This window comes from Mesocricetus auratus, unplaced genomic scaffold, assembly GCF_017639785.1.
Source record: "Mesocricetus auratus isolate SY011 unplaced genomic scaffold, BCM_Maur_2.0 Super-Scaffold_100006, whole genome shotgun sequence".
In the NCBI taxonomy this organism is placed as follows: Eukaryota; Metazoa; Chordata; class Mammalia; order Rodentia; family Cricetidae; genus Mesocricetus; species Mesocricetus auratus.
Window position 1 is genome coordinate 11265323 of NW_024429190.1, and position 227988 is coordinate 11493310.

The following is a 227988-nucleotide window of genomic DNA, read 5'->3' on the forward strand; positions in this document are numbered from 1 at the left end:
GGAGTGACCGCCTCTATAGCCACTCCACGCCGTGTACAGACCCGCGCCCCTGGCTCAGTGCAACTTCTCATTGGTGGAATGGCCTCAGAGGAGGCGGGACTGACGCGAGTCCCGCCTCCTTTGGCATTCCAGCCAATCACAGCGTCTGGGAAATGGCTCTAGGATGCGTCCGTGTGTAGCGTTCTGGGAGGCCTGAGGGCGGGGCGGGGCGGGGGCCCGGCGGGTCGCTGAGGTGGGGGCTGGCGGAGGACGCTTCCCGAGGGCGCGCGGAGCCGGCTCGGTGACAGACACGCGCGCACGCGTGCGCTCCCGACTGCTGCGCGGCCCCGCGACCCCCGTCGGGCCGCTGAGAGGCGCGCGTTGTCCTCGCCGCAGCCGTCTAGGATTCCAGTCCCCGGCGTCCCCAGCCCGAGTTCCCGAGCGCCGGGCCGCGCCTGCTCCTGTCCGTGTCGCGTCCCCGCTGCCGTCAGAGACTGTCCCTTAAGTCGTCTCTCCGCACCGGGGGCCGGGTCCTCGCGGCCCATGGTGGCCGCTGGGGACCCACGCAGCGCAGGTCTGTCCCAGGCCGGCCGGCCGGCCACCATGGTGTCCCTGAGGCCTGTGCAGCTTCTCCAGGGAGGCTAAAAGACCTGGGTGTGAGGGGGTCCCCGGCCAGAACCCTGCGCCATGGCCGGAGCCATCGCTTCCCGCATGAGCTTCAGCTCGCTGAAGAGGAAGCAGCCCAAGACGTTTACGGTGCGGATCGTCACCATGGACGCCGAGATGGAGTTCAACTGCGAGGTAACCCGCCGCCAGTCCCGACGGACTGTGAGCGGAGAGCCACGGAACCTCTGCCTATCCGGCTGGGGTGCGCGTCCCCACCCACGGGGCTGCTGGCTGCGGTGACAGTCGAGGTGGAAGCTTGAGGGATTCTGAGTATACCGTTCTCTGGTCAAGGGTGGAGATGGTCAGAACCGGAAAGGACTATCTAGGCCCCAGATCACAAGTTAAAGCTAGTTGTTGCCTTAAAAGAAAAAAAAAAGTGACCCCTTGGTTTTTCCTGAAGGTTTTCATTCATTTGTTATTGGAAAAAGCTGGAATCTTTCGTAGTAACGAGCTGGTTTACAGTGTGTAGGACTTGAGCATAAAATTCTAGGGAGTTTTTCATTAGGTGTTATTTACGATAGGTCTTAAAAGTTACATCTAGTTTTGTTGAAAGTTTGTACTTTTCCCTGTTCCAAACTTTAAAGTTTCCAGTAGAAGAAAACCTCTTTGAGGAAAGAGTAACTTATATTTACTTTTCATACTTTCTAACATAATAGTTATCATTTGGTGTGTGTGTGTGTGTGTGTCTGTGTGTGTGTGTGTGTGTCTGTGTCTGGTGTCTGTGTGTGTGTGTTATTCAGGGCCTTGTGTATGCTATGCAAGCACTCTGTGTGTGTGTCTGTGTGTGTGTCTGTGTCTGGTGTCTGTGTGTGTGAGTGTGTTATTCAGGGCCTTGTGTATGCTATGCAAGCACTCTGTATGTGTGTGTGTGTGTGTCTGTGTGTGTGTGTGTCTGTGTGTGTGTGTGTGTGTGTGTGTGTGTGTGTGTCTGTGTGTGTGTGTGTGTTATTCAGGGCCTTGTGTATGCTATGCAAGCACTCCATCACTGGATTATATCCAGAGCCCTGAGCACTTTACAAGTGTCAGACATTTACACATTTAACTCTCAAAAAACAAACAGCCAGGCGCTGGTGGTGCATGCCTTGAATCCCAGCACTCAGGAGGCAGAGGCAGGCAGATCTCTGTGAATTCGAGGCCAGCCTGGTCTACAGAGCGTGTGCCAGGATAGACTCCAAAGCTCCAAAGAGAAACCCTGTTTTGAAAAACCCAAAAAATCAACCAAACAACAACAACAACAAAAAACCAAACAACAACCAAAAACCAGTCAGGGTAGGTAGTTGTGACACGGGAATATATTTGATCTGGTGTCCTGGCCCATTGCTTCTAAAACCTTAAAATCTCCAAAGTAGTAAGTGTCTTCTTGTGTACTAATGAGTTGGCTGTTGTTGCCAGGCTTTAGTTTTAGGATTCAGCTTGGTTGCCAGAAAGGCTTAGTTAGCATCCTTAAGGTTGGGACTTCTCAATTCTTTTCTCAAAATGGGACTGACGGCTAATTGATCACTAAAGGCCAGTGATTTAATCAATAATGCCTCTATAATTAAGTCTCCATAAACTTCCAAAAGGCTGGGGTTTGGAGAGCTTCCAGCTGAACGTGTTCAAAAGCTCTTCCTACTTTTCTGCATTTAAAAAGATTTTGTAATCTCTTGCACCCCTTGTAATATCCCTGATAAAAAATTGGTAGACATAAGTGTTTACCTACGTTATGTGAGGTGCTCTACTAAACTACCCGAATCCAAAAAGAGTTGTGGCTCCTCATTTTGCCGATAGTCAGAAGCATGCGATTGGCAGAGGCAGGAGGCAGCCTTGTGTGGTTGACACTTTTACCTGTGAGATTTAACATTCCAAGCAGAGTGTGTCAGAATTGAATTAAAGGATACGCAACAGGTACCTGATGGAAGAAAGAACTGTTTGTTTGATGTTGCCTCATCTTATTTATTTTTTATAGTTTTTTTTTTAATATCTTGGTGAAGCATTTTGGGCCAGGTGCATCAGCACACACTTGCAAACCCAATACTTAGGAGACTGAGCCAGAGGATTGTGAGAGTTCAAGGCCAGCCTGGGCTACAGAATGTGGCAAAAGCCTCAAAAAAAAAAAGAGGTGGTGGTGATGCCTTGGGAGCTGCGGCAGGTGCATCTCTGAGAGTTTGAGGCCAGCCTGGTTTACAGAGTGAGTTCCAGGACAGTCAGGACTACACAGAGAAACCCTGTCTCAAAAACCAACACACACACCCCCCAAAAGAGAAAAAGACCCTTAATTTTTCTTTCTTATATATGCAGAGTGCCTCAAGATTTTGAATGTTGGAGTAAGCTTTCAGCCAGGATGATACTTTAAGCAATGTAGTCTTTGTTACCCTAAGTGTTGACTCATGGCCAATAGCACTAGTATAGGAGTGACAGTTAGATCAGGACTTACTGTTTCTACACATGTCTGAATAGTCAGTCATTTCGGCTCTATAGGCCCCTAGGACTCTGTTGGAACTAACTCCCAGCTCTCTAGCTTTGTTTTTAGATAGGATTGACCTAAGCAAGACAGTATCAGGAGCTCCACTAATATATTCTACTCTCAAACCAGTAAAAATTCTTTTGAAAACAAGCTTTGGAAATAGTTGTAAGGCTGAACAGCAAATGCTACAACAAGAAATCAATGAAAATTTAGTAAGGTGAGAGGCAGTAGTTTGACTCAAGACTGTCAATCAATGCTTCTTTCCCCCTTTGGATGAGTTGATAGATTCTGCTCCTTATTGCTGGGGCTGAGTCTGGGGCACGAGAGGTGGGGCTCCTCTTTCTTCTCAGTCCCACCGTGCAACAGGGTGTGGCACACTGAGATGATTTAGGACCTAAATGCCCTTGCCCAACTTTGATTGTGAGGAGGTTACTGACCTCAGGAAAGGCAAGTTGAACCTTCAACCTACTGTGGGTTTTTTTCCATCAAAGACTCAGGCCTGGAATTGGTGGGGAAGGGAACATCTCAGAGAAAAGCTTGCTATTATCCCCTTCTCCATTTTTAGAATCCTGGCTCAGAGATTTTGCCTGAGGAGAGCAACAGTTAAACAGTTGTTGGCTAGGGGTATAGCTTATAAAGCACTTGCAGGTGGCCCAAGATTCAGCCCGTAGCACCAAACCTCCAAACAAGTCCCAGATTGTCCTAATCTTACCCCCAAAGGAAATAACTTCACCTGAAACACAGTGGAAAAAAGTTCATGCCTGAAGGCAGTCTTGAGAATACTAGGTTTTATTGAGAGAGGATTGGATTTTATGAAGATACAGCTTAGACTGCATTTTTTTTCCAGTTTGCAAGAAATTATTAGGGAACGCTTCTTAGGTAAGAATAAATATCAAGCATTTACCTCAGAAACAGTTCCCTCAGAGTAACCCATAATTCAGTAGATTAGTTTGCCCCAGGCTATTGTTACAAATATTAGAAAAATAAGCCACAATTACAATTTAACAGCTAGCTGGAAAGGGAAGAAGACTAAAGCTATGTCATTCAAGGTTAACTACTCAAATCAACACCAGTCACCAAACAAATAAGTAGGTGGTAAGTCTTGAAGTTAGATTGAAGATCCGTGTCTGTAATCGTAGCACTTTCAAGGCTGAGAGCAGAGGAATGGAGCATTCAAGGCCAGTTTGAGTTCCATAGCAAGCCCTGTCTCAAAAACACAAGGACAATGATAGATAAAGTGCTGCTCCTCCCCCAGCAAATAAAAGACCTGGATAGGGGACGCCAGTACTCAAGAGTAACCAAAATATATTATTTGAAATGCCCAAAACATCAAAAACTATGAGGTAGGTAAAGAAATACGAAAATATGACAGGTACAGGAAGGAAGAGGAGGTGGGTGTGGGAAAGCTAGGCACAGAAGCCCCTGTGAGAGTGAATGGGGCCACAGTTAACGAAAAAGGCTTTAGGAGAGACTGTGCAGTCAGTATACTGCTTGCCATGCAAGTATGAGGATCTGAGCTTTGATCTTGGACACCCATGTAAAAGCTGTGCTGGAGGGTGGAGGCAGGAGGCTGGCCAGCCAGTTTACCTGAATCACTGAGCTTCAGAGACCTTGTCACTCAAAAATAAGAGAGAGAGTAATAGTGGAAGACACTTGATAGTGGAAGATTTCTGGCTTCCACGTGTCCATGTGCGTCTGTGAACCACGCAAGTACACATCCACACACTTGGCACACTCTCAAATGTGAACACACACACACGCGCACGCGCGCATGAGAGAAGTAGTAAAGGAAGGCACCAAGATACTGCCAAATTAAATGGAGATCACTAAAGAGAGGCATTATAAAAGAACCAAATGAAAGTTCTAGAGCTGAAAATTTCAGTAACTAGAATAAAACAATCAGTAAAGGAAACCCTGTTATAAATTTGAACTGTCAGAAGAAATAAGTCAACTCAGAAGAAAAAAGTCAACTAAGAATTATGTTTAGCCGGGTGGTGGTGGAGCACGCTTTTAATCCCAGCACTCTGGAGACAGAAGCAGGTGGATCTCTGTGAGTTCAAGGCCAGCCTGGTCTCCAAAGAGAGTTCCAGGACAGTCTACAAAAACTACAGAGAAACCCTGTCTCGAAACCCACCCCCCCAAAAAAATTATGTCTAGTAAAGTTGAACATAGATTAAGTAGTCATTTCAGAGTAGTGAAATTAAGACAACAGATAACCAGGAACTAGGAGGATTTATTTTTTAAAAATAATTTACTTATTTTTATTTTGTGTGCATTGGTGTTTTGCCTGCATGTAAGACTGTGTGAGGGCAGTGGATCTGGGAGTTACAGACAGTTGTGAGCTGCCATGTGGGTGCTGGAAATTGAACCCGGGTCCTCTGAAAGAACAGCCAGTACTCTTAACTACTGAGCCATATCTCCAGCCCCAAGAATTGGGAGGATTTATTACTTAAATACCTGCCCTACAAAAAACTTACGGGATGCTTTGGGCTAAAAGCAAGAGATCTCAGACAATAATTCAAATGTGTATGAGAAAGTAGTAAGGTTAATTATGTGATTATGTACAATGCTGTAAACGCATAGTTTTCTCCTTACCTGGTTAAAAATGTTTAAGTGCTTGTAATGTTGGACATATGTGTTATATGTATAACACATTTGGTAACAACTCAGAAGAGGTGTGTTGAAACAAAGCTATAATGGGCTAAGGAAATAACTACAGATGGTAAATGAATAGTTGTAACAATGAGTTATGCGTATGTAAATTTGATAGATGTATATAATAATACCACATCAGAACATTTCTGGATCACTTAGACTAATATAAACCTGAAATTGATTTTGGTAAGTCAAGATTATATGATAAACTCCAGAGCATCTACTAAAAAGATCGAAAAATATGAAAACAGGAGCTAGAGAGATGGCTCAGTAGTTAAGAGTACTTCAGGCGTTGGTGGCACATGCCTTTAATCCCAGCACTCGGGAGGCAGAGGCAGGCGGATTTCTGTGAGTTCAAGGCCAGCCTGGACTACAGAGCGAGTTCTAGCACAGCCTCCAAAACAATACAGAGAAACCCTGTCTCGAAAAACCAAAAAAAAAAAAAAAAATCCCATGATCCTTTAGAGGGCTGGAGAGATGGCTCAGCACTTAAGAGCACTGACTGTTCTTCCAGAGGTCCTGAGTTCAATTCCTAGCAACCACATGGTGGCTCACAACCACCTTGAGTGAGATCTGGTGCCCCCTGCTGGCACACAAGCAGAAGACAGTATACTAAATAAATAAATTAAAAAAAAAATCATACAGAGTACTTGTTGCTTTCGAAGAGGACACAAGATAGGTTCCCACACCTGCATGTCAGCTCATAACCATCTGTAACTCCAGTTTCAGGGGATCTAATATCCTCTTCTGGCCTGCATGGGCATAGCATTCATGTGGTACTCTTAAATATAGGCAGTATACTCCTACACAAAAAAATGAATCTTTCTTTAAAAAGGAGAAAAATGTTATTAAAATTGTATTTATTTGGCTTGGTTTTTGTTTTCATTTTTTGATTTTTCTCGAGACAGGGTTTCTCTGTGTAGCCCTGGCTGTCCTGGAATTGCTCTGTAGAGGAGCTGGCTTTGAACTCAGATCTGCCTGCTTCTGATTCCCAAATGCTGGAGTTAAGGGCAAGTGGTGCTATACTTTTTTTTTCTTTCTTTTTTTTTTTTTTGAGACAAGATCTCACTATGTCATCACTGGCCTGGAACACATAGAGATTTACCTGCCTCTGTCTCCCAAGTACTGGGATTAAGGGCACTCACCACAACACAGCTGGCATCATTAAAAATTTAAATATTTCATGACCAGGCATTGGTGGCACATGTCTTTAATCCCAGCACTTGGGAGGCTGAGGGAAGTGTATCTCCATGAGGAGGCCAGCCTGGTCTATGAAGAGAGTTCCAGGACAGCCATGATTGCACAGAGAAACACTGTCTCTCAAAATTTAAGATTTTTGCTTAAAGTAAGATCAGTGGTCAGATGAGGTGGCTCAGCAGGTTCTTGCTGCCAAGCCTGAAAGCCTGAGTTTGATCCCGGAACTCATAGTGTAAGGAGAGAAGAAGTCAGACCAAGTTACCCTCTAGTCTCCACAGAAATGCATACATACCAATGTGTGCACACACCCAAAAGTGAATGTTAAGAAAATTAAAGGCTGGGAGTTTGTTTCTTTATGTGTGTGTGTTTCCACGTGGGTATGTATGTGTGTACCGCATGTGTACGGTGCCCGTGGAGGTCAGAAGATGGTAGAGTCATATAGATCTTGGAGCTTTGCTGACCAGCCAGCTGGTGAGCTCCAGGTTTAGGGAGAGATTCTGACTCAAAAAATAAGGTGACGTAAAATAGAAGACATTTTGATCTCTGCATGTGCAACCTCACGCATGTGCACATATACACAATATACACCATACCACCATCCCCACACATTAAAAAAGAGACTTAATTAAAATTTAAAACTTGTGCTTCTAAGGGTGGAGTTAAATGAAGAGAAAAAGTGACAAACATGTAGCTGATAAGGGACTTTGTGATGATTGTTCATCAGTGTCAACTTAATTGGATTTAGAAACACCGTAGAAACATACTTGAAGAGCCTTTAATTCCAGCGGTGGTTCTCTGAGTTCAAGCCCAGTCTGATCTGCAGGACCCCCAGAGTTACATATCGAGACCCTGTCTAACACTCCCACCAGCCCCTCTCCCCAAAATGGATATCTGAGTACGTCTGAGCATGTTTCCAGAACATTTTAATTGAGGAAGGAAGACACACATCCTATAGGCTGGGGTCAGACTGAATAAAAAGGTAACGCAAGCTGAATATAAGAAGTGATCTCTTAGCCGGGCGTTGGTGGCGCACGCCTTTAATCCCAGCACTCGGGAGGCAGAGGCAGGCGGATCTCTGTGAGTTCGAGGCCAGCCTGGTCTACAAAGTGAGTTCCAGGACAGCCTCCAAAGCCACAGAGAAACCCTATCTCGAAAAACCAAAAAAAAAAAAAAAAGAAGTGATCTCTTTGTTTCCTGACTGTGTATATAATGTGAGCAGCTGCCACCATGCCTTCCCTACCATAACAGACTATCCTCTCAAACTGTGACTCAGAGTCAACTCTGAGTTGCTTTTTATCACAGCAGAAAGAAAACTAAGCAGACTTGAATCTAAAACATAATTCTTTTTAAAAATTACTTTTCTTTTATGTGCCTTTAGTGTCTTGCCTGTTTGTGTATCTGTGTGAAAGTATCAAAACTCCTAGAACTGGGTTTACAGACAGCTGTGAGCTGCCATATGGGTGCTAGGAATTGAACCTGAGTCCTCTAGAAGAATAGCTAGTGGTCTTAACTGCTGAGCTCTCACTAGCCTCATAAATTATTCTTATAATTTAATAATCAAGACAACCCATTTAATAAATGGACATGGATCTGAATAGACAGCTGGGTGGTGGCGGCTCGTGTCTTTAATCCCGCACTTGGGAGGCAGAAGCAGGTGGATCTCAATGAGTTCAAGGCAAGCGTGGTCTACACAGTGAGTTCCAGGATAGCATGGACTGTTACACAGAGAAACCCTGTCTTGAAAAACAAAACAACAACAAGAAACCTGAACAGACATTTTCTAATGAAGATATATAGCCAGTAAGTACATGAAGAGATATTCAGTGTCATTAATTATCAAGAAAGTGTAAATCAAATGCATAATGAGGACTTTACTACAAAGAGAAGCAGACAGTTAAGATTCCTGGGATGAAAAACTTATGTAGTGTCACTGTGAATGTGGAGAAAGCCTCTGTGAAAAATTGTGTGGCAGTTCCTCAGTCTAATCATAGTTTCTGTATAATCTATCAGTTCACGGACACCCATCAGACAGAAATAATGTGTTTACAGAGAAACTCATACAGCTGAATTACTCACAATAATTAAGACATGAAAATGGCTCTGCTGCCCACCAGCATGGCAAATGCATTCTATAGGATATGATTTGGCAATGAAGTGACCTTTAAAACAGAAGTCATCCAAGAATATATAGTCCCATTCTTGGAAAATCTAGGCTAGGATATTAATGGAGACAGAATGTTGATTAGTAGTTGCTCAGGGCTCAGAAAGTCAGTGGGAGTTTAGGGGTATTTTAACTTTAGGATATGTAGTCTTTTTTTGAAGTGGTAAAAATGTTCTTGGAGCTGAAGGCTAGAGTGTGTACTCAGCATGTGTGGGGCCCTGAATCCCATTCCCAGTGTTGAAAACAAAACCAAAAAGATCTCAAAATTACTATGGGCAATATGTTAACATAACAGCTCGGATGAAAAGGTATCTTGGCAGCCAGGAGCCAATGAATACTACAAAGTCACACCACATAACAATCTCACACAAGAGATTTATTGGGAGGAAAAAACCAGGAGGGTGGCCACTTGTCCTTGGGTGAGAAACAGCAGCAAACTGAACAGAATACAGGCTTATATAGAGTTTCTTGGGAAGAGGGTGGAACTTCTCAGGGTGGATATGAGTGGAATTTCGTGTCCAGAGATTGGGTTTTTTATTCTGTAGATGAGAGCAGAGTCTCTTCTGTGGGTGGAACCTGGTAGTTAGAAGGCCTCAGGGGAGGGGCCTGGCCACTTCTGGGGCTTACATGATGGCTGTGCAACTTTATGAATATAAAAAAATTGAACTGTACAGTTTAGATAGATGGATTCTAAAAGTATGTGAATTACATCTTAAACTTTTATAAAAGCCACCTTAGCCCAAATGTAAGCAGTGGCTATTACTCTGTTGTTCATAAAACTTTATGGGCATGGAAATTTGATTTCATGAATGATAAAAATTAAAAAATAGTACTTTTGGGTTGGAGAGATGGCTCAACAGTTGAGAGCACTTGTTCGTGCAGAGGACCTGGGTTTGATTCTCAGCACCTGCCAGTGACATCAGTTATGGAGATTTGATGCCCTCTTCTGACCTCTAAGGGCACTAGGCATACCCATGGTGCTCAGATACACATACAGGCAGAATACTCATAAAATAAAAATTTTTAAAGTTTTATAAAATAAAATAAAAATAATTCTTAGCTCTATATAGAATAAGAACAGTTTGATTTATCCCATGGACCATAGTTTGATAACTTCTAATAAGTTCTTGCTAAATGTTATGAGAAAGTTTGATTGACTAGCCAGTAGGGAAAATAATTTTGTTTTGACATTTATCTAGCCATAATTTTTTCAGGAAAAACTTCTTTTTAGACGTGTGTGGTACTGAGGATTGAACTTGATATCCAGCAGGCAAGTGCCATAACAGTGAGGTATTCTTTCTTTTGAGGGGAAGGAAGCAGACCAAGGTTTCATACAGCCCAGGTTGGCCTTGAATTTAGGTGTGTAACTGCAGATGACCCTGACTTACCAATTTCCTGCCTCTGTCTCCCAAGTGCTTGGATTATACACATGTGTCTCCCTGCCCAGCTGGAGTGATGGCTCAGTGGTTAAGACCATGTACTGGCTGGGCACAGTGGTACACACCTTTAATCTGAGCACTCAGGAGGCAGAGTGGATCTATGTGAGTTTGAGACCAGCCTGATCTACATAGTATGTTCCAGGATAGTCAGAGCTACATATTGAGACCCTGTCTTGAAAGAAATATCAACAACAAAAACAGAGCATATACTGCTGCAACTTGCAGAAGACTGGAGTTTGGTTCCTAGTACCCATGTCAGGCAACTCAGGATCATCTGTAACCCCAGCTCCAGAGAGATCTTATGCCTCTAGCCTCCATGTGTACTTGAATTCACATACATGCATATACCTACACAGAGACTCCTACACATACACTTAATTAAAAATAGCAAAAATAAATCTTAAAAAAATGATCAGTAGATCCAAAAATAATGAATAGTATTATCAATTAGGGTGTAGTTTCTCAGCTTTGGCTCTGCTGATGTTTGGGCTGGGTAATTTTTTTTTTTTGTATAGGTAGTTGTCCTGTGCACTGTAGGATTTTTTTGTTTTGTTTTGTTTCTTTTAAGGAGTTTTCTATGTAGGCCTGGCTGGCCTAGAACTTACTATGTAGTCCAGACTACAAACTTGTAATGATCTTAATCCATGTATGAATTACAGACTTGGGCTACCAGGCCTAGAGGCATGGTAGGATATTTTTCAAGTTTTCTAGCCTCTGATCCTAGCAGTATTCATCTATCTATCCCCAGTTGTGACAAAAATATTTTCAAACATTTAATGTCCCTGGTGTAGCTCCCTGCCACACACACACCCAGAAATTGAGACCCCAGTGCAATTCCGTAGAAAGGGATAGTAGTAGTAGCAGTCAGAGAGGCACAATGATATAGTATGCTTTCCAAACTTTAATGAGCCCACAAATGACATGGAGATCTTAGTAAAACTTGGGTGGATTCTGTTCTAGGAGTTCTGAAGTGGAACTTAGAAATCTATTTCTAATTAGCTGTCAGATGATGCCAGTGCAGCTAGCTGGTCCAGTGACCACAATCTGATTAGCAGAGCAGTAATAGAGAACACATGGACTTTGAAATAAAGCAGACTGAGGCTTAAAGTTCTGCCTCTTTCTTATCCACTTCTGCTTGGGATGTGATACTTACCTCAGTGGACCTCAGTTTCCACACCTGTAAAGTGGGACCAATAGTAGACATATTCTAAGGCTGTGTGATGCTTAGTGCCTCAGAAAGGAGGAACAGAAAGGGCTATAACTGACCTAAAATAGGCTTGCATCACCTTGGGCACTACCCTCTTGTAGTTTTTGTTAAGTCATTGCATCTCCCTGGACTTCAAATTATAGTGGAAATACCGTTTATAGATGTCTGTGTATTCTGTTAAAAGTAATAATAGTTTATACTATGGTAGTAGAGAGAGCTCTCATTCTTTGCCATGTTTTTGTTCCAAGCTTATGCAAGGAGTTGGCAGATAACTTCGGTGAAAAAAGAAAAGTCAGTACTTGTGGAACTCTTGGCTTTGTTAAGGTCAGATGATAGTGGCCTTCCAAGAAGGACTCCATTTTAGAACCAGTGGGAGCTGGCATATGAGTCAGGTTATACCTTATGGCAGAGGATTTTTTGCTGCAGAGATGGGGGTGGACTCTCTTTCTTGTTCTGTTTGCTGCATTGCACAATTGGCTTGATGCTCTAGAAGATTTTTCCACTTGAGAGATTTGATATTTGTCATCTTGAGAAAATGAGTGCTGAATGTAATTTGCCAGGAGGCTAAACAGTTATGTTATTTCTTATCTAGGCTGGAATTTTGCTCTAATAATGCAATCTATCAGTAAGATAGTCAAATATGAAAAATTCCTTCCAATTGAGTTGTGGGAGATTCTAATACTATGTTACATAGAAAACAAAGCCTTCTCATGTTAGTTGGCATTTTAAATGTTTTCACCACAACGAAATGGGGTTATGGTCAATTGAATGCCAACATTACAGGTCATTATACCATATAACAAGTGGATATAGTTTTTCTGTAACAGAATCTTTAAGGGAAGGACAGAAGGAATAATTTTGGTATTTTTAGTAGGATCTTTATTCCTATACTTCCTAAAATATAGACAAATAACATCTAGAAATTATGGTTGTGATTATTTTAATATAGACTGTATAGGATGTTAGGACTGTATGTGTGTGCACTCAGGAACTTTCTTATTACAGAAGAAAGGCTGTCATCCTCTTTTACTACCTGTGTCTTATGGATATAGGCAGTATCTTTGAATGGTCTGTGGTCTGTGATGTGGCCAGGCCAAGGTGAAGGATGCCCTGGTGGAGAGGCAGGTAGCATGCTGGTTAGTGCTGTTGTTGCATGGACCCCATGCCTGCTTTTTGTGAAATGGAGGGCTTTGTATGATTGTGTGTCATATGCAGTGTTCTGTATTTAAATGCATGATTCCATTTAGTACAACAGGGCTTCATTTATTTACTCAGGAGATACGGGCAAGGCGGCCTGGCTAGTTTTTTTATTTTAAGTAAACTTTGTTTTGTCATGTGGCTTGTGGCTTTACCTGTCCTCTAGTAATCTTGCTTCCTGAGTGGCTGGCTGGTGTCTCTCCCTGACTCCATCCTTCTTTTTCCCATCATTCTCAGTTTGGCGTTCCCACCTAACTTCCTGCCCGGCTACTGGCCTGCCAGCTTTTTATTAGCCAATGAGAGTAATACATATTCACAGTGTTCAGGCTTATTCCACAACACCTTCCCCCAACAAACAAAGAAAGGTATGAAAAGGAACTCCATTTCTGTAACGTGTTCCCTGATTCCTTTCTTCAGAGTCCCTGCCACGCTGTTGTCTATCTGTTGATGTTAATAACTCTTCTAGTAAATTCCATGATCCCGTCAATCTGTCCCAATGTCCCTCTTGAACCCACATCCCAGTGTTTTCATGGCCTGGCTGGAAGGAGGAAGTAGGGCTTTGGGATATGCACGCCTTTGAAAGTTCCGGAAGTTAGACTTCTCTCTCTCTCTCTGCTTCTTGCCACCATGATGCTCTGCCCAGGCATGTTAGGTGCCAAGTTACCATGGATGAAGCCCTCTAAAACTTTAGCCCAGATGAACACCTTCTGCCTTAGGTTGCTTTTGTCAGTGAAGCCAACTAATATCTCCATTACTGGGGTGAAAGGGTATGCACATGCCCGTGTGTGGAGGCCAGAGGACTACTTTTGTGAACTCAATTCTTTCCTTCCACCTCCCAAGGATGGAACTCAGATGTCCCAAGCTATCGTTGAGTTTGCTATGTAGCAGAGGATGACCTTGGGTCATAGACTCAGGGGGCTTGGTCTCTGGTGCTTCCTCTTTTATTTCTCACTTGCATCGTCTGGAAGATAGGAGTTGTCATGATTCTTCTTGTAGAGTTGTTGGCAAAATACTTAGACCAATAGCTGGCACAAAGTAAGTATAAAAGGGCTTTTGCGTAAGTAGAAGTGTGTCCTGAGCCTCTTTCAGCCTCTCCTATACTGTGTCATACTCTCTTTACTTGAGCTGATTGTACCATGACTTTGCAAACCTGTTCACAGCAGCCCAATGCCTGGAATGCCTTCCTCACCTGTTGCCTGGCCCAGAGATAGTACTAATTCTAAAATTAATATAAAGTAATTAGTAACTCTAAAATTAACTAGAACTAGTAATTCTAAACATTACTAATTTAGATGCTGTCCAAGCTTGCTTTTTGTGCTGGGTGTCACACTGCTGCTAAAAGGTGGGCTTGGGATTTGAATCCAGGCCAGCCCTCTCTTCACCGTGATGACGCTCAGTAGGAGTCTCCACACAGAAAGGAGGGCATTTTAGACACTCCCCCACCTTGAGAATTTAAGTATCTGGTAAATAAGAACAAATGGAAATAAGCTTTCTTCTCCCTTTCCTTTTCCCTTCCTTCCTTCCTTCCTTCCTTCCTTCCTTCCTTCCTTCCTTCCTTCCTTCTTCCCTCCCTCCCTCCTTCCCTCCCTCACTTGCTCACTTCTTTCCTTCCTTCCTTTTTTTGGGGACAGTGTTTCTCTGAGTAGCTCTGGCTGTCCTGGAATTTGCTCTGTAGACCAGGCTGGCCTCAGTCTCAGAGGTCCTTTCCCTCTGCCTGGGATTAAAGGTGTGCACCACCACCACCACCACCACCACCACCAAGAACTTTCTAATGTGACAACTTATTTGTCTTTGTCATTATTTTATTTATTACACTTGGTGTAAGATTCTATCTAAAAACCATTTTGTGAACTTGCCAGTGGGCTTAGATTTTACTGGGTAATGACATGACTAACAATCCCTGTTGTATTGCTTTGATATCTATTTTATCCTTTGGATCACCTGAACATTTTTTATAAGTGATTCTTTTTCAGTTGCCCATGATCAGCTTGGGATTCAAGTTTTTGGCCTAAAGTAAAGCTTATTTCAGGTCAGGTGTTTGTTGGGCACACCTTTAATCCCAGCACTTGGAAGACAGAGGCAGGTGGAACTCTGTGAGTTTGAGGCCAGCCTGGCCTACAGAGTGAGTGCCAGGACAGTCTCCAAAGCTACAGAGAAACCCTGTCTCAGAAAACCAAAAAAAAAAAAAAAAAAAAAACCAAAAAACACCAAAAATACCTCCAAAAACTTATTTCGCAATAGTTAAGTATTTTCTAGTTGCATTTTTCACATTCCTTATGGTCCCAGCAGTTCATCCTCTGTATCCAACCTGTGTCCTTCTGAGACATTTGGTGTGTCCACAAAGATAACAACTGGTTACCTTGTTTCTTTTTCATTGCGTGCTGGGGTTGGAACCTGGGCTTGCCCCATGCCAGACAAGCAAGCTCCTTGGTAGACATACCAAAGAGCTCCATACAGTCCCAGCCTTGTTTTAATTTTCTTTAACTTTTTAGAAGTTGTCCTCTACCCTCCCTCCAAGTGCCTCTATAGTTCGGTTTTAAAGGAGCCCAAATTATCTGAGTACAGTTTCTGTACAGTAAGAGGAAAGGGACTACAGGCATATGCAAATGCATAGTTCCTTTTCCAGTTTCAAAGTAACTCCTATCTGGGGGAGAGGGGCACGACTGACTTTCCAAGGTGTTCATATTCTAGTTGGAGATGCAAAACGTATATAAAAAGTTTCTTTATTCAAACATTTTGAACTTGGAATCATATTGAAATGGGGATAGAAGGTGCACTGTGGCGTGTGTGCCTGTAGTCTTAGCTACTTAGGACCAAGAGTTTAGGACCATCCTGGGCAGCAAAATGAGATTTTTTGTCCCTTAAAAAAATAAAAAAACCAACAACAAAAAAACCCCAAGCAAAACGAGGTAGTGGTTGCACATGAATTTAATCCCAGCAGTTGGGAGGTAGAGGCAGGTAGATCTGTGAGTTTGAGGTCAGCCTGGTCTACAGAGCAAGTTCTAGGACAGCCAAGGCTACACAAACAAACCCTGCCTCCAAAAAAAAAAAAAAAAGCAAAATTCAAACCAAACTTTCCAGCAGTGGGTGCTGGAACAAATCTAGGCAGATGTATGGGTCTAGGGAATGTGAGAACAGTTCCCAAGATTAAGGGTGAGTACCAAGGCCTGCCAGCTGAGAGGGAGTTCACTGGGTAAGCTTGGCTAGAGTTGGTCTCTGGCCTACACACCTTTTCTATATATGGTTCCCTGTCACTTGTGTAAAATCATTGAGAGGCCCTGGCTGATCTCCGAACATGTGGTTTCTAGGCTGAGCTCTTTTAGGCATGTTAAACACCCTTCCCTAGTTGTTGTCTGTACAGTGAAGGGAAGTCACATTTCACAGGGCTTCAGCTTCAGCATCCGCCTTAGGAGAGTGATTCCCGCCTTCCATTTCTGTGGGACAGGGTCTCGATGTGTAGTCTCAGCGGGCTTCTTTCTGGATCCTTCTCAGACTCCTACGTGCTAGGATTTACAGGCACAGTTACCCTCCCCACCTTTTTTCCTAGTTTTTATGGCTCTCCCAGTGATTTATGCTAGTTTTATATTACTGTCCCAGAACATTTTTGGCCCTTGCTTAATTTTAATTTCAGAGTCTAAAGCATTTGAGACTTAGAAAACCCAGAATTGCATCTTCTCAGAGCTACTGATCGCTCTAGCTAGCTGGTGACAAGACTTCTCTGGTTTATTATAGGAATGATGCATTCTGCCCTCTGTGTGCATTGTCTAATTTAGATTCTAAATCCACATGTCTTAGGATACTTTTAGCATGAGAAAATTGTCAGTAAAGTTGTGCTGACTTCAAGAACAAAGTTTGTTTTTATTGTTTTGGAGATGGAATCTGTGGCCCTAGGCAAGCCCTCTTTCATTGAGTGACACCCCCTCTTAAATAGCTGGTTCTGAGAGGGTCAATCTGCCTGTCCCAGTTCAAGAATCGCTGACATCACTAGGTGGCGACAGAGCACAGTATTTTCTAAGTCACTGGGCTTGTTTCCTCTAGCTCTTTAACTCAATTCCCATTTTTTTTTTTCTCCTGTACTATATTTGGGCCTGGATTTGGGAAATTCACAGAAAGCCTTTGTTCATTTTGTTGTTTATGGTCTTCTGGTCTCAGTAGTTTGTTAGTTTGACTTTCAGATAAAACTGAATCTAGAGTCGTTGCAGAGCTTATCTGAACTGACCTGTGGTTTTAAATGCCTTTATCTACTATTTTACTGTTGTTGATGTTCAGATTAAGTCAGTCTCATAAATATGTTTTTAAAAAGCCTTCAGACCTGAATAGTTCTTATTCATTCACAGAACCTTTTACCAACCCTACCCACTCCAGTAACTTACTGTTTCTTTAGTGTTGCCAAAGTCAGTGTTGAATCTTAGACAGAATGTTTCTATTTTCTGGCTGCTGCAGGAACTAGGTTGCATGCTTTGGTTCTATCACACAGGAGTTTTGGGAGAGGGAGTGCTCGAACAGATCCATGCCCACCCGGCTGTGCTTTTCTACTGAGTTTTGTCCCCAGCACCACCAGAGGCTGCTTTGTTTACACACTAGAGATTGAGCCCAGGGTCTTGAACATGCTAGGTAAGTGTTCTACTACTGAGCTATGTCTCTAGTCTCTTATTTATTTATTTTAGTTTTTATTGGAAGACAAGGGTGTCACTAGGTTGTGCAAGTTAGCCTTCAACTTACTATCTTCCTACCTCAGGCTCCCAAATACATGGAATGGTGAGCCTGTGTCACTAGGTATTTAGGACATAAATAATCATGTAGGTAATATTCTGCCATAGATTGTGTTTGATAATCTGCTAGTTTTGCCTAATATTGAGGCTTGAAATTTAGGGTCCTTGGAGCTGGAGAGATGTTCTTGTGGTTAGGAGTGTTAGCTACTCTTCCAGAGCCTCCACATGGTGGCTCACAACCATCTGTAACTCCAGTTCCAGGGCATCTGATGCACTGGGGATACATGTAGGCAAAAAAACCTTAGATATAATTTTTTTGTTTTTGTTTTTTTTTCCAGACAGGCTTTCTCTGTGAAACAGTCCTGACTGTCCAGCTTACTCTGTAGACCAGGCTGGCCTCAAACTCTGAGATCTGCCTGCTTTGCCTCCTGTGTGCTTGGATTAAAGGTATGCGCCACCACTGACTGGCTTTTTTTTTTTTCATTTACAGGGGAGAGCCTGAATAGTACACATAATTTTTGTTTTTCGTGACAGGGTTTCTCTATAAAACAGCCCTGGCTGTCCCAGAGCTCTCTCTGTAGACCAGGCTGGCCTCAAACTTAGACATCTGCCTGCCTCTGCCTCCCAGATTTTTTTTAGAAATTAAGTTTAATGTAAAAAAATCAGCTTTGTATCTTTTCTTTCTGTTTATTTTTTGAGGCAATCTCTCTAGCTCAGGCTGGCTTCAAACTCTCAGCTATCCTCCTGCTTCAGTCTCCTGATTGCTGAGGATACAGCTATCAGCCACCACTTCTGGTTTAACTTCATGTCTTATCCCTACCAAACAATCCTTACTATTGTTTCTGGAGAATTGTCATTTTTAGTATGTCAAGTATTGTAATCATTGTTAATTGCATATTATCCACAGCATGCGATTTGCTAAGATCTTACTTTTCAGCAGTATTTATAATTACCATTTTTGTTGCATTAGAGAGTTCATAATATAATACATCTATGTAGTCAACTTTTTTTTTCTTTTTGAGAATGGGTCTCATGTATCTTGATCTCATAACGATCCGATTGTCTGTATTTCCCAAGTGCTGGAATTACAGATGTACAACACTATTCTGACTATATAGTTCACTTACGTTTGTGAGGCATAAGGGCCATACTAGCAGAGCCCAGAGTAAGGGAAAACATTGTACAAAGTACACATAGATGAAGTATTAAGTGTTAGTTACATTCCTAGAGATGGATTGTTAAAGGAATGACAGAAAATTATTACAGCAATAAAAAGTACTATATGATTTATACAAAGCCATCTCAAACTCATGGACTCAGAGGGTGACCACTTGATGACTGCAGAAGCTGAGCCCCCAAAGAGGTTAAGTGACTTCCCAACACAGCAGGTTGAGGTGTTTATGGCTGTTTGACAGAGCTATGATTGCTCTCATGTTGTGAGCTAAATTCTGCAGACAGATACTGTCTTCTTGGCTTTTGGAGCACAGACTCTGTCTTGCTTTATAACACTGTAATTGTTTCTTTTTTGCTTTGTCATCTATCAGCTGACTTTGAAACAAGTACATCTTTGCTCCAGCACAAAATCTGGAGGTTATGCAGGGCACGGGGGAATTAGGGATGAAAACACTGGGACCTACTTGAACTGTGGTTCACTGAAGTCACAGGCTTGTTTGTGGTGGTTGAAGGGAGGGGTCTGGATTATTGATCTCGTCTCTGACAGTCATTCTCCAAGTAGGGAAGATGCCAGAAGCTACAGTCATTGGGACTTTTGCTCCCTAAAAAACAGTAACTTATTTTGCTTTGAAAGACTAAAGACTTAACTAGAGTTTAAAACCTACATATTGTAGCTTCCCAAGTGCTGTGATTTGTTTCTTCCTAGTGTCTTTGTTCTGTGGAAAATTTTCTTCTTTGGTTCTTTGAGGTTTAGATTTCTTTGCCAAGATATTTTTAGAAAGAGAGAATCGGTATGTGTCACCAAAGGGGGAAATATGTATCTTAAGGCCTAGTTATGCAATTAGAATTTTAATAAGGAGTGTCATAAATTCTTCCTTCGTTGCAATCATTACTTAGGAGTGTTCTACTCAGAAACCTCATCTAGCTATCATCATCATTATCATCATCACCAGCCAACCACAAGCACTTATTGGAGTGGCCACAGATTGTGCAGTGTTTGCCTGTATCCTGAGAGACTTAAAGTATGTGCGTATGTTCATGCAGACTGTGTGTGTGTGTGTGTGTGTGTGTCCATCCTCAGGGAATGGTGAACTGTAGCTCTGGAGAAAAGACCAGATTCTTGGGGAAGATAAACTCATTTTTTCATATACCTGAGTGAAAAATTGAAGGGAATAGTTCTTAGAAAAGTCTAGAAGCATGTAGCTCTGCTGAATGTGTAGGCTAAGTTGTAATAAGGTTAGGTAATTGGTTGAAGGAGAGAAGCAATTGGTAGAAAGCCATGAAACTAATAATTTATATAGATTGGACACAATAACAGAGATGATTGGAGGACTGGAAGAGGAAAAGTAATTGCTGTAGTTGATTATGGCAGAAACTGACAAGGCAGGAGATTGGAGGATTTCTTTTTTTAATTTTTTCTGCAAAGAGAAAGCTTCAGCTTGTGATGAGGGATATAGGCTTCAAGACTGGCAGAGCAGCAAAAACAAATACGATTTCCTGCTATGTTCTTGTTTCTGTTTGGGGGATCCCTTAGTCTCTATGTTGAACAATAATGCCCACATGCAAGGGGATGTATCCCTTAATTGCAAAACCAAAAGGTTGGCTGTTTTTGCAGTTCAAGAGATAGAAAAGCCTGCTTTTGTAGTATAGTCTTAACTCCTTGCTTTTTTAATTTTCTTTGATTAGCCAGATTTTAATGGAGTTCATTATTCACTTACTGCACAGCAAAGTTATGTATATAAATGTTTGGGAGCAGGTTGCTGGGGATTGAATATGCTAGGCAAAAATTAAGGTACTGAGTTGCATTCCTAGTGCCTAGTAACTCTTTCCATTGTGTGTTTTTTTTTTTTTTGTTGTTTGTTTGTTTGCTTGTTTGCTTGGGCTTTGATTTTTTGAGACAGGGTTCACTTTGTAGTTTTGGCTGACCTATAACCTGCTATGTAGAACAAATCAGCTTTGAGCTTTTGGTAATCTCCTGCCTTTACTTCACAAGAAATTACAAGGAGTGCACCACCCCTCCTAGCCTTGCTGTTTATTTGTTTACTGTATAAATTGAAATATTTGACCCCCCCTCTTTCTGTGTGTTTTGGCCTGAAACATCATGTACACCAGGCTGGCCTCGAGCTCACAAAGATCTGCCTGACTCCCTGCCTCCATATACTGAGATTAAAGTTGTGTGTTGACATGCCTGTTGATACCTCCTTTTTCAAAACAGATGAATAAGAGTTATATTTAGGTTTGAATCTTTTATACAAACATCCTAAATTCACAGGTCTTCTATAAATTTGTTCTCATAGGACTACATATTATCAGTTGTGAATAAATGTTGAGCAGGGAAATCTCAGTCTTCTTGAGTTTTCCATTTCTGAAATAATGGTCCACATGAGGTGCAGGCCCTGAGCCAGGGAAGCACAGTCCTGTCACTCTGTCTGCAAGCACTCCAACCTTTCTACAGCTTTCATGCAAATGCTGGGGCAGCTTGTGAGTTAACTAGAAGGAGCTGATGATAAGCAAATGGGGTTCTCTGCTTCTCCTTTTCTTCCTTTTTGGAATCAATAGCCAAACACCACCACTGTGTGACTGCTGGGGGGGCCACCCCCACCTCTGAGAGAAGCCTCTGTCTTGGCTCTTTGCAGTTGTGAGTTGTGTCTAGAGCCTACGTGTATCTTTGGGCTCTAATTCTTAGACATCTTACATCCAGCACAAAGTTGGATTTGCTTTCTTCAAGAGAGTGGACCTTGTCTTGCTGTGGCCTTTCCCCAGCGTGTGGCCAGTTTCCTCTCACCGGGCAGTGTAGTATCAGCATGAACAAGGGGTTTGATTGTCAGGGGCTGCTTAGTGCTATGAGAGAAAAAATACAGTGTAAAGACTGACAAAGTCAAAAAACAAATGGCAGTTTCAGGATTTCATGTAATCCTGGCCAACTGGTAAGATGGTTGTCCCAAGCTAATAGACTCTAATCAACCCCATGGGTTATTGGTAGCATTTGCTTCCTGTAACTGAGAAGTGCTGTGTTCTAGCTGTGTTCCTGCAGTGCAGGATAAGTGTTCAGTGCTATTTACTTAAAACATTCTAAAGTTGATAAATGACAAGTACTTCACTCTGGGTAAAGCTTGTAAATCTGGCCCCTATAAAAAATAACAAGCTGACAGCACTTAGTCCTGTTTATGAAGTTCATACGCATCTGTCTTTGATACAAGCGTAATATATATCCATGATATCACACTGCAGCCTGTTAAAGTAACAGGAAAGCAAGCACAGCCACAGAGCCAAACAGCTTCCAGAGGCCCGCCCTCCAGCCCCTCTGCCTGAAGGGCACTCTGAGGACAGGAGGCCTGCTGAGGGACTGCTTCCACCTAATGGAGCCTGGATTTCCACTCCCTCATGCGTTTCTCTTTCTGCATACCACCCTCCTTCCTTCTGCAAAACAAGCACCTGCCTCTTAGCCTCTCTCCTCTTCTCCACACTAAGACCAGGGAGGGAAGAGGGCTGCAGAAGTGAGAACAGGTGCATACTTTGGCCAGATGGAAAGAGATGGTTTAAATGCATACTTCATCAAAACTGTTCAGAAAAGACTGTAACAACAACGAAGCCTACAGGTAATCATACACTACACAGCTTGCCTCCTTGACTTGACTAGGGCCAGTGAGGGAATGAAGGAAGGACAGGCACTGAAGAAACCAAGATACACACAAAAGCTGGGGTTGAATGGGCTGTGTGCGCGCTGATGGAGCTACACTAAGTGCAACAAATTGCATGTTTATTGTGCACAGCGCAGGTGGGTGGCTGCTCTTGGTAGGGGGTGTCCATAGACAAAAGTTTCTGGCTGTCAGTATCCAGGAGGAGGGAACTGACTGCAGTTGCCTGGCTTTGCACATGCTTGGTCAATCATTTGTTGTTTGTTTTTACTTTTTCGAGACTGGGTTTCCTCTTTATAGTCTTGGTTGTCCAGGAACTCGCTCTGTAAACCAGGCTGGCCTTGAACTCACAGAGATCTGCTTGCTTCTGTCTCCCAAGTGCTGGGATTAAAGGTGTGTGCCACCACCACCCAGCTTGGTCAATCATTTGTAAACACTAGCATTGGGACCAGAGGAAAGCTTTGCAATTCTAGGCCTTATCACAGTGGGAAGACTAAATTCCAGTGGGTCTGAGGCATTGATTCTTGGATGCCAACAGTGTACACTCATTCAGGACTTCATCTGCTATTTATGTATTCACTCAATTCAGGCTTCCTTGGCTCCCCACAGACAGGGCTGGCAAGATAACTCAGTGGGTAAAAGTGCTTGATAACCTGAATTTTCTTAAGATTTATTAATTTTATTGTGTGTGCATGTTTTGCTTGTATGTGCACTGCATATGTGTATGGTGTCCACAGTGCCAGAAAAGGGTATTAGAATCTCTTGAAATTAGAGTTAGTTGCAAATTGACATGTGGGTGCTGTTAACAGAACCTGTATCCTCTGCAAGAGCAGCAAGTATTCTTAACTGGTGAACCCTCTCTCCAGTCCCCCTGAAGACCTGAATTTGGTCTGCAGGATCCACATGGTGAAAGGAGAGAACCAACTCCCTCAAACTGTCCTCTGACCTCCACATGTTTGTGCATCCCTACCCCCAATTAATGTAATTTTAAAGATCTGTAGGGCCATGTAGTGTCATCAGGATGATTTGGCAGGTAAAGGCACTTGCCACCAAGCATGATGACCTCAATTCAAAAGCTCTGGGACCCACATGATAGAAAGAGAGAACTAACTTTCACAAATTGTCCTCTGACCACATGCATCCACACATGCATATAACAAAAATGTTAACGGTGTGCCGGGCATTGGTGGTGCACGCCTTTAATCTCAGCACTCGGGAGGCGGAGGCAGGTGGGTCTCTGTGAGTTCAAGACCAGTCTGGTCTACAAGAGCTAGTTCCAGGACAGGCTCCAAAGCCACAGAGGAAACCCTGTTTCGAAAAACAAAAACAAACAAACAAAAACAAAAAAAAATGTTAACAGTCTATCATAGAGTAAATGTAGGTCTGAAAGGCCTAAGTGTCAGAATCCCCCCACCCCCATAGGCAAGGTCTTGCTCCATATTTCAGGCTAGCTTAGAATTTGGTGTTCATCCTCCAAAGGGCCACAATTAGAGGTTTGTGCCATCAAGGCCTGGCTAGGAATGTTTTAATAGGAAAGTAAATAGACTCATCCCATTCATCCTGGGTTCTACCCCTACAGATACTATTGTAGGATGCATTCCTACTTTGTTTGATCCAGTGCCCTGACACAGCCTGGTCCCAGACCAATTATGCAGAATGAGAATTGTCACATGTACCAGGCCAAAGCTACATATTCAGTCCTGCATTGAACATTCAGTACTGCAGATTGGAAATCATGCTGTTTGTCAGATCGTAGAAAAGTGCAGAGAACATTCCTTTACTTCGCAACAGCTTGGACCCAAGTGCAGACATGCTGTTCCTTCAGGCTGGCATGACCTTCCTTTTGTCAGCCCTCTCCCCACAAGACCCAGCTCAGCCAGTGTCTCCTCAACATAGCCTTCTTCCCCCCAAGTCTCCTGGGCTCACTTGTGTTCCCACAACAGCCTGTTCTGTTAGCACTAGTGATTTGTTTTCCCTTGTCCATTTACCTGTTTTCCCTGTCAGACACGCACAGGGACCATGCGTTGTCCTGAATTCATCATTTATCTCCTGTGCCGAGCACAAAGACTAAGACATAGTGGGTGCTCAATAAATGTTTGTCAGATGAGAGATAGGATGGTTAACTCGATGATAATTGATGGTGCCCTTTCCCATCTGTCATCCATCATTGTGGTATGAAGTTGGGGCTAGGAGGGTTTGAGCAGCGCCACTTGAGAATCTAGGCAAGGAGGCAGAGTGGGAGTTAACAGTAACTACCCCTTATTTGCTCTGGGCCCAGCACTGCTTTAGTCTTTTTAAAATGAATTAATTCACTTAATCTTTAGATCAATCTGCTGAGACAGGTTCTGCTCATTATCCCTGTTAAAGCATGAGAAAGTTCAATAACTTGCCCAAGGTCACGCAGTAACAGTACTAAGATATACTGATGGCAGAGAACTCACTGACCTAGGCCTTTTTGGCTGGCTCCTGGAAAGAAGCCCTGATATCCTGAGGCATCCATTTTGTGTAATGATTTAACTTGCCTTTTGTGTGTCTAGAATGGTACTCGTTGTGTTCTATCCTTAGGAGATTGGAGAATTTAGTCACAAGATTACTTTCTGGGTTCTGTAGTTAGATTCCAGAAGTAGAATTTGACAATTGACAAAACATTGTGTTTAGATCCTGGGGAATTTTATTGTTTTGTTAGTTTTTTGAGACAGGTTCTCATTATGTAGTCTTGGCTGGACTGAAATTCACTATATAGACCAGGTGGCCTCAAACTCGTTGAGATCCTACTGCCTCTGCCTTCCGAGTGCTAGGATTAACGTTGTGGGCTGCTACACCCAGCGCCTGTCCCTTGTTTTTGTTTTTTGAGAGATCTTTGCTATATAACGCAGGCTGACATTGAACTTTCTCAGTCGTCTTGCTTCAGCCTCTTGAGTGCTAGGATTACAGGTGTGTGCCACCATGTGCGCTCATAATTTGGTTCTCAAATTTTTTTCATGTGTGTGCCCTCGTGTGTGTGCTCGCACCTGTGCCTATGTAGCTGTGTAGGTCAGAGAATTTAGAAAAGTGCAAAGAACATTCCTTTTGTAACTGCTTGAACTTACATGCAGACACGCTGTTCCTTTAGGCTGGCATGACCTTCCTTTTTGTCAGCCCTTTCTCTACAAGAGCCCAGCTCAGCCAGTGTCTCCTTAGTGAAGCTTCCTTTCCCCAAGTCTCCTGAGCTCACTTGTGCTGAGAAAATGGGAAATTTCTTTTCTCTTGCCACCAGTGGGTCCTGAGAATCAAACTCAGATAGTCAGGCTTGGTGCTTGACAGGGTGACAGGGTGTCTTTTACCTTTGAACCATTTCATATACTCAATTTGGTTCTATTGTAAATTCAGAAGTATTTTCTAATCAAGCTAAAATATTTCGATTCCTCTAAGAACTCTTTTTTGCTGTAGACCTTTGAATACAGCATTCTCTGTGCCCACAACACCCTTCCCTGCTGTCTCCTCCAAACCTTTTCCCCCCATGAGTCGATTTAGATGTCATTTCTGTGAGAAGGGGGCTTTCTTTCTTAGGAGTCCCCACAGTCCCTGGGTATCCCTGTCATAACAAAGTGTTTCTGTGCTGAAACCCTCACCTGTACTGATCATCTGTTCTAGGCTGACTTCTGTTCAAAAACCTATAAAGATGGACCTTGTTTCCATTGAACTCCGTATCTTGAACTGTACTTGAACACAATGTGTGTTCACTGTACGTTTGTAGGAATGGATGTATGAGCTAACTGTGCTCTAAGTTTCTGAGCCTTGGGTCTTAAAGTCATCTAGTCAGTCATATAGGACAGCTGCTGTTGAGTGTGTCTTGTGTCCTCTGTACACTCTACATTGGTCACTGGGGATGATGACTAATGCTGCTCATAGTTGGAGGTGCCTGCAGTCTGGAGAGACCTTCAGATGACAATGAGTCACTTCAAAGCATCAACATAACATAAAACAATCCTGTTCAGGCAAGCCATCTTGTACCAAGAAAGCCCAGCCTCCCTTCCACAGGAACTTAAACTCTGTAGAACACCTGTGGCCAAAATAGTCTGTGTTTATAGAGAAGCAGAAGATGAAGGAAGCCTCATGCATTTGAGGAAGAACATGTTGAAGAGCACAACCTTTTATCGGTAACATGTGGAGATTAAAATTAGCCAAACAGAAAACCTTTTGTTTTATTTGATTGTTTTTTTCGTTTGCTTGCTTGTTTTTTTAAAAAGATTTTATTATTTATTATGTATACAGTGTTCTACCTGCACATCAGAAGAGGGCACCAGAACTCAATACAGATGGCTGTGAGCCATGTGGTTGCTGGGAATTGAACTGAGGACCTGTGGAAGAGCAGTCAGTGCTCTTAACTACTGAGCCATTTCTCCAGCCCGCTTGTTTGTTTTTTGAATCTCTCTATATAGCCAAAGTTGGTCTCTAGCCTCAACCTCACAAGTGCTAGGATTCTTGTGCAAGCCAGCATGTGTGGCCAAAAAACTTACTACTTGCTTAAAGACAGAGCCAAAACATTTTCTTTTGTTTTGGTATGAGGTTCCACTCTATTACACAGTGTTATCTTGGACTCCTAAGGTGAGGGGAAGGTCAGCTGAGCCCAGAATGTTTTATTTTATAAATGAAGGTCTTTAAGTTTTAAAAAAATATTTAAATGTATTTACTTTGTATCTGTGTGGGGGCACATATATGAAGATCAGAGGATGACCTGTTGTGGGGATCAGCTCTCTCCTACCACGCGGGTTCCCGAGAATGAACTAAAGTCGTTAGGCTTTGTGGCATGTGCAGCTGATCCAGCTCCCCAGCTTAGAGGGCTGAAGCTTAAATATATTAATATATTTAGGACATCTCTGCTTTGCTTCCTTCCTTTTTTTTCAGGGGGGGGGACAGGGTAGACTTGGTTGACCTAGAACTTGCTAGCTAGACCAAGCTGGTCTTGAACTCAGAGATCTGCCTGCCTCTGCCTCTGCTTCCTGAGTGCTGTAATTAAAGGCACAAATCACCAGGCCACTTGCTTTCTTTAGTTTAATTAATCTTGTCTAAAACTTCATTGCTCGTCTGTTCCCCCCCCCAAACTTGCTGTTTATTTTTTATTCCTTTTTTTAGTAGGATACTAGGTACTCAAGCTGGAAATGCAGGTAGATGTACTTGAGTTTTTATCTCTCTAGCCTGTTCAAGTGCTGGTTCTAGAACTGCCTCCTTCTGCTTCTCAGCCTCTTTCCCTCTGTGCTCTTGTCTGTCCTGTAACCCTTCCCTGAGACTTACTCTTCACCCTTAATTGAGTGCAGGCATGAAGCAGATGAGTCCTCAGGGCCTGAGCCACCTGCCCCATCCCCATTCCTGAGGTTGGACTGTATAGCCTCAGTGTGTGAGACTCGGGCATGCATGTGCCATAGTACTTGCTGGAAATGGACTCTGTTCACACAGAGCTGTGAATGAGCTGTGTGTGACTCTCAGAAGGGTTCTGTTTAATATTGGTCATTTACTGGCCAAGGTAGGAGCAAAAAGATTTGATGATCACAGAACTGGAAAAGGGTTTGTGAGACTAGGGGTTTGCCTACCTTGGGTCACCGTGAATTGTTTATTTTGGTAGACTGCCAAGTCATTGGTGACTTAGTTTACTCAGCTTTACAAAAAGAACACAGGCTCACAGTGGGTGACTCCTGAGGCTGCTTTTCAGCCCCATAGTCTGTGATTCTGGGTTGTTCTGAGAATTGTCTCTTCACTTTATTGCAAGCTCCATGGGGGCAATGACATTGTCTTTTTGCCTTTAACAAAAAACAGGCCTGCAGTTTAAAAATAAAGTGAGGGGAAACAGGAAAGCTGTGGTAACACAGTATTAGGTAGGTAGAGGTTTTCAGCTCCCCAGTTGGGAAGCTCACTCATTGTCCCCTTGGAAGATCTCCTCGGGATCTATTCATCCTGCTTCTCCCTGCCCTTTGTGCCTGGCCTGGCCTGGCTGTGAGCTATGGTGGACTGGGAGTGATGTTCTTATCCTCTTGTTCCTTGGGTGTTTAACTTCTCCAAGTTAATCCTGTTCTTTAGTGGCACATTATCTTGTGGAAGGTAGGCATTTATAATTTATATACTGTGTGCTGCTTAAAATAGAGACAAGAGGATAATCAGCATCTTGAAGCTCCCAGTTCTCCAAAATAAAATTTCTTCAGTTAGCTCTGCCTGTAGGAATTAAGGCCTTCAAAGAATTAAACAGCCCTCTGTCCAGTTGTCAATTGTGTAACTATTATCCAACCTTGTAGAAGAGGGAAAGCAATTATATTTTAAAAATAAAACTCAGTTTTCCGACTCAGAAATCTCTAAAGATTTCCATCTTTGCAGTCAGTATTCCAGGGACCTGACTGCAGTTGGGGTGTGGAGCCAAGGTTGCAGGACAGATAGGAGAAATACCTTACTTGGCAAAGGACCAAAGCCAATATGCTGTTTGTGTGCTGTGATCATGGTGTCCTACCATTTGGGTTGCTGATTCTAGCTATAAACACAGAGAGATGGCTTATCCTGTTGAATACCTGAAGAGGACTATTCATTCACATCTATTAAAGCTGGGAGTATGGTTCAGTAGTAGAATACTTGCTTAAGAAGTGCAAGACCGACTGATGACCAAAGGGATTAGGACTGGGCTGGTTTAAGCCCCAGAAACAGCTGGCCTGACAAGGGTTAGCTCTTGAATCCCAGGCTGATGCCTGGGAATCCAGCATGGGACTGATCAAGACCCCCTGAATGTGTGTGTCAGTGAGGAGGCCTAGGTAATCTATTGAGCCTTGGGTAATAGATCAGTATTTATTACAGGTATACAAATGGACTTTGGGCTCCCATCCAACAATGAGAGATGCGCTCTCACCCTGGACTCTTGGGGGAGGGGCTAGGCCCTGCCCTGGATGAAATGACAGACTATGGACACCCCCATGGAAGGCCTCACCCTCCCTGAGGAAATGAGGGGATATTGGGGGGTTGGTGGGAGGGCACAGGAGGAGAGGAGGGAAAGGGAGAGGGACCTGGAATTGACATGTGAAGCAACCTTGTTTCTAATTTAAATTTAAAAGTAAAATATAAAAAAAAACATTAAAATATACAGATCCTCAGCCGGGCGGTGGTGGCACACGCCTTTAATCCCAGCACTAGGGAGGCAGAGGCAGGCAGATCTCTGAGTTCGAGGCCGGGCTGGACTGACAGCCTCCAAAACAATACAGAGAAACCCCTGTCTCATAAAACCAATATATATATATATATATATAGATCCTCAAAAAAAAAAGTGCAAGACCCTGAGTTTTATCCTTAGCACTTGGGTGGGGGAAATGGTAAACGGTGGGCAAGATGGCTAGTGGGCAAAGGCACTTACTGTACAAGCCTGTGTATAAGAGTTTGATCCCCAGAGCCATATAAAGGTCTAAGGAGGGAACCAACTCCACCAAGTTGTCCTCTGAGCTCCACACATTCATGGCACACACCACACACACTACGCAAACATTGAGGTCAACCTCTGGTTCCTCAGGAGCCATTCACCTTGTTCATGTTTTTAATTTTACTTACTTATTTATTTATTTATTTAGAGAGAGAGAGAGAGAGAGAAGTGAATGCCATGACATGTGAGTGAAGGGTTGAGACAGGGTTTCTCTGTGTAGCTCTGACTGTCCTGGAACCAGGTCTATAGAGCAGGTGGGCCTTGGACTCAGAGATCTTCCTGCCTCTGCTTATGTAATGTTGGGATTAAGGGCCACCATCGATTCCTCTCTTCCTTCCTCCCTCCCTCCCTCCTTCCCTCCCTCCCTCCCTCCCTCCCTCCCTCCCTCCCTTCCTTCCTTCCTTTTTTAAGATTTGCTTATTTTATTTATATGAGGGCTCTGTCTGCATGTACACCAGAATAGGGCACCAGATCTTATTACAGATGGTTGTGAGCCACCACGTGGTTGTTGGGAATTGAACCCAGGTCCTCTGGAAGAGCAGCCTGTGCTCCTAACTGCTGAGGTATATCTCCAGTCCCTTTTCTTTTTTTAACAAAGCTAGATGCTCACTGGGACCTGGGTTCCTTTTTTGGGTTAGGCTGGTTGGCACCACCCCACCCCCTCCAGTGCTGGAATTAGAAGCATGGCTCCATAACCAAAGTTAATTTGGGCATGGGGGAGGTGTTTCAAGAGGGTTTCATCATGTAGCCCTGGCCGTCCTGAAACTTATTCTGTAGACCAGGTTAGCCTCAAATTCACAGAGATCTGCTTCCTGAGTGTTGGAATTAAAGGCATGCGCCACCACCGCCTGGCTACAACCAACTTTTTACATGAATGTTCAAACTCAGGTTCTCAGGCTTAAGTGAGCACTTTATTGAGGTGTCTCCTGGAGGGTGGAGTTTTCTTAATGAGGGTGAGGGAAGAGCAGCTACTTCTACAATCAGGTGGTCTTATCATTCCCTCACATTCACATCTCAGGACTGCTTGTGCGTATGTTTCATAGGATCATAACTGTACTCAAGTGTTTATTTGATATATGGGGTAGCATAACTAAGAGGTGATACAGGAAAAGCCTAGCTGACTGAAAACCACTAGGTGGCAACATTTACTCAGTGCCCTGTATCCTTGTTCCCTGTGAAGATGTTTGAGGTTGGTTTTTCCAGCTACACCACTGAATAGCAGAGAAAAGGGTTTAGCAGTGATTTGGGTGCTTTTGAAAGTGAGGCTACTATGAGCATTTGGAATTGCCTTTTGTGCCTGTGGACAAGTTGCATGTGCTTGGGCCCAACCAGGCATCTTGATAGAGACCTGCAACTGGTCTATCTGATTTCTCATTGTTCTGCTCTACAATTTTTGTAGCTTTAGTTATAACTTCCATATGTTTTTTTTCCCAGTAAAACTAGTCTTTAAGTTAAAAAGTGAACTTTTATCAAAGGCAGAGTCATGATTTAAAAAACAAAACCATCAAAAAGAAAATCTCAAGGGAGTTAGTGTCTCACAAACTAGCCATCTTCCTGGGCTAATTTAGGAGGCTTGACTCTCCTAAATGAGGCTGCTTATTTACCAGGTTTCCTAAAATAGCAGCTTCAGGGATATTGAGATCTGTACGGAACTGTCCAAGGAGGTATTGTGTGTGCTCCACAGCAATTGAGCCATTAAACTCTAATTGGTATTTTCCCACTTATGGTTTTGTGTGGGAAGCTTTAAAATTATTTAGGAGTTCAGTGCTCATCAGCCATTTTGGTGACAGTAGAGAGTGCTGAGAACAGTTCTGTGTGAGCTGATTATGATTTTGCTCACAACGTCCTTCCCTGTTTGTTTGTTATATTGCAGATGAAATGGAAAGGGAAGGACCTGTTTGATTTGGTGTGCCGGACGCTGGGGCTTCGGGAAACCTGGTTCTTTGGACTGCAGTACACAATCAAGGACACTGTGGCCTGGCTCAAAATGGACAAGAAGGTTGGATCAGATCTCCATGAAAGCAGAGGGGGAGGCTTGTGCCTTCTGTTTTGTTGTTGTGTTTCTCTCCCCCGAGCATGCACTTAGCTCATTTGTTTTTTGTTGGGTATCACAAGGACGTGGTAAAGAAGGGGTCAGTTGTTTATATTAAGTCATGTATGTAGGAAGCAAGTCCTACAGACATTTCTGCTCTGCGTAGACTCTCCAGACAAGCAGGATTCACCAGGGCTAACCCTTGGCTAGCTTTTCTACCCATTGTCACTACCTTGTTTGCTTTCTGGCATTATGCCCTCAGTTTATTGAACCACTAGTCAGGCTTTATGGATAACATTACTATCTTTGTATACTTTAAAAAAAGCCAACAATTTATGTCTTTGAGAGATTCTCCTAGGGCTCATGTTCATTTATTTTTTTAATAAGTCATTGAGAACACCAAGAGCCAACAGACTTAATCACTAGTGAAACTAAAGGAATAAGGAGTCTGGAGATGAAGGCGCAATCTGGTTTCCTCCTCAGGATTCTCTGTGATTTCTTAAGCACATGAAATCTAGGTTTCTAGAAATTTGAAGGTGGCTTGGAAGTGGCTATGGCTTAGGGAAGCTGCCCATTTGTGGGTTCATATTCACACAAAGACATGTCTACCTATTTTCCTGGCTACCTAACAGTAAAGACAGCTGAAGATCAGGGCCAAAAGACCCTGGATTCCCGAAGTAACTCCATGTCTAATTCTGACCCTAAATGGTTGCCCTGAAGTTATCTACCACATAAAGTGGTAACTAACAAGTGTTCAGTGAGGTGTTCATGTTAGGTTCACAACATGTATATGGTCATCTCCTTCATGCTTACAACTCCCCTGCTGGTTATCGGTTCCAACAGTCATCCCAATGATTAGAAGCCCCAAATGCCACAAAGATACAGTGAAGAGCACAACTAGATTAGACTTATTTCAAGTCCCTTGGGGACTGCCCCTGGAATTTGGGCAGGCATGTGGAGAATTATATATCAGAGACAGCAAAGCTTTCTGTGTCTTTTTATGACTCTCAGCAAAGTGAATTTTAAATCATACCTGAATGGTAGCCAAATGGATATTAGATTGGGGGCATCAGGAGTCCTAGAACCTGCTGCTCAAAGGAAATAAATTATGACACATGTTAATGGAGCCTGGTAGCATGTTTATGTCCTGAAATGAAATTCACTCTGGAGAGCAGATGGTCCAAGCTTTTCAGGGGGTGGGTGGGATTGTTAGAAGATTAAAGACAGTGGTTTTCTTACTGCACTGCAAGCATTTCGTGGCCATCTCTGAAAGATTCCAGGAACAAAGCATTACCATGATGGCCATGTTTCACTTCTAGTATTCATAACATAATATCACAAAAATCTAGTTTATTGTGTCTAAGTTATATTCCAACAGAACCTATTTGAGTGGGCAGTAGCAAAGAATAAAAGAAGATGTTACTATTTCAGGAAAAAAACTTTGTAAAATCCTCAGTCTTCCATAAAGGATAATGCCCAAGACCTTTGGGTTATGCATTCTAGTTTGTAACTATTTTCCTTGGCTTTGAGAACACTGGCGCTGCCACTGTAGCTCTGTTCACCCCTTGGTTTATTGATTGGTTTGGTTCAGAATCCCCTGTGTGGAGTGGATGTTATCTCCTGCGATGGATGACTCTGTGAATGCTTCCAACTGTAGAAACACAGCCTTTGGGAAATGGGATGAATGTAGCGGGAAGGGATTTTATACCTTCCCTGCAAGTATGCTCTGATGGTACATGAGAAAGAGAAGCCAGCACAGCATGTCTTTTGCTCTGAAATTCTGCAGGTGTTGGATCATGATGTTTCAAAGGAAGAACCAGTTACCTTTCACTTCCTGGCCAAATTTTATCCTGAAAATGCTGAGGAGGAATTAGTTCAAGAGATCACGCAACACTTATTTTTCTTACAGGTATGCCTGCCCATGCCTTCTCCCCCAGTTCTAAGAGGACTGATTTGGGTATGATTGTAGAAGCAGCCCAGGTGAACCCCTTGGAGTTGACCACAAATACTTCTATACTGCAGAAAATGTTCTGCCTCCAAATAGTCAGTACTTTTGGTTCAATAATGGGAAAAAAATGTCTTCAGAATAGAGCTTTACCCAAGTGATGAGAATTGGTGTCAGGTGAAATTGCAGAGGTGCGATGAAGAACACGCAAGAGGAGTTTCTCCTGGCTAACTTGAAAGTTCTCTGCGATTATACAGAAAAGCTTCAGAGGGTTAGCAAAAATTTCCTTTAAAGTTCAAGGCAGCTCTTCTGAATGGCAGTGACTCTTGGTCTGTCCCATGCCTAAGGTGTTTCAGACAGCCTGCTCTGTGCTCCTCTTACTGTATATTGTCCTTTCCTCCTTCATTGGTGTGCAAGCCCCTTAAAGATGGGCTCACTGAATATGCAGTTGGTATTCTTCAGTAATTCTTCAACCAAACTGAAGAAATTAGGTGTTCCAGAATTGCAGGTTGACCATCTGGGAGCACAGGGAGGTAGGTGCTCCATTTAAGGATGGAAGCCTGTTTTGTCATGGTCAGGAAGCCTCCTCAGTTTCATGACTATCTGTAGTGATTGATGCTAAAACTGCTGATGTGCCCCTAAGCTGCCCTGTTGTCCATGATGTAAAAGATTGCAGCAGGACACTAACTAACTACATTGATTTCCCAGAAGTACATCTATGATTTTTCATACAATCCTTACAATATGGAGCCTCTATATAATGTGTACATGATATAGTATGTGAACTGTGATATTACTCTCCATATAATGCTGTGTTGCATTGTGCCGTTAAGAGGATCTCACTCCATAGCTAAAGCTAGACTTGAACTTGAGATCCTTTTATCTTAGCCTTTGGAGTGCTGAGATGTGTGTCCCCATGCCTAGCTAAATAGTTTCTTTTACAAAGGAGTTTCATGTATGCATGCCTGCATGCATGTGCATGTGTTTTAGGTCAAAAGGCCGCCCCTTTCAGATTTTGTGTATTATGGCTTCTTTTATCTCTTTGTAAAGAAACTAGGAGGTTTGAAGGTTTCACTGCTTCAGAACATCTCAGCTTTCGTTTTCTCTTAGTTTTAAAACAGGGTGTGGGGGGTGCGGGGAATGTATGTGTAAATGAAGTCACATAAAGATTCTTTGGTGATTGGGGATGTAGCTGTCTATAAAATGCTTGCCTTGTGTGAATAGCACAGTATACTTTTGTGATCCACAGGGGGATCAAACGTTCAGGGTCATCTTCAGTTAGAGGAGACCAGAATCCCTCAGTGTTAGAGAAATGGCTTCCTGTGAGGACTTGAGGCAGCACCTGTTCCCCTGTGACTTTTGCTTGGTTTTCCTTCATACTGAAATGTTAGATTGTTTTTGTGAGTAAGCAAGGCAACATCTACTAATAGGAATCTGTGAAAAGAGTTGGCTTTGCTTAATGCACTCCCACTTCATGTAACTCTCTTGTCCTTGTGTCTGCGACATCATACGCTGCACCACTGTACAGAATTAGGTGCGATGAGATATGGTAATTCAACATTATGGCGTAGGAATTATATTTCCTGAACCTCATGTGTACTTAAAAGTTGAATCGATCAAATTTTATTGCTTCCTTTTTCCTTAGAGCAGCACATTGGAAGTGATAACTTTTTTCTATAGTCATAATTCAGTGGCCTTGGTGACTTTTGTCTGTTAAGATTTGAAAGTAGACTCCATCTCCTCTAGTACCGTGAGTGTTCCATAGGGGCCGTGACTGAGACCCAGTGCAGCCTTAGCCACACATTCGTCAGTCTCTGCTGTGATCAAGTAGATCTTATTTACTCGTTAGCCTTGACTCTGAGGAGGAGAGATGAGGGCTTTTGTGCAGGTAGCTTACTGATAACCCCTTCATGGCTGAACTCTCAACTGGCCTGCAACAGTTTAAAAAAAAAAAAAAAAGTACCCTTTGTCAGAAAACCATTACCAGGCTGCTTTGGCAGCCGTCATGTAGAATACCCTGCAGCCATCTGCTGTGACCAGGCGGCACTGCTGTCTTCCTCTTGTGCCATCTCATCTTTTTCAATGCCCCTTTCAGGTGAAGAAGCAGATTTTGGATGAAAAAGTCTACTGCCCTCCTGAGGCTTCAGTGCTCTTGGCTTCCTATGCTGTCCAAGCCAAGGTGGGTGCAAGGAAAGAAAAATGCATTTTTCTTCAACATTAACTTGTCACACAGCATGGATCCAGTTTTCCATTTCTTGGATTTTGGAGACTTCAGAACAACTTACCTCCAAAAATGAGATGTCATGATACCTGGGCATTTACTGTTGCTGCCTCAACTTATGTGTATTTTGTATATGTGTGTTGTGTATACAGGTGACAAGCACATCATTCTAATGACTTCCAATTCTTTCTAAGTGAATCCTTCCAAAAAGATGAGTTTTCTGTGTCATCCCATTATGCACATGTGTTCATTACATTAATCACATCAGCCTTGTTTTATTAGGAAAAGCGACTTTGTGGTGTCTAATTATGATCAGATAAGCCTTGAGGTCAGCAAGACCCAGATTCTCCATCCAAACTCATCTTTCCAGAGACTGCATTCTTAGGAACCACATTTCTAGTGAGGCTCTGGTGGCATATTTTGTGCATGTGGCTGGGAGCTGGGTCTGCTGAGCCTGCTGGGCCCAGTGATGCTGTCTCATTAGCCTAAAGTCATTCCCTCTCTTTCAGACAGCAGACCAGGAGTGGTGGTAGAAGAGCGTCATAGAGTATTGAGCCCTTGTTCCATAAGGCCAACTAGAATGTTTAATACAACTTCAGATCAAAGCCAGGAATAACTTGTTTGTCATTTGGGTTGGGAAAAGGGCTTCGAAGTGTGGATGCTGGTCAGGCCAGTAGAAGTACAGAGTTAGTTTAATCATTTGATGACTCATCAGTGTCTGCTGAGTAGTCACAAGGCATGGGACATAAGGCTTGTTAACTGTCAGATGCAGACACTAGAGCAATTCTGCCCTTAGTTATTCTCCAAGGTCATTGGTGCCTGCATGGGTAAAGCTAGAGATAGAGTCCATGGCTTTAGAGTTGTGTTTTATGCCTTCCTTGAAAAAGGAGTAATTGAGAAAACAGAAAATGGGCTGTGGTTCAAGTGAAGCATATGCTCCTTTTATGCTTTGATCAAGAGTATTAGTAACAGGAAAAATGTATCCTTTCAGTTTAACAGTTTCAAAGCAGTCATCACTACTTTCATTAACTCCACGTGCTTCTTGGCCCAGAGTTGAGTTCCTTCTTGCATGCTTTCTCCTACTTGAGACCCAGGGTCTCATGGATACTACCTCTCTCAGAGGCTGTGGGTTTTGGGTCACAAATTCAAAGGCCACCTGTGTGGGGCCCAGGGGTGGGGATCATTTTTCAAGGAACCAGCAGATGTTTGCTTGAACAGATTTCACTGCAGGAAAGCCCTACTTATTTGGCTTCTGCCAGTTTGGAGATGAAAGTGATTCACAGACAACATATGTGGCTCATATGGAGGTGGGTGCTCTTAACTATTTTTTCCGGTGTTAAATTTAGGAATCTTACAAATAAAGGTAATCTCTAGCTTTTAAAGTTTGTATTCAGGCTGGGCAGTGGTGGCACACACTTTAATCCCAGCACTCAGGAGGCAGAGGCAGGTGAATCTCTTGAGTTCGAGGCCAGCTGGTCTATAGACCAGGATAACCTCCAAAGCTACACTGAGAAACCCTGTCTCAAAAAAACAAAACAAAACAAAACAAAACAAAAAGTCTGTATTCAGGCTGGGTGGGTGTGGTAGTGCACGCCTTTAATACGAGGCAGGGCAGTCAGATCCTTATGAGTTCCAGACCAGCAAGGGCTCTGAAGTGAGACCCTGTTTGCCTTCAGGAAACGAGGGTTTACTGTAGCAGTGCTGCCAGTTTCTTGGGCTGCTGGTTAATAGTGAGAGGGTGTTTAGGAGGAGCTGGATGAGCCATATCCACAATGTTTTAGCACAGGGTTCAACAGACTATTCCACAAGATACTCCATGTAGCAGTTTTTAGAGGCAAAGCTTGTGCTTATTTTCCTGATGACACAATTAAAGGGCATGAATGAGTTGGGTGGAGGGTGCAGCGTCTTCAATTCCACCACTTGGGAGAATCTCTGTGAGTTCGAGGTCGGCCTGGTCTATAGAGTGAGTTACAGGATAGCCCTATGGGAGCGGGGAAGAAAAGAGTAATGGTTTATTCAAAGTCACAATACTTTCATGTTATTTCTGTACTTATGAAATGCACAAACCACTTGTTTGTTTTCATGTTACAAGGGACAGATCCCAAAGCTTTACACATGTGAGGCAAGTGCCCTACTGTACAGTTAGTTACCTGCCTTTTCATGAAGATTGAAACAGTGGGATGAAGGGTAGAGCCAGGCTGGAAACCCAGGTGTCTGGGCTGCCTGACCAAGCACCTTGTTTCTGTTTAGTGAGGTGTGTGGTGGTCAGGCATTAACTTTCACTAAATTCTAGTTTCATTTACAAGGTGAAACAACCTCAGGGCTGGAGAGATGGCTCAGTGGTTAAGAGCACTGGCTGCTCTTCCAGAGGACCCAGGTTCAGTTCCCAACACTCACACCCACACACAGCTCACCACTGTCTGTAACTCCAGCTCCAGGGGATTTTACACCTTCACACAGACATACATGAAGGCAAAGTAAAACAAAATAAGCATAAGCAATAAACAAACAAATAAAATAAATAAAAACAACCTGAACTTTTCAGTAAGCCATACTGACTCCTTCCATTATGTACAGTTTTCTTCCTAGCCTTTCTGAAATAGAAAGAAACTCGAGAAGTATGGAGGGGAAGTGGAATCAAGCTCATTGACACCTGGAACATAATTGAGTGCAAATGTATTCATTACAGTATTTCAGCTGTTGGACCGATATAGACACAGTTAATTCCAAAGCATAAAGAAACAATTAACTTCAAAGTGTAAATACAAATATTAATCACATGGTTCAGTCAACAAGAACCATATTTCTTGGTTCTTGTTTGAGTTATGCTATAATCAAAAGAACAGATAAGTCACATGACAATCGAAACCATCTTGTAGTTTTTAAGACACCTGTTGGATTTTATATGGACAATTTGCTTTGTTTCAAATATGTATGTCTTTCTGAAATATGTTTGTCCTGAAAATTACTAGGAGAGAATAGGATATTATCCATGTAGGCTCTTTCAGAAGAAAGGAAGGAGTAGTGGAAGATGGAGACGGAGAGATGACTCAACAGTTAAGAGTGCTTAGTGTTCTTGAATCAGACCTGGTTTGCTTCTCAGAACCTACATGGCAGCTTACAACTGCCAGTTCTGGGAGATTCAGTGCCCTCTTCTGGTGTCTGAGGGCTCCTGCACACATGTGATACACATACTCACAAAGGCTCACACGATACATACAAATTAAAAATAAATGACTTTGCCTAGGCTTTGTGGTGTACACCTTTAATCCCAGCACTTGGGAAACAGAAGCAGGAGGATCTCTCTGAAGTGTTAAGGCCAACCTGGTCCACTTGCCCAGTTCCAGGACAGCCAGGATTATTACCGAGACCTTGTCCCAAAAACAAAACAAACAAAACAAAATATAGTGGAAGAAGCTTAGTGACAAGGACGGTGGCCAAACACAGTTCAGTAAGAAATTGAGTACAGCCGGGCGGTGGTGGCGCACGCCTTTAATCCCAGCACCCGGGAGGCAGAGGCAGGCAGAGGCAGGCAGATCTCTGTGAGTTCGAGACTAGGCTGGACCGACAGCCTCCAAAACAATACAGAGAAACCCTGTCTTGTAAAAAAAAGAAAAGAAAAGAAAAGGAAATTGAGTACATATAAAAACAAGTATTGTGGCAAGAGTTGAAGGTGAAAGCTCTTTAGGGAGCAGACCCTGAGAGGTCTTACCACTAGCCTGTGGTGCTGCTAAGTCAGTGAAGAGTTTGTTTTGCACAGAACCTTTGTGGCTATATAAAGAACAGATAGATCAGTGCCCAGTGTGATGCAGTAAGCCTTTAATTCCAGCACTAGGGAGGTATATGGGTCTCTGAGTTTAAGGCCAGCCTGGGCTACATAGCAAATTCCAGGCCAGTCTAGGCTACAGAGTGAGAGAAGTCCAGAAACATAGAAGGAGATGTATTAAAAAGTTCTAGTGATTGTTCTAGTCAGAGATTGAGGTTCCCACCTCAGGCAGTGGTTGGATATGTATTTGCCTAGCATGCAACAAGCCCTGGGTTCTGTCCCTAGCAACTCATAAATGGACAGTGGTGGTACATGTGTGTAATCCTAGAGACAGTCCAACTCCCAGAACTGGAGTTCAAACCATCCTCTGTTATGTAGGAAGCTTGAGTTCAAAGCCATTGTGCCTTGCTACCTGAGACCCTGTCTCAAAACCAGAACAGTCCAGTCCTGACACATACTTTTAATCCCAGCAGTCAGGAGGCCAAGGCAGGCTGATCTCTGTGAGCACAAAACCTGCCCACGTGGTCTACCTAGTGAATTCCAGGCCAGTTAGAACTACACAATCTGACCACCCATAAATTTCATGTAGGTAAAAATTTCCTCAAATACTACATAAATGCATGCCCTTCCCAACAATGGAAAGAGTCTTCTGAAGTTTTGCTGACCTGCTTCAAAAATAGGTTTTGTTTGTTTTTTAAATGCATTAATTTGCCATGGGACTAAGCATCTCTGGAATTAACTGGCCATTCGTTCCTTCTTATTCTGCAGTGGCTGTTTATGATTTGCCCCTTTTCTACTGTGTTCTTGTCTTTTTCTGATTGATTTATAGGGGTTCATCTATAATGATAGCAACCTTTGTCTGCTGTTCTGTATCAGGCTTGAGAATGATTTCACCAACCACTACTGTGCCCATCCTCTCTTGTCTGGTACTTTTATGGATTTTCGTTTATAGGTTTAAATCCTTGATTCATATGGAATTTTAGTGACTAGTAGAAATCTATTTTACACAGATGAGTACAAAGAAAGAAAAGAATTATATATATCTGTATATATAGAGATATAGATATAGTTATAGATATAGATATATAGATACACACACACACACACAGACACACACATACACCAGGCATGGTGGTGCATGCCTTTAATCCCAGCACTTGGGAGGCAGAAGCAGGAGGATTGCGATTAGTTTGAGGCCAGCCTGGTCTACCAAGTGAGTTCCAGGACAGCTAGGGCTACACAGAGAAACCCTGTCTTGAGAAAAGAAAGAAAGAAAGATGACAAACTTTGTTTTATTAGAACCCATTTACAACATTTGGTCTGATTTTTCCATTGCATATACAGACAAGAAATTAATACCAGAAGGAGACTCCTTTTAGCTTAGGCATTTCAAGTAGCTAGGCCAAGCTCCTGGGTAGTCTGAGGCAGGAGAATTGCTCAAGCCCAGAAGTTTGAGGCTAGCCTGGGCAACATAGGAGATACCCAAACACCTAGCTTCCTAAAAATAGGAAAAAAAGACTTACAGAGTTGTGTAAATAAATGGTGAGCTTTTGATTTTATAATACTGGAAATGAGACTTGGGTCATAAGTACTCTACCACTGAGCTCTACTCCCAGCTCCAAAGCAGCAAAGAGCAGTTTTTTGTTTGTTTGTTTGTTTGTTTGTTTTTTGAGACAGGGTTTCTTTGTGTAGCTCTGACTGTCCTACAACTTGCTCTGTAAACCAGGCTGGCCTTAACTCAAATGATCTGCCTGTCTCTGCCTCCTGAGTCCTAGGATTAAAGGTGTGTGCTACCACTGCCTGTCACAAGTTGATCTTTTAAAAAAATTAATTATGCTGGGCATTGGTGGTGCACACTTTTAATCCCAGCACTCAGGAGGCAGAAGCAGGTGGATCTCTGAATCTGAGGCCAGCTTGGTCTACAGAGGGAGTTCCAGGACAGACTCCAAAGCCACACAGAGAAACCCTAAAAATACTTGAAAAAAATTAATGACGTATTTATTTATTGTGTGTGCCTGCCATAGCACGCATGTAGAGATCAGAGGACTACTTACAAGAGTCAGTTCTCTCCCTTGCACTGTGTAAGTCCTGGGGATTGAACTCATGTTGTCAGACTTGACTTAACAGTAGGTACATTTACCACCTGAGGCATCTCAACAGATGAATGATGATTTTTGTTTTTTGTTTGTTTTATATTTAAAAATTACATTTATTTATTTTGTTTGACAGAGGTGGGGATGGGATGGGATGCAACTCTTTTACCTAGACATGGATGTGGAGGTCAGAGGACAACTTCCATGTGTTGGTTCTCTCCTTCCATCATGGGTTCCTGGGATAGAATTCAGGATATTAGACATGGCAACAAATAACTTTAACAGCTGAGCTATATTGCAAGCCCAAGAAAAGTTTTTAAAATTATTTTTATGTGTATGGGTGTTTTACCTGCATGTATGTCTGTGCATCATGTGTGTGCAATGTCCAAAGAGACCAAAAGAGGGCATCAGATATCTTGAACTGAAGTTACAGACAGTTGTGATCTGCCATGAAGGTACTTGGAATCAAACCCAGATTCCCTACAAGAACAGCAAGTGTTCTTAACTGCTGAGCCATGTCTCCAGCCTACCCCACCACCCCCAAGAATTTGTCTTAGTTGTTAGTTCCTCAAAGTGGTAATGATATTTGCTTGGTTTGTTTTAACTAAAAAAAAAAAAAAAAAAAGAACATGGGTCTGTTGCATGCTAAGCTACATCACTGATCTACATCCCCAGTCTTCTTGAATTTAAATTCAAGAAGTTTATAAGAGGCAGTATAAGGTCAGGTTTTTTGTTTGATTGATTTTTTTATTTGTTTTGCTTTTTTCGAGACAGGGTTTCTCTGTAGCTTTGGAGCCTGTCCTGGAACTCGTTCTACAGATCAGGTTGGCCTCCCAACTCACAGAGATCCGCCTGCCTCTGTCTCCTGAGTGCTGGAATTAAAAGTGTGCATCACTACTGCCCGGTGTATAAGATCAGGTTTTGTGGGCTCTGAAATTTGAACAATTTAGGGGTTTTCTTTAGTAGAGGAATACCCAATGATGAATAAAGTGAAGTACAAGCTCACAGAGCTGCAGAGTTTTGGGACTCCGGCTCTCTTGCTTTCACAGTAAATCCACCCAGAGCTTATCAGAATGCTTCTGTTACATAAAAAGATGAGGAGTGGTCGTTTCTATCTATCATGTGGTATGGTTTTCTTCTATAGTTACTGCCACAACACTGGCATTTTTCCCTTTTGTTTTTTTAAATAGACATTTAAATAGACATCAAGGTAGCATTAATGTTCCGAATGGAGTTAGTTCAGTGAAGAGGCTCTTGCAGCAGAATCTTCACCACCTCTGCACTGCTCAGATGTAATATATTTGATCAGTGTACCTGGGAGCTTGGTATAATTTAATAACGGGGGTCATTAATCTTGCAAGCTTTTGAGACCTGAATTTACAACTTTAGCTTAGCATATCTGCTTACTTTTGCATTAAAATTTGGTTGGCAATTATTGAAAGGCTTGCAAATGCAACTACCATGGCTTTCAGTCATATCCTATGAAGTCTTCAGTAATGCAAAGAATGCCTTAATGCTCATGCCTGACTTTGACCAGGGTCCAGCACCACCCCAAAATGCTTGCCTTGATTTTTTTAGTTTGTTCCTTGCTTTACAGGTGTGGACACTGTGGCTTAAGAGAGGGTGCCTTATTCAAAGACCTCCACAGCAGCCCTCTAGAGGTCTCTTTGGGGTCCTCTTTTTTCCCCTTTTAAATTCTTAAAACATTATTTGTTCTTATTTTATGTGTGTGAACATTTTACCTTGTATATTTGTGTGCATTGTGTGCATGCCTGGTGCCCACAGAGGCCAGAACAGGGAACTGGCTTCCCTGTCACTCTAGTTCCCAGGGATCTGATGTCTTCTGGCCTTCAAGTTCTGCAGGCACACACATGGGACATAGACATACTGCATGCAGATGAAACACTCACACACATAAATTGAAATAAACTTTTAATTAAAGGAAAGAGAGATAAACCACTGGGCTGCTGAGATGGCTCAGTGGGCAAAGGCACTTGCTGCCAAGCCTTACAACCTGAGCTGGATCCCTGGAACCCACGTGTGGAAGGAAAGGACTGACCCCACATAAGCACTGTGGCATTTACCAACCCCCAAATAAGTAAATGTAAAAGAGAGAAACCATTGCCTGCTGACAGCTGAGGTAGAGGTTTTCTGCGTATAGTCTACTGTTTGCTGTCTCTCTTGCCTATTTATTTTTATTTTACTTTGAGACAAGGTCTCACTATGTAACCTAACTGACCTCAGACTCAGCTGCCTCTGCTTCCCGAGGGCTAGGGCTAAAGATGTGCACCACCATGCTTAGCTTACATTCTCTTTTTATATCAGGGTGGGAGTTGAACCTGGGGCTTTATGCTGCCACCAAGAGCCAGCCCTGCCCCATTCTTTGATAATGGATGATTCTCTGATCTGATTTTGATTTTGATTTTTTTGAGACAGGGTTTCTCTGTGTAACAACCCTGGCTGTCCTGGAACTCATGCTGTAGACCAGGCTGGCCTCAAACTCAGAGATCCACCTGCCTCTGCCTCCTGAGTGCTGGGACTGAAGGGGTATGGCACCACCTCCTGGCAGGAGTAGTGTTTTTAAAAATAAGAGGGTAAATATCTGGGCTGTTGCTCCTGAGGAGTAACTTAGATTGCAGGCTTCACTAGTGCCTGGCTCTACAGCTTTGGCTGTATCAGTTAACCTTTTATTTTATTTTATTTTTTGTGCAGTAAGAATGACAGACAGTATTGGTATCAAATCTTCCAAAAGCAATTTTCAGAGCCTTGAGCAAAAGGTACTAAAAATACTGCCTACATTATTCCCTGGTCCCACCTAGCAATTGGCTCCAATTACCAGCTACTTAGAGGCATGTGTAGGTAAGGCTCTTATCACACTTTGCTAATCACAACTTTCACAGTTGTGTTTTGTTGTTTCAGTCCAAAGCTAATGTTTGGAAATGACTGCTTTCTTTGAGGGTTAGGAAACAGACTACATTTCCATACAAATGTCACATTCTTATTAGCACATCACCCATCCATCCCTTATGGGATTTACAACTCTGCGTTTAGATGTAATCAGCTTTGTATTTTCATTCAAGGATAACAAACTGGCAAGGTTGAAATCTTGTCATCAGAATTGAATTGCTCCCTGGAACTGGGAGGAGGGACCAACTGAGTCGAGCCTTGTTCAGAAATGACAGTAGTCTTTAGAAACTCAATCAACAGATCTCTTTTCTTTTCCTTCTAGTATGGTGACTATGACCCCTCTGTGCATAAGCGAGGATTTTTAGCCCAAGAGGAATTGCTTCCAAAAAGGGTAAGAAATTAAATTCTCGGTTTGGGAAAACAGCAAATGTGACCGAAGGAAAGTCACTTAATGATTTGAAGCAGTGTTGCAAGTATAAAACAGGCATAATCTTAAGAAGAGTATGGAATCTTGGTTAAGCATATGTACTTATTAGTGTATGTGTGTGCTGTGCATGCCTGCGAGTGTGCAGGTATGTGTGCCCTTTCACATATGCAGAGGCCAGAGCAGGACTTCAGGTGTCTTCTGTAGTCTCTCTTCCTTATGTCATGAGTCAGGGTCTCTCAGCTGGAAGCTCCACTTAGGCTAGGCTGGATCTGCCTGCCTCTACCCTTAGTGTGTGGTTACAGGCATCCATGTACAGTCATGTATGTACAGTCATGCCAGACTTTTTATGTTTTTATTTATTCTTTGAGGGCTTTTTTGTATGTTTATTTCAAGGCAGGGTTTCTCTATGTAATAGCTCTGGCTGGCCTCGAACTCAACAGAGATCCACCTGCTTCTGCCTCCCAAGTACTGGGACTAAAGGCATGTGCCATCACCACCAAACTTATTCATTGAAAATTTATGCAATATATTTCCATCATCTCATATCAGATTCCCCCTACCTCCCTATCTACCCAATTTAGTTCTTTCTGTCTCAAAAACAAAAAGAAAAAAAAAAGCCACCAAAATTAATGGATTCCAATTTGTGTTGGCCAACTACTCCTGAGTGTGCTGCCTGGGGTGTGGTTGACATACCCTGTGGTATGTGTCCATTTGAAGAAAATTGACTTTCCTTCTCCCAAGTGCTATCAATTACTAATATCTTATCATGCCTGGCATTACTGGGAATTCAAACTCAAGTCCTCATGTTTGCAGAGCAAGCTCTTTTACCTACTGAGCTTGCTTTCTATCTAGCTCCTATTATTATTTTTTGAGACAGGTTCTTGTTCTGTAGTTCAGGCCAGCCTTGAACTCAACTATCCTCTTGCCTCAGTCTCCTGAGTACCGGAATTACAGGTGTATACCACTGTACTCAGTTTTCTTGGTCCAGTATATGAAAAGCAGAGACGCTGCTATACATAGTGGTTCTTGTCTGAACTCCCAGTGTTCAAAAGGCAGAGGATCATGAGGCTAAGGCCAGCTTGGGCTACAGAGTGAGATTCTGCTTCAAAATAACAAAATGCAAGAGTTTGTAGAGTTAATGTCGCTAGGAAGTGTGTGACCTGTAGATATTTTTCTGGTGTGGCAATTTCTGAAGGTAGTTGAGTGGCATTGACTTAAGGGAGCCATGAGACCATGTGTTTACTGTACAGAATTGAGCTGTTTGGGGTGGAGAAGATGTGGTGAAGGCGGGACTTTTAATCCTCATTCTTGTTCATCTTACTCATTAGACACAGAAGCAGCCTTGGCTGCTTCCCATCTTTCAGCCCCACTTATCTGTCACCCTTCCAGCTTTTACCTGGCCTTTGATGGCTTCTGTGCAGTTGAAGGCCAGAGTGAGTCAGCACTGCTTTACTTTCGGAGTGGTCCCTAGATGAACAGCCCTGGAAGTAAAAGTGGATACTCCAGTGTAGTTAGGACTGAGGAATGCTGCACTTTGCCGGATGATCCTCTGGTGCTTGTTTACACACCCACCTCTGTGTGTGACTCTCCCTGCATGTAGCTTTTTAAAAATAGCTTTGCTGTTTTGTAAAAATGAACCATAATTATAAAAATGGCAAAAAATACCTAGACTTGTTGTGCATGTGGATTTTCTTTTGCTGTCTTTTTGGTAGGTGATAAATCTATATCAGATGACTCCGGAAATGTGGGAGGAGAGAATTACTGCTTGGTATGCAGAGCACCGGGGCAGAGCCAGGTGAGGCGGCTTCATCCTTCTTTATATGTTTTCACGCCCCTCCCCCACCCTAAAAGAACTATAAAACTAGGGCATGTTTGTAGATCAAACTGCAGTCCTGAAGTATATAAGAGGAAAAGCAAGAACTAAGAATAATGATGGTCTTCAGTTTCATGTGCATCCTTATTGTAGTGTGTTGCTATGAAAGGGGCACATGACAATCTGGGCATGTAGCTCAGTGGTAGAGCGTTTGCCTAGAATGTGTAAGACTCTGAGTTGAAAACCAATGTTCAGTGGCATTCTAGTTTAATATTCTGCCTGAAGGCTTTCCATTTGTTTTGCATTCAGGCCTATATTGATGGTATTTAGACTATCTGAATACTTTTCACTTTTACAATGTTGTTACATAGTTTCACAAGTCTAGAGGGTAGATTCTTGGAGGAGAGTTAATGGTCAAAAGACATGAACATTTTGTGTTTTGACAGGTGAAACTAAATTGCTCTCTGAAATAATTTGTAGAGGAGCAGTGGTGGTGTACACCTTTAAACCCAGCACTCCAGAGGCAGAGGCAGTCAGGTCTCTGAGTTCAGGACCAGACTGGTCTACATGAATGAATTCCAGGACAGCCAGAGCTATTACACAGAGAAACCCTGACTTGAAAAACAAACAAAATAATAATATAAGTAAATAAATTTGTGCCTTTTGGCACATGTACATCACCAGTGTTAGTAGAATGTTCCCAGCATCCTAGGCTTCTTTCAACATTTGTTTTTAATCAATCTATAATTTTACTAAATTAAAATTAAAGCAAAAATTTATAGTTTGTGTAAGTATTCCCTTGGTAACTTTAGATGTTGATCATCTTTGGGCTAGCCCTGCCCACCCCAATCCTTCAAATTAGCTTCCTACTATCTCTTTCACTGTATTTTCCCTATATGTATGTCTGTGTACTGTGTGCACATGTCTGGTGCTTAAGGACGCCAGAAGAAGGCACCAGAACTCTGAATTACAGATGGTTGTGGGGTATTATATGTATACTAGGAATTAAACCTGGGTCCTCTGGAAGAGCAGTCAATTCTCTTAACCACTGAGGCATTTCTCTAGCTCTTGTATCTTTTTTCTTTTTTCTTTATACCCACAGAGTGGATGGATCATAAATACACTGCTTGGTCATTTACCACAAGAAGATAAGAAATAGTCCATGACTTCTCAGCTTCCTTTCTTCCCGAAGATAACTAGTTTTCCAATTTCTTTTTATGTTGGGTCAAAGTCTCCCCAAAGTAGCTCTTGAACTCCTAGAACTTGCTATATGAGTATAATCTGCCTGCCTCTGCTCAGTGTTGAGATTAAAAGCTTGCACCATCACTCCCAAAACAGTTTCCCAATTTCTAATTAGTGCTCCCATAGACTAGTGTTTTCACTTGCCATTGTTATAGTACTAGTTTGCAGTGCTGAGGATAAAGTACAAGGCCTCTCACATGCTAAGCAACTAACTATTCTGTCACTGAGCTACATTTCTAGCCCACCATCACCCATTTTAAACTCTAGATAAATACAACCAATTTCTTTATTAAGTGCCTTCTTTTTCAAGATCATCTTGTGGGATTTGAGTACATGGCATGTAGCAATAATTTTCTCATTTTCATGGCTGTGCAGAATTCTGGTATATTAGTATAACAGATTATTTATCCATTCGGCCGTTGAAGGACTCTTGGGTTGTTTCTTGGTTTTGCTGTTATAGGTAATGTTGAACAGTTTCCCGAAGTAATTGAATCAATCTACATCAGCAGTGTAGTTTCTGGTTCCCCACCTGCTTGCCAACACTTGGCATTCTCTCAGGGTGAATTTTAAAAATCCATCTGAGAGCATTTTGAGATGAGAGAGAGAGAAGGACAAGGACAAGGTCATAGGGAAGCTTGAGTTAAATTTCTTCAATACATTTACCTATTGGGGAGTTTTTCTGCAAGTCACTGCTGCTTCCAGAGCTTGCTTTAAGTTTGAGTTATAACTGACAAGTATTCACCCACTGGCCTGTGTTTTATGGCTCAGATAGTTCCTACCTTGACCTTCAACAGTACCCCAAGAGACAGAATCAGGAAGGTAGATTCTGTCATGGTGTGCAGAAAAGCTTGTTCACTACTAAAGCCTCTAGGTTAAGAAAGTGTACAGAGATAAGGCAACAACTTAAATAATTCATCTGGGGTTGAAAATAACATGCTGTGGTTTTGGTTTTTCTTTTTGCTATTGCTAGGGATGGAACCCAGAGCTTTGCACATGCTGAGCAAGTGCTGTACCACTAAGCTACACTCCCAGCCCCCACATTCTTTTTTTTAATCATTTGAGACAGATGTCACTATTTACCAAGGGCAGAGTGTGAAATTGAAGCCAAGAGACAGTGTAACGCGTCTGTTTTCTTCTTTTCACTGGGACTCTGGATTGGGAAAAGCTTTGCTGGTGTCTGGTCTCTCTCATCTTCTGCAGGTGCCATGTGTCCATAGGAAGGCATACTCAGAATGCTTGACTTGGCAAGTGTCTGTCCTCCACCCTTGTCACTTAGCCCCAGTGACGGCGTTCTTCCATTCTCCTTACAGGGATGAAGCTGAAATGGAGTATTTGAAGATAGCTCAGGACCTGGAGATGTACGGTGTGAACTACTTTGCAATCCGGGTGTGTTGACTCCTCCCTAAGTTCCCTGGCTACCAGATAGACTGAGCAGGGCCACACAGCCAGATGGGTTACTTCCTCATCCCAGGGTAGTTAGAGTCTTTTATGGTTTGGTGGTAAAGAAGAAAAGAGGAAGACAGGTCTAGAGCCTGGTCTTTTATTGGGGGACTTCAAATTAGATCAAAGGTAATTAAGTGTCAGTGGTACCTTCAGGGACTTAGACCTGGCTCTCTTCTCAGCAAAAACCTGTTGGAATGCTGGCCATGTAATGTTTGATTATTCTGGCCTCTTGTGAGATCCAAGGAGCACCTGGAAATAGTATCTTTCCCTGGGGCCCACTGAAAGTAAGGCTGCTCTTATAGATTCCTAATTTGTTTGGGTGGAACTCTTGTTCTCACTGTGAGGCTAATTAGTTTTCTATTCAGACCATTAATGGTCCCCAGGCCTCTGGGAACCAGTACTTCTGCAGAGAAAGACATTTGTGTTCTGCTCAGGTCTGGCACTACAGCATGCATTTCTCCTGTTGGGGTATTTGGCGGCTGGTTGCAGTGTATCTTTGGCTTCTTCCAAAGGAGTCAATGCAATGTACCCAAACTTTTCTTCACTGGTGGATGAGTGCTTGTTGAATGCCTGGTCACAGATGAGTAGATCAGTTGCAGTTACTCTTTGCTTTCCTTTTTTGGGTCCTGCATCTTTATGTTAACTTTGAGTAAATTGAATTAAGCACATCTCCAGTGTTCTAGGATAGCTTTCTACTTAATTTGTTTCCTAAATACAGGTTTTTGTGGATTTTTTTGCATAAAAAACGGGGCACGCTGAAATGTTCTGCAACAATAAGCAGGTGACTAGAAATGTATTTTATAGGAATGCAGGAGGTCGTAGGGTCTGGAACAATGGCTCAACACTTGAGCGCATATACCACTTTTGCAGCAGGACCTGAATTCAGTTTACCAGCTCCCAGTTTGGGAGGCTCACACTGCCTGAAACTCCAGCTCCAGAGGGATCTGATGCCTCTGGCCTCCAAGGGCACCTACACTTTGTACACAGACATATAAATATGTAGCTAAAAATAATAATAAAAACAAATCTTTAAAGAAGAGTGCAGAAGGTGATGTGTAATGTTTCATGAAGACCAGTGAGATGGAGTAGTAGATGAGGCACTTGCTGCCTGGCCTGACATCCTGATTCAGTCCATGCCATGAGTCCACATGGTGAAAGCAGAGAACTGATTCGCACATTGTCTATGATCTTCACATATGTGCTATGGCATAAACATGCATGTACAGAACACAGCACACACAAGTATGTAAATATTAAATAATTAAAAGTTTCATTAATTTGTATCTAACATCATTTCATTGAGATTAGACTAGTGGGTTTCTGTGATTTTTGTCAACCCAACTAACTTTTCTTGCCCACTACCACCATTAATTGTATTGAAGGAAGGAAGGAAGGAAGGAAGGAAGGAAGGAAGGAAGGAAGGAAGGGAGGGAGGGAGGGAAAGAAAGCAAGCATTTTACAATCCTTAAAGAACCTCTTAGCTGGATGGTGGTAGTGAACACATTTAATCCCAGTATTCAGGAGGAAGAAGCAGGTGGATCTCTGAGTTCAAGGACAGCCAAGGCTATACAGAGAAACCCTGTTTCAAACAAAACCAACAAAACCCCAAAATCTACCATTGTTTCTTATAAATTTACTTTACTTAGAAGAAAAAATTATATATATAATATATATTTATTTGTCTATTTATTCCTGGTGGCGCACTAGACATCTCTTCTACCATGTGGGTCCTGGGGGTCAAACTCAGGTCATCAAGTGGGATAATGAGCATCTTGACTCACTGAGCTACTCAGCAGTCCCGAAGCCAGATTCTTCTTCTTAATAGAAATGTTTCCTGCGTGAGTCAGATGAGCATGAACTACTTTTTATGTTTTTTATGTTGAACAACAGACAAAGACATTTTAGTAATTTTATGTTAGAGACCTTAAATTCTCTCATTAACTAGGGAAGATAGATGCTTAAAACATTTTATTTTGACTGATAAATAGGTGCTTGTACATATTAATGGGTTGCTAGGTGATTAAACAATTTCAGAGGAGTTATCTGTGCTGCCCTCTCTAGTCTCTAGAAGTGTCGCAATCATAATGATCGCAGAGATGTGGAATTCTTTCTTTTTTAATTTAAACTAAATCATCAAAACATAAGGAAATACCTTATTTTCCAAAATGGAGTACAGATGTAAGAATACAAGCCTCAATTCTGTCAATGCGTCACTTTTAAAAGCTCTGCAGACAAGCAGAACATTCTTACGCCCGGGTGGCAGCGCCTGGCTTCAGGTGTTAGAAGGAGCAGACAGATTGAACTTAGAGTGCACACCTCCCCACCTAACCCTGCAGTTAGATTGGTACTTCTTGTCACAGCCTAAGCACCTCCTCAGTATGCAGACCTGCTGTGTCCTACCCTTGAGTCTTGGCTTAATTTCCTTGTTGTCAGCAAGGGGTCAGGAGCTGTAGTGTCCTTGTGTGTGCAGGGAGTTTCTTTGCACAACAAAGGCTAAACTACTGCACTGGCAAATTGGTCTGTCGACCAGGATGGAGCCAGTGGCTCCAGAGCTGGGTCAGTAACTTGGGGCACCAGGCACTAAGCCTCTGGTTGTACTAACTGCTGGTCAGGGCCTTCTCGGAGGTAATATAGCATTCATTTAGTTAACTAGTGTTTTGAACAGCTTCATTGAAGTATAATTCATACATATTTTATTTTTATATTTCTTCCAACATTTAATTATCAAGCATTTGAAACGTTTGGGAAAATTGAGTTTTCAGTGAATGTCATATATACCTACCACCTAACGACCCCTAAAATGCAGTTAACATTTTACCATATTAGGGTATGATACAGTAAAACTACATTGAGACTGCATTGTAACCTGAAATAAGGTCATCTAGCCCCTAGACTTAAATTTTTCCTTCTAGAAATCCAACAACTTTTGTGTATGTGTGAGATGATGAAGATCAAATCTAGGGCCTTGTACGTGCCAAACAAGAACACTACCACAAAGCAACAGTGGCACCATGAAGCTACCTATAAGGGGAGAAATGTACAAACATGTGAATTTTGGCTCTCCCTCTGATAATCTGGTTATTTAACTAGTACTCACAACACTTAAATTACCATTTCTTCAGCCACCAAGTCAGTGACAGGAGCCTGAGTCCACAGTGACTCAGGGAACACACCGGTCACAAAAATGGTATTGTTTTGTCTCTGCTTCCCTAAATCCAGATCCTGGAAGCCTCCTGGGTTGCAAGAGAACTGTGATTTCTGTTGGGACTTGTTGAAACTTGTCAAATGTAACAGTGTGTGCCAGATTCTTTAGAAAGTTGAATAAAATCCCCAGCCAGAAGCTAACAAAAGCTGCTCTTCATTGGCTCTGCAGAATAAAAAGGGCACAGAGTTGCTGCTTGGAGTGGATGCTCTAGGACTTCATATCTATGACCCAGAGAACAGGCTGACCCCCAAGATCTCCTTCCCATGGAATGAAATCCGAAACATCTCCTACAGCGACAAGGAGGTAGGAGATGTCTATACTACAGGTACCATTGTGGTACAGTGACCCTGCAAAAGGCCCTTTCCCATTCTCCTCGTTGCCAAAGCTTCCCAAGCCAGCCCATTTCCTTGTCAGAGAAAGTCCTTTAATCCCCAGGCTTTAGAACTTTGGTTGTTGATTTCTAAAGTACTTATGGAACAGTCTTGGCATCCTTTCTTCAGAGGGCATGGCTAAAGCCTACTATTGACTAACAGGAGAGTGAGCAGCTCAACCTGTCAGGACTAAACCCCAAAGAACAGAAAGAAGGAAAAAGGAACATTTCTGACCTCTTAGCTTTCTGTGTCTTTGTATTTTAAGTGTGGTCTATGTTAAGTTTCTCCCTATGTACTGTGTTTGTTACATGTAGTGGAAAAGGCGCATGTGTGTGTGTGTGTGTGTAAACTTTTGGGGGGTGCTTTGTTTTGATTTTTAACAGGATCTCACTTTGTAGTTCTAACTGACCTTGAATTTTCTATGTAGACAAGGCCAGCCTTCGACTCTCAGAGATCTGCCTGTTTCCTGAATGTTGGGATTAAAGGTGTGAACAACCATGCCAGGGTGATAGTTATATATTTTGTAGGAGGTATATTAGTCCCTGAGACTACAGAAAGAGAGAAATGAGTGTGTGTGTGTGTGTGTGTGTGTGTGTGTGTGTTTGTCTAGTTATGTATTTAGAAGACACAACATTTGTGAATACATTTCAGAATGTAGATGGGGCTGATCTTTACTAAAGTTGATTAACATGGTGAAGTTTATGTCATATTTTTCCACAAGAAAACAGAAACAGATAGGATGAATATGTATACTAATATGTAGATTGACTTACAGTATGCAGTCCAAGTAGTTCAACAATGGCTGTCTTACACTGCAGACTGAGAATCCAGTAGTTTTTCAGTCCACAAGGTTAGCTGTCTCTGCAGTCTTGATCTAAGGCCTGGGGGATTCCTGAAACATTTCTGGTCTTTATTCTGTGTTGTAATCTAATATTGGTGAAGGAATGCTACACTAACAGGGTATATAAATGTGCTAGCAACAGTGACAGCAAGCAGGCAAAAGCAAAGTTTCCTTCTTCTCTGTTCTTTTATGTGGGCTACCACCAGAAAATATGACCCAGATTTAGGATGTGTCTTCCTGCTTCACAGGAAGACACAGAGATTAAGAAAATCTCTCATACTCTTAATCTCAGCACACTGGAGGCAAAGGCAGGCAGATCTCTATGCGTTCGAGGACAACTTAGTCTATAGAGAAAATATGTAGGATAGTTAGAACTGTTACACAGTTCTTGAAAAATCAAAAAGGAAGGAAGAAGGAAAATCCCTCACAGGAGTGCCTGGAAGCTTGGGTTTTAATTGATTCCAGGTGCAGTCAAATTGATACCCAAGAGTCTTTTCTCTCCTTAACCATGTTGTTACCAGGGTTCACACTTAATTCTCAAGGTTTGGTGACATCACCTTTACTTGCTGAGCCATTTGCCAGGCCGGTTGCATTTTTTTGGTTTGGTTTTGTTTTTCGAGACAGGATTTCTCTGTGTAGCTTATATAGACAGGCTGGCCTTGAACTCACAGAAATCAGCCTGCCTCTGCCTCCCGAGTGCTAGGATTAAAGGTGTGCACCACCACCGTCCAGCTTCAGTTGCATTTCTTAATCTAGACATCCTGACAGTTGGTTTTGTAGCTGGTTATCCTGAGAAGTGAGTATTAGGTAGTTCTTTTTTATTCAGGTTCTTAAATTGGAAGCACCACAAGACTTAAAAGTAACTAGTCCTTCACTTTCCAATTTCACAAAGGCTATTCACCACACATCATACATTTGTACACTAAAGGTTCCTCAAATACTTGTTTTTCAGAGAGCTGAAGGATTAAGGTCCCTAGTATAGCTGACACAACAAACTCTAATGTGCCCTCTCTAGGGCAAGGTACCTTCATGTTCATCATATCAGTACCTTACTTGGCAAGCAGACCGGAAGCTGCTTTGGCATGCCACAATGGGAGTACTCTTGGGAGTTATGTGTAGCAGTCATCCTGCTAAAATAGTTTAAGTTTATTGATTCTTTGTATACAGCCTGGCATGACACAGAGCCTGTAGTTTCCATACTTTCTGTGGCTCCCCACTGACAGCTTTAGGGTTCATTAGCAAGGCTACAAATAAGCTTTTGAAATTCATAAATAATATTCTACAACAGAGCAATACTATGACTAAATTAACTTGGTCAGAACCAAAGCAAAGGATTTTTAAAAAATTTTTTGTGTGTTCATTTCTCATTGGACAATATAATCATGTAAATAAATACCCAAAAATTTGCCTTCCCTGGTAAGCTTATTTACTAAGCAACTCATTCTTTTTGTTTTGTTTTCCGTTTTATATTTAGTGGTCCTGTGGATAGAGACCATACGCAGGCAAGAGTTACACCTCTGGCTCAATCATTTATTTACTTTTTTTCCTGCTTTGCTGGGAGTAGCTGTACAATTCTTTCTTGAGAATGTATATGCAGTTTTGCAATATTTGTTAGCATATGCTAATTGTACAAAGTATTGGGTGTCAGCAAGACATTTTCATATATGCATATAAAATTCCTTTATCTAAATATGCTTTTTTGTTTTGTTTTGTTTTTGAAGCTGGTCTCACTATATTGTTCTGGCTGGCCTGGAACTCTTTATAGAGTAGGTTGGCTTTGAACTTTGGTCTTCCTCTGTGTGTGTGTGTGTGTGTGTGTGTGTGTGTGTGTGTGTGTGTGTGTGTGTATGTGTGTGTATGAGAGAGAGGGGGAAGAGGGAGAGAGAGGGGAAGAGAGAGAGAGAGAGAGAGAGAGAGAGGGGGAGGGGGGTAGGCTTGTCTAGAATGTCCCTCTACCCTATCTTTTAGCTATCCTGCCATATATGACTAAGATCAGTTGTAATACCTCCCATTCACACTGGATCTGCTCTAAATCTCTAGGATATTTATGTATTTATGATGTCCCACCAATGAGACCCTGGTATATGGTGTTATCTCCTGAGTATTGGCTGTTGTTGGATTGAGTCCTACTAGGCTGAGCTTTGAAGGCAGGGAGCTGTGCCAGTGTGGCCTCTAGAGACCCATCGTGGACTCCCACTCCAGGTTGCCACTGTCGGTCCCTCACGCCTACCCGAGGTGGTTAGGGTCATGAACTTCTGCAGCCCCAGTCTTGGTCCCTAAATACCTCTGACCTATCAAGGCTTCATTCCTGGGCACCAGGAGGCCAGGACTAGGGGCAGTGTGGTTGCTACTTATGTGGATTCCCGGTTGGTGTCATATGAAACTATACTCTTTTCTTTCAGTTTACTATTAAGCCGCTGGATAAGAAAATTGATGTTTTCAAATTTAACTCCTCAAAGCTTCGTGTTAATAAACTGGTAAGTTGAGATCCTGGTTTTCATGACAGAGAACTAACCTTTCTGAGGAACTGGATTATTTATACATATATAAATTTTATGTATATCATATGTGTGTGTACATATACACACACACACACACACACACACATATATATCACTCCTCTGCCAGGGGTCTGTTCCTAGTTTCTCTTGCTAAGAGGTATAAAATGATAATTGATTTGGTAAATAATTTTCTCTTTAGTTTAACCTATAGAGCTAACCTTTTGGGGGAAGGGGGGGTAGAGTGGAGATAAAATCTAGGGCCTTGTGCATGTCAGGAAACACTCTACCTGAGGTATGTCTCAGCCCTCCAGTTGCCATATCGATTTGTGTTTTATAATTACTAATAAAGTTACATTTTTGTATTTTTTGGCCAAATCTAATTTCCTGTTAAATTTTTGCTTCATGTCTTTTGGCTACTTTCCTCTTGGGTTGTTTGTTTTCCTTATTATTATCCTCCTTATGAAGCTTATTTTCCTTCTTTATGATGTTATGGCAAATAAAAATTTTCACCTTTCATGTCAACACATAAAATATTTGGTCATGCCTTTAGTCTCAGCACTTGGGAGGTAGAGGTAGGCTGATTTCTGTGAGTTCGAGGTTAGCCAGGTCTACAAAGCAAGTTCCATGACAGCCAGGGCTGTGGCACAGAGAAACCCTGTCCTGAACGTGCCCCCCCCCAAAAAAAAACAATCCTCAATCATTTGTTGTTCTGTATTCTTATTTGACATCTTTCCTTGTTCCTGATTTAAAAATACTCTGTATTTTCAAATAAAAGTTACCTCTGAAGCTGGAATCAGCTTTTTGGTATGAGGGAGAGAGCAAGCTTATTTCTTTCCACATGAATAACCTTTAACCCAACCCAGCTTCCTGGTTGGTCTTCAGTGTCCCCTCGCTGTCTTGCCACATCTTGACTTAGGAGACTGTGGTACATTTGGTTGACTAATGCAGTGTCCTCTCTCCACTTATGATTTTTGTCTCCTGGCTTGTCTGAGGCACCTTCCTCATGCATGTTCCCAGAACTGAGAGCATTAGGAGACATCAGCAGGGCTTTTGTGCTTACCCCAGTCTGTCTTCCTTCGGCTCACTGCTGCTCACAGATGCTGGCACGGTGGGCTGGTAGGCAGCAAAGTAAATGTATACACTTAGCATGTTCTCTGTTTCTGTGGCCTCAGATTCTCCAGCTATGTATTGGGAACCATGACCTATTTATGAGGAGAAGGAAGGCTGACTCTTTAGAAGTTCAGCAGATGAAAGCCCAGGCCAGAGAAGAGAAGGCGAGAAAGCAGGTGAGTAAGGCTTCAGGTTCCGTTCTTTCGGGTGGCTTGTGTATACATGTATGTATTTGTGCTCTTGATTTTGGAGGCCACAGACCAACTTTAGTTATCATTCTTCAAGAACATCTACTTTGTCTTTTGAGCTGGGGTCTCTCAGTGGCCAGGGGGCTCACTGATAAAGCTAAGCTAGCAAGCCCTAGGGCTCTGGCTGTGTCTGCCTCCCTAGTATGCTACTGTGTCTGACTTTTTTGTGGGTACTAGGGATCAAACTCGGGTATTCATGTTTGCAGAGCAAGCACTTTACTAACTGGGCTATTCCTCCAGTCCCTAGTTTGTTTGTTTGCGGCACATTATTACTATGTAGTCCTGGCTGGCCTGGCACACTCTGGGGAGGCAAGTCAGGCCTCAAACTCAAGACAGTTTTCTTACCTCAGCTTCCAGAATTCTGGAATCACAGACATGTACCACGCCCAGCTAAGACGTGGTTTTACGACTGCCAAGGTGGCTCATCAGGGAAAGGTACTTGCTGTGCAAGTCTGACATTGTTCATTTGATACCCGAAACCCATGAGAAATGGAAAGAGAACGGACTCCACAGAGTTGCCCTCTGATATCCACACTTGTACCATAGGACACGTACCACACATTTCATGCATTCACTCAAACACACAATAATGAATAATAATAACCAATGCTCTTGTGTTTTTTTGTTTTATTTTTTCAAGGCAGGGTTTCTCTGTACAACAGTCCCAGCTGTCCTAGAACTTGCTCTGTAAACCAGGCTGACCTCAAACTCACAGAGATCCGCCTACCTCTGCCTCCTGAGTGCTGGAATTAAAGGCGTGCATCGCCACACTTGGCCTAAAGACCTTGTTTTAATTGATGATATGACTTTTGGTCAGTCTTGGCCTAGAGATAAGGGATGGCTGTTGTCAGCCTGGTTATAGACATACCTGCTCTTATTTCATTCCTGTTGGATCTTTTTTAGCTAATGCCCAGATAATGGGGTGTCTGCTATGGAAATAAGCACATGGCTGTCGAGATGGCTCAGTGGGTAAGGGTAATTGCCACCAAACCTGACAGCCTGAGTTAGATACCCAGTAGTCACACGGTGGAAGGAGAAAACTCACTTCTACAAGTCATCTTCTGACTACCACATGCATACTTACATACACAGATAAATAAATGAAATAAAAATTTAAGGGAAATTCACACTAAGTTCTAATAGCGTATTTAAAAACAAAAGGTCTTTAGCATTTCTATACTTATCACAGGCTTGGGACAAGGTAGCCAGGCATGGTTTTGTGTCTCTGTCCTTTTTTATGTCTGTCTCCTCTGCCAGGTCAGTGCCCTTCTAATTAGATGGTGATAGGATGCAGGGCAGCACTCAGTGCATGTTGTAGAATGTTGATTAGGCTCCCGCTGCACTTCCTCGCTGCAGGTCAACCTAGGCACACTTGGCTGGCCTCTGCAGGAGGTGCCACCAGCACCTAGCAGCAGACTGCACTGGCTGCATCGATGTTTCTGCTCACTGAAGTCCACAGCTAATTTGAGCCTTGCTGCTAAGAATATCAATTGTGGCTTGGAATGAACTGCTTGATAGAGTAGCTACAGCTGCAGTTGGCCGCCCCTCAGGACTTGTAAGCTCAGAGGTGTAATAATTAGTCTGTGTGGTGTTCTCTGATTTGGGAAGTCCAGAGAGGCTGGCTCCCAGCCCCAGGCTTTAGAGAGAAATGCCCCGTTTGAGCCAGTGAGCTGGTTGCTTTCTGGGACAATGGGCCATCAGTGTCTTCTTTCTAATGCTTTAGGGATGATGGTGTAGGTTCTTTTGAACAACACCAAAAACTACTAAGCTAGCATAGGGGTGTAGTGACGACTTTAAGAAGCACACTCTTTGACCTCACTTTCAGCAGAGGAAAGTTTAGAAGTTAGAGATCTAAAGGCATCGAGGAGCGTGAAGGCCCCTGGGCCCTGGAAGCGAATAGTGCAAATGCCGTCCAGTGGAACATGGTGACCTTACAGCTAAATCTTTTATCTGTGTGACTCAGTTTTCTCATCTGTCAAGTGGGGCTGGTGATGCCTCTTTTCAGAGAACACATTGCACCTGGAAATCTTTATAAGTCATAACCTGCTTTGAAAGCAGGAAATCCTTATTTAGGGTGAAGGTCTCATGAAAAGTACAAGACTGCGAACGGGGGACAGCCTGGTCTTTTTTTTTTCAAAAGGAGAATAATGGAAATTATATTTTATGGAAATTGAAGAACAGATTGCCAACTGTTCACTGAGGTCAAGAGGAAAATCAAAGAACTGGCTTTATTGCTTAGGTGTTTTGCATGATTCTTTCAATTACAGGGTGCTTAGGGAGCTCATATTTAGAAAGGGTGGCCTTGTAGTACTAGAGTTTGGGTGAGATTGAAGCCAGAGGAGTAATTAAACATAATTTTGTTATCTAAGGCAGAAAATAGTACCTTGGTTACTTCCGGCTCCTGCTTTCTGAACTCAGTGCCCTGGAGTCACAGAAAACTGTGTTGTCTTTAGTCTTGGTCCCCTTATTAAGCTTGCAGGTGGCCCAATTAACACTGTGATCCAGAAGGCTAGAGGGTGGCAGTAGAGGCTTTGTGCTGTTTCTATAAGGGTGGGGTCTATGCTCCTGCCTGGCTCTGAGTTGCCTCCACACGGGGCTATACAAGACTGTGCAAAGCCACTGCAGCTTCCTGCTGTGAAATTCTGAGTGACAACTATCATTCTCTGTAAGTAATGGGAGAAAGTGGCGCTGTTGTGGATGAAATTGTGTGAAGGGGCCATGGGGACTAACAATGTCAAGGTGGCTCATCTGAACAGATCAGAGAGCTTTTTTTTCTGGGCCACTGTTCTGGGGAGAAGGAACCTATGTGGAGAGCTGAGAGTCACAGAGCAGAGCCATGGGGGTCTCCCAAACAGCAGGACCTTGTAAGGCCAGGCCATGTTGTGTGCAAGAATGCACTTTTCTCTGCACGTGGAGACTGAATTTGGGTTTTGTAATTTGTATTCCCTACGGAATTTGTTTCAAGGAGTACAGCTTTTAGTTCTGCAGTTAGTTTAGGACAGAGGGCAGCAGACAGCAAGAATGACCCAGGCTAACAAAAGTGAAGACACTGTGACAGGATCCCCAGAGGAGAGTAGGCCCCAGAAATTGGCGTTGTTGGGTTTCTGCAGCACTGAGACTTGGCACTGTTCTTTCCTCCCAGATGGAGCGTCAGCGGCTGGCTCGAGAGAAGCAGATGCGGGAGGAGGCTGAGCGCACAAGGGATGAGTTAGAGAGGAGGCTTCTGCAGATGAAAGAAGAAGCAGCGATGGCCAATGAAGCTCTGGTGATTTCTGCGTGAGGGCTCTGGGAGGTGACCTGTGCAGTTAAGCCTCCTGTGGACCGTGATTTACTTCACTTTTTAAAACACCAGTACCTTTTCTTTCTGCAAAATTTAGGTTAAGTTCATTTGCAGACAAACTCCACTTTCATAACTTTGAATCAGGGGTTCTTGGCCTTAGCCCTACCAATTCTTGGGGAGTAATACCAACCATAATCTGGGAGTAGTTCTCTTTATTGAAGGATGCTTGTAATGTCCTTACCTTTACCTGCTAGCTGCCAGTAATGCCACTCCAGCCTCAAAAATGTCCTAGGGCTGGGATGTGGGTAAGGAACAGAGCCCTTTTCTAGCATGCCCAAGATTCTGTTTTTATTTGTTCTCATATATTCAGTTTTAGATGTGGTTAGTGGGAAGACAGGTTCCAGGTGTCCCAGACTGGACTTCGAATTCATTATATAACCAAGGAAAACCTTGCACTCTTGATCATGATTGGAGGAGAGGCATACCACCATGCTCAGTCTACCTTGCATTTAATTCTCCAGCACTGCAGGAAAATAGTCTCAGACGTTTGTGCAGGAGTAGGCAGTGGGCATGACTCCTGCCTTTGAATCACTGACTTAAAGGGACAGAACAGAATTTAAATTGCTTATTTCCCTACAAACATAAGCTTTAGCTGGAATGCATTCTCTACCTAGAATGCTTTTTTCTTTTTCCTATGATGGAGCCTGCAGAGCTGAGTAGTTAGTGTGTAACATGTCATCTGTTGTCAGACAGACTGAGAATCTCTCAGTGGGAAGGCACAGGAAGATTAAGACTGGCTCCTGGAGGCTGGAGAGATGGCTCAGTGGTTAGCAAGGGGGTTTGATACCCTGGACCCACCGGGCAGCTTACAACCTTCTGTAACTCTAGCCTCGAGGGATTCAGTGGCCCTTTCTGGCTTCCAAAGGCACTGCATATACAGGTACACACACACACATACATACATACATACATACATACATACATACATACATACATACTACCTATACACATAAAAATAAAAGTTAAAAAAAATAAAAGGCTGGTTTTTATTGCCATTGGGAGGCCAGATGTGGGGAGATAAGCTTGTACACTGTCTGAGATCACTTTCCTTCCCAGATGCGGTCTGAGGAAACAGCTGACCTGTTGGCTGAAAAGGCACAGATTACGGAGGAGGAGGCCAAGCTTCTGGCACAAAAGGCTGCAGAGGCTGAGCAGGAGATGCAGCGAATCAAGGCCACAGCCATTCGGACAGAGGAGGAGAAGCGCCTGATGGAGCAGAAGGTGCTGGAGGCTGAAGTGCTGGCCCTGAAGATGGCCGAGGAGTCAGAGAGGAGGTGAGTGGTTGTCCTGGGTACTGGAGCTGGCAAAGGGCTGCTTGCTTGGTTCCAACCCTACCCAAGGTGGGTGCAGCATCCTTAGACGTCTTTTCTGTTGTGGGAACAGGACTATAGGACTCCTGCCCTGACAGGCTGGTGGGATGGAAGTTCTCTTGCCCAGGGAACCTTTCTATCATGCCTCCTAATTGTGAGGCTTGCAGGAAATAACATTTAAGCATATCCAGAGGCTGCTTTTAGCCAAAGAGATAAGAAGAGGCCTTTTTTGCCTTTAAAAGAGGGGGGGAGCAGTGTGCTGGAGAGATGACTCACGGATTAAGAGCACTGGCTGCTCTCTAGAGAACTTGGGTTTGATTCCCAGGACCTACATGGTGACTTACAACCATTTGTAATTCTAGTTCCAGGTGATGCAACCCCCCCTGTGGCATCCATGGGCATCAGGCATGCACATGGTACATAAACATACATGCAGGCACAACGCCCATATACATAATAAAATAATTTTTTAAAGGGAAGTGGAGCCAGGGAGATGGCCTAATCAGTAAAGTACCTGCTGCACAAGCATAAGGACCTGAGTTTGTGTCCCCAGCACCGATGTAAAACCTATGTACAGTGCTTTACTGGGGTATGAAGAAACAATTTTTTCCACATTCTACCCTTTGTGGCACAGTGGAAGGCTTGTGATGATGTCCTCAGTGTAAAGCTGTGATGCCCTCCTTTGCCCATCCCACTCTTCACCCAGAAACAGAGTGTCTCCCTCCTCTCAACCTGTTTCAGAGGTGGGTTGGTTTTGTTGTTGTTTGTTTCGTTTTGAGACAGGGTATAGCCCTGGCTGTCCTGGAACTCACTTTGTAGACTAAGCTGACCTCAAACTCAGAAATCTGCCTGCCTCTGCTGCCTAGTGCTGGAGTTTAAGGCATAGGCTACCACACTTGCTATTTTTCTTCTTTTGAGATTGCATCTGCCTGTGTTGCCCAGGCTGTCCTCCAACTCCTGGCCTTAAGTAATTCCCCTGCCTCAGCTTCTGGGGTAGCTGGTACCACAAGCACAAACCACTTCACTGGCTTGCAGAACTGCCTCTTATTGTTTCCCAACAAGTACCCCATATTCTAATCTAGCTTTACCATTGAGATAACAGCACCCAGGAATACTGTTATTACCTTAGACGTTCTGGCTTCCTGTAAATGTCCCTGTCACATTGTCCTTGTTTGCCTTGTTAGGTGCCATGTACAGTGTTAATTCAGGTCCTTGCTCTGGAAGTAAGGTAAATGTCTACTCACTCTCCCTGCCCCCTTCTATGGAACTGACATCCCTTTCTTTCTTTGCAGAGCCAAAGAGGCAGATCAGCTAAAGCAAGACCTTCAGGAAGCCCGGGAAGCAGAGCGAAGAGCCAAGCAGAAGCTCATGGAGATCGCCACCAAGCCCACATATCCAGTGAGCCTGGGCTCAGTCTAGCAACTTCCCTAAGCCTCCCAGCTCTTCACTTCACCTCACAGTGCCTTCAGGGTGGCAAAACAAAGCAAAGCCTGCATAGGACCCTCCTAGTCTGCAATTCAGCCTTGGGCTAGCTAGTCAGTTACCGCTCTTGTTGCTTAGACAGCAGACCATAGGGCTCTTTCTAACTCTGGAATGTTTATGACTGCTATAGTCTCTACACTCAAGAGAGCTTGCTGTCTAGCTCCCTAATGCCAAGCTAAATGTATCCTTCAGCTGTCAGTATATACTGTGTGCCATAATATAGTTCTGTGAAGGGACTGACTCTACACCTCAGAGTGAAACACTGCTGTGCCAGAACCAGCTGCCAACCTCTCAGTTTTGGGTATGGGAGACTGACTTGTACTAAATGGGGTCACGAGATAAGTAGACGTCACTTCCCTTCCTTTCCTCTGCATGTCCACTCTGCAAAGCCTTCGCTCACTTGGTCTCTGTCCCTGTCATACCATCAACTGGCAGTCTCTGTCCTGAAGATATGCACAGGTGCCCAGATCACACCCAGCTCTGCAGACAGGAAAGGCTTAGTATGGCTGCGTTTTTGCAGAGGAGCTGGATTCCCTGCTGAGCAGGAAAGAGAATGGGATATTCTAGGCAAGGACACAATGTATTCACAGCACAAACACGTAGCCCATTCACACATATGCCACACACACTGCACAGTTGTGTACATGACAAACACACTGCACATTTGTGCACATGGCACATTCACTTATTGCACAGATGTATTCAGGACACAGAGACATAAGTGCCCAGGGTTTGAGTTGGGGAAATGCGAGCAGTTTGCTATTGCCATGTGTCCTTATTATCTATTCCTGGGTAACAGATAACCCCCAAACAACAATCTATTGTCTCTTGGGTGTGATGTGTCAATCAGGCTCATGTCTTCTCTCAAGATCTCTCTGGTGGTCACACTCAGGTGACACCTGGAACTGTGATAGTCTGAGGACTCAGCTGGGCTGTGTACCTGAAATACATGTGTTTAAAACATCTATTGGAGCAAACCTTATAAATTGCTCTTTCCTTTAGCAATGTGTTCTGGAGGAGAACACACTGGTTCCTTAATCACATCGTGTCCTATGGGTGGATTGTAATTCAGCTAGCCAGTCCCTATAGATGGGTATTTACGATGTTTTCTGTAGCCGTTTTGAATACAACTGCACTGAACATCCCTGAACACAAATCTTTGCACACATATGTGGCATCATTGGTGGATTCAGTTCTTGTAAGTAGAACTGTGAGGTCAGGTGTTCAATTGTGATACTTACCAAAGAGGTTAGGCCAGTTTCTGCTCTCACCAGAAAGGTAACAGCTAGTGTTCTTCCTTCCTGGGATTTTTTTTAAGTGTAAGATATGCCCAACTATCCAGCCTGATGAATTTTCACAGACCGGACTCTCATATACCCAGCATTCAGCTCTGGAAGCAGAGTATATGTAGGGCCCAGATGTCCCCGGTTAGAGCCATGTTTGACGCTCGCCACAGACCCTGCCTTAGACCTCAACGCCATAAATGAAAGTTCAGAGGTTCTGTTCCTTCTGCACACTGTTCCAGACTCGGTAAGAAATCCAAGGATGAAAAAGACAGTGTGCCCTCAGGAAGTTTGTAGCAGAGAAAGGAGAAGATAGCCACGAGGGAATTTGACAGTGTGGGGTTGAGGGAAAGACCTGTTGCAGCCCTGTGCACACATGCTAAAGAGCTGCAAAGGGAAAGAGCAGCCATTCGCCAAGAGGGCGAGAGACGGACGGAGTTGAGAACCTGGAAGAAGGAATGGAGAACTTTCTAGATTTGATGACATGCACCTGTAATCCTAGTACTCAGAACGCTGAGACAGAAGACTCACGAGCTTGAGACCAGCTTGGGCTATGTGGTGAGATCCTATCTCAAAAATGACAGCAAAAGGGCTGGGGATATAGCTTAGTGGTAGAGCGTTTACCTAACACGCACACCCTAGTACCATGGACAATGACAAGGAAAGAGGGAGAGAGAGGAAAGGAGCCAGGACGGAAAGAAAGAAAGGACACATGCAGACGTACACAAATGCCAAATTGGCACGGTCCAAGGGATAATAAGCAGTACTGGTTATGATTTAACGGGACAAATAATGGGGGACACTTGGGAGGTAGCTAGGGGCTGTATGTTAGGTGACCTTTTGTTCTGAGGTGAAAAGGTCCTGCAGACAAGTTTAGTGACTTCACACTTTATTTCAAGCCCTCCTCTGACTCTGTCTTCTGGATCTAAGCTCCTAACATATGAGCAAAGCCTTTCTGGTCCAAAGCCAGTCTCTTACCAGCCTCCATACAGGGCCTTCAGATGCCCAGTGCTCCTGTTGGACCCCTTTCACCCTGCTGCCTACCACCATGCCTCTTGCCTGATACCCTTCTTTGGCTTATTCACTGATCCCCATGGAAGCAGTACTCTAGTGACCCCCTCCAGCCTCCTAAGCCTCTGTTCCTGTCCTGGCTAGTGTTTACCTTACTGTGAGAACTTGTAGACATCTGCTTCCTGAGCGAGACTTTCATGTGCTTAGATCCAGGGAGCCTGTCTTCTCTGTGTCCAGCTCACAGCCCCATGCCTGGGAGTTTCCCACACGAAAAGCTGAGTGCAAGTTTGTATTTGATTCAAACGATCATGGAAATGGCGAGGTTTGAGGAGAGAAGAGTGCCTTTGTCTGAATGTGGGTGCTTTGGGACCACTTCGCTGGCAGTGCTGAGTGTAGAGGACTTTGTCCTGTGTAATTTAAACCTCCTAATCTGAGCTTTCTCACTGACAGCCTGTGAACCCAATCCCGGCCCCACTGCCTCCTGACATACCAAGCTTCAACATCATTGGTGACAGCCTGTCATTCGACTTCAAGGATACTGACATGAAGAGACTTTCCATGGAGATAGAGAAAGAAAAGTATGTACCCTCTGTGGCCTTCTTGCTCGAGGCAGTTGTGAACATGAGAGAGTAGATTTGGTCTGGGGACACAGAGGTCACCACAGCAGTCAGTCATTACCCCTGCAAAGGTTTGCTCTGTCGTCACCCACTAGAGAACAAATTTCCTAATTAGAAATTAAAGATAACCGATCAGGACAGCAGTCAGTGTCCCAGAATAAAAATAACACTTGATTGGTGGCCTGGAATTTATAGTGGTTCAAGCCTTGACTGAAGAAAAGACTGGATCATGGTAAGTCCCGCAGTCAGACTGTTGTTTGCATAGTACTTAACTAGTTTTCTTCAGCATGTTCTTCAGCAGTGGTTCCTATGTCTAAAACAAAGGTGAAGAAAAAGAAAACAAAAAACAAGACAGGGTTTCTAAGCTGAGCAAAGCCTGGGTCCTGTTGGAACCAGTTCCTCTATGCTGACAACCAGCCAGACCACAGCCGCTTCTGTAAGTGGTCAGCGGAAGTGGAGGAGTCCCGTGGTAGATGAGAGATAAGTAAGATTCCCCCTCAGGCCTTGAGCCAGAAGTAAGTTGGTTAATAGAGCCACGGCTGGCAGAGAACCATCACGGAGGCCCTGTGGGTTGAGCACCTGTGAGTCTGGGCTTTTTAGGGTTTGTCTTATTTAACTCATACTAGTTAACAAACATTTCACTGGCATCAAAGGCAGGTTTTAGGGTCTGATGATATAACTTAGTTGGTAGAGTGCTTGCCCAGCATGTGTTAAGCCCTGAGTTCAATCTCCAGCACAGTATAAGTCAGCCATGATGCCTACGCCAATAATCTTAGTTCTCAGGAAGTAGAGATACAAAGACCAGAACTGCATTATTATCTTTGGCTACATAACAAATTTAAGTCTGGCCTGGGCTGCATAAGGCTCTATTTCCAAAAACCAGTTTTAGTGTTCCAGTTGTATAAAAGCAAATAGACTTAGTTTAATGAGTCACCCGGCATCACATAGCTGATGAGGAGCAGGACAAGTATTGAAACCCCCACTCACTGTGGTACTCTCAGCATAGCACTCTGCAGTCCAGCAGGAACCATCATGAACCAGGCTATCCTCCTTTGATCCTCTACTAAGAACAGCTAAGGAGCTGTGATCCAGAGCCGCTGCTGTCAGCATCAGAGTCAGTCCTTTCTTATTGTCCAGATGTACATGTTTATGTGGTTGTGATCAGCATAAGGCCACATCCTGTCCTGTGCGTTGGTTTTTTATAGTTTGTATTTTCTTACTGACTTAGTGTGTTTGGCTGTTATAACAAAATGCCAGGGGCTGGAAAGCTTATAAAGAACAGAAATTTACTTCTCATAGTTCTGAAGACTTAGAGATTCAAGGTCAGGTCGTTGTCTACTCAGAGTTCAATGAGAGTCCTCTTCCTGGTTCACAGATGGCCCTTGCTGCGTGCTCATATGTGCAGGATCTCTTTAGGGTCTTTTTTTTTTTTTTTTTTTAAGGACGTAAATCCCAACATGAGGCGGATGAACTAATTACTTCCCAGGGCCTCACCTCCTAATACTTGAGTGAGTTGGCCACAGCCTATGAATGGGACAACACTACATTCAGCCTACAGCAGCACTCATTTTCTCCACAGGCTGGCAGACTCATGGACTAGCTGCAGTAATCCATTTAGAATGTTTCCTTATATTTGTGTTACATAGTTTTCTGTTCATGCTCTTATAGTTAAACAGTTTCACCTCTTCAGGTGAAAGTGGAGACCTGTTTCTTCTCAGTGTTGGCTGAGTGTCTGCCATCTTTTCCTAACGGTCTCAGGATAAGTGGGATCACTTGGTTGACTGCTTCAGGAAAGCAGAAACAGAAGAGTGTTTGGGGTTCAGGACTTGTTTGATGTGATTCTTCATGTAGAACTGAAAGCTGTCTGTGGCGGGGGTTATTTGGAGAGCACCCTGAAAGTTTATACAGGGCTTTCTTCCTACACTTTATTTCTTCCTGACCAGAGGCTCTGTAATAATTATCCCAACTGCACTGATGTGGAATGAGATTCATCGCAGTTAAGTGGGTAGCCCAAACTCCCTTGGCTTCTGCGTGGCCAGGTTCCAGTGTGAACCGCAGGCTGCTCCTGGCTGCCATACTGAGCAGCTTATAAGTCTCGATGTGTCTCTTCCATGCTTCAGTGTCTGCCCAGTTCTGATGCATGGCTTCCTCTTGCCACAGAGTGGAGTACATGGAGAAGAGCAAGCATCTGCAAGAGCAGCTCAATGAACTCAAGACAGAGATTGAGGCCTTGAAACTCAAAGAGAGGGAGACAGCCTTGGATATCCTACACAACGAGAACTCAGACAGGGGCGGCACCAGCAGCAAGCACAATACCATTAAAAAGGTATCCGAATCCCTGGGTGTTGATGAGCAGGATACTTATTAATGAAGTGTGAGGTTGGCATCTAGTTTCCTCAAGAGCCCAGCCTCTTTTTCTTTTCTTTCTTTCTTTTTTTTAACATGTACTTAGTTGAGGGGATTTTTCAACTCCTGACAGAAAGAGAATTTAATCTGTCAATGACCATGAACCCATTGGCTTGATGGAAGTGCAGCTTGTGTTAAAAGCTCTGATGAGATGAGTCCCTGTTTGAGGATGGGTTTTGATCTATCACTGAGCACTAAAGTGATTCTGTCTTTAAAGTCATTAGGACTTATGCCCAAGGAACTGCCTTACTTAATGAGAAAGCACAGTGAATTAAAGGCTGTTGAATGGAGTTCTCTCTTGTCTTTGTGTAACACCATGTTCTGAGTCTCCAACTTTTTTCATACTTAAAAGGAAGTATACAGGAGAGCCTTAATGTTTAAGAAGATGGGACTTCATTTATGAGACTCAGAGTCCCATCTGTCTCTCCTGATATTTAGAGTGCTTGTCACTTTAGAAGTTACTCCAGCCCCGAGAATGTACATATCTCTTATTTGGGCAAAGCAAAAAGGGTTTTCTGGAAAGTTAATGCTTTGCTTTTAGCTGATTGCCCATGTAAAACAGGGGTTATAAAGTGATTGGTGTGGTGACAGATAGTTGTAACCCCAGCATTTAGGAGGGGATGGCAGGAGGATTGCAAGTTCAAAGCCAGTCTAGGCTACAGACTAAAACCCTGCCTCCTTTTCTTTGAGTTTGGATGATAACTAATGCAGTTAAATTTCATTCTTTATTTCAGTGGGTAAAGCAGTCTCCAGTTTAAGGACTGTCTCTTGTTTTTAATGATTAAGTTGTCATTGGAAATATGGAGAAACCCACATCTTCCTGTCGGGAGCTCTACTGTAACATGTTATAGTGGACACCAAGTAGAGAACCTACCAGGGGAGGCATTGCCACACCATATCCTGTTTCCTCCAGCTCCTGTTGTTTTCTGGGTTTCTCCTTTCAAACAAAAGTATTAAATACCAAAGGGAGTTAAAACCAGGCATGGTGGCCCACAGAACTCAGGAGGAGGAGGCAGGAAGATCGAAGGTCATTTTTGGCTACACAGAAATTTCATGTTCAGCCTGTCTCATAAAGGGAGGGGGATAAAAAGGAGGCCTCAGCAGGCAGTAGTGGCGGGCATGCATGCACACCTTTAATCTCAGTACTCGGGAGGCAGAGACAGCCTGATCTCTGTGAGTTCAAGGCCAGCCTGGTCTACAAAGGGAGTTCCAGGACAGGCTCTAAAGCTACACAGAGAAACCCTGTCTTGAAAAACAAAAACAAAATAAAACAATATATGGAGGCCTCTATCCTTAATCCAAAGCAGCCCTGAGGGAGCAGCTTCAGACCCCTCATCCTGCCTCCTTGTCATCTGGGCACAGTAGCCTGTGCTGCTGCTCTGTGGTGACCTGGACTCTCAGCCATAAAAGCCTGGAGTGCTGAAAACCAGAGGGGCCAGTGTCCAAGCCGTGAAAGTACATGAAGTCACTTGTCTTGATTTCTGAGCACTTTGCAAATGGCACATGTGGCATTTTAATTTCACAGGGTATGTCTTTGTTCTTTCATTTTATTTTGCTGGTTTAGCCTCAAGCCCAAGGCAGAAGACCTATCTGCATTTGAGTCCTCAAAGTAGGTTATTCCCAGGTATTCTGTCTGTGGTGATGGTCCTGCCGCCTGTGATACTAACCCATGCATGAGCTTGCCTGTCTGTGTCTTCGAACCACTCAGAGCCCTCCGGAGGGCAGGTGAATCCTAGGGCCTGGCCACAGCATGCTTTAAGGGTGAGAGCAGGTGTCTACCCTGGGAGACCCAGACCAGCCTCCAGGGCCCAGAAGGCTGCCTCATTCTGAAGAGCATGTCATGGGGCTACAGGACTGGTTGCTTTGTATATCTCGTGTCACTGTTGGGCTGCGGAAGGTCATGGCTTCCTGTCCAGTCAGATCTGTCTCCAAGTCCTTTGTCTTCTTGGTGTATTCCTTTGACAGATAACTCAAGCATGGAAATGGGGTCCATTCTGAATCTTTTAAGACTGGTGGCTCTGTATGAGATCACTCCTGCCCTGTGGTGTGCACTCTGCAGACTTATCACAGCTGGTGGCTTCCTTTGGGTGTGGTCACTCGTTCTCATTTTCTTCTCAAGCTTCCCACTCTCTGGACACCCCTTTTCTTCCCTAGGGCAGCAAACCCACAGCACTGGCACATCTCTGAGCCAGTTGCAGTGAGCTGGCTGTCCCATGGGTGCTCTAAAGGCCACTTTGATTTTTGCCCCCCCCCCCGTCTTCCCACAGCATGGAGGGAGCTGTGCATGGACAATCTCATCTGCAACAGTCCCGTTGCAGGTACCCCAGAGATGAGCAAGCAACATTTGTGTTGAGTCAATTAATTAAAGCATTGCAGATTATTCTTTCAACATGCCTAGGCAGTAGAGAGAATTTATTTTGCCCAGTATTAAAATGTCACCCTACCTCTGTTATCACCTAATCCCCAGTCATCCCAATGCCACTGGGCCTCCGACACTTTCTGACAGGAGTATAGGCTATGTCCCTTAGCATCCTCACTTAGTCAAGTCAAAGAAACTCTGAACCATCTGCCCAGGAGATTCATATTTGCTCACTGTCCCAGCAAAGGAGGGTAACTGTTAAAGTCCCAGGCAGATCTTTCATCAGGTGAATAAGAGCTTTCAGAGGCCCCAAAAACCCATGGCATGATCACTAATCTGAGAGTCATTTGAGCCTGACAGTAAATGGACTCCTATTTTTCAGCTTCATGCCCCCTTTGGTGGTGTTACCCTGACACCACGAAGAATGTGCTTTGAGCAGACCATCAGGACAGACAAGCAGGTAGATCTCTGCCAAGTGGTGGCCCCATGACATCAGGGTACCCAAGTGGATCTGTGATGGTTCACGAACTCTGGTTAACAGAGAACAAGCAGAAAATCCTGATTTGTTTTACCCAGTGCATTAGATGTTCCCTGCATAAAATTAGGCAGGTTTATGTGAACATAGGGTCATCCTTTTTGTGTGTGATATAGAATATTTGCTTTCTTCAGGGTCCTAATTTTGCTCATCCATTCTCACTGAGTTGTTTTAGACAAAAGAAGTTTCCTTTTTAGTCAGCTTTGTATTGTTTTTAAACATATGCCCATGCCCCATAATGACATTTGGCCAGTGACTGACTGAGTACTCAGTGGTGGTTCTATAAGTTTGTATTATCCAGTGGCATTGCAACCATTTTAGTCTGTGTAAAAAGCACGTTCTATGATTTTCCCTTAGTGATAAGATCGTCTAATGGCACATTTGTCATAGCATGACCCAGTCATCAAGCAGTGAGTGACTGCATATTGGAAACGTTTGTCCATTTATTTGTTCATTCATGCATTCATTCATTCATTCATTCACTCACATGAATATCTTAATGTGAAATTGTTTTCAAAACAGGTTGCTAGGCTCTATTTAATCGAGAATTCAGATTAACCAGGGACTACTAAAAGCAAGAACTTAGCTTTCAATGTGATGTAAGTTCTTTCAGCGAGTCTAGACCAAATAAGGTGGGTTTCGCTGTCCAGGAAGTTGGAGGAATGTTTCATTCGCTAGGTATTGGCAGTTCCTATGGCTAGTAGCCAGGGGTCATGATTGACGGGCACCTGCCTTGTGTAGAAGTGGCTCACAAGTCATTCCCACTATCTGAACCAATGCTAGCCTAGCAGAAAAGTGAGCCTTCTGGGTTTGGAAGTGTGAGTACCTTCGTGTCACAGGAAGAGCTCTGTTTTGACACTGGGGATGAGAGACTGTCTTAGTCATGGCAGCTCTTAGAAAGCATTTAATTGGAGCTGGCTTTTACTGTCAGAGGTGTAATTTAGTCCATTATCATCATGGCAGAAGCATGCAACACACAGACAGACATGGTGCTGGAGAGGATCTGAGAGTTCTGCATCTCAGCAGGCAGTAGGAAGAGACACTGGGCTTGGCTTGAGCATTTGAAACCCCAAAGCCCAACTTCAGTGATACACTTCCTTCAACAAGGCTGCACTTCCTCCAACAAGGCCACACCTCCTAATCCATGTCAAGTAGTGCCACTCCCTAATGACCAGACATCCAAATATATGAGCCTCTGAGAGCTATTCGTATTCAAACCACCACCGAAATGTAAATGCTGATGGTGACTTGGAGTTTTCAGTCTCCTGAGAGCCTATTTCCCTGTGTGCAAACTAGCCAACATTGGCTTTTGTTCTGCTTTCATGAGTTTTGGTCCTAGGTTTCTTCAAGGAATAGATCTCTCACTGCAATCTAGGGGTGGTGGTCTTGCTTTCCCTATTTGGCTCACCAAGAAGCTAACTCAAAGGCTTGAATTCTCAGTGTGTAAAGTCAGGGCATGACTGCTCCAAGATATGGCTGGGGGTTTTATTGGAGATGTGAGGGTGAGTGCAGCCAGCGTAGGACACTGAACATGGCCAGCAGACTAGACTGGGCCCTGAGAGGAGGTTGGGGGAGAGCAAGAGAGGAAGGAAGAGAGAGTGTGGGCAAAGGAGATTGGGAGGGGCCGGGAGAGCACATGGCTGAAATGATCAGAGGCTGGGGGAGGAGAAGCCCATGAGCTGGAGATGGACAGGGTGGTGGGGTGAGAAGAGCCACAGGTCCTGAGTATTCCCGTAGGCCAGCTTGTGCTTTGGTGTGCAAATAGACACCACAGTTAGCCATTTGTTCTGAGGATGTCAATAAGTGGGGTTCTTTTCCTTTCTCCCATCCAATTGCTAACCAGGCCCGACCCTGCTTAGCTTCCGAGATCGGGTGTGTTCAGGGTGGTATGGATGTAGACTTGTCCTTTCTCAATAACTTTTGCATTCCTTTTTAAATTTTTATGTGTATAAATATATTGTCTGCATGTATGTCTTTATAGTATGTTCATGCCTGGTGTCCACAGAGTCCAGAAGAGGACTTCAGATCCTCTGGAACTGGAGTTACACGGATGTTTATGAGTCACCATGTGGGTGCCAGGAATTGAATCCTGGTCCTTTAGAAGAACAGCCGGTACTCTTAACCAGTGAACCATCTCTCCAGCCCCTAGTGTTTGCTTTTTTAAGAGATAGAATCCTTGTAAATGAAGGCTGGCAATGGTTCACACCAATAAACCAGCTTCTTAGAAGACTGAGGCAGGAGAATCACAAGTTCAAGGACAGCTAGAATAACAAAGCAAGATATTGCCTCAAAGAAAAGGGACAATGGAAGAGCACTTGATAGCATGCATGAGGCCCTGTATTAGATCCCAGTGGCCACAGAGTTCATAAAAATAATTTGCCAGGTATAGTGTCACACACCTTTCATCCCAGGCAGGCAGATCTCTGTGACTTAAGGCCAGCTGATCTACCTGCCAAGTTTCAGGCCAGGCAGGACTACACAGTGAGACCCTGCCCCAAGTCATCACCATCATATCATCACCATCATCATCATCATCATCCTCCTTCCCCCAGCCCCCAGGTGAGATGAGAAGTCACCGTGCACAGCGAGGGTTTAACAGTATGAAAAGGAACATCTGCTTGCGCACCAGTGATGAAGGAGTAGTTATGGGTTGCACCACCACGTTGAAGTCTACACTGGTGGTGAGCACTAGTTGTGTTAACTGACATGAGATGGATGTGAGAAACTTCTAGAGCCAGAATTAGCTTTTCTGAGTCCTTTTCCAGTTTGCTTTGGGCCTGCAAAGTTATGATTTTTTTCTCCTGCTGCTAATCTTATGTTCCACTTTTCCTGGTTGATGATCAGGGTAACTAGTGTGGCATTTGCATCTGAGTCAGCAAACTGCCCTGGGGAACCAGTGTTCATTTTACTCTTGGAGGGAGAGACACATGTTCCTGGTATCTGGGCTCTGAGTTAGAGAGTGAGCCCAGATGAGTGGGCACACAGGCCACCTTAGACCTGAGTGTTTGGGCTTCAGAGCCACAGTGCTGCTGACAGTGGTAGCCAGGTGTGGAGGCAAAATCATCATGGTGCAGGCACCCTTCATGCCATCTTGTCTCTTAAGATTCGTATTTCAGTCTCCTGATCTGGAGTTGATCCAAGAGCCAGCAAACAAATCATCATTCTCATGTCCATAACCTCCAACAGAGCAGCGGCTTTCTAAGGAATTGTGGGGGTCGTGGAACTGAAAAGGCTTACTTCATTTGTAGATGGCTTAGACTGTCAGCGTGAACTCCATGTCCCACTGTGGAGAGGCAGGAAAAGCAGAGCTTTGACGTTTATGGGAAGCCCAGCTGCCTCTCCTGGATCAGGAAGATAGAAAAGTCCAACGTCAATGTCATCTTCAATTTCTGCAGAGCCTCCTTGGAGATGCAGGGCTTGCGAGATGAAGTAGAACACTTCAGGCATCCTGGAGAAGTGATAAATCTCAGGGAGAATTGAATATGCGTGAAAGGCATCTTCCACAATTAAAACAAGCAGCCAGGCCTCCTTGGCTACCTGTGGTATCCATGGCTAGCCTCAAAGACTGCTGCTGAGAAGTTCACGCACAGCTCATGTGTCTAGGCTTCACTGCAAACCTGTGGGCTGAGTGCCCTGATTGCTTTAGAATGGGGCGTTGCCTGGTAGAGAGAACATCCTCAGTCTTGGCATGAAAGCCTGCATACTGGCTCCTCGGGCTCCAGAATCTTCCTTCATTTTCCATTCAGGGAAGAGGGGAGAGAAGTGATTGGGTGCAGCAGCAAGGCTGGATGTGAGCACAGAAGACCCAGAAGAAACTGCATCACCCCAGGACCCTTCCTCAGTGCCCATGCTCTGTGGAAGCACACAGAAGGTCTTAAGAGCTGGGCTTGTTTTGTTTTTATTCTTCAAGACAGGGTCTTCTACATAGCTTGGTTGTCCTGGAACTCACTCTGTAGGCCAGGCTGGTTTCAAACTCACAGAGATCCACCTGCCTCTGCCTCCTGAGTGCTGGGATTAAAGGCGTGCGCCACCAATCCTGGCTTGAGGGCTGGTCTTAAAGAGCTCTTCTAGGGCTGGGAGTGTTGGTTCAGCATTTAAGAGCACTGACTGCTGTTACAGAGGACCCAGGTTTGCTTCCTGGCACCCCAGGCTCACAACCATCTGTTAACTCCAGCTCGAGGATCAGACATCCTCTTCTAAACTCCTGGGGCAGCAGGCACAGGCACAGAGACACATACAGGCTAAACACTCATATATACACGATTTAAAACAAAAACCAGGGTGCACTTCTTGGTTGTCATCCTGCGGACTCACTCCTGAAAGCCATTCCTAACACACAGTTTCCAAGAGTCCTGTGGCTGCTGAGGGCTGTGATTTTCTTGCTTGTTTCTGGTAGGTCCAGATAGAAGAGTCAGCCAGTCTCTATCTAAGGCTACAGCATGATCCTGATTTTGGTTGGTAAGCTTTACCCTGTAAAGGAGTTTGCTTTGGAAGTGGTGAGCCTACAATCCCTGCCTTGTGGCCTAGAATGTTTTATGACTATTTGAAAGTGCCTGGGGCCATTATTGGGCCTTATTTGATGCAGTAAAACATTCCATTTGGCCCCTTGGCTCTGAAGATACGTTTCGTTTCAGCACAGCGCTCCCAGGGCACCTGATTTGTTGCTGCAACAGTGGGAGGGAAAAAGCAGGGATGCAAACTCATTCTGCAGGCTCCTGGTTCTGTTCTTGTGAGCCTTACCATGATTTCTCTTTGGAGATTGGCAATTTAAAAGTGACATCAGTATATCTGGACCTCTTTCCTAAGGCTTTTGCCCAGAGTACTTGGTAGAGATCATTTAGACTCTGCGTGCCCAGTGAGGTGAATCAGGCCGATGAGTTCATTTGTTAGGTGGAAGAACAGAGTGGCAAAAGACCCTTCTAGCATCACAGGCAGCAGAGACACGGGCAGACATTTCCAGGCACGTTGCTGCTGCTTTATGTCCCTATGGACTAATACAGAGCGGATTCTCTGGGGATTTCCCGGGCAGATTCTCTGCAAAGGAATTTGATTTGTTTATCGGGAGGCTGTGGCCTCTCATTCTGCCTCGGTTTAGGGATAGCATGTGGACACATCATGCACGCATCATGAAGAATGCAAGCAAGACTGCAGAAGAGTTGAATGTACATGTTTTTAGTAGCGCGCTCCCCCTTTGTCAGCACTCCCCACCTTGTCTCCAGTTTAGAAGGGGGAGTGTTTATCTTACCCAAATGAAGATCATGTTGAATCTGCTGGTGCTGGCTCTGACTGTCACCTTTCTGCTCGAGTCTGCTTGTTCACTGTGCATCCTCATGCCAGAGAATCTGCATGTCCTTTTCTATTTCCGCCCTCCCCCGCTCCTTCATTTTCAGTATGTAGTGGTGGAGAGGAAGTATAACATGATTTTAGGACTTGCATTTCAATTCCACTGCATTTTTATGGGACGAACTGATCTCAGCACTGGGAGTTATTAGGTTAGTATCTAAAATGGGGTCGGCACTGTGGGTCTTATTATTTAAAATGAATTAGACAGCCCCTCCCACTTTCCTCTTCTCCCTGGGGGTAAGTGGATTGAGGCAAGGCCCCCAGGGACTAGTTTAAGGAATCCTGGTGCCCTGATTAGTTTTGTTCTTTCCACTTAATTGTAGAGCTGCCTTTCTTCCCACTGATAACCAAAAGTGCCTCTGTACTGGCTGCCTCTGTCCTGACTGCCTCTCTATTCCCTTTTGCATTAGGACAAGATTGCCACAATGCAGCCTTGTGAATCAATTTTCTTTCTGTGCTGATGAAAGTGTAATTCATTCTTAATCAAGCAGCCTTGCTGCTGCAGGCTTCATGCTGGAATACATTTAGTTACCCGCCTGTCACTCTGGAAAATGGTCCCCAAAAGGACTTTTAGAGGATAGATGGGCGGAGTTGGCAGTCTGACTCCTCCCTCCTAGGCCATCAGCAGGGCAACTCTGGTTACAGGTACCTTCCAGGTTTGGTGTCTGCCAGCCCTGGAGCTGCTTTTCAGGAGCATCTTGATGGAGATCCTGTCATACAGTGAGCAGGAGACAACCGGTTTGTTTTGTTTTGTGTTTGAGACAGGGTCTCTGTATATAACCTTGGCTGATCTGGAACTCACTATGTAATCCAGGGTGGCCCCAAACTCAGATGTACTCCTCCTTCTGCCTCTTTAGTGCTGATATTTAAAGGTTAGCACCAGTATATCCAGCCAGGGTTGGTTTTTTTTCTTTCTATCTTTCTTTCTTTCTTTCTTTCTTTCTTTCTTTCTTTCTTTCTTTCTGTTGTTGTTGTTGTTGTTTAGGACAGAATCTGTGTTGTCCAGACTAGCCTTGAACTTACTATTTAGAATGCTCTTGTCCCAGCCTCCTGAATCCTGGGATTACAGGCCTATGCCAGTGTGTCTCTTGTCTTTTGTTCATTTGTTTGGGTTTGGTTTGGTATTTGAAATAGTCTTGCTGTGTAGCTCTGGCTGGCCTGGCCTCAAGCCTGCTATAATACTCCTGCCTCTGCTTCCCAGACGCTGGGATTGCAGGTGTGCCCGCCACGCTCGGCACTCCCGTCTGTTTAAAGAGACAGGTGTATCTCCCAAATCCAGACTTGTTTGGAGTTGATTATTTGTCCATTTTTGCCACATAACATAAAGTGACCTTGCTTTGCTACATGGCTCCCTCTCCCTTTCCCCCTTCCCACAGCCTGGCAATTAGGTGGGTAGGAAAAAGGGTCCTTCTTCCAGGGTCTGTCTGTATGCTTAGGAGGGAAGGAAGACCAGGGGCCATATGATAAAAACAAGCCACATAGCTCTGCCACAGAGAAAGAAAGGAAGTTGGTCTCTTCAGATTGGAATTGGATTAGTGACAGGCTAACTGTGGGTTCGGTCAGGAGAGAACTTAATTCCTCCTGTATTATTCACAGGGCTGATTCCAATCAGAAGTAAAGACAGCTAAAGAGATCAGCAGGTCAGCCTAGTGCCTGGAGAAGAGGCTGCATATTCTTTAGTCATCTTCAGGGCTGGTTCCTTGTGTTTCCAGCCTTCCCGGAGGAGCAAGGTCTGATGTCCAGATGACTGTGGTTGACCTTGTCTGGATCCAGTGTGAGTTTTGAAGGACTATGCATAGTAGAATGGTCGCTGATCAGTATGAGATCAGCTAGCCTGTTCAGAAAGCAGGTCCCAGCATGAAACACTGGACCTGGTGGCATATCCATGTCCTGCGCATCTTGGTTTCACTGCCTGATGAAATAGAGAATTCTCCTTGCCCAGACAGTCTCCCGGTATCTTAGTTGTATTCAAGGAGTCTGCCTCCACAGCCAAAGGATACATATTGAACTCTATAGCTGGGATTCTGCAGCCCACGTGGAAGGGATACATCTCTATAGCCAAAAGCATATGTGAACACTGTAGCTGGGATTCTGCACCCTACCTCCACAGCCAAAGAGTGCATATGAACATTGACTGGGTCTTCAGTGGGTTCAACTCTCAACTCAGTGTGACATGATATGAGGCTCCTATGAAAGGAAATGAGGCTGGAATCTTTTTTTTTTAAGACAGGGTTTCTCGTCGGGCAGTGGTGGTGCACGCTTTTAATCCCAGCACTTGGGAGGCAGAGGCAGGTGGTTCTCTGTGAGTTCGAGACCAACCTGGTCTACAAGAGCTAGTTCCAGGACAGCCTCCAAAGCCACAGAGAAGCCCTGTCTCGAAAAACCAAAAAAAAAAAAAAAAAGACAGATGTTTTTTTCTTTGTAGCACTGACTGTCCTGGAATTGTCTCTCTGTAGACCACTTGAACTCAGGGGCCACTGCCTCTGCACCACCATGCCCTGCTGAGGCTGGAATCTTAGTAGAGTCATCTCTGTGACGCTCTCTGGCTCTTAGAAGCAGAGATGTTACTGTACTGTGCATAGAGATCCAATCCTATCACTGAGCAACAAGACGGCCCACGTGTTGCTGTGGACTCAAGGACTTTTGGATGAGAGAGTTTCACAAGAAACCCAGGAAATTTGTTGGCTGGTTTTATGAAGGACTTAAACAATGTCACTTCCTCTGTGCCTGAACTTTTCCTTTCATGATCACCTCCTGCTTGGAGTGTGATAACCAGCTTCCTAGGATGACCCCTGCCTGTGTCACAGAGAGCAGGTGGCATTTGGTAGCTTACCCACAGAGTGTCTAGCCAGGAGCACAGTCCATAGAAACAGGTGGCAGCACCCCAAAACAAGGGCTTCTTGGCTGTGCAGTGCCTCCTTTACGGGTGCCTTGAGTGCAGACGAAAGAGAGACACTCAAGGCTTCTCCCAGAATACCCTTGAGCCACTGCCTCCCTCCTGCGTGAGCTCTGCCCTCCAGTCCTGCCAGAAGGAGGGCATTTGATGTCTTAAGATAAAGGATACTGCTGAGGGAGCAGCAGTCAGAGGTGGCCACTGGAAGCATTGTAGCAATGGGAAGTGAGCTCATGCTGTAAATTCCACAGACTTTGGGTTTCCTGATGGAGTTAGAAGTGCCAGGAACTGTGTGGTAAGTCAAGCCTCCCTCTGATCTAGGCAGTGATCACAGGAGGCTCTCAGCTACCTTGTTAGGTGGGCTTACCAGCCTAGAGCCCCTGAAAGGCCACTCATCTGCATGACACTGCAGTGTTGGCTGTGCTCTCCTCTTTTCTAAGGGCAGACCCTTCTGGTGAGAGAAGAGGTCATCTACCTTGCAGTGAGGCACTGGGGAGATTCTGGGAGGAGCAGCTTCCCGAAAAGAAAAGAGAGCTCTGCATCCTAAGTACATGCTTGAGTACCTGGAATCAGATACTGCCAAAACCCTCCCCAAGCACCTTGAGGGGACAGCCAGCATGCTGGGGTAGTGGATCCAGGAATTCTTGGAGCCAACATTGTGGAAACAGGCAAGAGACTTTTGGAGGTCCCCACAACCTGGGCATCATGCCTGGGGAAGTAGCCAGGCCCCTCAGGGCAGTGTCTGTCCTGGCTCAGGCTGGCGCAGTTCATGGCCCTTCCGCCTGCATCTTGTCTAACCAGGGCTCTGCTCTGATTTGCTTCCCCTAGAAGGGGTTTGATGCCACAATTAGGAATGGCAGCTAATGAGTTCTCAGTATGAACCAGGTGGATGCTGAGTGTTTCCTCTGCCACCCTGAGAAGGAGCTGCAATACCCTGTATCGCTATGGGGAATTGACACCAATAGGTTTGTGACAGTTTCTTGGGTTTCACACACGTAGATTTTCACTGGAAGTGACTGTGGGTATATCCTATCCCTGCCTGCAGGCTCCTTATTCCCAGAAACCTCTTGAGGTTGTTCCGGAAGTATGGGATACCTTTTGATATAAGCCTTCCCCAGGGAGGATTTTTGTCCTAGATCTCTGGCACCATCCTCTCCTTTACCGCCGTGGTCCCCATTATCACAGGGCACACACCCACTGTCCCCTCTCTGCTGGCACCGTGGAAAAAACCTAGCCAAATGCAGTTCCCGTCTGGAGGGTGTTTGCCTCAGCAAAGAAAAGCCCTCTCCATTCCTGGCAGAACTGGGCTTCCATAGAGCTTCTGGAATTGGTTCCGCTGAAGAAAACAGCTCAGATGCCTTCTTGCATCCAGCTTGTTAGTCGGGAACTTCAAGGCCAAAAGATTTGGCAGGATTTAAAGAGTCGGCTCTCAAGCTGTCTCATTTTGCGCACACTAATGCTGCCTGTCTTTTGATGGTGAGGTGGGTTCAGTCTCCCTCTCCTGCCCTTTGTAGAGCTTTGGTGAGTACAGCGGATTCTTCAGGCTGAGACTACCCAGGGCCCAGGGAAGAACCATTCCAGCTAGCCTGCCCTGTGGCTTACCTCCAGAGGCCTGAGGTTCAGAGATGTCAAGGGTGTTTACTGAGGCCACACAGTGAGCTGGAACGGAAACAGCCTCCTGTCTCCCCTTTAGTTACTGTCGTGGCCCATTTCCCGTTCCCCCACTAGGGCCAAGCTCTAAGGTAAAGGTTGGGGGATGGAGATGGACAGTGTGCCGTTGCTGACACTCCTTTCTGGGGAGCTCTGGGGCTGCATCAACATAATCTTGCCCCCCAGGGCTCCATTGCAGGACTAGCGAGAAACAGGTGCCTATGCCAGATGCTTCTGTCTGGGGAGAGGCTGGGAGGCAGCTGCAGAGTCAGGGACTTGGGAAGGCATATCTGCCTCTGCCCCCTTCTCCATTTTCCTGGGTGGTATCCTCCTGGGAGGTAGGGTGACCTGTCAGGCACTGCCCAGGACACCTGTCCTGCAGAGAAGGAGACTGTTTCATCTTGACTTCCAGGCCATGGGCAAGTCTGCTTGGAGGTCACCCTGAACTAGGAGCCCAGCCCCTCCTTGCCTGAAGCTGTGCACCTTGCCCTAGGTGTAAGAACTGAAAGGCCTGTGGTGCCAACCTGGGCCTCAGCCCAGAGAAGTTGGTGCACTACACAGCACAGGATGAGAGTTAGTGTTCAGAGCCAAAGAAACACGAGAATCACAAGCTAGACTCCCTCCTCTGGGAAAAGCTCATGTGATAGACATGTCCCCTCTGCAGTGCATCTGCCCACCAGCCGTCCTTTCTGGCCTGCCATTTGTCATTTTTCATTTGAATCCTGAGGTCCATCTGGATCCATATCTTGAACTGCTGGTATCTTGAACACCTATTTGGGAATACTTCCCTGTCACTCTACTACCTTTGAGGTTGCTCTCTGCAGCAAGATGGGCTGTGCTGTGACACCCAGAGCTCCTTTCAGCTTCTGCCTTCTTCCTTACAGCTCACTCTGCAGAGCGCCAAGTCCCGAGTGGCCTTCTTTGAAGAACTCTAGCGGTGACCCAGCCTCCTCAGGATCTGCCACTTTTGCTGCTCCTGACAGCGACGGGATGGGCCTGGCCCCATGGGAGCCATCAACAGCGGACTGGCTTGTTTGGGAACTCTGAATAGAGGGCCTCATCCCCTTCGTGTGCGGTTGGTTTTGAACTCTGGCCCTGTAGAGAGCTCTCAAGATGTTCTAGTTCTCCTGGCCTGCATCTTTCTTTTCTTTGTGTTTTTTCTTTGAGAAGTATTTGTTGTTGTGCATGGATGCCATCCTTCCTACGTCCTAGGCATTGTGGAGCAAGTGTCCCAGTGCCTGCTACTCACTCCAGAGCCTGGTTTGGGAAGTGGCTTTAGGAGTCCAGTGTGGAGGCTGCCTAAAATCTACCATGCTGGTGCCACCCACTCCCCCACAGGGAGGACCTGACATGGTGCAGAAGCTTGACCAGGCTGAGCCTAGAGCCAACAGTGACGGTTCATTAGCCAGGCTCCCGAGACAGTGTTGTAGCTGTCTGATGGCAGGAAGCAGGCTGAAGACAGAAGCTGTGACGAGAGCTGCTGGCTAGCTGGAGGACTAGGAGGCGAGTGGAGCCCACGTGGGATCTGATGGCACGTGTGTACATGACTCCTTCAGGTGCAGTCACTTGCCTGGGGTATGCCAGGGGTTTCCTGGTCCCATTCCCACCAGGGCCTCCATTATCCCATTGAGCACATGGAACTCCAGAGCCCTGCTCCTATCCCATCATATTCTTCACAGCTCTCGCTAATCCCTGGACCCCACTGCCCTTGTCTTCCCTGAGAGCCCTTCTTTCCCTCACCTGGCTGGGTGTCCGCTCACAGTTCTGTGGTCTCATGGGTTAACCCTATGGGTTGTCTCCATGCTGGGCAGCAAATGCATACCATGTGGCTCACACTCCGTGATTGGGTCTACCTTCTTTGTAATGGGTGTCACTCCCGTGGCCAGTCAAGGCCCTTCAGGTCCTAACAGAGCCGGTGATGTGCCTCAGTCCATGAAAAGATGTGTGTGAACTCAAGAAGCTGGGTTGAGGGACTAGGAGCAAAGGAGCGCTCCACGGTACAATTTGGTTTTGAGAAACTGAGGTACACTACCTTGTTCCCACTGACTGGCTGCTCCTTCGGCCGCTTTGCCATAGTAGCCACCCCAGCTCCTTGGACACCTAGGTTAGGACTCTAGTCTGGGACCTAAGGCAAAGTCCTCCGCACTTGCCACTCTGCCATTTGCCAAGTCTGCCCTGGCTCTCATGTTGAGCTGTCTTCTGGAGCTTGAAACCCATCTCTGACTTCCCTCCAGGCCTGACTTGCTTCCTCTGTAAATTGAATCTTTGACAATGGCTATGGACACAGGACTATGATGCTGGTTTCTAAAAATTATGTCAGGCCTTGTTTTTTGTTTTTATTTTTATTTAACTACTGTTTGTGTCTCAAATTTTGGTAATGCCAAGCTACATAACCACATGGGAACCTTGGTATTTGAGCAGTGGCAGGTGTAACCATTGCCTTGTAGGTGGGACCTGAAACCCATTCAGTCAGGATCACCTCAGCTCCCTTGGAGAGAGAAGCTGGGGTCCTCAGAGTGTCTCCAGCCCCAGTAGGAGGAGGACTGAAATCTATGCCCATTTTGAGTCTGTGGCTTCATCCTTTCTGGTAGGCGGTTACGAGTCAAGGAGGATGGTCTCCAAGGAAGTGGGCTCCAGCCCTGAATGTTTCATTTCTAGCTGCAATGACTCTCATGCAGAGGTACCGCGATTCCGAAACAGTCACTGCTCAGTGCGGGACACTGAGGCTTTGCTATTGGCCTGTGGCCACTCTGTATCCTGTCTAAGGTCATACCTCAGCCACAACAGCACTCTGAACCCAGGTCACTGCTCAGTTACTCACGTACTAGCCAGGCCTTGCTGGACAGCCCCCGTGGATACACATAACACTATTTGAGTTACTGTTTTATCATCTATAGACAGGGTTCTCTTGCTCCCTCACTTTCAGAAAGGTCCAGAGGCTGACAACCAACAGCAGTGACTAACTGTCCTTGCCAACAGGGCCAGAGGCTCAGAACCCCTGGTGCAAACTGCTTTCATGGGGATGGAGGTGGGTGCCCAGCCTCTCCAGGTGCCTTGAGGCCAAGACAGCACAGCGCCCATGGGCTTCCATTCCTCTGTTTATTTTTTATTATGGAACCATTCACTCTTGTTGGGCCCAGAATATAGAGCTGTTTTCTATTTGGGGTGGGGTGATTGTAATTTAAGTGATTGTTTAAATAAAAATCCTAAGTGCAAGAGTCTGTCACTGGTGTCTTGTTTTTAGCCTTATTTTTATTTTATGTATATTTTGCCTGCATGTATATATGTGCACCACGTGTGGGTTGTGTCTGTTACCCACGGAGGTTGGAAGACATCAGATCCCCTGGAACTGGAGTTGTGGATGGTTGTGTGTCACCGTATTGTTGCTTAAAATATTCCACGGCACACACCTATATAGCTCTCAAGAGGCTGAGGCAGGAGGATTTTGAGTTTGAAGCCAGCCTGTCTCCAAAAGTAAACAGACTAAGTCATACTCCCTTGTGATGCCATCGTTAGGATCAACTCACATCCAGTGGTTCCATAGGCTGCATAGCCTAGAAACTACAGTCTGAGTACGTTATGACATGTGTGAGACAATGAAATCACCCAACATTGCATTTCAGAATCTGTCTCCATCACTGAGTGATAATGCCTGGTTTGATTCTTATTTCCCGGGATCTGAGTTAAATACTATTTTATATATTTGGGAATGATGTTATAACAATTATAAAAGTTTTGGCAATGTTTTGCTAGCTTTGAATATAAAACTCGTAACTGATTAAACCACACTGGTTGGGGGGTGGTTTTTTGCTACTTGGAGGGGGGGGGGGGCTTTTCAAGACAGGGTTTCTCTGTCCAGGAACTTGCTCTGTAGACCAGGCTGGCCTTGAACTCAGATTCTCCTGCCTCGACTCCTGAATGCTGGGATTGAAGATATGCACCACCACATCCAGCTTAGACCACACTGTTTTTTGACGCACAATCTCTCTATGTAGTTCTCGCTGACACAGGATCATACTATGTAGTTCTGGCTGTCTTCAAACTCAGAGATTTAGCTGCCTCTGCTTCTGAATGCTGGGATTAAAGGCATGCATCACTATGCCTTGCAAAACAATTTCTTTTTGAGAAAATGTCTCATGTACAGCTGAAGATGACCTTGAACTCCTGTTCTCCCATCTCCATCCTCCACCCCCAGTGCTAGGACTATCGTCATGCAATGTTAGTTCTGATAACTGGAGGGGCCTGACTTCCAAGCAGAGAGGAGTTGCTCTGTATATACTGGGCATCTTCAGCAGTATTTTTACCTGACTCTTTAAAGAAACCCCAGTAGCCCAAACTGCTCACACTGACGTCTTGTCAAGCAGAGCTGGGACTGACAGTATTGGCTGGTAGTTCCATTATTTTGAAACTCTATGTAGTCCAAGCTAGCCCCCATCTTCCTGCCCTGCCTCCCTCACCCCAGTGCTGGAATGACAGGTGTTCACCTGGCATGGAGTGACAGGCTCTGCCTGGCATCGTGGTGTGGAACAGATTGCCTGAGTTCTAGTGTTTTCAATTGTTCTGACCTATGATGTCAACTCCAGGTAGCGTGGACCTGGGTGCTTCATTGTGGCGTTTGCCGCCCAGCGCCATGCTGTCCGCTGCTGTCATTGTGGCCTCCCTGCCAGCACTCCCTCCTCTGCCTTGTGCTTCTCGAGTGGGGAGTGCCTGGCAGCTGTCCCCCAGTGCGGTGTGTCCTAGAAGCCTTCATGGGAAAGATCAGATTAGGAGTCACCCACGTGTAATGAAACCCACGTCTAGAAGGGCAGAAGGTTCTGACAGAAAATTGCTGCAACCCTGTCTGATCCAATGCCTTGCAGTCTGGAGAAGAGAAAATCACTGCCTTCAGCTCCCTGTCTCCCTGCAGACAGCAATAGGGCTCTCCCCCGCCCTCCCTGCTGTGTGGGGCTCCCTGGCAGCCTGTCATGACTGCATTATGGCAGGATCCCGAGGCTGCAGCCCCAGCCCTGTAGGGAGAAAGCGTGGTGGCAGGGCAGTGCTAGCAAATTATGGGACCGTTTATCAGCACAGCAAGGTCTCTATCTGGCTCAGAGAGGACCCCCGCTGGTTCCTCTCCTGTTTCCACTGGATGCCCATTTCTCACTGGAGTGGTGACCCCAGAATAGTACCTTGCCTGCTGCTGCCAGGTAGACTTCAGGGCCGCCTGAGAACCTTGAGGTAAGAGCCACAAAATCCCAGAACCCCAGCCTCCACTTACCAGCTCTGTGCAGCCATAGCACGCTCTCACCCCAGGGCAAAGCCCTCCATCACTTCTGTAAAAGTGATTGACAGATGAAAAACAGTACTCCAAAGCCACAAGAGGGCTCAGTGGGTAAAGACATTTACTGTTAGAGTCTATCCCAGGATCCACCAGATATTGGAAAGAGAGAACCGACTCTCACAAATTGTTCTCTGCCCTCTACCCAAGCACCACAACATGCTGTCCCCCAATAAATATGTGTAATAAAAAATTCAAGTATTAGCCGGGCGTTGGTGGTGCACGCCTTTAATCCCAGCACTCGGGAGGCAGAGGCAGGTGGATCTCTGTGAGTTCGAGACCAGCCTGGACTACCAAGCGAGTTCCAGGACAGCCTCCAAAGCCACAGAGAAACCCTGTCTCGAAAAACCAAAAAAAAAAAAAATTCAAGTATTCCAAGACAATAATAAAAAAATTTAATTGCCAGGCATAAGTGGCACATGCCTTTAATCCTAGCACTCAAGCAGGCAGATCTTTGTGAGTTCGAGGCTAGCCTGGTCTACAGAGTGTCAAGAAAACAAAGTAAGTATTCCAGTTTCTCAGAAAAATGTGGTGTGGGCATGCAAGAGCAGGAATGGCATGAAGGAGCAGAATGTTTTTGTTTTCAGACAGGCTCTTCCTCTATTCCAGGGTGGCCTTGAACTCAAGGAAATCCTTCCACCTCCCCTCCCAACTGCTGAGATAGCAGGCATGTGCCATCATTGGCATCTGGAAGCTTCTTTATCGCCAGCCTCTGGGGCACTGGGGACAAGTCTTGTCCTAGCAGAGAGACTCAAAACCCTTTTTGACCCTGTAAGCCTGGGTCCCACACCTGCTCAGCCACTTACTAGCCATTCCAACCTAGGCAAGTGGTTTCATGTTTGGCTGCCATCAATAGGACTTTTAAAGAATGTTGTAGAGATTAATGATGCCTAGAAGGCCCTAAGCATAGGACCTAGACATGTGGTCACTCCAGGGTGCTGACTTTCTCTGAATAGTGCCTTCTGGAGGACTGAGGTAGAAGGACACAGAGAAAAGGACCAGGGTGACCAAAGGAAGTCACAGTCAGAGGCACCAGGCGTACCCACTGCCCCACGTGGGCCCCACCTCACCTCCTGCACCTGGAGCTTAATGACCTTGCATCTGGTCTATTTGTCCTCAGTGTTTGCCCAGTGCCAGCTGCAGAGCCCACGAGATGATAGATAACCCAGCCTGGGGCTGCCCTGGAAGGATGTTATTGTGCCACATTAATACTCTCCACTTGGGTCAATAATTTACTGGAGATTCAGGCCAGGAGGCTGTGGATGGACCACGGGCAGCATACGGAGCTCTCGCCCCCTCCACGGCACCTAGGTTGAAAGATCATGCAGCAGACACTAAAGAGAGATGGCAGTGACCTAATTTTCTCTTATCAGGCATAAGGGAGTAGTCCCCACAGAACCTTGCCCATTTCCAATATAAATAATGTAATCCACTACCCCCCCCATTGGGGAGGAAGGGGCAGCCTTTGATCTGAAGGAATTAAGTCAGTAAACAAAAGCAAGAGCGGGCTGTGGGGGTGTCTTGTGACAGATACCTGCTGTGCCCTGAGAGACTTGAGTTAAATTCTAACACTGGGTCAGCACAGCTTGGCTCTCTCCAAGTTCCTCTATCCCCAGCTCTATCTGGAGCTCCCGGCACTTACCTATGGGCGCTAAGCATCACACGGAGCGGCTCCAGCCTTTCCTCGCTGGAGGTCCTGATGAGGGAGTAGTTTTCAGTGGAGAGTGGTACCCTGGGAAGCTTGCGTGAAAAGCTTGATGCTCTGGGCTGCATGGCTTAGTCCAGGCCCGAGGGTCTACAGGCTGGGAGCAGAGGCTGGAAAGTCCTGAGGAGCTGCTGCAGGCAGAGCTCTCAGCCCCCCAGCTCCCAGCTTTAGCTGTGCAGCCTTGAGGAAGCCTGGTCTCCTCTCTGGGCTCCAGAGCCTCGGCTGGCTGTACAGGTCACATTTGCATAGGAATTCTGGGGTCCCCTCATTTCAGTTTCACAGCCTGGTTTTCCTAGACTCTGTCAAGAGAGTCGCCATTTGGGGAAATAAAAGATGAATGTGGAGATGGACTAGACCCAGCCAGCTTGGCCTATGCTAGGAATACCCACCTCTCCCCATTTTCCCTCCTAGCCCTACATTCTCTTGGCACAGCTTGGGAAGGACCTTAGAGACCCCAGTACAGAAGGTTGGCATGGCCACTCCAGATTTCCCAGTGCTCTGCCTCTTGAGTCCCAGGTCCTGTCAGTCAGGATGGGGGACGGAGTGTCAAGAGCTGAGTCCTCAGCCTGGCCTGCTGTGACAGTTGTTCTGCTTTGAAATCCACGGGGGACCACACCCGATTCCTCCCCTCCCTCCCTCCTCCCAGCCCTCAGCTCCCAAGCTGAGATCCCCAGTTCCCTAGGCTGAATCTATTAAGTCCTTCATATTAACCAGCAAAGGGGGAAACAACCCTCTTTCATCTTAAGCGAGTGAATTTGCATTAACACCTGGGGAGCTCTGTTTGCCTTGAGAAAGCCCATTGCTATTCTGGGCTGCACACCCAGCGCAGAGTTAGTTGCAGCATTCTATTCTTTTATTAATACGGCTTTGCTCTCCGCCCTCTTCTTTTCCCATGGAAGGAGAAGAGTGGCAGGGGATTCCAGGGCTCCCCTCTCCACGTGGGGATGCCAAGAACAAGGGCAGGGAGCAGTTCCCGGTGGAGCTGGAAGACAGCTGTGCGCTGCCCCGTCTGGCATTATGGTCCAACTTTACCAGCCACGTTCAGCAGGCCCTGCCGTGCCTCTTCCCACATAGCTGGGACCCAGCACCTTAAGGAGCAAATTGAGAAGGTAAAGGAAGAGAGTTGGGTGGGGGATGCCAGAAGGTAGGAACTGTGAGCCACTACTCAGGGAGGGTGCCCACTGGCTGAACCCCCCGGTGAGCTCCATGTGGAAATCAGCTTTCTCAGGGGACCTGGCTGGCAGCTGCATGTCACCTCCAAGGCCACTCCTCTTGGCTCCTCTGGGAGGAGCCCAGGCATGTCTGGGATAGGCATAAGCTGGGCTGCACTTTGCAGGTTTTAGACCTGGAGACTGAGTTTCGGGAAGAAGAGAAAAGGGATGCAGTGGGGAGCAAATGCCTCCCCTCTGCTCTTATCTGAGATGAGCTATCTCGTGCCTCCAAATCTTCAGGGAACCCCCTTCGCTCCTGTGGCTTCCCTATCCAGGATAGAACAATGAGCCATGAAAAGGTGACATCCTGACTTGCAGAGCAAGCTCCCACCTTAGGAAGCTGACTTGAGATATACTGGAGTAGGAACTTGGTGGGGTTCACAAGGACCGTGTGAGGATGCTCTGGCCAGGTTGAGGCTTGGCCTCTCGGTTTCGCATCCCTTCCCAACAAGAGTCTCTTCTGAGCCCACTACGGGGCCTTCCTGGGGCGTTAGATCAGGGAACCTTGGTTCTGAGCCAATGCCTGCTGCAGCAAGAGTGTATTAAACGAGGTCGGCTGCTGTGTGGTTATAGCTGTGTGCTATTTGCTTGTCCTGGATCGGTTATTGAAGGTGACAGCTCAAGACAGGGAGGGCTCTGCATGGTTCTACTTCCCACTCAGGAGCCCGGGGCAGCTGGGCCCCTGTTTTGGAGCCTCTGAAAGTGAAGAACATGGCAACTGAGGCCAGCCGAGAACCAGCTTGGAGTCTGCATTGTTCTGGCGTTTACAAGCATCCCCAAGCTGGTGGCAGAGCTGCAGCCTGGAGGGTACAGCCCTCCTGGAATATTGGCAAGGGAGCCCACAGGCACGGGGACCCTGGCCCTGCATCAGCATTCCCAGGGTGTCCTCGGCCCCTCCATCCGCAGCTGGGCCGTTGCCAGGCGTGTCTGCTGCTCTCCAGTGACATTTACCAGCTGAGAAGTGGCCATCGAGACATGAAATCAGTGTGGCCTGGAGCTAACTCACTTCATTAGAGACTCTCCTCTCGCTGGACAGCAGAGTCCCTCCTGGGCTCCTCCAGCCTCCCCCCAGCTCCTCACAGCCCACCCCGACACCACCCAAGCCTCCTCCAGGGGATCCAAACACAGACCTGTGTTCATGGGATCGGGACCACTGTCTCCTAAACACCTGCTCTGGTCAGGCCTGAGAAATGTAAGAGTAATTAGTAACAGTAGCAGTCTGTGTTGCTCTTGGCATTTTGAAAATGTTTATTTTTAGGGGGTATCTCATATGGCCCAGGCTGGCCTCAAACTTACAATAGATGTGAGGATGACCTCAGACTCCTGATCTTTGTCTCTGCCTCGTAGATTCATAGCATTCACTTGGCATCAGCTTGCTTGCTTGAGACAGAGTGTCCCTATGTAGCCCCAGCTGGCCCAGAACTCAATATGTAGCCCGGGTTACCTCAGACTCAGTGGTTGTCTTGCTCCTCCCTCCCAAGTGTCCAGATTACAGGTGTGCACCACACATACCTAGACTATGTATTACAAGATTTTAATTTGTTATTATTATTAATTATTAATACATTTTTACCCATTGAACCACCTTGCTGGCCAGTCTCTGCCCTAAGGCAGAGTCTCACTAGGCAGCCCTGGCTGTCATGGAACTCACACTGCGGACCAGGCTGGCTTTGAACTCACAGAGATCCGCCAGCCTCTCTGCCTCCCGAGTGCCAGGGTTAGAGGTGTGCCCCTCCGTGTCAGGCAGCCTTTGCATTCTTCATCAAGCTTTATTCCTCATGGCAATCCCAGAAGAGGCCTGGACAGTGTGCACACCACAGCCCAGGGACTGCAGCAGCTCCTGCTTCAGTCCTCACCCGAGGCACCGTGGGAGCCCGAAGGCCCTGTGTGCTCCGCTCACTTGTATGATGGAAGGGAATAGGCTCAGGGCCCATGTGATTTCAGCCCCATTACCTCCCATGCCTGTGTTCATCCTGCACTTAGCCTCAGAGGAAAACCACTATCCCCACAGGACAGGACTCCTTTCCCTGAGTTACCCAGATGTGGCCAACAATCCTCTGGGGACTCAGCAGCGTGGGACAGGGAGTATCAGAGTCTGGAGGGACAGTCCTAGGTCTACCAGACTCCCAGCAGCAGGACACTGAAGAGGACAGCGGTCATGGTACACCCTGGTAGGGAAACAAGAACACAAGTTGTAAGCCCAAATGCTGCTCTCCCCTCCAGCTGCAGGATCCCCCCAAAGTCATGATAGCTCTTTGAGCTTGGGTTAGCTCACTGGGAACCAGAACCGTCAGTGTCTGCCGTGGACGAGTGGATGAAATGATGTTCACATGCACGGGCCTGGTGCTGAGCCTGTAACTGCCAGGGAGCTTGGGACACCAAAGGACTAACGTCTCTAACACGCTCCTTCATCTGCCGATGCACAGCTCAGACCCACCTGGAACTTCCCCAGGGCCCAGGGCAAGCAAGTGACCCATGCCTGCTTCCTTGTCCACCCTCTTGCCCAGCATCGAGTCCTGCCCGTGGGAGTCCTGCCTGGGTGAGTCCTGGATGAGGGTCTCAGGCTAGAGGGTCATCGTGCAGCACAGGTGAAACGACTCAGAAAGGACTTCTTCCTGTAATTGAAAAGCTGGGAGAGACTGCAGCATGATGTCCCCCAGGCCAGCTGGTCAGCCAGCTGAGCTGTGATCACTGAGGGCCTGGTCACCACTGACTGACCCTCCCGCAGCCTCAGTAGCAGAAAGAGCATCCATCAAAGTCTCCTTCCCCCTGGTGGCCCTGCCACTGGGAGTCACCTTTTCCTCCTCTAGCCTGGGGTCATGACCTGACCTGAGCAGTCTGTATGCTGGGCACTGAGCTTTTCCCCACAGAACTGCTCCCCACGGAGAAGTGGGCTCCCAGCTCCCACAACTCTCTGAGGGTCAAACAAGTGAGTCTTGGAGGTGTCACTCAAACGTTCATTGTTCAGACCCTAGATCCCCATGTCGAACGTGTGTGACCTTGTAGGTCTCAGTTTCCCCTTTGCAGTATAGAGCAGAGACCTGCAGGACCCACCCTAAGAAGCCTGCTTTGAGGCCAAAGCCTGTTCCCCTCCTGGAGTCCCTGGTACAGCGTGATGGATGGGGATCCCACCAGGGGCTGGATAGGCACACCCACAGGCCTGCCACCTACTGTGGGTGATGAATCTTCCCTCCCCCCACCCCCACTCAGCCCCATCTGGTCAGGCACACGCCAGGCTGATGGATAGGCCGCCACCAGGCCACCTCACTGCCACCTCACGAGGCTGTGCTAGGCAATCAGGAGGGCAGGTCTGGGGCTGCTCATTCAATCATTCAGCAAACACACACTTATCCAGGACCTACTGTGTGCTGGAACCACAGTGCTAAACCCAATCGAGTTGGACATGCGCAGTCACGGAGTTGCAGGGAGACAGGGTGACTGGACACCTCCTCAGACCTGACGGGACACCAGGTATACAAGTAGCTCATGCAAAGTTCTAGAAACAAGGATGGAAACAGCAAATGTGAGACCACGGCAGTGTGAGGGAGCAGGGGTCGGGAGAGGAGGGATCACACTGGGGTCAACAGCGGTTGTGCCAGGAGCTGGGTACCAGTCCCAGCCTAGAGGTGCGGCAAGCTCAGAGAGGGCAGGACTCACCCAAGGTCGCACAGAGCAGCCTGCAGAGCTGGAAGTGAGAGCTCTCGGCCCCTTCCTCCCTAAGTTCCAGCCTCCTCCACCTCAGCCTGGACATGGACAGACTTGGGTGTCAGGCCTGCCCACTCCAGCACCTTCTCACTTGTAGAGGCAGCTGTCCCCCTCTTGCTACCTCTGACAGGAGCCAGCCAAGAAATATCACATCGTTAAAATGACAAATCCCTTCACTAACCAAACCAGAAGGCCTGCCGCCCAGCCTCACATCCCCTCGGCGCCCTCATCCCCGCCTCAGGCTCCTCTCCTCTCCCAGATGTCAGTCCAGCAGGAGAGCCCATGCACGGTGCAGCCTGGGGTGCAGCTTAGGACCATTGCCTTGTCCCTAAGGTGAGCTTCTGTCCCCAGCCCTGACTCATGGGAAGATGTGGTATTTAAGACCTCACCAATTCTGTCCAGCAAGATGGTGGGAGGGAAGGGGACTCCATTCCACAAATGAGGAGACTGGGGACCAAGTGAGGTGACCCCTCTCCAAAGGTGGTCTGCGGCAGGGGACTCAAGCAACCCTGACCAACTCTAACGCCAAAGCCTTCCTGTGGGATCTGTCCTACCTTGGTGTCTGCGTGTATGTGTGTGACCACATGTGTGCCTGGTACCCACGGAGGCTGGAAGAGGATGTCAGATCCCCTGCAACTGGAGTTTTATGGTTGTGAGGCACCACGTGGGTTCTGGGCATCGAACCTGTGTCCTCTGGAAAAGCAGCCAGTGCTCCTTAGCAATGAGTCATTTCCCCAGCCCTCACGGGAGGGACACTTTCTAGCATGACTGCCACCTTTTGCAGAGGACAGAGTAGGGCTCAGTTACCTAGACTCCTACACAGGATCCCAGCAACCTGCCCTCAGTTTCCCCGTCTGACAATGGGGGCTGGCCTTCTTCATCTGTCTGGGATTGTTGTAGGCAGCACTTCATGCATGTTGAGTGTGTATTCACACATATATGTGTGCAGCAAACATGGCCCATCCAGATGTGAATAGTGTGTGCACACTCACACTGGCCACATGTCCACATGTGTCCACACCTGTTCTGCCAACACCTGTGTTCTGGGGATCCAGCTGTCAAACCGTTCATGCATGTACCCCACCACATATCCAGTGACGACAAACATGCTTGTGTGCAATCTCAGCCACCAAGTTGTGTCTGTACCACCTGGATCTGTCTGTGTACACCTGTGTCACAGGTCCGTAGTCCCTGGAGGCCCCACATAGTGTCCAGAATCCCCTGGGGAGCAGGATAAGGGAGCAGATGGCAGGAGACACTGCCTGGTCCTGCAAGCAGCCTGGGTCCCCAGAATGACACCCCTCCTTATCCCTTTCCAGGCCCTGGCTGCAAGGACACACCGTCCGCCTGATGTCCTGGTCTCCTTGGATGCAGACAGAGCTCACAGAGGCGTCTGGCGCATCCCAACTCGGTCACAGCAGCTGCACTGCCCCCCAGCCCCCTTCCCTGTACCCAGCGCTGCCCTGATTGTCCCTTATCCCTGCTGGGCAGCAAAGGCGGCTGTCACTTAGCACCCAGGACCACAGTGAGGAGAAGACCCCTTTCGAAACCCACCACAAGGATTCTCAGTCTGGCCCTGACCTTGCCAAGTCCTCCTCCTAAGTTTCCTATTTGGGAGATGGGAGGGAGGGTGTTGGGGGCTTTCCAGGCCTGATTCTCCATAAGCTAAGGGAGGGTTCAGATTCAGGGGTGCAGAGAGGAAGAAGCGGGGTCTCAGGGGCCAGGACTTGAGTGCTGGGCTGCAGCGGCCTGAGTCTAGGGCTGTCTCTCTCTGGACAGCCCATGCTGTCTACTCATGGTTCCTTGTTGGCCACTTTACAGACGAGGACTGGGGCCGAGAACCCCCCTGCAACTCTCACTCTCTGCACTGCCCCACATTGAAGACTAGTACATGGGCACCATGCCCAAGACAGTCCCCGCCTCCCGTCTTGCCCTGGGTCAGGAGTCGGCGTTCCCGGAATGGTTTCTCCAGAGCCAGGCGCCCGTCTCCTATGCTCACAGCATCTGGCTCTGAGCCCGTTTCCCAGCACTGCCCATTCATCTGCTGTCACTTCCTGGCAGGGCAGTGGGTCATACATCACCTGGCCGTGCTGAGGCAGCCAGACCGGGCAGGTGGGCAGCGTGTTCCGGGCTCAGCACTACTCACCTGTGTTTGGAGGGATTCAGCCACGACGGTTCCTTCCTACAACCTAGGGTCTAGTGTCTGCCAAGGAGGGCCCATCCTGGGACCCCAAGGCCCAATCCAGATGCAGCCATTTGTAGGAGGAGGTAAAAGAGTCAGGTAGAGCCCACAGAGTGACCTAGCTGAAGGTGGCGGCTGCCCTATTTGGCCGGACAAGGTTTTTATCTCCCAAACCCTTCCTCCTAAGCAATTGGCTGGTATGAGGTGCTGGGGCACTGTCTCCTGCTGTGGTGCCGTTGGGGGTTGAGGAGTGGGAGCTGGGTCAGCCAGGAACCGACCTCAGGCCGGGGTATCCTACTCACCACCCTGTCCATGTCACTAGCCTTTGCTCTGCCCGAGTTTTTGCCTCCCAGGGACACTTCTGTAAGCAGCCTCAAATTCTTCATTTTATTCAACAGTCATTACAGCAGCAAGCAAAGCCAGGACTGGACTAGAAAGGTGCACGCGTCTGCTGTGGGTCACACTAATAAGCACACTATTGCCAGGGTGAGGACACGAAGCATCCCTTGTCTGTTTGGTTGCTTGGTCAGTTTAAAGCGACGGCGATCAGAGAAGAACCATCTTTTTTTTTTTTTCTTGGTTTTACGAGACAGGGTTTCTCTGTATTGTTTTGGAGGCTGTCGGTCCAGCCTGGCCTTGAACTCACAGAGATCCACCTGCCTCTGCCTCCCGAGTGCTGGGATTAAAGGCGTGCGCCACCACCGCCCGGCTGAGAAGAACCATCTTAAAGGTGACTTTTAGAGGACCCAAGTCTGGTTCCCAGTGCCCACACTGTGTGGCTCACAACACCTGTAATTCCAGCTTTGTGAAATCTGATGCCCTCTCCTGACCCAGGCAGGCACCTGCACACGTGTGGTCCACATACCGCAAAGAACACATAATACACAGTCAAAAAAATCTTTAAAGAAAAAGAAAGAAGGGAGGAAAGAAAGGGGAAGAGACGGGGAAGGGAGGGAGGAAGGGAGGAAGGAAGGGAGGAAAGAAGGACGGACGGACCTCAGACTTTTGATTTAAGACCTGAAAGAGTGAGCCATGGATTCTAAGGGGAGGGCTTTCTGGCAGATGGCAGTAAGTGCAGAGACCCTGAGGCGGGAGGGACCTGGCTTGTGTCGGGAACAGGTAAGGCAGGGAGAGGGTGAGGGTAGCCAGTGAGGAAAGAGGGGCTGCTGGCCTGGGAGCGCTTCAGCTTGGACAGGTAGGCGCTGGAGGGCGCACTGCAGGCTGGGACCCAATGGGCATGGCCTGGGGGACAGGGACCCGGTGGTCTGCCTTCCAGGCTCCCCTTTTTCATCAGTTAGTCCATCAAATACCTGTTGAGTGCCAGGACTGTTTTAGGTTTTTTGGTGAGTTCCATCTAAGGAATGCCCTCTTCCTATTTCCCACAATGCATTTACAATGTCTATCCCATGAGACTGGGCCAGGACCAGCCCCCCCCCAATTCCTCACACTGCCCACATGGTTCGCATGTGTGCATGAAAACTGACCTCATGTTGGTGCCCGGGGCTAGTCAGCACGAGTCACATGTGTCATAGAGCACACGGAAGGGTGTCTTCAGTTGAGAATTGACTAAGAGAGTGGACACCAGAGTCCTTCCTATTCTGAAGTCCTCCTTTGGGGGCTAGGGATGTGTGGTGATAGCGTGTCCACTGTGTGGGAGGCCCTGAGCTCCATTCCTGGCACTGAGAAAGGTAACAATAAGCAATTAGATGCAGACCTTTTATAGCTAGCCCTGTGAGCCTGGAGGACTACAGAGCTGGGCTATGAGATTGGGGTCCTCAAGTAGCACTTTGCAAAAGTCTTTGCCTCCCAGTATGATGGGGTTGAGACTTCAGAGAGGCAGTGTGGGGGGGTTACTACCAGCCCCTACTCACATACCTAAGGCCCTAGCATGAAAGGAGAGCAGACCAGAGGCTCTGTGGTGACCCAGCTATGGCATGGTAAGGGGTGCTGTCTGCTGTGCCCTGCCCCCAACCCCGCATGCCCCCCCTCCAGTTCACCCTGGCCCCCTACAGCTTCTCTAATTACGCAGCCATAAAGCACAAATCTCTAACGATCCAATTAGTAACGCCATTGCTGCCCTGTCCAGGATTAATTACCAGTTAAACTGCAGCTGGCTTATCATCACTTAGGCTCAACATGATGGGGTGCTGTGGGCCATGAGTGCCAGAGACCTGGCTGGGCCATGGAAGAAGTTTCTCCACCTACCACCCCTAATGCCTCCCCCACCCTAGTCCCCTAACACTTGGACCCAGTGTCACACAGATCTGGTGGTGGCAGGTGCTAAGGAACTCCCTAAGGCCAGTCCTCCAGAGACAATGTCTCTCTTCACCTCTCACACACTCCCTGTGAACAAAGCATTTCCCTCTGTGCCCTGGGCTGGTGCCAAGCTAATCTCAGTGGCCGAGCCATGAAATGAGGGACAGGGAACTCATCTCTATTCTGGCCTCTCTGCTCTGTTCTGACCCCTTCTGACCTCTTTTCTGCCCACAGGCTTGCATGAGGGGAGAACCACTGGGACAGGTGCCCTTTCCCAGCGCACACACAGGCATCCTTTTGGGGCCCTCAGTGCTTTGTGCGGTAACAGGAGAGATCTTTGCATACAAAGGCAGAGTCCAGGACCCGGCACATGGCTGCCACTTCCTCTGGGCAGAGAGCCCTGTCCCTGAAGGTATGCAAACAGGCTGCCTCCAGGCACAGGAAGGCAGGTCTATCTGAGGTCCCTGACTTCGAGGACTGCCATGGAAATGTTTATGCTATCCTGGACCCCAGACTCTAACCCTTCATATCTTATTCCTTCTGGGCTCTCCTGCTTTTCCCAAACTCTTAGACATCCAGTGACAAACTCTACAGGTTCAGGGTGCAGACCCTCACCTTACAGGTCTACACATCTCAGAACCCACATAAGCCTTATTGTTAACATGCAGACTGGAAGAGAGGACTGCAGGGTCCTCATCTTCCGCTGGCCAGAAGAGATAACTTCCACGCACCAGGTTGGCCTGAGATGAACCCGGCAGGTACCTCAGACAATTAGTTACACTTACAAGCAACAGACTGAGACAGGAGTCTGGGAAGCTGTTAGCACCCACCTGCGCCTCATCTCCACTAGATACAGCCGTCTCTCAGGAGGGGAACCTGGAGTAGGACACCCCAAACTCTTCTAGCTCTCCTACCCTGTTTCCCCTCCAGCACCCTTTCCATAGGCATTTGGTCTAACCCTGCCTGTTCCCCTGGAGGCTCCCGCTGAGTTTTTAAATTACTCCCAGTGCAAGCGGCATTTCTCAGGATAAGGGGCTGTATGTCTGGTGGGCTGGGTTCCTACGGTTACTGATGGCCAACTTTGCCCTGAGGGTCTCAAGTGTCTGCCCATGTGTGATCACATCTCTTCTGTCATTCGTTTCCGTACAGCTAGGCGAGGCAGGCCACCCCTAGGTTCAGGGGATCATGGGAGCCAGAGAATAGGCTCCGAAAGTCTAGAGCTAGGGACAGTGGCATCAGCTACCCTTAGCTTCATTACTCAGCAGTCTGTGTGCTGGCAGCATGAGCCCATTTCACAAGACAGGAGACTGAGGCCAAGACCATTGCCACTGCAGGACACAGCCAGTGACAGCCTGTGGTCAGGGTTCACCACAGCCACCCTGAATCCCACACCTCCAGGAATCCATCCTCAAGTTGCTTCTGGAGGGTCAACAGATTTAAGGGCTTCCCTCTCCATGTCCTTCAGACGACTGCTCATGCTGTCATGCTTGATCCTGTCACCGTCAGGAGCCAGACTCTGAAGGTTCAGAGAGCGTTCAGTACGGGACAGGGATCAGAGCAAACAGGGTCCATAGGCTCCGAACTGCACCCTCTCCTGGCCCAGCTTGAGTCTGCAAGCTTATAAATTCCATTATTTATCAAGTGAGTGCCTGGGCAATGAGTATTTTATTCACCTCCAGACACTGTGCCCACTGGGTTCTTGGAACAATGTCGTTCTCTAGGCAAGGAGCAGAGGCCTCTGCTGTCCCTAGACGCCCCTTTCCCCAACCTGTGCCTCTCTGCCCCATGGCTTCTCTACAGCCACACCTTTGGCTCTGGCACCACTGTGGCCAGTGGCGCAGAGATGACCTTGGCGTTTACCTTCCCTCAAGTTTGGCTTCTGCTGGCCGCTGGTTCGGGTTGCCTTGGCAGGCTCTCCTGGGTCCTACACCACTTAATTTCAGCTCCTAAGGGATGCGAACTCAGAACCTGCCTTTTCAATTCTTTTTAAATGTTCGTTGGTGGTGTGCCTACATGTGTCAGCAGCCAGAGCTCTGCTGGGCGCTCTCCCTGGTGCTGAACGTGGGTGGCAAGAGGCCACGAGCGTCAAGAGAGCAGGTCTAGTCAGGGAGGTGTGTTGAGGAGAGGCCTCCAGTACCCAGAAGGAGAGGCCCTGGTCTTAGCCAGGGCAGGAACTCCGCTGCTCTTGGAGGGAAGGCGCCAGTTTCTGGACTTGGTGAACCCCTGCTGCTTTCTTCTTGCTGGGATGGCTGTTGAGAAGACAGCTTAAATCACCTACCTCACTCTCCAGCCCCTTTTGCAGAAGGTAAGCCCCGAGGTCCACCAGATCCCCTCAGGAAGGCCTGGGGCCCAAGCATCTCCCAGCGTGATGGCAGCAGCTCCTTCCCCAGATGGGGAGCGACAGACATAATTCACACCCTGTGATTGCACCGTCTGCTCCCGTGACGTGCGGAGAGCACGGGTGACTGTCATCCATCCATCCCTTCATGCACTCTCTTATTCATTTCACAGGTGTTCCTGTTCCCCTACCCAAGTCCAGCCCAGCTCCAGCCCACACATGGGGAACCTGAGGGATGTGAACTCAGAACCTGCCTTTTTAATTATTTTTTAATATTCATTGGTGTTTTGCCTGCATGTGTCAGATGTGTGAGGATGTCAGATCCCTTGGAACTGGAGTTACAGACAGCTGTGAGCTGCCATGTGGGTGCTGGGAATTGAACCTGGGTCTTCTGGAAGAGCAGTCAGTGCCCTCAACCGCTGAGCCATCTCTCCAGCCCCCAGAGCCCGCCTTCTAAAGCTAAGAGTGACCTTCACACCTCTAACTTCCACAGACCTCCTGGCTTGATGAGCAGAGCCTACTGTTCCATACTTAGATATGTTCCCATTTAATAGATGAGTAAGCTGAGGCTCAGGGAGGACACCTGCTGGTGAGCTCTGGCTTCTTCTAGAATTCCGACTATTCATCACATCATTTCTCCTGACCCCATGCCCTGAGAGTTTTGAAGTCCTGCCTCCATGTCCCTCATACATCAGACAGGAGGCTTCAGCCTCAGTTACACCCTGCAGCCTTGGGGCCCTTGCTCTGTGGGGCCTAGGCACAAGCAGCGCCTTGCCTTAGTGCTGGCTTCGAATGCAGGGTTAGGAACATGGGGCTGTCCACTGAATGTCATACGCAGCACTGGAGGATGGAGGAGGTTAACAGTGGTTCCCAGATGCAGCCAGGTTCCCAGAGTCTAGAAGAACGGGGGGGGGCAGCAATCCCAGAGCTTCTGCCTTGGGTCCCATCTCCAGCTCTGCCTCAAACGGCTCTACAGCTGGATTTGGTCTCTATGGCTCCCTCAGCAGGCACATCTCTGCCTAAGGATGGGAGCAAGGCATTGAGCAGGGACCAGGCAGTTTGCATGCAAAGCCCAGGTATGTCCTATGCTCCCAGCCAGCAGGCAAAGGGGAGCAGGAGCAGCTACTAGAGCAGAAAGTGTAGTGCTAATAGGCAGCCCACTGGGCCAGCAGCTCAAGCGTCCTGGGGCGTGGCTTTGTATCAGGGGAGAGTGGAGGAACCAGCTTGAGTCACTGGGGGACTGAAATGTCAAAGATGGCCCAGAAGAGTGTGGTACCTAAGATGCTAAAGCTATCATCCCACAGTGCCTGCCACTTTGACCTGGAGGATGCCTGTTCTGGGCAGTACCCTGGTCACACGACTGGAGAGCTTGACCCCTTGGATACAGACCAAGGTCATGGGGTCAGCCCCTGTATGCACGGACACCTGTACCTTGGGCACAGACTCACAGGGCCTGGATGTATGGAGGATATCTGCACAATTTGTTCTTGATTCCTTTCTCTTTTCTTTTGAGATTTCCCTGACTGGGCAGCAAGGGGCTTCAGGGAACCGGAGGGAGCTGCCTTGTCCCACTGTGGCAGCCTCTAAGAAAGCTCCAAGAGGTGCGTTTCCTGCCAGCCCCGATGGCTCCAGGCCTCCGCCCTTAGCCAACAGCAAACTGTCTGGGAAGGCTTAGCAAGTGAGGTACTTACAGATCACCCCTCAATCAAGACTTGACACTGGTTATTAGTTCGTATTCCCATGGGGGGTTTCATGCTGATGGGAAACCCCCAAGAATCATCAGAAATCACTCACATTAAATCACTTCATTCTCAGCCGGGCGTTGGTGGCACACGCCTTTAATCCCAGCACTCGGGAGGCAGAGGCAGGCGGATCTCTGTGAGTTCGAGGCCAGCCTGGTCTACAGAGTGAGTTCCAGGACAGCCTCCAGAGCCACAGAGAAACCTTGTCTCGAAAAACAAAAAACAAAAAAATCACTTCATTCTCACCTCTGCCTGAGAGGTAGGCACCTTTACCTCACACGTGGGGAAACTGAGGCCCTGGGAGTAAAGTACCACTGAAAGAAGGGGTAGATGCAAGGGTCTGCTCGGCTCTACTCCATCAGACACCCCAAAAGGGTCACAAGGATTCAGCCGACTTGGTGGATGGGCAGGCGGGGAAGCAGAGCTTCCGGGTTTTTTTCTGGGAGTTCTTACAACTCCAACCGTAGGTCTGAACAGGTAACAAACAGGCAGAGGCCTGGGGCCGACATTCAGATGACAGCTGGGGCTTGTCTGGCTTCTCTGCAGGTGTCATATGCCTATGAGAGATTCAGAGCATGCCCAGTGCTGAAGGGTTCAGGCCTGCCTTGGCCCAGGGTGCTTCCCACTGAACCCCCTCTCCCGGCCCAAGTCAGGGCTGCGATTAATCATCAACAAAAGCAGAAACACGCAGAAAAATGCAATCAGCTTGGGAAGGGTGTGGCTGGGCAGGGAGGGCTGTGGCAATCAGCTTCCCTGCTGGGGCCGTTGGCTGATTGGACCCAAGAGGGCAGGGAGATAGTTCACGTGGGGGTTCCAGGAATGAGACAGGCCAGCTGAGGCCCACCCAGGCCAGAGGGTCACCATGCCCCATCATTGTACATGCGCACACATCTGTGCTCACGTACACATGCCACTCCCAGCTCAAAGGCTTCACACCTGCCTCCCGCCTTTTGCCTCCCCTGCCAGCTCCCGGGCCTGGCACACGGAGAGTCATGCACACTTCAGACAGGTCTGCATGTGGGTTTGAAAACGCTTGTACACAGCGTCCTGGATGGAGGGTAAAGATAAACATGCACATGCTTCCCCTCAGACACCCGCTCCCACCCCCGTAGCACACATGTTCAAGATCTGAAAAGGGCTAACCTGCAGCCACGTGACCAGCAGGCTCTGGGTCATCCGTCTCCTCCTCACTGTCCCTGGGGACGTGAGACAGACCTTGGCTCCTGCTCTGCAAGCTGAGTGACAAGGGCTCAGGAAGGACCCAGGACCAGAGCCCAGTGTGGGGTCCAGTCACCTGCTGGTGTCAGCCACAGGCCAGTAGAGTCTCCTGCAGATCTGTGCTTGGCCCTGCCTGGTGACCTTGGCCAACGTCCTTTTCTAAGCCTCAGTTTCCCCACCTTGGAGCCTTTCCCGGCACCAACACGAGGATTACTGGTTTTGAGGATCCCCGCGCTGGGGCAACCTCAGCTTTTCGGGTCTCTAGTCGTTAGTTCTCATCTCTCCGCGCTTGCTGGGGGAGGACCAGTAGGGGCAGGTGGGGCAGTGGGTACAAGGGACAGCTCCACCCCCAGTCCACACCACCCTAGTCCCGCTGGCTGAGAACGTGGGGTGCGGGAGACAGAAATCCGAAGCACACTGGGGGAAAGCAGAATCGGGGCGAACAGGAGAGAAGGCGCCGGGGCAGGCTCGGGGCGGCCGCTCAGGGGCCGCCGGCGGGAAGGGGCGGGGGCGGGAGGGGCGGGCGGGGGGAGGCGGGAGCGCGGCGAGCGCCGCACAGAGCGAGCCAGCGAGCGAGCGAGAGTGCAGGCGGCGGCGGCGGCGGCGGGAGCCGGAGCGGCGGGCCAGGCGGCCGCACCAGCGAGCGGACGAGCGGGCGGCGAGCAGCGCGGAGCGCGCGGGGCAGCGCGGAGGGAGCGCAGCGCGCGGCGGTCAGAACCGAGAGGCCGTAGCGACGCAGCCCCCGCTGTCCCTGCGAGGCCCCAGCCGGGAGCCCGACGAGGGAGCTGGCGGCATGGCCCGGCGGCCCGGGGCGCGGGGGCGCTAGGTCCCGGGCGGGTGCCCCGTGCCTCGCCGCCGCCACCGCGCGCCGCACCGCGCGCCCCGCCCGCTCCAGCCGCCCCCCGGGGCCGCCGGCGGCCCATGAGCCCCGGCCTCAAAGTTTGCGGCGGGCGGGCGGGCGCGGAGCCTCCAAGATGCCGTTCCACCCGGTGACGGCGGCGTTGATGTACCGGGGCATCTACACCGTGCCCAACCTGCTGTCGGAGCAGCGCCCGGTGGATATCCCTGAGGACGAGCTGGAGGGTGAGTGCCCCGCCGGGACCCCCGCCACGCGCCCTCCTACCTGTGCGTCCAGGTGCCGCGCTGGTTGACCTGGGGGACGCCGAGGACCCTGCTGCGCGACTCGGATGAGCCGCTGCGCGGAAGGCGGGACGGCCCGGCAGCCCCGGGCTCCACGGTAGGGGTTGCCGCGGCGCGGGGACAGCGCGGCTCCTGTCCGCGTGGCCCCCGGCGCTGCGGAAACTTGCGGGGCCCCGCAGCGGGGTCACTGGGCCGCGCGGGCCGCGGTGACGGTGCGGCAAGGCGACGGGGGCTGAAGTGGGGGTCCGAGCTGTGCCCCCCGCGCCCGCCGCCGGAGCGCCGGCATCCTGATCCCTTCCACGGCGCCCGCCGGTGGCTCTGCGCTCCTATTGACATTCCGCTCGTGTCGCGTTCAGAATCCAATCTGCTTCGGCAGCAGGAGAAGGGGAGAGGGCGACTGCCCCGCTCTTGCCGGGTGCGGGGCTGCCCTCATCCCCTTCTGCGGCCCTGCGAGGGACCCCCCACCCGTGCGCTGCCGAAGCGGCCGGGAGGCGGTGGCGACAACAAGTGGCCGGATTGGGAGGCTCAGTCGCGATAGCGAAGCCTGGAAGGGAAAAGCAGAGGCCGGAACCCAAGCCTCCCCCGACCCCAGCCCTTGTGCCTTCGGGAACAGGGACGCAGGCAGTTGGCTATTGAAGATCAGCGCGGCAGGAAGAGGCTGGGGTTCTGGGACTGAGCGTCCTGGGGCTCAGTGAAGACCCCTGGGGCCTTCCTAGCTCTTTCTCTGCTGAGACTGGGGGCGGGGGCATGCTCAAGGTTCCCCTCCCCCAGGCCTCTTGAGGCCCCATATGGAGTGAAGTCGGGGAGTCTTGGTCCCTTAGCATGGTTGTCAGCTGCTGGGGGAGGGGCTGATATTACCCAGAGAATGGGCCTGTCCTCGTTCCATGGAGTCGAGGGTCTCAGCTCTGTCTTATCTGGGCCTATAAGAGTGCGTCGGAGGGACCGACACAGGAAAAGACAATAGTGGCAGTTCAGGCAGAACCATTCGGAAAGTCTCTCTTCAGTCCAGGCCTGGTCTGGGACAAAATTTGGGCGAGTAGACTGTAGGGAGAAAGAGAAAGCAACTACCAAGCTCCCTGCGCCACAGACCACCAGACACATGCCCGCGCTCAGGTGCAGGAAAAGCCATAGAGAGGGTCTCAACCTCAGCACAGGTGGGACAGATGGAAGGACACTGTCCCTGACCTGACCTTAGCATTCACCGAGTCCTGTCTGGACAGAAGCAGAGCCTCCTCCGGGTCGAGGGAAAGCCGGGAGGTGACAGGGTCCAGGAGGGCACAGGGCACAGGCCAGTTTTCCTTTGCTTTATTTGGCCAGGTCTCACTGGGTCTCTCCAGTCCCGGTCCCCTGGTCCTAGAGTGCACACTCAGGCTAGGGAGACGCTGAGGGAGACTGGCATACAGAGGTGAATAGGGCAACGGTGGGCATCGCAAGGGCAAGGTGCGCCCGAGGCATCCAGCCGACCTGCTGGCAGAAGCCCAGTGGTGTTAGTCACAATCCACCACACACGCTCCCTGCTTCTCTCTGACCCCTTCTGGGCCAGCACAGGGGCCCTGGTGCAGGGGCCATCCGAAGGACAGGGCCATCCTGTGGCTAGCAGGCAGAGGACACAGAGTCAGCAGACGCTTGTGGGAATCTACGCGTTAAGGCAGGAAGTTCTCCATGACTCTTGTTGGCTGCTGAAAGCCTGCTGGGCCTCTCCAGGCCCTGGACTCCTTGCAGCGGGCTTGAATGCCAGGGCTGGGTGCAGAGTGACTGTCCTTCCCACAGATGCTCCTTTTGTCCCCTCGGTCTCTCCAGGACGCACTAGCACGCCTGTCCCAGGGCAGCTGGGTATAAGACCCAGGCCCATTGCCAGAAGGGATCAGTGAGGGAGCCACGTGGACTAGATGGGGTGTCGGTGACCTGGATGAAATGCTGCAGACACCTTGTGCCTGCCTGCTGCAGAGACCCAGGCTGGTCAGTCTGCGTGAGGAGGACCAGGAGAAGGAAAGGGGGGGGGGCATGAGAACAGCCAGACGGCACTGGGTTCGAGTCACCCCACTCTTGGCTCATGGAGTGAACTTGAACAATTATTTGCCTGAGTCTTGGTTTCCCCATCTATAAAATGGGGTTGGCATTGTCATTTCTGGGACGGACGGTGGCAGAAAATGCCGTGGGAGTCCTCAGCGCAGGGCCTGGCAGGGGGGCTGAGGACCCAAATGTAACAACAGAAGAGACTGAGGAAAAGCACCCTATAAGCTTGGAGTACGTAGGGCCCACGAGGCAGGGCAGCAAGGGGCATGGGTACTGAGCCGAGAAGGCAAGTTGGGGCAGAACTGTGGACCTGTAGGAGCTGGGCACAGCTACTGGCAGAGCGAGGAGGGGATAGGCAGAGTTAACTTAAAGACCCACCCAGCCCCTGAGAGAGAGAGGCCCACATACTCACACTCTTCTCCTCATACCCCAGCACGGCTGGAACGTACCCTGTTCTGAAACACATTCAAGCCGGAACCTCCAGGAACACCTAGACAATGCAGCCCAGCATTCAAGGGTAGGGATGGGGATGGCCAGCCAGAAAGAGGAGAGGCAAGTGGCCGTACAGCTGGGTTCTGGGGTGGGTACTTGACTGTGGAGCCTGTGTTGAGGGTGGCCAACTGGGGGCAGTAGTGTGGGCCACCCCCACCCCCGCCCTTGCTTCCTGAAGCCAAGTCAGCAACCGCCTCTGCACAGGCCAAAACTTCAGGGGATGGAGTCGGGGCTCAGGGCCAACGCTGCGGACAATGGCAGCCACCACAGAGGATGACTACTGCCCCTCCAGTGTCGCCTGTCTATCTGGACTCAAATTCTCTGGCAGGGTGCTGACTTCCTTTGGGGCTTGCTGGAGACTTGGGCCCCTGTGCAGCTCCACAGGCTGGGGAGGGTCTGTGGATATCAGGTTAAAAACGGCGAACAGGGGACAATATCAGCCTGGAAACTCAGAGGCCCTGCCAGCCGGCTTCCCAGCCAGACATCCCCATGCCAAGATGGAGCACAACGTGTTTTGCCTGGCCTCACAGGGCAGAGAAGGAGCAAGGCTTTCGGGGAATGCACCTAGCAGTGATTGCCCATGGCATACAGGGACAGGGTCAGTGACAGCACCCTGACACCAAGCCCCTCGGGTAGCCCTTAGCAGAGGCCAGCCCCCAGCCACGGGGCAGGAACCTCATCCTGCTTCACAGCCAAGGCATCTGAGACTCAGAGAGGAACATCAGTGCCTTGCCCAGGTCTTGGCTGTTGAGCAGGAGAGCTAGAGTTCAAGCCCAGGCCTCAGGTTTTTGATTCCAGCCAGCAGGCAGGCGAGCAGGCAGGCAGGCAGGCGAGCAGGCAGGCAGGCAGGCAGGCAGGCGAGCAGGCAGGCAGGCAGGCGAGCAGGCAGGCAGGCGAGCAGGCAGGCAGGCAGGCAGGCAGGCAGGCAGGCAGGCAGGCAGGCAGGCAGGCAGGAGGTTCACCCAGACCTCCTCTCCCTTCCCACACTGCCATCTGGGGTGGTCTGATTTACAATGGCCACCTCAAAGCCAGGTTAGCACATATGATTTTTCTTATTGCATCATTGCAGAAAGTCCCACCGTACACGCAGACAGCCATGGGCAGAGCTGGGATTCAAACCTGGGTCTATGACATCAGAACGCTTCTCCGACAGAGATGATGCCTGGACTGGGCCTCTGTAGGCAGATGGGGTGGACTGGGCTGAGGCGGCGTCTGAAACATTAATGTGAGCTGGGAGGCGGGGGGGGGGGTGCACAGATGGAGAGTGGCTGGCTGTTAGTTTACCCAATAGCCTTGGGAGGTCAGCCCTGCCTGGGAGATGTCTTTGGTACCCACATGGCTGTCTCAGAGCCTGTCCCTTGAGCATATGTCTGTAGTGTCACTTGCTCATTATTGTCTCTTCTGTCTGGTACATTTTCCTCAGGGACCTCAAAAAAGGGCATCGAGGCATCTCTGCAATTGGGGAGTCACCTTGACCCTGCCAAGGTGGGACATATAGCTCAGACATCAGCTCACAGCAGAGGATGGCTTCTGTGGCAGCTCCCACTCTATCTAGGACTTTGCCAACCTTCCTTGAGCTCCCTAATGGGCCTCATACTCCAAGGGGTATAATTTCTGACTTTGAGGTTCCCCAAACCAACCCATAGCTGGCTCCCTCGCCTTCAGCTCCGGTTCTGTCTTCTGTGGGTGGTCCAGAGGCCTTGCACGGAGGTGCACAGCCTCCAGTCATCTCATCACTCATGTCTATGCCTCAGTGACAGGCCCTGCTCCAGGTAATGGGACACCCTGGGGACAAGACACACTTGTCCAGGAACAATCCATTTTAGGGAAAGAGCAGACGTGTGGAGGGTAAGCACCTAGAGAAACAGCAAGGCCAGCTTGGGGCAGAGACAAAATCATGCCAGCTGGGAATCTATACATCTGAGTTTGATATGGGAACAGAATAATTGCTGCGGACAAAGCTGCAGGTTCAAAGAGGTCTCAATGTCCCCCAGGCTTGTGGTGCTCCCCGGGGACTGTGTCCAGGACACCAACCCAGGAAAATGGTGGTGGTACTTGGCCTGGAGCTGCTAGGGTCCAGGGTTTTCAGTATCTCCTGGATCTAGTTGAGATCTACCAGCCTAGCCATGTTCCTGGCCCAAAAGCTCTGGATGCAGAAACCAGTCCCCAAGACTTGTCTGAGGTGTGTGGGGGTGAGGAATGGTAACGTTTACCTCAGCGTGCCTGTGGGATTCTGACCACCAGACTCCACATGGGAGAGCCAGATGAGAACCGGAGGCCAAGCCACTTTTCTGAAGGTCATGACTTCTGCTTCGTGTTAAGGCCAACAGGCTGGCCAGCACTCTCTATTCTCCCAAGGCCAGAGAAAGTATGGGCAATCTTACAAGTCATTTCAGGTCTTATAGAATCCTAAGGCCTGCGATAGCGCAACTAGCAGGATAGTGTAGTAGCCTTAACCCACACTGAGCTAGGCTGGCCTCCCGGCATCCACAACACCTTCTAGGTCTGCAGTGTGGCGCATCTCATGTCTATACACACTCATACTCACACACTCATACACACACCCATATACACACTCACACTCATACACACTCACACTCATACACACACTCATATACACACTCACACTCATACACACACTCATATACACACTCACTCATACACATACACACACTCATATACACACATACTCATTCACACTCGCACACTCATTACACACTCATACACTCACACTCATACACATGCACACTCATACACATACACACTCATATGCACTCATACACACTCACACTCATACACACACTCACATACACTCTCACACACACTCACACACACACACACTCACACTTACACAGACTTGACTTTGCCTACTGAGTGAGATTCTGCCCAGGGGAACAACTTAGGCAAAGGGGCCAGGACACTGCCAATTGAACAAGGAGCCTGCAGGGAGCCCCATCTACGGCACTGAAGTCCATTCCTCTAGGGAAATGTTCTTTGGGAGCCTGCTGGGTGTGATAACCGAGGGACAGCCGCGGAGGGGCAGGTGGGGCAGGGGTGACTGGTTAGGGCCCCTCAACGCCCCGGCTGCTTTCACTGCGCTCATGCACACATCCATTTGCTGAGGGGGAGACTAAGGCTGGCCCGGAGCACATGCTGAGTTGCTTGGTCCCAGGTTCCCAGTCAAGTGTATTGTTCCTTCCAGAGACCCACAGGGGGCCACTGTCTCAGGCTAGGTGCCCCTTTGTCTCTTCTGCCTTGCCTGTCCAGAGACCCCAGAGAGGTTTCAGCCTTCTGTTCCTCCACAGAGATTCGAGAGGCCTTCAAGGTGTTCGACCGTGACGGCAATGGCTTCATCTCTAAGCAGGAGCTGGGAACGGCCATGCGCTCCCTGGGTTACATGCCCAATGAGGTGGAGCTGGAGGTTATCATCCAGCGGCTGGACATGGACGGTGAGGGAGGGGCCCCGCCTTGATTTACTTGCTCACCATTGCCTAGGCCAGGGCCTGAACCATGGAGGCTGAGTCCACGCTGGCCTCTTGCTTCCTGGGCGGTCAGGACCTATTAGCACTTCTTAGCTTAGAAAGTGGAGGCCAGAGGAGGTGTGGCAGGCAGTCCTAGCCACACACAGGGTCCAAGGCTGCCCCTCCCACTCTGTGGTCAGAGAAGATGTAAAGTATGGAAAAGGAGGGTGGGATAAATATCTCAGCTTCCACCACTGTATCTGCTGCCTGGTATTTCTATTAAAGAAACGCTCCTAAGGATGATTAGTAACGCCAAGTTCCCTCTGCTTGACCCCACCTGTTGCCTCGTCTCCTTTTCCGCTCCCTCCGGGGAGCAGGAATGAGTCCGGGCATTTGGCTTCATGTTCCCATTTGGATGACAGAAAGGGATTCAGCACTGCACTGGGGAGCCATGGAGAGTCTGAGTGTACCAGGAGAGTTTCCCACATCTGGGGACCATCTACCGCTCTCCTTCCCCAGTCTCCAAGTAGAGCCCCATCACATTTGGTAGCCTCAACATCAGCTCAGAGCCTGGCATATTAGGCATCCCTGAAGTCAGGGAGGGGGTTGAGGTCCCATTGGTAGGTCTGAGGCAGGCCGAGACACCATTTCATGTCTTTTGAACTCTGGGATGCCTGGTCATGCTCTCAGCATTACCCATTCATTAGTCCTGTGCCCACTCTAGGTGATGGCCAAGTAGACTTCGAGGAGTTTGTAACACTCCTGGGACCAAAGCTTTCCACCTCTGGGATCCCAGAGAGATTCCATGGCACTGACTTTGACACTGTCTTCTGGAAGGTATGCCCTGGCTAACTGGTGCTCTGCTGTGTAAGTGTGGAGGTGCTGAGGACCCGTAGGTGGTTAGACCACACCACAGTGAGTGGGGGATGGCCACTGTTGACCGGATGTCCTGCTTCCTGGGGGCCTGGGCTCTTGGGAATGGACCAGGTGGTTCTAGTCTAATGGGGTCTGGGGCTGTCTTTGGGCTTGTGTGCAGGGTGCTGGGTGGGGACTGTGTCAGGGTAGTGGCCAGAGCACTTGTCATTTTGCCACCCAAGTGTGACATGCAGAAGCTGACGGTGGATGAGTTGAAGCGACTCCTCTATGACACCTTCTGTGAGCACCTGTCCATGAAGGACATAGAGAACATCATCATGACGGAAGAAGAGAGCCACCTGGGCACTGCTGAGGAGTGTCCTGTGGACGTGGAGAGTGAGTGGCCTGCCTCGGGACTTTGTGGGTGGGTTCCAGGGCTTGAGCGTGGGGACACACCAGGGGCTTGCATGGGGTCCTCCTTACTTGCCCCCAGCCTTGTGTCCTTGTTTGACCCGAGTCAAGTTCATGTGCCAAAGTGCAGACCTGATCCATCCCTTCACTGTCCCCTTCTGTCTTTGCCTGGTGTTCCTGGTGGGCGGCTGCAGCTTGTTCCAACCAGCAGATCCGCCAGACGTGTGTGCGCAAGAGCCTGATCTGCGCGTTCGCCATCGCCTTCATCATCAGTGTCATGCTCATCGCGGCCAACCAGGTGCTGCGCAGTGGCATGAAATAGGCACGGCATGAGTGCCCACCCAGCAGTGGCAGTGCCCAGGCTCACTCCACACCTACCGCTGCCTGCAGCCCTCCCCACAGCTTACTCCTTGGGCCACCACCCACAGGCACTCCAAGCCTGGACATTGACCACCCCGATCCCCACCCCACAGGCCTTGCATGGAGCCATGGCCCAGCCGAGAAGGACCTGGCGGTGGCTCTGAAGACAGCGCTAGCCCCTCTACCCTGCCTGTACCCTCACCTGGCCTGTATTTAGCATTAACTACCCACCACCCAGGAGCTCCTGGGAAAGGAGGGACTTCACAAGAGTCCCTAGGATCCAGTTAGTGCTGTGATCTTTTAGGCAGGCAAGAAACTTATGTCCAGAGCTGTGGGTGGGGTAGAGGTGGGCCCAAGGCTGGGGTTCCTGGGTCCCTTCCTCTGACCCTCCCTAGACTCAAGGCCAGTATTCCTATCCACCTTCTGGGGCCTGTGCCTGCCCATTTCACAGGTGAGGAGTCGGAGGCTTTGAGGGGCTAAGATCTGGCTTCAGGTTCTTCCAGGGCTTTCTAGGAAAGGCAAATGCTCGCACAAGCAGGTCCATCAGAGATAGCTCTAAGGCCCATGAATTGCTGAGGCTTCCATCAAAGTCCAAGAGACCAAGGACCAAGTTGTCTCCCAGCACAGAAACTCAAAACCCAACTGAGGAGGGGAACAGAGCTTCTATAGCCCATGTGACCTCGCCTCTGGCCAGGGTGCAGTCTTGGAAGGCCTTGGCTACTCCCAAGGGACCTGACTCCCTTGAGGATCTGGCATAGCCAACAGATCATTCTTCCAAGTTCAGGGCCTGTCCTCTTGGGGGCCCCACTTCTCTGTGCCCTCAAGGCAGGAGGACCAGCTCTCATCCTGGCTCTACGGGTGCCATCCCATTTCTTGGCACCGGCACAGCCTGGGCAGATGCATGGCTGCAGCTCTTCAGGGGCTGAGACAGTTGGCAGAGCCCTTTCCCTAGCCTGGGGCCACTTACTATCTGGGCCACAGCCACACTGGCATGCTCTGTGCCCAGCCTGGCTGAGCCTCTACTGATCCCTAAGCAAGAAGGGCTGTAAGCAGAGGACACCCTGGAGAGGACTGTGTCTCATTTCAGCCCACCTGTCCCCTGATGGAGGCAAGAAGACAGAGCCAAGAACACGAGTGCCAGAAAAACCATCAAGGACAGACTTTATAAACATTTGGATGTTTCTCACCCATCTTCTCAAGATATGCCCTGAGGGATGGTGTGTGGATGGGGAGGCCAAGCTCACAGTCTCAGAGGCTCCAGGGGGAACAGTGCGAAGGCAGCTTCTCTTCCTAGGTTGAGTAACTGTCTTTACTATGCCTGGTGACCAGGCGAAGTCAGGCAGGGAGGTGGGGAAGAGCTCAGCCCCACTGGACTCTGGGCTGTAGGGACCATCCTCCAGGAGGGGGTGCCCGCAGAGAGGGGGGCAGCTCCTGCATTGGTGGCCAGCCCACAGGGTACTGGAAGACAGTGGTTCTGATGGGTTCAGTCCTAGAGAGAAGAAAGGAAGAGGGTCAGAACGGAGCACCTCCTGAATCACCTTGCTCTTCCACCGCACTGGTTGTGGGAACCGTGGCTACCTGCATGGCCCTCCTGGAAGCAGAGGCTTGATAACACGCAGGACCTCAGAGCCAGCGACCTCTTCTCGGAACTGAGTCCAAGATGGGGTCTAGGCAGAGACTGAACCAAGAATAGCCTGGGGCAATATGGGGACACTCTTAGTGTCCACCTGTGGGGACCGGCTAAACATGTATGCACGCCAACAGCAGAGAATGCTAAGCAGCCTGTGTAAAAGCCAAGGCCTCTGTGCACTGATGAGGAAAAATATACTATGTAAGAAGAAAAAGCTTATAAAATAATGTATATAGCATGATACTATTTTTGTTTAAATATATATAACATATATAAATGCATAAAAACAACCCTGGAAGTCAAAGAAAATGTTAATAGTGGTTCTATCTGAGTGGTGTGGTTATGGATGGGCAGAGTTTTGTTTTTTTTAACCTCTTTATACTTCTCAAAGGTTTTACAAGCACATAAGCCTTTGAAACCACAAAAAAATCTAATTTAAAAGGAAAAGCCTTACCTCTTATGCTACTCACTCTCTTTACTATTCACCTTCCTAAAGTCAGGGCACGCCCTCCTTAGGAAGGACCCTTGGGTATAACCTGCAGTTTCCAGGCCCAGAGCGACATGAAGGCAGGCCCCTGTCCCTGTCCCCCACCCAGACCCTGCAGACCTAGGCCCGCCTGCCTCAAGTCTCAGCGTGGAGACTAGTGGTAGAGTGACATGTATACCCTGGGCCTGGCACTAGGCCACCCAATGACACTCAGTCATACCAGACTAAGAGCTCTCATGAGCCGACACACCATGGAATCCTCGTGCAAATCCCTTTATTCAGGTAAGGCAACTAAAGTACAAGGAAGGGATCAGCCACCTGTTCCAAGTTTTACAAGCACACAAGCCTTTGAAACCAGGGGTTGGGGAATAGTTTGCTCTGTCCCGACCCTTCAGTTCCTTCTGCCTCAACCTTCAGGAAGAGAGAGGTCCTGGCAGCTCCCAGACATCTTGGGTGCCTAGCAACCAGTACTCTGCAGAAAGAGAAGGACCTGAGTCTCCTGTGAAGTGTCTGGATGTGACTCAGGACTGAGAGGTGGTTACAGGGAACACCTCAGAGTTTACTTGACCACATCCATCCCTCCCTCCTGCCCTTAGGGCAAGACCCATAGCAGTAGTGCCTACGGTGAAGGTCTTGCTGAGAGCCCTGAATGCAGCTTCCAAAGCTCCCACTGCGAGGACAGGGGACAGTCCCCCCAAGCCCCACTGAAAGTGCAGAGGACAGGGACACCCCTGCTCAGTGGCCTGCTGCATGCTGGAAATGCAGAGGAAGCAGCCCTGACATGATTTATGGTGCTGGGATTTTATAAGTTCCATCAACCACAGCAAAGATGGTGTAGGAGAGACTGGTGCTGAAGGGAGTGCCCCAGACGTCAGCCAACCTGGGGATTCCTGTGAGGCCACAGTAATGGTGGGGCTTCCCAGGGAAGGGTGGTCTTGGGGAGTTCCTACCTCTAAGCGTCAGACCTTTCCTTTAACAAGTGGGTCAGCCAGTGCCCTGCCCACTCTGAGGCCCCCGACACTCATGGACACTGACACCTTGCCAGGACCCCACCTCAGAGCCCACTCCTGAAGAGCACGGGGTCACAGGTGCAATGCTCTTCATGGCCTACTTGCTCTGTGTACACGGGCAGCAGCGAGAGCCTGGCATGTCCCCAGCTCTGGCCCTTATCAAAAGGAAATCGTCTTACAGGGGTGGATGTGCAGGACAGAGCGCTGGCCCAGAGAGGGGTGCATGTGGGAGACAGAGCGCTGGCCCAGGGAGGGGTGCATGTGGGAGACAGAGCGCTGGCCCAGGGAGGGGTGCATGTGGGAGACAGAGCGCTGGCCCAGGGAGGGGTGCATGTGGGAGACAGAGCGCTGGCCCAGGGAGCGGTGCATGTGGGAGACAGAGCGCTGGCCCAGGGAGGGGTGCATGTGGGAGACAGAGCGCTGGCCCAGGGAGGGGTGCATGTGGGAGACAGAGCGCTGGCCCAGGGAGGGGTGCATGTGGGAGACAGAGCGCTGGCCCAGGGAGGGGTGCATGTGGGAGATTAGGAAGGATAAAGGCACAATCAGAAGAGCCAACAATAGGAAGCGCGGACGGCAGCGCCTGACCGGCCAGGGATTAGTCTGTGTGTCCGAGGTCTGAGGCCGCTCCCTTCGGAGGCTGCTGTCTGCTCTTGGCTGATCCCTCAGGGTCAGGGCTGAGGAGACGAGCAGACACCAACAGTCTACACCTTTGGGAAGCCTGTGTCCCCCATTAAGAAGGAGAGCCAGCCTGGTTTACCCCGGGTTCTCTCTACTTGTGGATGCTGGAGCCCACAGGTCTCGGGGTGCTAGGTGAGCCAGGTGGCATCTGTGCCCCAGGGAAGAAAGCATACATCCTGAAAAGAGAAATATCCACAAGGGACCCTCAGTGATGTCATTCAGGCTAGGGTCCCTGATCCCCCAAATGTGTCTTGATAGTCACTGTTTCTATTAAAGCTTGCAGGCTGAGTAGGGTTTTGCCAGAAGAGCTGAGGAGGCAGTGTCCAATGTGACCCAAGCAAGGTTAAGAGATGGGTAGCAGATGCTGTCCCCAGGCCTGTTCCTGGGGACTAAGCGAGGAGTCTGGGCCTTCCTAAGAAGACACTGACTGAAATGGGCATCGGGAAGTCTCTGGAGGGGTGGCCTGGGACCAAGGTGCCTTTCAAAACTAGTGGGGCTGTGATGTGGCAGTTGCTGCAAGGACTAGAAAGGATAGCCAGGGGTGAAGGAGACACAGCTCCCACAGGGCTCCTCTCAGGGATGCAGGGCAGAACAGGGAAGCCCACGGTGAGTCCAAAGATGCAGCAGCAGAATCCAAAGCTAGAGAGGCTGGAGGAGAATGGGACACATGTCAGAGTAAAGCATCATGCCTCTCCTGGTGACTCCTTTCAGGGTACACAAGCTTGCTCTGCTCAAGAAAAGAAGCCGTCTTGCCTGCAGTCCTCAGGACGGGGCAGTTGGGTGGAAACAGGCAGCTACAGAGAAAAGCATTCCCTGAAGTGGCCATGGAATCGGGGTTCAAATTTCTAGGAACCTAGGGCACCCTGGATGCAGGCATCTTCCCCACCCAGGTGCTGCCAAGCCCTTTTGCAGCCCTGAACACAGGCCACAGGAGTCGGGGGCCTAAGCAGCAGGGCCACAGTTCCCTGGCTAGGAAGAGCAAACTCCAGAGTTGCACAACAATGCACCAGGCTCCCTGGACGCCTGGGACCATGCGCAGGACAACCATGAATACAAGCCATTGTGCGGTCACCACTCTAGCAGTAACTCGGGCTAGTCATTCATCCTCAGTTTCCCCGTCATCCCCAGCGCCCATATTCACACTGGGCATGTGTCTGTCTGGGGGGACCCTGGGAATGCTATCTCCACTTGCTTGCCACTAACTCAAGTTCAGAGGCCTTCCCGAACCTTTCTCATTGCCCCAACGTGCCCAGGCTGTCATTCACTGCCACAGAAGGAGACCGCTGAGGCAGAACAGTGGAGTAAGCAGCCGAAACCATAGTAACCCTTATGGTGGGCTCAGAATGGCTCTCTGACCAGCATGAACCCTCTCACACAGCTGAAGGAGTCTAGAATCCTGGAAAATGTGCAAAATTACATCCCTTCAAATGGGTCCAGAAGAAAGGGGCGTCATATTCTGTTTAAGTTATATCTGTACTGTATCTTTTTTAAAGTGGGGTACAGACACAGGGTACAGGCTTAAACTAAAAGTAAAATGGGGCGGGAGAGGAGGCTCAGCAGTTAAGAGCACTGGTTGCTCTTGCAGAGGTCCTGGCTTGATTCCCAGCACCAACTGCATCTATAACTCCAGTTCCAGGGATCTACTGCCCTCTTCTGGCCATCACGGGAACTGTATGCACATAGAGAACAGCCAAGCAAACACAAAGGTGATTTTAACATGCCCTAACAGGACTGGAAAAGAGCTCAGCAGGTGAAGGTGCTGCTCCAAGTCTGCTGACCTGGAGCTCAGATGGTGGCGAGAACCCACCCCTGTAAGTTGTCCTGACTCCCACCGGCATGCCATGGCATGTGAGTGTGCATGTGCACACCTCCTCCCAAATAAATGTAAAACAAAACAAAACAGTCTTAATCACAACACTAATCCCTTTCCGCTGGAACAAGAAGCTCAACCTTTACCCCACGGCAGAGCCTGGAGCAAAGTTTTCCTCCTACATAATGTCTGACAGACATCCTTAACATAGCCAAGCCACTGTTCCTTGAGGCCAGAGCGTAGAGACTCATGGGGTCTGAAAATCAGAGGCGATCTCTACAAAGCCACACACAGCTCTCAAGCTCAGCCTTAGCCCTTCTTACTCTACCTTTAACACGTGGAGCGGGGCTGGGAGCCTGGCCTTGCCTTTGGCTGTGACACCCACCATGTAGCCACAGAAGCTCCTGCCCCACCGCTTTGCATCTGTTTGCTGAGGTGAAGTGTGGGCTGCATCCTGACTCTCCAAAAGGCAGGAGAGCACACAGTCATACTCTAATAGTCCCGTACAAGAAGGGATGATGTCCACTCAGAGCATCCTGGTCCTCGGATGCAGAGGGACAATGACCTTGTTGTCCCCTTGCTCTGCTTCTCACACCAGTGTCTCTGCAAGTCCCAGCTTCCCCTTCTGCAGGGCCCTGAGGAGCAGTAAGTCCCAGGCACATAGGGAGTTCAGCTGACACAGGTGGAGCCTTGACCTTTCGCCACGCCAGCTGTGGGATCACATCTGTTTGGCTCCTAGCCTCTTCTTCAGCCCTATGGGGTGAGCTATTAAAAGGGACCAAGAGACCAGGCAATTTCTCCAACACAACTCCTTCTGGCTAGGGTCTGAGAACCCCAGTAGGGACGCACCCCCAGGAAGCTCTACAGTGGGGGGTTCACGCTTGGTCCTTGGGCCTGGACAGTTCATATGGGTGCCTCAGCTTCCCCAAAGGACAGGTTGGCCCAGGCAGCTCCCAGAAAGAAAGGAAGGATGATCCTGGGGCCTGTACCTGCTACTTGGCGCTGAGCTCAGCCTCTTAGCTCTCTTCTCCAGCCAGTCTTCCAGGTGGCCCTCAGGAAGCTCGGCAGTCTCCAGTGGCCATTCTCTGGCCCGCCTCTCCTCTGTGGGGGACAGAACGACACGGAAGGGTGAGGGCACCACCCCAGTGGCCTAAATCTCACTCTTCCACAGAGCAGCAGGTGCTGGTCTGTCTGGAAGAAGTGGACCAGTAGGGCAGGATCAGAGCCACAGGTTTGCCCCCGCCATTCCCCAGGTCCGGTCCACAAAGACTCAGTGATGTGAGCTGTGCTCTGCTCTCTGTCAAATACAGGCATGCTGGCTGTCTGCAAGCCTTGGGGAGCTAGGAGCAGGACAATGAATGCAGAGCTAAATTCTCAAGAGGGGTCTAGATTTGGGATGTGGGAGGCAAGTGGACTGTAGAACAGGGTTGAATCAGGGCCCTGGCACCTGCCAGGTATCTGACTAGGCAGAATAAGCTTCAGTTCCCTAGTTTTTCTCCTCATCCAAAGTACTATAAAAATGTTGCTCACTATACTAAAAAACAAGCAATGAAGAAAATAATTCATTTAAGCTATTGAGGCTCTCAGTGCTGTGGGATGGGGCCTGAGCTAGGGAAAATACACTCGAGGATCCACGCTCGCTCAGGTCCAGGTCCTGCACTGACACTCGGTCATCTTCACAACCGCTATTGCCTCTAAGAGTCCGTTCACAGCCAAGTTACAGGGGAGGTGACGGAACCAGTGCCACTAAACTGTCAGCTGCCCCAGGCCTCATCCTATCTTTCTTTCCACGAAACACTGCCTCCTGCTCAGGCCTCGAGACCTGTGTTCCTGACAGCCATGACTTCACTGGGTGGTGAGGTGCTGCAGGCTGCAGCTACCAGGACTCTGGCCCCACGAGGCCTCACTTCCCTGGGGAAGCTCTGGAAACCCTGTGTGGTGCCAGCCTGCAGGTCCCTGTCTGAGCGCTGCCTCACTTTCCCCACCTGTTCAGTAAGGTGCTACAGGAGACGGTGACAATCATCCAAGCGGAATCTCCTGGATCTGTATGGGAATAAGCAGTGATCTCCAAAGGCAGACATGCCAGATTTCATGGAAGCCACACTCACCAGGCCGTCAGGAACCTGAACACTGGGAAAGTGCTTGTTTGTTTGTTTTTTGGTTGGTTGGTTGGTTGGCTTGGGGGGTGGGGGCAGGTGGACAGGTATCATGTATTCAGGTTTGAACCAGCTGTGTAATTCAAGTCCAGATGACCTTTGAACTCTTGATCCTCCTGCTTCCACCTGTCAAGTCTGAGATTAAAGTGTGTCACCAAGCCCAGGAGGAAAGTGTTTTCTGCAGACTTTTGTCCTAGAGGTTGCAGGCATTTTCTGGTGCTCAATGGGGAATCCTGTGTTTACTGGCTGCAGGAGGGAGGGAGGAGGGGAGGGAGAGAAGGAGGGAATTTGGAGGGAGGTAAGCATCCAGAACAGCAGAGAATAGTTGCGGTGAGCTGAGGGCACACCCTCAGGTCCTGGGAAGAAGCCAACTGTGCTTCATACCCAAGCAACACAGCAGCCTTGTTCCCGACACCCACCCAGTGGGGTGGCTCAGGGTTTCCCCATTAGCCTGGGCAGTCCTAGAGCATGTCAGACAGGAGAAAGCGGGATGGCATGGAGCAGTTTCCTGGTATTAGAGCCTCTCCCATTTCCACCTCTCAATGCTGTTTCACCCCTTCTTACCCTCCACCTGGATGCTCAGTTCCTGCAGATCTCGTTCTGACATGTGGGAAAATCTGCAGTTGGAGCCAAAGTCACACTGGCCTGTAATGGGAAGACAGTTACTCTCCACCGTGACAGACAAGTCTCCAAGCGTTAGGAGTAGGTACCCTAGGATCTACAGGAGCAACCCCACCCCAGTCTGGAACAAAACACCAGACTCTCTGGCCCTGCTCACATTCAGTGACCTGAGGTGCCAGCCTGGCCCATCATGCACTATTCCTAATGCTCTGCAGGAAGCCTCCATGAGTAGCCCCGCAGCCTGCCCATGTTGGACCACACAGTCTGCGCCATGGGGCTTGACCAGCTCATGTGGATTCCTGGGAAGCCCATCCTTCTTCTCTAGACCAGGTCACTGCACATGCTGCCGCCCTACCTGCTGCTCTGCATGCGTATTGGCTTGTACAAGCAACTGGACTGCTCCTCAGAGGACTTGGGGGAACTTTGTCAAGGAGAAGCCAATGCTTAGATGCCTTTCCCATTATCAATCAAGGAATCTAAACATGGCTTTCAAAATTATAGACCAGGGGTGTCCTCAGCTAGAACAACCTACCAGTAGTGTACACATGTTGAGGCCGAGTCTGTGGGGGACCCGTGACCTGCAGGCCTGGTGGCCACTTGTCAAGTAGCACTGTCCCCAGAGGGGAGTCTAGTCATTTACCCAGCTTCCTAGTCCAGTGCAGTGCCTTTGCCAGTGGTAAGCTCCTGTCCAAACTATGTGAGTCCTATGGTTTTCATCTTTGCTTTGATTGTCAGGAAGCTCAGGGCTAAACCCTCAGAAGAGTACACCGGCCCCCAAGAATGGCATGGAAACTAACTATTCTTGGATCATCTGACTTCCCATCCTTATCTGTCTTTGCTTTCCGTACTTACTGATATCTGAGTGTGTGTGTGAGTGTGTGTGTGTGTGTGCGCACATGCGCGCGTGGGTTACTGCTTTCTAAAGGCAGGGTTTGCTACATAGCCTTGGCTAGGCTTGCCTTCACCTCCCAAGTGCTAGGATGATGGGCAGATACCACTACACCATCCTATACTCACTTTTGAGCTGAGCAATAAGTACTCACAGGAACACCTAGCACCCGTGCTTCTGACTCTGAACTTGGGATTACTAGACCATCCCTGTCTCTGGCTCTCCCTACTAAAGGAGGATGCAGGAGTTCAGGCCCCCTGGGTATCCTAACCATCTGGTCTGTGACTTGGTAATGTTCCCTGGCTTATACTCCCCACATTCTTATCCTATTTTTGGTTGTGAGCCTAGCCTTTAATGGCTGAGCCATCTCTCCAGCCCACATTCTTATTCTAAATGAGTCAAGAAAACCATCACCTGCATCTGGAGGTCTCTAAGTGAGAACACGTTCTTGGAGATGCCTCAACTGACCAGTCAGCTAAAGCCAAGACTACAAGGTGACTCAGGATGGTGGCAGGGACTGGAGGAGACACTACAGGCTGCCATGCAGGACACACAAGTTGGTGCTTTTCTGTAAGGACCAGGGCTGAACAGAGTACTTACCTGTCAGCAGAAATTTCCTGCAGGGTCTTTTGTTCTGTTCATCCAGCAAGATGGCAGCTGCATCTAGGAGAGGAGTCTGAATTCAGAAGACTCCACCAAAGGAGGTGGAGCCTCAAGGGTGTGACATCAGGGGCATTCAGTCATAAGAAGAGAGCTTTCCATCACTGGAGTTGTGGAAGCTAGGGTTGGCCGCAGTGGGCCGGAGATGGTGGATACAGGGTTCCAAACTGAGGCACAGCCTCTCAGGACTAGCTAAAACCAGGAGAGATAGAGGCTCTCCGAGTTGTCTGCCAATGGGCTTAGATGGGGTAGGTGTTTTAAAAATCTAGCCCCATGGGATGCCTGTACCAGCTTCCTAACTTCCTGCAAGTCTGTGAATACAGTAACAGACCACACAGATGCTCTGATTCATGGCAGGCCACATGTTCACTGCCTAGTGATGCCATGGTTGTTTCAGTCTGTGGTAGCCACACATGTACCGTCATAAGTGGCACATGATATTTCAACATGAAAACCTTTCCAGAAAGCCCAGATGCGCAGGACTGCGCTTCTTCCCAGCCCACAGTGTCCAGGGAAGGCTCCCAGGGTGAGACAGACTCTGACTCTTCTCATTTTCCTCACACCGGTGGTGTACTCAGGACCACACCAGCCACTGCCCGGTACAGGAATTCCCAGTGAGCATCCTGGATGCTCATTTTAACCCTGGCTTCCCATGTCTCCTCTCTTTATTCTCATCTTACAGTTATGGTTTTAAATGTGTGTGCTTCTCAGCGAGAAAGGTGTCAGTCAAGAATCTGAGTAGCCCAGACATGGGGATGTGTGCCTACTGTCCTCACTCCTTGGAGGGGTGACACAGAAGAGCTGTTCAGAGTTCAGACCAGCTTAGGCCACACAGCCAGATGCTGTTTCAGAACAAACACAATTCTGAGTAAGGTAGGAAGGTGATCCCTGAACTCAGAGATCCTCTCACCACCCTAGACCAGAGGAGAGGTAGGGCTGAGACATGCCATGAGAAGACCTGAGCTCAAACCCCAGCTGCTCATGGCCACAGGAAGCTGCTGTCTTTCCAGGGCTGTTTTTCCCACTTGGCGGGGTGCTGTGGAAGTTTAGTAGGACAACAGTTGGGGAGCCCTGAGAGGTGGGTCGCAATCCTGCTGGAGCCTTAGAACTTGGCAGCCTCAGCATCCTCTTCCCCAGCACTTAGAGTACTATCATGCAGCCACAGTGATTTCCTCCTGACGGGCCTGCTGGACAGTGCTAACAGCTCCATTCTGTGGGGTGGGGCTGAGCCTGAGACAGGGAATGAGCTGCTGGAGGGCATGTGGTAGGGATAGCAGCACCCAGCCTGCACTGTGCTGAGTCTAGAGCCCTGCCTGTCAGGTGACTGGGTAGGTGGACAGCACTGAGGGCACACTTCCTTGCAGAGCGGCTAGTGGCTAGCAGGGCGGGCGGTCCTCTGGGATTGGAGTTGCTTGTCAGAGAATGCATTCCAGTGAGGCTCCTAGGCTGGAGAAACACCCACCTGTCAGATCAGCTGGGACTGCAGGGACTAATGACCTACCTTCTCAGGATCCTTCTGGGCCTAGTACCACTGGGGCTGCTTGTAGGGCTGAGCTGGGATCCCTGACAGGAGGCCCCGAGTGAGTGGCCAACTGTGGGAGAATTCCACACCTCCTAGCCTCCGGCTGGTGTCTCTCCTCCCAAATCACTTCACAAGTGTGGGCAGCTATGGACAACCAGTCCACTCCTCTCAGGTCTTAGACTTAGGATCCTCCTGCTTCAGCCTCCTGTGTGGCTGGGATTACAGGTCGGCATCACCACAGGTGATTCTCAGGTTCCACTTGTATTTTTCCCCCTTTGGACAGGATCTCAATATGTAGCCTTAGCTGGCCTTGAACTCACTATGTTGCCCTGGCTATCTCAAACTCTTCATCCTCCTGCCTCAGTTTCCTGACTGCTGGGATTATAGGGAGAGTCACTGTAATTGCTAAAAATTCCTCAGTGCCCCTGAAGGGTACCGGCCATGCTGTGCTCAGAGAGGCCTTGTTCCTCTACATAATATGTAATACTCTTTGCAACCTGAAGAACCCATCCACCAAGCTTCACCTTCCCAGATACCCAGCTGCCCTGGGGCCCGTGGCTGTTGCTCAATAACCCTTCATCTCTCCAAATTCACTAAGTGTATCCTTCCTGTGTGTACCAGGCACGGTGCCAGGCTGAGTGTTTAAGTACAGATCAAGTGAGCCCCTGTCCTTCCTGCCAGTCTTACAGCTGCACTAGTCTACATGGAGGTCAGTGTAGTAAGTGTTAAAACTGTCACCAGATGACCTGGCCTGGCTCCAGGGATGGGGAGCCATTCCTGAGGATTTGCTGTCTGACTTGAGTTCTGAGATTCAGGGACTGTCCTGATGGGGGAGGACAGCAGGAAGGCCATGTTCACAAAAAGGATACGCAGGGAGTGTGTGCCCAGGACCAGGAGTGAAAGGCCAGCAGAACATAGAAGCCAGCACAAGCCTGGGACTTGGCCCAAAACACCTTGCATAAGTGACTGCAGGGCCCTTGAGATGGCTCAGCAGATAACAGTGCTTGCTGGCCAGTCTGACGAGCTGAGCTCTATGGCAGAAAACAAACACTGATTCTCATACATTGTCCTCTGACTTTCACATGTGATCTATCACACACACACACCCCAAGTTAATAAATGTAATAAATAACTTGTGTAAAACTACATAAAAGGAGAGCTGAATCTTCAAGGCTGGCTGTGAACTAAGTACTGGCAAGTACTCACTGAGCACTGGCTGACTAAAGGAGCTCGTGCGACAGAGTCTGAGGTCAGTCCTTTTGGGGGCACAACCACATCCCTCCTGCTTTCTACAGCCTTCCACACTTTCACGACTGAGCGCTTTCACTACTGTACATCTGTGTCACATACGACGACGTTAGGGTCACATGGTCAGTGACGGATGGCCAGCTAGTCTTCAGGGCCTGTGCTTGTCCTCACCATGGCCTAAGGAACACCAGTTGCTGAGGGCTCGTGGACTTGTCTGGAGGGATAAGGCAGTGCTGGGGTTCCAGGTGACACACATAGTGCCTCCCAGGGTCTGCAGGGTTGCTTGGGGTTAGCCGGGGGCAGACTGCTCTCCGGAAGCCTCCTGAGGAAGTGGAAAGAGCTCACGTGTCAACTCTGCCACCAATAGCTAGATCCCCCGGGTGCTTTGTATTTAAAGTTATCATCTGTAAGTAGGGACTCCTGGGCCACCAGCCTTCCTCACAGAGCTCTTCAAAGGACTGGATGTGGCTGAGGATGACGAATCTTGAGAGGGGCTCACGGCATCTGCCTTTTCTTTTCTGTAAATATATGAAGACCTCTGCTGTGCAGTCCTGAACACAGGACCTGGGAGGAGGTGATCTTGACCCAGCTGACAGCCAGATCACAGTCTCCACTGGATTTGGGGGACAGGAGGCCTTGCCTGATGTCAGGTTTCTGAAGAGCCCCACTGTTTCTGAATTCCCAACCTAACCCCACTGTCAGCCACTGCCCCCCGCCACGCTGCTAAGACTCCCAGATCTGGGGTCCTCCACCTGTTTGAGCCCTTAGTGCACCAACATGACCCATGTCAGTCCAGGAACTCCTGGTCCATTGTAGCCGCAATGCCAATCTTCTGCACCTTTTGGTTGGCTCACTGTAGCTCCTATCAAGACAGGCCCTTGCTGGACGTTCCCACCTTAGTTTATCAGGTCACTCTCGGGCCAAGTGACTTTTCTAAAGGACCCCTTCCCTGGCAGGTGAACTGTTCGGCACCCTCTGTGCCTCTCACCAAGCAGCTACTTCCCACACCCTATGGCTAACCAGCAGCATTCTCCAGAAAGTTGTCCTGAAGACCCAGCCACTGCCCGCAGTCAGCTTCAGCTTCTCCATGCCTCCCTTACAGGCTGTGTCCCCTCCCCCTGCTCCCAGAAGTATGTCTGAAGTCTGTTTTTCAGCCAGTGCCTCAAAGGTTAACTCCTCAAAGAGGACTCTTCCAACTCACGGTATCCCTGAGGTAGTCCATGGAAGGTTAACCCAGAATCCTTGGTCAAGGTGGCTGGAAGAGGAAGATCCACTCTGGCCTACCCCCTCTCTCTATGGTTTTTAGTTTAATTTAGTTTTATTTTTGCCTTTTTAGTGCTGGGAATCAAACATAGGTCTTCTGCATACTAGGCAAACAATCCATCCCTGAGTTACAGCTTCAGCCCTTGACTTTATTGTTGTTTTTTTTTTTTTTTGACACAGGGCCTGGCTAGCCTGGAACTCACTATGTAGATCAGGCTGGCCTATACATCCACACTGGGCAAACGTGTAAAAGATAGAGCTGGGTTCCATTTACAGCACCTACATGGTGGTTCACATGTATCCAAAACTGCAGTTTCAGGGCATCTGATATCCTCTGACCTCCCAAGCACCAAGCACACATGTATTTACAGATGTGTTGGCAAATTTTCACATACATACAATAAAAATAAATGTTAAAAAAAAGTCAGCCAGGCAGTGGTGGTGTACACCTTTAATCCCAGCACTCAGGAGGCAGATCTCCATGAGTTTAAGGCCAGCCTGGTCTACAAAGACAGTCCTCTCCCCCTCCTCCAGGATAGCCAGGGCTAAACAGAGAAACCTTGCCTCAAAAAGAAGAGGAAGAGAAGGGGGAGGAGGAGGAAGAGGAGAGAAGGAAGAAAAGAAGAAGAAGAAGAGGAGGAGGAGGAGGAGGAGGAGGAGGAGGAGGAGGAGGAGGAGGAGGAGGAGGAGGAGGAGGAGAAGAAGAAGAAGAAGAAGAAGAAGAAGAAGAAGAAGAAGAAGAAGAAGAAGAAGAAGAAGAAGAAGAAGAAGAAGAAGCCGTCCGTCCCCAGAACTAGCCACAAGCCCGCAGCACCCACCTCGGAACATGTCGTACCACACCTTCTTGGCTTTGAGATGCTGCAGCCCATTGAGGTGCTTCTTTCGGTTGTGGAGGTTGTCCTGGAAGGAGCGGTCACAGTAATCACAGAAGTATCGCTTCCCCATGGCCACCTCCACCAAATGCTAAGGCCTCTGCAAAGCCACAAGTCACCTGTTCAGACCAATGAAGAAAAGATCATGTATCAAAGCTCGGGGCACAGAGCCTTCAGCTGAGCACTGAGAGCCAGGCTTGCTCCAAGCCTTTGCTTACAGGCCCGCTTCCCGTGGAGTTGCAGAGCTGACAGTCAGGGACAACAGGCCGCATCCAGAGGGACCTTACACTTCTGCCATACAGTCTCCAACACTGACTGGCAGAGCTAGGACTTCAGGGTATGAGGCCCAACTTTGGAGATTTATTTCTATTTATTTATTTAACTATTTATTTTTTGTTTTTGTTTTTTGTTGTTGTTTTTGAGACAGGCTTTCTCTGTGTAGCTTTGGAGCATATCCTGGAACTCGCTCTGTAGACCAGGTTGGCCTCAAATTCACAAGATCTACCTGCCTCTGCCTCCTGAGGGCTGGGATTAAAGGCTTGGCTGGAAGTTTTTTTGTTTTGTTTATTTTTTATTTTTTGGTTTTTAGGAGACAGGGTTTCCCTGTATTGTTTTGGAGGCTATCGGTCTAGTCCAGCCTCGAACTCACAGAGATCCGCCTGCCTCTGCCTCCCGAGTGCTGGGATTAAAGGCGTGCGCCACCACCGCCCGGCTTGTTTTCTATTTTAAGCTTCTAGGTGATTCTAAAAGTGGATAGGCTGGAGGACCATCACCTTAAACCCTCTGGCTAGTCTCCTTTGTGTTGGCTTGTTCTCTCCATTTAGACTTTCTCTCTGCATCTCACACACGACAGGCATGTGGCCGCCTTCTCCTGTTTGTACTTCTGTCCCTGGGCCTGAATGCTGTCCCTCAGATACTTGTCACACTTGCTCACTCTGTCCCCTGATCTGTGCTCAGATGCTCCCTCCTTCACAGTCCACCATGCCCACTGGGTCTGAACTCGACTACTGGACCTGACACACAGGATCCTCTTCAGGTCTCACCACTTTCTGTCTTATTTTTCCTCATAGCACTCATCTTCTTACTATGTTACTGTCTTTTTTTACAACAAGAATATAAATCCATGATGGCAAGTATATTTTGCTGTTTCTTAGGTGCCCCAGCACCTAAATGGTACTTGGAACAGAATAGGTAGGCAATCAAGCCTTTGCAGAATAAATTAATGAATCACCATGCTCCCTTTGGGACAACTGGGGTTCAGAGGGAGGAAGTGATTTGCCTAATGTCACTCAGCTGGTAAGCAGAAAGCAAATCCAGGTCCCCTAAACATTATATTGCCACGTGTCCCCCCTCCTACAGCTAGCTCAGTGCTCAGGGAAGCCAGAGAGTTCCACAGCAGGTGGAGGAGGAGACTTCCTGAGGAGACTACTGCATCTTGGGGGAGGAGGTTCCCAGCCAGCATCAGATGGAAATGAGAACACTGCAGTGTCTTAAGGCTCTTCAGCAACAGCTCCCTCAGCCACCGTTCCATGCCAGCAGTCTGTAGCCCAAGGTGGACAGTGACTGTCAGTCTCACAGCCAATCCTGGGTCTTGTAGCCCAGAGGGAGCTATCCAGAGGGACTGCAAAGACTAAGGCCAGAGCAACCCCTCCCATGACAAAGCAGGCTCCTGAGATCCAGGGGTAGATGGAAATGACTTCCGTGAGATCACGAGGTAGCTGCGTAAAGTGGCAGCTGAAGCCCCAGACTGCCAAGCACCTGGCAAACTAGGCTGACTCTAGGACTCAATCCACAGAGCAAACAGACAGTGAACACACCTCAGGAAGAAAGGACTAGGAGAGAAGAGGAGACAGTCACCATGGATGGTTCAGGCAGCCAAACAGGCTGATGGAGAAAGTTGCTCCTGCAGCAGACAGGGATGGCAGCCGTTAAGTCAGGGGCTGTAATGGGATCAGGAACAGCTAGTCATTCCAAATGAAAACGTATAAAACCTCTCTTCTCCCATTACTCCCAAGAAACTGCATCCCAGACACGAGGACTTGATCTATTAAATTTGGCAGCTCTAATGCACCCCGTCTTGCCAATAAACTTATAGGAATTGGATTGAAATTGTAAGAGATGAACGCTTAACGGCCGAGTGCTTAACCAAGCCATTCACGAAGCTTGAAGCTCCAAGGAGCTGCTGGCTCTGGAGAGTAATGGGAAAAGGAGGGGCGGAGGAAGGTATCCCTCTGGGAGACTGACATGAAATGGAGCAGGGGCTCTGCAACAGCCTGGGGTGGACAAAACCACCCAGAGCACAGGGAGGACCAGCTATGTGCCCTTGTGCAAGTTGCTGTCCCTTCTCGACACCTGTATTTTACTGTGTGAATATGAAGCAGTGATTTGAATGACAGCTAGTATTTCAGGAGTAATATAGAGAAATATGCTAATACAAATTTACATATTAAGGTTAGTCTATAGATCAGTGGCAAAGCTCTTTCTTGCCCAGTGCACACGTGCCAATAGGTTCAATCTCTAGCACCACAAGTAAAAGGACTGTGGACTGAAGCTAACACTCAAGTTTAGCATGAAGCAAGTGCTCAGAAAATATTTTTGGAGCTGTGGTTCTGAGCATCAGTCATACACTGGCTAAGAGCTTTGCATGCATCTCCCACATAGGCCTTGGCATGACCTACAAGGGATGCCCATGAGACCTCAGGAGAAGGGCACTGGGACCCCAAGATGTAAAGTACCTCAGTCAAGGTTACACTACTAGAAGGCAGCTGAGCTGGGCTTAGAACCCAGGTAGGAGGTCTGCATTACTAACAAATCATAATAACACTTTACTATTCACTCACCCCAGTACCATGCCGGTCCCTTTGAAACCCAAAACATATGTACCAAAACCTACTTACGAATGAGAAGGCTGAGGGTCAGAGAGATACCATGACCTGCCCTGGTCATACAACAGGTTTCAGAACAGGGAAGCCTCTATTCACACCATTGCAAACACTAGCCCAGTAGGAGATCTAGGTCACATGCCTCTGACTGCCTACTCAGCCACACCAGAAACCAAATAAGCCCCAGAGGGACTGTGTTTATGTGACCCTCCCCGCCATACATACACACATACGTGGTGGCAAACCTCCTTTATGAACCTCGTCTAAGAGCCACAGCTGCCCACCCATACCTTCTTCTGGCTATCCCAGACAAGTCTACAGGTCTGTCATTGCCCTCCAAGGACCTTATTGTGCAGTAGCAGAGGCTGGTCAAACCAGGCTATCTCTAAGGACCTCTGTAGGTGAGATAAGAAGGTGCCCAAACAGTGCCATTCACTCAACTGTCACTGTTAGGATGGCTGGGCCCCAGGCCCTGTTATCACCTAGTATAGTTTCTAGGGAGGTCATATGGGTCAAGGGGTAAGGGCTGGGCTGTAGAGTTCAAGTCTAAATTTAAAGCCAAGGCTACCGCTTTCTAACTCTGGTCTTAACAGTCGTTTGTCTCTGACTATTTCCTATGAAACCAGGGATGTTAAGAGTGGCCCATGGGTGTCTGTGAGCATCAGAGCATTCATGTTTCCACTGAACACACCTAGCTATCAATTCCATCATTATTACAGGCCTGACGAAACTGGATGTCAGTGTTCAAGTGACTCCTGGAATTAGCCAGCTGACACTGCAGAAAAGGCAAGTGAGTATTTGAGAGGACCCTGGGGTTACCAAAGTCCACAGCATGGAAGGCAGAGGTGGGACTGGACCCTCAGCGCCACAGACCAGACTTCCATGTTGCATGATGGCTCTGTATCCTCTACTGCCCAGGGATAACAGTAGAGGCTCGGTACTTTTCACCCATCCCCAGGTTGTGCCCATAGCCAGGTGCTCAAAGTCATGCCTTGGCAGGAGCTGGCCTTTAGCAAGGTGACCTCTCCAGACAAGAAGGTCTAGGAGCCTGATCCAGCTGCTCCCCACTGAGGGCTTGGGCACATATTAAGGGGCAGCCTGCAAAACCTCCTAGCCAGGTACAGCATCTTGCCACACTGTAAACAGAATCATTCATGCCACCGCCAGGCATCCTTGCTCAGAGCGTCCCCTGTACCACTATGCTCCTTGACCCTGAGTTGACAGAAGGGAGACAGCTGGAGTGTCTATGCCTGGGGCCAGACAGTAGCGTGGTGTGCTGACTAAGCCTTCTCCACCATGATTCATCCTCAACTTCAGCAGTGAGCTAGACCCTGTCCTGAACACAGAATGGTCCAGCCCCACTCTCCACCAAGAACACAGGTGGTATCGCTCTCAGGGACCAGGTACATGGTAACAACAGCATCTGCTGGCTCCCCAGAGTTTCAACAGATGCCAGGGCTGGCTATTCATGGCCAAGGGAGAATGTTTAAGCTAGTGAAACTTAAGTCCTCTGGGACTACATAGCAGATTCTCATGCCAATGCCCTCTGCAAAGTTCTCTCATGTATTGAGAGTGTCCTTAGCTATACAACCAGGGTCTCAAAGCACAATGGCTTCTCAGCATCCACCGGAGATGGGTTCCAGGACCCTCATGGATATCACCTCCCCCATCTCATCCTTTATATAACTGTCACAGAATTTCCATTAACCCATATACAGCCTCCTGTGCATTTTAAATAATCTCTGGAGTATTTATTTATAATACCCAGTAAATGTAAATGTTATGGAAACTTTTTTATTGTATTGTTTAGGGAATGATGACGAGAAAAAAAACTACACATATTCAGTACTTTGTTTTTGTTTTGAGACAGGGTTTCTCTGGATAGCCCTGGGTGTTCTAGAACTTACTCTGTAGACCAGGGTAGCCTCTAACTCAGATCTTCCGGCCTCTGCCTCCTGAGTGCTGAGATTAAAGGTGTGCACTTTTGAAAACTGCAGGACCCTCATATCTCACTCTGCATGCAGGCTTATTCTCTTGTGGGCCTCCTTCCCCCTCTAGAACACAGGCTCAAGGACAAAGAAGCCTGTCTATGCCACCACCACCCCCAAGTGTCAAGAACACACTGCTGGCATAAGAAATGAGTGGCTTGCAGAGCCACGCCCTCCTCCGCCTCGCTTGATGCCACCACCACTCCAGCAGCCCCTGCCACACAGGACACCTGACTCTTACACAGTTCTGACCTGTTCTGTTGTGGAGCTGCCATAGAACTTACCCCCCAATCCTGGCTGTGTCACTGCGCCTAAGAATCCTCCAGGCCCAATGACCAACCTCTGCCCACAGAGGAACAAGAGGGAAGAAAAGAGACGGGTGAGGTGAAGGGAAACTGATTCAGATTTGACTCATGCATGCTGGCATCTCTCTTTCATTCTTGAAAAACCCTTTTCTTTATTCTTATGTGTATGAGTGCTTTCACTGCATATATGTATATGTACCACACATGTGCAGTGGCCAGTGGCCAGAAGACGACACTGGATCCCCTGGAACTGGAGTTACAGATGGCTTTGAGCCGCCGTGTGGATGCCAGGAACTGGACCTGGGTCCTCTGGAAGAGCGTTAGTGCTAACGGCTGAGCCATCTCTGCAGTGCCCAAAGGGCTTTGGAGATTGAAAGAGCCTTGTGCACACTCTACACTGAGCTGTAGATCCCCAGCCCCACGTTCACTCTTACTTCACCTTCACGGAGGTCCTCTGAAGTGGGGTCTGCTCTGTCCATGAGCTTATCAGGGCTCCTCATCTGCTCACAGCTGGCAGAGTTGACAATAATGGTGACAATGACTGCTAGTGATAAGTGTCTCATGCTGAAGGCTCCGGACTAGTGATATTGAGAGCCCCACGCCTCAGCCTGTGGCCCTTCCCTGCCATTCTCTGCGGGAGGCCCACAGCCGAAGCACTCCAGAGCAGGGCTCTAGAGCTCATTACCCCCTCCCACTGCCCTCTGAGGCTACAGTGGAGACCACATTTGCACTTCATCAGTATAGCTCCTCCCACTGTGTGCATCGTTGGCACAGGGCTAAAAAAAGCCAACAGCTTGGCCTTGGCCAGGGGTGGAATATACACTGTAATTATCTTAGACTTGTACTCACCACATGCTGCCCTCATGCTCACTTGCCGTTTCATCTAATTATGACACCATCAGAATCCAGGTAAACAGTAAGGGAGAGCTTTAACACGTGTCCACAAATAGCACAGCGTGTCCCAGTACCACGTCTCCTGTTGGGATTTGAGGGATCCGAATTGGTCTGTAGGGATGGTCCAAGGCTGCCTGCTCAGGACCCTGCTCCAAAGGAAGTGCCAAGGAAATGCAGGAGGGCCTTGCATACAGGAGCACCTATAGCTACTGCAATGCTGGACCGCAAACACAGCCTTCTCACCCAGCCCTCGGTCCTGTGCTTGTCTCCTAGCCACTCTGGGATGAACTCCCACCTCATGCCCAGCAAGCTGAGGCTGTTGGGGGCCTACCAATTCAGCAGTCTGGGTTAGGACCACGATCTAAGCAGGCACTGCTCCCAGGTCCTCAGAGCAATAGTCTAGGGTGGTAGGTGACGGAGTGAAGCAGAAAGAGCCTGCAGTCAGGCTCAGACTGACCCTAGAAGGCTAGTTTTTCCTACGCACAGAGTTCCTAACTCAAGATGGCTATACACCTTCCATAGAAACTGTACTTAAAATACCAAATGCTGATCCTCTCCAAGTTGGGAACACACAGCAGGATACTGGGCAACAGTAGTCTGTTGGTCCCATGACCACAATAGGAAATACCAGTTGAGAAGCCCTGCAACCCCTCAGCCCAGGTCTGAACTCCATCCCCACTGCCCATGGCTGTGAATTTCCCTCTGTCCTTCATCTGGGAGGTGGGCTGATGACATGGTTTTCAAGATGCCTCTGAGGACCAGTCACACATGCTGGGTGCTCAGCATACCAACAGTGCTCAGTACCCATTCGTGGGAGGAGTTCAGCCTCTCCACCCCAGTGAACTTCCTCCCAGCTTTCCCAACTAACACAGTCCCTTCTCAGCTGTGGCAGAGTTTATCCATATGACCAAGAAGGGTCATGCTACTTCCAAGGACAAGTTACAACTCAGCCTCTAACTTGGCTCTCTCTTTCTCTAATCAGTCAGTCTGTGGGTAGCTAGTTACCACACAGTGGACAGTGTTGATGGCAAAGCCCACATGGTCCAGGGCCTGAGAACCTGACAGCCACCCCACTTGCCCACTCCTCAGTGCCTCCTTCCAGACCAAGCCAATCTCAGATGACCCTAGCTGACAGTTGAACTAGAATCATCCAGCTAAGCGCCAACCAAATTCCTGACCCTCAGAATCAACATGAGATAATATTTGTTGGTAGCACATGCTGGAGGCAGTGAATCTCTGGGAATTCAAAGCCAGACTGAGTTCCAAGCCAGCTAGGACATTGTCTCAAAAAAAAATAAAAAGTTTACTGATTTAAGTCTCCAAGTTTTGGGGGTGGGGTAGTTTGTCATACATCAAAGACAACTAACACAGTGGAATAAACGAATTTTTAAAACCATCTAATGCGCCTGGCGTTGGTGGCGCACGCCTTTAATCCCAGCGCTCGGGAGGCAGAGGCAGGCGGATCTCTGTGAGTTCGAGGCCAGCCTGGTCTACAGAGCTAGTCCCAGGACAGCCTCCAAAAAAACAATGCAGAGAAACCCTGTCTCGGAAAAAAAAAAAAAAACATCTAACGGCTGGGTGTTGTAGTGCACACACTCCTGGGAAGGTAGAGGCAGGTGGATCTCTGTAAACTCAAGCCCAGCCTCAAACTCACAGAGATCCGTCTGCCTCTGCCTCCCGAGTGCTGGGATTAAAGGCGTGCGCCCCCACCGCCCGGCTTTTTCTATTCTTATAAGAAGATCTATATTTAGTGCAGATTGTTTGAAAACCTTTAAAACCAAAAATATTCCCTCCAAACAGTAGGAACTGAACAGACTGTGGTGTCTCATGTTTTTAACCCTAGCACACTGGAGGTACAGGCAGACCTTTGTGAGTCTGAGCCCAGACTGGTCTACGTTGCAGTCTGGTCTAGGCCAGTTATGGCTACAAGTGAGACCCTGCCCCAAAACGGGACTGGAGAGAAGGCTCAGCGGTTTAGAGAGCACTCGTTCACTGCTCTTGCAGAGGACCAGGGTTGAGTTCTCAGCACTCACATGTTGTGAGAGACACAACAATCCCTATCTCCAGGTCTAGAGGATTCAATGTCCTCTTTTGACCTCCATGGGCACCAAGTACATATGTCTCTGTCTCTGTCTCTGATTCTCTCTCTCTCTCTCTCTCTCTCTCTCTCTCTCTCTCTCTCTCTCTCTCTCTCTCTCTCTCACACACACACACACACACACACACACACACACACACACACACACAGACACAGACACACACACAAACATTTTTTAAAACTTTTAAGTAGGAACTGAGGAGCCCGGGCATTGATGGCACAGCCTCCAAAACAATACAGAGAAACCCTGTCTCGAAAAACCAAAACAAAAGTAGGAACTGAGACGTGGCTCAGTAGTAGAGCATTTATTTGGTTCATGTGAAGCTCTGGGTTTAGATCTGCCAGACAAGGATAAACTTTACTCTTTCTCCCTTAGGAGGCTGCCATAGATGGTTCCAAGGACTTTGTTCACCTGGATAAATCAGCTTGTGTGGAAGTTGAAAAGGACAAAATATTTCTTTCAGCTCCTGTTAGGTGAGCATCAAGGAACCTTGGTTCTAACCAGTCTGCCCTAGCAACGTCTTGTGAAGGTTGGCTGCACCTGGTTCTGGGCTCCAGATCACAAGCTACAGACGGTTTCTCATCAGATGGTTACAGGTCTCAGGAGGCTGGAGTTTCCAAATAAGAGACAAAAATACTTTGAAGGAAGCTCCTGAACTAAATACTGGACTGCAAACCATCATGTCTGCCTCTTCCTCCTCTGTCATCAGTGTCACATTGCTCAAGCCAGACCTCACACCCTCACCTGTAGCCAAGGTCCCCTGCTGCCTGGCCTGCATCATGCACCATCCCAACCCTCCTAAAACCAGCCCTACTCAAAATGTCTATGAAATCCTTGTTGAAAATGAAGTCTTGGGCTGGGGAGATGGCTCACTAGGTAAAGATAATTTCATAAACACACCACACACACACACAGACACACACACACACACACACACACACACACACACACACACACACACACACACACACGAGAAATAGAAATAGCCTCCCGTGGCAGATTGGTGCAATAGGAAAGCACATGACTAGGACACGGTGGCTCTGGGTTCTACATCTACTACTCTCCCTGTCCAAAACGTGTCCTGGGCCAAGTCTCAGAAATTCTGACTTAGCAGATCTGGAAAGTGCCATCACTGCCTGGCCTAAAAGCATTCCTAGCATTAAAAAAAAAAAAATTGAGGCTGGGCATGGTGGCGCACACCTTTAATCCCAGCGTTTGGGAGGCAGAAGTAGGCAAATCTCTGTGAGTTCAAGGCCAGCCTGGTCTACAGAGTAAGTTCCAGGACAGGCTTCAAAGCTACACAAGAGTTAAAATATCAGGTAACTGATAAGACATAGCTCAGAAATCGATATTAGATTTAGGGTTTTAGGTTGAGAGGTTAGCAGTAAATGATTAGAAACTCTGTTAGAATGACCCAAGTGCTAAAAAATGTCGTCTTAGGGTCCACTTCCCCTTCCCCTATATTCTCCGGTCATGTGAGGGATAGGGCCTAGTGTATGAGTGTGTGTGTTGAGTTGAGCTGAGGCAGTGTCTTCGGTAGCTCAAACTGCTCTCAACCGACTTATGCAGTTGGGAATGACCTTGAACTTCTGACCCCCCTCTGCCTCTGCCTTCCTAGTGCTGGGATTGCTGGGTAATGTACATCACTCACTCCAGGTTACACCATGCTGAAGATCAAACACTCCACCAACTGAGTTAACCCCCCATAATTTCTCGTCCTGTTTCAAGTTTTTAAAAAAGTACTGAACTATAAAGAGAGAGAAAGAACACACAGCTGTGTGGATAGGGAGGTGGGGGAGAATCTGGGAGGAACTGGGAGAGGGTCAAAATATGACCAATATATACTATGTGGCTTGAGGACAGTTCCAGGCCAGCCAGGGCTACCTAGAGAAATCCTGCCTCAGAAAAACAAAACAAACAAAAAACAACATATATACATATTCTATGAAAAATGTTTTTCAATTAAAAAAATAGTAAGCTAGGTGTAATGGTGCACGCTTTTAATCCCAGCACTCAGGAGGCTGAACCAGGCAGATAGATCACAGTGAGTTCAAGGCCAGTTTGGTCTACACAGTGAGTTCCAAGACAGTCAGAACTCCATAGGGAAGAGACCCTTTCTCAAAACAACAGAAGTACTACAGGGCTCCATCTCCTCCCTTCAGAACAGCTATCATTAGAAAACAACAAATGCTGGCTGGAGAGGATACTTCAGGAAACAGACCCCTTCCCATACACTTCCTGTGGGAGTGTTTATTAGTCCAGCACTGTGGAAATCAGTAGGACGGCTCCTCAAAAACTAACATACAGCTAGCCTGCACTCAGCCAGACCACTCTTGGGTAATACCTGAAGGACTCAGATCGTCAACGCAGCACAAACACCTGCACGTGTTCATAACAGCCACATTATGGGGTCAGTCTAGGTGTCCACCAACAGCAAATGGATTAAGGAAATGGGACATATATACACAATGGAATTTTACCTAACCATAAATAACAAAATTATGTCACTTACGGGAAATGGATACAACATCATATTAAGGGAAGTGAGTCAGACTCAGAAAAACAATTATAATATTCCATCTGTAACTCCTAGGTTTTATACAGATACATAAAAATCATAAATGCATATAAGATGCGAAAGTAGAAGCAGAACTATGTGTGGGAACATTTGGAAATAATAAGAAAGAGCCAAAGTACATAATAAGTTTGTATAGAGATGTGTTTATGAATTCCATCCCTATGCACAATTTAAAAAAGTATTGAATTGTTTGTAAAAAATTTAAATTCAGTATAAACTTAATTAATTAAATTTGCTAGTAACTAAGTATCCTTGAGGAAATTGAGCTTGTTAGGTTATGCATCCCAAGTACTTAAAAAGAAAATCAAATATATTAAAATTATAAATGGAGTTAAATGTTTGAGGGAATGTAATTAAACTGTAAGTAGAGCTGAGTGTCTAGAGGAATTCAGTTTGTTCAACTTGAGTTCAAACATTAATCAAAAAGAAAGTTAAGGTTGTTTTCTTATTTCTCTAAATTTTTGTGTAGAACATTGAAGATTTTTTTCTCCCCACTGAGACAGTCTCACTTCATAGCCTAAGGCTGGCTTCTAACTTTCAAAATTTCTGATTTAGCCTCCCAGAGTGCTGGGATTACAGTTAAGCACCACTATGCGTGCCTCAATATATATATTTCTTCAAGACAGGGTTTCTCTGTATAGCTTTGGAGCCTGCCCTGGAACTCACTCTGTAAACCAGGTTGGCCTTGAACTCAACAGTTACATTATTTAGAAAAAAAATTTAATTTTTTTGCTGGGCAGTGGTGGCTCATGCCTTTAATTCCAGCACTCAGGAGGAGGAGGAGGCAGGAAGATATCTGCGAGTTAAAGGCCAGCCTGATCTACAGAATGAGTTCCAGGATAGAATCCAAAGGTACAGAGAGAAACCCTGTCTCAAAAAACAAAAGCAGCAAAAAATAGACTAAAAAACTGAAAAACATGTTTTATTTTCTTTATTTTTTAAAATTTTATTTTATGTGTATTGGTGTTTTGTGAGTGAGGGTGTCAGGTTGCCCGGAACTGACGTTACAAACAGCTGTGAATTGCCATATGGATCTTGGGAATTAAACCCAAGTCCTCTAGAAGAGCAGCCAGTGCTCTTAACCAATGAGCCATCTCTCCAGTCCCCTAAAAAATGAAAATAAAATTAAGGTTGGGCATAGTGGTGCACGCCTTCAATCCCAGAACTTGGGAGGCAGAGGCAGGTAGATCTCTGTGAGTTTGAAGTCAGCCTGGTCTACAGAGTGAGTTCCAGAACTGCTACACAAAAAAGCCTGTCTCCCTGCTCCCAAAATAATAATAATAGTAATAATAATAATAACAAGAAGAAGAAGAAGAAGAAGAAGAAGAAGAAGAAGAAGAAGAAGAAGAAGAAGAAGAAGAAGAAGAAGAAGAAGAAACCAGGTGTTGGTGACACATGCCTTTAATCCCAGCACTAGGGAGGCAGAGGCAGGCAGATCTCTGTGAGTTGGAGGCCAGCCTGGTCTACAGAGCGAGTCCAGGACAGCCTTCAAAACAATACAGAGAAACCCTGTCTCGAAAAACCAAAATAATAATAATAATAAAAATATGGAGGCTTGGATGATGGCTCAGTGGTTGAAAGCATTTGTTTCTCTTGCAGAGAACCTGCATTCAGTCTCCAGTATCCACATGGCAGGCCACAACTATCCATAATTCCCGTTCTAAGGGACCCAAAGCACAAGTGTGGTGCTCATACACACAAACATTCAGGCAAAACACTCACACACACAAGATAAAAATAATAAATGTATAAAAATAACGCTTTAAGTAAGGGTTAAATAAATAAAATAAAGCACACCTTTACCTCCCTGTAGTCACCCTACCCATCCCACATAAAATGACTCCCTGTCCTCTGAACTTGCAATCGACCAAATTTGTTTTAGGTCTCTTGCAGGTGATCAGTTGGACCTAAGTAGTCTTTCCCCGCAGGTTCACAACTTCCTGCCAGGAGTTACCAGGATGCTTTGCAAGCACAAATACCCAGAGCACATCCTCAATGTTGTCCACTTTCCCTTCTAGTCCCTAACAGCTTTACTGCTGCTCTTTACAGGTCATATGAAGTAGATACTCAGGCCTGATCAGGTCACATAGAGTCAGAAGAAGAGCTAGGCCTGGAGATCAGCCTTTGGTTTAACCTGATTCATTCATTCACTTAGAGAAAGAGTCTAATGTAGTCCAGGCTGGCCTCAAACACTATGTATCCAGGATAACTTTGAACTTCTGCTCCTCCTGCCGCCACCTCCCAAGAGTTGGGATTACAGTCATGTGCCAGTCAGTCTCAGAGAGGTCCTCTAAATCTCAGCATCAACCCCATTCACCCTAGATGTTTCCACTTGGGACAATTCACAGGAAACACAATTTACAGAGCTGGAGAGCATGTTAAGAGCAGGTGCTACTCTAACAGAGGACCCAAGTTTGGTAGCTGGCACCCACACAGGATAGCTCACACTCCACCTCTAACTCCAGCTCCTAGGGATGGGATACTCTCTCCTGTGGGCACTGCTATCCAGGAGCACATATCAACCACTTCGCCCAGTATGTGTATCTTACCATAATTTAAAAATCTTAAACACACAGACAATTTACAGGCCGGGCATAGTGGTGCTTGTCTATAATTTCAGTCTTCCAGAGACAGACAGGAGGATCACTAGTTCAGAGTCAGACTAGTCTATACATAGCTGGTTTCAGGCCAGTCAGATCGAGTGTGAAAACTTGTCTCAAAACAATCAAACAAAAAGCATTTAGTCTCTGAGGTCAAACTTTGATTTTCCCCCTAGATGTTAATTTTGTTTTTTGGTTTTTGTTTGTTTGGTTGGTTGGTTTTTCAGGACAGGGTTTGTCTGTGTAGCCCTGGCTGTCCTGGAATCCATAAACCAGGTTGGCCTTGAACTTTCCAGAGTGCTGGGACTAAAAGTCTGCACAATGGAGCTCAGTTTTTATTTTCTTTTATTTGAGACAGGGTTTCTCTGTATTAACAGCTCTGGCTGTCCTGGAACTTGCTCTGTAAACCAGGCTGGCCTCAAATCCACAGAGATCCGCCTGCCTCTACCACCCAAGTGCTGGGATTAAAGGCATGCGCTACTGTCCCGACTTGAGCTCAGCTTTTAGCTCCTCTTATTTTGCACTCGTCTGTCTGCTAGTTTGCTGGGTCTATCCTACCTCTCAAAATGCATCTCAAATCTGATGAGTATTCTAATTCACTCTACTCTAAATCACCTTCCCCTGTAATAACCCCTCTTTAGTCTATTTTCTATCAAGAAGCCAGAAAGATAACATTAAAATGTAAATAAGATCTTGACACATTTCAGTTTAAAACCCTTCAGTGACTCCCTAGTGCAATTAGGAAAAAAATAAAGGACTCCTTACCACGGGTTACAAGGCCAGACTAGAAATGACCTCAGGCCACCTATTCAGAGTCCACTCTACATTTTCTCAAGCTTGCAACTGCCTCTAACACTTTGCGCAAACATTGCCCTGTTTACCCTGCTACTACATATTCAGTCCTCCGTTAAGTGGCTGCCCAGGCTTAAAGAGCACCACCAACCTGTCCAAGCATTCAATTTTCTCCAGTACAAAGTCCCACTTCCAGAAGCGCTGGGCCTCTCCATTACCCACACACTAGCCCGAGCACTCCACGAAGAGCTGGGACGTTTCATCTCCTGGGGACCAGCGCAAGAGCGCGAGGGAATCCTCAGATAAGCAAGCATCTGTGGGGTGCCTTTTACAACCAGGTGGCCCGCCTTCGAGGACAGGGTTCTGGGCGGGCAGAAAGCAAAGGCAGAGCCACCTTTTTCTCTTGAGGCGTGGCTGGGAGCCGACGTTTGCCACCTCCAAACCTACACCCGGAGTACAGGTTCACGGAAGACAGAGAGGCGAGATGAAGCCGCGGGAGCCCAGCTCCCCTCGCCTCTCTACCCACTCCCTATGCCAGAAAATGCTGATAGCGCGGATTTGGAGCGAAGAGCTCGCTATTCTGGGTAGAAGTAGCCTAGAACTCGGACCAGGACGTCTATCCAAAGATACCTGGCTCCGTGGCTGGACGGCTCCGGGCTCCTCCTCTTGCGTTCTCGAGTCGCGCTCTGCTCGCTGGGATTCGTAGTCCTTCCTAGTTTATACGAGAAGACAGCCCGCTAAGGCGAGACAGCGCGGGGGAAGATGGGGACGCCAAAAGGCTTTTGGGAGTTGTAGTTCAAAAAAAAGTCAAACAGAAAGAAATAATTGAGGAGAAAAAAGGATAATAAATTTTGCCAAACTTTGGCTGTGTGAATATCAACATCGTAAGAATCTGATATCCTAAGTACACCATTGGTTTCTGTGCGATTCAAAAACGTCAACTCTGAGATACAGAGGAGGAACTACAATTCCCATAAAGCAGTGCGCATGGAAACTTTCGGTTGGAGCGAGAAGTCGGTCTCTACGCAGGCTCAGTGGTGCCAGGTCGGTAGCGAGGAAGCATGGCCCCCACGATTGCTTCGCGTCTGTACTCACTGCTGTTCCGCAGGACTTCCACCTTCGCCCTCACCATCGTAGTGGGCGCCCTTTTCTTCGAGCGCGCCTTCGATCAGGGCGCAGACGCGATCTACGAGCACATCAACGAGGGGGTGAGGGCCTGGGCCGTGCTGACCTTGGGCCCGCCTGAAGGGTGTCTGGGAGGGAGGAGGGAGGATGAAACTCAAGTCTTCCCTTACCAGGACCGGGTTCTGAGATCATTGCCTTGAGCCTGTACCTCCAGACTCACCTGGTAAATGATTGTGTGGGAATGTGTGGTAGGACACACCGATGCTCCCAACCCCTGCAATGTGAGATTTAGGACTCACGCCGATGAGCTGCCACGGTTCATAGTAGAGGATACCACTGGAAGATAGCATTCACTGCATGCCTTGGAGAACGTGGGAACATAAAGTAGGAAATGGCGAGTCCTTTTTGATTTAACCGTTCCAGGCTCTGTGCGTGTTTTATTCATGTCATGAGATTGTGGCTGTACTGGGTAAGGTCTGGCACAGAAGCCCAGGCTGTTCCTCCACTGGTTTTCTTTTTTGTTTGTTTTTCGAGACAATGTCTCTGTGTAGCACTGACTTTTCTCGAACGGGCTCTGTGGACCAGGCTGTCCTTGAACTCAGAGAGCCACCTGTGTCTGCCTCCCAAATGCTGGGATTAAAGGCGTGAGCCACCACCGCCCGGCTTCTCTACTGGTTGCCTTCTCTTCTTTTTTGGTTTGCTTGTTTTTAAATTTTATTGTTTCAGTTTTACAGGTGTATGTTTGCCTGCTTGTGTGTCTGTACACCGCATTTGTGTCTGTGGAACTCTCAGATTCAGAGATCCACCTGCCTTTGCTGTGTCAGTGCTGGACTCAAAGGGCCAGGCGACTGTACTTTTTTCTAATCAGGGTTTGACACTGATTTCTCAGGGTCTTTGCTTTGGACGACAAGCGTGGTTGTGTGAGGACGGAGGTTTTTTTTTTTTTTTTTTTTTTGGTTTTTTGAGACAGGGTTTCTCTGTATTGTTTTGGAGGCTGTCGGTCCAGCCTGGCCTCGAACTCACAGAGATCCACCTGCCTCTGCCTCCCGAGTGCTGGGATTAAAGGTGTGCGCCACCAACGCCCGGCAAGGACGGAGGTTTTAATTAGCTGTTGTTGTGTCTCCATGCAGAAGTTATGGAAACACATCAAGCACAACTATGAGAACAAGGAGTGACCCCGTGAATGACGGCCAGAAGGAGGACCTCCACCTGCCACCAGTTCGCCTGGAGCTGGGGCTCAGCCTGAGGATGCATCTGAAGTCACCCTTCATGGGCCACCTGTACAAGCAAGCTGTGGCCCCGCCCGACACGCAGCCTCTGGCTGCTGCTGTGTTTGAAGTGTGTGACTACCGCTATCAGCAAATAAATGAAAACTGCTCCTGAGACCCCGCTTCTGCACTCTGTTAACCCCTGGTCTTGGTGGTTTGCACCATGCCCAAGCCCCATGCAGACCCTGGGAGACTCCACCATTTGGAGTTTTCCATTAACTTCCAAAGAATTCTGGTTTCAACACATAAGCCTGATAGACATTACCTTTAAACCATTAGCTACAGTGAATGGGTGTTGTGGTGCCCAAGGAGGCATTGGATCTCTGCAACTGGAGTTACAAATGGCTGTGAGCTGCCTGGTGGGTGTTGAGAATTGAACCCAGTGCTCTCAATTGTTGAGCCATTTCTTCAGCCCTCTCCATCTTTAAATCACACAGTGATGTTCTCTTGGCCCTGGGGAAGCACTGTGGTCTTAGCTAGGAAAAAAAAGTTGCTCCAGGAGTCTTGCTCCAACCTCTGTCTCAAGCTTTTAACTCAATGAGTGGCTTTTGGTAATCTCCACATCTTTCGGGGTCACAGCTTCCTGCCAGGGTTCCTGTAAGGGTCAGTATATGAGAGTGTTAGTGAATTTAAATTTAAGCCCAACAGTTGATAGCTGTATGTACCAAGAGAACATTCAACCTTGCTGATTTTGTTTGTTCTGTTTTTTTGAGACAGGGTTTCTCTGTGGCTTTGGAGGCTGTCCTGGAACTAGCTCTTGTAGACCAGGCTGGTCTCGAACTCACAGAGATCCACCTGCCTCTGCCTCCCAAGTGCTGGGATTAAAGATGAGCGCCACCACTGTTGGCTGGGGATTGGGGTTTGAAACCAGCACCCATCTTGGGTGGGTCAGTCACAACTGCCTGGAATTCCAGCTACAAAGGGATCACACACTCTGCTTTGGTCCCCAAGGTCACCATTCATTCTCAGACACAGACGCACATGCACACACAAATCTTTTAAATCACAGATCCTGTCACAGGGAGGCAACTGCTGGTGCAAAGGCATGGATGCCAGAAAAAGGGCACAATGGCTCCATTGCCTTCAGGCGGTGGCAAGCAACAAGATGGTGTGAAGCACAGCACACTGACCTCAAATAGCCAATGAGCGGGCTGGGGGCGGGGCAGAAGAAGCATCCTCAGCATTCTGGAAGGCTGGAGCAGTAGGAAAGTAAGGAAGAGGTGGGGGGGCGGGGCAGCAGCAAATACTTGGGTGGCTCCTGCTTCATGGGCATGTGGTAGAAAATTGCATGTGGATCTTGAATGCCTAAGGGGAGACACTAGGTACCATGATGCCATTATGTAATGAGTCAAGAGCTCTGGGGAACAGTGCAAGGAGAGGAAACAGCCACAGGCGAGTTGCCGAGAGACCTGTGGGGGATAGAACTGAGCTTTGGGTTGGGCCTGGGAAACAGCTGAGGAAGCAGGCTGAAAGGCCCTGCATTTGTTGTTTGAGGAACGAGGAGGTGCAGGTAGCCGACCATGACTGAGGGGGACAAACTGAATCAGATCAACCTCAGAGTGTTACTGCTGCCCTTAGATGTGGGCACTCCTGAAAAACACTGGAAACAGGCCAACCTGCCTGGGACGGCAGCAGGAAGCACTGAAGAGCTGGCTTGTGTAGCTGGGGAAGTTCCCAGCTGGGGAAGGTAAAACACCCACCTGCAGTTAGCCAGAGAGATAGATAATCCAGAACCTTTCCCACCAGATGGTTCAGATCAGGGAAGACAGGTTTGTGGGTTTGTCTACTTGTTCTGTATCCTCAGCCAGGGCCTAGGAAATTATATTCTGTCAACTGCATTGTCAACACTTGAACTGAAGGTGGATTAGACTTTCAGGAATAATTTCTTCAAAGTGGAAGTTGAGACAGGAGGATTTCAAGATTGAGGCCACCCTGGAATTACAGGTGTTTGCCAATATACCTGGATATTTGTTCTTGGGAAACATGTTGTAATCCAGGCTAGCCTGCAACTCACAGTAGCAATCCTGTACTATCTCCTGAGTGCTCAGACTATAGGCTTGCATCACCATGCACAGTGGAAGTTTCTTGCCAACTGGGTGAAAAAAGATGAGTAACTCTGAAGCAGGCAAACCAAATAGCTTTGAAACCCGGTACTCCACTTGACTTAGGCTGTATGCATATACCCATTTCCAAATAAGGCTCCTAGCAACATGTTGCCATGCTGGAGCCCCTAACTTCACTAGAGTATACATATAATAACTTCCAGTTATTACACTGAAAATAAGTTACTCCCCTTAGTTACCCCCTTGATGATGCTCAGTTTCTGTCAAACATATACTGGAATACATTCTAAAACCAAGGGAAATGGGATGATCTGGCCTAACACTTTGGAGTACATGTACAAGAAGGAAAACTAACACATTAGACATTTCTCACATGGGGCACCAAAATGCTTGTGCACTGTATTCTGTAAGTGAATGTTTAGGGAGAATTCCCCATCTTATGACTATGCACAATTGGATGATTAAAACCAGACGCATAATAGAAAGCTGTTATGTAATCTATCAATCAAAACAGGGAACCACCCTCAACACACTCCTTAGCAACCAGACTCCTCCTCCTCCCTAGCCCACATAAGGAAGCCTCAGATTAACAATCTGGGCCCTTTAACACCCCTGTTCACATGGCTCTGTCACTCTGTAGCTCCTTGCTGTACTATGACCTTGATTTTGCATGAAGTCCCCTTGTTCCTATGCAATCTCAGTGAGCCTTTATTTCAATTTTTGAATAAGAGAATCTGGAGCCCCTGGGTAATAGCCATCACACACACACACACTCCCCACTGGAACATTGTTTGAATTAAAAGAAGGAAAAAGTAGACCCTTCAATGACTAGCTGTACTCATCATACTCTCATCATACTCTTCCTTTCATTTCCCCTCCTATGGTGCTAAGGCCTTGTGTCTGCTAATAAGGGTGAATGACACCCTTGGCCCTTAGGAGGTGGCTAACTGAAGAAGAAGATTCAAGGATGTGGGTGTAGCTCTGCCTTAGAATTCCTGTCTAGTGCCGGGTGGTGGTGGCGCACGCCTTTAATCCCAGCACTCGGGAGGCAGAGGCAGGCGGATCTCTGTGAGTTCGAGGCCAGGCTGGACCGACAGCCTCCAAAACAATACAGAGAAACCCTGTCTCGTAAAACCAAAAAAAAAAAAATCCTGTCTAGCATGTGCAAGGCCTTATGCCCCATTCTTAGCACTGAAAACAAGCAGAGTCATACTGGAGAAATCAGTGTAAACCTATGTAGACTTTAGAGCTATGTAGATGTTAAAAAGATCCCGTGTGTTCTCGTTAGTTTTTCTGTTGCCGTGTTAAAACATTCTTGGAGTCTGGAGAGATGGCTCAGCTGTTAGGAGGTCTGGCTGCTCTTCCAGAGGACCCTGGCTTGATTTTCACCACCCACACGGTGAGTCATAACTGTGTAACTCCGGTTCCAGAGGATCTGAGCCCTCTTCTGGGCTGACCAGAAGCAGCTGGGAGAGGAACGGGTCTATGTGACTTGTACTTCTGAATCACAATCCATCACTTCGAGGGCAGAGCAGGGGCTCAAACAGAGCACAGTTTACTGGCTAGCGGTCAGGCTCATGCTCAGCTCACTTTCTGTTTCTGGAAACAGTGTTTCTCTGTGTATCCCTGGCTGGCCTGGAGCTCGCTATGTAGACCAGGCTAGCCTTGAATTCACAGAAATCCACCTACCTCTGCCTCCTGGAGCTGGGATAAAAGGCGTGTGCCCCCGTAGCTGGCTCTGTTAACGTTCTTATACAGCCTGCACAGGGATGGTACTGCTCACTGTGGACAATTAAGGTAATTCCTCACAGACATGGCTGCAGACCAAGATGATCCAGACAGTTCTTCAATCCAGATTCCTTCTTCCCAGGTGACTGTAGGTTGTAGCATGTTGACAATAAAAAAGACTAACCAGTTGCTGGGTGGTGGTGGCCTATGCCTTTAATCCCAGCACTCGGGAGGCAGAGGCAGGCGGATCTCTGTGGGTTTGAGGCCAGCCTGATCTACAGAGAAGACTAGCCAGCACAAAGTATATGATGTTGAAGGAAGATTAAATGGGGGAGGGGGAATCAGGCTCTAGTAGTTCAGTTTGACTCCTGTGTGTGTAAAGCTATCGATTGATGCAAGCAGATATGGCACTGCGGGATACATGCTCGAGTGGTTAGCTCTCAGTACGGGGGAGGGGGAAGGGGGGGAGGGAGGGCTGAATAGGACTTTTGCTTTACGTCACAAATTTCTTTACCAAAACAGGACCACTACAAGGGGACAAAAGACAAACCCTTGCCAGGCATGATGGCACACACCTTTAATCCCAGCACTCAGGAGGCAGAGGCAGGCGGATCTCTGTGAGTTCCAGGCCAGCCTGATCTACAGAGTGAGTTCTAGGAAATCAGCGCTACACAGAGGAAACCCTGTATCAAAAAACAAGACAAAACAAAACAAAAACAACAAGACAACAACAAAAAACAAACAAAACCCCATGAGCTCTTTACCTCTTGCCTGTTCAAAGCATGCTTTCAACAGCTTTGTTCAATGCCAGGTGAGTCACAAAGCTGGATGGTCCCAGACCTGGAGCCCTTAGGAACACACCAAATAAAACCAGTAGGGTTTGAGATGGCTACACTTATGGCAAAGACAGGAGGAGCTGTTGCCAAAGAAAAGAATCAATAGAACTCCTGTAAGCTCCAGAAACCCAGATGTCAGGCAACCTGCCCTCTGCAAAACCACAATCATTTCTTCTTTGTTGACTTCAAAATCACTCATTTTTTAGAGGTCACCCAGTCAAACAGGACATGATCAGCTGCCTGGTGGCTTCCCTGCAGATCACACCTCTGATGTTTGTGCAATACAGTTACTTCCAACAAGTTTGCAGGCTGTCCTTGCTGCAATGCCTCCCTTCACTGGAGCCCACAGATGTCTAACAAGGGATAAAAGGCTTGGTGGCAACTTCACCTTCAGATGTCATTGTCCCCTTTGCTGTCTTGATCTCTGGGTCAGATTCTGCCAAGCATTGGATGGAGACATGCTTGGTGCATCAAAACACATCTGTGATCCCAACTCTCAGACAACAGCTGGGAGATCCCTGAAGCTTGCTGCTCACCCAGGCCGGCCAAATCAGTGACTGCTGGGTTCCGTGACAGATCCTATCTCAAAAAATAAAGTGAAGAATGATTGAAGAAGACACCCTGCATCTACCTCTAGCTTCAAAACACACACACACACACACACACACACACACACACACACAGAAAAAGGAAGCTGGGAGTAATGGTACATACTTTAATTTCAGTTCTTGGGAAGCTGAGAAAGTAGAATTCCAATTCAAGCTGGGCTACATAGTAAGACCCTGGAGAGAGAGAGAGAGATAAAGAGTGCTATGCTATCTGGGAAGCTGAGCTGAGGCAGGATTGCTTAACCCAGCAAGGTATCAGAAAGCTACATAAATTCTTGTGGTGATATGTTATTTATGATTTATTAAAGCTTGCCTGAGGATTCAGAAAGCAAAGTTAGCCACAAGCCATAGAAGTCAGGCACACACCTTTAACCCCAGCAGCCAGAAGCTAGGAGGTGGTAGTACACAGCTTTAATCCTGGGATTTGGGATTAAGGAGTAGACAGATGTCTGTTAGTCCAAGGCCACCGAGATCTACACAAGATTGATCCAATCCTAAAGAGAAACAGTTCACGCAAAGATGATCTCAGACCTGGGATCACACACCTTTAATCCCAGCTCTAGAGGGTATAAAAGACAGGAGCAGGGTCTTTAGTAGTCAGCATCAGGCATTCATTCTCCAGCCACACTGAGGATGGGAAGACACTGAAGTCTCAGGAGTCTCCAGCCATGCTGAGGAGCGGCAGCAGGATCAGCCCATTCAGCCTGACAAACAAACAAACAGTGGTAAGAGGTAATGGTCCACTACTCTCATGTACCAAATTCTAGAATTTAGAATGCTTTTGAGTTAATTTATCATAAAGTAACTTTAGGCAAGCAGGACTGTCCTCTGGGCTGAGAGGATTTGAGCTCCTCCCCAGCCCCCAGTTTCTCTCCTATTCAGAAAAGTCTCCACTGGGGATAGTGCACACCTATAGTCTTGGCTACTAGGGAGGCTGAATCAGTTGAATCCAGAAGTTCAAGACCAGCCTGGGCAGTATAGAGGTCCCATTTCAAAAAACAAACACAAAACAAAAGAATGGCCACTAAATAACCAATAAGCCAGATACAAACACACAAACCCAGATGGAGCTGAAATGTAGCTCAATGGTAGAACACGTGTCTAACATGCATGAGACCCCAGGCTTCACTTCCAGCACCACAGACTTTTACAAAATGAGCACAGATTGGTGTGTGTGTGTGTGTGTGTGTGTGTGTGTGTGTGTGTGTGTATGTGTATATGTGTGTATACATGCACATATGTACTAGTTTATGTATGTGGTTATGTATGCGTAGAGCCAGAGGTCAGCCTCAGGTGTCTTTTTCAATTATTCTTTACTTTTTGGTTTTCAAAAATTGATTCTTGGGGACTGGAGAGATGGCTCAAGAGGTTAAGAGCCCTGGCTGCTCTTCCAGAGGACCCAGGTTCAATTCCCAGCAACCACATGACAGCTCAGAACTGTCTGTAACTACAGTTACAGGGGATCTAAGATTTTCATACCAATGCACATAAAATAAAGTTAAATAAATTTTTAAAAATCGATTCTTAAAATTTTTGTCTTTTTTTTTGTTTTTTGTCTTTTGTTTTGTTTTTTTGTTTTGAGACAGGGTTTCTCTGTAACTTTGGAGGCTGTCCTGGCACTTGCTCTGTAGACCAGGCTGGCCTCAAACTCACAGATATCTGCCTGCCTCTGCCTCCCAAGTTCTGGGATTAAAGGTGTGCTCCACCATGCAGAGCCGTAACTATGAAGAAAGTACAACTGAGCCACAGTGTTATCATATGCTTTCAAGAGGCAGAGGTGAGGTAGATTTCTGGAAGTTTGAGACCATTATGGTCTACATAGTAAGACCCTGTCTCAACAAATGAATAAATATTTTAATAAAATACATTAAAACGGAGTGCTGTCAGGTATGCCATAAGTTTGCAAGCCACCCTGAGGCAGGCAGGCAGGGATTCATAGAAATGACGTCAGAGCTGAGATGTGGATAGAAATCTTGGCCAGGGAAGGATCCAAAGCATCAGAACGTCAGGAATAAGGACAACACATGCAAGGCCCTGGACACAAGCTTCACACTGTCACCAACTCAAAGAAACCAGCTTAAATTCACTTTAGAAAGAAAAGGGACCGGGCGGTAGTGGCGCACACCTTTAATCCCAGCACTTGGGAGGCAGAGGCAGGCGGATCTCTGTGGGTTCGAGGCCAGCCTGGTCTACAGATGGAGTGCCAGGACAGTCAGGGGTACACAGAGAAACCCTGTGGGGGGGGGGAAGGCGTGTAGGAAGGAAGGAAAAGAGAGAAGGAAAGATGAAAAGAAGGAAGGAAAGAAAAAAGAAAGGAAGGAAGGAAGAAGAGGAGACTTGAAGGGTTTTGCTTCCTTCCTTCCCCTCTTCCTTTTACCTTTTCTTTTTTGGAAGAGGATTTTGCTGTGTACCAACCCAGGCTGGCTCAGACATCACTATGTTGCCCAGAGTGACCTGATTTGTGGCAATCCTCCTGCCTTAGCTTACCAAATGTTGAATTACAGGTGTGATCATTGCCTTGCTCAACACAGCTCCAAGAACAGACCTGTTTGGGGGCATTGAGGGAATGAAGTGAAAACAGACAGAAGGACACTTGAAGGGAAGTTGGGATGGATGGTCTGGGCTCTCTACCAGAGAAACAGCAGCACCCAAAGCACAGCATGTTTATTACACAGTGTTGGCAGAGAGGCAGGGTTATTATATAGAAGGAGGGAGTTACTACATGCAGATAGACAGAGTGGCAGGGTTTATGGTGTACAGCTGAACACGGAGGCAGTGTTAGCTGACCTCAGGGAAGCAGTCTTCAGGCTGTAAACACCCTGGGGGAGAGAGCTATGGTGATGCTTCCTGCACTCACTGGACCCAAGGAAGACTTTGCCACTCCCTGGGTCTAGCCTGGGAAGACTGCTGTTTCTGATTGCCCTGAGGCTTTGGGTCTTGACAAGGCTGTGCTCATGTCAACAGTTCACGGTCACTCAGTCTTCACCACTCAGGGCTTCCTCCGTTCCACACAAGCCCCCTCACCGGGCCCTGGGGGTTTCCAGTTTAAGAACTCTTTATGGACCGCTTCCTTTAAGCCAGATATTCACTTGCTTGCTTTACAGTGTCACTCCAAACCTGGCACTGTGTGAGCATCAGCCAGTTACTTACCTTCTTGGAGCTACTTTCCATATCTGCAAAATGGCAGGATGATATTATCCAATGGAAGCTATGATCCTGGATTTTTCCGGCCACCTGGGCAGGGTAGCTCCGTACGGTCTATCTTCCTTGGCAACCAGATGAAATCTGCAGCCAGGAGCCACTCAGGAATCCTCAGAGCATTCTAGGTCTGTACACTGAGTGCGTCTTATATTCACTACTGGAAGACAGACACAAGGATACTCCCTACTCACTGTCTGGGTTCAGGAGGGTTCAGGAAATGAGCTTCATGCTGGGGTGTGGTACGGAGCTTTCCGTAAACCCAGCAGTGGGAGGGAAGAACTAGGGGCAGGAGAAGTCAGGCTGAAACGCAGATGAAGAGCAGAAGTGAAGGCAATGCTCTCAGATTAGGGACCAGCCTAAGAAAGGAGTGAATTCAAGGCTGCTGATTTCACCAGACCATCTCAAGGAGACACGGTCCAGGCGTGTTGACACACGACTTTAATCCCAGCAATCAGGACACAGAGGCAGGTGGATTTCTGTGAGTTCAGCCTGGTCTACACAGAGAAACCCTATCTCAAAAGGTAAAGAAAGGCTGGAGAGACTGCTCAACAGTTAGCTGCTCTTGCAGAGGACCTGGGTTTGATTCCCAGCACCCACAGCAGGTGGCTCACAGCCGCCTGTAACTCCAGTTCCAGAGAATACAACACCCTCTTTTGACCTCATGACACCTTCACTCACATGCATGCACACCTTCAGCATTTACATAATTAAAAAATAAAAGTAAGTCTTTAAAAAGGCTTAGGGGCTGGAGAGACAGCTCAGTGAGTAAAAGCACCTGTTGCTCTAATGGAGGACCTGGGTTGATTCCCAGCATACACACGGGGGTTCAGAGCCATCTATAACTCCAGTTCCAGGAGATCCTACACCTTCATTTGACCTCCGTGGACACTAAGCTTGCACGTGGTACATCTAGATAGATGCAGGCAAAATATTCACACAAAATAAAATGAACAAATAAAAAAGCTTTTTTTAAAAAGGCAGGACCAAGGATATAACACTGCTTAGGAAAATGAAAAGAAAAAAATTGGGGGGTCAGGAGGTAGGATTTCCACATATAGTCAAGATGACCTTGAAATCATGGCAATCCTCCTGTCTTAGCCTCCTGAGTGCTAGAACTGTAGGACTGTACCACCACCATTGGCAAAAAATTGTGACCCCACGCTGGGTGGTGGTGGCACATGCCTTTATTCCTAGCACTCAGGAGGCAGAGGCAAGTGGATCTCTGTGAATTTGAGGCCAGCCTGGTCTACAGAGCAAGTTCCATCCAGGACAGGCTCCAAAACTACACAGAGAAACCCTTTCTTGAAAAACCAAACAAGCAAATAACCGTAATCCCACAATTTTATTCTTAAGCCTTTATCCTGGGACACTTATCATGGATGTAGACAGATATTTAGGCAGAAGGCTGGTCACCATCTCTTAAGAGGAGATAACTAGAAATAAGCGTGTGCACTGTAGAGGCATTCAGACCGAAGCAGCCAGAGGTGGGGTGTGAGTGGTCACCAAACACAAAGGGGGAAGGAAGTGTTCACAGATAGCAGGATACACAGCCTAAGCAGTGTGTTCGGCATGATCCTATTTTTGCTGAAAACTAAGCCATATATTCCTCTTTTCAATATAAAACTGCTCCAAGAACTCCAGACCCAACAGCAATTCTTTCCACATGGGGGGATTATCGTTATTTCCTTTGCTGAGTTGTGGGAACCATACTGAGCATGTCATTGCCTTTGTAGTAAGAGTGGAAAGCCATGTAAGTTATTTAAAAGGAATAGAGTCCATCCCTGGCACACAGCCAGCCCTTCCCAAAACAAGGAACAGGGGTTGCCCTACAAATGAGCTTCAAGTTTTCTGAGGACAGACAGAAATCAATGCATCATAAATGTCTGAGCGGTGGGCAAAGTCAGGATAGAATACAAATTCCTCGGGTGAGTCAAAGCTGAAGGAAGCTGCTTGAATGACAGCAAAGCATGAGCTACTAGCATGTGCGTGCACACACACACGCAACACACACACACGCAACACACACACACACACACACACACACACACACACACACACACACACACACACAAAACCACACGCACACGATTGCTGGCTTCCAGGCTTGGTCAGCTTCTGGAAATCTGCATTTGGAGAGATGCACTGCTCTCTACTTCATTGTAATGGAAACTGAGGCTCAGAGAGGTTGTCTTGCCAGGGTGACATGGCTAGTAAGAGTCAAAGGCTGGACAGTCAGCTGCAGAGGGGAAGCTCACATCTACTATTCTTTTTTCTTTTTATTTACTTATTTATTGGAGACAGGGTTTCACTGTGTATCCTTAGAGACCAGGCTGGCCTCGAACTCACAGAGATCCACCTGCCTTTGCCTCCCAAGTGCTGGGATTAAAGGCATGCACCACCACATTGACTTCATATCTACTATTTTAAGGCATGGAAAACTCATTTTTCTCTTTTCATCAGGGCCTTGGCCTGATACACTTGAATTTATATATAGACTGAATGCCAAGGGCAGATGCCAGCTGGCCCCAAGGACAAAGTGATGATAGAGAGTAGACAATGCTGGCTAGGAGCCACTCAGTTGGTAGTCTGTGTTGAAGGCCTTCCTGCTGCTTCCTGTCCTAGCTTTGTTTCCAACTTTTTTTTTGAGACAGGGTTTCTCTGTATAGCCCTGGCTGTCCTGGAACTCACTCTGTAGACCAGGCTGGGCTCGAACTCATAGAGAACCGCCTGCCTCTGCCTTCCAAATGCTAGGATTAAAGGCATGCACCACCACCACCCAGCAAGGACCAACTCTTGAAAGTTGTCCTCTGATTTTCACATGAGCATGCCTGTGCATGCACATACACACATACGTGTAAACACACACATGCATGTGCAAACATACACACACAGTGTTAAAAAACAAAAAAATCCTAGCAGTCAGGTGTTGGTGGCACGCCTTTATTCCCAGCACTTGGGAGGCAGAGACAGGAGGGTCTCTGTGAGTTCGAGGCCAGCCTGGACTACAGAGCAAGTGCCAGGACAGGCTCCAAAGCTACACAGAGAAACCCTGTTTTGAAAAACTAAAACAAAGCAAAAACAAAGAACCCTAGCCCTTTCAGTCTCCATCTGTGGTACCTGGAAGGCTGCTTACCCTTTCGAGGCCCGTTTCCTCTCATCTGGGAAATGGAATGATAAGAACTTCAGTGCCTTGAGGGTGGGGTGGTGGTGGTGGTGGTGGTGGTGGTAGGGATGTTATGCCACAGCATGCTTAGCCCTACTAGGTTGATTTTGTTATACTGCAATAACAAAGAAATTAACAGGCACAGCCTGGAGAGGGTTCAAGCATTAAGAGCACTTGCTGCTCTTGTAGAGGACTCAGGTTTGATTCCCAGCATCCACATGGTGACTCACGAGCACCCATAACTCCAGTTCCAAGGGATCCTTTTGGCCTCTGTGGGCGCCAGGTATACATGGGGTGCATGGACAGACATGCAGGCAAAACAGTTATACATATGAAATAAATCTAAACAGATCTTAAAATTTTAATGAGGGCTCCTTCTCCAGGCTTCAGGGCAGCATAAATTAGCATATTTGATCCACTCATGCAGGCTGAGAGCTTGGGGGCTGACTGTGCAGCTGAATCATCCAAGTGTCTCTTGCTTGCTGTTCCCGCGGAGGCCTGATCGTGTCCTCCTGATTGCCACCATGTCCCCGGCAATCGCGCATCTCCAACACTAAACTCGAAGCCTCGTGCACTCCCGGGCAGCCTTTCCCTGTGAAACTGAATCCTCTTCCCTTCCCTGTCCTTCATGTCTGCACAGATCTGTCTCCCCCTTGTGCAGGCCTCCAGCAGTGAGGGACACTACCAGCCTCTGGTGGCAATTCCATGTAATGCCTTGATTGCCTAATGAAGCCTTTCCAACTGGGCCCTCCTAGGGGAACTCCCTCCCTGCATTGATAGAGGCTGTGGTAAAGTGGAACTTATAAAATGTATTCTGCCCAGCTTCCTATCTTTTCCTTCTTCTGCCCCTCAGTTTTACAAAACGACTTGAATTACAAGTTGCATCAGCAGAAGTCCCATGGTTAGAATCAAGGTGGTGATGACCCTTCCTGCTCATGCTAAGTCAAACATACATGGGATACCTTTTTTTCCTCTCCCCAGCTCAAGTGCCAAACTGGAGAGAAGCAGGAGAGCTGAGGGGTTGAGGATGTAGACTCTGGAGGCTGGCTGACCTGTTTGGATTCTGCCGTGGTCACTGAGCCTCCTTAAGCAGAGAACTGAGCTGCTGCAGTGGCTACTCCTGTCACTGCTAGAACTGGCTCTGTAGACCAAGCTGGCCTGGAACTCACAGAGATCCACCAGCCTCTGCCTCCTGAGTGCCAACATTAAAGGTTCAAGCCACTCATTATCCCTGGTCTATAGCACCTGCTGCTCCTCAGGTGCTGGGGATCAGAACTCAGATCTTCATGTGTAGGCAGCATACAGTTAACTAGCTGAGTCACCACCCCCCACCTCTTGGCTCCTGGTCTTCAGTCCAGTGCTCTTTTGACTGCCTCATCCTCCTTTATGGATGGATTAGCAATAAAAACGACAGGCATGAGCAGGCCTGAGGGTCTGGTGAAAGAATGCTGAGCAAGGAGAATGTGAGATGGGAGGCAGGCCTGGAGCCTGTGCAGACACTGCAAAGAGTGCTGGAGGTTACCCGAATCAGGTTCAGCCTGGCTCCTGGGTGAAAACCACTTTTTCATGGTGTGTGTGTGTGTGTGTGTGTGTGTGTGTGTGTGTGTGTGTGTGAGAGAGAGAGGGGGGAGAGAGAGAGAGAGAGAGAGAGGCAGGCAGGCAGGCAGGCAGGCAGACATAGTTACCTCCTTGAGATGGCAGAACACTTATGAGTGGTGAGTATCTTGCAACTGGAAAAAGTTGGTGTCATAATGTCACTTTTGGAAAACAGAACTCAGTGCCTGTCCCTTTTGCCATTTAGACCACAGCAAGAAAACTGTGTCTGGGAGAGCCCCACAGAAACTCACAAATCCTCAAGACAATGTGCTCAGGGCACCGGAAGACACGGGGTTAGGGAGCTTAATAAGTTGAGAATGCTGCCGGCCAGTTGACAGCTGTGAACACTCTAATTTCTGTGTGATACCAAGGCAAGGTCTCACCGCTGTTTTCAGGACCCATCCCTCACTCACACCCTGTTCACACACAGGGCTGTCAATGCTACTGTCACCAGCATCAACCTTTTCAATTTCATTGTCTTGTGTGTGTGAGTCTTTTGTCTGCATGTATGTCTGTGTACCCCATGTATGCAGTGACCCCCCCCAGCTAGAGAGGGCTTTTGATCCCCCAAGACTGGAGTTACAGAGCCCTGCCATGTGGGTGCTGGGGACTGAACCAGGGTACTTTAGAAGAGTCATTGCCCCAGCATCAGAATCAACCTTTCAACCTGGGTTAGGGCTGCAGAGTTCCAACAGCTACCTTTGGCCTCTGCCAGGCCCCTCCCTGGTTGCTCCATATCCAGGAATCTTGGTAAGAGCAGAGGCCAGGGGTGGCTTAGCAGCCTGGTATGGCTTTCAGCCCAGCCTTCCTCCGTGGAGCTCCAGCTCCTTCTAGAAAGCTAAAGGTGGGACTGTGCCAACCTACCTTGCTTACCTCGGGCCTCCTCTTCCTCCTCTGCAATGCTACGTTCCAGAACCAGTTCCCCTGCAGTCTCTGACTCTTCTCCATGCCCCATCCCACCTCCACTGTTAGCCAAGCCAGTCACCATAGTCACTGGTGACTTCTGGCTTCTGCCCAATGTACAAGCACCCTTGGCTTCTTCAGTCGCTCTGCTTGTCTAAAACATTTCATTTAATGCCCACATGCCCTATGTACTGTGATCCCAGGAGGGCAGGGGGGCATTATGTATGGATGCTGACACCCAGCAGAGCTTTGGAACACATGCACTAAATAGGGGTCCTGGTCTCACACTTTTGGTTTCCCAATAGGCTGACTCTTAGTACAGGCAGTAAATGTGGATATTGGCTGCTTGGGGCTGGTCCCTGGGACAGGCTGTGCATGGCCAGAGCTCTCCCAGGCTGCACTGCCATTCAGGCTCTGATCAGGACACCATCACCTTTCCCCCTCCTCTCCTGAGGAGAGGTCTCACCTATAATCCCACCACACTGGAGGCTGTGGCAAGTGGATCCTGAATTTGAGGTCAGCCTAGGCTACATATTCAGAACCTGTCTCACAAAATGAAACAGGGACCCAGGGAGAGAGTTCTTGCAGATGACCCAGGTCCAGCTGCCAGCAGCCATGTTAGGCGGCTTGCAATTGCATTTAACTATTGTCCAGGAGATCCAACGTCCTCTGGTCTGAGCAGGCACTTGCACACTCGGTACATATAAACTCATACATGTACACACACATGTAAATACAAAATAAGGTTTTAGAACAGTTCCTTCTTTAAAAACAAACACACATGGCTGGGTGGTGGCGCAAACCTTTAAACCCAGCATTTGGGAGGCAGAGGCAGGTGTATCTCTGAGTTTGAGGCCACTCTGGTCTACAGAGGGAGTTCCAGGACAGTCAAGGCTACACACAGAAACCATGTTTCAAAAAACTAAACACACCCACAAAACAAAAACATTATTCTGTAGGCTGAACAGTAAACTGCACAAGCCTCTTGAAGGTGGAAAACAGAAAGAAAAAAAGGAAAAAGAAACCCAGATTTATAGACAACACCCTGTGTACTTGGGAGTCCCAGCAGCCTAGAGCATCCAAGCACCCTGGGCTCTCAGTACTTGCTGTCTTGTTTGGTTACAGTGAGAGGGGAAAAGTGTGGCTGACTGACCCTAACCAGGGTCCCTTGTTATGTGACCTTGGGCCTCCCTGTACCTCAATTTTCTCACCTGACCCAACGTTGCAAGATTAAGCAAGCAAATGAACTCTAGAAGACAAGAGGAGAAAGCCTGTCCTGAATGAGGCTTAGGAACTGTGTTTATTCTCAATAGACATAATCTTGGCCCTGCCACGAGCATCACCCATGGTCAGCGTGAAAAATGAGTTTTAACACTCTCACAAACAATGCCTGACACTATGTTCATGTGTTCTGCTTTTAAGTTTGTTCTTCAGAAAGATTAACAGGGTCACATGTAGCTTGGGCTAACCTTGAGCTGTCTCTACTTCCTAAGAAACAAGTATGTGCCACCATGTTGAACTCTGGCTGACTCTGATTGTTTTTCTGCACATACTATTGAACCCGAGCTCCTGGAAGGGCAGTAACATGCAGGTTTATGCCAACTGCTTTCTCCTCTAGGCTGCAGCTGGGTAAGGACACATAGCCATGGCTGTTACTATGGCAGACTCCTTGCTCAGCTCCTTTCCATAGGCTCTGAGGTCTCTCATAATCTGTCTCTGGTTTTGTCTCCCAGGGAACTAGGATTAAAGACACTTGAGTCTTGTGTCCCTTCAGAGGCACAAGGTTTTACATTTTTCCAGAAACATCTATGATGGTCATATTCTTTGTAGGGCACAGAAAAGGCACTTAGAAAATACCCGAATAGAGGAGTAGTGGGGATGGCCACTGACCCAACACTCTTGGGCTGCTAATCTTAAACTTGGGATCCCCTGGGGACTTCCTTTGTGTATTTAGTACTGGGGATGAACCCACAGTCTTGTGCATGTTAGGTAAGTGTCCTTCCACTGAGCAACAGTCTCAGTCACCATCTCTAGGGACTTCACCAACACCAATCAGTTCCAGGCATCTGGTCCAACACTCTCATTTGTTGGAAGGGGTGACAGGAATGCTCTGGGCTGCTTTTAAAGGGCCATGGAAGGCTGTCCTGGTGAGCTAAAAGGTGCAAGCAACATGTTGCTCCTTGGGGGACTGTGTTTGATCTAGCCTGACATGCTGGGAAACAGAAAGATAGTGATGTTTTATTCTTTTGGCCAGACTGCTCCCAGGAAACCCAGGCGGTCCTCTGGGTGGCTGCGGGGAACAGCAGCAGGCAGAGCTCCAAAAGCCTTGCATGAGACAGCAGCCCAGCCTGAGCTCAGTCAGGGAGAAATGACCCTGTCACTGAGCTGGGCCACTGTTAAGTGCTTCCAGGAGGAAACTGTTTTCCTTCTGTCTGTCAGTATGGCTAACTCTGCCAGATCTCACCTAATTCAGCAGCCCTTGGGGAGGACACCACCCCATACCCACTCTGCATCTCAAATGCTCCCAGAGGCCAGCAAGGCACAGGGATTGCCATTGATTTTCACTTGTGCAGGCTGGCCTAACAAAACAATTTATCAAGCATCTGTCTGCCTATGTTGTCCCAACTGCAATCAAATCAATGTCCCTGTCATCCAGAGATCTGCAGATAAGACTGGGCCCTGCAGGGTCAGCCCAGCAAAGACCTCACTGTGGCTCCCTTGCACACCAGTTAAAGCCCAGAGGGTCCGTTTGCTGATGCCCACTGCAGAGTAGGCCACACCTGGACAGGGCTCTGGACGCCAGCCAAGTTCCACTCGGTTCAACAGGGGTTGGCAGTATATCTTCACTTCTTTTCAGTAGCTTCTAATCTCTAGATGTGTGACAGTTGGTGGCTAGCAGTATAAGTAAGAGACTATAACTCCTTGTTCTTTCTATCTGTGACATGGGGGTTGACTTCATCTACATGGATCTGTAACCTGTACAGCCAGGGATCAGACTGAGTTGCCAATCCGTACTGTGGACTGGAAACAGTGTCTACCTCCGGGGAGGGGGTACATGAGGTAGCAACGGAAGGGACCTCAGGCCTCACACTGTGACTTCCTTCCACAGGCACAGAGAAAGGGCCGACGTGCTGGAACTCACACAGCAAGGAAGAGCAAGCAACATTAGGAGTGGCACTGAGGGCGAGCACGGACAGTCAACAGACAGAGAGTGGGGACCGCCGTGCCTTTCTGTCCTCCAATCACTGAGGAATGACAGGGAAAAGGCTGGAGCATGTCGGGAACATTGTTGGAAGGTCAAAGCTTTATTCACGGGTCTTTCATTGCTGCTGGATACACAGGTCTCCTGCCATCCAGGACTTCCGTGAGGTGGTGTCTTGATGCATAAAATAAGGGACACCTTGGTTTTTCAACCCCATCCTTTCCCGCCAGCACAGCTGGGAGACAGCCTGCCTGATGGCACTGGGTTCCTGCACCAAGGGATAAGGCACTTTGTGTTCGATAGGAAGGCGCTCATGGCTGGCTGGCAGGTGAGGTGTGGTGGAAGCCTTGAGGGGCCTCCTTCACCCAGGCAGCTTTGTGACCTCAGGATGGGATCATGCCTTTGCTTCTCTTCCGGTCAGCCATGGTTCTACGGTTGTGGTTGGCTCTGGTTGCCTTCTTAGCTTCTTTCTTCCTGCGCTCCTGGGTAGTTTCTCGGCTTTGCCCATGACCCCGGGGGCTGCCCGTCACTGCTGCGGAGTTCTCAGGCCGGTACCTGAAGGAGTAACACCCACCACATGATAACGGACATCAGCTGGAAGAGGCTCTGATAGGAAGACCTCCACAGTCCACCCTGGTGGCTACCACTGAGGTCATACCCTTGCCCACGTCCAGATAGGAAGGGAAATGGAGTCCCAGTCTGGGTCTGATTTTCTCCTAGCCCCTGAAGCTGGGCCCATCACCCATCTGTGAGCATGAACTGTTAGTGGACTGGAAGATAGGTCTCTTCCCTCTGCCACCCACCCTCCTACAAATGGGACAATGCTCTACTTTCACACACCAGGTCCTAACTTGGTGGCCTCCAAAGGCCAAATGTGCTCACAGACCTGACTGACAACCTACCAGCCTCTGGGGTCTACTCAGAGCATTACCTCAGGGAAATGGATGGAAGAAACTCACAACAGCTTTGCTCTCTGATGAATAACCTGTGACTTCTTGCCCTCAGAATGAAATCAAATGTCACCTATGCCCAGAGCTGAGGGTGGGACTGAGCCTTCACGCCTGGCCCATGCTTCTACTCTTGGCCCATTTGGCCAGTTTCTTTACTAACATAAAGAGGGAACCTGACAGTTGTCTCAGGGACCCCTGCTAAGATCCTCTCTCTGACATATTTGTGCTTCCTGGACTTTTCACCATAATAAAACTTCTCCACAGATGGGCGGTGTGGCACACACCTTTAATCCCAACACTCTGAAGGCAGAGGCAGGCAGATCTCTGAGTTCTAGGACAGTCTGGTTTACAGGATAGCCAGTGCTACACAGAGAAACCCTGTCTGGAAAAACAAAACAAAACACCTCTTCCACATCTTTGTACCCTAAGGGCTTAGCTCAAGTGCCCCTGTGTCTCCACCATGACTCTAAGCCTCTAAGGATGCGCTTTTTGCCTGGGCTATTTTCATTCCACCAGTGAGCTTTGCATGTACTCCCATGCTGAGCGAGACTTACACGGTCAAGTAATGATTATGAGTGCAGAACACAAAGCCAAGCCATCTGGGCTCAATCCTTTTTGTTTCTGAGACAGATCCTCACTACGTACCCTTAGAACCAGAGGTCCTCTTGTTGTGGAACATTAGTTGAAGATGTGTTACATTCCTTTATGCTGTGGATCATTTGTTTAATAATGCAAAGATGTGTTGCTTTTTTTTTTTTTTTTTTTGGTTTTTACGAGACAGGGTTTCTCTGTATTGTTTTGGAGGCTATCGGTCCAGCCCGGCCTCGAACTCACAGAGATCCGCCTGCCTCTGCCTCCCGAGTGCTGGGATTAAAGGCGTGCGCCACCACCGCCCGGCTCGTGTTGCATTTTTTTATGTTGCATTTGTTTAACTCTGCAAAGCTGTGCTACTTTGCCTAAAATATCTGATTGGTTTAGTTTCAGGACAGCCAGGGCTACACAGAGAAACCCTGTCTTGAAAGAAAAAAAAAAAGCTCCCAGGGTTTCCTGCATAGTAAGTTTCCTAGTGGGTTTCTTCCGGGTGAATTATTCTCTCCAATGCTCACCCCTTCCTGGCCAGGAAGGCCATGCGCCTGGCTTCAGCCTTTTCTCTCAGCACTGCAGGATCCTGGATGAAATGGTCCAGCTGTAGAAGGAAGAGAGACAAAACCTTCCGTCATGTGCTTTTTCCCATTTCTCTGGGCTCTGTGGAGCCATGCTGGAAGGAACTGTGACACATCCCACCCTCCAGCAGGTAGGGTGGGAAATCTTCGGGAGAGCTAGCTGTTGCCAACCGAAGCCTCCTTTAGGGAGGGAAGGAGCGAAGGGACATGGGGCAGGCTGACAGGGTGAAAGGACCGCAGTTGGCACGCCAACGGGATGTGTGTGGGTTTGGTGGAGATGGCCAACAGGAAAGGCCACAAAAGGCCATGAAAGCTAGCTAAGGCCCCAGGAAGCAGGCTCGCCCCGAGACCTGAAGGTCAGGCCCACGCTGATACAACAGCAGAGGGTAGGGTGAGCTGTCTTGGGGACAGTTTTCTACACTCAACGTGCATGGTGGATCTATGCAGGGAAAGCTAGGACCTCAGGGAACAGGCAGGCTTTGACACATAGCATATCCTATAAAAAAAAATCCTGCCGGGCGTTGGTGGCGCACGCCTTTAATCCCAGCACTCGGGAGGCAGAGGCAGGTGGATCTCTGTGAGTTCGAGGCCATCCTGGTCTACAAATCGAGTACCAGGAGAGCCTCCAAAACAATACAGAGAAACCCTGTCTCGAAAAACCAAAAAAAAAAAAAAAAAAAAAATCCAAAGGAGTACAATTAGTGACATGGAAAGATCATAGGCAAATCTGGACTTACCCCAGGTTAGGCAAAAAGGAGGGATGGAGCCACGTGGCTGAGAACCCTGTGGCTGGCCATGTGCTTCCTTCCCATCACTTAGGCTAGTTCCCACCAGGGCCTCCAGACAGCCCTGGGAACATCTGGTTTTGTCCCCTATTGGGGGCTGCCTGGCTACTGCCCTTAAATGGAGCAAAATCACTTTTCATCTTTTCTTTTTTTTTATGTTGAGTTTCAAGTTAAGATTTCAGCTGAAGAAGTTTAGCTGCTAAAACTGACTTTTTGGACCTACTAGGTCTAAAGCCTCAGGGCTCTAAGTCTTCTCTAATTTTTAAGACTGCCAGCCTGGACACAGCAGCTACAGCTACCCTTCCCTCTTCCAGACCACAGCACCTAAAAAATGACTCAGCTGTCCACAGACCCAGCCTCTATCTGCCCCCTGGGAAGCCCCTAGGCAGTGGAGTGGAGATCAAAGCTGGCAGCTCTCCACAGTCTGTGCTTGAAAGGCCCTCCCCAAACCAGCAGGGCCAGAGCAGGAGAGGCAGGAGGCACAGTGTCTAATTGCCCTTCAGAGCTCTTTCATCTGGGATCTACCTTGGGGGCCTCCTCTTCAGCCTCCTCCACTTCATATTCCTCCTCCTCCTCCTGTCCTTCTCCAGGCATTTTGGTTCTCAGCACCTGAGGGATGGTGAAGGGCCTGGGGGTTGGAAAAGAAAGTGAGATCAAAGACTGACTAGAGAGAGAGAGAGAGAGAGAGAGAGAGAGAGAGAGAGAGAGAGAGAGAGAGAGAGAGAGAGAGAGGGAGGGAGGGAGGGAGGGAGGGAGGGAGGGAGGGAGGGAGGGAGGGAGGGAGAGCAGGCTGGGGAGGGGCACTGTTCAGGAGGCCAGGGAACCCCACAGGGGTTTTCAAGCAGGCTTTGCTTTAGTCCCCAGATCCTTTCAAGGTCCCTTGAGGTCTCATGTGGAGAGACCAGGGGGTAGCTGAGCAGGGGCCCTAGGGATCCCCAGTCTTTTTGTTCATCAGGGAAGCCCTGCTTTGATCTGCATAGGGAGATTCCTACAAGATTCTGCTGAGAAAAATGTTCTGCACTTAGGAGAAAACAGGACTTGCTAAGACCCCCCCCCAAAAAAGGAAAGGCTGGGGTGATGGGGTGAAGGAGCAGAGGGTGGGGCTGGGGTGGGGAAGGCTGGCTGTGGGCTGAGTCCTGGCTTCCTGACACTAGTGTGTCAGCCTTACAACTCACCTGCGGCTGATGAGTTCGTCATCAGAGTCCGCGTCGTTGGCGCCCACCTGGTTGCCATCATATGTGTCATCATACTCGTCCTCATAGTCATCAACCTGGTGTTCTCCTGGCTGCAGTGGGACCTGCAACCGTACACCTGTGGGTCAGAGAAGCTGGGCACTGCTCCTTTCCCACACCCAACAGAGGCCCAGACTGGACAGCCTACCTCCTCCATTACCACACTGTACTGCTGGTAGCGATGACTCTGTGCCACCACAGCTCGCTTGTCATTCACCAGGCTCCTGACGGTCTCCTCTTTCCTGGGGCCAGGGGCAGCAGGGAGAGAGGGGGACACCATCAGGCCTGGAAGACCACGGAGGGCAAAAGGTCCAGAGAGATGCTGGGTTCATGTCTTTACACCTGAGACTCTGCTGAGGCCACAAGCAGTTTTTGGACTAAGCCCAGGAAAGCCCCAAACAGTCTTGGGTGAGGCAAGAGGGCTCTAGATGCTTCCTCTCACCCCTTCTCCACAGCAGCTCCCATCCCTGCTCTGCAGGGCCAGCTCCCACGTGAGAGCGCCGTGGGAGGAGGAAAGTCTGGTAGTCCAACTGCTATCAGTGTGTCGAAAGTGGGGACAGATGGGAGGGAGCGGTGGGGGGGGGGAAGGGACACACCTGGCTCACTGTGCATCACAGCAGGGCCTCAGGTCTCTTGACCGTGGCTTTGCAAACCTGTAGAGAACCTTGGCTTGTCAGTCACATACTCAGGCTCATGGAATGTGGGCTTTTTTTTTTTTTTTTTTTGGCCCTGCAGGGTAAAATCATTAGAGATACCAGGCAAGAAATCCACCTTAGTGAGGATGTCTGGTCTCTGGGATGTATCGAGAGGGAGGGTCTGAGGAAACAAAGTGAGACAGAGCATGCGGACTCTGTGTAGACCTTCTAGTGCCTGGTTCCGGGTGGGTGGCAAGCGTCTGGGTCTGCGGGTTGCTGTGAACACGGGACAGGTTGGAACTGCAGCCTCAGTATGGTTAGCAAGGCTTTGCTGTCCTGTGACAATATTTATGAAGGGCTTCCTGTGTGCCAGGCCACATTCGAAGGCTGAGCAGGGAAGAGACTCAGAAACGGGTCAGGTACATATCCGCACTCACAGTGGGACTGGGGTGAAAGGCACAAAATATGAGGAACGGAGGTGGGTTACCACCTGACAGACAGAAGCGAGGGTGCCAGCAAGGGTTTGGAGGAAGAGAGGAGGACGCCCCATAACTGGAGGAGCCCCACAGTGAGACAGAAAGGATGTTGTTTGATTTAAATCTGAGAGAAACCTTAGGTAAACAGGAATCTTAGTTGACTGCAGTGATTGATGCCTATGTATTTGAGAGGCTGGGGTAGGAGAACTCCCAAGAGTTAGAGGCCAGTCTGGGCTACAGAAACACCTATCTCAAAAAACAAAAACAAAGCTGAGCAGGGTGGCAAAAGCCTCCATCCCAGCTCTTGAAAGGAAGCAAGAGGGTCAGGAGCTCAAGGTCAGCCTTCTGCAGGGCCAAATGGAGAAGTAACCCTGCGTAGACTCCACCTGGGCCTTGGGAGAGGACAGGCAGCAGAGCCAGGGCCTGGGCAGTCTGTCTAGGGCACTGCACTTTGGAGTCACGAAGAAAGAGGACCCCACAGAAGCAGCTGGGGAAAATCCACTCATAAGCACCCTCCTTTAGAAACAGGCAACAGGGGTTTCACAGACTGTCTTTGGAATCTTGGCCTCCTACAAAGTGGCAGCAAGACTGGGAACATGCCTGCTCTCCTGAAGCTGGTCACTTTTTCTCATCTCATCCACTCAACCCTGTTTACAAAGACCTGATTCAAACAGGTCCTTAGTGACCTGTAGAAACAACAAACATTCCAAGTGAGGAAACTCTGGGACACACAAAGGCAGAGAAACCTGTCCAGAGTCACACAGCTTCTAAAAGAAGGCTTAGGGTCTGACTTGGGTTTGCTCTATACTTTCTCTGTAGACCAGTTGGCCTTGAACTCACAGAGATCTGCCTGCCTCTGCCTCCCGAGTGTGCCATCACCTGGCTGGTTCTACACTTTCTAAGCTGGGTGGTCACAGCAAGTCTCTAGCCTCATTAAATCACAGTTCTATGCAGGGTGTGGTGGTGTTGCCTTTAAACCTAGCACTAGCAGGGCTGGAAAGAGTTCAGTGGCTAAGAGCACTGGCTGCTCTTGTAAAGAACCCAGGCTCAATGGCAACCACTCACATGGGGGCTCACAACCATCTGTAACTAAAATAAATAAAATATATATATAAAATAAGTGTAGGGGAACAAACCAGATTTTTGTTTTGTGTTTCGAGACAGGGTTTCTCTGTATTGCTTTGGAGGTTATCCTGAAACTAGCTCTTGTAGACCAGGCTGGCCTCAAACTCACAGAGATCCACCCGCCTCTGCCTCCTGGGTGCTGGGATTAAAGGCGTGCGCCACCAACACCTGGCAAGATAAGCCAGCTTTAAGGCAGCAGAGACAGAACCTGGAAGCAACCTAGATGCCCCTCAACTGAAGAGTGGATAGAGAAAATGTGGTACATATACACAATGGAGTACTATTCAGCGGAAAAAAAAATAGAATCTTGAAATTTGCAGGCAAATGGATGGCACTAGAAGAAACCATCCTGAGTGAGGTAACCCAGTTACAAAAAGAGAAATATGGTATGCACTCACTCATTTATAGATTTTAGACATGAATCAGGGGAGTGCCAGCATACAATCCCACTGCCAGAGAGTCTAGGAAACAGAACCTTCATCCAGTGACTGATGAAAGCAGAGGCAGATACCCACAGACAAACACTGAACTGAACTCCAGGAATCCAGTGTCAGAAGAAGACTGGGCTGGTTTAACCCACAGAAACAGTTGACCTGAACAAGGGGGAGCTCTTGGACCCCAGATTGATGGCTGTGTGGAAAGCATGGGACTGACCCAGACCCCCCTAAATGTGGGTGTCAGTGAGGAGGCCTAGGTAATCTATGGGGCCTTGGGTAGTATTTATCCCTAGCGTACAAACAGACTTCCAGTGCCCATGCCACAATATGGGAGGCTCTCTCAGCCAGGACTCTTGGGGGAGGCCTAGGTCCTGCCCTGGATGAAATGACAGTCACTGGAGATCCACCATAGAGGGCCTCACCCTCCCTGAGGATTGCAGTGGAGATTGGGTGGGGGACTGGGGGACCTGGTGGGGAGGGATGGGGAGGAGGGGAGGGAGAGGGAACTGCGATTGTGAAACAAGATTGTTTCTAACCAAAAAAAAAAAAAAGACAGCAGAGACAAGAGAATTTCTGTGAGTTCCAGGCCAGCCGGGGCAATACAGTGAGACGCTATGTTAAAACAAAACAAACAAGAAACCCCCCTCAGGTTCTGCTTCCAGTGTTCACTTCTCAGGGGTGAGTTGAGAATGGAAGGAGACGACGTGTGAAGTTGAGCGGAGTGATGTACTGTGCACGGCTGCAGTCCCAGCCTGGGGGCGTAGGCACAAGAAGACAGTGAGCTCAGGGCCATCTCGGGCTGCTCAGTGAGTCTGAGGCTCACTGGAGTTACACTAAACTCTGGCTCAAAACAAAGCAAACAACAAAACCAAAGGGGGATAAAAGACATAAAAGATACAAGCCATGAACCAGCATTGCTGGGCTCAAAAATGAATTCTGTTTCTTCTGTCTGTCAGGCTTACATGCTGGTGTCCTCTGTGATTCTCCAGGAGGCAGACAAAACACACATACCTGGTCACAGAACCTCTGTGGAGAGGGAACTCATATTATCTTCAGGGTTCTATAAAGGACCACATGTTGTATACACAGGTGCTTGGTGTTCAACCACAGCTACCCTCCTAGTCTGGGTACTCTCCTAACAGATTTCACTTTTTTTCCTTTTTACTATTTTGAAACAGGATCTCATGACATAGCCCAGGTTGGCCTCAAGCTCTAAACCTCCCATGTGCTGAGATTGTGTGAGCCAGGCCTAGCTCAGACTCAGGTTCAGATTCTTCTAGTTCTGTCCTTCATATTAGAGCCCAAAGTCTGGCCCAGTTTGTTGATGACACATGAGAAAAACATGGAAGCTTCTGGACAAGTTTTGTTATTCTCTATGCAGAGACAGGAGCCAGGGTAGTGGCGCTGGGGTACTGGAAGAACGCTTGGCCGGGCATGCGCAAGGCCCTGGGTTGGGTCCCTACCAAAAACCAAAACAGACAAAAAATAAACACAAGATAGTAGAGGCAAGAATACCCCATCTGGACTTTGGTGTTATGGTGTCTATTAGCCAGAGTTCAAACAGCTGAAGCCTCCACAGTCCTCTAGGAACCCCTAAGCCAGGGTCCCAGAAGACAAAAAAGACCCATCTTGTGCTTGTAACCAAATAAAAACCACAGGATAACCAAGCCCCACTCTGCCCCTGTAGCTCTGCGTGTAAAGGAAGAGCAAACCCTACTTGTTACCAGAGCTGCCAAGCACGTTCCTCAGATTCGGCGCACATGTACACAGGTGTGATCTGCTTTGTGCTACGTAACTCTCCACTGCTACCTGAGGGCAGGGCCCTTCTGCCCTTCTCCCATGCCCTGACGAGGCAGGTGCCCCTGGTGCACCTGCTTATTTGATGATCTGTCTTTCCCACGGGCTCTGCCCTTTATGGGCAAAGCCAGGGTACCCTGTTCACCTTGTTTTCCGGGTGCCTCAAACAGGCTCTCATGCTAGTAAAGCACTTAATAAATATTTGCTGAGTGGATAAATACTGAACCATGAATGAAGGCTTTACCTCTTTACAGTCCTTGCCCTGGGCTGCCCAGCAGAGTGGGACATAGCCTTCAGGACACCTGGCTGCTTTAGCCCTTCTGATGACCCTGACGGCTGAGCCCTCCAATTGGGTAGGGATGAGGAGTGACCTAGGTGAATCTACAGGTGAATGAATGTCAAGGGGAAACCGTGTCCAGAGAGGCTAAGCTCTGTGGAGGGACTTATCAGTCAGACTCCCTGTGCCTTCTGCTGGCCTGGGGGCCCTGTTTGGCCCTCCCCAACAGCAGCCACCAACAGGAATGACAGCTGTGCCCGGGATGTCACAATTTGACTGATGAAGCAGTGTGCCAAGGCTTCCTGTGCAGTCAGCCAGATGGCTTCAGAGTTGCCCTGCGCCTGCTGAGCCCTCAGCCCTCAGGCTTCCGGCAGCACACAGCCCCGGGGAAGGGGAGCAGCCCTGAGCCCTAACTGAAACAGCCACTGATGTTTCTGCTCGGGGCTCTTACCAGAACAAGGCTACAAGACTGACAGGCTCCTCCCTTTCTAGACCCTCTTGTCCCAACTATTATGATGGGGAGAGCACAGGCTGCACTTGAACAGAGTCCCTGGATTTCCGGGTTCACACTCACCCTCGCCTTGAAGCCACTGTTGTTTTTGCTAACTCAGCTTGGGACGTTTCCTCCCTGCTCTGCAGAGCCGCCCTACACATCCTTCAGCTCGCTGTCACTTTCTCAGGGGAGTCTTCCTGTCTAGGCTGATGGCCCTAGCAAGGGCCCAGGAGAATGCCCACTGTTGTGCCTGTTTGATGAGCTGAATAATGCAAATTTCACATGGATGTAGGCAGTGTCTGCTTTACTTCCCACTACAGCTCCAGTACTAAATTAACACAGGACAATAAGCACCAGACAAACATTTGTTGAATGAATGACTAGGTCATGAGTGGATCACAATGCTAAGAAAGTAGGAAGAAGAGAAACTAAAAAGAAAGCCTTAAAACAGAATTCTTTCATCTTTGGAAAAAATTTACTCATACTTAATTTTCTTGTTTTGTGTGTCGCAGCCTGGGGACAATCAGGGCAAAAAGTGGCTTCTAGGAAGCACTGGCTAGTTCTACACCAGTCCACACATGGAAAGACGTAACAGGAGGGTCAAGGGGACTGGTTTGGCCCTCTGGCCTTTACCACTTACAAGGTGGCACTAACAGCCGCCCACACAAAGCTGGACTTGAAGCACACTGTTGAAGACACTGTTCTTACAGGCTGCCAGTGCACAAGGCTGCTTCAGAGGGCCCTGAGGGGCTGGAGACCTGGCTGCTCTTACTGAGGACCCAGGTTTGGTTCCACATGGCAGCTCACAACTGTCTGTAACTCTAGTCCCAGGCACTTTTCTGGGTACCTCTATGGTTTTTGTTGTTGTTGTTGTTTTTTGGTTTTTCAAGACAGGGTTTCTCTGTATTGTTTTGGAGGCTGTCCTGGAACTCACTCTGTACACCAGGCTGGCCGCGAACTCACAGAGATCCACCTGCCTCTGCCTCCCAAGTGCTGGGATTAAAGGCATGGGCCACCAACCCCCAGCCTGGGTGCCTCTGTGACCACCTGGCACGCACACGGTGCACACACATACATGGAGGTAAAGCATCCGTCATCAAGGACCTCTGCTTTCTCTCCGTATCTCCAGAACTGGACTGCAGAACCTGTGTCCTCCGAAACTCACCTCCTGCCTTTGTGCACTCGGCTCAGGTCCACTGAGTCCCTGCTGAACACATCAAACTCATCGTTCTGGAAGACGTTGTGACGAGATGTCAGCAGGGGTGTAGGGTCCGGCTTCACTTGTCTGGGGACCACAACACAGAAATCAACTGAAAGAGCCCTGCTGGTTGACATCTACTTGTGTCCCAAACCCCACTGTGTTTTCCCATCACACCGTCCACTTCATTCCAAAGCCATGCCTAGGACGTAAGTTAAGTCCTTTAATGGGGGAGCCGTCAATTGGGCTTTACTTAACTTGGCCCCTATCAAGAGTCCACAGCCACACCTTACCCTCATTCCCCGTGTGCCATGCATACCGTTTTGTGTTTCTCACAGGTCCACAATGGCCTTTGAGACAGGGAGTTATAGGTCGCTCAACCTCTGTTTGGGGGTGGTGGTGAAGAGCAGCTGTGTTTGCTTTGGTACAGGAATGTAATACACAACCTCACACAAGCTAGGCCCACACTCCACCACTGAACTCCACCCTCAGCTCCTAATCTACCTTCTGTGTCTTAGCACTGCCATCTGTAAAATGGAACACAAGCAGGTTGAGGAATGTGTCCAAAGGGACAAAGCTAACTTCATTCATTCACTTGGCAAACATCATTTGTTCATGGAAGAAGCATCCACTTGTGTCCTTGCACCTGCTGTCTCCTGAGGCTTTCAGAACAGCAGTGGGACAAACCCGTGAGGCTCGTGCAGAGAAAGTGGGTGGCTGTCCTAACTCAGAAACTGGGAATGTGCTAAGAGTGAGGCACATCTGGACTGGGGGTGCGTGCCACGCCCTTTACCACCCTGCTAGTCTTTATAGTCTTCCTACAAGGCCCTGCACGGACAGCCAGCTGTGTGCTGAGAACCTTACAGGCCTCAAGCTGGCTGTCTCTGAAGAAGGCACTAGTTCAAACTGCTGAATCACTCTGTGGCAAAGGAGCAACTGTGCCCCCAGTCTAGGGGAGAGAGTGAGAGGCAGGGAAAGGAGACCTTGCCTTGAGGACTTCTTTCCATCTCTCTCTCACCTTTCTAGGCTGCGGTCCAGCTTGCTGAGTTCGGGGGCCAGACGATCCTCCAGGATGTTGTTGATCACCTGCTCTGAATCGTAGCTGTAGTGCTCCAGGCAGGCCAGGATGAAGCCCTCCCCAAGGTCTGGCAGCAGGTCTTTCACTTGGGAGATGAGTGAGTCCAGTTCCACCCCACACACAGTCGGGCCCAGGGCAGCTGCTGCACCCATGCACTGCAATGCAAGCCACAGCGATGGAGGAAAGACCAGGCTGCCAAGTGAAAGGGTGAATCTCCAAACAGCGCTGCATTTGTCACCAGGGTCCTGACCTTGTCCCTCCTAGCTGTAGAACCTTTGCCAAGTAACTTAAATTTGAGCCCCTAATTTTTTCATTTGGGAAAAGAGGGGCTCTATGACTTCCTAGGTGATTATGCCCTGCCTATGTGATTTGGAGCACTGTATGTCCTCTCTGAACTGTTCTCTCCTTATGAAATGGATAAGGTAGCATTGATCTCATGGGTAATTTCAAATGATTCAATGAAGAGATGCACATTACCCATAAAGAAGAGTACCTGGTATGCAGGAGGGCCTCCATAGATAGTCATGTATTAGTGGTCAAGGTCCTTGCCCAACTCTACTAAGGTGACCGTCTTTAAAGGACAATAGCAACTACCAGTGCGACCATGTAGACATGTCCCTTAAGTGACATTCTTTTCAGTAAGGAAACTTCATTTCATATACTGCCCAATGTGGCTTCATTGTATAGTGCTTTTAAGGATGGGCAGATAAAAACAATAAAGGGCTGGAGATATAGCTTAGTAGAACGCTTGCATGGCACCAGCAAGGCCTGGTTCAATCCCAACACTAAAACATCATCACAGCGACAACAAAGACATCCACAGCTCAGAGACGCTGCTCAAAGGGAAGAGAGGCTCAGAGTCTAACAGCAGGAACAGCAGCAGCATGTGCTACTGAGTATTGAGGAACAGCTAGAATCAAGTGTCCACAAGCCCAGGGACCCCAGCTACCTCACGGAAGCAGGCACTGCACCTATCCCTGTGCACAGAGGGACAACCACACTCAACACAGGAGACACGTCACACACAGCAGACCAGGTTACCATGCAGCAACCAGCCCTGAGACGGTGTAGTCTCCACGCTTGCCCCACACAGGGACGAGTCCTGGGCTCCATGGCCCTTCCATACAGGCTTAGCTGACCTTGGAAAAGCAGGGAGAGGAAGCACCAGGTCCAGGGCTTCCACCATGTTCAGTGGAGCCCTGTGATTCCTGAGAGGTGGGTCAGGCGCAAGCTTAGCTGCAGCAAAGGAGCTCCACCTTGCCCAGTTTGGGGTGGGGGCTGGGGAAAGAGTCCACAGGCATTTTACACAGAGAAACAGAGGATTTCATGCCTGAAATCCCAGCAGTTGGAGATAAAGACAGGAGGATTGTTGTGAGCTCAAAACTAACCTGGATCATTGAGTAAGATAGATAGATAGACAGACAGACAGACACGTACGTATGTACGTACGTACGTACATACATACATACATACATACATACATACATACATACATACATACAGAGACCAAGTTCAAGAGCTCAAGAGCTCTGTTCTCTTCTACATCCAGGTACTACAAGCAGCCCCAATGCTGGATGCTACCAATCCCAACAGACTCTTTTCCCAAAGAGGGGAGCTTGGCCACTTGCTTATCTCTCAAGAGGTGGCCAGGAAGGCTAAGGAATCAGGGGTCAGGGACAGGAGCTCCCAGATACGCACCTCCTCATCTTCCTCTGAGTTCTCCAGCTGTGACGACGGCATTTCACTGACTGGCTTCACTGTCACTGTGACTCCATTGTTAGCATCCTTGGCCCCTGATGGGTCTTTAATGTCCTTGATTTTCTGTCTGTCCACCCCTTCCCATGCACTTTCCACAGCCTGCAGGATGTAGGCTGTCCGGGTCTCATCCCTTGAAGCAAGGTTAAGGGCTGTCTTGCTTAGGACCCAGCTTCCCAGCTCTGGGTAGTCTGATTTCTCAGGCCCTCCCTGTGCAGCATCTGACCATATGACTTTTCCCAAGGGCCTGCTGGCCTGCCCAGTGAGTGTCACATGGAACAGCATGCCAGACCCTAGCACCTGCTGCTCAGTAGAGCGGCTCTGGGCAGACAGAGCTGGGGATAGCCATCAGTGCCCCAGACTTTTAGATGAGCTGACAGCCTACTCTTTTGCTCTGGTATTCAGGAGGGCCAACAGTACTTTCACTGGACTTCCTGTCCACCAAACTGAGGGTATTCTGAAAAGGCTAAGGGCCCATGGGGGTCCCTGAGGCAGGACTGAACCTGACCCAGCAACAGAAATGGCACAAAGGCCAGCTCCTCCCTAGCCTTCCTGTCGCTCTGTCACTCTGGACACTGGGCTAGAAATCTGAGTTGCTCCACACCCTCTCTCTACTCTTATTTCAAACCCTCATGACCCATGCAAGGAGGCCTGTAGCAGCCATCCCTGCCTCTGGTGGTCCCAGGTCAGTCATTCTCCTCCCAAAGGCAAATGGAGCCTCTCCAGAGCATCAGCACCTGCAGCATACAGGCTACACTTCTTCTTCATAAGCGTCACTCAAGGGCCTTGAATGTTGGTCAACCCCAGCTCACCTGTCACATCCCCACCACACACTCCTGCCCACTGCCATATACACAGTCACATGATTGGAGGACTCCTCAAGAGCTAGTTCTCTTTGTCCTCCCAACCCCTGGGAGCTCTTGTTCTCAACCTAAGTCTTGACCAGGCCGCCTTTTCTTTTCTATTTTGGCTTGGGAATCCTCTTCGGTGCCCACCCCCAGTTCTGCTATCTGAGGTGTAGTCCTACTTCTTCTCATGTGACACATTCTCCCCATCATCTACAATGGGGTGCAGGTTTCTAGAGTACAACTTGAACACACAGACCCAGATCTAAAGAGAGCAGGCTTTCCCTTGCCGCATGCATTGGAGCAGTTGTCACTTCTAGAAAAAGGCAACGGGGGCCTTGCTGGACTCTTGATGTGAGTGTTCTGGGGTTGCCTTCCGCCCCTCTGGGCACCAGCATGCCATGTCTGACCTAGTCAGGTCTTGGCCCAGTGAGCTGTGTAGGATACAAGGCTGATGAAGCCTGCTGTAGCAGGCTGATGTCTTCAGCTACAGGGAAGAATGAGTCATAGTCCCGGAGGAATCTGCAGGGTAGAGCACAGAAAGGAGGGTCAGGGTTGGGACCATAGGAACATGTACTCTGGCAGGTCACCCCATGTCTGCTACCCAACCACAGGCTCCAGAACCCTCATTCCATGAAAGTATATATTAGTGGCTCCACTGTGCACGGTCTCTTGGGACTGGAGAGTGGGACATGGGTCTGTCCCATAGCTGGTCCCTGCTCAGCCCCACGCACCTCTTTTCCTGCAGCAAGCAGCTGAAGATCTGAAGGAATTCTTCAATGAAGCCTTGAATGTTGTCACAACTAGGATAGGACATGAGGGAAGATGAGCTCATGCAATGTACGGTGACTTGCAGGTCCTTGAATGCTCACCCTACCCCTCTGCAGTCTGGCCAGTTGGAGAAAGGCATTTTTCTGGGTTTCCCAGTATGTTTGGCAGAGAGGAAGGAAGGAGTGAGGAGTGATAAGAAGCGCCTGCTGTGTGTAGAGGCTCCTTAAAGCTTACCTGCTCTCTAGAATAGGAAGGAGGCAGATCTGGTTCAGGATGGTGTGAAACACCTCCATTAGCTTTTTCTTAGAATGGGAGAGCCTCTGCCACATGTCACCTAGCAGCCTTTGGTGGCCAGAGAGAAGAGAAGTAGACGTATGAGATGAAAGGAACCATGGGAACTTCTTCCTAGCAATTGCAGGTGCTTGCGCACAGCCGAGGTAGTCGTAAAGGTCACTGATGGGAGCAGCTGACAAAAGGCTACAAATACTGGGTAGCCAGCTGACTCCAGACCACTTTCTCAGTTAAACAGAGGGCCAGGAACAGCAAGTTCAGTTACCAAGAGCTTGAAGCAACAGCTGAGCTTACATGCAGGTACCAGCTATTGTCTGCCAGGATTTGGGAGACACTGAATTAATGGATTCAGCAGTCAAGAAGGACTCTCAGACAATTCTCACTAGGTGGCCTGTAGCAAACCAGTGTACAATTACTATTTGAATCTCTACTTGTGCAGCATATGGTGACCAACGTAGACTAACTGGTCAATGTGCAGCAAACGACAGACCACAGAGTGCTAAGTCCCAAATGGCACATCTATATCAAACCCTTCTCCCAAGGTCAGGGGCCATTGCAGAAGAAGGGTGGAAAGATCGTAAGAGACAGAGGCTGTGGGTGGCTATGAGAGAAGAGTGTTTTCAGGACACAGCAGGACAGCTGCACACGTGAACTCAGCAGTTGTGACAAACGCAAAGCAGACCAAATCCCAGCACGGACGGGAGGGCGGGCACAAAGCCCTCCCCAGCTGAGGAGCTGTTGGCAACCGATAGCTATTGGGAGAGAATGAGTACGTTTTCTTTAAAGGCATGGTCCCTGGTAGGTTGAGCACACCACAGAGGAAGGCCACATATTCAAGAGTATATGGGCAGCACAGATTTGATATGTTAAGAAAAAAAAAAGAAAGAGAAGGAAAGAAAGAAAGAAAGAAAGAAGGAAAGAAAGAAAGAAAGAAAAGAAACACAAAGAGGAGAAAGTTGGGTAGGTAGAGAAGGAGAAGTGAATCTGGGAAGAGTTGGGAGAAGGGAAAATAAGATCAAAATATATTGTATGAAATTCTCAAAGGGCTAAATAAATATTTTTTAAAAAGCAAGTAAACAGCCGGGCATTGGTGGCGCATGCCTTTAATCCCAGCACTCAGGAGGCAGAGGCAGGTGGATCTCTATGAGTTCGAGGCCACCCTGGTCTCCAGAGCTAGTTCCAGGACAGCCTCCAAAGCCACAGAGAAACCCTGTCTCGAAAAACAAGGAAGTAAACAATAAATCTCTGCAGCAAACGACAGACCACAAACCCAAATTATTTCTCTTTAGGTCCTTACAAAGCATGTATTTAAAAAAACAATCTTCATTGGGTGGCAGTGGTGACTGTCTTTAATTTCAGCACTCTGGAGGCAGAGGCAGGAGGATCTCTGTGAGTTTGAGGCCAGCATGGTCTACAGAGTTAAAGGACAGCTAGGGCTACCCAGAGAAATCCTGTCTTGAACCCCACCCCCACCCCCACAAACACACACAAACAAAACAATCTTTAAGGTCTGAGGTGTGCTCAGCATGCACAAGGCCGAGGGTTCAATTTCCAGCACACAAAATAAAAAGTAAAATTCAAGCCCCAGGAGACACACACACACAGACACACACACACACACACACACAGACACACACAGACACACACACACAGACACACACAGACACACACAGACACACACTCACACTCACACACACAGACACACACTCACACTCACTCACACACACACACACACACACACACACACACACACACACACACACACACACACACACCAGCACTAGAAGACCACCAAGTGCAGGTCCAGGAGCCCAGGCTACCACAGTCCTTGGTGTCGTGTCCCGTACCCCCCTTTGCTCTGAGGATGCTACAGCCTGTGCTCAGGCTTCCCTTTCCCACACAACATTCTTAGTTTTGTCCCTGACTCACTTGCTGTCTTCAAGCCTCCTCTTCTTAATTGCAGACTCCATTTCAGGAATTGCCATTTCATAAAAGGAAGCTAGTCTGCAGAAACAAACATGGGAAAAAACCAGATTATTCATAAATACCACATTTTGGTGGACAACGAAAGCCAACTCAAAGGAGCAGAAAGGTTCATTTCTTTCTCCCATAAATCCAGAATGTGTATGCTCTTGTGTATGTGGAAGCCACAGGCTAACTTCAGTGTTAGTCTCAGGAAAGCAGTCCTGATGCTCACCATCAGGATAGGCTGACTGGTCAGAGGGCCAGGGTCTCTGTTTCTGTCGTCCTAGTACTGATACTGCACTGAGAAACACCACACCCGACAGTTTTACATGGGTTCTGAAGAGATCAAACTGGGGGCCTCACTTTGCTTTACTGAATCAACCCACTGTCTCCATCCCATCCTATACCTATTTTCTGGGACTACCCAGGGGCTTTCCTGAGCCTACCCCAGAATGATGTACTGTGCTGCTCCATCATGGAAAGTGACCACAGCTGTGTCTATTCTACCAAAGTGCCCAGAGGTCTACACAAGACTCCCTCGGTTTATGAAACAGACAATCCTCTTACTCCAAATTTGCCAGTTCTAGGAGCCCAAAATGCCTAGTTACCAATAATCTTTCTCACTTTGGTTCTAAAATATAAAGACTTTTTTTTTGCATGATCTGGTATCTCTACAAATGATTTACATGTGACAATATCAAAAGATTTTAATTATGTCCGTGTGTCTGTCTGGCAGTTGATATATAGACATGAGTACAGAAGCCCACAGAAGCCAGAAAAAGGTGCTGTCTCTTGCAGCTGGAGTTATAGATGGTTGTGAGCTGTATGATATGAGTGCTGGGAATTGAACTTAGGACCTTAACCACTGAGCCATCTTTCCAGACTATTTTCTACAACTCTTAATAAAAGGTTATAAACTAGATGTGGTGGTCCATGCTTGTATTTCTAGCATTTGGGAAGCTGAGGCAGGAGGATAGCAAGTTGTAAGCCAGCCAGGACCATACAGCAAGACCCTGTCTCAATAGCAAAAGAATTAAAAGTTATACACACACACGGGGTTGGAGAGGTGATTTGGTGGGTAAGAACACTTGTTGCTCTTCCAGAGAACTTGGGTGTGGGTCCTAACACCCACACGGTGACTCACAACCATCTGTAACTCCAGATCCAGGGGATCTGCCGCCCTCTTCTGAATTCCACAGTCTTTAGGCATGCACATGCTATACACATACATGCATGCAGGCAAAATACACAAATAAACCTAAAATATTCTCAATACACATATATTATGAGTTTCAGCACAGTTACATATGACTATACTTCCAGCTACTTGGGAGGCAGAGGCAGGGATGCCTGAGCCCCGGAGTTTTAGACGATAATAGGTGAACGACACAGGGAAGCAGCTGTCCTTTTCCTCCGCATCTCTTCCTCTCCCTGTCCTCAAAGCCTGCACCATTCCAGGCCCACCTTCCCCCTGTGTACTTCCTGCACACTGAACATGCTGCCCTGATAACTGGCCGAGCAGCTGCTACTTTTCCCCGAGTCAGAGGTGTACTTCAGTGCCTGGTGTGGTGCTGATAGTGCTTGCAGGTGCTCTGTAAGCACATGCCCATCCTTTGGCTGCCTTTCTGCAATGTCTGTCTCACTGCAGCACGGCACGTGGCAGGAATAGCTAAGCCAAAAGGAACAGGACCTACTAGACACAGCATCAGCAGAGGCCAGAGAGGGCAGTTTGGCCCAAGCTGATTCAACACTTGCCAGGCTGTGTTGTTGGTGGATAAACCGGAACAACTCCCATGGAAGGTGATTTGGCAAGATATGTGAGAATTAAAGATGCACATACCATCTGTCCCTGAATTTCTACTTCTAGGAATTAATCCTCAAATATGCTTGCAAAGGTACAAAGTGATGTGTGTACAATGTTATTTATTTTGAAATAGCAAATAACTGAAAAAGCCACAAAAAACAAAACCTCTCTGGTGTCCAGTATGCCAGATGCACAGTACTGCCCAGTCACTCTGAAGACCCTGAGCCTCCTCCCCCAGCCCCAGCTTTCAAGTTTTAAAAGGGGGAATGGAGTTGAGACTATGGCTCAGAGGTAGAGTTCCTACTGAGCATTTATAAAGCCCTGGTTCCATTGCCATCCCTTCGAATGTATAATGTGCATATTTTCCTATATTGCATATCTCTGGAAAGTCCCACCCAAACTATGACAGTGTTGACATGTGAGGAAAAGAACTGTAAGAGGGGGTGGGAGACATTTCATCATATATTTTACGTTTTTATACAAGTTACGTGTGTGTGTGTGTGTGAGTGTGTGTACCCACAGAGGCCAGAAGACCTGGAGCTGGTGTTATAGAGAGTTGCGAGCCTCAGACATGGGTGCTGGGAAATAAACTCTCTCCTTTGGAAGAAAGAACCTGCTCGTAATTACTGAGCCATCTCTCCAGTCGCTATTTTACACCCTTTGAGCTCTGTCAAAGTGAAAGTACTACTGACTCATGACTCAGGAGCATAAGCTGCATACTGGATGAGTGGATGGGAAAGGAAAGTGGAGGAAGCTGTTCTGAGAGGGCCACGTGACCCCAACCCAGAGCTGCGGGAACTGGGCTTGCGTACGTGTGTGGGTGCAGCTAGCAAAGGATTTTCTAGCTTTCAGCACAGGCTGGAACAGGCTGGGCCAGCTGCAGGTTAAACGTGAGTCAAAGGCAGAGTCACTTCCAAAGTGCAACCCTTTCTTCCCCATACTCCAAGATGAGTGGGGACTCTTCTGCTTCCACGTCTCTTGCAGGAAAAAATCTTCCAAAGCTTCCTCCCTCAGAGGCCATCTGTGCTTACTGGGAGAGCTTGGACAAAATGAGAAAAATGCAAACAGGCACAGTATAAAATGCCAAGAGCAGTGTAATTCCTAAGAGTGATTTCAGTTCCTGGCTTTCTATCTTTTCTACATTCCCACATGCTCTTTTATCATATTGAAATACCTTCCCCCCCTAAAGTGGGCAAATACAGTCCTATCCCATAATGATCCCCGAAAAGCTGATCAACTCTAATGTCTGACTCTCACAAACAGAGGAGACCACAGAGGAGTCAGAGGACCAGCAGCCATCTCTGGCACATGTCAGAGCTAGATAAATGTTTTGCTGAAGGGGTGAGTAAATGACAGAATGGGCAGATAGATGGGTGGGCAAATGGGATTGGGCAGCTCCCAGACGCTGCTGCAAATGGTTGGGAGAGATGCCTGGCAAGAGCAACAGTTACAGGCCACTGGGAATGGGCCAGTACTTTTTGTTGCCAGGCAATGCGCAGGCTGCTGGGTCCTTTCACACCAGCCTGGGAATGCCCAAGACTGTGCTCCCCACCTTCTCAATGTACAGAAAGATGTCATGATGCTAACTGAGCAGTCTCCCTCTTTGCCATAAGTTCCTGTGAGTTCTTCTCCATCTTAGCACAAGCTTCATAAGGACTCCCAATGGTTTCCACTACCTACAGAATAAAGAGGCCACTCCTGCCAGGGTTCCTCCACTCTTCACGCTCTGGCATCCAACAGTGGACCCTCGTTTCTTTATTATTGCCAACTCCCATCTAAAACATTCTGATCCCTTTTCTTCTCCATAGATTCTGAAACCACATCTAGTTATGCTGACTAGGCTAGCCTCAAATCCTGGAGCTCGAGTGGCACTCTTGCCTTAACCTTCTGAGGAGCTGGGATGAAGGAACAGCCAGCGTGTCCAGCTTTTTGCTCAGTATCCAAGGCTGTTTTTAGAAATCTTCCTCCTGCATACCCATGAACCAAGAAGGAACACCTCTGACGCCTCCTCATTGTGCTAGTTCCCACTGACTGTCACTGTGCTCCATAAGGCACACAAAACAAGGCAGGCTTAAAACTGTCATCTTCTTTATGTGGGTTTTCCCCCTCCCTTGTCTTATTCGTAACCAAAATCGGGAGCGTTCCTCTCGGCATGAGTTTTATCTGTGTTCCTCATTGTGTGTTTCCAGGCTAGAAGATGGACTGGTAGATTCTTTTTCTTTTAATGATTTCTCTATTTTAATTTTATGTGCATTGGTGTTTTGCTTGAATGTATATCTGTGTGAAGGTGTCAGATCCTCTGGAGTTAGAGGTATAGACAGCTGTGAGCTGCCATGTGGGTGCTGGGAATTGAACCCAGGTCCTCTGTTACAGTAGCCACTGCTCTTAACCACTGGGCCATCTCTCCTGCCCCTGGACTGGTATATTCTAAGGACCAAGTCATTATGTGTCTGTGTGATGCATGGACCAGACCCCTACTTTAACAGGCAGAAGTCCCAATGTACCTGTAACAAAAGTCATGTTTCTGGAAGGTTTGGCAGGCCAAAGGGAAGATATCCAGAAAGGCCCAGAGTGTGGTGCAGGTATCACATAGGTAGAGGACAATGTCCTTTAATTCCTGTTGTCAAGAAAAGACATGGTATTATTTTCAAGCTCTGCAGAGGGCCTGAATCATACCTGACAAAGCCAGAGTCCACAGTAGGCAGGAACAGGGAAATTGAGGCTCCAGAGACAGCTGAACGGTCATCCCTAGGAGGGCAACCTGGGCCATGTAATCATCTTGTCTCAGGTTTGCCACTGCAGCTGAGTGGCCTACACTCATTGATGGCTAAGGTCACCTGTAATCCTGACAGTCTCTCTCCTGTGCTGCAGGAAAATGAACCCTGGATCTGAACACTGCTGAGAGAGATGGCCCACCCAGCCTGGAGAGACAGGAGCAGCAAGCCCACCCTTTGCTGGCATTTTGAAGAGGGTACATAGAACACAGGTGTTTGCTCATCTGCTCTGCTGATTCTCATCAAACTTGAAGGAGCAGGCTGGGTGGCTTCATGTTACAGATAAGGAAACTGAGGCTCAGAGTGCTAAGATGCTCGGGTTGCTCCCACAGCTCCTGGCCTGTACTCCTCTCCAACACTTGCTCGATGGATATTTTGCCACCAGATGGAAAATGCCAAGAAGGGAGCTCCCAGCTGCCACATCCCAGCTGTCAGTAGAGCTTTACTTAGCACAGCACCCAGGTTCCTAGTCACTTTTGGTATGTCATCCTCATTAGCGTTCTGAGCGCCGTGAGATGGGCACCATGTTTGCTGCTTTATCCCCCGGGCTCAGCATAGGACCTGGCACATAGTCCCTCCGTGTAGACTCAAGGAATCAATGACTGGCTCAAGGAGTGGGCCTGATGAGCAAAACTAAGTGAGGAGCAGACCCAGTTCTCAAATCCTAGTGTCCCTTCTTGTACTCCACAAAGGTTTCCCAGGGAGGAAAAAGCCTAACGCACAGGGCAGGCAGAAACAGGTTACATCAAACGAAGAGGTCAAAGGCAGGGGAAGAAACGACTGTGTCCTGTAGCATTGGCCATCTTCTCAGCCAGGCTGAAGGGTCCTAGCCAGAAGAAGCTGGGCTGAGGGTCAACCTTACCAAGAGAGGCATGTCACTGGGTGTCAACCGACCCTTCTCCCCAAGTTTCTGGGGTGTGGTGCTGGTCCCATCCCCTTGCAAGCCACAGTGCTGTAGGATATTGCTGAAGACCTAAGAAAGGCAAAAAGGGTTCTCTTCCACATCCTGAACAAGCACCTAGGATCCTTACCCCACCACAGGGACAGGAGACCCAAGAACTGACTTGGAATCTAGGGACAGACCATCCAGTGTGGGATGGTCAATAGGATTAAATGCAACCCCTGTAGGGCTGATAGTGTGCAGGCCAAGTATATGGAAGACCCTGGCTTCCAGGCCAGCTATGGTATTGCACATCTTTAATCCCAGGTCTCAGAAGACAGAGGTAGGTGGATTTCTGTGAGTTCAAAGCCAGCCTGGTCTACATGGCCAGTTCCAGGCCTGCCAAGGCTACATAGTGAGTCCCTGCCTAAAAGAAAAAAATAAAATAAAACAAGACCCTGAATTCCATCTTTAGTAACCACACATACAGCATGCATATAATATAAAGCCCCAAGAATTCCGTATCTCTAACTTGACCTGATAGACTCAACAATATATGATAGTATATAAGAATTACCTTCAGCAACATTTAAGAAATGTTTAGGCTCTTCTGTAGATGACTACTTATAGGATGATTTTATACATATGTGTATGTATATGTTTTGTTTGTTATTTTGAATAGGGTCTCATGTAGGTAGGATATGTGAAAGTTAGGGAACAACTGTGGGAACCCATTATCTCCTTCCACTATGTAGGTTCTGGAGATCAAAATCAGGTCCTCAGACTTGGTGGTAGGCACCTTTATCTACTAAGCCATCTTTCTAGGGCATATCTTTATTTTCATAATTAAAATTTTATTTTTGTTTTTTAGGCAGGGTCTTCCTATATAGCCTTAGCTGGCCTGGAATTTACTATGTAGACCAGTTGGTCTCCAACCCACAGGGATCCTCCTGCCTTTGCCTCCTGAGTGCTGCCTTTTTATTGTTAAAGTCTACCATGTAAATACTCCAAAAGTTACTTTAAACAGATGTATGTGTAGGGATCTCTTTACAGTGGATTATGGAAGAATAATATTATTTATGATTTTTTTTTGTATTTTTTTGAGACAGGGTCTTATTTACTATATAGCTTAGATAGGCCTCAAACTCAAGACTATTTCCTCCCTTAGCCCCCCAAGAGCTGGGATTACAGACATGAGCCACCAAGCCCAACTCTTGTCAGCCTTTACATTCTTCATATTTTCTTTTAAAAAAATATTTATTTATTTTTATTTTATGTACATTGGTGTTTTGCCTGCATGTATGTATAACTACGGAGAGTTATAAGCTGCCGTGTGGGTGCTGGGAATTGAATCCAGGTCCTCTGGAAGAAAAGTCAGTGTTCTTTTTTTTTTTTTTCTTCGAGACAGGGTTTCTCTGTAGCTTTGGAGGCTGTCCTGGAACTCACTTTGTAGACCAGGCTGGCCTCGAACTCACAGAGATCCGCCTGCCTCTGCCTCCCGAGTGCTGGGATTAAAGGCGTGCGCCACCAACGCCCGGCTAAAAGTCAGTGTTCTTAACTGCTAAACCATCTCTTTAGTCCCCATTCCTCATATTTTCTACAATACACATTATTCTTTCATGAAATGGTTTTTATAAACCTTCACTGTTCCGAAAGAAGTAACTTTTAGAGAAATGACATAAAATGCAAATCAAATCCTTGTATGTGAGTGCCAGATAATCTTTAGATTTCAGTCTTATTCAAGAAGAGCAAGGGGTGAATTACAAGGCGTGTAATTACAAGAGAAAACCTGGGAGATGAGTTCTCTTTCCCCCTCCTCTCCTTCTCCCCTCTCTCCTGCTAGGAATCAAGTCTGGGGTTTTGCACATGTTAGGTAAGTGTTCTATCACTGTGCCACACTTCAGGATGTGTCTGGAAAAGGAGTGAAAAGCAAACATTTCTCCAGGTTCTTCAAGAAAAGGCCAAAGACTTGTCTCTACCTTGGGCAGGGGATAAGAGATGGTACCTGAAGTATGGTGGGAATGGTTTCATCCAGGTCATTATAATAACTTGGCTGCTGGGTAAATATGTTTCCTAAAAAGAGAAGAGAAAGGAAGAAGTGGGGAGAGGTCAGGACGGATGAAGAGGACATATTAAATTTGATTATCAGCATGCTCTATGACCGTTCTCCTTTCTGTAAGCCTGTCTGTGGGGAGAATCTAGGATGAGTCTTGTCTCAGGCCCAGCTGGCACTGAGCTTTGTCCTCATTGAGAACCCTCCCAGCGCTGAGAGGAAGTTATTCAGTACAATTTAACTTTTTAAGTACTCTGAATCACATAAAACAAAGAACAGCCCTGGTCAAACCAGCTAGTCCTGATATCCCTAGGGAGTGACCAAACTTGGGCGCCATGCCTCCTATGACAGCATTGTGGAACTGGGAGTTGCATTATCCAGGAAAATTGGGAACTATAATTCCTTTATTCAACAAACCTACAATAACTCAAGAGTCTTGCCAAGTCACACCTCAAAAGTGTGAGGAGATGCCAGGGAAAAATGTCCGGAAGTCTTTGATTTGAACGTTCTACCATCTCAATCCACCCTTCTGCAAACAGAAGGCAGAAGCCACACACAGAGATGAATGGGCACACATCTATAGTTGTTTCGTTCAGATGGAGCCCATCTCCGATGTTTACTACTCTCTACCTGCTGCTGCATGGTGTGCTTAGAGCATATGGTAGCGGGGACACGATGATGAGAAATGCCAATGTCCTTAGATGCCTCATCTCACTGTAACTTTTGCCTCTCATGCTGGTAGTCAGCTTTGAGTGCCCCTGCTTCAGTGGAGGTCTAGTTTTTGCTGTTGTTTTGAGACAGAGTTTCTCTGTGTAACGTCACTAGCTGTCCTGGAACTCACTCTGTAAACCAGATTGGCCTCAAACTTAAAGATCCACCTGCCTCTGCACCCCAACTGCTGGGATTAAAGGAGCACACCACCACCACTTAGCAGAGGTTTGGTTTTTATGTAAGTGCCAGACAATGTTTAGATTTTAGTATTGTTTGAGCAGGGTAAAGGGTGGATTCAAAGGGTATGGCCAAGAGTAGGACAAAGAAACTATCTGGGGAGAAAGAAGTTTTTCTCTCTGCCTCTCTCTATCTATTTCTCTCCTGCACTGTGTACAAGGCCCAGAACATACAATCTGGACCACTCTGCAGCCCTACTCCAACATGAAGGAAATCAAATGCCAGGTAAGGCTAATGAGTAAGCAAGTAACTGGGCTTTTCATCGGCACAGTCCAGGATGGTATTTATTTACACCTTGGTTCCAAAAAAGCTGAGTTCCTCTTAGCTCAGGGCTCCTACCTCCCATGGATGCTGGCACTGTAATCTATGAAGGTGTGCCCGGACCATCTCTATACTCTCCTCCTCCATAGTGCAGGGAATATCTAAGCCAGCCCCTCCACCAACCTTTGCTCCTTGCTCCTCCTGTCCTGATCCTCCTATGATATAAAGCCCTGAGAAATCTAGCCCCTGCTGGCATCCTAGGTCACCCTGCTTCCAATCCCTGCAATGGAGCCCTCCTCTGAACTATCCTTAACCTCAGATAACAAGCCCTGTCCCTTCCTTCTGCCTGAAATGACCTCCCAGAGCTCCACCATAAGACACGTGTCACCTTCTCAGGTAGTATTCTGACATAGGCACTTCCAGAGGCATGGCATATTCCTCTTACCACCCTGACCACCCAGAACATCCCCTCATTGCTTGCCAGAAATAGATTTTATTTATTTATTTATTGGCATGCATCAAGATAACTCAAATTTTATCATTTATTTTTTGAGACAAGGTTTCTCTGTATAACAGTCCTGACTGTCCTGGAAGTCTCTTTGTAGACCAGGCTGGCCTCAAATTCAGAGATCCACCTGCCTCAGCCTCCAGAGTGCTAGGATTAAAGGTGTGTGCCACTAAGCCTGGAAATGTAGCTCAAATTTCACAATCTATTCTTAAGGTCTTCAGAGTCTCTTTTCTTCTTTATCTGATTGCAATAACAACAACGATCTCCTTTGCTTTTAATTAAAAAACAAAACAATAGCAACAACAACAAAAAACTGAACAAAACACAAAAAAACACAACCCCCCCAACCAAAACTAAACCCAAAACAAGCCCAGAGGGGTGACTCCACAGTTAAGAGCACTGGCTGCTATTGCAGAGGATTCAGCTTCAGTTCCCAGGATCCAAATGGTGGCTCAAAACCATCTGCAACTCTAGTTCCAGGGGACCAGATGCCCTCTTCTTGCCTCCATGGGTGTCAGGCACACACAGAGTGCACATATATATGTGGAGGCAAAACACCTACACATATAAAATATAAACAAATATGATCTTGGGGCTGGAGAGATGGTTCATCGGTTAAGAGCTCTGATTGCTCTTCCAGAGGACCTGGGTTAGATTCTCAGAACCCATATGGTGTAACTCTAGTGCTAGGGGATCTAATGCCCCCTTCTGCCCTTTGCAGACACTGCATGCACATGAACAGATGCAGGCAAAGCACCCACACATAGAAAAAACTAAGTAAGATAAACCAATTTGTCTTAAGAAATACCACAAAGGTAAGGAACAGGCAATAGTGTTCTCTGAGCTCCCTCCTCTTCCCAGACAAGCCCACGGTGAGCAGGATACACTGCCATAAAGACCACTAACCTACGAAAGACCAACGACCTCACTTTCTCCTGATGTGCTCAAGAAAGGCTGACTGATGAGCCCTGCTTTCAAAAGCTGATATCTGATCCCAATGCCAACCTTGCCGTTTATTAAGAAGGCTAGAGTCAGGCCTGTGCTTGTACCCACAGGGTAGCTCACCCTCGCAGCTTTTCTTCCTCATCAGTCTTCTTACAAGTAATACTTTGCCCGAGAGACTTTGTGTATTGGAAGTGGAGGCTGCCCTTGGGCCTTCTACTTAAAAATTAAAAGAGAGCCGGGCGTTGGTGGCACACGTCTTTAATCCCAGCACTCGGGAGGCAGAGGCAGGCAGATCTCTGTGAGTTCGAAGCCAGCCTGGTCTACAGAGCGAGTTCCAGGACAGCCTCCAAAGCTACAGAGAAACCCTGTCTCCAAAAACCAAAAGAAAAAAAAAGAAGGAATTAAAAGAGAGCTGCTCTGAGGTGGGAGGGAATCTCTGTAGGCTCCTTCTCTACATCTGCCACCACACATACTCATGAATGCACACACGAGCGCGTGCACACGCACACGCACGCACGCACGTGCACATACACAAGCTCCTTTGAATCAACCACCTTCTAGGAGCCAAAAGAGAGGCTCTCTTTAATAAGTCGGTTTAGAATCCTCAACCTGGTGGTTTAAAAGTATGTGGAACCAGGCACAGTGGTGTGCACCTAACACCCCAGCATTTGGGAAGCCTGGGCTATGTAGCAACTTCCAGGCTGATCTGGGCTACATATTAAGAAACAATCTCAAAAAAAACCAAAAACCAAAAAACAACCCAGGCATGTTGGCTACATCTGTAATCTTAGCACTTGTGAGGCAGAAGGTTAGCAGTTCCAGCCTGGGCTTCATATCATTAGTAAAAACAAAACAAAACAAAACAACAAACAAACAAATAACCCTTGTGGTGGTGGTGGCACCCAACTTTGATCCCAGTGCTAGGGAGGCAGAGGCAGGTAGATCTCAGAGTTCAAGTCCAGCCTGGTTTACAGAGTAAGATCCAGGACAGCCAGGACTACACAGAGAAATCCTGTCTCTAAAAACCAAAGTAGATATAATTTGCAAAGAGAGAACCTTAATTCAGAAAATGTCACCAAATGACTAAAGCCTAGGGCAGCAGGCAGAGCTTTCTTGGTCTGCCCTTGCCATTTTATCTCCCAGCAACCTCTCACTGCAATCTTGAACCAACACATTCAAAGGTGTTCTTGCTTCTAACTCACAACTTTCACCACTAGGTCCTGAAGTCCGTTTTTCCCCACACTACTCTTTTGCCCCCCCCTCCTCTCCAGAGCTGTTAAGGTTTCTCTGGGCTCTGCTCCGCGTCCCAAATGTCCCTCTCTGTACTCACTTTCACCTATGATGCTGTGCTCTTTTCAATTGCCTACTGTTCCACCTCCCCCAGGAGCACTCTGCCCTAAGAGACTGACCTCCTGCTCCAAGCTCCTGGAGGCTCCGCAGCATCAACAAGAGCTCACACTTGCCGAGTGCCTGTATCCTTCCAGACCTAGTGTTATGTTACTGTTCACTTTTTCTGATTAATTCCACAACAACCCAAAGAAGGTAGACCACCAGTCTTTCCCTTAGTCTAAAATTGAGACTTAGAAAGGCTCACTGACTTGGTGAAGCTGATATACACAAAAAGAGAGCTGGGTGTGAGACGGGGTATTCAGTGGGGGACCTGCCATCTTCCCCAGTGGGCAATCTCACTCCTCAGGCTCCTGCTGCTGCTCTCTGTAACCTTCCAGTCTAACCTGGCCTGCGAACTATTTCCCTAACTTAACTGTTTTCTGTTGCTTATTCACCCCATCCTCTAAGTCTATAGTGAATTTATGAAAGGTGTCCCTCTGGGAAAATACAAAATTAACCTATACTCAGACAATAATTAAGACTCAAAACAAGAAACCAGAGAGTTTCAACGAAAATGTCAGGTGTAAAATTTCACATGTAAGACTGGGCGGTGGTGGTACATGCTGGACTTGAATTCGTGAGGCTCTTACCTCAGGCTCCCCAAGTGCTACCCAGTTTTGCAACCAGATATTTAGAAGACTACGCTCTACAGTCTGAGAATGAGGAAGGTTGACAGGAGTGCTCAAATGAACTAAGACATACCTTCTGCAAAAACCCCCACCTCTTGCATTTCTGAGTGAACCTATATCCCACTTCTGCATTAAGAAATCCAACTTAGTGTTTACTCTTTTCACAATCACAGAGTCTCCAAACTATGTCCCCATCTGCTCTCAGCAATGCTGCATATACCTGCTATTTTGGAGGCAGCCTCATTATCCCTGAAGCAGGGAGCAGAAAGAGCGAGAGTCCCAGGGTCAATTCTTTCTAACTCGTGAGTTCCTGCTTGGCTACCTGATCACTACAGGCTTTCAGACAAGTCCCACATAGTTCAACCCCAGTCTTTCATCTATAAATGGGAACAATGGCAACACTGATCTCAGACAGCTCCTGTGTACATCCAGTGGAATAACAAACAGGACACGCATGTCATGACAGAGCCCAGGCCACATTCCAATGAAGGCTAATGTCGTTGCAATCTGACTTTCATTGCCAAGGCAAATTGCTCATTCCTACCACTGACGGACACCTGTCCTAACACTAAGAAATCCAGACACTCCGTTTTTGGCTGTTGCTTTGAGACAGGTCCCTATTTAGTAGCCAGTATGGCCTCAAAGTCACAACCCTCTTGCCTCCACCTCCTGAGTGCTGGGATTGTGGTTATGCACCACCCAGCAGACTTGCAGGTTCTTGAGGCAATACCTGGCACACTGTTTTAATTTTCTTTCGACTCCCCAGTCATTTATTTCAGAGTTGATACATCTATGTGTGTGTTACACACACACACACACACACACACACACACACACACACACACACACACACACAGAGACATATATAAAACATCTGTATCCCAGCACCACCTGCCTCTAATATTCCTGTGCTCCTGTGACCTCTGGTTTGGCATGTGGTGGCCATCCCTGTACACCCCCAGGTCCTACACCCTACGTACCTATCATTTTCTGGAGCAGTGGTGAATTTCCTTTCCCAAAGAGCACACAGAGGTCCAGGATCTTTGGGATGTCAAAGAGGAAGTTATTGTAGAGAATCTCTCCAAATGCAGATGGAGAGATGAAGTGGTCCTAAGGAAAGTGCAGAGAGGATGGAGGCTGAGTGTGCATACTCTGCAATAGCAGACTCTTAAGAAACCACCTTGATGCTCATCAGCTGGGGACAGGCTGATCAATGCTCCCATGCCTATACTGTACATATGTCTGAGCTTTATGAAAAGACCAAGAATCATGGTGGCTCTGCATTTTCATGTAAACAAAAACAGAAATACCAAGAAAGAGTCAGCAGGGGCTTGTTTTTAAGCATCTATGGGCAAATCAGCCAGTGTCTATGGTTACATAAAAACAGTTCAACAAAATAAGCAAACTCAAGAGAGATTAAACGAGATATACAAAACATTGGTAAGTACACAAGAGGTGTTAAGAGGACATGGGATTGATTCATTGTTCTGTATACATGAAACTTTCACTCAAGTATACGCATATATTTGAAATTTAATTATAACGAAAATGTAGCTTAAAAAATAATATCCATTGGGTTTGTTGGTGAATGCCTGTAAAAAATCAGTATTCAGAGCTGGGTGGTGGTACACATCTTTAATCCCAGCACTCAGGAGGCAGAGGTAGGAGGTCGAGGTCACCCTAGTCTAGAAATTAAGTTCCAGGACAGCCAGGGCTACACAAAGAAATCCTGTCTCGAAAAACCAAAATAATAATATTTACAATAATAATAATAAAATATATCTTTTTCGGTGGTGCACGCCTTTAATCCCAGCACTTGGGAGGCAGAGGCAGGCGGATCGCTGTGAGTTCGAGGCCAGGCTGGACCAACAGCCTCCAAAACAATATGGAGAAACCCTGTCTCATAAAAACCAAAAAATAAATAAATAAATAAATAAATAAATAATATCTTTTTTTAAAGCTGGGTTTCACTAAGTAGACCAGGTTGGACTTAAACTTGAAGAAATCTGCCAGCCTCTGCTTCCTGAGTTACTGGGATTAAAGGTATGTGCCACTATTCCTCACAAAACAAATATTTAGAAAGATTTTTTAGATTCCATGAAGGACCATGCACATTAACAGTAGTAACTTTGAAGGCTGGTGAGATGGCTCAGTATGTAAAGGCACTTGCCAACAAGTCTGATGACCTGAGTCACATATACATACATGGAGAAATAGACACATATATAAACTAATTACAAATAAAATATTTTAAAAAGTAAACATATGAGGGCCGGAGAGATGGCTCAGTGGTTTAGAGTACTCAACTGCTTTTTCAGAGGTTCTGAGTTCAATTCCCAGCAACCACATGGTGGCTCAAAATCGTCTATAATGGGATCAGATTTATTCTTCTGGTATTCAAGAAAACAAAGCACTCATATACATAAAATACATGAATAAACAAATCCTAAAAAAAAAAGTACGCATATGAGTTCTTCAAAAAGTCAGAATCAATGTCATTACCTTCTGTCACGTGAACAAAGGCACTGCCAACTGTGACAAGGCCCTGGGGAGTGTGCTGTGGATAGGCTGGTGGGTGGAGAAGGGAAATAAGTGGGAATAACGAAGGAGACAAAGAGGAAAACGGACACTCAGATCCTTCTATCCCATGGGTAGAGCCCGGCAGAGGTGCTGGGTGTCAAATGGAGACTCGATACGGGATCAGAAGCTTACTTTGGATTCCTTGTGAGTGGACATTCGAAGGAAGGTGAGGAAAATGCTTCGGTGTAGGTGCTTCTGCATGTCAGCAACCTCAGGGGTCGGGGCCACCCACTCATCAAACTTTCGGGGTACATAGCGTAGGTAGGAGTCCAGGCACTTCTGCAGGGTTTCATCAAAAACAACCTATGCCAGGAGAGAGGAAAGCAAGGATTGACTCCTTAGGTAGACTAAACAGGTGCACAAGGCCCATCAGCCCTGACGTATTGCAAACACTCCAACCCAAGGAATCAAGGAGTTATGAATGAGCCCAGGCAAGATACAAGTTTCTTAAAATGACAGTGTATAAACATCAGGGAGGTTGCAATATGAGACAGCAATCCAAACCACTATTTGCTGTTAAAGATCCAAGGAAAGCAGACAAAAAAGCAACTCCTAGGGGAGAGAAAAACAGCAACCAACCAAGGACATGTCATGTGCTTTGTCTTAGTGTGAATTTTGATAGAATGTTACCTGGCACCAGAATTTATCGTGAGGCAAGGCCAGGAGCCAGTCGAGGTCATTGGCTACGAAGGTGGCGCGTTCCAGGTACTCCTCCACTAGGGCGGGGATGTTGTCTTTAGGGGGCGGTTTGTATAACACAAAATACCGGTCTGCCTTCTGCTCAGGGTGCTACGGATCCAAAAATCACGTGTTAACGTGGCAGAGGTTAGTCAGCGAGGGCCCACTTGCCAACCCACAGCAATGACAGTACTTGGCTGTTCCAACCAGAGACCCTCCAAGAAGCTTGTAAGCATAAAGAACCCAGTGCGTCTAACAAAGGTGCCATGGTGGCACCCACCCAGGGAGCCCAGGTGACGGTTAAAAAACATGGTTTTGGAGAATTTTTAGAAGAGAAAGGACACAAAACTCCAATATAATCAGGTTTGGAATGTTTTTTTAAAGTCTATGTATTTGCATATTGATACAGGTTTTTAAAAAGGAAGGGGCGGGGCGGGGGGCTGGAGAGATGTCTCAGTGGTTAAGAGCACTGGCTACTTTCCCAGAGGACCCAGGTTCAATTCCCAGCACCCACATTGCAGCTCACAACTGTCTGTAACTCCAGTTCCATGGGATCTGGCATCCTCACATAGACATACATGCAGGCAAAACACCAATGCACATAAAATAAAAATGAATAAATTATTTTTTAAAAGGGGGGCAATCCCCAAAATTTATACTGGCTCTCTTGGGGCTAGGGAATTATGGCTTCAACATATTTTTTAGTATTTTTTTCTTGAGACAAGGGCTCACTATGTAGACTAGCTGGCCTCAAACTTAGAGATCTGCCTGTCTCTGCCTCCCAAATACTGGAATAAAGGTGTAACTACCATGTTTGACCTTATTTTCCCATTTTTAAAACTGAGTATGTATTTTTTAAATTAATATTTAATTATCCAAGTAAGGGATAAACATCTTTTTTTTTACTATGGACTGAGGATATAGCTCAGTGGCAGAATGTGTATGTGAGGTCCTGGGGTCAATCCCCAGCGTGGTAGGGGTGGGGAGGGAGAAAAGAAGAGAGAAGGAAGAGGGGAAGCACATTCCTAGTCTCCACAACTTCCCAGGGGAAAGCACTGACCATTTGTTTTTACATTAGAATATAGTGTATGTGTATCAATTATTTGTTTGAGTTTGTTTTTCCTTTCTGATATAAACAGCATTATACTCTATATATCACTATTTCCTTTTACATAACTAAAAACAAAACAAAACACCTCTACTAATTTTTTTGTAAAGATTCTAATCAAATAGCTGCAGATCTCAGCTTAGAGTCACAAGTTCTCTCTCCCAGCCCTAACCTTGCCATGAACAAACCCCACTTTGTTCACCATAATGAAGAGTGGATGGGCTCAGTGGCTCAGTTTCCACCCCAGTCTACATGAGAGCTGAGAGCGGCTTTCTCCGGGGAAGTTGTAACAGGAGGAGGGCCAGGCCTCAGCTGTTATCAAGCACAACCTCCCACTTCCAGAGCCAGCTCTAGAACAATCAAGACTGATGGACCAGTCTCCTTAAGAACCTTGTGGGCCTTTGCAGAAGTATGCAGGTTCCATAAGGATCCATTGCAGTCATTTAGCATACAGGTCTGTGGGACGCTCTCCCATCAAAGTCCCACTTATATAGTGATGGCTTTCAGCCACTAATCTCTTGAAAAGAGAGCTTATCTCCTTGCATTCCAAGCTTCCTTCCTCCTTGACCTGCTGACACTCTGTACAGGGTCACTACAGTGTTGGGACACAAGAATAAAAGTATCTATGTGCTGAAGGTCTTAGCTCAAAGTCTCAAATCGTCTCCAAGTCTCAAGGTTCACATTCCACAGGGGAAGATGCACATCTAAGCCATCAAGGTGGCCCTAAACAGGTGAAGTGACAATTTAGGCCTGAAGGGTCATAGGAGCACAAGAAGGAATTAGTGGTCCCTGGAAAAGGGACGCTTCTCCGGTGAGGCAGTACCTAAAGTGAGCCTAGCAGGAGGAAAAGGACTTTTTAAGTGGAGGAAAGGTACCTTTCTCTCCCTTCCCCTGCCCCTCCCCCTCCCACCCGTGCTCTTTCTTTCTCCCTATATAGCCCTGGCAGCCTGGAATTTTCTATCGCAGACTAGGCTGGGCTCTGACTTTATATAATAGAGATTTGCCTGTCTCTGGAATTGAATTCATTTACTTACTTACTTATACTTACTTACTTACTTATTTTGGTTTTTCAAGACAAGGTTTCTCTGTAATATGAAGCCTGTCCTAGAACTCGCTCTGTAGACCAGGCTGGCCTTGAACCCTGCCTCTGGGATTAAAGGAATGTACCACCACTGTGGAAAGGCAGAGCTGGAAACTGGACAATAGGTTTAGAGGGTGGCCGAATGATGGCAATAAATCTATCACATTTTGAGGACCCATGCTATGCCAGCTGTGGAACAGGTATGTCAAACTCCCTATTTCTCTCTCTCTTTTTTTTAATCAAGCAATTAGCTAAACAGAGACAGTATTCTTGCCTGTCAGAAGAGAAAACAAAGACTTAGTAAGGTCCAGGAACTTTCCTAACGGCAGCTGAGGCACTTGATAAACTGCATAACTTGTTGTTGGGTACAGGGAGAAAGAAACGGATTATAGAAGTTCACAGGGGACTTTCAGAGAAGGTAAAAATGTCCACTGTCTTGACCATTGGTGATGGTTTCATTGGTATATTACCAAGGTAGAAAACAATCAAATTGTTAACTTTTTTTTTTTTTTCGAGACAGGGTTTCTCTGTGGCTTTGGAGGCTTTCCTGGAACTCGCTCTGTAGACCAGGCTGGCCTCGAACTCACAGAGATCCGCCTGCCTCTGCCTCCCGAGTGCTGGGATTAAAGACGTGCGCCACCAACACCCGGCTCAAATTGTTGACTTTAAATGTGCAGTTTACTGTCTTTCAATGATATTTCCACTGTGCTTGACATTGAGAGGACATGCCACAAGGAATGAATGGCCAGATCCTGCCTCTGAAGGGCTTAAAATGACAAGCTTTGTAGGAGGGAACTCTACTCCAAAATAAGTAGCCATACATGGTTTCAGAGCAGGAGAGCAGCAGGCTCCCAGTGTGTCTCTCCAACCCAAGTTTAATCCCACCTTTCAATAAGACTAGCTTAGGGCCCATCTGCTCTGGAAAACTAGGAAAGTACTCACGCCTTCAAGTCTCTATGTATCTTCACAGGAACTCATTTTCTTACTGTCCATCAAAGAATGGCCTAAGGGTCCAACACTAGTTCTTACAGGTTTTTCAAGTGCATGCTCCTTGAATAGTAGCTACTCAATAGACACCAATAAGCTCCACCTATCACTCTGCAGAGACACTGTAATGACTGCTCCTAGAGCCCTATACTGAGACACAAAAGACAAAACACTATGCAAATCTCAGGACAATTTCAGGAGCTTAATGTTCTTCAGTATGAACAACAAGACCTGTCTTCAGCTAGGCAATTGTCTTTGAGCTAGTCCTTGTCCCCACCCTAGCCCCATTCAATGTCACAGCTGCTACTTGTCATCACCGTCACAACTGTAATGTATTGAGTGCCTGCTCTGTTCCAGGCAGAGCACCAACTCACAGCCACCCCACCATGCCTGGTCCATTATTATCTTTTTGGGATCCAGAGACCTAGTGAGGTTAAATAACTTGCCAAATATGTCCAGAGCCTGTGCTCATTATTAGCTCTGTTATAGTGCCCCCCAAAGGGATGTGTGCTTGATCTAAGAGTCAGGCTCCCTCAAGCATTTCTGAGTTCTCCAGCCAGAGCCTTCCTTCTCCTCCTGCTTTGTCCAGATAGAGCTAATTCATCTTTCAACACCCAGTTCAGGATCTCTGTCCTCCAGGAAGCCATCCCTTTCTGCATATCCCTCCTACTTCCATCCCTGCACTCCAAACCTGTGATCTGAATAGACTCTGCCAGAACCTGCCCTCCATCCTACCGTGTCACCATACTGTTAAAGCTACTGGTCCTATGCTGTGGACCCAAGGGCAGAGCTACACATTTTCTCTTTGTAGCTCTAGCATTAAGCACTAGGTCTGATTGTGGTTTCTGACTTAAGGAATGTTTCCAGAGAGCTCACCGTGTGCTAGTCACCAAGAAGCCAGTTGTGAAAGGGACCAGACCTCTGCTCTCCCAGTTCTCACAACTAACAACCCAAGTGTTCATTCAGCACATGGGAAAGGACTGAGGTCGCCACTCAAGTCTCCACCAGCACTGTCCAACAGAACATTCTGTGACAGTGGAACTGCATCATCTGCCTAAACAACACAGCAGGCATATCACATGATGGAATTTCATTTGATTAATTAAAATTCCTGTTCTGAGTTGGGCATGATGGTGAATGCCTTTAGTTCCAGCACTTGGGAGACAGAGGCAGGCAGATCTCCAAGTTTGAGGCCAGCCTGATCTATAGAGAGAGTTCCAGGACAGCCAGGGCTACACATAAAAACCCTGTCTCGAAGGGGAAAAAAAAAGAAAAAGAAAAACCCTGTTCCAGAGTCCACATTTCAAGCACTAGACACAGGCACATGCTTCCTAATAGATGGCTACTGCAACTGAACAATACATACAGTTCTAGCTCTCCTGGTTTCCCAGTTTTGTAACCTTGAACTCTGTAAAATAGTGACAATGAAAGCATCCATTCACTGGGCTGTGATGCATCTTAAATGAGATAAACTGGGGAGGAGGGCACGAAGTCCCATCCTTAGCTATGAACTGCTGGTAACTGATAGCTGATGGAAAGTTAAATCAGTTCTCTCTAAGGGCACAGTCGCTGGTGGGTTGAGCGTCTTTCAAGAAAGACCACACATCCAAGAGCATATGGGGTAGCATCAACCAGACTTGATAGGCTTCACAAAACAAGAGGACACAAAGTTAGCTGGGTGAGGAATGGGGGACGAATCTACACAAAATTCTCAAAGAACTAGTTAAAAATCAGGAGGGAGCCGGGCGATGGTGGCGAACGCCTTTAATCCTAGCACTTGGGAGGCAGAGGCAGGCAGATCTCTGTGAGTTTGAGGACAGGCTGGACCGACAGCCTCCAAAACAATACAGAGAAACCCTGTCTCGTAAAACAAACAAACAAACAAAAATCAGGAGGGAAAGAAGAAAAGTTAATCTGGATAACTTGTTTAGAATGGCTTGGCTGGCATGAGGTACTCTGCACATGTTAAATTCTAATATTAGAGACTGAATAGGAAATAATAAAAGCCAACCAAAATGCAGGAAATAAAACACTTAGCACCCATTTCCCACAACTTTCCTCCAGCCTCCAGAAGTGCTTCTTTCCACCTTGCGCAATTAGGTTTATATTTGTGGGAAATCTACAAGAGGGTCTCTTCCTTTAGCACCTCCCCAGGGCTCTTATCTCTCTCTGAGGCTGGAACTGGCAGGTCCACAGTCTCCTCAGTTTTTGGTCTCACAGGCCCTGCCAGAGGCTATGTATGTCGCACTCTAGTCCAAATAAGAAAGACTGTCCCAGTCTCTGAAATCAGTGACCCAACAGAAGTATGAGCAGCAGCTTAGCTTAAACATATACACACGTATATGTATATTAGATTTAAACATATGTATTTCTACATGAAACCTTAAGTCCCCCCTCAAAGGCCAATCACCAAACTAGGACTTGGAACCATTTCTAGCTTAGCTCAGGCTAAGTCAGAACTGCCTTCAGACTGACTGGAAATTAAATGCTTTGGGGAGGGGACTTGACATGGAAACTACTACTCAAATTTGCACTGCTTCTCAGAAACTAAGTTCTATACTAGGCTTGCAAGGGCCTAGCAGTGCCTCAACTACTCAACAGTAGCCATTGGCCCTAGGGTCATTCCTGGAACAGAAGAGAAGGACTTTACTTTTAGTTTCTGAAATTGCAAGGCTGATTCCTATCAGGCTGAATAGCATCAAGACATTGGCTCACCAGTGCTGGCGAAGTCCTCGGCTTTCCTGTCTTCAGGTCTTTGTGGGTGATCTGGAGTTGGTCCAGGGGCAAAGCTGACATTGTGCTGTGTGACCCTCCTAAAAGGAATATGGATGGGAAGAAGAGTGCAGACACACTGACTCCTAGAGGCAGGGTCTACTCCGGGACTGACCCCAGCACCAGCATCAACCCCTGGCCACAGCGAATTCCTAATGTGGGCTTTCAAGACCTGCTATGCATATTCTGACCTAACAAGATGATTTTTGCCTAAAATAGTTCTCAGCTCTGAAGGAAAATACTTTTCAGATAATTCCTACCCATTATAAGAAAGTCCTAGCTGAAAGTACCTAAACTGTTTTTCTGTTTTTGTTTTTATAGCGCTGGGATGGAACCGAGGGCCTCACGCTGAAGACACCACCCACAGTTCTTTTTCTTGATATCTTTCCTATAACCAGCACAGGCCTCACCAAATGTTTGATGAGTATAAGGAGAAATTTCCTCTGCTCTGGTCAGGAGAGAATTCATCACGAGTGCTAGATTAGCTCTGCCTTTGAGCTACATTCTTCAGAACAAGAATACTCTTCTCAATTCTCACGAGACCTTAGATCTTTCTGGGGTTGGGACAATGGACTTTTCCTCATTTGTAGAGTGTGCTAAGACTTAACAACTTCTCCAGGCTTTAGAGGAGGGCATGAAAAACTTAACAGAAGGAAGAGAAAATACATAGAAATCTGCCAACACATGATCCCTTCCACAGAGGGGCCAAAGCCAGTAGTCGGTCAGCTGGGAACAGCTCAGTGATAGAATTTGCACTTACCACATACGAGTCCCTGGGTTCAACCTCAAACAAAAATAAAATAATGAAATAGTCACAAAGTGGACTTGGAGATAGCTCAGTCAGCGTTGTCTCATGCACAAGCATGAGAATCTGAGTTCATTTCCCAGAACCACATACAAACAGTGGGATGTGATGGTATATGCTTGTAACCTCAGCATTGAGAGAGCAGAAGGTGAAAGCTTCCTTAGTCAGTCAGCATAGTCCACTAGGAAAGCTCCAGGCCATTAAGAGACTCTGTCTCAAAAAAAAAAAAAAAAAAAAAGTGGATGACTTCTGAGGAACAACTCCAACTCCTGAAGTTAATCTCTAACTCCACACAAGTACACTCACATATATGTGAGCACAGTTCACACAAACAGACTAGCAGACCAGCTCTTCTGTGTTCCCTTTTATAACACCATTTGGCCTGATTCTCAGGAAGGACACGTGTATTGCTTGAATCGTGGAATGGAGCTGGTGGTGCCATTCACTAAGCTCAGTCTTCATGGGAACAACACATACAAAGTCAATTGCCATACATGTAATGAGTGTCATGATGTTTGCCCAATATGCAAGGTCCATGAAGCATTTAACAAAGAAAATGAGTTACAGGAGGAAGGCATCAGAGAGGATTTGGGTTTTCACTAAAGTATGGGTAGAAAATAAAGAAACAAAAAAAAAAATCAGGAAAGCTGTGCACCATATACCTCCTATTCTGGGCAGACAACAAAGGCCAAAATTTAAGAAAGAGTTTTCAGGGAAGGGGCTTGGTACAATTAACAACTGTTATATGGCCAGTGAGCATCTCCAGGGCTACTTACTGCTGCCTCAGTTTCTCTGTCGTCCATCACTTTGCTGGTCTCGGGTCAACATCACTCTATTTAGAAACCTTCCCTGAAATAATCTCTTTCCTTGTTACTCATTGCCACGTCTTTACTTGCTTTATGCATTTACTTGTTGACTGTCTCCTTCCTCTAGACTGTAAGTTGCACGAGCACAAGACCCTTGTCTGTCTTGCTGATTGTATCCCCGGCGCCTAGGTATGCACCGGGCACACGGGAGTCTGTAGCTTAGGAAGAGGAGGTGGGCACTGGGGTTCGTCCCAGGTCACTCTAGGACCAAGCCTTAAATCAAGCCGGAACCCCAGGCTCCGGTTCTCTTGGTGACTCACGGTCCCCGGGGCAGTGTAAGCCTGGCCCCACCGTGAAGTCCATGAGCTGGGGTGCCGAGGGTGCCCGAAGCTCGGCCCTGACTCCTACCGAGCTCCACCGGTGGGACCAGGCATGCACTCACCTCCCGTTCCACACCCGCGACGAGCAGCCGCCGTACACGGTGACAGCTTCCACAGAGTCAACACTTCCGGGGTCAAACGGCGATTCCGCAGGCGCAGACAGGAAGCCCTGCCCTGCTCAGCACGGTCCCTCCCCCGGAGCCAACGGTCGTGGAGGATGCCCCGTGGAGGCACTGGGACTTGTCCCTGCGGCTTTTCCCTCTTGGTGGCCACCTTTGGGTTAAGGCATTCATTCCAATTTGGGAAACTCTCAGAATCCCAAACTCCCACTGCTTCAGTTGCCGTTTTACAAATTTAATCCAGAGAAGTTTTGATTAATCAAAATCACAAACGTGATGTTATTAAGAGAGCGGGAGAAGTTAAGCTAGTGTAGGGTGGGGTTCCACTTATTGAATGTTCTAAAACAACACCACCAACAAACAGTAACAATTAGTAGAGGATTTTTTTTTTTTTGGTTTTTTTTTCGAGACAGGGTTTCTCTGTGGCTTTGGGGACTGTCCTGGAACTTGCTCTTGTAGACCAGGCTGGCCTCGAACTCACAGAGATCCGCCTGCCTCTACCTCCCAAGTGCTGGGATTAAAGGCGTGCGCCACCAACGCCCGGCAGTAGTAGAGGATTTTGATGCTGGTTACTTCTCCGGTCCTTGCAGAAGGACCCACAAATGAAGATGGAGGTCTTCATCTCGGTGGTGGCGATACACACATGGATTTACTTAGGAAGACTTAGCAAATTGTACACTTAAGATTTTCCCACTTGCTGGCAGTGGTGGCACACGCCTTTAATGCCAGCACTCGAGCACTGGGGAGGCAGAGGCAGGCAGATCTCTGAGTTCAAGGCCTGGTCTACAGAGCGAGTTCTAGCACAGCCTCCATTGCAATACAGAAAAACCCTGTCTCGAAAAACAAAACAAAAAAAGAGTTTCCCACTTTCCTATATGTGCATCTAGACAATACAAAATTATTTAGACGGGTGCATAGTAGTCAGGTTGACACAGAGTTCCCTATGAAACTCAGTGTAGCTTGGAACTGGTGGCTACCCTCCTGCCTCAGCCACCCAGGTGCTGGGATTAAAAGGGTACCACCAGCATCACGGGTTGTTTAAATCTGAAAGGCTGAGTAAAGCTATCTTAAAAGCAGGATCCAATTTTTCCACAGAAATGTCTCAGTGGATGCAGAGTTAATGGCTCACTAGCCTGGCTAAGAATCATCACAGGCGGGGTAGGGAGCTGGAGGAGAGGAGGGATGAGATACTGGTGGTATGTAAAATAAATTTAAAAATGGAAAAAGAATGTCACAGAAAACTAGTTGATAGCATTCATCTGCTGCCAGTGGTGGTGCAGCCTGTAATACTAGCACTTGAGAGACTGAAGAATGATTTGAGAATTCCAGGCCAGCCAGGGCTATGCCATGGACGAGCTCCCACTGTAGAAGAAACAAGAAAACGAACAGCTATGAAGTAATGAAATAGATGTTAACTCACTGAAGTGGGAAGGTGGGCAATAGATGTTAACTCACTGAAGTGGGAAGGTGGGCAATAGATGTTAACTCACTGAAGTGGGAAGGTGGGCAATAGATGTTAACTCACTGAAGTGGGAAGGTGGGCAATAGATGTCAACTCACTGAAGTGGGAAGGTGGGCTTTAAACCAGAAATGGGATGAGATAGCTTTGCTAATCTGTTATATTTCACTATGTAACAAATTCTCCTAGATTTTGTGACTTAGAACAACACAGCCCACACTTTCTGTGGGTTAAGAATCTAAGTATAGCCGGGCGTTGGTGGCGCACGCCTTTAATCCCAGCACTCAGGAGGCAGAGGCAGGCGGATCTCTGTGAGTTTGAGACCAGCCTGGACTACCAAGGGAATTCCAGGACAGCCTCCAAAGCCACAGAGAAACCCTGTCTTGAAAAAACCAAAAAAAAAAAAAAAAAAAAGAATCTAAGTACAGAGTCAGGCAGTGGTGGCACATGCCTTTAATCCCAACTCTCGGGAGGCAGAGGCAGGTGGATCTCTGTGAGTTTGAGGCCAGCCTGGTCTATAGAGTGAGCTCCAGGACAGCCTTCAAAGCAATACAGAGAAACCCTGTCTCGAAAAGTCCAAAAGGAAAAAGAAAAAGATTCTAGGCATAGGGATGGAGAGGTGACTCAGTGGTTAGGAGCACCGGCTGTTCTTCCAAAGAACCTAGGTTTAATTCCCAGCACCCACATGGCAGCTCACACCTGTCTGTAACTCCAGGTCCAGGGGATCTAGCATCCTCCCACAGACATACATGCAGACAAAATCCCAATGTACATTTAAGAAAATCTTTTAAAAAGTAGCTTGCTTCAAAGAGTACAAACTGAGAAGGCAGTAGAGAGCTTCTAGTAAGACAGAAATAAACTTACCATATCACAAAAGTGATTTCTCTTCTGCTGTGTTCTGCTGGTGAGAAGCAAGTCACAATCCTGCAGAGGGCATGAGCACCAAGATATGGGGATCAGAAAGAGCCATCTTAGAGTTGGCCTGCCAAGTAGAAATCACCCATCTACTCTGGGTCTGAGGACATGGTAGAGGCAGTTGTGACATAATGGAAGTATTTCTTTCCACCCTTGCTTTAGTTCAGATAATGGATTATGAATTTCATGAATATTATTTCCTTGACTACAAAACTTGTAAGAAGTAGAAGGCAGTGGTAGTGATGCATACCCACAATCCTGGCTCTTGGGTGCCCGAGACAAGAGGAAAACCAGTTCAAGGTTAGCCTGGCTGAGGTAGAAAGTTTCAGGTCATTCTGTAGAGAAGTATAGAGAATAAATCAGAGTCCTAGAGCTAATAAGAGAGTAGAATGGGGACATAATCATTCCTGTGGCTCTGGAACCTATCTTCATGGCCTTCTTGCAAGGGCCTTCCCAAGGCTCAAAGGCTAAATGTAGAGGAATTTAAAAAGCTCTGTGGCCACAGGCCACAAATTGTACACTTAGCAAATTGTACACTTAAGAGTTTTCCACTTTCCTATATGTGCATCTACACAATACAAAATTATTTAGACGGGTGCATAGTAGTCAGGTTGACACAGAGTTCCCTATGTAACTCAGTGTAGCTTGGAACTGGTGGCTACCCTCCTGCCTCAGCCACCCAGGTGCATCACGAGTTGTTTAAATCAGAAAGGCTGAGTAAATTGTGTCAGGATAGTGTACACTTGCCTTAACGTTGTCATACTTTAGTCAACCTAATCTTCTATTGTCACAGAAAGGACTGTCTTGTTTTTCTTTGTCAACATACACATTGGGCACAAAGGAAATCTGGTCTGTATTTTGATGACTGGTCGGGAGGAAATCATGTGTAGCTGACTTTGTTATGAGCAACATTTAAGTTAGGACTTCTGGGGGAAATTAATGCACTGGTTTCATCTTTTCCTATGGGTACAAAGATACTCAGATCACAACCATGAGGATCTTTTACTCTGCACACACTCCTGCCAATATGTTACCACCGGCCCAAAGTAAAAGGGCAAATTGGCTTTGGCCCAAAACTATGGGTTAAAACAAACCCTTTCTCTTTATAAGTAGATTTGTACTTTGCATAGTGATGGAAACCTAATACACTTAAAGTTTAGGTATTTGAATTGTATTAGCTATCTAGTGCTGCAAACAAGTCCTTATAAAACACAGTGGGTTAAACACTAATAATAACTTCTTATCTTACACAATGTCAGTGGGTTCCAGAGTGACGTGGTTAGATGGTTCTATCTCAGGGTCTATCAGGAAGATGCAATCAGATGACAACTGGGAATTCAGCCATCTGAAGGTGTTCTCATTTGATTTATGTTGTCGTGATAAGATACTCTGACCAAAAACAATTTGGAGAGGGAAGAGTTCATTTGGCTTGCACTTCTGGGTCACACGCCATCATAGAGTGAAGTCAGGTCAGGAATTCAAGCAGGGACTGAAGCAGAAACCATGGAGAAAGGCTACTTTCGGGCTTGCTCTTTGGCTCATGCTCACCTAGCTTTCTTATATAGTCCAGGCCTAGGAATGGTGCCCCCTACGGTGGGCTGGGCCCTCCCACATCAATCATTAATAAAGACAATCTCTCATAGACATGGCCATAGGCCAGTCTAATTGAGCCTTTAGTTCAAATGATTTGCCAAGTGATTCTAGATTGAATTAAGTTAACAATAATGTCTAGCCATCACAGAAGGCTTGATTAAAGCAAGATCTCGTATAAAACAAATTAAAAAGTTTCCATCATATCCACAAATAGCTTTACCGGTTGGGGACAAAGCATTCAACACCTGAGCCTGTAGGGAACATTTTATATTCAAACCACGAGACCCCAAAAGGGTAAAAATAGGAACTTCCAGATTTCTCAAGCTATAAGCTCTGAAACTCACAGAGTGTCAATTCTTTCATGTTTTAGATGGAAGCAAGTTAAAGCAGGGTGTAGTGGTACATGCCTGTAGTCCCAGCACCTAGGAGGCAGATGCAGGAGGATAGCAAGTTCCAGACCAGATAGGGCTAAATAATAAAACCTTATCTCAAAATACATACACACATGCATACATGCACAACCACACACACACACACACACACACACACACACAGCATATGTGGGCATTCATGCAAGCCAAAACATAACTTTCCTTTTACTATGTGGGCTCCTAGGTCTGAATGCAGGTTCCCAGGCTTGGTAGCAGGTACACTCACTCTTCCAGCCATCCCACTGGACCTACATCCAGCTTTTTACATGAGTACTAAGGTCAAACTCGGGTCCTCATACAGGGACCTCATAGCAAGACTTTGTTGATGAAGCTATTTCCCAAGCAGTGTAAGGTCAGTTGTGATTCAAGGGAGAGAGGAATTAGCCTTCTTCCTCACACAAGCTCTTTCTCTATATATATAGATACTTGGCGGCTGTTTTCATTTACAATCTACCAAAGCCAGGGAGACTACTGAATGAGAGAAATTAGAGTGAGGGCTGACAGTGTGCAAAGAAGCGCCCTCATGAGAAATAGCTAGTAGCAGTTAAAATGTCTGTGCTAAGTGTTACATAAATGCAGGGTTTCATAATCTACTCCATCCCCAGTCAGCAACTGTTGTCCCGGCAGTTTTCTATTAAGCCAGGCTTTCTTTCAATAGGCCTCTGCTCCGTATCTCCCCAACCCCCCTGCCCTCTGCTGAGTTCATCAAAGCTTTTGCTGATTCTGGAAGAATCCAGAGAATGAGCACTGGGCCTCTAACAGCAAAGCAGCCGCTCACATTCTCCCCTGCTCCCCCAACCCCTGGCTTTAGTGGGAAAACTGAGTTCAAAGACACTGAAGGCCAGACCTCCTGGCTTTGAAGGTGGAAGGTTTGCTCTGAAGGCAGCTGGTTATCCTCTCATTATAGTCTACAAATAGTCCTTGTCTTGCCTCCTGTCCCCAGTCTGTGAATTACAGAAAGGTTAAAACAAGACTGTCCGAGTTAACACATTGTAGGAATCAGAGGGCAGCAGTACAAGGCAATGGGGAATCTTAATAAACATTAGATCTAAGCCTCTTATTTATGGATGAGGAAACTGCACTCCAGGGAGAGGACGGGACCTGCTCAGGGTTGCCTGGCAGCTGAGTGGGCATTGGCACTGACATCTCCCGACTGGATCCAGTCTAAAGGTCTCCCAGGGGGTCCAGGTCTGCTCCATGCATCCTGGAAGTTCTATTCAGATCACCCATCAGAGGGGCAGTTGGTGAGTCCTGTTCTCTCTGTTATCACCAGTGTGGGATGACAGAACCACAGAAGCAAGAGGAACAGTTCCTTTGGGGCTGGACACAGTTAAAGTACACAGGGTACTGGCCAGAGAGAGCCGTGTGAAGACATCAAAATAAACATTTAAACTTTTCCTTAAATTTGGTTCATTGTGTACTTGTCACATAGGAGCTGAGAGGAAGGACTTTCCAGGCATCTCCAACAGACAGGATGTTGGGAAACTTGATAGTGTGTATGTTTGTGTTTTCTGTGGGGTGTGTGGGGTGTTTAGAAGACAATTTGGGTATTGGTCCTTGCCCTCTACTTGCTTGGTACATGATCTCTTTGTTCTCACGTGTTTCTATCAGGCAGCTTGGCAGGACTCCCCTATCTCTTCGTCCCATTTTCCTGGAAGAGTGCTTGGGATGACATGCATACTTGGTAGCACACTTGGCATTTATGTAGGTTCTGGGGATTCAAACTCAGGTCCTCAAATGCCAAAGGCAAGATCCACCAAACCCCAGGTTCAACCCCTCAGTTTATCCAGGTTATACCAGCCCCCCTGGTATACACATACCCACTTTAGGCATTTCCCTTATGTGACTCTGGGCAGTTTATCCTTTTGTACCGATTATGCCATTATGTAGTCCATGCCTTCCTTGCTAGAGTATGTGTTCAGACATTTAAGGACTTCATCTGTTTTGTTCACCAACCTTGTCTTCAGTTCTTATCTTGGTATCTGGCACCTAAAACTTCACAAGTAATAATTGCTGAGTGAGGACTGGGAGTGTGGCTCAGTGCTAAACTATTCGTCCAAGATGCACAAGGACTTGGGTTTGATTCCCCATATGGCAATTACTAAAGAAGCAGGGCTTTTGAGTCAGGATCTTTCTGTGTAATTGGGAATGGCCTTAAACCTGTGGCATTCTGCCTCCCTCAAGCCTCTGGGGTATCCATGTGTTGCCAGGGCCAGTAACTTTTTTTTAAAATACTTTTTAAAAAGATTTATTTATTATGTATACAGCATTCAGCCTTGGATGCCAGGAGAGGGCACCAGATCTCATTACAGATGGTTGTGAGCCACAATGTGGTTGCTGGGAATTGAACTCAGGACCTCTGGAAGAGCAGTCAGTGCTCTTAACCTCTGAGCCATCTCGCCAGCCCCCAGGGCCAGTAACTTTGATGAATGAGTAAAATGATTTAATTACCAGTATAATTTTCTGATTTCCTTGTGGTTGGTTTGTTCATTTGTTTTCTCAGAGTCCATACCAAACCCAGGGACTTGTGCTAGACAAATGCTTTGCCACTGAGCTAAATCCCTGACCCTAGTATAATCTTTTATACCAAACTTCCCAATTCCAAACCAAGAAACCATGGCCCAGAGATGGGCAGCTTGCCCAGAGCCTTACAACTGCATCTGACAGTTCACTTCCTTAAAACACCCCGGCTGAGACAAGGCCATGCCAAGGACTGTGAAAGGCCCAGAGATGAAGCTGGTTTAGTCTGTTGGTGCAGATATAGGCAGAATTTCTGAGACTGGATAATTTATAAAGAGTAGGTATCCATTTTCACAGTTATTTTTGTATATGGAGAGGGTGGGGAATGTGTGTATGTGTGTACATATGCATGTAGATATCAGAAACTGACCTCCAATGGCTTCTTCAGTTGCTTTCCATTTCTCTCTCTCTCTCTCTCTCTCTCTCTCTCTCTCTCTCTCTCTCTCTCTCTCTCTCTCTTTGAGGCAGCATCTCATTAAATCTTGAGCTCACTGATTCAGCTGGGCTAGTTGGTTAGTGAGCTCCAGGGACCCACTTGTCTTTGTCTACCCCAGGACTGGAATTACAGATGCATGTTGCTGCATCTGGCTTCTATGTAGGTGCTGGGATCTGAACTCAGCTCCTGATGCTTGCATGACAAGCACTTTATTGACTGAGTCATCTCCCCAGCTCCCCTCACTGTTCTTAAGTATCTGTAAAGTCCAAGTCCAAGGCACCAACAGGTTTGCTTGTCTTGTAAGGGCTTCTTCCTATTTCTAAAATGACATGTTGATGCTACACTCTCTGGAGAAGCCAAGAGTGTATGTCCTTACCTGGCAAAAGGCAGAAGATCAAGAGATTGAAATCCTTCATTAAGCCCCTTTGTATGGCCATCAAGTCCCATCCATGAGGGTGGAGCCTCAGATGTCTTGTTTTGTTGTTTGTTTGTGACTGTCCTGGATGTCACTCTGTAGACCAGGCTGGTCTGGAACTCAAAGATCTGCCTGCCTCTGAACCACCCCACCAGCCTGTAGTCCATCTTCTCAACAAGACTCCCCAGGAAGCAGGGGTTCTAAACCTGGGTTCACAAAGGGGTACTGAGATCTATGTAGCTCTTGAATTGTACATTAATGTGCTGGGAGTGCATTTCCGTAGAGAGGCTGCAAGACTCTCATCCAGCCCTGAAAGGAGCACTCCCTAAAATCCTAGTCCTTAGGGGCTGAAGCAAGAAGCTTGAGAGGTGGAGGCCAGACTTGGACTACACATAAGAACCAATCTAAAAGAAAGACAAGAGTGCCCCCACCCCCAGCCCCTCCTTGTGCTAAAAAAAAAATGCTCATGGCACTCTGCTGAAATGCCACTTCCTTTTCAACTACAGAAGCCCAAAAGTCCAAGAATCTCTAATGGCAGCTTGGCCTGAGACAGGTCGGGAGTAGGCAAGAGATCTACCACACACAGAATGAGCTAGAAATCTGTTTTCAGCTGCAGCGGGTTGGAACTAGTGAAAAGGCTGTCACTTAAGTTGAGCTGCGGTGAATGGTAGGGTCCCAGAGCTTAGTGAAGGTGTGGTAGAAGGCAGAGCTGGAATTGCTTCTAGCAACCTTGATACCTTCATTGAGTATCCCGCCAGAAAGGAGAGCCTGCTTATGGCGGTTAGTACTGGACTCACTCTCACTAGCCTGGCTGTTGGATTTCTTTCTGCCTTCTCTGCTTGGATCAGATGTGGCGGAGGAAGGGGAATGAGCTGGTTTTGTGACGTCAACTGTCACCTCTTTGTCCCTTCTGTTGAATTATTCATCCTGCAAGATAAATTATTAATTTTCAATTTCGTACAGCAAATGCCAGGCAAACAGGTAGAAATGGAGTTTGAGACCCTGGGCTTAGAGCCATAGGCCTCCCAGGGTTCCCTGAAGCACAGTCTACCAGTGCCAAAAAATTATGCAGGAATCCACAAGGGTCTCACCCTGGAATGCACTTGTCTGAGGATGAAGTTGGCATAAGATTAGGGTGTCCAGGTTAGGGTGTCCCTGAGGTGACCAGGCTCCATTGACTCCATTATCTGCAATCTTTCAGGCATCATTGTCTCCCGTGTCTTAGCCAAAGCATTCCGGTAGGCATTGCACATCCATCACTGGCTCAAGCAGCAGCCGTTGGAACCCTGACATGACCTTGACTTACTCAGGCAGCCTTCTCAGCTTCAGGGCTATTAATATGGACCACTTTAAAATGATTATTTTTTAACCATTTTATGTGTATTGGTGTTATGTCTCCTGCATGTCTGTGCACCACTTGTGTCTGGTGTCTATGGAGGCCAGAAGAAGGCATCGGATGCCCTGGAACTGGAGTCACAGATGGTCGAGAGCCACCATATGGGTTCTGGGAACCCAACTCAGGTCCTCTGGAAGAGTAGCCAGTGCTCTTCCCCACTGAGCACCTGTCTAGTCCAGCATTCCTCTTCCAGGATGCTGGTTTGTGCACTGCTGGTTGTTAGTAATATACCTGCTGCATTCTGGTAGCACATCCCTCTGCTCTCTGCTCCAGTTACAACCATAAGAAATACCTCTAGACATTATCAAGTCTCCTGGTGGTTCCATTTGAGAATGGGTAAACACCTTCATTTATTTGATTTTTTCTTTTTGTTTCTTTAATTTTAATTTTTATGTATATGTGTATTTTCCCCTACATGTGTATCTGTACACCACATATGTGTCTAGTACACTTGGGACCAAAAGAGGGTGTCAGATCCCCTGGAACTGGAGTTATAGACAGCTGTGAGTTGCCTGTGGCTGCTGGGAATTGAACCCACATCCTCTACACGAACTGTAAGTGCTCCACCACTGAGCCATCTCTCCAGCCCTTTTTGAAATAAGGGCTTTTTCACTACGTGGCCCAAGCTGATCTCAAATTTAAGATCCTATTGTTTATAAAGGTGTGACTTGACACTCAGCTCCTTGAGTTTCTTTTTATAATTTTTTTCTGTTTTTTTGAGACAGGGTTTCTCTGTATAATAGTCCTGGCTGTCCTGAAACTCACTCTGTAAACCAGGCTGTTCTCTAACCCAGAGATCTGCTTGCATCTGCTTTCTGAGTGCTAGGATTAAAGGTACATGATAGCATTCCCACCTGTTTTTAAAAGTGTGTATGTTTGAGTGTGCATATGAGTGTGTGTACGAGGGTAGGTGCCCACTGAGGCCAGATGCATTGGATCCCCCGGGACTGGGGCTATAGGCAGTTGTGAGATAGGAACTGAATTGGGGCCTTCAGGAAGAGCTCTGAGCCAATCTCCCCAGCATCCAGCCCCCACCTCGTTTTTCTTTTTTAATAAAAAGTAAACAAAGCCAGACGTAAAGGTTCATGCCTTTAATTCCAGCACTAAAGAGGCAGAAGCAGGCAGATCTCTGTGAGTTCGAGGTCAGCCTGGCATACCGAGTGAATTCCAGGACAGCCATAGCTATATAGTGAAACCTGTCTCAGATTCCCCACCCCTACAAAAGCAAGCAAACAGCTCTTATATAGGCAGAAGTTGGCCTTGAACTTCCTGTCCACATGTTGGGATTACAGGCATGTACCATCCTACCCATCTTACCCTGGGATTTTTTTAAATGCATGAATAATTGTTAAAGAATTTTAATTCTTTTTAATTTTTGAATTCTTTGATTTTTTTTTTTTTGGTTTTTCGAGACAGGGTTTCTCTGTATTGTCCTGGAACTTGCTCTGTAGACCAGGCTGGCCTTGAACTCACAGAGATCCACCTGCCTCTGCATCCCTGAGTGCTGGGATTAAAGAGGTGCACCACCAACACCCGGCTTGAATGATTGTTCTTTTGGGTGTTTAACTTTAGGTTTTGGTTAAGAAGACCCACCTTAAGTTCCTTTGGAAAGGGAGGGGCTGCTTCCCAGAGCTGGAGGTCCAGAAGAAGTATGTTGAGCTTCAGGTTTGAATGATAGAACAAGTTACTCATCCTCAAAGTCCAGTTCTGCCTCTTTGCTTTGGCACAGAATTAGGGACACGATTAGTTCACTTTGGATCTTAGAATGCCTTCTAGTACTGATGGTATCGTGGGCTTCCTTCCTCTCTTCAGTGGCAGAAGGAACATGTTTATTCTCAGATTCCAAGTCAGAATCCTGAGAGTCACACTGAGTGAACCATGTAGGTCACATACCTACTCCACAATTAGTGTGACTCTTCCATAAAATGGATGTGCAAATTGGTTTAACTCCATCATGTTAACTCCATTCCCCTGGAATTAAGGATGAATTTGTATCTCATATGCACAGGTCTTGTAGATACTCAAATGAAGGTCTAAGCAAGTACCAACAGGGCCCATTGACTGCTTCCAAACCAATCGTAGTTGGATTGGGAGGAACAGACTATGCTGATTGACTGGCTGGACCTGAGTTTTTTTTTTTCTTGGGGTTAGAGGCATGCAAAAATTAGGAGGTCAGTTTGCCTCACCCAGCCATAGGGACTGGAAGTTGGGGAGAGCCAGAGTCCTTATCCTAAAGTACAGATGCTGTCACAAACAGGGGAAATGATTGCTGGGCATACAGGGAAGCCGGTGTCTGAGGCTGAGAAAGGGAGTAAGGGCTGGAGCTGAGATATCTGTAGAGGGAAGTGGATACTTAGGGCGCACCATTCTGAACCCTTCCTCTATTCCAATGAGGAATCGGTGCTCTCAAGCACAACTCAGCAGTACCTTACCTTTCTCATCCTATGCCGTGGGGGTGTGGAGCACCCGCCAAGATAAATGCTCATCCATATGTAACTAGGAATGATTAGATAATAGACAATTAGTATCCTGTGAAGCAAGCCTTGCCCAATAGGGTTAGGAACTGATAGATAAATGTGTTGCACTTTATTACTCAGAGGGAATGTTTCCAAGATGTGTTTCCTGAGACAGTTCAGAAGGTCTCCAAGGATTGAGTCATTAATTACCATATTAGGACCATTGTTTATCCTAGCTTTCAAAAAAGAATTGTGTGTGTGTGTGTGTGTGTGTGTGTGTGTGTGTGTGTGTGCGCGCATGTCGAGTCTAGAGGACAACCTTGAGTTTCATCTTCAGGAATGCCATCCATCTCCTCTGAGACAGGATTGCTCACTGGTCTGGAACTCACCAATTAGGCTGGACTGGATGGCCAGCAAGCCCCAGGGATCTGCTCATTCTACCTTCCCACAGGTGGGATTATAAGTGTGTGCCCCAGCCATGGCTTTTTACATGGGGGCTGCAGATAGAAGTTAGGTTCTCACATTTGCAAAACAAGTACTTTATAGACTGAACTATCGCCTTAGCCTTCCGAGATCATTTTATTTCATTTTATATAGGGTCTTATGTATCTCAGATTTCCCTTAAATTACAATGTAGTCTGAGGATGATCTTTTGTTTTTTTGTTTTGTTTTGTTTTGTTTTTCGAGACAGGGTTTCTCTGTGGCTTTGGAGGCTGTCCTGGAACTAGCTCTTGTAGACCAGGCTGGCCTCGAACTCACAGAGATCCGCCTGCCTCTGCCTCCCAAGTGCTGGGATTAAAGGCGTGCGCCACCAACGCCCGGCCTGAGGATGATCTTAAACTTCCTTCCTTCCTCCTTCCCTCCCTCCCTCCCTTCCTTCCTTTCTTTGTGAAACTTACCATGTATAGCAGGCTGGCCTCTGACTCACAGAGACCCTCCAGCCTCCACTCTGCAGGGTGCTGGGATCATAGGTGTATGCCACTATGCTGGTTAATGTGGTGCTAGAGACTGAACCCACAAGGCGAGCACTCTACCAACTCAGCCACATTCCTTGTTCCCATACTTTTTTTTTCTGAGACAGAGTCTCACTATATAATTTTAGTCATCCTGGAACTCACTGTATAGATCAGAATGGCAGAATTCCACAGAGATTCTCCTGCCTCTGCCTCCTGAGTACTCTATCGAAGGTGTGTGCCACTACACCCTGCTCCATACTCCTGTTTTTATTCTTTGCTGTTCTGTGCTTCTGAACTGTGGGGTCACCTCCTAATAACAACTGTCCACTCAGAAGCCTCAGCTCAGACCTGCATTCTGGGGAACCACAACAATCAGGATTCAGATTCTCTGAGATTTATTTTCTCATATTTCTTTCTCTCATTCTCTCTCTCTCTCTCTCTCTCTCTCTCTCTCTCTCTCTCTCTCTCTCTCTCTCTCTGTGTGTGTGTGTGTACATGCATTTATGCGCTACAGCACACACATGGTGATCAGAGAATAACTTATGGGGATTCAGTTCTCTTCCTTTGTGTGAGTCTTGAGGATCCAATTCAGGTGATCAGACTTGCACTTTAACCTGCTTAATCATCTGCTGGCCTGTCTTTAGATGTATAAACAACATATATAAAATAAATATGTTTGGGAGGTCTGAGATGTAGGTAAATGATAGAGAGATTATCTTTTATGCATAAGACCCTGGATTCAATCCCCAGCACACATACGAAAAACAGGTTTTGTACCTTCAATTAGTGCCCTGCCTTTTGAGCTGAAAGTCAAAAGTTTGGAATCCTATTGCAGTCCAGGCCTTTCCAGTAAGGAGGCAGCACTATGCCAGTTCTTGTATCTGGGAAGACAAGACAAGTGGCAGAAGTGTCCCAATATGAACTGTGTCCAGATAAGTTGTCAAGGACTAACTTCTGGCCTTGAAGGCTTTATCAAGATGTCATTAGCCAAACAGGGAAGGTTGCCCTGCCTCTAGCTGAGTTCCTATGATTCAGATGTCTGAGGACACCACCATGTCCCTGAGCATGATGTCCTTGCTTAGGGTAGCTTGCCAGCAAAGGCAGAAAACAGCCTCTGTGGGGATCCTGAGGGAAGACTGAAGCATGTGTTGTCACCTTGTCTACAGGATCCTCTGTCCTCCAGAGACCACAGATATATTACAATACATCTCTGCTTCTTGCTGTCCTGGACTCAGGTTTATTTCCTGGTGCCTACTGATAATCCCTGAAACTGTTTGGAGGAATGTTCCACCCTCTCAACTGTCTGGCCCTTGCCCCACCATCCTCTGTGCCTCCTGTGGGATAAGGTTGTTGGCTACTTGCCTGAATAGCAATCCTTCTTGTTCCTTGCTGATAGCCAAAGATGCATTTTACCTTTCTCCACAACAGAGAACGACAGCAGTGTCTTCAAGGCATCAAAGTGCCCACTTTATACGCATCTAGCAGAGTCTCCACTTGTGACGGAGGCAGGGCTGAATGGTCCTGGTTATCCCAGGCTGTTTTCCAGTGGCTCCCCATGGCAGTTTAGAAGCTTGTGTAAGTTCTTTAACTTTATCTTGTCTTGTCCAACAACCATCCATCACTAAACGAGCTGTGTTGTCTAACCAGCCCATGCTACACTCTTCTCCCATGCCTGTGGCCCAGCAGGTCCCTCTCCGTAGGTTGTTCTTTCTGCTTCGGTTCCCCTTTATCTCTGGCATGCTTTGAGTCATCTTTCAGGTCCCAGTTAATTGCTAGGTACTCCAGGAAGTCTTTGCCATCTCCAACTGAGCAATGTTCCTTCTCTAAGTTCCCAGGTTGCCTAAAATAAACCTTAGCACATTGCTTGTGCCCATCTGCTTATGTGTTTGTCTCCTGCAGTAGGTGATAAATTCCTAGACATTCAGGTCCCATTTTGAGTTCATTCATTAGGCCCTCAGGGCTACATAGAGAAGGTACTTGGTAGATATTTGTTAAGTAAATGGAACTCAGTTGTAGAGCATGTGTGAAACCTTAATCAAATCCTTTGTATTTCTCCAAGCCTTCATTCAACCCAAAGGATTTCAACTGTCAGAATGGCTTAATGAGTAAAGTCACCTGCTACCTGACAATCTAAGTTTGATTCCTAGGACCCACATGGTGGAAGGAGAGAACCAACTTCTGCAAGTTGCTCTTTGACCTCTACATACTCTGTACCCCCCATAGATAGATAGATAAATACATATAACTTTAAAAATACATGTGGGCTATAGAATCTTATGTGTACCATGTGTGAATTTGTTCACATACATATGTAAATAAATAAAAATTTGCCAGGTGTGCCAAATTTTTTAATTTCAGCACCCAAGAGGATTTATGTGAGCGCTTGATATACATAATAAGTTCCAGGTCAGCCAATACTATAGTGAAACCCTGTCTCATAAATAAATAAACAAATAAAAAATATCAAAGAAGTCTAGTTGAGGGTGTACTCAGAAGGAATGAAATCTCAGGTCTCATATAATTTTTTTTGTTTTTTTTTTTGAGACAGGGTTTCTTTGTATTGTTTTGGAGCCTGTCCCGGGACTCACTCAGTAGACCAGGCTGGTCTTGAACTCACAGAGATCCACCTATTTCTGCCTCCCGAGTGCTGGGATTAAAAGCATACCCCACCACCACCAGGCCAGGTCTTATATAATTCTTTTTTTTTTTTTTTTTTTTTTTTTTTTGGTTTTTCGAGACAGGGTTTCTCTGTGGCTTTGGAGGCTGTCCTGGAACTCGCTTTGTAGACCAGGCTGGCATCGAACTCACAGAGATCCGCCTGTCTCTGCCTCCCGGGTGCTGGGATTAAAGGCGTGTGCCACCAATGCCCAGCTCTCATATAATTCTTAAAAAGGAAAATAATTCACATGTTAATATAGCATATTAGTATTATCAAGTTATGTTAATATGTTAAACACATATTTGCATAGTCAAATATCTTAAAATTGGCACAAGCAGAAACTAAAGACTATTATTAAGTGTGGACAGAAGATAAACATAGTAACAGAAAACACAGTGTGTGTTTCCCGATAGCCCTTGCCTCTGGGAAATGGTAACAGCATATACTTTTTCTTCCCTTTCACTCAGTGTTACAACACCATTTTTTTCACATTGGAATGATGACCTTTGGAGCTAAAAGGAACTTTAGAAATGGTCCCATCTGTATGCTTTATTTTTAGAGATAAGAAAAACTGAAGTTCAGTACAGTGACTGGTTCCAAATCTCACAACAAAATGATAACTCTAGTTTCTTAACTTTCTGGCCCATGATGTCACCTTCCCATAGCATCTCTTTGGTGCTTTCTCCATTATTGGTTCTGAATAAGAAAACACTTGGAAACAAGGATTCCAAGGCCAAGACCAATCAAAATTTGACTTGTATGTAATTATTTATTAGAGTTTAATGGTATAAAATTGTATAGTCCCATGAATGTCTCACACACTGATGAGTGGAAAGTAAATTAATACAACTGCTTTAGAAAATACAAACTGTTCTAGAAGCCGGGCTGTGGTGGCTTATGACTTTAATCCCAGCACTCGGGAGATAGAGGTAGGCAGATCTCTGTAAATTCAAGGCCAGCCTCGTCTAAAAGCAATTTCCAGGATAACCAGGTCTGTTACACCAAGAAACTGTGTCTCAAAAATTAAAAAAAAAAACAAGCAAACAGCAGCAACAAAACTGCTCTAGAATCTATAATCTACAGTTCTGGCCCCAGAGCCCATATAGTAGAAGGAGAAAATTGACACATGCAAATTGTCATCTTCCTCTACACATGTGCACACACCTCCCTCTCCATAAATAAATGGAAATGAGATGAGCCTATAGGTTGAACAAGCATCACATACATACAAGCATACTCACAACTTTCTTATTCATAATGACAGAAATTGGATACAAGCACTATGTCTACCCTCAGCGAATGCATAAATAATTTTGGTCTATTCATTAAACAACAACAACTACTACCTGGGATTGGAGAGCTGACCCAGCAGTTTAGAGCACTGGCTGCTCTTACAGAGCACACAGGTTTGCCTCCCAGCATCCATACGGCGCCTCATAACCACTAGTAATTCTAGTTGTGGGGGACCCAACGTTCTCTTCTGACCTCCTAGGGCACCAGGCACACGTGTGGTACACATACATGCATGTAGGCAGCACTCCATACACATACAATAAAATAAATCTTTAAAGGTTAATTTGAAAAGTACTGCACCACAAGGAAAAACAGTGAACCACTGCTACATGCCAAGTCGCAGATCCGTGAACACACGGTTGGCTGAAAGAAGCCCGGTATGGGAAGGAACATGGCTTGATTTAGTTAAGATTCAAGATGGAACAAACGATAACAGTAAGAGAGCGGCTGTCAGCCGGTGTTGAACTGGTGTTGTGACCCAGTGGCACAGGGTTCACCTCATATTCACAAGGCCCTGGGTTCCAACCCCTGCACTACACAGCAAAAAATAAAAATAAAGGAGAATGGTGGCTGTGTAGGAGGGAATACTGACTTAAAGAGGGTACGAGGGACCCAGAAACACAGTGGAATGGGCGTGGTGATAACATCTGTATCAACCAAAACAGAGCCTCACTGTAGCCCACGCGGGCTTGGAGCTCACTATGTAGACTGGGCTGGCCTTAAACTCAGAGAGATGAGCCTCCTTTGCCTTCAGAGATCTGGAAGTAAAGGAGTGTGCCACCACACCTGGCAAGAAACATTTTGGGGGAGGGGGCTGGGCGTATATCTCAGAAGTAAAATATTTCTATATAGTATGCAAGGCTCAGGCTTCCATTCCCAGCACCACAAAACAGGTAAGCACCAAAATTGCACACAATGTTTTTAACAGAAAGATGATTTTGAAACAAAGAAAAACAGTATAGATGTATTTGTATATAGGTAATGTATATAGATATATATGGGGTTAACTTGTAAAGAGAAAGGATTGATTTTGGCTCACATTTTGTTTTTCAAGTTATTTATTTATTACACAGTGTTCTGTCTGCATGTATGCCTGCAGGCCAGAAGAAGCCACCAGATCTCATTACAGATGGTTGTGAGCCACCATGTGGTTGCTGGGAATTGAACTCAGGACCTCTGGAGGAACAGCCAGTGCTCTTTACCTCTGACTCATTTCTCCAGCCCTGTTTTGTTTTGTTTGGAGACAGGATTTCTCTGTGTAGCCTTGGAACCTCTCCTGGCACTTGCTCTGTAGACCAGGCTGGCTTTGAACTCACAGAGATCCACCTACCTCTGCCTGGGATTAAAGGTGTGCACCACCACTGCTGGGCTTTGGCTCACATTTTGGAAGTGTCAGTCCGTGATGCACTGGCTCCATTGTTTTGTTGTTCAGTGAGGTAGCATATCACGGCAGGAGCTCACTGCAGATCAAACAGTCTGCCTCATTGCCAGAAGCAGAGGAGAGAAAAGGGGAAGGGAGGGGCTCTCCTAATCTCCTTCAAGAGCAAAGTCATCACAACTTAAGCACCTTCAAGAAGGCACTGCCTCTTGATTATGTCACCACCAGGTCAATGGGATGGGTCACCAGGTAAAGTACTTGCCACCGAGCCTGACCAGACCACATGGGGTTAGATTCCTGGGACTCACTAGGTAGAAGGAAAGAACCGACTTGTGCAAGCTGTTCTTGGACTTTTGCACACTCACCGTGTGCCCTTCCCTCAAACAATAAACAAAGGAAAGTAGCTGTAAATATTTGTTTATTTATCTTTCTTTTATGTGTTTGGGTGTTTTGCCCCCATGTATGTGTACCATGTGTGTGCAGTGCCCTTGGAGGCCAGAAGAGAGAGTTAGATCTTCTGGAATTGGAGTTACAGACAGCTGTGAGCAACCATGTGGGTGCTGGGAATTGAACCCGGGTCCTCTGTAAGAGCAAGAAGTGCTCTTAACTGCTGAGCTATCTCTCCAGCACCATTAAGTATAAATTTTATAAATTAAAAGAAAAAAAAAAGCTGGGCGGTGGTGGCGCACACCTTTAATCCCAGCACTCGGGAGGTAGAGGCAGGCGGATCTCTGTGAGTTCGAGGCTGGGCTGGACCGACAGCCTCCAAAACAATACAGAGAAACCCTGTCTCATAAAAACAAAAAAAAAAGCCGAGCGTTGGTGGTGCACGCCTTTAATCCCAGCACTTGGGAGGCAGAGGCAGGCAGTTCACTGTAAGTTAGAGGCCAGCCTGGTCTACAAGAGCTAGTTCCAGGACAGCCTCCAAAGCCACAGAGAAACCCTATCTCGAAAAAACCAAAAAAAAAAAAAGAAAGAGAGAGAGATACCATCGTCTCACAATAGTACCATTCTGGGAATTAAGCCTTTATACAGGGGACTTTTGGGGGACCTTTAACACCTAAACTCCAGCAGGTTTCATATTCAAAATCTGTACATTTCATGTAAGAAATGAAAGTTTTAAACAGATTTTATGCTTCCCAGACTGGTACAATCTGATTACGGTCTATAGTCTTATTAATTATATTCTGACAGCTTCCGGGTTTTGATAATGTGATGCAGTTAGTTGCTCAAGAAGTTGCTTTGAGGGAAGGGAGGACAACACGTTGAGTGATGGGTATACATATCCTTTCTCTATGACTTTATTTTGCAGTTTCTTGTGAACAGTTCATAATTCAAAATTTAAAAATAAACTTCCTAGTCTATATTTTAAAATCAGGTGGTTTAAATTTAATCATGCTCCTTTTACTTCAATCAAAGTAAAGGATGTTTTTATTAATTCTTTTGAGAATTTCATGCAATACATTTTGGACATATTTATATCTTTCAACTCCTTCCGTTTATCCTATTAACCCTTCCATCCCTTCCCACCCAACTTTGAGATTAATTTTGTTCTTTCCCTATTGAATGCAGTTTGTGTTGCCCTGATATTCTTGGGATTCAGGTCTGCTCCCGTGTATGGTCAGGCTACAAGGCTCACATCGTTTTTAAAAGACTGACCTTCTCTGTCCCAGCAGCTATCAACCACAAACAGCTCTTCAGCTGGTGGTAAGATCACGTGTCCTTTTTCTGTGTGTGTGTGTGTGGGGGGGTTTTGTCTGGGTGGAGCTTTCTCGGGTCTTGCACGTGCTGTTACAATCACCGTGAGTTCATACATGTATTGGCCTTGTTGAGTCTGAAAAACAGTTTCCTGGAAGTCATCCACCTCCTGCAAGTTTTTCCACCTTCTCTTCCACAAAGGTCTTTGAGACTTGGGGTGAAGCTTTCAACCACGTTGAAGAATAAAACATATTTACAGTATTTTCTAAGTGCCTTTCTTCCTTCTTCAATTCTTGTCATTTACCTGTGTATCCAAATATCCATCTATTCACGTGACCATTTCCCTCATATATCCATCCCCTTCCTTCCTTTCCTTGTACTATCATGACGAGGCTTTCCTTTTTCCAACCTCCGTAATCACTGTATATGCTCTGCCAGCTCTGAGGGGACCATCTTCACCTAGCCTCTTTGGCTCTTGCTACCCAACACCCTGATGAATCCAAGAGCTGAGAAGTCTAGAATTTTTATATTTTATTTTATTTGGCTGGAGGAGTTGCATGCAGCTCAGCTAGCTTCATAGGTAGCATGAACCTCTAATCCTTCTGCCTCCACTTCTCAAGTGTTGGTATTACAGGTGTGAGCCACCACTCCTGGCTTCTAAGTCTAGAATTATTCCCACTCTCCTCCCTGTTCCAACCCCTGCTGACCTATGGTCAGGCCTTTAATTTGTAAGTCTGGGTTCACCTGTTTGGAAATGCGTTGGATAATATGTGTCTCCTCCCTCATCAGGGAGCTTTAATTGCTGTTTGCAATGTTGCTTAAGGTGTGGAGATGAAAGGCCCTTTTAAAAGCCCATGTTACTGGCCCTAGTAATAAAGCTGAGGAATTTGTTTGCGAATTTGCAAGGTTGCCTGTCATAGCTGGCAAAGCACACAAAAAGGTTGATTTTATGGGGAAAAACCTTGCCCTGAACCAGCCACAGGTCCTGCTGTAAGGGCATGCTGTACCCTAGAGGTACTTTGAAAATTCCTCATTCTTGTGTATTTCTGAAAAGACAGAGATCACACTTGAAAAACGGAAAGCAAGGAGTTACTTGGGGTTATGAGACAGGAAATCCAGGGCCCAATTTCTGGCTAAGACCATTCTCTGCCCTATTCACAGTTTACAGGGAAAATTTGGTTAGGCACAAGACTTTTTCTGATCACATTTCTATCAGAATTATAGTTAACAAGACCTCTGGAACCTTCCACTCTAGGGAACATTTAGAAGGTGGTAAGATAAAATGCAGGTCTAAAACTCAGCCTCAAAGCATTCACCATCAAACCATAGGATAAAGGGGACCGATTGGCCTATATTTAGACTTTACTTCATCATGCCCTGTTATTAATAATAACTGCCCCCTTTGGTGTGCCCAGAGCCCTTTGAAAAGCGTTACTTCATCTGGTCCACTGACAGTGCTGGAATTTCAAGCTCTGACTTAGGAACTGAAGCTGGAAGCGAAGTGACCTCTCTAAGTCAGCTCACCACAAGGGATGCTCTCAGGATTTACACTTCTTCTTGGGAACTGCAAGGATCTAAGGGAATCTCAAGGAGTTACAGAGAAGGAAAGCCCTGGCTAGTCTTTGACTATAGATCTGAGCCCTCTGACAGAGAGGAGGGGCAGTGTAAAGGTGTGGGTGTGGAGGTTCTGCTCTGCTCTTGACTCCTAATCTCTTTGTGGACTGCAGCATGACTTCACGCACTGAGCTCCCATTTCCTCCTTTGTTAAAGAGAGAGGTAATAATAGTGTTTCTTTCTTCTCCGGTTCTGTTAAAGAGATAATGTATGGAGGGCACAAGTTATTAGAGGAGAGCTGAGTGACAAACTAAAGGGCAAACTCACCTTGAGCCATGAAGCAACCGTCTTGGAAGTTAGGAACAACAAAACCCTTTTGAGATAGCTATGGGTTTAAATGCAGTCATAAGAAATGGCTCTGAGGAAGTGATCTCTCAGCCTGCTCCCGTCTCCCTGTCTGCCACTTGCTGCTATCCCTACTCACCATGATGCATGGACTCTTATTCTTTTGGAACTGTAAGCCAAAAGAAACTCATAAGTTAAAAGAACGAAAGAATGAAAGGAAGAAAGGAAGACCCTTAAACCTTTCACGTAGGCAATATCTTTATCAGTGTTTATTAATTTAAGCATAGGGTCTTGATATATGTCTTTGTTTGCCTCCTATTGCTGTGATAAACATCACAAGCAAAAGCAATTTGAGAGGGAAGGGTTTGTTTATAGTCCATCATGAAGGGAGGTCAGGCAGGAACTCAAGGCAGGACCCTTCAGGCACAAAGAGAAGAGAAAGCCACGGAGAGTTTGCTGCTTTCTGGCTTGCTCAGCCCTATGGTTTGCTCGGCCTGCCTTCTCTCTCTCTCTCTCTCTCTCTCTCTCTCTCTCTCTCTCTCTCTCTCTCTCTCTCTCTCTCTCTCTGTCTTCCTTCCTTCCTTCCTTCCTTCCTTCCTTCCTTCCTTCCTTCCTTCCTTCCTTCCTTCTTTTCCTTTCCTTTCCTTTTTTGAAACTGTCCTGGAATTCACTCTGTAGACCAGGCTGGCCTCAGACTCACAGAGATCTGCCTGCCTCTGCCTCCCGAATGCTGGGATTAAAAGTGTGTGTCACTACCACCCAACCAGCCTGCTTTCTTATAAAACTCAGGACCACCTGACCAGGAGTGGCACTGCCCACCATCAACTGGGTCTTCCCAAATCAACCATTAATCAAGAAGATGTCCTACAGATGTGTCTACAGGCCAATCTGATGGAGATATTTTCTCAATTAAATTCTCTCTTCCCACATGATCTTGTGTCAAGATGACAAACAGCTAACCACCACACTTTTTATCCCAGATTAGCCTCAAACTCATAAAATTCATGCATAGCTTCCAGAATATTGAGATTATAGGTACCATGGGAATACAGGGATTGTTATCACCATGCCCAGAATATGGTAATACCATGTGTAACTATCACAACTAGGAACTTGACATTCTTATGGCCTACTATCCAGGTATGTGGCTCATGTCTGTCATCCCAGAACTTGCAAAGCGGTGAATTTGAGTACATGTTGGGCTTCATAATGAGTACCAGGCTAGCCAGGATTATGCAGCAAAAATCTGCCTCAAAAATGAATAAGGGGGCGCTGGGCGTTGGTGGCACACGCCTTTAATCCCAGCACTTGGGAGGCAGAGGCAGGTGGATCTCTGTGAGTTCGAGGCCAGCCTGGTCTACAAGAGCCTCCAAAGCCACAGAGAAACCCTGTCTCGAAAAACCAAAAAAAAAAAAAAAAAAAAAAAAAAAAAAGAATAAGGGGGCTGGAGATATGGCTCAGTGGTTAAGAACACTTATTGCTCTTGCAGAGAACCAAGTTTGGTTTCCAAAACTCACATGGTGACTCAGTTCCAGGGGACCTGATACCACCTTACATTTCTGACTTCCATAGGCACCAGCACCAGACATGCAGGCAAAACACTCAAACACATGAGAAGAAATAAAAATTTAAAGATGAATGAAAAACCAAAAAAATGAATGAATTAATGGATGAATGAAAGAATGAATACATGCAACATTTAACACAATGTATCCATCTATCTTTGGATTCTAGCAGTTTTACAGCATTCATTTATGTGTTTATCTTTATAAACATAAAGGATGTTTTAGAAATAGAACAACTCAAAGATTGAAGGGTTTACTTTGGCCCCCCAGTTATGGGATATAGTTTATCTTGGTGTCAGGGGAATGAGGCAGCTGGTCATGTGATGGTATCCAGTCAGCAGAGAAAGGTGAATGCTGGTCTCAGTTCATTCCCTCCTTTAATTCAGCCTGGTACCCCAGTCTATAAAATGGTGCTGTCTACACTCAGGGTAGATCATCACACCTCAATTAACTCAACCTAGAAACTCTCTCAAAGCTGGGCGTTTGTGGCTCACGCCTATAATCCCAGCACTTGGGAGGCAGAGGATCTCTGTGAGTTTGAGGCCAGCTTGGTCTACAGAGCGAGTTACAGGACACTAGAGCTACATAGAAAGACCCTGTCTTGGGGGAAAAGAGAGAGAGAGAGAGAGAGAGAGAGAGAGAGAGAGAGAGAGAGAGAGAGAGAGAGAGGGAGGGAGGGAGGGAGGGAGGGAGGGAGGGAGGAAGGAAGGAAGGAAGGAAGAAAGTCTCTTACAGGCATGCCCAGAAGTTTGTCTTCTAGGTGATTTGAGATCTTGTAAAGATGAAAATCAGGATTAACCACCACACAGTATGTATCCTTCTGAGATAGTATTTCTATTTTTATTGGTTTCATTAATATCAATATTATTGGTTTTTGTTTAATTTTTCCTTTTATGACTTGTATTTTTGGTGTTAGATCTAAAGACTTTTGGCATACCCCTAGATTTCAAAGATTCTCTTACTTTTCTTCCTAAAAGTTGTATAGTTTTATATTTCACATTTAAGTCCTAAATCCATTTTGAGTTATTTTTTTAAGTACCAAGTATTTTTTCTTTTCTTTTTTTATTTAAATTAGAAACAAGCTTGTTTCACATGTTAATCCCAGTTCCCTCTCCTTCTCCCTCCTCCCCCACCCTCCTCCCCAGGCTCCCCCAGACCCCAACCCAATCTCCACTCTGATCCCCAGGGAGGGTGAGGCCCTTCATGGTGGATCTCCAGAGTCTGTCATTTCATTCAAGGCAAGGCCTAGGCCCTCCCACAAGAGTCCCCGCTGAGAGCCTCCCATATTGTGGCTTGGGCACTCAAAGTCTATTTGTACACCAGGGTTAAATACTACCCAAGGCCCCATAGATTACCTAGGCCCCCTCACTGACACCCATACTCAGGGGGTCTGGGTCAGTCCCATGCTTATCACAGTCATCAATCTGGGGTCCAAGAGCTCCCCCTTGTTCAGGTCAACTGTTTCTATGGTTAAACCATCCCAGTCTTAACTCCTTTGCTTACCAGTTCTCCCTTTCTGTCACTGGATTCTAGGAGTTCAGTTCAGTGTTTGTTTGTGGGTGTCTGCCTCTGCTTCCAACAGTCTCTGGATGAAGGCTCTATTTCCCAGACTCTCTGGCAGTGGGATTGTATGTTGGCATTCCCTTGATTCATGTCTAAAATCCATACCATGTTTCTCTTTTTGTGTCTGGGTTACCTCACTCAGGATGATTTCTTCTAGTGCCATCCATTTGGCTGCAAATTTCAGGATTCCATTGTTTTTTTTTTCTGCTGAATAGTACTCCATTGTGTAAATGTACCACATTTTTTCTATCCACTCTTCAGTTGAGGGGCATCTAGGTTGCTTCCAGGTTCTGTCTCTTCTGTCTTAAAGCTGGCTTATCCTGCCGGGTGTTGGTGGCGCATTGAACTAAGGACCTTACGCACTAACCTGGTGCTCTATCACTGAGCCAGCCCAAAAGTTACTTCTTTGGCCTCTTGTTTCATAGAAATAACAAAGATGCTACAACTACAATTCAGTGTCTTTTCTCCTGAGTATTAAGGTCTTGTAAGTTCTCTACAGACCTGGCATTTAAAAATTTCTGCTTCAGTTTTCTCTCACTACTAAGTCACTCTGTGAATAAGACTCATCTTTGTCTTTCTTTGGATATCAACTGTTCCTTAGAAAAGAGAAGTAGCTTAGTGGCCACCATCTAGGGTGGTTTAAAAGGACCAACAAAAACCCAAATGCAGAAAACTTGGCAAATTTCTGCCCAGCATTCATGGACGTAGTCAGCATGGTTGAATATGAGTCAGCAAGCCATGGCTCAGGCCAAAACCCTGCTCTGCCCTTCCCACTGGCCTGTGTTCTTGACCTGAGAGCTAAGAATAGTTTTCACACTTCAGAGAGAAGCAGGAAGGAAGGAAGAAGTGAAGGAATGGAGGATGGAAGGAAGGGAGGGAGGGAGAGAAAAAGGGAGGGAGGGAGGGACTTGCTGTAGAGCTGTGTGTGACTTACAAAGGCTAAAATACTTATTGTCTGGGCCTTTATAGAAATAGTTTGCTGTACCTTGTTGTAGAAGGTAAACACAAGGCTCCAAAAGCAGAAGCTAGCATATTTCTTTAGTCCCATCACCGGGGAGGCAGATGGATATGCGAGTTTAAGACCAGCCTAGTCTACATAGCAAGCTCTAAGCCAGCCAGGGCTATATAGTGAGACCCTGTGTCAAAACTGACCAACCTAACAACCAACTGGACAAACAAAAGGGGAGAATGCTATCTGGCTGG

General features: G+C 47.3%; 5 protein-coding genes and 1 long non-coding RNA gene across 17 annotated transcripts; 3 read left to right on the forward strand and 3 right to left on the reverse strand.

Annotated features, from left to right (window-relative positions):
- Window positions 1-232: 232 nt before the first annotated feature.
- Window positions 233-85503, forward strand: Nf2 (neurofibromin 2). Of its 6 annotated transcripts, none has more exons than XM_005068931.4 (17): window positions 234-780; window positions 31767-31892; window positions 33712-33834; window positions 35966-36049; window positions 45180-45248; window positions 46997-47079; window positions 49650-49725; window positions 53156-53290; window positions 56602-56676; window positions 57873-57986; window positions 61201-61323; window positions 62455-62672; window positions 64001-64106; window positions 66935-67062; window positions 69262-69427; window positions 71072-71116; window positions 83172-83311. In XM_005068931.4, the coding sequence occupies exons 1-16, from the start codon at window positions 667-669 to the stop codon at window positions 71105-71107; spliced, it is 1776 nt and encodes a 591-aa protein (XP_005068988.1). In that variant the 5' UTR covers window positions 234-666; the 3' UTR covers window positions 71108-71116; window positions 83172-83311. The 6 variants fall into 6 exon arrangements, with proteins under 6 accessions (XP_021082179.1, XP_040602729.1, XP_005068988.1 ...); XM_021226519.2 differs by having other exon boundaries at window positions 71072-71131; window positions 83172-83303; XM_021226520.2 differs by lacking the exon at window positions 83172-83311 and having other exon boundaries at window positions 233-780; window positions 69262-69443; window positions 71072-71658.
- A 6241-nt stretch (window positions 85504-91744) lies between these two features.
- On the reverse strand, window positions 91745-104455 carry LOC121140773. Its single transcript, XR_005877676.1, has 5 exons — window positions 103887-104455; window positions 102990-103300; window positions 93883-94016; window positions 92958-93135; window positions 91745-92688 (listed from the first exon to the last, which is right to left on the reverse strand). It is a non-coding gene; the product is annotated as an uncharacterized LOC121140773 (long non-coding RNA).
- A 406-nt stretch (window positions 104456-104861) lies between these two features.
- On the forward strand, window positions 104862-114616 carry Cabp7 (calcium binding protein 7). Its single transcript, XM_005068929.4, has 5 exons — window positions 104862-105044; window positions 110915-111058; window positions 111795-111907; window positions 112168-112321; window positions 112531-114616. The coding sequence occupies exons 1-5, from the start codon at window positions 104936-104938 to the stop codon at window positions 112656-112658; spliced, it is 648 nt and encodes a 215-aa protein (XP_005068986.1). The 5' UTR covers window positions 104862-104935; the 3' UTR covers window positions 112659-114616.
- Window positions 113832-142581, reverse strand: Zmat5 (zinc finger matrin-type 5). Of its 2 annotated transcripts, none has more exons than XM_013112422.3 (6): window positions 142311-142581; window positions 127489-127661; window positions 122578-122640; window positions 121032-121112; window positions 119301-119412; window positions 113832-114185 (listed from the first exon to the last, which is right to left on the reverse strand). In XM_013112422.3, the coding sequence occupies exons 2-6, from the start codon at window positions 127613-127615 to the stop codon at window positions 114056-114058; spliced, it is 513 nt and encodes a 170-aa protein (XP_012967876.1). In that variant the 5' UTR covers window positions 127616-127661; window positions 142311-142581; the 3' UTR covers window positions 113832-114055. The 2 variants fall into 2 exon arrangements, with proteins under 2 accessions (XP_012967876.1, XP_012967877.1); XM_013112423.3 differs by lacking the exon at window positions 142311-142581 and adding an exon at window positions 129360-129482.
- Window positions 142582-142695: 114 nt separating this feature from the next.
- On the forward strand, window positions 142696-144188 carry LOC101839373 (cytochrome b-c1 complex subunit 9). The gene is made up of 2 exons (XM_040746797.1): window positions 142696-142888; window positions 143936-144188. Exons 1-2 carry the CDS (start codon window positions 142742-142744, stop codon window positions 143978-143980), a joined length of 192 nt encoding a protein of 63 aa, XP_040602731.1. The 5' UTR covers window positions 142696-142741; the 3' UTR covers window positions 143981-144188.
- Window positions 144189-161457: 17269 nt separating this feature from the next.
- Window positions 161458-202206, reverse strand: Ascc2 (activating signal cointegrator 1 complex subunit 2). Of its 6 annotated transcripts, none has more exons than XM_040746798.1 (21): window positions 202097-202206; window positions 200804-201058; window positions 199987-200084; window positions 194048-194206; window positions 193550-193720; window positions 191818-191947; window positions 186110-186177; window positions 184087-184197; window positions 182955-183067; window positions 178611-178685; window positions 176625-176732; window positions 176354-176422; window positions 176067-176141; window positions 174718-174907; window positions 172960-173174; window positions 171909-172028; window positions 165652-165745; window positions 165447-165568; window positions 164797-164899; window positions 163430-163509; window positions 161458-161928 (listed from the first exon to the last, which is right to left on the reverse strand). In XM_040746798.1, exons 3-21 carry the CDS (start codon window positions 200065-200067, stop codon window positions 161757-161759), a joined length of 2256 nt encoding a protein of 751 aa, XP_040602732.1. In that variant the 5' UTR covers window positions 200068-200084; window positions 200804-201058; window positions 202097-202206; the 3' UTR covers window positions 161458-161756. The 6 variants fall into 6 exon arrangements, with proteins under 6 accessions (XP_040602732.1, XP_040602734.1, XP_040602733.1 ...); XM_040746800.1 differs by having other exon boundaries at window positions 200804-200827; window positions 202097-202112; XM_040746799.1 differs by lacking the exon at window positions 202097-202206 and adding an exon at window positions 201625-202065.
- Between the last annotated feature and the right edge of the window lie 25782 nt (window positions 202207-227988).

What these genes read in the sequence shown, in the direction of transcription:
- Zmat5 (XM_013112422.3), bottom strand. Translation starts at nt 127,615, where the DNA reads ATGGGGAAGCGATACTTCTGTGATTACTGTGACCGCTCCTTCCAGGAC. An exon ending in CAGGAAATTTCTGCTGACAG is followed by an intron (nt 121,113 to 122,577) that starts GTAAGTACTCTG and finishes TTCCCATTACAG; the next exon opens with GCCAGTGTGACTTTGGCTCC. An exon ending in AGCTCAGCGCCAAGTAGCAG is followed by an intron (nt 114,186 to 119,300) that starts GTACAGGCCCCA and finishes TCTTCTCTCTAG; the next exon opens with GACTGAACCCATCAGAACCA.
- Cabp7 (XM_005068929.4), top strand. Translation starts at nt 104,936, where the DNA reads ATGCCGTTCCACCCGGTGACGGCGGCGTTGATGTACCGGGGCATCTAC. An exon ending in CCCTGAGGACGAGCTGGAGG is followed by an intron (nt 105,045 to 110,914) that starts GTGAGTGCCCCG and finishes GTTCCTCCACAG; the next exon opens with AGATTCGAGAGGCCTTCAAG. An exon ending in TTGACACTGTCTTCTGGAAG is followed by an intron (nt 111,908 to 112,167) that starts GTATGCCCTGGC and finishes TTGCCACCCAAG; the next exon opens with TGTGACATGCAGAAGCTGAC.
- Ascc2 (XM_040746798.1), bottom strand. Translation starts at nt 200,067, where the DNA reads ATGTCAGCTTTGCCCCTGGACCAACTCCAGATCACCCACAAAGACCTG. An exon ending in CGAGGACTTCGCCAGCACTG is followed by an intron (nt 194,207 to 199,986) that starts GTGAGCCAATGT and finishes TTGGATCCGTAG; the next exon opens with CACCCTGAGCAGAAGGCAGA. An exon ending in ACTCAGAGGAAGATGAGGAG is followed by an intron (nt 173,175 to 174,717) that starts GTGCGTATCTGG and finishes CTTGCATTGCAG; the next exon opens with TGCATGGGTGCAGCAGCTGC.
- Nf2 (XM_021226520.2), top strand. Translation starts at nt 667, where the DNA reads ATGGCCGGAGCCATCGCTTCCCGCATGAGCTTCAGCTCGCTGAAGAGG. An exon ending in AACACTTATTTTTCTTACAG is followed by an intron (nt 33,835 to 35,965) that starts GTATGCCTGCCC and finishes TGCCCCTTTCAG; the next exon opens with GTGAAGAAGCAGATTTTGGA. An exon ending in AAGAGAAGGCGAGAAAGCAG is followed by an intron (nt 57,987 to 61,200) that starts GTGAGTAAGGCT and finishes CTTTCCTCCCAG; the next exon opens with ATGGAGCGTCAGCGGCTGGC.
- LOC101839373 (XM_040746797.1), top strand. Translation starts at nt 142,742, where the DNA reads ATGGCCCCCACGATTGCTTCGCGTCTGTACTCACTGCTGTTCCGCAGG. An exon ending in ACGAGCACATCAACGAGGGG is followed by an intron (nt 142,889 to 143,935) that starts GTGAGGGCCTGG and finishes GTCTCCATGCAG; the next exon opens with AAGTTATGGAAACACATCAA.